This window comes from Zophobas morio, unplaced genomic scaffold (genome assembly GCF_036711695.1).
Source record: "Zophobas morio isolate AGI-343-1 ecotype UQ-CSIRO unplaced genomic scaffold, CSIRO_AGI_Zmor_V1 ptg000030l, whole genome shotgun sequence".
NCBI classification, from domain to species: domain Eukaryota; kingdom Metazoa; phylum Arthropoda; class Insecta; order Coleoptera; family Tenebrionidae; genus Zophobas; species Zophobas morio.
Window position 1 is genome coordinate 4539351 of NW_026972135.1, and position 288358 is coordinate 4827708.

At 31.6% G+C, this 288358-nt stretch overlaps 18 protein-coding genes, 1 long non-coding RNA gene and 1 pseudogene across 25 annotated transcripts; 14 read left to right on the forward strand and 6 right to left on the reverse strand.

Annotated features, from left to right (window-relative positions):
* Positions 1-1738: 1738 nt before the first annotated feature.
* LOC135139106 (acyl-CoA Delta-9 desaturase-like) lies at positions 1739-2971 on the forward strand. The gene is made up of 4 exons (XM_064069208.1): positions 1739-1910; positions 1959-2295; positions 2349-2534; positions 2583-2971. The coding sequence occupies exons 1-4, from the start codon at positions 1775-1777 to the stop codon at positions 2830-2832; spliced, it is 909 nt and encodes a 302-aa protein (XP_063925278.1). The 5' UTR covers positions 1739-1774; the 3' UTR covers positions 2833-2971.
* Positions 2972-10367: 7396 nt separating this feature from the next.
* LOC135139148 (acyl-CoA Delta-9 desaturase-like) lies at positions 10368-21093 on the forward strand (annotated as a pseudogene).
* A 5257-nt stretch (positions 21094-26350) lies between these two features.
* Positions 26351-27413, forward strand: LOC135138411 (acyl-CoA Delta-9 desaturase-like). The gene is made up of 4 exons (XM_064068382.1): positions 26351-26486; positions 26533-26869; positions 26929-27114; positions 27164-27413. Exons 1-4 carry the CDS (start codon positions 26351-26353, stop codon positions 27411-27413), a joined length of 909 nt encoding a protein of 302 aa, XP_063924452.1.
* A 9131-nt stretch (positions 27414-36544) lies between these two features.
* Positions 36545-37745, forward strand: LOC135139147 (acyl-CoA Delta-9 desaturase-like). The gene is made up of 4 exons (XM_064069271.1): positions 36545-36728; positions 36777-37113; positions 37167-37352; positions 37401-37745. The coding sequence occupies exons 1-4, from the start codon at positions 36593-36595 to the stop codon at positions 37648-37650; spliced, it is 909 nt and encodes a 302-aa protein (XP_063925341.1). The 5' UTR covers positions 36545-36592; the 3' UTR covers positions 37651-37745.
* Positions 37746-48149: 10404 nt separating this feature from the next.
* Positions 48150-49413, forward strand: LOC135138074 (acyl-CoA Delta-9 desaturase-like). 2 transcript variants are annotated; one of them, XM_064067924.1, is made up of 4 exons: positions 48150-48346; positions 48393-48729; positions 48778-48963; positions 49013-49413. In XM_064067924.1, the coding sequence occupies exons 1-4, from the start codon at positions 48205-48207 to the stop codon at positions 49239-49241; spliced, it is 894 nt and encodes a 297-aa protein (XP_063923994.1). In that variant the 5' UTR covers positions 48150-48204; the 3' UTR covers positions 49242-49413. The 2 variants fall into 2 exon arrangements, with proteins under 2 accessions (XP_063923994.1, XP_063923995.1); XM_064067925.1 differs by having other exon boundaries at positions 48289-48350.
* A 7373-nt stretch (positions 49414-56786) lies between these two features.
* Positions 56787-69277, reverse strand: LOC135138094 (uncharacterized). The gene is made up of 3 exons (XM_064067950.1): positions 69009-69277; positions 68327-68959; positions 56787-57476 (listed from the first exon to the last, which is right to left on the reverse strand). The coding sequence occupies exons 2-3, from the start codon at positions 68957-68959 to the stop codon at positions 56943-56945; spliced, it is 1167 nt and encodes a 388-aa protein (XP_063924020.1). The 5' UTR covers positions 69009-69277; the 3' UTR covers positions 56787-56942.
* Positions 69278-70154: 877 nt separating this feature from the next.
* Positions 70155-71684, reverse strand: LOC135138095 (uncharacterized). The gene is made up of 2 exons (XM_064067952.1): positions 71104-71684; positions 70155-71055 (listed from the first exon to the last, which is right to left on the reverse strand). The coding sequence occupies exons 1-2, from the start codon at positions 71509-71511 to the stop codon at positions 70366-70368; spliced, it is 1098 nt and encodes a 365-aa protein (XP_063924022.1). The 5' UTR covers positions 71512-71684; the 3' UTR covers positions 70155-70365.
* Positions 71685-80450: 8766 nt separating this feature from the next.
* Positions 80451-82014, forward strand: LOC135138996 (serine palmitoyltransferase 1-like). Its single transcript, XM_064069058.1, has 3 exons — positions 80451-80586; positions 80701-80948; positions 80998-82014. Exons 2-3 carry the CDS (start codon positions 80708-80710, stop codon positions 81918-81920), a joined length of 1164 nt encoding a protein of 387 aa, XP_063925128.1. The 5' UTR covers positions 80451-80586; positions 80701-80707; the 3' UTR covers positions 81921-82014.
* Positions 82015-82340: 326 nt separating this feature from the next.
* LOC135138999 (protein LSM12 homolog A-like) lies at positions 82341-83236 on the forward strand. The gene is made up of 3 exons (XM_064069062.1): positions 82341-82498; positions 82581-82714; positions 82761-83236. Exons 1-3 carry the CDS (start codon positions 82378-82380, stop codon positions 83073-83075), a joined length of 570 nt encoding a protein of 189 aa, XP_063925132.1. The 5' UTR covers positions 82341-82377; the 3' UTR covers positions 83076-83236.
* Positions 83237-83284: 48 nt separating this feature from the next.
* LOC135138995 (polycomb group protein Psc-like) lies at positions 83285-111687 on the forward strand. Its single transcript, XM_064069057.1, has 5 exons — positions 83285-83843; positions 83889-84041; positions 91667-93068; positions 104841-105462; positions 110593-111687. Exons 1-5 carry the CDS (start codon positions 83732-83734, stop codon positions 111109-111111), a joined length of 2808 nt encoding a protein of 935 aa, XP_063925127.1. The 5' UTR covers positions 83285-83731; the 3' UTR covers positions 111112-111687.
* Positions 84847-122064, reverse strand: LOC135139000 (uncharacterized). Its single transcript, XR_010282098.1, has 2 exons — positions 121971-122064; positions 84847-85090 (listed from the first exon to the last, which is right to left on the reverse strand). It is a non-coding gene; the product is annotated as an uncharacterized LOC135139000 (long non-coding RNA).
* A 10925-nt stretch (positions 122065-132989) lies between these two features.
* Positions 132990-187355, forward strand: LOC135138909 (uncharacterized). The gene is made up of 3 exons (XM_064068937.1): positions 132990-133148; positions 148842-148994; positions 180944-187355. The coding sequence occupies exons 1-3, from the start codon at positions 132990-132992 to the stop codon at positions 186401-186403; spliced, it is 5772 nt and encodes a 1923-aa protein (XP_063925007.1). The 3' UTR covers positions 186404-187355.
* LOC135138263 (uncharacterized) lies at positions 160387-167341 on the forward strand. Its single transcript, XM_064068201.1, has 4 exons — positions 160387-160472; positions 160535-160766; positions 160992-161246; positions 161304-167341. The coding sequence occupies exons 2-4, from the start codon at positions 160617-160619 to the stop codon at positions 166749-166751; spliced, it is 5853 nt and encodes a 1950-aa protein (XP_063924271.1). The 5' UTR covers positions 160387-160472; positions 160535-160616; the 3' UTR covers positions 166752-167341.
* On the forward strand, positions 170152-177777 carry LOC135138908 (uncharacterized). Of its 3 annotated transcripts, none has more exons than XM_064068934.1 (5): positions 170152-170277; positions 170749-170930; positions 171193-171345; positions 171459-171611; positions 171669-177777. In XM_064068934.1, exons 2-5 carry the CDS (start codon positions 170772-170774, stop codon positions 177114-177116), a joined length of 5913 nt encoding a protein of 1970 aa, XP_063925004.1. In that variant the 5' UTR covers positions 170152-170277; positions 170749-170771; the 3' UTR covers positions 177117-177777. The 3 variants fall into 3 exon arrangements, with proteins under 3 accessions (XP_063925004.1, XP_063925006.1, XP_063925005.1); XM_064068936.1 differs by having other exon boundaries at positions 171196-171345; XM_064068935.1 differs by having other exon boundaries at positions 170752-170930.
* Positions 187356-190003: 2648 nt separating the features above from the next.
* LOC135138910 (uncharacterized) lies at positions 190004-197576 on the forward strand. 2 transcript variants are annotated; one of them, XM_064068939.1, is made up of 4 exons: positions 190004-190930; positions 190992-191218; positions 191319-191414; positions 191602-197576. In XM_064068939.1, exons 2-4 carry the CDS (start codon positions 191216-191218, stop codon positions 197062-197064), a joined length of 5562 nt encoding a protein of 1853 aa, XP_063925009.1. In that variant the 5' UTR covers positions 190004-190930; positions 190992-191215; the 3' UTR covers positions 197065-197576. The 2 variants fall into 2 exon arrangements, with proteins under 2 accessions (XP_063925009.1, XP_063925010.1); XM_064068940.1 differs by having other exon boundaries at positions 191049-191218.
* Positions 197577-201109: 3533 nt separating this feature from the next.
* LOC135138016 (uncharacterized) lies at positions 201110-208425 on the forward strand. The gene is made up of 4 exons (XM_064067831.1): positions 201110-201240; positions 201355-201524; positions 201631-201729; positions 201916-208425. Exons 2-4 carry the CDS (start codon positions 201375-201377, stop codon positions 207787-207789), a joined length of 6123 nt encoding a protein of 2040 aa, XP_063923901.1. The 5' UTR covers positions 201110-201240; positions 201355-201374; the 3' UTR covers positions 207790-208425.
* Positions 208426-210321: 1896 nt separating this feature from the next.
* On the reverse strand, positions 210322-223255 carry LOC135138997 (terpene synthase-like). The gene is made up of 8 exons (XM_064069059.1): positions 223174-223255; positions 212553-212679; positions 212188-212496; positions 212011-212137; positions 211732-211877; positions 211582-211684; positions 211281-211500; positions 210322-211195 (listed from the first exon to the last, which is right to left on the reverse strand). Exons 2-8 carry the CDS (start codon positions 212595-212597, stop codon positions 211150-211152), a joined length of 996 nt encoding a protein of 331 aa, XP_063925129.1. The 5' UTR covers positions 212598-212679; positions 223174-223255; the 3' UTR covers positions 210322-211149.
* An 8985-nt stretch (positions 223256-232240) lies between these two features.
* LOC135139024 (terpene synthase-like) lies at positions 232241-233843 on the reverse strand. The gene is made up of 6 exons (XM_064069092.1): positions 233693-233843; positions 233327-233635; positions 233150-233276; positions 232740-232885; positions 232591-232693; positions 232241-232536 (listed from the first exon to the last, which is right to left on the reverse strand). Exons 1-6 carry the CDS (start codon positions 233729-233731, stop codon positions 232307-232309), a joined length of 954 nt encoding a protein of 317 aa, XP_063925162.1. The 5' UTR covers positions 233732-233843; the 3' UTR covers positions 232241-232306.
* Positions 233844-234869: 1026 nt separating this feature from the next.
* On the reverse strand, positions 234870-247421 carry LOC135138998 (terpene synthase-like). Of its 2 annotated transcripts, none has more exons than XM_064069061.1 (8): positions 247382-247421; positions 247092-247179; positions 246870-247030; positions 246663-246810; positions 246478-246604; positions 235443-235588; positions 235208-235310; positions 234870-235142 (listed from the first exon to the last, which is right to left on the reverse strand). In XM_064069061.1, exons 2-8 carry the CDS (start codon positions 247125-247127, stop codon positions 234913-234915), a joined length of 951 nt encoding a protein of 316 aa, XP_063925131.1. In that variant the 5' UTR covers positions 247128-247179; positions 247382-247421; the 3' UTR covers positions 234870-234912. The 2 variants fall into 2 exon arrangements, with proteins under 2 accessions (XP_063925131.1, XP_063925130.1); XM_064069060.1 differs by having other exon boundaries at positions 247092-247259.
* A 17250-nt stretch (positions 247422-264671) lies between these two features.
* Positions 264672-270245, forward strand: LOC135138232 (uncharacterized). Of its 2 annotated transcripts, none has more exons than XM_064068158.1 (3): positions 264672-264897; positions 264940-265038; positions 265096-270245. In XM_064068158.1, exons 1-3 carry the CDS (start codon positions 264760-264762, stop codon positions 269989-269991), a joined length of 5133 nt encoding a protein of 1710 aa, XP_063924228.1. In that variant the 5' UTR covers positions 264672-264759; the 3' UTR covers positions 269992-270245. The 2 variants fall into 2 exon arrangements, with proteins under 2 accessions (XP_063924228.1, XP_063924229.1); XM_064068159.1 differs by having other exon boundaries at positions 264964-265038.
* The last annotated feature ends 18113 nt before the right edge of the window (positions 270246-288358 follow it).

Genomic DNA, 288358 nt, shown 5'->3' on the forward strand with positions numbered 1-288358 from the left:
GATGTTTTGTTTTTTCAATTATTTTTCACCTTTTGAATTTTTCAGTTCTGTTTTCGATTCTACAACTTTTAATTTTTTCAGATTCTCCAGTTTTCATGTTTCCATAGAATTTTTCAATTTTTCATTTCTTCAATTTTTGCCGTTTGAAATTTTCAATTTTTCGATTTTTCATCTATTCAATTTTTCATTCAAGCTTATGAAAAATCAAAAATCAGGAAATCCTCTAGTTTTTATCCTTTGAATGTTTCAATTTTTCGCTCTTTCTTAATTATTTATTTCTATCTTGATGGGAAATTGACCTGGGAGATTCATATTGATCATATGTTAAAAAAATTGGCAACTAAATTATTTCTGCTCCGTAAGCTTTATAGTGTTGTTTCTCAAAATATTCTTGTTACTGCTTATTTTGGCACAATTCACAGTATTATCTCTTATGGTATACTCATTTGGGGTCATTCTGCTCATGCTGGAAGGATATTCGCTTTTCAGAGAAAATGTGTTAGGGTCATTGGTGGACTCGGATACAGAGAAGATTGTCGACAATTGTTTACAAAATTTGGTATTATTACAGTTCCGTGTGAATTTATATTGCAATGTCTTTTATTCATTTATCAAAACCAAGCGAATTATGGCTCTGGCGAACATGAATACGCCACTCGATATAGGCATTTGTTGCGAAATGATTTCATTAGACTTAAAAGATCTGAAAATAGCATTGCTCACTATTGTGTGGAATTTTACAACGCGGTACCTACTGCAATGAAAAAGGCTAATCTCAATCAATTTAAAGTATGTATTAAGAAAATACTGATACAAAATGCATTTTTCTCGTTTGAAGAATTTTTTCAATTTATGAAATCAATGCAAAACTAATGTGCTTTTCCTTTGTTAGTTATGATTTAGTATTAAGCTTTTGTTAATTATTTTATGACGTGTGTAAATATTTTGTATGGTAACACAAATATATATTACTATTACTATTACTATTACTATATATATTGTATATGTATTGTACAGTAAACATATCCCGGATATAGAATAGTTTTTTGAACATAGGGATTTTACCTCTCATTTTACATAAAAACAAAAATTTTAAATCCGCTCCCTAATTAAGTGCTTTAACACGTTTAATACGGAAGTTATAGAAATTGAAAAAACTGTATCTAGTAGTCAATATTTTCAAATTTCTGTATTTACATGTAAAATCTTAAAATTCTATGTTCAAAAAACGATTCTACACCCAATAAGTATTAGTCCCACACTGAAATTAGCAAAAAACTTGTATCGGAAGTCCTAAAAGTCCAAAATTCTGAAGTCATTTTTCAAATTTTCTCACAAATTCACAATATGTCCGTTTCTTCTAATCAAGTTATGACTGCTCTAGTTAATTATGCGTGTGTACAATATTCTGCCCTCGTGATGCAGCGATATTTTCGCCGATGGTGAATCAAGTCGTCGTTTGCGACGATCGAAGAAGGCTCAGACGTGCTTTAAAAGCACACGTATTGGACAAATAGACCTTCACAATCACAAAATATACTTCAGTGTATGACTACGCAACGCTGAAGACGCGTAGATAGGCCCACCAATTCTAAAAATATGCACATATTATCAAAGTTTGTGCGTATATTAGCATTTTGTAATTGCATATGGAACAAAAATTTAAACACATTGTTACGCATTCTTAACTCTGTCAACGCATACGGATATACGAACAAATTTTTCGTTTGTAGTCGCAGTTGTGATCAAGTGGCGAAAAGTGTTTATCAAAAAAATGAGCTCCGCGACCAGCTATAAACCCCAGATAGTATGGCCCAATGTTATAGTGATGCTTTTATATCACTATTTTAGCGGACTAGGACTGTACTACGTGTTAACTATGACTCCAAAATGGCAAACTCCATTGTTCTGTAAGCACCAAGCCCCAAAAACTCACAACTTGTAATAGCTTCTTTTAGCTTTTATCCTGGCACGTGCAGGGGGTCTAGGTGTCTCAGCGGGTTCCCACAGACTATGGTCCCACAAGGCCTACAAAGCGAAACTGCCCCTCAGAATCATGTTATGTTTCTTCCAAACCATAGGTTTCCAAAATTGCATCTACGAGTGGGTTCGGGACCACCGAGTCCACCATAAATTCACGGACACCGACGCCGACCCCCACAACATCAACAGGGGCTTCTTTTTCTCCCACATGGGCTGGCTGATGGTGCGAAAACACCCGGACGTCATCAAACGAGGAAAAACCCTGGACTTGAGCGACCTGGAAGCCGACCCGGTAGTACGATTCCAAAAAAAGTAACCCAAGTTAGGGTAACTAAGTCTCAGACTACAAAGTTGACGTTTTGCAGGTACTACGTGGTTTTGGCACCCGTTTTGTGCTTTGTGTTCCCGACGATGGTGCCTTGGTATTATTGGAATGAGGATTTGTACATTTCGTTTTGCGTAGCTGGGATGCTTCGTTATGTCCTTACTTTGCATTTTACTTGGGTGGTCAACAGTGTGGCCCATACTTGGGGTACTAAGCCATACAACAGGTACTAGTTGAACGCTGTAGAGTCTTGTGGTTATTTGGAGGATTTTAGGTCGATTAAAGCTACCGAAAACAAACTGGCGGCAGTACTAAGTGGTGGCGAAGGTTGGCATAACTACCATCATGTTTTCCCATGGGATTACAAAGCAGCAGAATTGGGTACGTCTCCCCATAATTTGTCGGCGATTTTTATTGACATCATGGCCAAAATTGGGTGGGCGTATGATTTAAGAACTGCCTCGCCGAAAATGTTAAAGGAAAGAAGAGACGAATCTGGTACTGATTTCGAGTCGTCGTACTAGTTCGTGTTTATTGAACATTACATTATTATTTATAAGGTTAAAAGTCTACGTCTTACGTTTTATTTAGTAGCTTTTAATTTTTCCAATTACTTATATTTTAATACTGTATTGTTACATCATATTAAAGTAATTATAGAAACTTTTGGATCTTTTTACATTCCTAAGCTCCTGAAATATAGCAAATATACAATGAGTCATTTTATCTTAAACAAAGTTTATTTTGAAACTATTACGCATAAATTTATTACCTAGTTAAAAATATCAAATGAAACAAAAAAGTAAATCATTTTGTAAGGTGGGTAATAATTAATAATAATTAATTCAATAAGAGTCAAAAAATCGTTTAATCGAGGAATCGAAAAATTGAAAATTTAGAATCATCAAAAATTTGAGAATTAAACACTCGAAAAATATAAAAATAGAAAATTTGAAAAATCGTAAAACTGAAACATTGGAAAATTGAGAAATCGAAAAAATCCAAAATTCGAAAATGTATTTCCCAGATTTTTTCGTCAATTTTGTAAAAATCTTAATTTTTTAATATGAATTTTTGGATGAGTTTTATCAATTTTCGGTTTTTCAAATTATCAGTTTTCGAAATTTGGAATATCCAAATTTTTCATTTTCGATTTTCGGATTTTACAATTTTCGATTAGTCGACTTTCTATAAGTATTTCATTGCTTTTGTCGGTATTTTGTTCATCGTTTTCTTAATTTTTTGAATTTTTGATCTTTCGTTTCTTCGATTTGCGATTATTAAATTTTCCAATTTTCAGTTTTCAGATTTTTCAGATTTGCGATTTTCGAATACTTGATTGATTTTTCTATGTTCGAATTTTCAATTTTTTTTCTTTTCAATTTCCATTGAGGAACCGAAATATTGAAAAATACCAATATTGAAATATCTAGAAACTGAAGAATGAAGAAATCGAAGTCGCAAAATTGAAAATTTAAAAATTCAAAAGAATGAAAAATCGAAACATTGAGAAGTCGATAGATCAAGAAACGAGAAAATCAAAAAATCGTTTAATCGAGAAATTGAGAAACTGAAAAATTGGAAATTTAGAAACATCAATTATTATTTAAGAACTAAAACTTGAAAAATCGTAAAACTGGAACACTGAAAAATTGAGAAATCGAAAAATTGAAAAATCCCAACACCGAAATATTGAAAAATAAAAAAAATCGAGAAATCAAAACACAAAATTTAAAAATTCGAAAATGTACTTCCCAGAATTTTTTAAAGGTTTTTTGGTCAATTTTTCAATATGAATTTTCGAATGAGTTCTTTCAATTTTCGGTTTCTCGAATATTTGATTCATCGAATTTTTGCTTTTTCGACTATCGATTTTGAAATTTCGAATTTTTCCTTTTTCAGATTTTCAGTTTTCGAAATTTGGAATATCCGCTTTTTCGATTATTCGACTTTCGATATTTCGTTGCTTTTGTAGGTATTTCGTTCATTGGTTTTTTTGATTTTTCGAATTTTTGATGTTTCGGTTCTTCGATTTGCGATTATTAAATTTTCGGTTTCCGATTTTTCAGATTTTCGATTTTCGAATAGTTGATTTTTCTATATTCGAATTTTCAGTTATTTTACTTTTCGATTTTCATTGAAGAATTGAAACACTGAAAAATACCAAATTGAAATATCGAGAACTTGAACAATCAAGCAATCGAGAAATCCCAAAATTGAAAAATTCAAAATTCAAAAAATTGAAAAATCGAAACTTTGAAAAGTCGGAACATCGATAAATGGGAAAATTAAAAAATCGTTTAATCGAGAAATTGAGAAACTGAAAAATTGAAAATTTAGAAACATTAAAAATTTAAGAACTAAAACTTGAAAAATCGTAAAACTGGAACACTGAAAAATTGAGAAATCGAAAAATTGAAAAATCCCAACACCGAAATATTGAAAAATAAAAAAATCGAGAAATCAAAACCCAAAATTTAAAAATTCGAAAATGTACTTCCCAGAATTTTTTAAAGGTTTTTTGGTCAATTTTTCAATATGAATTTTCGAATGAGTTTTTTCAATTTTCGGTTTCTCGAATATCTGATTAATCGAATTTTTGCTTTTTCAACTTTCGATTTTGAAATCTCGAATTTTTCCTTTTTCAGATTTTCAGTTTTCGAAATTTGGAATATCCGTTTTTTCGATTATTCGACTTTCGATATTTCGTTGCTTTTGTAGGTATTTCGTTCATTGGTTTTTTTGATTTTTCGAATTTTTGATGTTTCGGTTCTTCGATTTGCGATTATTAAATTTTCGGTTTCCGATTTTTCAGATTTTCGATTTTCGAGTAGTTGATTTTTCTATATTCGAATTTTCAGTTATTTTACTTTTCGATTTTCATTGAAGAATTGAAACACTGGAAAATACCAATCTGAAATATCGAGAACTTGAACAATCAAACAATCGAGAAGTCCCAAAATTGAAAAATTAAAAATTCAAAAAACTTCTCAATTTTTTTTCTATTTCAATTTTCGACTTTTGCATTTTTCAATATTTAATGTTTCGGTCTTCCAGATTTTCGACTTTTCGTGTTTTCAATTGTTCAATTTTTTATTCTTTGAATTTTCCAATTGTTCGTCTTCTGAATTTTTCATTACTGCATTTTTTTATTTTTCATTTCCTCAATTTTTTTCATTTTTCTTCTTGAATCTTTCAATATTTCATTTCTTCTTTATTAAATTATTCAAATTTTCGGATTCTCGATTTTTCAACTTTTGAATTTTGTTTTCTTCTTTTCTTCGTTTTTTGGATTTCTCATATTCTCGATTTTTAATTTTTCCATTCTTCACCTCCTGAATTTTTTAATTTTTCATGTCTTCTTTTTTTGTTTTTTAATTTTTCAATTTTTCTTTCTTTCGATTTTTCAGATTTTCGATTTTAATGATGGAATTTTTCTCCTTAGGAATTTTTCAACTTTTTATTTCTACTTTTTTCCAGTCTTCAATTTTTCGATTTGTCAGATTCTTGATTCTTTTCTGAATTTTTCAGTTTTCCTTTTTTGAGTTTTTCAATTTTTCCATTTTTCGCTTCGAATTTTTCAATAATTTGTTTCTTTTTATTTGTTCAATTTTACAGATTCTCAATTTTCTATCTTGAATTTTCAGATTTTTCATTTCTTCAATTTTTCATCTTACGAATTTTTCAATTTTGTATTAAATCTTTTCTTTTTTCGAGTTTTCAAATTCTCAATTTTTAATATTTCATCTTTTGAGTTTTTCATTTTTCGTCGTTTGAATTCTTTTTTTTCCGATTTTTCAGATTCTCGTTTATTAATTTCTTCAATTTTTCGTCTTTTACATTTTTTCAATTTTTCATTCTTTCTTTTCGATTTTTCTGTTTTCCAGGTTATGGTTTTTCATCTTTCGAATTTTTCAATTTTTCATCTTCTGAATTTGGCTTTTCAATTTTTCATCTTAAATTTTTCAATTTTTCTTTTCTTTTTTTTGAATTCCCAATTTTGCGGATTCTCAATTTTGAACTCTCGTTTTTCGTCGTTCGAGATTTTTTATTTTTCTATTTTTCATTTCTACCTTTTGGATTATTCAAATTTTTCATTTCTTCTTTTTCTGGATTCTTCAATTTTTCGATTCTCTTCTAAAATTCTCAGTTTTCCTCTTTTGAATCTTTCTTTATTGTTTTTTGATTTTTCAATCATTCGTTTCTTATTTTAATTTTCCAGTTTTTCAGATGGCCAATTTTCTGTCTTGAATTTTTCGATTCTTCGTTTCTTCAATTTTCCACCTTTCGAATTTTCCAAATTTTTCATTAAATCTACTTTTTTCGAGTTTTCAGATTTTCAATTTTTGTATTTCAGTTTTTCGTCTTTTGATTTTTTCAATTTTTCTTTCTTTGAATTTTTTTTCGATTTTTCAGATGGTCGTTTATTCATTTCTTCAATTTTTTTGTCTTTTACATTTTTCAGTATAGCATTTCCCCTTTTTGATTTTTCGAGTTTCCAGGTTTTAATTTTTCATCTTCTCAATTTTTCAATTTTTCGTCTTCTGAATTTCATTTCTTCAATTTCGTTGTTTTTCATTTCCTCATTTTTTTTTATTTTTCTATTTTTCACCTTTCAAATTCTTCAATTTTTCGTTAATTGAACTTTTCGATTTTTCTTGTTTAGAATTTTTTACGTTTGATTTTTCGATTGTCAATTTTTCGAGTGTCAGTTTCAAATTTCTAAATTTTTTGATTTTTCAGATTTTGTTTCATTTTTCGTTTTCAGTGTTTTGAATTTTTCAATGTTACATTTTTTTCGATGCTCTAATTTTTCATTTCTTCAATTTTTTTTATTTTTCAATTCTGGTTTTTCAATTTTTCAATTTTTCAACTATCAATTTTTGGATTTTTTCTCTTTTAAATTTTTCAATTTTTCATTTCTCCAATAATTTATTTTAATTTTTGACTTGAATTTTTATTTTCCGTTTATTCTATTTTTCGAATCTTCAATTTTTTGGATTCTCGATTTTTCATATTTTGAATTTTTCAGTTTTTCGATTTTCCAGATTCGCGATTTTTCATGTTTTAATGGATCGTTTATGCAATTTTTCATATTTCTGGATTTTTTTATTTTTCAGATTTCTATTTTTAATATTTAGATTTCTCATCTCTAGAGTTTTTCTTTCATTTTTCGTCCTTCCAATTTTTTATTTTTCATTTCTTCTTTTTTCACTTTTCGTTTTTTCAGATTCTCTGTTGTTTCTATTTTTCGCTTTCAGTCTTCTGAATTTTTGAGTCTATGTTACTTGAACTTTTCGGGTTTTCTTATTTTGAATTTTTCAAATTTTTATACGTTTGATTTTTCGATTCTCAATTTTTTAATCTCTCAGAATTTTGATTTTTCGTTTTTTTTTTTTAATTTTAACATTTTTCAATTTTTCTATTTTTTAATTGTTTTTTCAACTTTTCGACTTTGTAGATTCTTGACTTTTCAACTTTAAATTTCTTGTTTCTTCAATTATTTGTCCTTTTAAATTTTCGATTTTTTGTTTCGTTGCTTTTGATTTTTCATTTCTCCAATTTTTTCGATTTTGCAATTTTTCCATTTTTGGGATGAAAAATCAAAAATCTGGAAATTCTCGTATTTTTATCCCTTGAATGCTTCAATTTTTCGCTCTTTCATAATATTTACACAGTATACATATATCGGATATAGAATCATTTTTTGAACGTAGAGATTTTACATAAAAACAAAAATTTGAAATCCGCTCCTGGAATTACTTTACTTTTTTAATGCGAAATTTATAGAAATTGAAAATTTTGAAAAAAAAACACTTCACGAAACCGCATCTGGAAAATAAAATTTTGGCGAATTAGTCAACACGTGTTTATTTTTGTTTCATTATTTGTAAATGCACAGTCCTACGCCTAGTATCCGAAGTCCCAAAAAGCCCGAATTCTGGAATCATGTTCAAAGGACTTGGTCGTCAAAATCATGTATTACTTTCACGCAAATCCACAATACGGCCGTTTTTTTAAACGTGTAAGTTGTTACTGCCCTCGTTAATTATGCGTGTGTGCAATATTCTGCCCTCGTGATGCCGCCTTATTAATAATGCTGAAATAATATGAAAATAAGTAAGGCATAAACTCAAACAATTGATTAAATTTTCAAGATCATCTAACACTTATTAAAAAATATATATGGGTAACATGACTTTAGATTTCTTGACTGAAAATTATGTCAATTTTTTGCCCTTGCCGCCACGGTCACCTGATTCAAATCCAATCGAACATTCCATATTCCACTTTCTTTACTGTATTCGTTGTCAGTGTTTAGGATTTTTTCTGGTTTTAGAATTAATGCATAAACTCCCATGCTTCTCGTTTGTTATGTAACATACACCCAAGATATACATTAGGGTGATTCAAAAAAAAAAAAAATAATTTTTTTTTTCGTACAAAGAGGTTCAAAAGTTTCTTTTCAACGTAAAAAAATACCAGTTAAAATTTGAGCTCTTAATATTAATATTAAGACCGTCCGCATCGCGTTTTTCTATTTCCCATAAGAATAACATGGGAAAATTTTTGTTTGCACCTTCTGATTTTTATTGCTAGCCCGTCGTGTGTCGTGAAAAAAATTCAATCACATATTTTTATAGAGAATTGAACGCTCTACAAAAAGTGTCTCCTATGATTGTGCGAGAAACCTGATAGTTGAAGAGTTATTTTAGGCTAAAGTTAAATTTATCCAAATTTTGACGTTTTTGATGCATTACAATAAATTTGATGGTCTTATTGGAATAAATCACCACAAAAATTTATACACATTTTAAATTTAGTTTTTTAAACAGTAATTGTTTATAATTTTATGCTATAATAAGGCCAGTAAAACTCTTTCCGAACATTTTCAGCATCAGTGGGTTAAAAAATCATAGTCAGGTTTCTCGCAAAATCATAGGAGACACTTTTTGTAGAGCGTTCAATTCTCTATAAAAATATGTGATTGAATTTTTTTCACGACACACGACGGGCTAGCAATAAAAATCAGAAGGTGCAAACAAAAATTTTCCCATGTTATTCTTATGGGAAATAGAAAAACGCGATGCGGACGGTCTTAATATTAATATTAAGAGCTCAACTTTTAACTGCTATTTTTTTACGTTGAAAAGAAACTTTTGAACCTCTTTGACACGAAAAAAAAAATTATTTTTTTTTTGAATCACCCTAATATACATACAATACATAATTAACACTTTAAATACCGCTGTCCAGTTTATTGAACACAGTGGTTTTAATTTATGTATTTTGCGTAGATGGCGATACGATGCTCCCGATAGCCATTTGTATATGTTCAGATCTCTGTAAAAAAATGAGAAAATATTTAACATACAGACCGCCGTCCACTAAACTGGACAGTGCGCAAAACTCAAATTCGACATTATAATTGAATCTGTAGGTAAGCAGAGAAAAATGTTGTGCCTCGGTGGAAGTCGAACCCACGTCTCTATGCTTTCCGGGCAAGTATCTTAACCACTGGACCACGAGGCCACTTATCTTTCTCTGCTTACCGACGTGTTATTGTGCCACCACAAATCTTTTGATCAAAAAAACATTGGCAGCAAGTGTTTTTATTTTTCTATCCAACCCAAAACTTGGTGCGGTACCTAACGTGTTTATTGAATAATTTTTTAATAATTTATTCCAAGGTCCACTAATTCTAATCACATTATGTAAGCTTTGCATATTTTAGCATTGTATAAGCATCTTTTTGCATTTGTTTGTTGTTGACAAAATGGCTGCTGATGTTTAATGAAGAATAGTGAATGTAAATATCTTTTGTTAAAATTTTGCTCCCTTGTCTATTTCGTCATGAAGCTATTTTGTCGGGAGCTATTTTGTCAGGTGTATGAAATTATTACCTCCTTGATTTTCAAATAGGTGTCCTCCAGACTTACCCGACCAATTAAATTGCATATGCAACAAAAATTTAAGCACATTGTTACGCATTCTTAATTCTGTCAACGCATACGGATATAACAACAATTTTCTCGTTTGTAGTCGCAGTTGTGATCAAGTGGCGAAAAGTGATTATCAAAAAAATGAGCTCCGCGGCCAGCTATAAACCCCAGATAGTATGGCCCAATGTTATAGTGATGCTTTTATATCACTATTTTAGCGTACTAGGACTGTACTACATGTTAACTATGACTCTAATATGGCAAGCTACGTTGTTCTGTAAGCACCAAGCCCCAAAAACTCACAACTTGTAATACCTTCTTTTAGTTGTTATCCTGGGACGTGCAGGGGGTATAGGTGCCTCAGCGGGTTCCCATAGACTATGGTCCCACAAGGCCTACAAAGCGAAACTGCCCCTCAGAATCATGTAATGATTCTTCCAAACCGTAGCTTTCCAAAATTGCATCTACGAGTGGGCTCGGACCACCGAGTCCATCATAAATTCATGGACACCGACGCCGACCACCACAACATCAACAGGGGCTTCTTTTTCTCCCACATGGGGTGGCTGATGGTACGCAAACACCCGGAGGTCATAAGACTAGGAAAAACCATAGACTTGAGCGACCTCGAAGCCGATCCGGTAGTACGATTCCAAAAAAATTGGTCTAAAGAGTTTAGACAGTACTTCCCTCGCTGTCGGAAACTTGACGACTGCATGCCTATTGTATTTTTTTTTCTTATTACATTTTTGTAGTGGGAATTTAAAAAAAAATTGTGATGACGTCATCAACATTTTTGCAAAGACACGTATATCAGTTGGGATAGATGTAGTGTAATACTAAGAATAAAGTTATTGTATTCCCAAATTTTCGGGAAAATGAATTGGGTCGTTTTGAATATTGATTTCTTATAATCAATAAAATAACGAAACAATTTACTCACGTATACGGCGCCGGTGTGTAATATCTAGACAGCGGATTTCTGTCGGGCTAGGCAAGGCCAAACTCGGTACGGCTCGTACGGGATGCGAATTCATTGCGGTTGCGGACTGCACTTCGTTTATTTGAGATTAGAATAACTCTGTTTCGTTGCACTCTGCTATTAATTCCCGTTCTCATTTACTTAGCCGTTTGATTAATAAATCGTTAATTATATTTATGGAATTAGTACCGATTAAATTCAGTGATTATCTATCACCCGGCGATCCAGCACGTCCCCCCCTATAATCGTGACGTAGCCCGACAGAAATCCGCTGTCTAGTAATATGAGGGGCAACTGAAAATCGTTTATGTATAAACATTCTTAATTTAAGATGACAAGCGTAACAGCATACGTGAGAGTCAAACAGAGAAACTGTAAACAAAACGACCATCGGTTTTATTGCTTCGACTTCCGCTTATTATATAAAACATTGAGTTTTATTTTAATTCTTGACGGTGAAATTCACAATTGGTTGATTATGAACATGTATATTCCACATTCGCGGAACCAAGTGAGCGCATAAAACAAAAGCAGGTCTGTAATGTTAAAGTCGATGTAAATAAGCTTGCTACCCTTATGTTTCAACTGAGTTTTTCCTTTAACACATTTTGTGTCTACCAAATTGGGTTGATTGGGGTGTAATACTAATAATAAGTGTTGCCTTTAATTTAATCAGTAAAATAAATTGACTTCATTAATTTTTTTGAACCACCTCTTAAGAAAATCTAAAAAATATGAATGGAATGATAAATCACAAGTACAAACTCATCATAGTTTTTGCATTTTAGATAGGATTTATTCAGCAAAATTTAAGGGTGACGTCATCAATTTTTTTAGGAGGGATGAAGAAATACATTTTGAACAAAAGTTTACCATGCTTATAATAACTTTAAAATATTCCCAAGATTTCAAAGCATTCGGTTTTGTAATTCCTGATTAAATCGATAAAATAAATTCACGCCTTCATTAATTTTTTTGAGTCACCCTGCATATGCAAATCCAAAAATATGAATGGAATGATAAATCACAAGTACAGACTCATCATATTTTGTACATTTTAGATACGATTTATTCGGCAAACTTTTGAGCTGACGTCATCAGTTTTTTGTAGAAGATAACCAAATATATTTTGACTAAAAATTTAGTATGCTCTTTATAACCTTAAAACATCTGCAAGATTTCAAAGCATTCGGTTTTGTAGTTCCTGATTAAATCAATAAAATAAATTTACGCATTCATTAATTTTTTTGAGTCACCCTGTATATGCAAATCGAAAAAATTCGAATGGAATGATAAATCACAAGAAGAGACTCACCATATTTTGTACATTTTAAATAGGATTTATTCAGCAAAATTTTGTGGTGACGTCATAAATTTTTTAGGGGGGACGACCAAATACATTTTGATCAAAAATTTACCATGCTTATGATAATTTTAAAATATCTTCAAGATTTCGAAGCATTCGGTTTTGTAGTTCCTGAGTAAATCAGTAAAATAAATTTACGCTTTCATTTAGTTTTTTGAATCACCCTGTATATGTAAATCCAAAAAATATGAATGGAGTGATAGATCACAAGTACAGACTGATCATATTTTGTACATTTTAGATATGATTTATTCGGCAAATTTTCGAGCTGACTTCATCAAGTTTTTGGAGGGGATAAGCAAATATATTTTGACTAAAGATTTATGATGCTCTTTATAGCCTTAAAACATCTGCAACATTTCAAAGCAGTCTGGTTAGCAGATTAAAAATTAAATTTCAAAATGTTGTTTTATAATTTTGATTTTTTTTCCAAAAAGCTGGACGTTTCGGGTGAAAAGTCGATTGTTGTTGTAAACTACATGTGTAGGACTATGTTATTTTATACAATTGAAAACCCATTTACTATGTACAATTTTGAAGTGACGTCATCGCATTAGTGGTGGGGATCATTAGACAAATTTTGGTTAGCGTTTTACCGTCTACATGATATTCTTAATATAAGTACAAAATTTCACAACAATCGGTCGAGTACTTTCGGAGATTATCTGTCTAATAAAAATCCGGGACGGCAGACGGACAGACGGACAGACGGACAGACGGACAGACGGACAGACGGACAGATGGACAGACGGACAGACGGACGGACAGACGGACGGACAGACGGACGGACAGACGGACGGAAATAGGAGACCTATTTCTTCGTCTTCTAGGGGTCATGAAAGATCGAGAAAACGTAAAAGTAGAGAGTCGGCCGACGGACTCGATTACAATACTTCCTTTGCTTACGCTCGGGAAGTAAAAATGAAAGAACACGGTGGGTGGGGTTAAGTTTAACTTTTTTCTACAATCTTTTATTTACAGACAGTAACCCCGCCCGCCCACCCTCTATTTTATTAGAATCTATTTTATTAGCGTAATTTGTCAAAATTAGGCTTTTTTAAAATCAAATTTTATGGGTATAATTTTTCAGAAAAGCAGTATTTGTTGGGCTGTATTTCAGAAGCGAGGGAAGTTCTGTCGAAATAGCCTTCGACCAATTGTTTAGCCTATACATTGTAAATTGACAAATATAAACAATGTCTAGAAAAAGATTTCTATGAATATTTTAGTTGCCAATAATACATTGATAAATTAAAGATTCATATTGTGACGTCGCGAATCGTGACGTCACAACGTATTCAGACAAAGGAATTAGCCAAATACACTGACGTCATCCGAGGTCATCAAGATGGCAGCGTTTGACAACTAGCCGGTTTTCTCATAAGAGTCAATGCTAATATTTTCGGAATTCATTTAAATTTGAGAGTGTGTCAACTATGTTTTTATAGTTTGGTAAGTTTGTTACAGTTTCTAGACTGTGTAGATATCTGTAAAACGCACCATAACGTTTGAATATCCTTAAAAAATAATGTTTTCCAATATGATGTACAGGTTAACTTCGCTGCATCTTATATTATTTGTTTTGCAAATTAATTATGTGTTAATGTACATCAATGTTTTTTAAATACACTAGCATCTTAATATTATAATATTTTGTATTTTAGGAGAAAATGCCTAAATTTTGTGCTGTTGTGGGTTGCGCGAATCGAAGCACCAGAAATGCGGACAAATTTTATTTTCTTTTCCCAGCAATTAGCAACAATAAAGGTAAATATATACAGGATGGGGAAAAAAGGCGGAAGTTTTGGTTAAAAGCCTTGAAACGAGTACAGTAACTACGTATTAGATTTACAGTTTCTAATAAATTAGGTACTACATTGGTGCTCTTTTAGGTAAACCTGCAGATTTGTCGGATGTGGATCACCCTGATTATGTTCCATCACAAAATGTAGAATATCAAAATAAATCCACTCATAATACTTGTAATGTTGAAAGACACACTCGTTTAAAAAAGAGAAAACTGAATAAATGCCTCCAGACTTTTGAATGCACGAATTTCATTGTGGGTTGTTTTACTTATTCCAAAAATAAAAAAGTTTAGAATGGTATTCATTGTTATGGTAGGGACATCGTCTAAACACAAATTAAAATCACTTGCACTCATTTTATAAGGATCTACGCCGTTTAAATTTTTTAACTTTTGTACATCTGTTTTTCTCTTTGACGGAAAGACATCGTTCATAATCACTTAAATTATCCATACTTTAAAAACAAATCACACCCCGTCACATTAACCTCACACGAAAATATTAATTGCCGATTTACCGCTTAAAACACACGGATGTATTTTGGGTGACGAGGAATTCAGACCAAAACAGCGTTCTCTATTTTTATTTTTATTATGTATTTTTAAACTCAAATCGCCAAAAAAAAGCACCCTGACACACAGAAAAGATATGAAAGAAGCTAGTCACATGTTTATTTTCTAGATAAATACCTACACTTTTAAATAAAATGCGAAAATGTTAACATTGTCACTTATGGAGTTTCACGGCGCTTGTCAAACGCTGAGTTCCCGCCACAGCGTGACGTCACGTGTTATTGGTTAATAGCTTCCCGAACATTCGCGAACGTCTTGTTGCGTCAGCCAACCGGTATTTAACCAATTTTTTAGCCTGTACATTGTAAATTAACAAATATAAACAAACAATGTCTAAAAAGATTTATGTAAACATTTTAGTTGCCAATAATACATTGATAAATTAAAGATTTAAATTGTGACGTCGGGGATCGTGACGTCACGACATATTCAAACAAAGGAATAGCTTCTCGAACATTCCCGAACGTGTTGTTGTGTCAGCCAACCAGTATTTAACAATTTTTTTAGCCTGTACATTGTAAATTAACAAATATAAACAAACAATGTCTAAAAAGATTTATATAAACATTTTAGTTACTAATAATACATTGATAAATCAAAAATTCATATTGTGACGTGGCGAATCGTGACGTCACGACGTATTCAAACAAAGGAATAGCTTCTCGAACATTCGCGAACGTGTTGTTGCGTCAGCCAACCGGTATTCAACCAATTTTTTAGCCTGTACTTTGTAAATTAACAAATATAAACAAACAATGTTTAAAAAGATTTATATAAACATTTCAGTTGCTAATAATACATTGATAAATTAAAGATTCATATTGTGACGTCGCGAATCGTGACGTCACGACATATTCAGACAAAGGAATAGCTTCCCGAACATTCGCGAACGTCTTGTTGCGTCAGCCAGCCGGTATATATACAGGTCGGCGGCCACCTTTGGGCAGTCTGAGTTGAACGTTCACCACGTGAAGACGTCTGTTCCGAATAAGGAAAGTAAGAAAACAATTTCGCAACTAAGTGGCGAATTTATTTATTTATTTATTTTTAAAATTATTCGTTGTGTATAATAAGACATGGTGATAAATGACAGATTTACAATTATTAATGAAATCAACTCGTGCAAACACTGCTAAGAAACTATCATGACACAATTAAATAATTTTTAAACAATTCAATTTGTTTAAACATTGTTGAATTGCAATTTTCCGGGCAAAGTATGAAAAATAATTTTAGTAATCTCATGGTGACACACCATGACGTCACTGTCACGTGACCACTTGAGCAAAGGCACGGTCTTCGGTCCGTTGTGTTCAGTTTTGATTTCGATCTGGTGGCAGCAACGTCGGAGCATTCGGAGCCCCGTTCTGGAGTAAAACTACCACGTTTTCGCGAATTTCTAATTGATTGATTGATAATAAATATTAATGAAAATGTTCTGCATTAGCTCTGTGAACACGAAACAAAGTGTGCATTTTTCCAAAAATTCCCAAAAACGGAGTAAATGCGGTTGTAGTTTTAATTTATATATACTGTTTAAATATGATAAGTATTAATTAATATAATTAAAGCCGTTTTCTTACAAACGTGAACATATTAAAAACGTGCAATGTTCTGGTCAAAATATGAAAAATAATGTTTGAAATCTCATCGTGATGTTTGATGACATCACTGTCACGAGAGCTACCTGAACAAATATTGCGGTTTTCGGTTAGTTTTGATTTCGGTCTGGTGGCAGCAACAGCTGAGCATTCGGAGCTCCGTTTTCGCTTAAAAGTAGCCCGTGTTCGCGAATTTCTAATTTATTGTTTTTCTCATGGCAAGACGCATTCCAGACCTCCTCGTATTGTTTGGTTCTTGCTGGGCAACAACAACGAGCGAGCACAGTCATCGCTCTTTGGTGGCAAACGTGGAGAAATTTGTATATTGTAACTTTTGTAATTGAACCATTTTGTACTGTATATTGTATGTGTTACTAACTTAACTTGGGCCTTGCCAATTTAGCTCCAGTGGTGCAAATGCTTTGTTTTCACGGTGCATTTGCTTGGGTTTTAATTTTGCAACAGTGCATTCTTTGGTTCCGAGACTGAATTCTCCATGTCGTCAGACGCTTTGGCCTGGGGGGGTTCTCTGGGCCCTTAGACGCTGGGTCATCATCCTAAAAGGATGAGGTTCATCATCCCAAAGGGATGAGGTCAGTCGGCCCTGTATCTATGCGGCTGCGTTCTCCCTTGGGCGTGTGAGCGCTGCGACCTATAGATTTCGTTTCGAGTTCCATCGGTGTGCTTGCTTGGGTTTTCATTTTGCAACAGCGCATCCTTTGGTTCCAGGTCTGAATTCTCCATGTCGTCAGGAGCTCTTGGTCTGGGGGGGTTCTGTTGGCCCTTAGACGCTGGGTCGCATCATCCTATAAGGATGAGGTCAGTCGGCCTTGGATTTATGCGGCTGCATTCCTGCCTTGGGCGAACGAGCACTGCGACCAATAGATTTCGTTCCGAGTTCCATCGGTGTGCTTGCTTGGGTTTTCATTTTGCAACATTCTCAATTTTTGGTGCAATTTCTTCCGGTGATGAATTGGGTACTAACTTTGCATTTGTTTTGTATCTAAATTGTATCTGTATCTGTAGTGTATTCTGTATTGTAGTTAGATTGTAGGTACCTGTATTGTATTTCTTTTGTATTGTACTGTATAACGTTCTATCCCTCATTAACAAATCCTAGCCCTCTCCTTTCCTAGCGAGATCTGCTCCAGACCTTCCCGTGGTTCTTGCTGAGCATCAACTATCGAGGACAGAAAATTCAAATTCAAAACCAGCAAAGTTTCACAAAAATCTTGAAAATCGCTCGTTGGTGGCCAACGTGGAGCAAAAGAGACTTTTGTTACTCAACTAACTTTGTTAACTTTGTATTCTTAAGGAAACAAAAATGTATTACATTTAATTTATTATTTATAAGGACAAATGTGAAGACAAGTTGTTAACAAATTTTTCCTTCATTTTCCTTTTTTTTCCTCGGCAACTTCTACCTTTAATAGGAGTCGTTTCTTTGATAAGCGTCATCACTAAATCAGCAATGTTAGTGTTTTGTAACATTGCGTGGCACTATTGATAAAAGATCTATGCTGCGATGTATCGGTGAAGTTGATGGGCCAAAGCTATACATTTTCGCGATATAATTAAATAAAATTTAAACGTAATTAATATAATTCATAATGTTTAAATATGATAACTATTAATATGTGATAATTAAACTGAAAACCATTTTCCTAAGAACACGAGGTTAGCAAAAACAAATTAGTTTGTTTAAACGTTGTTAAATTAACCCCGAAAATGTACAATTTCTGAGCGAAAATATGAAAAATAATTTTTGCAATCTCATCGTGACGTACGATGACGTCACTGTCACGTGACCTACCTGATAAAAGGTCACATTTTTCCGTCCTCTGTGTTTAGTTTTGATTCCGGTCTGGTAGCAACAACACTGGAGCTCCGTTTTGGCTTAAAAGTAGGGCTCTTTTCACGAATTTCTAATTTATTATTAATAAATATTAGTGAAAATGTGTTGTATTAGTACTGTAAACACGAACGAAATGGATATTTTTCCGAAAAGGACTGAAAACAGGGTAAGTACGACCTCAGTTTTAATTTATCGGCTTCCGTGATTCGTTCACTCGACAATGTTTAAATTTTGGGAAAATTTTCGAAAAGTTTGAAGTTGGTTGATCAAAGCTATACATTTACACGATATTAATTTATAAATTTTAAACATAATTAATATCACTTATAATGTTTAAATATGATAAACATAAATAAATATGATAATTAAATCGAAACTCGTTGCCCTACAAGTCCGAAATTATTAAAAACAAATCAATTTGTTTAAAAATTGTTAAATTATCCCCGAAAATGTGCATTTTCCCGGCCAAAATATGAAAAATAATTCTTGCAATCTCATCGTGACGTACGATGACGTCACTGTCACCTGAGCTAGCTGTCCGAAGGTCACGTGTCGCGGTTCTTTGTGTTCACTATTAATTTCTCTTGGATGGCGGCAAGATTATCGCGTCGTTTTGGCGTAAAAGTGCGGCGTTTTAGCGAATTTCTACTTTATTATTAATAACTATTGCGGAAAATATGTCAAAATTTGGCCGAACAGTGAAGAAGGGGAAATTGGAAAATTTTCAGGAAATGCGAATTTTTGAAAATTTCTAAAAATCTCGATATTTCAACGGCCGATTCCGGAAAAACGGTTGCAGTTATCAAAGAAACGATTCCGGAAGTGAGTTGTAGAGCTCCAAATCTACAAGAAAATGTGTTTAGTTAAGTTTCGAAAATGTCAAAATTTGGCCGAAAAGTAAAGAAGGGGGGACCATTGGAAAATTTTCACTTAAAAAAATTGGTCTAAAGAGTTTAGACAGTACTTCCCTTGCTGTCGGAAACGTGACGACTACATGCCTATTATGTTTTTTTTTCGCAGTGGATTTCAAAGAATTCGGTTTTGTATTTCCTGAGTAAATCAATAAAGTAAATTTACGCATTCATTAATTTTTTTGAGTCACCCTGTATATGCAAATCCAAAAAATATGAATGGAGTGATAAATTACAAGTACAGACTCATCATATTTTTACAGTTTAGATAGGATTTATTCGGCAAACTTTCGGGCTGACGTCATTAATTTTTTGGAGGGGATAAGCAAATATATTTTGACTAAACATTTATTATGCTCTTTATAACCTTAAAACATCTGCAAGATTTCAAAGCATTCGGTTTTGTAGTTTCTGAGTAAATCAGTAAAATAAATTTACGCTTTCATTAATTTTTTTGAATCACCCTGTATATGCAAATCCAAAAAATATGAATGGAGTGATAGATCACAAGTACAGACTCATCATATTTTGTACATTTTAGATATGATTTATTCCACAAACTTTTGAGCTGACGTCATCAAGTTTTTGGAGGGGATAAGCAAATATTTTTTGACTAAATATTTATGATGCTCTTTATAGCCTTAAAACATCTGCAACATTTCAAAGCATTCTGGTTAGCAGATTAAAAATTAAATTTCAAAATGTTGTTTTATAATTTTGATTTTTTTTCCAAAAATCTGGACGTTTCGGGTGAAAAGTCGATTCAGAGTTGTAAACTAAATGTGTAGGACTATGTTATTTTATACAATTGAAAACCCATTTACTATGTACAATTTTGAAGTGACGTCATCGCTTTGGTGGTGGGGATGATTAGACAAATTTTGGTTAGCGTTTTACCATCTACATGATATTCTTAATATAAGTACAAAATTTCACAACAATCGGTCGAGTACTTTCGGAGATTATCTGTCTAATAAAAATCCGGGACGGCAGACAGACGGACAGACGGACAGACGGACAGACGGACAGACGGACAGACGGACGGACAGACGGAAAGACGGACAGACAGACGGAAATGGGAGACCTATTTCTTCGTCTTCTAGGGGTCATGAAAGATCGAGAAAACGTAAAAGTAGAGAGTCGGCCGACGGACTCGATTACAATACTTCCTTTGCTTACGCTCGGGAAGTAAAAAGTAACCCAAGCTGGGGTAACTAAGTCTCAGACTACAAGGTTGACGTTTTGCAGGTACTACGTGGTTTTGGCACCCGTTTTGTGCTTTGTGTTCCCGACGATGGTGCCTTGGTATTTTTGGAATGAGAATTTGTACATTTCGTTTTGCGTAGCTGGGATGCTTCGTTATGTCCTTACTTTGCATTTTACTTGGGTGGTCAACAGTGTGGCCCATACTTGGGGTACTAAGCCATACAACAGGTACTAGTTGAACGCTGTAGAGTCTTGTGGTTATTTGGAGGATTTTAGGTCGATTAGAGCTACCGAAAACAAACTGGCGGCAGTACTAAGTGGTGGCGAAGGTTGGCATAACTACCATCATGTTTTCCCATGGGATTACAAAGCAGCAGAATTGGGGACGTCTCCTCATAATTGGTCTGCGGTTTTTATTGACATCATGGCCAAAATTGGGTGGGCGTATGATTTAATAACTGCCTCGCCGAAAATGGTAAAGGAAAAAAGAGACGAATCTGGTACTGATTTCGAGTCGTCGTACTAGTTCGTGTTTATTGAACATTACATTATTTTTTATAAGGTTAAAAGTCTACGTCTTACGTTTTATTTAGTAGCTTTTAATTTTACCAATGACTTATATTTTAGTACTGTATTGTTACATCATATTAAAGTAATTATAGAAACTTTTGGATCTTTTTACATTCCTAAGCTCCTGAAATATAGCAGAGTGGGTCCTCTTTCAGTTTGCAGATGAGAATTCGACGTTACTTCAATACAATGAGTCATTTTATCTTAAACAAAGTTTATTTTGAAACTATTAAGCATTAATTTATTACTTAGTTAAAAATATCAAATGAAACAAAAAAGTAAATCACTTTGTAATGTGGGTAATCCTTAATAATTAATTCAATAAGAGTCAAAAAATCGTTTAATCGAGAAATCGAAAAATTGAAAACTTAGAATCATCAAAAATTTAAGAATTAAAAACTCGAAAAATATAAAAATAGGAAATTTGAAAAACCGTAAAACTGAAACATTGGAAAATTGAGGAATCGAAAAAATCCAAAATTCGAAAATGTATTTCCCAGATTTTTTTTTAAGATTTTTTGGTCAATTTTTTCAAAATCTTAGTTTTTCAATATAAATTTTCGGATGAGTTTTTTTTATTTTTAAAAACCTGAAAAATCGAAACATTGAAAAGTCGATACATCAAGAAATGAGAAAATCAAAAAATCGTTTAATCGAGAAATTGAGAAACTGGAAAATTGAAAATTTAGAAACACCAAAAATTTAAGAACCAAAACTTGAAAAACCGTAAAACTGGAACACTGAAAAATTGAGAAATCGAAAAATTGAAAAATCCCAACACCGAAATATTGAAAAATAGAAAAATCGAGAAATCAAAACCCAAAATTTAAAAATTCGAAAATGTACTTCACAGAATTTTTTAAAGGTTTTTTGGTCAATTTTTCAATATTAATTTTCGAATGAGTTTTTTCAATTTTCGGTTTCTCGAATATTTGATTCATCGAATTTTTGCTTTTTCGACTTTGATTTTGAAATTTCGAATTTTTCCTTTTTCAGATATTAAGTTTTCGAAATTTGGAATATCCGTTTTTTCGATAATTCGACTTTCGATATTTCGTTGCTTTTGTAGGTATTTCGTTCATTGGTTTTTTTGATTTTTCGAATTTTTGATGTTTCGGGTCTTCGATTTGCGATTATTAAATTTTCGGTTTCCGATTTTTCAGATTTTCGATTTTCGAGTAGTTGATTTTTCTATATTCGAATTTTCAGTTATATTATTTTTCGATTTTCATTGAAGAATTGAAATACTGAAAAATACCAAAATTGAAATATCGAGAACTTGAACAATCAAGCAATCGAGAAGTCCCAAAATTGAAAAATTAAAAATTCAATAAACTGAAAAATCGAAACATTGAAAAGTCGGAACATCGAGAAATGGGAAAATCAAAAAATCGTTTAATCGAGAAATCGAAAAATTGAAAACTTAGAAACATAAAAAATTTAAGAATTAAAAACTCGAAAAATATAAAAATAGGAAATTTGAAAAACCGTAAAACTAAAACATTGGAAAATTGAGAAATCGAAAAAATCCAAAATTCGAAAATGTATTTCCCAGATTTTTTTTGAAGATTTTTTGGTCAATTTTTTCAAAATCTTAGTTTTTCAATATAAATTTTCGGATGAGTTTTTTTTATTTTTAAAAACCTGAAAAATCGAAACACTGAAAAGTCGATACATCAAGAAATGAGAAAATCAAAAAATCGTTTAATCGAGAAATTGAGAAACTGGAAAATTGAAAATTTAGAAACACCAAAAATTTAAGAACTAAAACTTGAAAAATCGTAAAACTGGAACACTGAAAAATTGAGAAATCGAAAAATTGAAAAATCCCAACACCGAAATATTGAAAAACAGAAAAATCGAGAAATCAAAATCCAAAATTTAAAAATTCGAAAATGTACTTCATAGAATTTTTTAAAGGTTTTTTGGTCAATTTTTCAATATTAATTTTCGAATGAGTTTTTTCAATTTTCGGTTTCTCGAATATTTGATTCATCGAATTTTTGCTTTTTTTGACTTTCGATTTTGAAATTTCGAATTTTTCTTTTTTCAGATTTTCAGTTTTCGAAATTTGGTATATCCGTTTTTTCGATTATTCGAGTTTCGATATTTCGTTCATTGGTTTTTTTGATTTTTCGAATTTTTGATGTTTCGGTTCTTCGATTTGCGATTATTAAATTTTCGGTTTCCGATTTTTCAGATTTTCGATTTTCGAATGGTTGATTTTTCTATATTCGAATTTTCAGTTATTTTACTATTCGATTTTCAATGAAGAATTGAAACACTGAAAAATACCAAAATTGAAATATCGGGAACTTGAATCAAGCAATCGAGAAGTCCCAAAATTGAAAAATTAAAAATTCAAAAAACTGAAAAATCGAAACTTTGAAATGTCGGAACATCGAGAAATAGGAAAATCAAAAAATCGTTTAACGGAGAAATCGAAAAATTGGAAACCAAGAAACATCAAAAATTTAAGAATTAAAAACTCGATAAATATAAAAATAGGAAATTTGAAAAACCGTAAAACTAAAACATTGGAAAATTGAGAAATTGAAAAAATCCAAAATTCGAAAATGTATTTCCCAGTTTTTTTTGAAGATTTTTTGGTCAATTTTTCAAAAATCTTAATTTTTCAATATGAATTTTCGTATGAGTTTTTTCAATTTTCGGTTTTTCAAATTTTCAGTTTTCGAAGTTTGGAATATTCAATTTTTTCATTTTCGATTTTCGGATTTTACAATTTTCGATTATTCGACATTCTATAAGTGTTTCATTGCTTTTGTCGGTATTTCGTTCATTGTTTTCTTAATTTTTTTAATTTTAGAACTTTCGGTTCTTCGATTTGCGATTATTAAATTTTCGAATTTTCGGTTTTCAGATTTTTCAGATTTGCGATTTTCGAATATTTGGTCGATTTTTCTATATTCGAATTTTAATTTTTTTTACATTTCCATTTTCATTGAGAAATCGAAATTTGGAAAATACCAATATTGAAATATCTAGAAACTGAAGAATGAAGAAATCGAAGTCGCAAAATTGAAAATTTAAAAATTCAAAAAACTGAAAAATCGAAACATTGAAAAGTCGGAACATCGAGAAATGGGAAAATCAAAAAATCGTTTAATCGAGAAATCGAAAAATTGAAAACCTAGAAACATCAAAAATTTAAGAATTAAAAACTCGAAAAATATAAAAATGGGAAACTTGATAAACCGTAAAACTGAAACATTGGAAAATTGAGAAATAGAAAAATTGAAAAATTACAGCACCGAAATATCGAAAAATAGAAAAATCGAGTAATAAAAATTCAAAATTCGAAAATGTATTTCCCAGATTTTTTTTGAAGATTTTTTGGTCAATTTTTCAAAAATCTTAATTTTTCAATATGAATTTTCGGATGAGTTTTTTCAATTTTCGGTATTACAAATTCTCTGTTTTCGAAACTTGGAATATCCAATTTCTTCATTTTCGATTTTCGGATTTTACAATTTTCGATTATCCAACTTAATATATTTCGTTGCTTTTGAGGTATTTCGTTCGTTGTTTTTTTTGATTTTTTGAATTTTTGATCTTTCGGTTCTTCGATTTGCGATTATTAAATTTTCGAATTTTCGGTTTTCAGATTTTTCACATTTGCGATTTTCGAATACTTAGTTGATTATTCTATATTCGAATTTTCAATTTTTTTACTTTTCAATTTCCATTGAGGAATCGAAATATTGAAAAATACCAACATTGAAATATCTAGAAACTGAAGAATGAAGAAATCGAAGTCGCAAATTGAAAATTTAAAAATTGAAACACTGAACAATTGAGAAATCTAAAAATTAAAAATTGTTCGACGATTCGCTGCTTTTATGTTTTCTGGACGTTTCATTACCCCTAGAGTACGAAACAATAGGTCTCCCGTTTCCGTCGGTCTGTCTACTTTCTGTATCGAAATTTGAAACTGAAATAAAAAATTCAAAAAATAAAAATTCAAACCACGAAAAAACAAAAGCTTGAAGAAACGAAAAATTTTAAAATTCAAAAGACGAAATATCGAAAATTGAAGAAGTGGAAAATAGAAAATTTAAAAGGGCGAAAAATTAAGGAAGCGAAAATATTCATAATTAGAAAAATGGAGAAATTAAAAATTCGAAAACTGAAGATGCTAAAAAAGAAGAAATAAAAAATTGAAAATTCAAATCATGAAACATGGAAGGTGAAAAATGCAAAAATTAAAAAAAAATGTAACATGGAAAAATTGCAAAATCGAATTTGAAGAAATGAAAATTTGAAACATAAAAGAATAGAGAAAATGAGAAATTTTAAAATGAACACTCCAAAAATTCAAAAGAAGAAAATTTGAAGTCCAAAAACTAATAGGTGAAAAAAAATGAATCACATTCGACTCCACAGTGCCATTCTAGGGGTAGTGCAGTATTAGACGATTAAAAACTTTGTAATCTGAAATGTGTAAAACTTTGACGATTCCGTCAACACGTGTCTAAGTTCTAATACAATCTAACTAAAATTATTTTATTTATAACAATTATATGTATAATAATTAAATTATTACATTCACCATATATATAGTATCTCACTCAAAATTTAAAATGTTTGATTTATCGCATTTAAACTAATATTAAACGTCGATCTATTTTGAGAGCAAGAAACTTGGAAATTGCCTCAACTTAACACGTGTATGTGACTTTTGTATGTCAACAATAGCAAAATGAACAAATTGAAGTTTATCGGTCGCAGAGGACGCGAACAAGTGTTGCAGCTCGTGAATCTCGCTGAAAACTGAAATAAGCTCGATCGCTTTGATCAGAGTTATCGATCCTGTAACCGTGGTCTATGATTTCGATACACAGATATTCAACCATTTGTAACATTAACCCAGAAATATTAATTTTGTGGTACTACATTCTACATACACTTAAATTTAAATACAATGTTAAAAAAATAATGCGTATGTAAATAAGTAATAAAACACGTCAGCATGCCGAAAATGAGTTTCAAATGACCATTGTCCCGCTGTGAAACAATACAAAATTTTATGCATGAAATTTTTAGCGTTAATAAAAGATACGCAGTTGATCCCTATGATGTCTCTACTATTATAATTTCACGAGCAAAAATTGTAAATGAGTGGTCAAAACCATAAATTTTATCTATACAGACGATTTTTTTTTCTAGTTTCCAGTCGAATTAGTGTTGAAAACTGTTTAGTACTGAAAATGAGCTCCACATGCAGCTACAAACTACAAACAGTGTGGCCCAACGTTATACTAATGTCCTTGTATCATTATTTTGCCGTACTAGGACTATATTACATACTTAGCCTAAATCTAAGATGGCAAACCTTTTTGTTTCGTAGGCATCGAACCCAAAATCCACAACTTGTAACAAGTTTTTTCAGTTTTACTACTAGAACAGGTAGGAGTTCTAGGAACCACTACGGGTGCCCACAGGTTATGGAGCCACAAATCCTACAAGGCCAAACTCCCCCTCAGAATCATCTTATGTCTCTTTCAAACTATAGCTTTCCAAAATAGCATCTTCGAGTGGTGCCGTGACCACCGGGCACACCACAAATTCACAGACACCGACGCCGACCCGCACAACATCAACAAGGGCTTCTTCTTCGCCCATATGGGGTGGCTGATGGTACGAAAGCACCCAGACGTCATCAGACTTGGCAAAACCGTGGACATGAGCGACCTGGAAGCTGACTCGGTCGTACGATTCCAAAAAAAGTAACCCAAACAATCAACAAAATTAACGAAATCAGATTTACATAGTTAACGTTTTGTAGGTTTTACGGAATTCTGGCACCAGTTATGTGCTTTTTGGTGCCAACGGTGGTACCTTGGTACCTTTGGAACGAGAATTTGTACGTAGCGTTTTGCACAGCTGGGATGTTTCGTTATGTACTTAGTCTGCATTTTACTTGGATGGTTAACAGTGTAGCTCATACTTGGGGTACTAGGCCATACGACAGGTACTACCAGGAAACTGTAGTGTCTTGGTGGTTATTTGGATTTCTTTAGGTCTATTAAAGCTTCAGAAAACAAATTGGTGTCATCGTTGACTTGGGGCGAAGGTTGGCATAACTACCATCATGTGTTCCCGTGGGACTACAAAGCAGCAGAGCTGGGGACGGTTGATAATTGGTCTGTGGTTTTTATTGAAATCATGGCCAAAATTGGGTGGGCCTATAATTTAAGAACTGTCTCAGCTGGAATGGTACAGGGAAGAAGAGAAAAAACTGGTACTGATTTCGACTCGTCACACTGGTAACTTCAATGTTATACCTGCAGAACGTCGTACTTAAGAATTTTTAGTTTATCCAGTATTACAAATTTGATTAAATATTATAGTTAGTGGTATACTAAGTATAAACAACATAGTAAGGTTATTATGTATTATATTGTGTTAAAATAAAAGTACCCGATAAAAAACTGTGAGTTTGGTTAAGATTCGCTGTGACGGTCGATTCGATATCCTCCGTTATTTTAATACCCATCTTCTTAAGTCGGCGATTTCATAATTTCTATATACGTTACATAATGAAGGAGAGGACAAAATTATTCAGCTCATGATACCCACTTCTATGTTAATTTGTCCAATCATTTAAAAAGTAGACTGTATAATGGTTTATTTTTTATGATGCACTATATACTTTTTTTTTACTTTTAGTTTCTTCAATTTTTCATCGTTTGAATTTTTCATTTCTTCATTTTCTTTGATTTTTCATTTCTTCAATTTTTCAATTTTTGTCTTGAATTGTGCAATAATTCATTTATTCTTTTTTCGATTTTTCAACTTTTCAGAATATCAATTTTTAATCTTTTGATTTTTCCATTTTTCGTTTATTAAATTTTTCGTCCTTCGAATTTTTCAATTTTTATTAGATTTTTTTCGAATTTTCAAATTCTTGATATTTAATTTCAATTTTTTCTCTTTTGAATTTTTCATTTCTTCATTTTCTTCAATTTTTCGATAATTTGTTTCTTTTTATCTGTTCAATTTTACAGATTCTCAATTTTCTATCTCGAATTTTCAGATTTTTCATTTCTTCAATTTATCATCTTACGAATTTTTCAATTTTGTATTAAATCTTTTCATTTTCGAGTTTTCAGATTCTCAATTTTTAATATTTCATCTTTTGAGTTTTTCATTTTTCGTCGTTTGAATTCTTTTTTTTTTCGATTTTTCAGATTCTCGTTATTTCATTTTTTCTTTTCGATTTTACTATTTTCCAGGTTATGATTTTTCATCTTCTGAATTTCGCTTTTCAATTTTTCGTCTTAAATTTTTCAATTTCTCTTTTTTTTTTGAATTCTTAATTTTTCGGATTCTCAATTTTGGATCCTCCGAACTTTCGTTTTTCGTCTTTCGAGATTTTTTATTTTTCTATTTTTTATTTCTACCTTTTGTATTATTCAATTTTTATTTCTTCTTTTTCTCGATTCTTCAATTTTTCTTCTTTTGAATTTTTCTTTTTTGTTTTTTAATTTTTCATATTTTCCATTTTTCGTCCTTAATTTTTCAATCATCCGTTTCTTCTTTCAATTCTTCAGTTTTTCAGATGGTCAATTTTCTATCTTGAATTTTTCGATTCTTCGTTTCTTTTCATTTTTCATAATCTCGTCTACATTATTTTTATTATCTTTCGAATTTTTCAAATTTTTCATTAAATCTACTTTTTTCGAGTTTTCAGATTTTCAATTTTTATATTTCAATTTTTCGTCTTTTGATTTTCTTCAATTTTTCTTTCTTTGAATTATTTTATTTTCGATTTCTCAGATGGTCGTTTATTAATGTCTTACATTTTTCAGTACGTCATTTCCCCTTTTCGATTTTTCGATTTTCCAGGTTTTAATTTTTCATCTTCTCAAATTTTAAATTTTTCGTCTTCTGAATTTCAGTTCTTCAATTTCGTAATTTTCCATTTCCTCATTTTTTTTCTTCTAAAATTTTTCAATATTTTTTATTTTTCTATTTTTCACCTTTTAAATTCTTCAATTTTTCGTTAATTGAACTTTTCGATTTTTCTTGTTTAGAATTTGTACGTTTGATTTTTCGATTGTCAATTTTTCGAGTGTCAGTTTAAAATTTCTCAATTTTTTGATTTTTCAGATTTTTTTCATTTTTCGTTTTCAGTGTTTTGAATTTTTCAATGTTTCATTTTTTCGATGCTCTGGTTTTTCATTTCTTCAATTTTTTTTATTTTTCAATTCCGGTTTTTCAATTTTTCAATTTCTCAACTATCAATTTTTGGATATTTCATCTTTTGAATTTTTATTTTTTAATTTTTCATCTTCTGAATTTTTCAATTTTTCGTTTTTCCAATAATTTTTTTTATATTTTGACTTGAATTTTTTATTTTTCGTTTCCTCTATTTTTCGATTCTTCAATTTTTTGGATTCTCGATTTTTCATATTTTGAATTTTTGAATTTTTTGTTTTTTCAAGCTTCCGACTTTTAGTATTTTGAATTTTTGAGTTTTTCGATTTTCCAGATTCTCGATTTTTCATCTTTTAATGGATCGTTTATTCAATTTTTCATATTTATAGATTTTTTTATTTTTCAGATTTTTTATTTTAAATATTCAGATGTCTCATCTCTAGAGTTTTTCTTTCATTTTTTGTCCTTCGAATTTTTTATTTATTTTTCTTTCCTTTTTTTTCACTTTTCATTTTTTCAGATTCTCGGTTTTTTTCTCTTTTTGGCGTTCAGTCTTCTGAATTTTTCAATCTATGTTACTTGAACTTTTCGGATTCTCTTGTTTTGAATTTTTCAAATTTTTATTATTTTTTTTTCAATGTTGCGGTTTTTCATTTTTCAATTTTTCGATTTTGTAATTTTTACATTCTTCAGTTTTTCTATTTTGCATTCCTTCGATTCATTTTTGTTTTTTTTTGTTTCTTCAGTTTTTCATTTTTTGATTTCTTTTTTTCCATTTTTCAGATTGTCGATTTTTAATTTTCCAGTTTTTGACCTTTTGAATTTTTAAAATTTTTCATTTCTATTTTCTTCAATTTTTCGATTTTTTAGATCTCCTCTTTTGAATTGTTCATTTCCTCTTTTTTCGATTTTCAGACTTTCGGTTCTCTTCTGAATTTTTCAATGTCCCTCTTGAATTTTTCATTTCTTTTTTTTTTAATTTTTTATTTCTTCATTTTTCAATATTTCATTTTTTCTTCTTCATTTTTTAAGTTTTCGTCTTTTCAATTTCATTTCATCAATTTCTTTATTTTCATTTCCTCAACCGTTCAATTTTTCATCTTGAAATTTTACATTTTTCTAATTTCTTTCGATTTTCGTTTCTCGTCTTTCGAGATTTTTTATTTCTACCTTTTGGATTATTCAATTTTTATTTCTTCTTTTTCTCGATTCTTCAATTTTTCTTCTTTTGAATTTTTCTTTTTCATATTTTCCAATTTTCGTCCTTAATTTTTCAATCATCCGTTTCTTCTTTCAATTCTTCAGTTTTTCAGATGGTCAATTTTCTATCTTGAATTTTTCGATTCTTCGTTTCTTTTCATCTTTCGTAATCTCGTCTACATTATTTTTATTATCTTTCGAATTTTTCAAATTTTTCATTAAATCTACTTTTTTCGAGTTTTCATATTTTCAGTTTTTATATTTCAATTTTTCGTCTTTTGATTTTCTTCAATTTTTCTTTCTTTGAATTATTTTATTTTCGATTTCTCAGATGGTCGTTTATTAATGTCTCGCATTTTTCAGTATGTCATTTCCCCTTTTCGATTTTTCGATTTTCCAGGTTTTAATTTCTCATCTTCTCAATTTTTAAATTTTTCGTCTTCTGAATTTCATTTCTTCAATTTCGTAATTTTCCATTTCCTCATTTTTTTTCTTCTAAAATTTTTCAATATTTATTTATTTTTCTATTTTTCACCTTTTAAATTCTTCAATTTTTCGTTAATTGAACTTTTCGATTTTTCTTGTTTGGAATTTTTACGTTTGATTTTTCGATTGTCAATTTTTCGAGTGTCAGTTTAAAATTTCTCAATTTTTTGATTTTTCAGATTTTTTTCATTTTTTGTTTTCAGTGTTTTGAATTTTTCAATGTTTCATTTTTTCGATGCTCTGGTTTTTCATTTCTTCAATTTTTTTTATTTTTCAATTCTGGTTTTTCAATTTTACATTTTTCCGATACTTTTTTTTATATTTTGACTTGAATTTTTTATTTTTCGTTTCCTCTATTTTTCGATTCTTCACTTTTTTGGATTCCCTATTTTTCATATTTTGAATTTTTGAATTTTTTGTTTTTCAAGGTTGCGGCTTTTAGTATTTTGAATTTTTGAGTTTTTCGATTTTCCAGATTCTCGATTTTTCATCTTTTAATGGATCGTTTATTCAATTTTTCATATTTCTAGATTTTTTATTTTTCAGATTTTTTATTTTAAATATTCAGATGTCTCATCTCTAGAGTTTTTCTTTCATTTTTTGTCCTTCGAATTTTTTATTTATTTTTCTTTTCTTTTTTTTCACTTTTCATTTTTTCAGATTCTCGGTTTTTTTCTCTTTTTGGCGTTCAGTCTTCTGAATTTTTCAATCTATGTTACTTGAACTTTTCGGATTCTCTTGTTTTGAATTTTTCAAATTTTTATTATTTTTTTTTCAATGTTGCGGTTTTTCATTTTTCAATTTTTCGATTTTGTAATTTTTACATTCTTCAGTTTTTCTATTTTGCATTCCTTCGATTCATTTTTGTTTTTTTTGTTTCTTCAGTTTTTCATTTTTTGATTTCTTTTTTTCCATTTTTCAGATTGTCGATTTTTAATTTTCCAGTTTTTGACTTTTTGAATTTTTAAAATTTTTCATTTCTATTTTCTTCAATTTTTCGATTTTTTAGATCTTCTCTTTTTTCGATTTTCAGACTTTCGGTTCTCTTCTGAATTTTTCAATGTCCCTCTTGAATTTTTCATTTCTTTTTTTTTTAATTTTTTATTTCTTCATTTTTCAATATTTCATTTTTTCTTCTTCATTTTTTAAGTTTTCGTCTTTTCAATTTCATTTCATCAATTTCTTTATTTTCATTTCCTCAACCGTTCAATTTTTCATCTTGAAATTTTACATTTTTCTAATTTCTTTCGATTTTCGTTTCTCGTCTTTCGAGATTTTTTATTTTTCTATTTTTTATTTCTACCTTTTGGATTATTCAATTTTTATTTCTTCTTTTTCTCGATTCTTCAATTTTTCTTCTTTTGAATTTTTCTTTTTTGTTTTTTGATTTTTCATATTTTCCATTTTTGGTCCTTAATTTTTCAATCATCCGTTTCTTCTTTCAATTCTTCAGTTTTTCAGATGGTCAATTTTCTGTCTTGAATTTTTCGATTCTTCGTTTCTTTTCATCTTTCATAATCTCGTCTACTTTATTTTTATTATCTTTCGAATTTTTAAAATTTTTCATTAAATCTACTTTTTTCGAGTTTTCAGATTTTCAATTTTTATATTTCAATTTTTCGTCGTTTGATTTTCTTCAATTTTTCTTTCTTTGAATTATTTTATTTTCGATTTCTCAGATGGTCTTACATTTTTCAGTACGTCATTTCCGCTTTTTGATTTTTCGATTTTCCAGGTTTTAATTTTTCATCTTCTCAATTTTTAAATTTTTCGTCTTCTGAATTTCATTTCTTCAATTTCGTAATTTTCCATTTCCTCATTTTTTTCTTCTAAAATTTTTCAATATTATTTAATTTTTCTATTTTTCACCTTTTAAATTCTTCAATTTTTCGTTAATTGAACTTTTCGATTTTTCATGTTTGGAATTTTTACGTTTGATTTTTCGATTGTCAATTTTTCGAGTGTCAGTTTAAAATTTCTCAATTTTTTGATTTTTCAGATTTTTTTCATTTTTCGTTTTCAGTGTTTTGAATTTTTCAATGTTTCCATTTTTTCGATGCTCTGGTTTTTCATTTCTTCAATTTTTTTAATTTTCAATTCTGGTTTTTCAATTTTTCAATTTCTCAACTATCAATTTTTGGATATTTCATCTTTTGAATTTTTATTTTTTGATTTTTCATCTTCTGAATTTTTCAATTTTTCATTTTTCCAATAATTTTGACTTGAATTTTTTATTTTTCGTTTCCTCTATTTTTCGATTCTTCAATTTTTTGGATTCTCGATTTTTCATATTTTGAATTTTTGAATTTTTTGTTTTTTCAAGCTTCCTACTTCTAGTATTTTGAATTTTTGAGTTTTTCGATTTTCCAGATTATCGATTTTTCATCTTTTAATGGATAGTTTATTCAATTTTTCATATTTCTAGACTTTTTTATTTTTCAGATTTTTTATTTTAAAAATTCAGATGTCTCATCTCTAGAGTTTTTCTTTCATTTTTTGTCCTTCGAATTTTTTATTTATTTTTCTTTTCTTTTTTTTCACTTTTCATTTTTTCAGATTCTCGGTTTTTTTCTCTTTTTGGCTTTCAGTCCTCTGAATTTTTCAATCTAAGTTACTGAACTTTTCGGATTTTCTTGTTTTGAATTTTTCAAATTTTTTTTTCAATGTTGCAGTTTTTCATTTTTCAATTTTTCGATTTTGTAATTTTTACATTCTTCAGTTTTTCTATTTTGCATTCCTTCGATTTATTTTTGTTTTTTTTTTGTTTCTTCAGTTTCTCATTTTTTGATTTCTTTCTTTCCATTTTTCAGATTGTCGATTTTTAATTTTCCAGTTTTTGACCTTTTGAGTTTTTAAAATTTTTCATTTCCATTTTCTTCAATTTTTCGATTTTTTAGATCTCCTCTTTTGAATTGTTCATTTCCTCTTTTTTCGATTTTTCAAACTTTCGGCTCTCTAGCTGAATTTTTCAATGTCCCTCTTTTGAATTTTTCATTTCTTTTTTTTTTATTTTTTTATTTCTTCATTTTTCAATATTCCATTTTTTCTTCTTCATTTTTTAAGTTTTCGTCTTTTCAATTTCATTTCATCAATTTCTTTATTTTCATTTCCTCAATTGTTCAATTTTTCATCTTGAAATTTTACATTTTTCTAATTTCTTTCGATTTTTTAGATTCTCGATTTTTTATTTTTCCATTTTTCACCTTTTGGATTTTTCAATTTTTCGTTATTTGAACTTTTTGGGTTTCCCGTTTTAAATTTTTCAAATTTTTATACGTTTGATTTTTCGATTCTCAATTTAAAATTTCACAATTTTTTAATCTCTCAGAATTTTGATTTTTTTCATTTTTCGTTTTTTTTATTTTATCATTTTTCAATTTTTCTATTTTTTAATTGTTTTTTCAACTTTTCGACTTTTTAGATTCTCGACTTTTTATCTTTAAATTTCTTGTTTCTTCAATTTTTCGTCTATTTAAATTTTTGATTTTTCGTTTCGTTGCTTTTGATTTTTCATTTCTCCAATTTTTTCGATTTTGCAATTTTTACATTTTTGGGATGAAAAATCAAAAATCTGGAAATTCTCGGATTTTTATCCATTGAATGCTTCAATTTTTCGCTCTTTCGTAATATATATATACAGTATACATATACCGAATATAGAATCATTTTTTGAACGTAGGGATTTCACATAAAAACAAAAATTTCAAATCCGCTCCTGGAATTACTTTACTTTTTTAATGCGAAATTTATAGAAATTGAAAATTTGAAAAAGAACACTTTTGCGAAACCGCATTTGGAAAATAAAATTTTGGCGAATTAGTCAACACGTGTTTATTTTTGTTTCATTATTTGTAAATGCACAGTCCTACGCCTAGTATCCGAAGTCCCAAAAAGCCCGAATTCTGGAATCATGTTCAAATCCACAATACGGCCGTTTTTTTAAACGTGTAAGTTGTTACTGTCCTCGTTAATTATGCGTGTATGCAATATTCTGCCCTCGTGATGCCGCGTTAATAATAATGCTGAAATAATATGAAAATAAATAAGGCATAAACTCAAACAATTGATTAAATTTTCAAGATCATCTAACACTTATTAAAAAATATAGACGGGTAACAAGACTTTAGATTTCTTGACTGAAAATGATGTCAATTTTTTGCCCTTGCCGCCACGGTCACCTGATTCAAATCCAATCGAACATTCCATATTCCACTTTCTTTACTGTATTCGTTGTCAGTGTTTAGCATTTTTTCTGGTTTTAGAATTAATGCATAAACTCCCACGCTTCTCGTTTGTTATGTAACATACACCCAAGATATATATACGAAGACATAATTAACACTTTAAATACCGCTGTCCAGTTTATTGGACACAGTGGTTTTAATTTATGTATTTTGCGTAGATGGCGACACGATGCTTCCCATACCCATTTGTATATGTTCAGATCTCTGTAAAAAAATGAGAAAATATTTAACGTACAGACCGCCGTCCACTAAACTGGACAGTGCGCAAAACTCAAATTCGACATTATAATTGAATCTGTAGGTAAGCAGAGAAAAATGTTGTGCCTCGGTGGGAGTCGAACCCACATCTCTATGCTTTCCGGGCAAGTATCTTAACCACTGGACCACAGACCACTTATCTTTCTCTGCTTACCGACGTGTTTTTGTGCCGCCATAAATCTTTTGATCAAAAAAACATTGGCAGCAAGTGTTTTTATTTTTCTATCCAACCCAAAACTTGGTGCGGTAACTAACGTGTTTATTGAATAATTTTTTTAATAATTTATTTCAAGGTCCACTAATTCTAACAAAAATCACATTATGCAAGCTTGTGCATATTTTAGCATTGTTTTAGCATTGTATAAACATCTTTTTGCATTTCTTTGTTGTATACGGAAATTTGAAAGTAGTATTAGAGTAATGCACAAATGAACGTTTTTCCATGACCCGCCAAAATAGCCCCGACAAAATAGCCCAGCGACAATATAGCTCCCGACAAAATGACCCCGACAAAATAGCTCCTGATGTTTAATAAAGAATAGTGCATGTAAATATCTTTTGTTAAAATTTTGCTTCCTTGTCTGTTTCGTCATGAAGCTATTTTGTCGGGAGCTATTTTGTCAGATGCATGAAATTATTGGTACCGCGTCAATTCGTCGCGCGACAATTGATCGCAAACAACTGATCGCAGCGTCAATTGGTCGCAGCGACAACTGGCCGCATGCGACAATTGATCGCAGGCGAAAAATGATAGCGTTTATAGAGAAAATAAATAATTGTTATGAATGAGGAAAATAAAATAAAGTGCTATAGTGCAATTGTAGCTGCTATCAATTGTCGCCGCGATCAATTGTCGCGTGCGATCAATTGTGCTGCGACGAGTTGTTTGCGATCAATTGTCGCAGAATTGAAATTATTACCTCCTTGATTTTGAAATAGGTGTCCTCTAGACGTACCCTACTAATTGAATTGCATATGCAACAAAAATTTAAACACATTGTTACGCATTCTTAATTTTGCCAACGCATACTGATATAACAACAAATTTCTTGTTTGTAGTCGCAGTTGTGATCAAGTGGCGAAAAGTGTTTATCAAAAAAAATGAGCTCCCCGGCCAGCTATAAACCCCAGATAGTATGGCCCAATGTTATAGTGTTGCTTTTATATCACTATTTTAGCGTACTAGGACTGTACTACATGTTAACTATGACTCTAAAATGGCAAACTACGTTGTTCTGTAAGCACCAAGCCCCAAAAACTCACAACTTGTAATACCTTCTTTTAGTTGTTATCCTGGGACGTGCAGGGGGTCTAGGTGCCTCAGCGGGTTCCCACAGACTATGGTCCCACAAGGCCTACAAAGCGAAACTGCCCCTCAGAATCATGTTATGTGTCTTCCAAACCGTAGCTTTCCAAAATTGCATCTACGAGTGGGCTCGGGACCACCGAGTCCACCATAAATTCACGGACACCGACGCCGACCCTCACAACATCAATAGGGGCTTCTTTTTCTCCCACATGGGCTGGCTGATGGTGCGAAAACACCCGGACGTCATCAAACGAGGGAAAACCCTGGACTTGAGCGACCTGGAAGCCGACCCGGTTGTACGATTTCAAAAAAAGTAACCCAAGCTAGGGTAACTAAGTCCCAGACTACAAGGTTGACGTTTTGCAGGTACTACGTGGTTTTGGCACCCGTTTTGTGCTTTGTGTTCCCGACGATGGTGCCTTGGTATTTTTGGAATGAGGATTTGTACATTTCGTTTTGCGTAGCTGGGATGCTTCGCTATATCCTTACTTTGCATTTTACTTGGGTAGTCAACAGTGTGGCCCATACTTGGGGTACTAAGCCATACAACAGGTACTAGTTCAACACTGTAGAGTCTTGTGGTTATTTGGAGGATTTTAGGTCGATTAGACCTACCGAAAACAAACTGGCGGCGGTACTAAGTGGTGGCGAGGGTTGGCATAACTACCATCATGTTTTCCCATGGGATTACAAAGCAGCAGAATTGGGTACGTCCCCCCATAATTTGTCTGCGATTTTTATTGACATCATGGCCAAAATTGGGTGGGCGTATGATTTAAGAACTGCCTCGCCGAAAATGATAAAGGAAAGAAGAAACGAAATTGGTACTGGTTTCGAGTCGTCGTACTAGTTAAATGATCTCAATAATAGGGTTAAAAGGGATATATTAAATAATAATAATATCTTAAATGTTATTGTTACATTATATTAAAGTAATTGTAAAAACTTTTGGATTCGTTTTTCGAGTCACCCCATTTTCTCGAAAATGTGAAGAATATGCTCGTCTTTATATAATAATGATGAAATAAGAATTATAATATTCAGAACATTTTGTTCGATTGTTGTTTTGAGAAGACAAACTCATTCAAATTAAACTAATTTCTACGTGACATTATTTCGATGTATAAACATAAATAGGAATTTACGAGTAGAAGTGCAAAAAGTGCGGAGCCGTTTTTAAGTGAAACGATCAGCACAGATATCGGATAAAGGTAATGAAGAAGAGGGCAGACTCAAGAAGGCAGACAATTTTTAGTAAAGAGCCAAAAGAAAACGATGAAAATGAGGAAAAATGGAAGGAAACAAGCCAAAGGAAAAGGAAAAGGAATAAAGGATGCAGATAGGGAAATCGGAAAAAGGGAAGCTGGTACAAAATTAGGAGAAAAAGGGGTGAAGGTACTGTTTTGGAATGTCCAAGGGTTGCGAAAAAAGGAAAAGGAGTTCTGGGACTACATGGGAAAATTTGATGTGGTGGGTTTAGTAGAGACATGGGTACAAAAAGAAAACTGGGAGAGATTTGAAGAGATACTACCACAAGAATATGTTTGGGAATGCCAAGGGGCGACAAAGGAAAAGAAAAAGGGGAGAGCAAAAGGGAAGTAATAATAAAAACGGACTAATGAAGATAGTAATACAGCTGGATAACAATCGACGGGAAATAATAATCGTTTATAGAAAGAAAATGGAGGAAACCAAGATAAACATAGAAAAGGAAACAAAAGAAAAATGAGATGAAAAAATACTTATAGGAGGGAATTTTAACACAAGACTGGGCGATAAGGGGACAAGAATAACAGATAAAGAAAAGGGAGAGAAAAGAGGGTCAAAACACAAAGCAAATAACAAAGAAGAGAACATATTGTGGAAGATAATAGAAGAAAGTGATGGGAAATTTTAAAAGGAAACAGGGAAGGAGATAAAGAAGAAGAATGGACGTACGTAGGGGCTAAGGGAGAATCAATTATAGACTATGGGATTGTCAACGAAGAGGCGTGGGAAGAAATAGAGACTTTCAAAGTGGGGGAAAGGGTAGAATCAGACCACATGCTAGGTACTAGAAATAAAAATCAAAGGAAAAGAGTAAAAAAAAAACGCGAGTGCAACTGAAAAAAAAAATGGAAGAAAGAGAACAAACAAAGCAAGGACAAGAGCCGTTGATGGAAATGATGAAGCAACTAACGGAAGAATTGAAACAACTGAGAGAAGAAAACAGAGGGGTAAAAAAAGAATTACAGACAATAAATGGAATACTAGAAAGAGAAGGATGGAGAGAAAAGGAGAGAAGCTTCGAAGAAAGAATCAATAATTTAGAGAAGAAGTTGGAAAAAAAGAGAGGCAAGAAAGAAGAAACAAATTCATAATTACGGGTATGGAAATAAGGGAAAAAACTGATGCAAAAGAAGTACCTAGAGGAATTTTTGAAAAAAGAAATTGAGATAAAAGTAAAAGTGTTGGAAACAATAATTATAGGGAAAGAGGAAAGCAAGAAAATACTGTTAAGACACTTTGGGAGGAAAAACAAGAGGTGATGAAGAACAAAAATAAACTCAGAGGAAAGAGATTATATATTGATAATAATTGGACAGTACAAGAGCAAAAAATTCAAAAAGGAATTAGGGAGGTAGCTAAAGAGGAAAGAAAAAAAGGATTCTCAACAAGGGTGGGATATAAGAAGCTGGAAGTAGGGGACAAAATGTATACATGGAATGAAAATAAAGGAAAATTGGAAGAAAAATGTCTCAAATCAAGTCAGCACTAACCGAAGTAAGAAACACAAAGGGGAGGGGTAGTAATGATGGGACAAATAAAGACTTTAGGTTTAAGAATGTAGATTTTGTACATAATAGGGGAATGGGAAAGACGAATGGGGAAGATAAACGTGGTTTAAAATTACTCTTTTGGAATATTGCGGGTTTGAAAAAGAAAGATAATTTACTTTGGAACTACGTGAAAAATTTTGATTTTGTGGGACTAACAGAAACATGGATACTAGAGAGAGACTGGAACAAACTGAAAGACGTGTTGCCAAAGGAATTTCAGTGGAAATTGCAAGGGGCAAAAAAAGAAAAACGCAAGGGTAAACAAAAGGTGGAATCATAACAGGAGTGAAGAAAGATATAAAAGAAATAGAAGAGGGGGCATGGGCGCCCATAGGGGGGGGCCAGGGGGGGGCGATGGCCCCCCCTGAGATTCTGCGTCAATTTCCTTTTTATTTGTCAAAATTAAACTTCAGCACATTTGTAAGAGTAGGTACATGCCCTACACTTTCAGTTTTATTGCCACACAAACACAGAAATGTGACAAACTTAGACCATCTGGTTTTGAAGCCCTGTGTTCGGCCCAGATTTGCCTGGAAACATCATAAATCTATCCTTTTTAACCGGTACTGAATTATGGGTTGTTTCGTTATTTGCTTTTTACAGTTATTACAACACAAGAGCAAACATTTTATTGCTTACGTCCAAAAATTCATTCCGTTTTCACTTTTTTACTGCGGTGAAGTGACGTGTAAAGACGAACAGTTGTTAAACCGGCGTTTTGTTGACTATACTTTTTATTATTTATTTATTTATTTCAAAATACAAGCGTAAGTACTCTTGATTAAATGTCTGTTTAAATTTTAAATTTAATATTTTATTTAAAAACAAAGAAATATGGATATTTAAAATTTCTTCAAGAGAAAAATTACAAATACTGATGATGATACTTCAGCTAATAAGAAGTATAAAATAAGCGGTGTTATTTATTACTACTGATGGCGGGTTTTCAGAGTAGCCATCGATTTCGAGTGGAAATTTCGGTTGCTCCAGAACTGTTTCACCAGTGGGCGTGCGAACTACAACACAGATAGCATAGAAAATTATTTTGGCACTTTTATTCCATACCTGGATCATTTCGTTCTTTCCTTAACGACATGATTTTCCGAAACTAAAGTGTCATCATACTCATTATTTTCCTTACATCCAAAGAATGTACATAACTTAAAACCAAGTTGCTTTAAAGGGTTGGGTGAATTTTACTCCACTGACAATTTATCAGAAATCCAAAATTGGCAGGATTTTGTAAAAATAAAAAAACTTGACAGTAGTATTTGAGAGAGAGAGAGAGTTAATGCCGAAGAAACATCAGTTGATAGAGTAATTGACGATTTTGGCCAAGAAAAAAGAAATTAGCAATTTGCTTTTGATTAATTTTATATTTTTATAACTTTTTAATTTTAATATTTTACACTGTTTTGTTAATAATAAGAATAATGATATTGTAGCGTTATTTGCGAGTAGATTTGATTAACGTAGTTGATGATTAAAATATATATTTATAATAGTAAAGATTTATATCATTATATTATTTATATACAGGGTGTTATTGAAAGGTACGTACAACAAAATGCACAGTTCTTCGCGAAGTCTAAGAAGTCGGAAAAACTTATTTTATGTTATCAAAATTATAACGGGAAAATTAACCCTTATCCAATCTCTTTAGACGCTACTGAACGATAAATAGGTAAAATTAATTTATTTTAGTAAATCCTAGCAACTGTAACAATAAAACTTTTGTCAAGACTAAATGTTGCTACGGAAACGAAAGATGATCTTTTTAATAGAAGCGTACAACGAATTTGGACATAAACTTTAATATTTTTTATCTCTAAAAGGAGAACACTTTTACCTGAACTTTTTTTAACTTTTAGCACCTATACTTCGAGACCAATTGCCGATTTTATTTTGTACGTACCTTTCAATAACAGGCTGTATACAAGAACAGTGTATATTACAAAAATTTCAGGGTGGCCCCCCCTGAGAAAGGTTTCTATGGGCGCCCATGAGAGGGGGCAATAGAAATGGAAGGCATAGTGGAAAGAAAACTGACTGTAAATAAAAAAAGATGGAGAATCTGCACAATATATAGTAGAGGAATGAGAAACACGAAACAAGAAATACAAGAAAAAATCGAAGAGTCCGAGGAAGAATTTCTACTGTTAGGAGAGGACTTTAATGCCAGAATAGGGAACAAAAGCAGAGAAGAAGATGGAGAATACACAGGAAAATCGAAAGATAAAGTAGAAAACAAAGACGAAAAATTGTTATTGGAGTTAATTGAAGAAAGAGGTTGGAAAGTCTTGAATGGGGTAAAGGAAGGGGACGAGGAGGGGGAATTTACCTGTATAGGTAAAAGAGGGGAATCGGTAATAGACTACGTAATAGTAAACGGATTAACAGCAGAAGAGTGGACTCCGATCACATGCCACTAGAAGTAAAAGTGAGGGACATAAGTAGAGGGAGCTAATGCTTAAGTAATGAAGTAGGAAAAGAGAAGAAGATATGGGTATGGAATGAAAAAGGAATTGACCATTATTAAAAAAAATGTTGGAAGTGGAATTTAAAGAAAAAGGAACTGAAAAGAAAGTGGAAGAATTAAAAAGACAAATTGAAAAAGCAGCCATAAGAAAAGAAATTGTAACGAGAAATTTAGAAAAGAGCAACAGATGGTGGGATAGCATATGCAGAGATTTAAAAACAGAAGCAAGGAAATGTTTACGAAGGTGGAAAAAGGGGAAAGTTATAAAAGAAGAGCACTGGCAAGCAAAAAATGATTATAGAAAACGATGCAAAGAAAAGAAAGAAGAGATACAGCAAAAAGAAGAAGAAAAAATTAAAGCCATAAGAACTGAGCAAGAGGTATGGCAGCATATAAATAAAGAACGGAAGAACAAAATCACGATTAGTGAAGACATACCTATAATACAGTGGAAGAAGCATTTTATGAAACTGTGGAATGGAAAGGAAGAGAGAATTGTAGTGCAAGATATGTAGTAAAACCGGGATTGGTGGTAGAGAAAGGGAGGCTGAGATTCGAGTAGAGGAAGTAGGAAAACAAGTAGGAAGACTGAAAAGAGGAAAAGCACCGGGGAGGGATGGGTTGGTAAATGAAGTGTGGATATTTGGGACGTATGGGATGATTGAAAGATTGAGCGAGTTAATGAATGATGTGTGGACGGGTAAAGGTTTTCCCAGGGAATGGAGAGTAGGACAAATATGCCCAATTCATAAAAAGGGTAGTAAAGAAAAGGTAGAGAATTCTCGGGGAATAACTCTCCTAAATACGGCATATAAACTGTACGCAATGGTGTTAAATGAAAGGTTGGTGACAGAGATGAACGAAAAGAGTATATTACCGGAAAGTCAAGAGGGATTTAGAAGAGGTAGAGGCGCTATGGACAATGTATAATCCCGCATCATGTAATAGAAAAAGAGTTAAAGGAAGGAGGTCGGGTATATGCACTGTTTGTAGACCTAAGAGCCGCGTTTGATACGGTAGACGAGAGTGTTTGTGGGAATACATGGAGAGAAGAGGACTGAGTGAAGTTAATTACAGCAGCAAGAGAGATTTATAGAGAGACAGTGACTAGTGTGAAAGTGGGAGGAGTAGAAAGTGAAATGTTTTCTACGACGAAAGGATTGAAACAGGGATGCCCATTAAGTCCCAGTCTGTTTGCTTGTTACATAAGCGATATTGAGGAAATGTTTAGAGGAGTACAAACGGGAGGAATTGTGGTGGGGAGAGAAAAGGTATGGTGTTTGGCATTTGCAAACGATTTGGTAACATTGGCGAAGGATGAATGTGGAATGAATGAGATGAAAAAAAATCTGCAAAGATACTTTAAAAGAAAGACACTGGAGGTAAATGTAGAAAAAACAAAAATGATGGTGCTTAGAAAAAAATGGAGAAAAGGGGAGGAAAAAGTGTGGCGTTGGGAAGATCGAATCATAGACACAGAAAAGAAATTTAAATATTTAGGATTTAAGTTTACAATAACAACTAACACGGTAAAAGCACACATAAGAGAAAGAAGGATCAAATCAATGCAGATAATGGTAATGGTGTGGAGTATAGGTGAGAGAATATTTGCACATGACGTAAGAAGAAGGATGAAAATGTTTGATAGTTTAGTTAGGAGTGTATTAATGCATGGAGTGGAGATATGAGGATGGAAGGAATATGCAGAGATGGAAGCAGTACAAGAAAAATATTCGAGGTGGATGTTAGGGCTACGGAAAGAGACGCCAGGCTATATAGTAAGAGACGAATGTAAACGAGAGAAATTAAGAGTATACACTGGGAAAAGAGCTGTAAAGTGTGATGAAAGATTGAAAGAAAGAGAGGAATGTAGGATATTCTATGAATGCTGGAAGGAAGAAAAAAGGAAGCAGGTAAAGAACATCACAAGGGTAGACAAGGATATTATGAAAGACGCATGGATGGAAATAGAGAGAAAGAGAGAAATCGGGGTGAGTATGAGAGAAGAGTTGTGTATGCGTGACAGAGACATAGATAAACAAGAGAGAAGAGCGAGTGTAAGTAAATCTAGGTACAATGCAGACTATAGAAAGATAATAACAGAAACAATACCAAAGTACCTAGACAGAGAAAGCGCGAAAGAAAAAAAATAATTGCGAGATTTAGGTGTGAAAATGAAGAAAGAAATAATAAGTTTTGGGTAAGCGAAGGTGAGAGAATGTGTAGGATGTGTGGAGAAGGGCGAGAGACGATAGAGCACATGCTGCTTGACTGTGAGGAGAGCAGAGAAAGAGAGGAGAGTGTGACAGAGATATTGAATGAAGACGGAAGAGGGGTGGAATGGATGAAAGAAGTGGAGAGGACAAGAGTAAGGCTGGGGTAAGGGGGATGGGGTAAAGGAAAAAAAATGAGTTATTTGGTTTATAAAATGTATTTATTTGGTTTTTGTTAATTAGGAAAAAATTGTAGTGTCAAGAATCTTTTAAGCCCGTAGGGTAAAAAATAAGCACTTACTGGTAAAGGATGAAGTACCAAAAAGTACACACACAGAGAGAGAGAACAATTTTTGGATGGACGAAACTGACAGAAGGTGTCGGATATGTTGGAGAGAGGGATAAACAATAGAGCATATGATGGAAGGAAGGGAAGTATTAAGAGAATCGCAGGAAAGTAGGAAAGAAGTGCTAAACGAGGATGGAAGTGGACTGGATAAAATAAGTTCGGAAGATAAGGGAACAATTATTATTATATAAAACTAATCTTATTAAGCCTGTAGGGCAAATAATAAATGAATACTACTATAAACATAAATAAACACTTGAGCGTCAGATCGCGATTACCTAGTGTAGTAGGACAAAGGTTGTTAGAGATGGATTATTTTAAGTTCAACATGGTGAATCATCAGAATCTGACAACCGACTGTCAGTCAGTAGCGTAACGTGCACACTTCAGAAGGGGGTGGTTTTTAAAATTATTTTTTTAAATCGCAAACACAATACGCGGAAACATAAACTTAAGTGAACTGGTCAACACTCTAGCACGAATGCGGGTACCCATAGAAAGTAGAAAAGTTCACTATGACAGAGAAACGATGACGGAAGCCTCTGAGGGTGTAACCTCAAAGAAAACTAGACGTTGCGTAAACATTTTTTTAGCCTACAATCCGCTTTTTAACAATGACTCATTTTATGTTAAACAAAGTTTATTTTCAAGACTATTACACATTGGTTTATTACCTAGTTAAAAATATCAAATGAAACAAAAAAATAAGTCACTTTGTGTAAGTGTGTGATTTACCACGATGCGACGTTGTATGTATTATTCATGTTTTAATAAAATATCTATTTGAATTTACAAAATTTTCTATTTTTGTAACCTGGTTTAATTTTCCACCAACTTGGTGTTACAATATCATGCAAATTATTTGAAATCACTATTGTTTATCAGGCGAAAGGTACTTATGGTTTAACACAGCACGATATTACACCCATATAATTACAACCAAAACAATAAGGGTAAACATGGTTTGATGTTAGTTTTCTTTTAAACAGTATTACAAAACAAACGCATAGACAAAACAATCGTATGGAAGTAGGAAGTAGGACATGCGGAGGGCGGCTGCAGGGAATCTATCTTTCTATGTTTGTCACCTGTGTCATTATCATTTCCGACCAAGGATATTCCACATATACATATGAATGACTTCCTGAGCCTAAGCTGAGGTAGTATAGTAATCGAGTCCATCCTGCGACTTGCCACTTTCATTTGTCGACATTAATTGAAGACCCCTAGAATTGGGAAAAAGTGGTCCTCTTTTTCCGTCTGTCCGTCGTCTGTGTCAGTTTTTATTAGACAGAATGACCGCCCCAAGTGTTATCAATCTAGTTTTCGCAAGGGATATAGCACAACGATAGCTCTAGCTTCTGTTATCGATGATTGCCTGATTGAACTTGACAGAAACCACGCAAGTATTGTAACTCTTTTGGATTATTCAAAAGCTTTTGATACTTTGGACCACCACCTCCTCTGCACAAAACTGGAATATTATGGGTTCGATCAAATTTCTGTTTCTTTTTTTAAATCATATTTACAAAATCGACATCAACAAGTTGTAACCGAGTCTGGTAAATCTAAAATTGTCTTAATAACATCAGGCGTACCGCAAGGCTCGGTCTTAGGCCCAATTCTTTTTACTATATATACTTCCCAATTGTTGCAGATACCTTCAGTATCTAAAAAGAGAGCCTTTGCAGATGACACCCAAATGCAACATCATTTCCTACCTAACGAAGTTGATACAGCATCTAACCATATAAATAATGACGTACAAAATATAGCAAATGTTTCATCTGATATTAACCTCCAACTGAATATGAATAAATGCAAAGTTATTTGCTTCGCTCCCCGAAAATTTAAAAATGTTCTTTATGACAATATTAATGTTAAATTTGATAATATAAAACTACCAGTTTTACATACTGTAAGAAATTTGGGATTGGTGATTGATGACGATATTCGTTTTAAGACCCATATTTCTAACATTATTAAAAAATCTTATGTAGCATTGAAACTTCTTTATTCAAATTACCTTTTACTCAATTTTAAATTGAGGAAGAAATTATGTGAGTCTCTTGTCTTGTCATATATAAATTATTGCCTAGTAATATATTACCCATGTCTTGACAGTATTGATAAATACCGTCTTCAAAAAATCCAAAATAATTGTTGTCGTTTCATTTTTGGTTTGAGGAAATTTGATCATGTGTCTCAGAAAATCTGTGAGCTCGGTTGGATGAAAATTGACAAATTGTTTCAGTATCACCTATCTATCTTTGCTTTCAAGTTATTTTCCTCTAACTCTCCGCCGTACTTGCGTTGTAAATTTCATACAAGAAAAAGTATGTTAAACTCAAGTCTTCCATTAAGGAATCTTAAAGAACTGTCAATGCCAAAGCATTATACATCTATCTTTCAGAGATCTTTCACGTACAATATTATCAAAGTTTACAATAAATTTTTATTACAGTTTAATTCAAGTTCTTCCATCAATTGTTTTAGGAAAAAAATTAAAAAATGCTTGGTTAATACTTAGGTTTAAGTTTATTATTGTGGTTCTCTTGCTTGTTGTTAATTTTTTGTTATTATTATTATTATTTGTATAAATTTAGTTTCTAATTATGGATCATTTAATTTAGATTTAATTAGTTTAATTTGTTTAATTTGATCATTACCTAGCTGACTCCTGTCTATATATTTAATCCGTTTTTCTGTACAAACTGTTTGGTTAGTTTTATTTTCTTGTAAATCTAAGGTTAAGTGGAATAGCCTATGGCTAGATTTGGCCTATTATTATTTAATAAAGTCCTATTATTATTATTATTATTATAATCACTCTGCAAAAACATACAAAAACAAATCGGGACGGCAGACAGACGGACAGACAGAATTGAGATAGGGCGGGTGGGTGGGGTTTATCTTTTGCCTTTTTTTTAATATATGCAGCCATCTTTCATAAGAAGAAACTTAAAACATAGTTAAATGAGCCATTGCAAAATCGATATTTCCTTATACAAATTTTCCATTTTAAACATTTTTTAAGTTTCATGTTATGAAAAGAAGTCTACATAATTATATTAAAACAGAAAGGCAAACTGCAATTATTATCGGTCAGTCCAACTGCATTTAAAATAGTAATGATGAAACCATCCATGATCTAAAGTATATTCGGTTGCCTACTTAGTCTTCGAAAATGATTACCCTTTTATAATAACCTCCTTGGAAAAAAATTAAAATTGCCACGTCCATTATCTACACCATTTAACAACAACTAAAAATTGCCCATTAATCCAAATCTTATCGAAAACTAAGCATTAGTCGCATGTAAGTCGTTTCGCTATCAATTCCCACAACAAAATTTTATAAATATCGCATGTAAAATTACTCATTCTTAAACATAACAACGTAATTATTAAACAAGGCTCTTTGCAATATCGTTATCAAGTAAGTGGTGTCATTTTAAAAATTATTACCTCGGAATGAAATTGCCGCCGTTGGTACTTTTTATCAGTGACTACGAGTAAGTCCAGTACAAACCACTACTTTTAAAATGGAAGCTAAATCCCCATCCAACAATAAACCCCAAATTGTGTGGCCAAACGTCATCGTAATTTCATTGTACCATTACATCGCCCTTCAAGGGTTATTTTATCTAGTCACTTGTAACATCAAATGGCAGACATTTTCATTCAGTAAGTACAAACTTAAGTCAAAAGTTTACAAACAACAAGGTTTTAGCTGTAATAATGGCAATGGCGTCGGGTCAAGGCATCACTTCAGGCGTCCACAGACTATGGGCCCATAAATCCTACAAGGCTAAGTTGCCTTTAAGACTACTTCTATGTTTTTTGCAAACTGTAGCTTTCCAAAATAGCATCTACGAGTGGTCCCGGGACCACCGAGTCCACCACAAATTCACAGACACCGACGCCGACCCCCACAACATCACCAGAGGGTTCTTTTTCTCCCACATGGGGTGGCTGATGATGCGAAAGCACCCAGACGTGGCCAAAATGGGCAAACTCGTGGACATGAGTGACCTAGAAGCGGATCCGGTTGTCCAGTTCCAGAAAAAGTAAAGCCAAAAGACGCAAAACGTAGAAATTTTGGTTGCTTTTTCCAGGTTCTATGTGGCTTTGGCACCAATTTGTTGCTTCATTTTACCAACGGTTGTACCGTGGTATTTCTGGAACGAGGATCTGTATACGTCGTTTTGTACCGCTGGAATGCTGCGCTATGTCTTTACTTTGCATGTGACTTGGTTGGTCAACAGTGCGGCTCATATGTGGGGTTCTAAACCATATGATAGGTACTAGTAAGGTACTGATGAAGTACTGCTACACAGTGGAGTTCTTTAGGTCCATTAAACCGTCGCAGAACTCCTGGGTGTCGCATCTCACGCAGGGTGAAGGGTGGCATAATTACCACCACGTCTTTCCATGGGACTACAAAGCGGCGGAATTGGATGTCTACAGTGGTAACATAAGTACGGCTTTTATTGACCTGATGGCGAAAATTGGGTGGGCGTACGATTTGAAGACCGCTTCGTCTGTTCTAGTACAACAAAGGATGGAAAGAACTGGGTGAAAGTATGGTTAAGGTTGCTCAAATGTTGTAACTTTGTGAAGAAGTTTAATATTTTTTCGGTATTTTGTTAAACTTAAATTAAAAATAAACAGGCAGTTATTTAACATTATCGGTAATAAGTACAGTAATAACTGATAAGACATATTATAATTAAGTAAATGTAAATAAAATATGGTGCAAATTAAATCTTGATTAAAACAATATACAGGGTGACTTTTAATAAGTTTTAATATATACGAAACACTGGAATAGCGTCTTCCTTACAAGAAAATATAAGAGAATTTCCTTAATATTGGTTTTTATTTATTTCCTATATCACAGCACCTAACACTAGGACAAATTTGTCGTTTTTAAACAGTAAACAAATCCATTGATAAGAATATTAGCAAGCAGAAGGTCAACTTTTACGTAATCCACCTGCACGTGAACAATGGGTCATTTTATGTTAAATGAATTAGGTATTGTTCATAGATAGGTACCTGCTGAGTTTATGTCATTTAGATTACCTACTTAATGACTTTAAATCTATTCTACGAACAAAGTTCATTGTCAAGACCACTGCAAATTAATGTGTTTGTTAAAAATTTTCAAATAAACAAAAAGTAAATCACTGTAAAACTTCAAAGTCTGTGCAAAGATTTCACTGCCTCTTTTTATAGTTTGTTATACAAATGAATATTATCCATTCATGATCTTTATATAGTAAAGTAGACTTTGATATTTTTTCTTGAAAAATTGAGTATTGAAAACTTTAAAAATTGAGAAATCCAAGCATCAAAAAATAGTAAAATCGAAAAATGTAAAATTTAAAAAGTCCAAAAATCGAGAAATAAAAGAAAAGAAAAATCAAAAATTTAAAAATTCTAAAAATTCTAAAAATTGAAAAATTGAAATATCGAAAAATTGAAGAATTGGGAAATCGAACCACCAACAAAAAAATCAAAAAAAACAAAAAGCTAAAATTCAAAAATAAAAAAATTGAACATTCGAAAAGCCAAAAAGTCGAAAAATTATAACATCGGAATGTTCAAAAACTGAAACATCGAGAAATCAAAACATCAACAGTAGAGGAGACAAAAAATCAAAAAATTAAGAAATCAAATTAGACCAAAATTGAAAAATCGAAAAGTTAATAATTGAAAAATTGAAACATTTTAAATAAAAAAAATCGGTAAACCGAAAAATTGAAAAATCTAAAAATCGAGAAATTGAACAATCTAAAAATTAAACAATTTAAAAATCGGAGAATTGGAAAACCAAAAAATCTAAACCGAGAACTTGAAAAATCGAATAATTGACACATCAGAACATCAAGGAAAACAAAAAAAAATGGAAAAATTGAAGAACCGAAACATTGCAAAATCCCAGAACTGCAATACTGAAAAACTGAGAAATGGAAGGAAAATTGAAAAATCGGAAAAGTGAAAAAATCCAAAACTGAAACATTAAAAAATTCAGAAATCGAAAAATTGAAAAATCACAATTGAAGAAAGAATTGAAAAATCGAGAAATAGGGAAATGGGAAAATCAAAAAATCAGTTAATCGAAAAATTGAGAAATTGAAAAATTTAGAAACGTCAAAAATTGAAACCTGAAAAATAAAAAAACTTAAAAATCGTAAAACTGAAACATCAGAAAATTGAGAAATTGAAAAATGAAGAAATTCTAGAAATCGAAGAATCGATAAATTGAAAAATCCCAACAGCAATATGTCGAAAAATTGAGAAATCGAGCAAAACTGAAGTATCGTAAAGATAATAAATTGAAAAACTGAAAATTTTTGAAAAAAAAATCGTATCAAAAACTAAAAATTCAAAAAATCGAGAAATTGAACAATCAAAAAATCAAAACATTGAAATCCCAGTAAGTTGATAAATAGGAAAATTTAAAAAACAAAAATTTTTAAAATCCAAGAATTGAACAACAAAAAAAATCTAAGCCTGAAAACTCAGAAAATCGAATGATCGAGAACTCAAAACATTAAAGAAAACAAAAAATCTAAAATTTAAAAATTCGACAAATTGAAAAATCATGGAACTGAAAAATCGAAAAGTCGAGATAGTGAGAAATCTAAAAACCTACAACTTTAAAAACTGAAAAATTAAAATATCGAAAAATTTAAAAACCGAGAAAACACAATATCAAAAATTTGAAAAATTGAAGAAACGAAATATTGCAAAATTCCATTGAAAAACCTAAAATTGGAAGGAAAATTAAAGAATCGAAACAGTGAAAAAATCCCAAACTGAAACATTGAAAAATTGAAAAATGGAGAAATGGGAAAATCAAAAAAATTGGTCTAAGAGTTTAGACAGTACTTCCCTCGCTATCGGAAACGTGACGACTGCATGCCTATTATGTTTTTTTTTTCACACTAGATTTTAAAACATTCGGTTTTGTAGTTCCTGATTAAATCAATAAAATAAATTTGCGCATTCATTAAATTTTTTGAGTCACCCTATATATCCGAATCCAAAAAATATGAATGAGATGATAAATTACACGAACAGACTCATCATATTTTGTAAATTTTAAATAGGATTATACGGCAAACTTTTGAGGTGAAGTCATCAATTTTTTAGAGGGGATAAGTCAATATATTGTGATTAAAACGGTCTTGGTTTAAAAACAAAAAAATATTGTTCGTCTATAAAACAGGCTCGTCTTAGACAAAGTATTCGTAAAAAAATATGTCGTAAAAAAATTTACGTATGCTGGTCCCGACTGCGATTATGGTTTAAATATTTTTTAGAAAATCCTGTCATGGATGTAGAAACATTTGTGACAGCCAAAGAGGTTTTTTGAATTTAGACCAAATTGAAATAGACACTAGGCAACAGGCATATTTGGGCAAAAGAAAGAGAAATTAGAGTTACGGCTTCAAATTTTGGACGTATTTACAAACTTAGACCGACTACAACAACAGCTAAAACTGTGGAGTCTCTGTTGTACAGTACATTTAGAGGTAATAGTCATACATACTATGGACAACAAAGTGAGGAAAAAGCTGTCAAGTGTTTTGAAATAAATAAAAATATAAAAACTGAGCGGTGTGGCTTGTTTATTTCAAAACAATTTCCTTATTTAATTTGGCTGCTAGTCCAGACAGGGTTCTAGAGGATAGGAGTGCATTAGTCGAAATTAAATGCCCTTCAAAATCGTAAGATTTGTCTCCCGAAGAAGCGGTTAGAAAAAAAAAATCATATTTTGTACATTGACAGGCAGAGAATTGAAACTAAAAAAAAAAAATCATGATTACTACTTTCAAGTCCAGGGACAAATGCTTGTTACGGGTATTTCACAAGTTTATTTTGTTGTGTGGACACCCAAAGGAATAAATATAGAAAAAATTTATAAAGACGAAGAAATATGTAAAAAGATGGCAGATAAAATTGGCAGATTTTATTTTGGCGCATTATTGCCCGAAATAATTGATTTAAGAAGAAAGAGGAACCTGCCTTTGCGAGAGATTTTTTTTAAATAAATAAAATTTGTTTCTATTTTTTTATGTACTTTAATAATTTATTAGGAGTACATTTTTCATCACCAAGACTTGCATATTTTTATTATAAATATATTTGGAAATGATCTCTCGGCAAATGAAAACATATACGAGCACTTTTTTCGAGTAAATAATGAAGGGAGAAGTTACTGGGCGTAGGGCTTTTTTAAAACACCTCCTTTCTGGGATAAGTAGTAGATACACTTAGCTACTTATACGTGTTAAACAAAAGCTGCATTTTATATATTTTTTATTATTATTATAAATATGCTTATTAGTTTTATTAATTAACAAAGCAAAATATATATTAACAATAATATTACAATGAATTTTTAGTAATCATGTGTATTGAATTCAGGATCCTGATTGGAGTAAAAATATTATAGTTCCCCAGTTTTAATTCGGTTTTATGATAGTACCTCATTGCGTAAAAGTTAATTTCCTTAACAATAGATTACTACGGCCGGTCCTGGCGGCTTGTTATAAAACTGAGTTCCTTGCCATAAATTAGGAAAATCAGCCGAGAACGCTAACAATCAGCTTATGGTAGAGCAGGCGATAAGGGTTTTACCTGGAAAGTCGCTTCCGTAAATTTTAGTGGCGCTCCTATCGGCCAAGTACTGAACTAACTGCTCAAATTCTGTCGAATTGATACCCATTTTTTTCAATAATTGTTACTTTTTGTTAAAAACTCTGCTAACCAATAGATCATTAATTTTCCTCTGATATTCCTGTTAAAATTATTCGACGTATTTTGCATTAATTTGTGGTATATTTTGATTTTAATAAACACATTATTATTTAAACAAATTGTACCACTAACAAACATTTAATGACTCTGCGGCCTGTAACAAGTGATGTTTTATCCATATACGAATTTTCAAGCGATTCTATGATGGTTATGACTCAAAAAACTTGAAAAGAAAACATACAATGGTGCTTTTTTTACGATATTTCTCAGCCATATTTTTTTAATTGATTGAACTGGTTTCTGCGCTCTAGAATAGGAAAAAAGCTGCAGTTTGATGTAGATACATCTATATCAATATCATTTTTTCATACAAGTAAACAAAAAAATCGGTAAACAACACCAGATAAGCTTATTTATTTTCAAATGAAGGGTACAGGGAAATAACCATCGAGATCGACTTGTATGTATTTTGAAAGAAATTGAGTTGAAAGTTTAAAATGCTGCGGAAAATAGATTGAGAAACCCACAAGGTTCACTCTAACACAACTTTTTATTTTCTTTATAATGTTTTAAAAATATATAAAATAAACTGTTTATGTTCAAATATAACAGCAAAAAAATTGGTAGAAAGTTGTTTCGACAGAACTTCCCTCGGACCTAAAATACAATGAAACCCATCCAGCATTTTCGAGTTAAATTTTTACTTTAGATACACAATTTTGTGATGAAATCATCAACATTTTGCAAGGACACGTAAATCAATGTGGATTAGACTAAAAATAACAGTATTCCCAAAATTTGTGGGAAAATGGAGTGAGTCGTTCTCGATTTAATCAATAGAATAAATAGACTCATTCATTAATTTTTTGAGCCACCTAAGTATACATATAAGCAAATCTAAAAAATATGAATGCAATGATAAATTACAAGTAAAAACTCATCATATTTTGCACATTTTTAGTAGAACTGATTCGGCAAAATTTTGAGATGACGTTATCAATTTTTTAGTAGCATAATCCTGAACTTGTGGTTTATAAATACTTTATTGAGATTTTTCGGCTTTCCGGTTTTTCGATTTTTCAACTTTTGATGTTTCAATTTTTCCATTCTTCAAATTTTCGATTTCTCCATTTTTTTATTTTTCGATTTCTCAATTGTCCGATGTTTCAATGATACGATTTCGCAATTTTTCAACTTTTCGATATTTTAATTTTTCAGTTTTTAAAATTCTAGATTTTTCGATTTCTCGAGTTTTCAGTTCTTCTATGCATATTTCAGTTTTTCAATTTTCGGAATTTATTAAATTCCTGATTTTCCATTTTTTTTTTAATTTTTCGATTTTCCAGTTTTTCGATGTTTCGATTTTTCAATTATACGATTGTTCAATTTCTCGATTTCTAAGCTTTAGATTTTCCAATTTTTATTTTTTTTTTATTTCTTCATGTTTGGACTATTTATTATTGCTAAAAATAAAAGTAAAAAATAACTACCAAAATTGTGACTAAAAATATGTAAAAATTAATAGAAAATAGAACACATTGCTGCTAAAACATAAAAATAACTATACTTTTCCAAAAAAATCTATTGCATGATTACTGTTCCACTAGTATTGCTAATTTAGGACGTTAGTATTAAACGCAATGAAAGTATCAATTCTTAGTTAAACAAAAAAATAGTTGAGTGTCAAAATCGAGTGAAACATGTGAGATGTGTGTAAACAAAAGCATCTAAATAATAACTATTTCCCGCAGAATTTCTGGAGGCTTATAGAGTCGACATTGGCCTGAGCGCGCTCCGGTCTGTGGATCATACAAGTTCTCGGGCGACGATGTATCTAACGAGGCAGTTGAAATACCCGATATGTCACAGCGCAAAAAGTATTTCTCAAAAAACTTTCAAACGTCGATGTCTTTTTAATCGAACAAAACACAATCGGCGAACGCAATAATGCAGAATGGTGCGCAGAAAAATCCTTTAGACTAACCGAACGTTATTTTGGTAAAATTTGCAAAATGAGAGAACAAAGTAACACGGCTAATCCTACTGTACTGTGAAAAACATTTTACATCCCTGCAAATCTAGTTCAGCATGTACTCTCCCAAAATCTTTGCATAGAAAATGAAGCAAGGGCAACTGAAGCATTTTGCAGTAACACCAAACTGACAATAAGACAATGCGGTTTGTACATTTTTAGCGGCATCGCCAGACGGCTTAATAAACAAAAACGCGATCGTAGAAATATATAAAATGTCTAATTTAAATAATGTTTAATTCAACGAGATGATAAATTTTGGGAGATTAATATGATAGAGCTCTAGAAAAATTTTATTTATATGCCTTACTTCCGGAGAGAATAGATTCTCGTTATTAAACAAGTCAACGGATTAGACAAATTGTAAAGAAAAAATTGTACACTTAAAATTTTTTATTTGCATTCGCGTCATGTGTAGTTCATATAAATCTTTTGCCCTTCTAGTATAAACACACACAGGAATAAATAGTAATATTGGAATAGGTTTACTGGAGATACCACGTAAAAAACGTGCCTATAATACTCTACCTCATAGGTGGTGCGGAAAAGAGTATCAAAAAATTAAATTTAAATAAATATGATTGTTCAGGTAAATAGTGGTTAGTGAAGTGATGAGAATCTAAATCTTGTCAGTTTTGTGTATTGATTAATATATAAAATGACAGATTAATAAAAAATATTTGAATAATTTTTTCAAAGAAAATATTTTAGAATATATAAAATTATAAAAATTTGCATACTTTTAAATCAAATTATGTCAGCAATGAAAGAAGTCGACTTGTAAAAGAGTTTCAACAATGTTGGTCAGCTAAGAGTATTTATGAGTTTTATGACCTAAAGTACCTGGACTGATTAGCTGAAAGGGTCGGTCGGCAAGGCTCTCTGCTGTGTAAAACTCAACCATTTATTGAAACCGATCCTTTGTAAATAGCGTTGCCTAGTTTCACTTTATTTTCATTATTCAGTATTTTTTTAAAAAGCAGATATTTTGTTAAATATAAATTTTAAACAAAAATGACCAGTCTTCCCCATAGATCTCAATGTTGTCTTTGCATTGATATAAAAGTTGAAGCGAAAAATGCTCTCTCCTCGTCTAAAAATGCAATTTCCTTCGAAGAATGAACGACTAATTAAACACTAAACAATCACTTATTTTAAAAATATTGTGTCTCCCCCAGAAATTTAGACATAATCTATCAATTGAAATGTCGATCTTTTTTTCAAAGTTGAAATTACGCCCGTAAAATGAAATTCTATTTAGCTCATTTTTCGGTCTGCTATTGGGCACCCTGAAAGGTCTTCGTTCATTGAAACTCCACATTAAAAAAACTGAAATTTATCAAAAACATGCTTACACTTAACCTTACTAATCACTGGGAATACTAAAAAAAATAAACAAAAAAAAAAAAAAAACAAATACAAATTTGTCTTACAACGTTATAAATTATCAATATCACACAATCATGGAACGTGATGCTAACGCGTTAGTCTTTTCAAATTCTTCTTGCTCTCCTTGGACCCGACCGCGTACTGGTACCTCGGCGGACTGTCACCATCCATCGGTATGCGAATGTGCTCCTTATTGGGAACGACCGGCACGTACGAGATCGTCTCCTTCTTCTTGTACGTCACCACGACCCGACTTTTGTTCTTGTTGTTGATGGTCAAAGCTTTGGGGGTTTCCGTACTCGTGGAAAACAGGTTCCTCCGCACCTTCGGGGGCGACTCGTTTTCGGAGTAAAAGCCCGAATCTTGGTTGGAGAAATTGAAGAAGGAGGAGTCCTCCATGTGGTTGCTCATGTTGCCGAGCTTAGGCCGCAGGATGGCGTGGCCGCAGGCGTCCTTGAAGTCTTTGGCGCCCGTTTCGGAGGCGCTCGAGCAGCGGAGGCAGTAGATGAGGCCGCAGGCGACGACGTTCTGGCATTGGCTGATGTCGTTTTCGACCACGGCGACACCGTCGCACTTGCGGCATCTGGTGAGGCTTTGGGAGCGGTTGAGGCACTTGGCGATCTGGAAGAAAGTGGACACGGACATGCAGTTTTTATTTACTGAAGGTTTCAAAATTTTGATTTAGGGACTACTCTTTTCATATCTTAAAAGTTTCATGTTTTCTGGGCGTTTCATGGTCTGAAGAGTACGACAAAATAGGTCTCCCGTTGCCGAAAGTGCATATTTATGCATATTTTTGTGAAATTTTCAAATTGTAACTTTATTCAGCAAATACCAAGACATTCGAGTAAAATCTTTACCTGGAAAACCATTAGTTAAGAAATCCTAAGCCGAACTGGAGACATTAGTTTATTGACATATTAAGTAGGCCCCAGCAGGCTTAACATTATCTTAATTATCCCTTATTTAACTTTTCAAGTGGCATCCTTCTAGCAATTACTCATTTTGTTATTTACCCTTTTCAGTCCTTACTTTGGTACTGACAAGTGAACTTCGAGTCCAAAATGCCAAAAGTTTCTGCAAGTATCCCGAACTAGTGTTAAATGAAAAATCTCAATCTGTTTTTTTGAAGTGTGTTGTAAAAACGTAAGTAATAAGACATCCAAATTTTTTTCATTGCTGTATTTTTGAATTTTTCACATTTATTTTTATTACCTCCAATTTCAAACAATTGCTTTAATTTATTGATATCTTACTGCTTTCAATTGAACGCGAGAAGTAAAGCTTGCACAATATGAATTGCTAGTACTTGACTAGACTAGACAAGACTAATTTTGTCAAATGACTTACCCTCTAAGAAAATAGAGGGCGGATATGGAGCTAGAAGTTGCTAAGATAAAACTGACTAATATTAAGAGTAGTCACTGGAATGAAGAGGGGTGGGTGGGTGGTGCTATTGTTTTCTTATAACTGATTGTAGGAAAAAGTTGAACTTAGCCCCGCCCACCACCCGTTCTCTAATTTTTTTTTTCTTCTGAAATTAGAAATATATCTTATAGCAAATAGTATAGCGAAAAAAGTACGATTAGCACTTTTTTTTCTTTTTTTAACAGCCCAAGTTCTGTTAGTTTTTTCATTCCCACTCTACATAGAATTATATAATTAACCCCGCCCACCCACCCCGCCTCCATTTCAGTGATATATATTTTATCTAGTCTGAATGAAAGGTTGATCTCATACTGAACATAAATAAAATCGTTTGAATGAGAACAGCACGGGTGGGCGGGGGTAGTACCAGCTAGGATAAGACTGATTTTGGCAAATGACATACTCTTCAAGAAAATAAAGGGTGGGTGGGCGGGGCTAGCGTTTTGTTAAGTTTTCAATTTTTCATTATTCCTTTTTGATTTTTCAATTTTTGACGTCTTCAATTTTTCGAACTGCGTTTTTTCAATTTTTCATTATTTTTTTTTCGTTAGGATTTGTTTGCAAATCACATGGCCTCTAAGAAAAGAGAGGGCGGGTGGGCGGGCCTAGTAGATGCCAAGATAAGACAATTTTGGCAAATCACATCTACTCTAAGAAAACAGAGGGTGGGTGGGCGGGGCTAGTATTTGCTAAGGTAAGACGGCACAATAATAAGAGTAGTCACTGAAATCAAGAAGGGGTCAGTGGGCGGAGCTACTGCTTACTTATAATACTCTTAAGAAAAAAGCTAAACTCAGTTCCGCCCACTTTTTTTCTTTATTCCACTAACTTATTTTATTTATTGTACAGTGGGAATTGAATTCTATTTTGACAAGCGGTAGAATCTAAGATTTAAAACAAAATCAAAAGTGCCCATCCACCGCCCGCCCTCTATTTTCTTAGAGAGTACATCATTTGCCAAAATCAGTCTTATCTTTACAAATACTAGCCCCGCCCACCCGCCCTTTATTTTCTTAGAAGGTAAGTCATTTGCCAAAATCAGTCCTATCTTAGTAAATTGAAACCCCGCCCACCCACCCTCTATTTTCTTAGAAAGTATATCATCCGCCAAAAGGAGTCTTATCTTTACAAATACTAAAAAAAAAAATGACAACCTCTAACAAAATAGAGGGCGGGTGGGCGGGGTTAGTATTTGCTAAGATTATGACTTACCCTCTAAGAAAATCGAGGGCGAATGTGGGGCTAGAAGTTGCTATGATAAGATTGAACAATATTAAGAGAATTCACTGGACTTTTTTTCCTGATTTAATCAATAAAATAAATTGACTCATTCATTAATTTTTTTGAGCCACCTCTTTAAGCAAAACTAAAAAATATGAATGCAATGATAAATCACAAGTAAAAATTCATATTTTGCACATTATAGGTAGAATTTATTCCGCAAAATTTTGAAAAGACGTCATCAATTTTTTGGCGGTAATAAACAAATGTACCACGTGTTTCTTTTATTTGGAAATTTTTAAAGGTAAACATAGTCCTTTGAGTGAGAATTTGTATCATTTTAAAAGATCACTTATATTAATAAATGACATGAATGTCAATTTTTCAAGCTACTAGATTGTTATCAATAAATATGAATTTTTCGTCTATATTTTATTGAATAACTTTGAAAGTATTGAATTTAGAAAAAAATCAAGCTTTCCATTTCTGAAAAAAAAATAATCTTCCATAAAAAAAAATAAGTTGACGTATTTTCCGGTTTTACCGGAAGTGATAATAAAAATGTGAGATTGCCATCACATAGATCTTTTAAAATGATACCAATTTACTCCAAGAACTGCAGGTTTATCTTTGAGAATAAAAAAGTTACAGAGGTTGTATCAAACAAAAGAAACACCCTGTATTTTGATTAACAATTTACCATGCTTACAATAACTTTAAAACTTCTGCCAGATTTCAAAATATTTAGTTTTGCAATTCTTGATTTAATCAAATTTCCAATTTTTTGATTTTTTCCATTTTTTAGTTTCTAGTTTATTACTTTTTCAATATTTCGATTTCTTGTTTCTTCAGTTCTTCGATTTTCAATTTTTCGATTTTCCTCTTATTTCGATTTGTCAATTGTTGGGGTTTTTGGGTTTTCGATTTTCAATTTTTCAACTTTTCGAATCAAAAAACCGGAAAATTTTTAAGGAAATCGGAAAATCAGATAATGGAGGAATCCAAAATTGTAAAATTAAAAATTTTAAAAATTGAAGTAAAGAAAACTTACAAAATCGAAAAAAACATTGAAAAAATAAAGGAACTGAACAATAAAAAGCAAAGCTCCAATTTTTGATCTTTGCGTATTTGACGTTCTATAATTTTTCGATTTCACAATTTTAGAGTTTTCCAATTTTTCATTTCTTCAGTTCTTTTGATTTTCCATTGCTTCGATTTTGCAATTTATAGTTTTTCAGTTTTTTGATTTTTCAATCTTTTCCGAGTTTTTAGTTTTTCGAATTTTAATTTTTCAAGTTTTCAACTTTTCGAAACAAAGAATGGAAAAACTTCAAAATTGTATAATTTAAACATCAAAAATAAAAAAACGAAAAAAAAAAATGAAATGAAAACTCTGAGAAATCTAAAAATTGGAAATCAACAACTTGAAAAATTGAAGAAACGAAAACTACGAAAACTCAAAAACCGGAAAAGTGCAAAATCCAAAAAACCGAAAATTGCAAAATCAAAATTTTGAAAACTAAAGAAATCGGAAAATCGGATCATTCAGAAATCCAAAAATTGCAAAATTGATAAATTTCAAATTGGAAAACCGAGGAATTGAAAAATCGAAGACTGAAAACTCGGAAAATTGAATAAACTAATAAAAATTATACATAGAAATTAAAGAAACATTGGAGTATAAAGGAAATGAAAAAACGAAAAATTGTGAAATGAAATCGAAAAAAAGACAATTAAAAAAATAAGGAAAACAAAAAATAAAAATCAAAGTTACAATTAATTGACTTTACAATTTTGACGTTTTATTTTACAATTTTGGGGTTTTCAAATTTTTCGATTGGATTCGTTTTTTCCTCTTTCCAATTTTTTGAATTTCCTCTTTTTTTCCGATTTTCATTTTTTGAGGTTTTTTTGTTTTTTCAATTTTTACTATTTTTCAATTTTTCGCTTTTTCAACTTTTCGAATAAAAAAACCGGAAATTTTCCAAAATTGTAAAATCAAAAATGAAAAAACGAAAGAATACAAATGAAAACTTTGAAAAATCTTAAAATTGGAAATAAATAAAAAATTTAATATACGAAAAATTGAAAAATCGAAAAGATGAGACAGAGAGAATTGAAATATTGAAAATTAAAAAAAATCAATGGAGAAATCCAAAAATTGCAAAATTAAAAGTCTTAATAAAGAAAAAGTTATAAAATCGAAAAAAAAACATTGAAAAATAAAGGGAATGAAAAAACCAAAAATTGTGATTGGAGAAAAATGGAAATTAAAAAATCGGAAAAATGAAAATTAAAAAATCGGGAAAATGAATAATAACAATCAAAGTTACACTTTTTCGACTTTACAATTTTGACGGCTATAATTTTTCGATTTTACAATTTCTGGGTTCACCAATTTTTCGATTCATTAATTTTTTAGGTTTTCAAGACTCAGTCATTAATTTTTTGAGACACTCTGTATAAGCAAATCTAAAAAATATTAATACAGTGATGAATCACAAATATAGACTCAATCTTATCTTTACAAATACTAGCCCCGCCCACCCGCCCTTTATTTTTTTAGAAAGTAAGTCATTTGCCAAAATCAGTCTTATCTTAGTAAATTGAAGCCCCGCCCACCCACCCTCTATTTTCTCAGAAAGTATATCATCTGCCAAAAGGAGTCTTATCTTTACAAATACTAAAAGAAAATGACATAACCTCTAACAAAATAGAGGGCGGGTGGGCGGGGTTAGTACTTGATAAGATTATGACTTACCCTCTAAGAAAATCGAGGGCGAATGTGGGGCTAGAAGTTGCTATGATAAGATTGAACAATATTAAGAGAAGTCACTGGATTTTTTTCCTCGACTAAATCAATAAATTAAATTGACTCATTCATTAATTTTTTTGAGCCACCTCTTTAAGCAAAACTAAAAAATATTAATGCAATGATAAATCACAAGTAAAAATTCATCATATTTTGCACATTCTAGGTAGAATTAATTCAGCAAAATTTTAAGAAGACGTCATCAATTTTTTGGGGGTAATAAACAGATATACCACATGTTTCTTTTATTTGAAAATTTTTAAAGGTAAACATAGTCCTTTGAGCGAGAATTTGTATCACTTTAAAACATGACTTATGTCAATAAATGACATGTATGTCAATTTTTCAAGCTACTAGATTGTCATCAATAAATGTGAATTTTTCGTCTATTTAATTGAATAACTTTGAAAGTATTGAATTTAGAAAAAATCAATCTTTCCATTTATGAAAAAAAAAATAGCTAATGTTCCATAAAAAAAATAAGTTGACGTATTTTCCGGTTCTACCGGAAGTGATAATAAAAATGTGAGGTTGCCATCACATAGATCTTTTAAAATGATACAAATTTACTCCAAGAACTGCAGGTTTATCTTTGAGAATAAAAAAGTTACAGAGGTTGTATCAAATAAAAGAAACACCCTGTATTTTGATTAACAATTTACCATGCTTACAATAACTTTAAAACTTCTGCAAGATTTCAAAGTATTTAGTTTTGCAATTCTTGATTTAATCAAATTTCCAATTTTTTTATTTTTTTCCATTTTTTTGTTTCTAGTTTATTGCTTTTTCAATATTTCGCTTTCTCGTTTCTTCAGTTCTTCGTTTTCAATTTTTCGATTTTCCTCTTATTTCGATTTGTCAATTGTTGGGGTTTTTTGGTTTTTCGATTTTTGATTTTTCAACTTTTCGAATCAAAAAACCGGAAAAATTTTAAGGAAATCGGAAAATCAGATAATGCAGAAATCCAAAAATTGTAAAATTGAAAATTTAGAAAATTGAAATAACGAAAACTTATAAAATCGAAAAAAACATTGAAAAAATAAAGGAACTGAACAATAAAAATCAAAGTTCCAATTTCTCAACTTTAGAATTTTGACGTTCTATAATTTTTGGATTTTACAATTTTGGAGTTTTCCAATTTTCCGTTTCTTCAGTTCTTTCGATTTGCCATTGGTTCGATTTTGCAATTTATAGTTTTTTTTCAGTTTTTTGATTTTCCAATCTTGTCCGATTTTTTAGTTTTTCGAATTTTAATTTTTCAAGTTTTCACCTTTTCGAAACAAAGAATGGAAAAACTTCAAAATTGCATAATTTAAACATCAAAAATAAAAAACGAGAAAAAAAATGAAATGAAAACTGAGAAATCTAAAAATTGGAAATCAACAACTTGAAAAATTGAAGAAACGAAAAACTAAAAAATCGGAAGAATAAAAATTTAAAAACTTAAAAACAGGAAAAGTGCAAATTCCAAAAAAAACGAAAATTGCAAAATCAAAATTTTGAAAACTAAAGAAATCGGAAAATGGGATAATTCAGAAATCCAAAAATTGCAAAATTGATAAATTTCCAATTGGAAAACCGAGGAATTGAAAAATCGAAGACTGAAAACTAGGAAAATTGAATAAACTAAAAATTATACATAGAAATTAAAGAAACATTGGAGTATAAAGGAAATGTAAAAACGAAAAATTGTGAAATAAAATCGAAAAAAGGAAAATAAAAAAAAATAAGGAAAATGAAAAATCAAAATCAAAGTTACAATTTTTTGACTTTACAATTTTTGCGTTTTATTTTATAATTTTTCGATTCATCAATTTTTCGTTTCTTCTGTTATTCGATTTTCAATTTTTTGAATTTCCTCTTTTTCCGATTTTCATTTTTTTTGGGGTTTTTTGTTTATTCAATTTTTACTATTTTTCAATTTTTCGCTTTTTCAACTTTTCGAATCAAAAAACCGGAAATTTTCCAAAATTGTAAAATCAAAAATGAAAAAACGGAAGAATACAAATGAAAACTTTGAAAAATCTTAAAATTGGAAATCAATAAAAAAATTGATAAACGAAAAATTGAAAAATCGAAAAGATGAGATAGAGAGAATTGAAATATGGAAAATTAAAAAAATCCAAAAATTGCAAAATTAAAAATCTGAATAAAGAAAAAATTATAAAATCGAAAAAAAACATTGAAAAATAAAGGGAATGAAAAAACCAAAAATTGTGATTGGAGAAAAATGGAAATTAAAAAATCGGAAAAATGAAAATTAAAAAATCGGGAAAATGAATAATAACAATCAAAGTTACACTTTTTCGACTTTACAATTTTGACGGCTATAATTTTTCGATTTTACAATTTCTGGGTTCACCAATTTTTCGATTCATTAATTTTTTAGGTTTTCAAGACTCAGTCATTAATTTTTTTGAGACACTCTGTATAAGCAAATCTAAAAAATATTAATACAGTGATGAATCACAAATATAGACTCAATCTTATCTTTACAAATACTAGCCCCGCCCACCCGCCCTTTATTTTTTTAGAAAGTAAGTCATTTGCCAAAATCAGTCTTATCTTAGTAAATTGAAGCCCCGCCCACCCACCCTCTATTTTCTCAGAAAGTATATCATCTGCCAAAAGGAGTCTTATCTTTACAAATACTAAAAAAAATGACATAACCTCTAACAAAATAGAGGGCGGGTGGGCGGGGTTAGTACTTGATAAGATTATGACTTACCCTCTAAGAAAATCGAGGGCGAATGTGGGGCTAGAAGTTGCTATGATAAGATTGAACAATATTAAGAGAAGTCACTGGATTTTTTTTCTCGATTTACTCAATAAAATAAATTGACTCATTCATTAATTTTTTTGAGCCACCTCTTTAAGCAAAACTAAAAAATATTAATGCAATGATAAATCACAAGTAAAAATTCATCATATTTTGCACATTATAGGTAGAATTTATTCCGCAAAATTTTGAGAAGACGTCATCAATGTTTTGGGGGTAATAAACAGACATACCATGTGTTTCTTTTATTTGAAAATTTTTAAAGGTAAACATAGTCCTTTGAGAATTTGTACCATTTTAAAAGATCACTTATGTCAATAAATGAGATGTATGTCAATTTTTCAAGCTACCAGATTGTTACCAATAAATATGAATTTTTCGTCTATTTTATTGAATAACTTTTAAAGCATTAAATTTAGAAAAAATCAATATTTCCATTTCTGAAAAAAAATACCTAATCTTCCATAAAAAAAATAAGTTGACGTATTTTCCGGTTCTACCGGAAGTGATAATAAAAATGTGAGGTTGCCATCACATAGATCTTTTAAAATGATACAAATTTACTCCAAAAACTGCAGGTTTATCTTTGAGAATAAAAAAGTTACAGATGTTGTATCAAATAAAAGAAACACCCTGTATTTTGATTAACAATTTACCATGCTTACAATAACTTTAAAACTTCTGCAAGATTTCAAAGTATTTAGTTTTGCAATTCTTGATTTAATAAAATTTCCAATTTTTTTATTTTTTTCGATTTTTTAGTTTCTAGTTTATTACTTTTTCAATATTTGGCTTTCGCGTTTCTTCAGTTCTTCGATTTTCAATTTTTCGATTTTCCTCTTATTTCGATTTGTCAATTGTTGGGGTTTTTGGGTTTTCGATTAATTTTTCAACTTTTCGAATCAAAAAACCGTAAAATTTTTTAGGAAATCGGAAAATCAGATAATGGAGAAATCCAAAATTACAAAATCGAAAAAAACATTGAAAAAATAAAGGAACTGAACAATAAAAAGCAAAGTTCCAATTTTTGATCTTGGGTATTTGACGTTCTATAAATAATTTTTCGATTTCACAATTTTGGAGTTTTCTAATTTTTCGATTCAATAACCTTTTTCGATTTTTAGTTTTTCAATGTTCCAATTTTCCGTTTCTTCAGTTCTTTCGATTTTCCATTGCTTCGATTTTGCAATTTATAGTTTTTCATTTTCATTTTTTGATTTTACAATCTTTTTCGCTTTTTTAGTTTCTAGTTTATTACTTTTTCAATATTTCGATTTCTCGTTTCTTCAGTTCTTCGATTTTCCACTTTTTTCGATTTTCCTCTTATTTCGATTTGTCAATTGTTGGGGTGTTTTGGGTTTTCGATTTTTAATTTTTCAACTTTTCGAATCAAAAAACCGGAAAATTTTTAAGGAAATCGGAAAATCAGATAATGGAGAAATCGAAAAATTGTAAAATTGAAAATTTAAAAAATTGAAATAAAGAAAACTTACAAAATCGAAAAAAACATTGAAAAAATAAAGGAACTGAACAATAAAAATCAAAGTTCCAATTTCTCAACTTTAGAATTTTGACGTTCTATAATTTTTCGAATTCACAATTTTGGAGTTTGCAATTTTTCGATTCATTAATTTTTTTCGATTTTTAGTTTTTCAATGTTTCAATTCTCCGTTTCTTCAGTTCTTTCGATTTGCCATTGGTCCGATTTTGCAATTTATAGTTTTTCAGTTTTTTGATTTTTCAAACTTTTCCGATTTTTTAGTTTTTCGAATTTTAATTTTTCAAGTTTTCAACTTTTCGAAACAAAGAATGGAAAAACTTCAAAATTGTATAATTTAAACATCAAAAATAAAAAAACGAAAAAAAAAAAAATGAAATGAAAACTCTGAGAAATCTAAAAATTGGAAATCAACAACTTGAAAAATTGAAGAAACGAAAAACTGATCAATCGAAAGATTAAAAATTGAAAAACTTAAAAACCGGAAACGTGCAAATTCCAAAAAAACGAAAATTGCAAAATCAAAATTTTGAAAACTAAAGAAATCGGAAAATCGGACAATTCAGAAATCCAAAAATTGCAAAATTGATAAATTTCAAATTGGAAAACCGAGGAATTGAAAAATCGAAGACTGAAAACTCGGAAAATTGAATAAACTAAAAATTATACATAGAAATTAAAGAAACATTGGAGTATAAAGGAAATGAAAAAACGAAAAATTGTGAAATAAAATCGAAAAAAGGACAATTAAAAAAAAATAAGGAAAATGAAAAATAAAAATCAAAGTTACAATTTTTTGACTTTACAATTTTTCGTTTCTTCTGTTCTTCGATTTTCAATTTTTTGAATTTCCTCTTTTTTCCGATTTTCATTCTTTTGGGGTTTTTTGTTTATTCAATTTTTACTATTTTTCAATTTTTCGCTTTTTCAACTTTTCGAATCAAAAAACCGGAAATTTTCCAAAATTGTAAAATCAAAAATGAAAAAACGAAAGACTACAAATGAAAACTTTGAAAAATCTTAAAATTGGAAATCAATAAAAAATTTAATAAACGAAAAATTGAAAAATCGAAAAGATGAGATAGAGTGAATTGAAATATTGAAAATTAAAAAAATCAATGGAGAAATCCAAAAATTGCAAAATTAACAATCTGAATAAAGAAAAAATTATAAAATCGAAAAAAAAAACATTGAAAAATAAAGGGAATGAAAAAACCAAAAATTGTGATTGGAGAAAAATGGAAATTAAAAAATCGGAAAAATGAAAATTAAAAAATCGGGAAAATGAATAATAAAAATCAAAGTTACACTTTTTCGACTTTACAATTTTGACGGCTCTATAATTTTTCGATTTTACAATTTCTGGGTTTACCAATTTTTCGATTAATTAATTTTTTAGGTTTTCATCCATGCTAGTTGTCAATTTTGACATGAGCACCACTAACAAACGTGTTCAGACGATGGCAACTGTCATAAATGTCACTTGACAGTCAGGTCATAAAAATTTAAATGGGTTGCCAACCTGACAAAAAAATCACAAACGCCAATAGCCAATAGTGGTATCATATGACTGTAAAAAAAGCGTGGTCTGGCTAGCCATGGAATTAGTTTTTTTAATGTCAATTCTACACATTTTTTTTTTTTCAAACTGAATTGAGGCCGTTTAATGATAAAAGTCAAACAAGTTTTGTCAAAAACAAAATTTGACACAACAAAATTAAAAATTTACATACCCTGATAAATTTATTGAGATTCTCACTACTCGTACGAGGCGGGCTGTCGCACTTCTCCGGGGACCCCGGCGGAGTGATCACATAATTCTCCTTATTATCCTTATAATTCGCCCTGTACACCATGTACCTCTGAAACGCATTAGCATTCTTCTCTAAAGCCTTATGGAATGACTGAGACACTAAACTGAACCTGTACAAATCCCCCCCTGACAAATACTTGAAAACAACGTCCATAATAACATTAATATTAAGTATACGGTTGAGCAACTGATTGTTACTAGGAACATGTCTGCTACGAATCAATCCAACCCTCCTCTCCCGCTCCGGCTTCACAATCTTAATACTACTGTACAGAATCTTCCGCGACTCCTGAATCGGCGACGACACAGCTTTACCCAACAAACTACGCTGCTTCTCGGGAGTACTCGGAAGCGACCCCACAAGGCAAATATCCTTGAGATCGGTAATGAGAGACTCGTTCAAGGTACTTGAGAACTTGGGGCTCGCCGTCAAGTCGAGAGTCTCGTCGAGTTTGCGTTTACGCGAGAAATGGGTCACGGGGGTTGAGTGGAGATTGCGAGGGGGCTTCCTGTCTTGGAGAGGCTTGAGGTCGTGAGGGGGCGTCAGGTCCATCTGTCACAAGAAAACGTTGCAAAATAGCCCCCAAGCGTCACTTCCTTACCTTAAAAATGTAGAATTAGTCGATAAAATAAAATAACACACAAGAAAAATTAAAAGGTTGTATACACTTATGGCGCCATTTCGTTAAACGTGAAATGGGGGCTTCATGGTGGAACTTTTGCGTCGCGGGTGATAAAACAACATTAAAGAAACACTTTTATTACGAAATGTCTGTGAGATAATCGTGCGAAACGAAAAAACTGGCCTTTTTTTCGAGCTTTCACCAACCTCGAACACCTGTCACACGCGAGCGCCATCTGTAACGAAAACACGAACTAGTAATAAAATTTGGCACCAAATCAAAAATTGATATTTAATTTAACGTAATCGCAACCAAATAACCGTATTTGTGTTTGCAACCAACACTATTACAAAATTCGCGCTGTTTGTAGCCAAATTTATTAAAAAAAACACACAAGTTGGGTTTTTTTCGTTTGACAGTCAGTGCTCTCAACACGTTTTTTAAGTTGGCACTCTGCCGATTCTAACCTCCAAAACAAATTTTGAATTTGAACACAAAAATGGACCAAAGTTCCGAGTTTAAGCAGTGTTCTGACGAACTAAACCAACTGAGGATGAGTTTTCTGCAGGCTGAACGAAACAAGAGTGATGCGGTTGTAAAATCGACGACTCAGATGGCTCAAAATCAACTTTCTGGTCTCCAGACAATCAACGACTTTTTTTACAAGTTTTCGACGACTTCGGGTTTGAAGGAGCGTTTAGAAGATGATAAGAGTTCGATTGTGATGCCGGGACGACAAGCCGTGTTGGATTTTATCAATATTGTGAAATCCGCCGTGGAAATTCATAAGGAAGGGGCTGTAAGTGTGAAGAATGAAGGGGCTCCTGATATGCAGTTTGTTGCTAAAGAGAAGGCCAATTTGAATAAGTTGTCGTACGTGGATTTGAGTAATCGTGAGTTTAATAAGTGCTTCAGAAGCATGGGAAACTATTATAGCGCACCTTTGGAAAATGAGGAGCTGGGGGACTCTACGGTAAATACGATTGTAAGTGAAGATGTATGGGCGTCGTCCCCGATTTAATAAATTGTTTGTGTCAAGTATTAGGTTAATAAAACCTTATCCCAACCACTTAATTCCAAAAATATATTAAACAATAAATTAAATTAAATAAATACTTATATATGTATATTAAATTATATTTTTATGTATTAAAGTTTGTTCTGGAAACGTCGCTGATACAATAAATTTCATGAAAGACGTAGGCTTAATAATATAGACGTTTCCAAGTTCTGAATCCCCCCACTTAAAAAAATTTATAACTCTTGTGATTGCACTTGTAAATTGTACACAATATTTTTTCTACAACTATGACTAAGAATTAACCCCAAACTCGTGTTATTTCTCACTTTTTACAATGTTAAACGTAATATTACTACAATTATTGAAAATCATTTTTATGGAATCTACTGAATTCAGTTGAAAAGTTAAATTGTCCCGATTTTCCCACGTCTGTGTTCTGGAAGTCGACGGTGTGTTGCTTGTGTCTTCTATGGAGTTCAATATTTCGTTGCTTATGCTGAACTTACTCTCCACTGGTTCGTCTAGTGTGTCGAACTGATTGTCTTCCACGGACTCCTCATCCACCTCCAATTTAACTTCCGTCGGTTCGTCGACAAACTTCTCGGTAAACCGCTTCAAAGTGGCCACGTCGTCGCCCAGAATTGTGGCCGAAGATCTGCGAAAGCAGTGGCCTGTGTATAACTCCGGGTTTGGAAGCTGCAAGTATTTGGCGATTTCTTTTCCCATAGCACCGAATTTATTAATCCCAACTCTCTGATAGTTGCACTTGCCTTTATTATAGTTCAAAAAAAAGTAAGAATCGTTTACGTCTGCCGGTCGCAGATAGGCGTATTTTTTGTAAATTTCGTAATAATGTTCGGTTATTATAAACTTCCGCACCCCTTTGGTACCAGGATTTGGAATAGTCACTAAAACCGCGGTCCCAAAATCGTTGAAATTGGTGATTTTCATTTGGTGAAGTTCGTGCCTCCGGCACGCTCCGGTGACCCCCATGATCAAAGCCACCTGCAACCAACAAACAAGTATTGTTATCGGTCACTGATATCACAACACCTTTGTAAGGAGATATTCGCTGTCTGGCGCTTCATTAATAAATCGGTTGATTTCGTTCGACGTGAAAGTTTTGGACTTTTTGGGGAGATAACCATGGGCTTGACACTTAAGAAAAGCCCGCAATTTCGCATAGTTGGCTATGTCCACGCCATGGTTGATATTAAGAGTAGTCCTCAACATGGAATACACCGTCCACAAAGTCGTACATTTGAATTTCGCGGCTAATTCGCGAAAATAGCTCATAAGCACGTCTTCCGAAAACGACGTCACGTTCTGTTCTTTGTACCAGTCCATGAACAAGTTGTAGGCTGCCGTGTACTTTTTCTTCGACGTTTCGGGTAGAGAATTTAAGGATGTCACCTTCAGGGGTTGTTGTTCCAGGGAGTCGTTTTCGCTGTCGCTTTCCATTTTTTTTGCGAATTAGTGAGGGGTGGTTTCAGGCGTGAGTTATGGGTGGTTTTCTGTTCGGGTTGCTGTAATAACACGGTTACTGCACTGACTGCGACGTGACAGCCATTCTGGAATAACAATCAGTCATTCCATAGAAAGTTTTATGTCATTTCTCACGAGTTGCCACGGCAACGGAGAAGCGGAAGGGGAAATGGGGCGCCACAGTAATGCGGCCGGTGGTGGAACAGGATGCATCGACGGTGACCTTGATGGGGGATTTAAACATAGCACGTTTCAATCGTTAATGAAATTTTAAGGAACATTATATTCGGTAAAAGCAATAAGTTTTAAGTTAAATTCGCGTATTGGTGGTTGCATAAACAACATCAATTCCATTAACATTTGTTTTTATTCATTTTTTAAATTAATAATAATTTGTAAAAAATAATCAACTATGTCTGCTACCGAGTGGCTAATTAATGTTGTGATTTTTTTGTCAGGTTGACAACCTATTCCAAATTTTATTATGGCATACTTGGTTGTCAAAGTTACATTTTGACAGCTGTCACTATCTCAACCAATCAACACGTTTGTTAGGCGTATTCATGTCCATGTTTAGACATGTTTTAAGTTTCTTGTTGTCGAAGTAAGTCTACACATACTAAGAAAAAAAGGCAAAATGTAGCCCCGCCCACCCACCCGATCTCTATTGTGATGATTTTTTTTATTCGTCGTGAGCCAAAGGGGCAGAGCTTAACTGCAAAATCCTTTTTTTTTTCTACGAGAAATTAAAAACATGTATATTAAGAAAAAAATAAAGGTGAAGATTAGGCCCCACCTATACCCGCCTCAATCTCAGTTCTCAATTGTGATTAATTTTTCATTCGTTGTCAGATCGAGAGGCGGGGCTTAATTCCAAGATCGATGTTTGTCTACAAGAATTTGCCATTTTAAATATGTTTTGAGTTTCTTATTCTGAAAATACGAGTACGTATATTAAGAAAAAAGGCAAAATATATGCCCCGCCCACCCGCCCTAGCTCAATTGTAACGGAAGATTATCTACAGTTTGGCACCAATTTTCGGTCGTTTGTATTGATGAGGCTGATACGTGTTTAAACTCCATATTAATTTTAATAATAATGAAAAAACTTTCAGAGTTTAAAAAATATATATTTGTAGTCACTGCTACACGTGTTTCGGTACACAGTACCGTCTTCAGGCAGAAGAGAAACTGGGGTTTTACTGTGTACCGAAACACGTGTAGCAGTGACTACAAATATATATTTTTTAAACTCTGAAAGTTTTTTCATTATTATTAAAATTAATTTTCGGTCGATTGAACCAATTTTAACCACTCTTTGGAAACTTTGGATTCACTTTTCGTGTTTCTAGGAACAGATATCGTGACGGCGATTTCAGATTCGTAACTATCGGAAAATTGTCTAGAATTTGACACTAATTTTCGGTCGATTAAACCAATTTTTACCGCTTTTTTGGAACATTTTTGGATTTACTTTTCGTGTTTTTTGGAACAGATATCGTGACGGCGATTTCAGATTCGTAACTAGCGGGAAATTGTCGACAATTTGACACTAATTTTCGGTCGATTGAACCAATTTTTACCACTTTTTTGGCAATTTTTTGGAAATTTTGAATTCACTTTTCGTGTTTATTGGAACAGATATCGTGACGGCGATTTCAGATTCGTAACTAGCGGGAAATTGTCCACAAATTGACACTAATTTTCGGTCGATTGAACCAATTTTTACCGCCTTTTTGGAAAATTTTTGGATTTACTTTTCGTGTTTTTTGGGACAGATATTGTGACAGCGATTTTAGATTCGTAACTAGCGGGAAATTGTAGACAATTTGACACTAATTTTCGGTCGATTGAACCAATTTTTACCACTTCTTGGAAAATTTTTGGAAATTTTGAATTCACTTTTCGTGTTTATTGGAACAAGTATCGTGACGACTCCAGATTTGTAATTACCGGAGGATCATCTATAATTTGGGACCAATTTTCGGTCGATCGAAGAAATTTTAACCATTTTTTTTTTGGAAAATTTTTGAAAATTTTGAATTCACTTTTTTTGTTTATTGGAACAGATATCATGACGGCGATTTCAGATTCGTAACTAGCGGGATATTGTAGATACCTTGACACTTATTTTCGTTCGATTGAACCAATTTTTCCCACTTTTTTGGAAAATTTTTGGAAATTTTGAATTTACTATTCGTGTTTATTGGAACAAATATCGCGACGGCGACTCCAAATTTGTAATTACCGGAGGATTATCTATAATTAGGCATCAACTATCGGTCGATTGAAGCAGTTTTAACCATTTTTTTGGAAAATTTTTGGAAATTTTTAATACACTTTTCTTGTTTATTGGAACAGATATCATGACGGTGATTTCAGATTCGTAACTAGCGGGATATTGTAGACACCTTGACACTTGTTTTCGGTCGATTGAACCAATTTTTAGCACTTTTTTGGAAAATTTTTGGAAATTTTGAATTAACTTTTCGTGTTTATTGGAACAGCTATCGTGACGGCGACTCCAGATTTGTAATTAGGGGAAGATTATCTATAATTTGGCGCCAATTATCCGTTGATTCAAGCAATTTTGACCATTTTTTTGGAAAATTTTTGGAAATTTTGAATTCTTTTTTCTTGTTTGTTGGAATATATATCATGACGGTGATTTCAGATTCGTAACTAGCGGGATATTGTAGACACCTTGACACTTATTTTCGGTCGATTGAACACATTTTTACCACTTTTTTGGAAAATTTTTGGAAATTTTGAATTTACTTTTCGTGTTTATTGGAACAGCTATCGTGACGGCGACTCCAGATTTGTAATTAGGGGAGGATTATCTATAATTTGGCACCAATTATCGGTGGATTGAAGCAATTTTCACCATTTTTTTGGAAATTTTTTGGAAATTTTGAATTCACTTTTCGTGTTTATTGGAACAGATATCGTGACGGCAATTTCAGATTCGTAACTATCGGAAAATTATCTACAGTTTGACACCAATTTTCGCTAGATTTAACCAATTTTCACCATTTTTTTGGAAATTTTTTGGAAATTTTGAATTCACTTTTCGTGTTTATTGGAACAGATATCGTGACGGCAATTTCAGATTCGTAACTATCGGAAAATTATCTACAGTTTGACACCAATTTTCGCTAGATTTAACCAATTTTAACCATTTTTTTGGAAAACTTTTGAAAATTTTGAATTCACTTTGCGTGTTTATTGGAACAGATGTGGTGACAGCGATTTCAGATTCGTAACTATCGGAAAATTATCTACAATTTGACACCAATTTTCGGTAGATTCAACCATTTTTATCCACAATTTGGCACCAATTTTCGGTAGATTGAACCAATTTTAACCATTTTTTTGGAAAATTTTTGGAAACTTTGAATTCACTTTTCGTTATATTTTGCCTTTTTTTCTTAATACTTTTTTGTACAACACGATCTTCAAAAACATGTTTTTAATTCCTTGTAAAAAAATAAGTATTTTGTAGTTAAGCTCCGCCCCTATGGTTCACGGCGAATTAAAAAAAATCATTACAATTGAGACAGGGCGGGTGGGCGGGCTTATATTTTTTCTTTTTGTTTTAAAATGTGTATAGTTCTTTTCACAACATGAAACTTAAAACATGTTTAAAATGGAAAATTTGTATAAGTTAATATCGACTTTGCAATTAGGCTTCGCCCCATAATTGCAAAACCCATATTTCCTTGCATAAACCATTTTAACCATGTTTTAAGTTTCTTGTTATGAAAAGATGGCTATGTATATTAAGAAAAAAAAAAAGGAAAATATTAGGATGTATTGTAATGAAGTCCGTCGGCCGACTCTCTACTTTTACATTTTCTCGACCTTTCTTGACCCCTAGAGTATGAAGAAATGGGTGAACTTAAATGCTAATATTTCTGCCAATAATTCATAATTGCCAACACAAACAATTTTGATGCAAAACTTTCGCAATCATTTCGTTAAAATATTAACAAAAAATAAGAGCTGTTAAATTAAATTGGTAAGAGAACCTAATGCAACTTGAGTTGTTGATATTAAAAGTCGGATTTACTAATTTTGTAATTAATATTCTTCTTGATATTCAAAATTTCTAAAAATTGTGACGAATGTTTGCATTTTTTTTTTGTCAGGTTGGCAACATATTTAAAATTTTGAGATGACACACCTAGTCAAATTGCCATTTGTGACACCAGTCAGTACCGGGCGTGGTTATGTCAAAATGGATAACTGTGAACTGACGAACTAGCATGACTGCCAATAATTGAGAATTGCCAACAGAAAAATTTTCTTCAATAATAGTCACCCGGTATTATAATTATTTTTTTTTAAATTATGAACTTTTATTCATTCATTTTTCTTTTTACTATGAGCAATTTACAGTCAAAGGTTTTTTAAAAATTTTCCTAGAAATTTTCATGATTTAAAATTGAAAATAATTATTATTGAAACTTTTGATAAATGACTTAGTTTATCATGAAAGTATTATCGACAGATGATAATTAATTAATAACTTAATTGCAGTATAATGTTTTAACTGATTTATTACTTAATGGTTCAACCATTCGTTCATGCAATGGTCAAGATTTCAGTTAAATTTAATTTAATTTTATTTAGCTAACTATTGATTTCAATTTTTTCAAAAAATGGCCAAATCAACTGACAGTTTCCGAAATTGAGAAAAAATGAATCTAATAAATGTTTAACGAACTTAAATTTACAGATATTTACAGTTTCAGCGGTGGTTTCAGTTGATGTTAGCAAATTTTGCTTGAAATTGGTAGAACTGTGTGGTGACCGAATTTGAATCAAATTAATTAACAGCGGCACGAAATGACATTTGAATAATTTGAATTTAAAAAAAAAATCAATCAAAACAATCGTTAAACAGAGGCAACCATGTGCACGTTAGCGCTTGGGGGCAGTTGGTAGCTCACTAGGGGATTTTTAGTTAGAGGGCGGTTGAGTAGACAAGATGGCGAAAGTATGGTGAAAGTGTCATGGTTGATTTGGGTGGTGTGTGTGTGAACATGGTGAAAAGACGCTGTAAATTAGTTGTTTTGGTAGTTAATAAAACGGATGACGCCCAGTTTTCCCCAACACGCGCAACGAATTCTTGCGGCTTTCTAATCGAAAAAGGCGAATTTTTGAACTTGTAAATTTAATTCATTGTTTGTAAGTTCACAGTTCATGTTAGGATTTTAATTGTTAACTGGTTCTAACACAATGCAACAAACATTCGCTAGGAGTTTTCATGAAATTTACTTAGTCACGACTCGTTTGATTTTGTTTGTCTAATTATGAATAAGTTTTTGGATGCTAATACGTAAGTGTTACATTATAACACTTCTTAATTTCTCAGACAAGAGTTTTAACTAACTAATCACTTGGATCAAGACATAATTTAACATAATGTAAATTTTATAAATTATCTGATGTCCAATTTTAAGCTCACATAAGTATTATTTGTTGTTTCAAATTTCTCGAGATTGTATGGCTAATTTAAATGTTTTTTATTGCTCTTTTTGACACTTTGACACTTGTTCAGTTGTAGTTTACTATCAGAGTTATAAAAATTGACCATTTAAATGGAATTGAGGTTAAATAACACCGAAACACGTGGTGGAAGCGGAGTGCGCGGTTCCTAGTCGAGCTGGCGGAATTTATCGCACCACCTGCACAAATGATGTAGGTTAGAATAGAATTCAGGGGCGGTCGAGATGACGCAACTGCGAGTTTGCGACCGTAAAAGAGATATGCTTTTCGGTAGGCTTGCGATAAAAACTCCGCTCATGCTATGGGTATTTTTGTTGTGCTCTAGAATAGTTTTTTATTCAGGCACGGTTATCACTACTACACTACTCTAGGAACAAATATTCAACAAATAAATTCTTCGAAATCCCCAGGATGTTCATATTTGCTGCACTGCTGTTATTTTAGATATTTTATATATTATTAATTAAATGTAAAAATGCTGAATAATAGTAATAAAAAAACGTCCTTGGCAAAAAATATTTTGACAGAAACAATTAATAAATGTCCTTCTGAGTATATTAAAACATTCTCGGAAAGTGGTATCAGAGTTCCAAGATCATAAAAAATGATCCTGAAAAAATCTAAATCCTCAATCTCAATATTGTCTTTGATTTACTACTGGTTGCTTAACACATATTTTATTAATATTATTGAAATACAATAAATTGCATCACATCCTTAAAAAAATCCAAATTTTGATTTTTTTTATTATACCGGGTGTCTGAAAAATGACGCTACGCTCTTAACAATCAACTGGTAAGTCTAAGAAAAGTACTAAAAAAAGTTCCTTCTCACATTTTGGTGAAGTTGTAATGATTTTAAAATTGGTTCTTCCTCTACGTTTAACAACTAAACAACACATTCATTATCACAATAACTAGTAATCAAATTTTTAGTTATGGTGACCGAATTTGAATCCAAATTTCGCGCTGAAAAAAATAAACAGCGGCGCGAAAGCACATTTGAGTAATTTTAAAAAAAGTTAAACATAGGCAATCATGTGCACTCTGGCGCTTTTGGATAGTTGGTAGTTCTGCTTGAAATTTTAGTTAGAGGGTTGTTAGAAGATGGGTGCTTGGTAGAGAGGTGAAAGCGTCATTGTTGGTTTGGTTCTCTGTGTGAAAGTTTAGATGGCTTGATAGTTAATAAAAGGTAGGAAGCCATTGTTTAACGACGAAAATGTGAATTTTTAACCGACGCTAACACGTGTAAGTTTGATTCATTATTTGTAAATTCACAGTTCATGTTAGGAGTTTAATCGTTAACTAGATCTAACACAATTTAACAATCAGGAATTTGCTTAGATAAATACTTGCTAGGAGATTTCATGAAATTTACTTAGTTGGGACTCGTTCGATTTTGTTAGTCTAATTATGAATGAGGTGTCTGGATCCATATAGTGAAGTGTTGCCCCACTGTGGACAAAGATAATATCGTGGACTGAGGTACAGGGGGATTAAAGATTTCTCTCCTTATGCAGTTATCATCGTTATTACCATCGTATCATCATCACATCACCGATACATTTATCTCGCAACGTCCCAAATTACATTACCGAAACATTTTATTTCTCTCAACTCTGGATAATTACATCACCGAGGAGCTTTCCTCGCAACGCCTGATGCATTTTGTGTTATTTATTTATCATGTGTTCTGTTGGGATAAACAGTTTACGATATAAACTCTCAAAACAAATTGTTTTAAGTAACCAATCACTTGGATCATGGCATAGCATTTATTGTTATTTTTTAAACTTTGACACTTGTTCAATTGTAGTTTAATATCAGACTCATAGAAAGTGAACATTTCATATGGAATTGAGGTTAAATAACACCGAAATACGTGGCTGAAGCGGAGGGCGCGGTCCCTAGTCGAGCTGGCGGGATTTATCGCTCGACTAGGCATGTTCTTTGTGATGAGCGGCAGTGCTTTCGATAGATAGAATCACCGTCGATGGTAGGAGAAGAGCCACGACCAGGAGCACCAAATTTCGCTAGGGGTATTTTTGCTATTTTTTATTAAAATTTTGTGCTCTTGTTGACTGCCATAATTTTAAATTTGCCGTCACACGCCCGTAATAACTTGTGTATTTGCATCGTCGCAGTTTTTTTATTTTGTCAGTGGAGGAATAAATAATTTTGTGTCCTCCATAAATTTAGCGTTTTATGTTCCACCATTGACATTTGAACGCACCCCCCCATTTTTTAAAACGCAATGTAGGGTTCCACAGGCAAGACAAAATTTTGAATTTTTTAATTTTTCACAGGTTTTCAATCTTTTTTCATATGTCAATTTAAGGCGGGATGTTTGGGTTATCAATATTCAGTCAATGTTTCTGGTGTTTTATTTTCAGATAAATTTAAAGCAATCTAACACTTTTGGGGGACTTTAATGTTCTATTTTTGGAAAATTCTGGCCTGACCTGTTTTTGAGTTAATTTTGGATCCAGTTTTTTTTTTTTAATTTAAAACAATCTTGAAGTTCTAGGTATTCTTGTTTGGAAAGAATTTGAAAGTGCTTTGGAGCCTCTAGTGTCTTTTCTTATTACAATTTAATTAAATTTCTTACAGGATACGTCATTTGCCAAAATTAGTCTTATCTTAGCAGGTACTAGCCCCGCCCACCCACCCTCTCTTTTCTTAGAGGGTATGTCATTTGTCAAAATCAGTTTTATCTTAACAAGTGCCTACTCATAACAAACTTTTGTAAAAAATGATCAAAATTTGAAAACATTACGAGCTGCACAAGAGAGGAATTATTAACATCTTTAGTGTTTAGTTAGTTATGCCTTAATTGATTTTTCTTTTGTTCTTTATTAAAAGAAACATTTAATAAGACATTTATAAATTATAAATTATAAATGTTTTTTTTTGGTTTATTTATTAATGAAAAATAAGTACTGCTTGTTTTATTAATAGCAATAATAATGCACAACGATTAATGGCTACTGATTGTTATGGTTATTGTCTTAAAAAAATGACAATCCTGTATTGGTAAGTTTATTAGATGGTCAAAATGAAGTTTAATAAGGGATCAAGCACAGACGAATGAAATTATTCAAATTAACAATTTAAATTAAATCAAAATTTATTATTGCTTATTATCGAAAGGTCATAATAATCTTGCTCCACAGAATTCGTTCATCAAATGCAGTCACTATAATTTGATCTTAATATGGTAGAAAGTGATAATACGTAGTGTACGTATTTCTGTCGGGCGCATTTTACTTTATTTACAATTTCGTTCAATTGTAAATATTTTCGTACCAATTTTCGTTTTTTATGCTAGAAATGTGTGCGTGCCCCTCCATTAGACGAAAATATTGAGTGGGGATGTTTTAGGACAACTATCAATTTTATTTTAGTAACATTCCGGTTGGCTGTTGGTCAGCTTGTCTGTCACCTCTGGTTACACCCACTTCGTACGAGTCTTACGTCAAATTGATCATAACCTTCAACTCCAAATTAACCGCAATTTAAAACATTTATCAATAATTTAGTAAGTACCGCGATTTTCACAGTTCTTATCACCTTTCCATGACTCACCCAAAAACATCGCCGTTTTACCAAGACCTGACAATTTCCACATTTTCACAGTCATAAAATTTTATAGCTTCAAGATGTTTGATCAAGTGTTGTTTGAACAACGCCTCAACGACTTCAAACCCGAGCCCCTAATCACCCCAAATGAGGCCACCGACGACCCTCTGGAGATCCCCATGGTGCAGGAAAACCCCAACAACATCGACTTAGCAAAAGTAAACTACTTAAACCTTCTCGACAATGAAGAAATTAAACAAGCGTCTGAGAGCATAATCAGGGAGTATGGCGTCGGAACGTGCGGACCGCGCGCTTTTTATGGTAAATTAACACACCAGTTAATATTAATTAATTAACTATAAATGACTAGGCACCACCGATGTTCACTTAGAGCTAGAGCAAGCCCTAGCGAAGTTTCTGCACATGGAAGAATCGATTCTGTACTCCTACGGCTTCGTGGCCATCTCGAGCTCAATCGCCGCCTACTGCAAGAAAAACGACGTAATTTTCATCGACGAAAACGCCAATTTCCCCATTCATCAAGGACTAACGGCCGCGCGCAGCAAAGTCGTTACTTTCGCACACAACGACCCCCAGGACTTCAAAAGAAAAGTCCAGGAAGTGCTAACCAAAGAGAAACGAAAAACCAAAAAATACTTAATTATTGAAGGAGTGTCCTGGAGTACGGGCAAATTGTGCCCTCTCCCCGAATTTCTGGAAGTAGCTGAAGAGTTTCAAGTTAGAGTGTTTCTGGAAGAGAGTTACACTCTTGGGGTTTTTGGAGCGACAGGTCGTGGCTTGACTGAATACTTTGATATTGACGTGAGCCGAGTTGATATGATTATTGCTACTCTGGAAGGGGCTTTGGGGTCGATTGGGGGCTTCTGTGCCGGTACTATGAGTATCATTGAACACCAGAGGCTGTCGGGGTCGGGGTATATCTTCTCGGCTTCGTTACCCACGTATTTGGTGAAAGTTGTCTTGAAGGGGCTACAATTAATCGGGGATAAGCCAGTCAAGTTTGCAGAGTTGGCTAAAACGTTTCATGATTTTTTACAAGGAGAGTGTGGGTTTAATGTGGTGAGTCATCCAGAAGCTCCGTTTAAGTTAGTCAGAGTTGAGTCAAAGATAAGAGAGGGAGAGGTTTATCAGTATTGTAAAGAGAGAGGGGTTCATTTTATACAGAATGAGAATGGATTGGTGATTAATTTAAATTTGAAGTTGTTTGATGATAAGGAGAGATTGGGACGGGTTTATGAAGTATTAAAGGAAGCATCTGATTTGATAAATTAACGTAGGTGATTTTATTTATACTAAAGTATTTTAATTGAGTTGTTAATTATTTAAAGATCGGCAATAAAGTTTTAACGAGCGTTTTATTAAGGTATGGAGTGGTTTTTTGCACACATGTTACTATAAAACTATTTTGTAGCCCGATAATGGTGATAAAAGATCACTTTAATGATTTCGAAAAATGTGACGTAGGCAACCATTAATACATTGTTACATATTACATAACGGCTGTGTTTTTGTATTTAACTATGATTTAAATATATCAAATATTCGATTTTTGATTAATACAAGTTTAGTAAAGAGTTTTGTTGTGTGTGATTATTGTTTATTTATTTGTTTAGTTGTTTATAATATTACAATGTCGGCCCGCCGTTTTCGCGGTGTTGGCCATCCTGGTCCCCAGATTTCGCATTCGCGACAAACCTAAAATCACTAAACCAGTGGTCGTATTTGCGAAATGGCTGCCGTTTTAGATTATTTTTCAATAGGAAGTACAGTATGGTGCAGGACATGTTATAACACAGAAATCGAAGGGGAGGTGATGGCGTTCGACCCCCAAGTGAAAATCTTAATTCTGAGTATCCTTTTTGTTGCAAAAGTTGGTTCGACCTCAATTAGGTTAAGTACTGTCAGTCATGTTGTTTCCTTAATTTCTGGCAGAATGTACTTCATCGAGCGGTGATTCTAAACTAAATGACGTCCACTTCGTCAATCTATCGTTGGTTAGTGAATTACAGGTGAAAAAGGAAGTGACTTCAGTGCCTGAAGTACCACAATCACTAAACCTGCAGAGGGTGAGTGTAGGCAGTGTTTAGATCGTGTTTAACCGAGTTGTTGTAGCTAAATACTCGAGTGCGGAACCAGGTGGACAAGAAACGTCGAATTTTACAAGCAATCTCAGCGAATGTGTCGTCGGAGGGGCAGAGTTTATTTATAGCGATCGCGAAAACGATAAAGGAAGTTCGGTGGAGGAACTCTGACATTGTCGTGTGGAACCAGGAGGTGATAATCAGCCCGCCGTACCAGCTGGAGAACATCCGAGGGGACACCAAAAGCAAAGAATACAACTACATAAAGAAAGTCGTCGAGAAACACATGAAAGACCTAGCGATGAACTCTCAGAACACCACACAAGTTCAGAACACAACACAATAAACCCGACGCTAACTTATTTTAGTTGAATTCAAATTCCGCATAGTATTTTCTCAAATAATTCCGTTTCCCCTCAAACCGTAGACGTTCCGTCTTTTGTTTTGTTTTTCAATTTTATTGGTGTATTAATATTTTTCTTAAGGAAAATAAATTGTACAAAATTGTTTGGGGGATTTTCGTTCTGGTCATTCTCCACGCGCAGTTTTCAGGTTGGCAGCACGTCAGTAAATGCGTTTGATTTGGTGGCATTTTTTAACGAAACTTTGAGGCGATTTACAAATGGTTTGCGCTCCAGACTCGCCAGAATCCGTTCGAATGCGCTTATTTGCGTTATTTTCTCCACGAGACTCGCACAATTAACGGTTCCGACCCGACAGAACCTCAAAAATCCGAGCAGTGACGCCATTTTCATAAATCTGTCAAACCTAACCAAGGTCCGTCTGTCAAATAATTAATTTAGAAGTAAACAATAATATTTGCGAAAATTTTTCACGATTGGGCGAATTCCGGGAATCGGGATGAGTTTCCGGGAGTTCGGCGGTGCCTGCGGTGCGCGAATGTGTGTCACAAGTTTTTAGGTCAAAACTAGGCAATATGGGCAAATTATGGCGAACTCCCAGTACCATCATGTAAGGAGGTTTATGGGATAGCTTGGGACGATGCACCGAGCGAAAAAACCAACAATAACCGATCTGAACCAGCATCTAACCTGTAAACTGTGCAAAGGTTATTTCATCGATGCTACCACCATCATCGAGTGTTTACATTCATGTAAGAGTGTTACCGAGTAGAGGAATTGTTTAATGTTGCTTGTAGTTTGCAGAAGCTGCATCGTTAAGTATCTCGAGACGAACAAATATTGCCCAGTGTGCGATGTGCAAGTACATAAGACCAAACCGTTACTTAACATCCGTACGGACAAAACTCTACAAGATATCGTCTACAAATTGGTTCCAAGACTGTTCCAAAGTACGTATGGTGGCCACACTGACAAATTCATAGCCAAATTAACATAATTTCTTTCATTATTCTGTCAAGATCATAAAACAAGCAAGTATGGATAAACAAGCACATTATCATACATATTATTTATTAATTCAAGCAGGTGTTTAGATCAGATGAGTAAGACACTTGAATCACGTCATTCATAAGTCAAACAACAATTTTCATCCTTTTTTTTTTGTATTTATTGTTTTCAATGATTATTGTTTGGACAAAAAACAACAATCAAGCAGTAAAACATCCACATTGTACAATTACAACTCAAATTGTTTTTATTATTACTAATAAAGATAGCTCGTGATCAATAAAAATCGTTGTCCAGCTGGCATTAAATGATTAGTTGTCTTTCTCATCCCATTGTACTCAGCAGGCCATGAGAAAGACAGTTTGCTCAACTAGAGTCAGTTTTTGTTGATCACACCATATCTCTTACGTCATACTTACGTCATCACAGATATAGTTCTAAATTGTGTTTACTGTGATTTGTTTATTATTTTGAACGCATTTTAGGGGGTTAACAAAAAAAATATATTTGGTGACTCAAAAAAACGGGATTATGTTTCTGTCTTAAATGGATGTGATTTCCCGCCAAATTTCAACTTAGTAATTTACATGTTATTATTGCGTTTTTTTTTTCATTTATTTCATTACATTATTATCACACTCGTGTGATTACACAACCCGGCTGACGCCTCGTTGTGAGCAAACTTCACACTTGTATGGTAATGAGGCTTTTATTCACACGTAACCAGTTTTAAATTTACAAACGAAATTACTATATTTATTTATTGTTTACACAAAAGTGGATATACATGTTAAAAAATATATAAAATCAAAGTTATGAGATAGAGGACAGCATGAAAAATGAGCACCCGTTTTTCCGTCTGTTTGTTCAATTGCTCCTCCTTTTTCCTTTTTTCCTCATCCTTTGTATGTTTTCCTTCTCTCTCCATGTTTTGTTCCGTCTTCTCTTCCATTGTTTCGTGTTGTCTGTGTTTTTCTTCTTTCATTATTAACTAAAAAAAAAAAAACGGTTTTACTCCAATTACGAAATTTTAATGTGTGTATATAAGAATTAAAATGAAGTTAGCCCTTGAAGCTTGATTATTACATAAAACGAAACAATGAAGACACCAATCACTTCACTAAATTCGCATTTTCTGGTGGTTAAAATGTAAATTTCTGACCATAGCGGTCTACGTTCAGCTGTACAATGACTGATTGCAATAAAAACTGAGAACTCGTAAAGATAACCAGGTCGACAAAAAATTTTAATTTAAAAAACACACTGCATCAGATACTTTAATTTAAATTAAATGTATGTTGGTATCAGTTTCAGTTTTTTTCTAATAACTGTATCATAAAAAATAAGTATTAAATCATGAACAATTTTTCGGTGTTTGTTTCGTTTTATGAATATTATGATTGCTTTTTTTGTCGGCGACGACGTAAAGACACCGACTATACTCAATACTATAAAGAATAAAATACATCGTAAAATATATCGGGGGTTTATGAATCCGCCTTGAGTTTTTTACTAACAATTTTAAAATGAAATTTGATTTTGTTATTATTTTTACTGTCTACACGATATTGCTAAAATACAAACAAAATCGACACAGACGAGAGACGATAGACCGAAACGGGTCCTACTTTTTCATGTTCTGGGAGTCGTGAATTATCGAGAAAAAGTCCGTGGTTAATTTATTTTGATTTAAATTCCATTTAAAAACGTAATATACATTATGTTTTCGTAATTATTGTAAAGAAAATTAAAAAACAAGAATTATTTAAATCACTGATATACAGGGTGTTTCTTTAATATTCTAAAATCTATACTTAAAAAGTTATTCAATAAAATGGACGAAAAATTCATATTTATTGATGACAATCTAATAATTCACAGAAGTGATCTTTTAAAATTATACAAAAAAGAAAATAAACACGTGGTATGTTAGGAATATCTTTGGAATCATCCCTACTAACACTTTGATGACGTCACCTTAAAATTGTATATAGTGACTGTTGTCGAAATTTTATAAAATAACACACTTTGTACTTGTAGTTTATGAATCCGCCTTAAGTTTTGCAAAAAAAAAACTTTGGTTTGATCGCAATGCGAACGTCAAGGGTTCGATTACCGTATGCGGCATTTTTTTTTACTTCACCATAACTGGGACCTATATTTTTTAACTTATAGGATTTATCATAAAAAAAATAAATTTCCCAAAATCAAATATTATAATTTTTCAAAGAAACGGGATTTATTGGATTGTACTTCAGAAGCTAGGGAAGTGCTATTTAAATAACCTTTGACCAATTTTCCTCCTATTTTCATGCGAAGAAGACGCTCCTCAAGTTTTTCGCATATTTTAAGAATCACTCTGTACATCGCTTTATACAGGGTGAATAACTAAACGCGCCTTCGATGTCACATTTATTATTATTATTATTAATAAAAAAAATTAAAGACTTGTATAGCGCTGAGTAAAATACACTTAAATTATTTTTGTTATACATAGTGTTGTGTTTTTGAGGCGTAGCACACAACTTATTTTTTTAATAATAATAATAATGATGATATTTATTTTCTACAGGTGTTATCATCCAATTACAGAAAATAACTTAATTTTTTAATTAATAAACAGTAGTTTTTACTAAGTGGAACATCCTTCCTAGATTTTCTAACCTAATTTCGATGTGACGCGACACATCGTTCCAGTTCACAAAAAAGGAAAATAGAGTTATTTTTAACATTGGTGTTTTAAATTTTTTCTTGTTTTGTTATATTTTCTTTTCAAACTATGAAAATAAAATGCGTATTTCGGTCTTTTTGGGTGCATTTTAAATCAAAATAAATCGAATGTTGACTAGAACAAAATAAAAAGTGTCTCGATTTTCAGATTATTTCCGAAACAATTGGACTGATTGTTCACAAGTTTTATTTGTATTTTGTGAATATCGTGTATCGTAAAACGCTAACCAAATTTGTTTGATCATCCCCCACCAACAGTTGATGACGTCAACTAAAATATTGCAGAGCAAATGTTATTTAAATTTTATAAAATAGCATAATCCTAAAGTTGTGGTTTATGAATCTGTGTCAATTTTTAATAACTAAACAAAATATAAAGCACTGTCGAAAACTGAAGAAACATAATTAAGACTCATAACTTTGATAATTGACCACTTTTAGAGTTTTAATTGGAAATAATAAAGAAACTAAAAAAAATCCTGATTTAAAAAAATATTTTCTATTGAATTTTTTTACAACTCTGATATAGAGTGTTTATATAAAATTCTGAAATATGACATTTTCAAATATCCATGTTTCAGTTTTTTTTTTTTTTTAACTAAAACACCCTGTATCTCACCGTGTTTGTATTGTCATTCTTTGAATATGTTGCTGGTCTTAAAATAGTGAAAAATCGCAGAAAATATCCTGGATCCAGAAAATATTTAACAAAAAAGGATGAATAAGGGCAGAATAAGATACAGGGTGTTTTTTTGAAAAAATTTAAATATCGATATTTGAAAATTTTTATCGAAATTTTAGACTGTCAATTAAATTCACGTTAAATTATATTAGAATTACGAAGTTAATTTGAAGTTTTTATATTTTCTGGACGTCTCATGACCTCTAAAGTACGAAACAAGTGGTCTCCCGTTTCCGTCCGTCTGTCTGTATCCATTTTTATTAGACAAGTAATCTCCGAAACTACTGGACCGATTGTTGTCACATTTTGTATGTACATATATTAGGAATATCCGGTACATGGTTAAACGGTAACTAGAATTTTGATAATCATCCCCACCTCCAATGATACTCTTGTACTTGTGGTATATGAATCCGTGTGAATTATCGCTTTAGATATCCAGAATTTTTGGAAAAAGTTCAAAATTTAATGACAATATTTTGCAATATAACTTTGAAATTGCAAAACCGATTTCTCTAAAATCTTGTAAATATTTCAAGGTTATCGTAATCATGGTAAATCGTTTAGCAAAATTTATTCGTTTACCCCCTCCCAAAAAAATTGATGATTTCAAAATTTTGCGGCTTACTCGATTTTCCCGAAAATTTGGGAATGCAATACTGTTAATGATGATGAGAAAGCAATAGCCCCGCCCACCCACCCCTCTTCATTCCAGTGACTACTCTTAATATTGTTTAGTTTTATCTTAGCAACTTCTAGCCCCGCCCACCCGCCCTTTATTTTCTTAGAAGAGTATGTCATCTGCCAAAATCAGTTTTATCTTGGCAAGTATGAGACTGATTTTTGCAAATGACAGATCCTCTAAGAAAATAAGGGTGGGTGGGCGGGGCTAGTACTTGTCAAGATAAGACTGATTTTGTTTGATGACCCACTCTTCTAAGAAAATAAAGGGTGGGTGGGCGGGACTAGTACAAGATAGGACTGATTTTGGCAGACGACCCACTCTTCTAAGAAAATAAAGGGTGGGTGGGCGGGGCTAGTACTTGCCAAAATGAGACTGATTTTGGCAGATGATTTATTCTTCTAAAAAAGTAAAGGCTGGGTGGGTGGCGGGTGGGGCTAGAAATAGAACCGAAAGTAACTTTTGTAGGTCCAAATCTATAAGAAAATGTCTTTCGAAAATGATCCAAAATGAGCAGAAATTTTCATATTGAGAAATTTTGTTTTTGAAAAAGTTGCAGAAAAACTTCTATAAAAAGTCTGAGATGTAGATTTCGACGCGTTGATTCCAAAAATATAACGTGTGTGAGGTCCCGGGTCAACAATTTGGAAGTATTCGGCTTGAAAACCGATTTTTTTGGAAAATCTTAAAAATTGCCTTATTTCAATTGAAAATTCCGGGAAAATGGCAAGAGTTATGGAAGAAATAGAACCGAAAGTAACTTTTGTAGGTCCAAATCTATAACAAAAAGTCTTTGGTTAAATTTCGAAAATGGTCAAAAATGGGTAGAAATTTTCATAAGGGGCGGGTATTCAGAAATTTTGCTTTTAAAAAACTTGCAGAAAAAATTCTACAAAAATTCTGAGATGTAGATTTCGACGCGTTGATTCCAAAAATATAACATGTGTGAGGTCCTGAGTCACCATTTTGGAAGTATTAGGCTTGGAAACCTATTTTTTTGGAAAATCTTAAAAATTGCATTATTTCAATTGAAAATTCCGGGAAAATGGCAAGAGTTATGGAAGAAATGGAACCCGAAGTAACTTTTGTAGGTCCAAATCTATAACAAAATGTCTTTAGTTAAATTTCGAAAATGGTCAAAAATGGGTAGAAATTTTCATAAGGGGCGGGTATTGAGAAATTTTGCTTTTGAAAAACTTGCAGAAAAATTTCTATAAAAATTCTGAGATTTAGATTTCGACTACTAAAAATATAAAAATCAGAAATCAAAAAATGACAAATTGAAAAATCAGATAAATAAGAAATCGGAAAATTGTACAACTGTATAATCAGAAAATCAAAGCTAAAATATCGAAAAATTGAAAAAAAAAACAAATCTTATAGAATCGAATTCGAAATCCCTGTTTTCTTTTTTTTTAGTTTATAGGTTTTTCAACTTTTGAATATTTCATTTGATAATTTTTTTGACAATTTTGCAGTTTTTAATTTCAACCTTTTGATTATATTAAAAAATCGAATGACTGAAAATTAAAGAAAACAAAAAACTGACAGGAGAAATTGCAACTTCAAAAATTTAAAATTGAAAACTCGAGAAACTTGAATCTAAAAATTGAAAATTTCAAAGGATGGAAAATTGAAACACAGAAAAATATTCGAAAAAATTGAAAAATCTAAAAATGGAATAGGAAATAGAAAAATTGAAGAATTAAAAAATGAAAACTCCAGGAGTTGCATATTGTAAATTTGAACAAACAAAAAATAAAAATCAAAAAATTGCAAATCAAAGATTGAAAAAATTGAGATTGACAAAACAAATCGAAAAAATTAAAAAATATATTAAAAAACAGACCGAAAAAATTGCAAATCGAATATTCGACGAAACAAAAAATTAAAGAATCGAAAATTGAAAAATCTAAAAATTAAAGAATCAAAAAAATAAAACTTGAAAAATCGCAAAAAAATTGAAACAATTAAAATTGGAAATACATTTATAAAATCATATCTAACATTGAAAAATCGAATAACTTTAAAAATAAATAAACTAGAAAATTGAAACGAAAAATTGCAAACTCAAAAAATTAAAATTGAAAACTCCAGAAACTTAATTAAAAAAAATGCAATTTTCGAAAAACTGAAAAATTTAAACTTGAAAATTCAAAAAATTGCTAATTGAAAAATCGAAGAAAGATTTTTAATTTTTCAAGTTCTCAAGTTGAAATTTTTCCTTTTCACGATTTGTCATTTTTCGATTTTTTACTAAAAGAACAAATTTATTCCAACCGAAATTTTGAAAAATCGAACAATCCAAAATTGAAAATTAGAAACAAAATTTCAGATGTTTTAAAGTTACGGTGAACATGGCAATCGGTGATCAAAATTACTTTTTACTCCTTTCCAAAAAGTCGGCGACAAAAAATCAAAAATCGAAAATTCAATAAAATATACATCTATTTTCTCGATGTTTATAAAAATCAAATAATTGAGAAATCGGAGAACTGCCACAATTGTAAAATTAAAAAATCGAAAGACAGATTAAAAAATTGTAAAATTTAAAAAGCGAGAAATTGAAAAATTCGAAAGTTGAAAAATCTGGAGCTACTATTTGCTAAGATAAGACTGATTGTGGCAAATGACATAACCTGTAACAAAATGACATCCTTTGAGAAAATAAAAGCCGAATAGGTGGATCTAGAACAATACTTACTGGAATTTTTTTCCTGATTTAATCAATAAAATAAATTGACTCATTTTGTTTGATCATCCCCATTAACAGTCTGATGACGTCAAATAAAAATATTGCATTGTAAAAGTTAGAATTTAAATTTTATAAAATAACGTACTCTTGAAGTTGTGGTCTATGAATCCGTCTAAATTTTTAATTTGTAGGGGTTATCATAAAAATAAATAAAAATCGCAAAATCAAATTCGAAGAAACTGTATTTGTTGGATTGTATTTTTGTGTGTTAAAATTCATGGTCAAATAAAACACCCTGTATTTTATTACTGTATGTTACTGTGTTTGTATTGTCATTCTTTCAATAAGTTGGTGGTGTTAAAAAGTGAAAAATCGCAGAAAATATCAACTTAAAAGCAGAGTAAGATACAGTAATAACATACAGGGTGTTTTATTTGAAAAAATTTAAATATCAATGTTTGAAGATTGAAATATGGATAGTAGAACCTCGATCATCCAGAACGATTAATTATTGGACAATTTTGACAAAAAGATCTACAATAAATTTCGGGCATTTCGAAATTTCCATAAATAATTGAGTGTTATGTTGAGAAATGTAACTTAATATGTCACTTCAAGAACTGTGCAATTTAATATGTGCTTTTTTCTATTGCGTAAATGAGATGGTAAAAATTCAAGGCGGATTCATAAACCACCGATACATGAATATGTTATTTTATGTTTAATAATAATTGATAAAAGTTATATTTTTCTTAAAAAATAGTGTGGAATGTTTCAGATGAAGTCCAGAGGCGGCGCGACTTCTACCTGTCTCACCCCGAGGCGAAGCCCAACCTAGACCAAATAGGCGAAAACTACCAACACATCATCACTCCAGACGAGTCAGTCTCCTTGACAATGTGCTATTACGGGTGTAAAGAATCGGCACGTTATCTCCGCTGCCCCGCCGCCGTCTCGGTCGGGCACTTGCAAAAACTGATCCGGGCCAAGTACGGTTTGTTTGATAATCATCATGTAGATATTTTGTACAATCAAGATTGCCTTAACTCCACGTTGACGTTAATGGACGTGGCATATATTTATTCGTGGAAGAGGAAAGCGCCGATCGAGCTCAGCTACCGCATCTACGAGTACACCTCGAAGAAGCCGAAACTCGAGGCGAAGAAGCAGGACGAGGAGGAGATCGTCCAAACGAACAACAACAACTGGAAGGAGGTGCAGTTGCGAATAAGCGAGAACGGCGAAATGTCCATCATCCAGGACGAAGCCCTCGAACTTGTAAATAATAACAATTACAAACCGGAAATCGTTACGGTTGTCGATAATAAAGTGACCAAAAAAGAGTTACCCGAACTTAAGTTTATCGGTAAGTGTACGTTGCCCGAGAGTGCTACGACCACGTGCGTTACGTTATCGTCGAACACGAACACGACGACGGTTTTCAGTACTATCAATTCGACAAAATGCAGTGTCTCGAGTGACAGTGACAAGAAGCCCGAGGCGCAGCCGAGGCAGGACGACCCCAAGCCGGAGCCGTGCGTCGAGAAGGAGAAAGACAAGGGGGTGAAGCGGAAGAGCGAGACGCCGCCGCAGCCGCCCCCGAAGCCGCCCAAGCAGACCATCCTCAACCACTCCATCGGCTTGCACAACCTCTCGAACAACCACCCGCTGAAGAAGCACTCGCAGCTCAACAAGACCGAGGCGGCGGAGAAGCCCGACGAGGTCGTCTTCTCCAAGCCGAACATAATCAACAAGAGTCTGACCACGGTGAATTCTAGCAGACCTGGAACGCCTAAACCTGTCACGAAGCCTTGCTATATGCCTAAACCGGTCATCAGCGTCCCGAAGCCTAGCACGAGTATCGTGAGTAACGCGGGCGCGAAGAACGAGAAGGCGCAAGCGACTTGTCCGAGTGCGACGAAGGCGGAGACGAAGGTCACGCCCACTGCGGCTCCTGCGCCTGCGCAGGCGCTTCCGCAGGTGTCGCAACAGCCGACCAAAATGATCAAGACCAAGCCGAGTACGCCGATTGGGTACAAGACGCTGAGGGACCCGCCCAAGAGCTGGAACTCGCAGATCGCGAAAGCTAACATTAATAAGCCGATTAGCGATCCGAAGTATGGCGATTTGAAGAACGTGAGGCCGGCGAAGTTCTTCAAGATGAGGAATAATCTTCCGAGGTAAGGTGGTGATGAAGAAATTTCTTCTCAAAGGCTCAGTTACTGCGAGGAATTTTTTTAGATCTTTTAAAGGGTATAGAAGTGTATCGAGGGGTCTAAATTTTCAAAATTTCTCATCATTTATGACAGTTCTTTTTTCTTAATCAAATATTAAAAGAAAAAACAATAAGGGAGGATTGTTTAAAAAAAAAATCATGGCCTGCCAAAGGACTTTTTATGTATAAAAAATTCTACATCAAGTTTGCTTTGAAATTTCATGAATTTTGCCGCTTCGTCGTGATGAGTTAATGTTTTAGTAATTAATAGTCTCTGCTGACTGATAGATAGGCAACCAACAATTCAGGTGGCATTATAGATTTTGTCATCTTTGTCATAGAAGTGGCAAATTCTTATTAAAAATGAGTGACAGATTTTTTTATGATGCCTCTTATAATTCCGCAGAAGTTGTGTATGTTCAACTTAAGAATATAGATTTTGTCAAGTGCCTTAAGATAGTAATTTCAGTTTTGAAAATTTGCATTTTGCAACAATGCCTCAACAACCTCCAATGTAGAAATTTATATAAATATCACGGTTGTATTCAGGAAAATAGCTTTTTATCGAGTATTAACTAGATTAACAAATCTTGACATAAAATCAATAAATTCATTTTACAATAGAAAAATACGATCGTGTACGGGGTTTGGCGACTGCCAACCTCCAGAACCAGCATCTGCGTTGAACACTGTATTGATGACTTTATTTGCAAAAAACGGAGCTCTTTGAAAACTTTCTCTAAAGTTTGGTAAAAATGCCCTCGGGTTTATGATTTTGAAAATGGAAAATTTGAACATCTTTTTTTTTATTTCAACGGTTTTTTTTATTAACTCAATTAAGAAAGGAGACAGTGAGTTGCCCACTTTTATTGATTCATGTTGTTGTAAAAATTATCCGTTGAGTTGAAAAATTGGCAAACTAAAAAGTATTAAATTCAGTGACCAGCATCTGCGTTGAACACTCTATTCTTATAAATAATTTTAGTAATAATAATAGTAACAATAATGATTTTATATGCCAACAGACTGAGTTTTTTTGAACACTTTTTCTAAAGTCTGGCAAAAATGTCCTCGGTTTATATTTTTGAAAATGGAAAATTCGTAGATCTTTTTTTAATTTGAAAGTTTTTTTTTGTTGACTCGATTATGAAAGACGACAGTGAGTTGCCCACTTTTATTGATTTATGCTGTTGTAGCAATGATCCGTTGAGTTGAAAAATTGACAGAACAAAATTACAATAAACTCTATTCAGCGTGTTAAGGATATGTAGTTTTACATTATTTTGTTGCAAATTTCCGCCCCTTTTGGCAGCTACCTATTTAGGTGTTTATCTCTGATGAAAAGTATTTAATTCAGGGACGGACTGCGCTATTTATATGTAGGACCAGCATCTGCGTTGAACACTCTGTTCTTCTAAATAATCGTAGTAGTAATAATAATGGGAATGATTTTATGTGCCAACAGACTGAGTTCTTTGAAAACTTTTTCTAAGGTTTGGCGAAAATTTCGTCGAGTTTATCTATTTGAAAATTGGAAGATCTTTGTTTTTTTAATTTGAAGATTTTTTTTTTCCTCAATTATAAAAGGCAAGAGTGAGTTGCCGACTTTTTTTGATTTATGCTGTTGTAGAAATTATGCGTTGAGTTGAAAAATTGACAGAACAAAATTACAATAAACTTTATTCAGCGTGTTAAGGATGTGTAGTTTTACATTATTTTGTTGCAAATTTCCACGCCTTTTGGCAGCTACCTATTCTTAATTTCTGACGAAAAGTATTAAATTCAGGGACGGACTGCGCTATTTATATGTAGGACCAGCATCTGCGTTGAACACTCTGTTCTTCTAAATAGTCGTAGTGATAATAATAATGGCAATCATTTTATGTGCCAACAGACTGAGTTAAGGTCTGGCAGAAATTTCGTCGAGTTTATCTATTTGAAAATTGAAAATTCGAAGATCTTTGTTTTTTTTTTTTAATTTGAAGATTTTTTTGACTCAATTATGAAAGGGGACAGTGAGTTGCCCACTTTTATTGATTTATGCTGTTGCAGAAATTATCCGTTGAGTTGAAAAATTTACCGAACAAAATTACAATAAAATTTATTCAGCGTGTTAAGGATGTGTAATTTTACATTATTTTGTTGCAAATTTCCGCGCCTTTTGGCAGCTACCCATTTAGACGTTTATCTCTGATGAAAAGTATTAAATTCAGGGGCGGATTGCGCTATTTATATGTAGGACCAACATCTGCGTTGAACACTCTGTTCTTCTAAATAATCGTAGTAATAATAATAATAGCAATGATTTTATGTGCTAATAGATTGAGTACTTTGAAAACTTTTTCTAAGGTGTGGCAGAAATTTCCTTGAGTTTATCTTTTTGAAAATGGAAAATTTGAAAATATTTTTTTTAATTTGAAGGTTTTTTTATTGGCTCAATTATGAAAGAAGACAGTGAGTTGGTCACTTTTATTGATTCATGCTGTTGTAAAAACTATCCTTTGAATTGAAAAATTGTTAAACAAAATTACAAGGAGTTTTTTTCAACGTGTTAAGGATATGTAGTTTTACATTATTTCGTTGCAAATTTCTACACCTTTTGGCAGCTACCTACTTAGGTGTTCATCGCTGATGAAAAGTATTAATTAAATTCAGGGACGGACTGTGTAATTTATATGTAAGACCAGCATCTGCGTTGAACACTCTGTTTTTCTAAATTATTAGTAATAATAATAATAGCAATGATTTTATGTGCCAATAGTCCAAGTTCTTTGAAAACATTTTCTAAGGTCTGGCAAAGGGATACAGTAAGTTGCTAATTTTTATTGAATCATGTTGTAGTGAAAATTACCCGTCAAACAATAAACTTTAGATACATAGTTTTACTTTATTTTTATGAAAATTTCCACGCGTTTTGACAACTACTGTGTAGGTGTATATCTTTAATGAAAAGTATTAAATTCGGGGATTGACTGCGCTACAAATTGTAGGACCAGCATCTGCGTCGAACACTCGATTCTTCTTGATAATCATTATAGGAATAATATTACCAATGATTTAATTCGCCAATAGACCGAGTTCTTTAAAAACATTTTCTAAGGTCTGGCAAAAATTTCCTTGTCGGATTTATCTTTTTGAAAGTAATAGATTCTAAGATATTTTTTTTTATTAGAAATCTTTTTGAATCAATAATGAAAGGAGACAGTAAGTTGTTCCTTTTTATTGAATCATGCTGTTGCGAAAATCATCCGTCAAATTGAAAAATTGCCAAAATAAAATTACAATAAACTTTAGATCTATAGTTTTACTTTATTTTTCTGAAAATTTGCACACGTTTTGGCAACTACTTGTGTAGGTGTTTATCTCTGATGAAAAGTATTAAATTCAGGGACTGACTGCGCTACATATTGTAGGACCAGCATCTGCGTTGAACACTCTATGCTTCTTAATAATCATTGTAGTAATAATATTACCAATGATTTAATTTACCAATAGACCGAGTTTTTTGAAAACATTTTCTAAGGTCTGGCAAAAATTTCCTTGTCGAATTTATCTTTTTGAAAGTAAAAGATTCCAAGATTTTTTTTTAATTAGAACTCTTTTTGACTCAATTATGAAGGGAGACAGTAAGTTGCTGATTTTTATTGAATAATGTGTTGTGAAAATTATCCGTCAAATTGAAAAATTACCAAAATAAAATTACAATAAACTTTAGATCTATAGTTTTACTTTATTTTTCTGAAAATTTGCACGCGTTTTGGCAACTACTTGTATAGATGTATATCTCTGATGAAAAGTATTAAATTCAGGGACTGACTGCGCTATATGTTGTAGGACCAGCATCTGCGTTGAACACTCTATTCTTCTTAATAATCATTATAGTAATAATATTACCAATTATTTAATTCGCCAATAGAACGAGTTCTTTGAAAACATTTTCTAAGGTCTGGCAAAAATTTCCTTGTCGAATTTATCTTTTTGAAAGTAAAAAATTCGAAGATTTTTTTTAATTATAATTCTTTTTGACTCAATTATGAAGGGAGACAGTAAGTTGTTAATTTTTATTGAATCATGCTGTTGTGAAAATTATCCGTCAAATTGAAAAATTGCCAAAATAAAATTACAATAAACTTTAGATCAATAGTTTTACTTTATTTTTCTGAAAATTTCCACGCGTTTCGGCAACTACTTGTATAGATGTATAGCTCTGATGAAAAGTATTAAATTCAGGGACTGACTGCGCTATATGTTGTAGGACCAGCATCTGCGTTGAACACTCTATTCTTCTTAATAATCATTATAGTAATAATATTACCAATTATTTAATTCGCCAATAGACCGAGTTCTTTGAAAACATTTTCTAAGGTCTGGCAAAAATTTCCTTGTCGAATTTATCTTTTTGAAAGTAAAAGATTCGAAGATTTTTTTTTAATTCGAACTCCTTTTGACTCAATTATGAAGGGAGACAGTAAGTTGTTAATTTTTATTGAATCATGCTGTTGTGAAAATTATCCGTCAGATTGAAAAATTGACAAAATAAAATTACAATTAACTTTAGATATCTAGTTTTACTTTATTTTTCTGAAAATTTCCACGCGTTTTGGCAACTACCTGCATAGGTGTATATCTCTAATGAAGAGTATTAAATTCAGGGACTGACTGCGCTATATGTTGTAGGACCAGCATCTGCGTTGAACACTCTATTCTTCTTAATAATCATTGTAGTAATAATATTACCAATTATTTAATTCGCCAATAGACCGAGTTCTTTGAAAACATTTTCTAAGGTCTGGCAAAAATTTCCTTGTCGAATATATCTTTTTGAAAGTAAAAAATTCGAAGATTTTTTTTTAATTCGAACTCCTTTTGACTCAATTATGAAGGGAGACAGTAAGTTGTTAATTTTTATTGAATCATGCTGTTGCGAAAATTATCCGTCAAATTGAAAAATTACCAAAATAAAATTACAATAAACTTTAGATCTACAGTTTTACTTTATTTTTCTGAAAATTTGCACGCGTTTTGGCAACTACTTGTATAGATGTATATCTCCGATGAAAAGTATTAAATTCAGGGACTGACTGCGCTATATGTTGTAGGACCAGCATCTGCGTTGAACACTCTATTCTTCTTAATATTCATTGTAGTAATAATATTTCCAATTATTTAATTCGCCAATAGACCGAGTTCTTTGATAACATTTTCTAAGGTCTGGCAAAAATTTCCTTGTCGAATTTATCTTTTTGAAAGTAAAAGATTCGAAGATATTTTTTTAATTAGAACTCTTTTTGACTCAATTATGAAGGGAGACAGTAAGTTGCTAATTTTAATTGAATCATTCTGTTGCGAAAATCATCCGTCAAATTGAAAAATTGCCAAAATAAAATTACAATAAACTTTAGATCTATAGTTTTACTTTATTTTTCTGAAAATTTCCACGGGTTTTGGGAGCTACCTGTATAGGTGTATATCTCTGATGAAAAGTATTAAATTCAGGGACTGACTGCGCTATATATTGTAGGACCAGCATCTGCGCTGAACACTCTATTCTTCTTAATAATCATTGTAGTAATAATATTACCAATTATTTAATTCGCCAATAGACCGAGTTCTTTGAAAACATTTTCTAAGTTCTGGCAAAAATTTCCTTGTCGAATTGATCTTTTTGAAAGTAAAAGATTCGAAGATTTTTTTTTTAATTAGAACTCTTTTTGACTCAATTATGAAGGGAGGCAGCAAGTTGCTAATTTTAATTGAATCATGCTGTTGTGAAAATTATCCGTCAAATTGAAAAATTGCCAAAATAAAATTACAATAAACTTTAGATCTATAGTTTTACTTTATTTTTCTGAAAATTTGCACGCGGTTTGGCAACTACTTGTATATATGTATATCTCTGATGAAAAGTATTAAATTCAGGGACTGACTGCGCTATATGTTGTAGGACCAGCATCTGCGTTGAACACTCTATTCTTCTTAATAATCATTGTAGTAATAATATTACCAATTATTTAATTCGCCAATAGACCGAGTTCTTTGAAAACATTTTCTAAGGTCTGGCAAAAATTTCCTTGTCGAATATATCTTTTTGAAAGTAAAAAATTCGAAGATTTTTTTTTAATTCGAACTCCTTTTGACTCAATTATGAAGGGAGACAGTAAGTTGTTAATTTTTATTGAATCATGCTGTTGCGAAAATTATCCGTCAAATTGAAAAATTACCAAAATAAAATTACAATAAACTTTAGATCTACAGTTTTACTTTATTTTTCTGAAAATTTGCACGCGTTTTGGCAACTACTTGTATAGATGTATATCTCCGATGAAAAGTATTAAATTCAGGGACTGACTGCGCTATATGTTGTAGGACCAGCATCTGCGTTGAACACTCTATTCTTCTTAATATTCATTGTAGTAATAATATTTCCAATTATTTAATTCGCCAATAGACCGAGTTCTTTGATAACATTTTCTAAGGTCTGGCAAAAATTTCCTTGTCGAATTTATCTTTTTGAAAGTAAAAGATTCGAAGATATTTTTTTAATTAGAACTCTTTTTGACTCAATTATGAAGGGAGACAGTAAGTTGCTAATTTTAATTGAATCATTCTGTTGCGAAAATCATCCGTCAAATTGAAAAATTGCCAAAATAAAATTACAATAAACTTTAGATCTATAGTTTTACTTTATTTTTCTGAAAATTTCCACGGGTTTTGGGAGCTACCTGTATAGGTGTATATCTCTGATGAAAAGTATTAAATTCAGGGACTGACTGCGCTATATATTGTAGGACCAGCATCTGCGCTGAACACTCTATTCTTCTTAATAATCATTGTAGTAATAATATTACCAATTATTTAATTCGCCAATAGACCGAGTTCTTTGAAAACATTTTCTAAGTTCTGGCAAAAATTTCCTTGTCGAATTGATCTTTTTGAAAGTAAAAGATTCGAAGATTTTTTTTTTAATTAGAACTCTTTTTGACTCAATTATGAAGGGAGGCAGCAAGTTGCTAATTTTAATTGAATCATGCTGTTGTGAAAATTATCCGTCAAATTGAAAAATTGCCAAAATAAAATTACAATAAACTTTAGATCTATAGTTTTACTTTATTTTTCTGAAAATTTGCACGCGGTTTGGCAACTACTTGTATATATGTATATCTCTGATGAAAAGTATTAAATTCAGGGACTGACTGCGCTATATGTTGTAGGACCAGCATCTGCGTTGAACACTCTATTCTTCTTAATAATCATTGTAGTAATAATATTACCAATTATTTAATTCGCCAATAGACCGAGTTCTTTGAAAACATTTTCTAAGGTCTGGCAAAAATTTCCTTGTCGAATATATCTTTTTGAAAGTAAAAAATTCGAAGATTTTTTTTTAATTCGAACTCCTTTTGACTCAATTATGAAGGGAGACAGTAAGTTGTTAATTTTTATTGAATCATGCTGTTGCGAAAATTATCCGTCAAATTGAAAAATTACCAAAATAAAATTACAATAAACTTTAGATCTACAGTTTTACTTTATTTTTCTGAAAATTTGCACGCGTTTTGGCAACTACTTGTATAGATGTATATCTCCGATGAAAAGTATTAAATTCAGGGACTGACTGCGCTATATGTTGTAGGACCAGCATCTGCGTTGAACACTCTATTCTTCTTAATATTCATTGTAGTAATAATATTTCCAATTATTTAATTCGCCAATAGACCGAGTTCTTTGATAACATTTTCTAAGGTCTGGCAAAAATTTCCTTGTCGAATTTATCTTTTTGAAAGTAAAAGATTCGAAGATATTTTTTTAATTAGAACTCTTTTTGACTCAATTATGAAGGGAGACAGTAAGTTGCTAATTTTAATTGAATCATTCTGTTGCGAAAATCATCCGTCAAATTGAAAAATTGCCAAAATAAAATTACAATAAACTTTAGATCTATAGTTTTACTTTATTTTTCTGAAAATTTCCACGGGTTTTGGGAGCTACCTGTATAGGTGTATATCTCTGATGAAAAGTATTAAATTCAGGGACTGACTGCGCTATATATTGTAGGACCAGCATCTGCGCTGAACACTCTATTCTTCTTAATAATCATTGTAGTAATAATATTACCAATTATTTAATTCGCCAATAGACCGAGTTCTTTGAAAACATTTTCTAAGTTCTGGCAAAAATTTCCTTGTCGAATTGATCTTTTTGAAAGTAAAAGATTCGAAGATTTTTTTTTTAATTAGAACTCTTTTTGACTCAATTATGAAGGGAGGCAGCAAGTTGCTAATTTTAATTGAATCATGCTGTTGTGAAAATTATCCGTCAAATTGAAAAATTGCCAAAATAAAATTACAATAAACTTTAGATCTATAGTTTTACTTTATTTTTCTGAAAATTTGCACGCGGTTTGGCAACTACTTGTATATATGTATATCTCTGATGAAAAGTATTAAATTCAGGGACTGACTGCGCTATATGTTGTAGGACCAGCATCTGCGTTGAACACTCTATTCTTCTTAATAATCATTGTAGTAATAATATTACCAATTATTTAATTCGCCAATAGACCGAGTTCTTTGAAAACATTTTCTAAGGTCTGGCAAAAATTTCCTTGTCGAATATATCTTTTTGAAAGTAAAAAATTCGAAGATTTTTTTTTAATTCGAACTCCTTTTGACTCAATTATGAAGGGAGACAGTAAGTTGTTAATTTTTATTGAATCATGCTGTTGCGAAAATTATCCGTCAAATTGAAAAATTACCAAAATAAAATTACAATAAACTTTAGATCTACAGTTTTACTTTATTTTTCTGAAAATTTGCACGCGTTTTGGCAACTACTTGTATAGATGTATATCTCCGATGAAAAGTATTAAATTCAGGGACTGACTGCGCTATATGTTGTAGGACCAGCATCTGCGTTGAACACTCTATTCTTCTTAATATTCATTGTAGTAATAATATTTCCAATTATTTAATTCGCCAATAGACCGAGTTCTTTGATAACATTTTCTAAGGTCTGGCAAAAATTTCCTTGTCGAATTTATCTTTTTGAAAGTAAAAGATTCGAAGATATTTTTTTAATTAGAACTCTTTTTGACTCAATTATGAAGGGAGACAGTAAGTTGCTAATTTTAATTGAATCATTCTGTTGCGAAAATCATCCGTCAAATTGAAAAATTGCCAAAATAAAATTACAATAAACTTTAGATCTATAGTTTTACTTTATTTTTCTGAAAATTTCCACGGGTTTTGGGAGCTACCTGTATAGGTGTATATCTCTGATGAAAAGTATTAAATTCAGGGACTGACTGCGCTATATATTGTAGGACCAGCATCTGCGCTGAACACTCTATTCTTCTTAATAATCATTGTAGTAATAATATTACCAATTATTTAATTCGCCAATAGACCGAGTTCTTTGAAAACATTTTCTAAGTTCTGGCAAAAATTTCCTTGTCGAATTGATCTTTTTGAAAGTAAAAGATTCGAAGATTTTTTTTTTAATTAGAACTCTTTTTGACTCAATTATGAAGGGAGGCAGCAAGTTGCTAATTTTAATTGAATCATGCTGTTGTGAAAATTATCCGTCAAATTGAAAAATTGCCAAAATAAAATTACAATAAACTTTAGATCTATAGTTTTACTTTATTTTTCTGAAAATTTGCACGCGGTTTGGCAACTACTTGTATATATGTATATCTCTGATGAAAAGTATTAAATTCAGGGACTGACTGCGCTATATGTTGTAGGACCAGCATCTGCGTTGAACACTCTATTCTTCTTAATAATCATTGTAGTAATAATATTACCAATTATTTAATTCGCCAATAGACCGAGTTCTTTGAAAACATTTTCTAAGGTCTGGCAAAAATTTCCTTGTCGAATATATCTTTTTGAAAGTAAAAAATTCGAAGATTTTTTTTTAATTCGAACTCCTTTTGACTCAATTATGAAGGGAGACAGTAAGTTGTTAATTTTTATTGAATCATGCTGTTGCGAAAATTATCCGTCAAATTGAAAAATTACCAAAATAAAATTACAATAAACTTTAGATCTACAGTTTTACTTTATTTTTCTGAAAATTTGCACGCGTTTTGGCAACTACTTGTATAGATGTATATCTCCGATGAAAAGTATTAAATTCAGGGACTGACTGCGCTATATGTTGTAGGACCAGCATCTGCGTTGAACACTCTATTCTTCTTAATATTCATTGTAGTAATAATATTTCCAATTATTTAATTCGCCAATAGACCGAGTTCTTTGATAACATTTTCTAAGGTCTGGCAAAAATTTCCTTGTCGAATTTATCTTTTTGAAAGTAAAAGATTCGAAGATATTTTTTTAATTAGAACTCTTTTTGACTCAATTATGAAGGGAGACAGTAAGTTGCTAATTTTAATTGAATCATTCTGTTGCGAAAATCATCCGTCAAATTGAAAAATTGCCAAAATAAAATTACAATAAACTTTAGATCTATAGTTTTACTTTATTTTTCTGAAAATTTCCACGGGTTTTGGCAGCTACCTGTATAGGTGTATATCTCTGATGAAAAGTATTAAATTCAGGGACTGACTGCGCTATATATTGTAGGACCAGCATCTGCGCTGAACACTCTATTCTTCTTAATAATCATTGTAGTAATAATATTACCAATTATTTAATTCGCCAATAGACCGAGTTCTTTGAAAACATTTTCTAAGTTCTGGCAAAAATTTCCTTGTCGAATTGATCTTTTTGAAAGTAAAAGATTCGAAGATTTTTTTTTAATTAGAACTCTTTTTGACTCAATTATGAAGGGAGGCAGCAAGTTGCTAATTTTAATTGAATCATGCTGTTGTGAAAATTATCCGTCAAATTGAAAAATTGCCAAAATAAAATTACAATAAACTTTAGATATACATACGTTTTTCTTTATTTTTCTGAAAATTTGCACGCGTTTTGGCAACTACTTGTATAGATGTATATCTCTGATGAAAAGTATTAAATTCAGGGACTGACTGCGCTATATGTTGTAGGACCAGCATCTGCGTTGAACACTCAATTCTTCTTAATAATAATTGTAGTAATAATATTACCAATTATTTAATTCGCCAATAGACCGAGTTCTTTGAAAACATTTTCTAAGGTCTGGCAAAAATTTCCTTGTCGAATTTATCTTTTTGAAAGTAAAAGATTCGAAGATTTTTTTTTAATTAGAATTCTTTTTGACTCAATTATGAAGGGAGACAGTAAGTTGCTAATTTTTATTGAATCATGCTGTGGTCCGGCAAATTGAAAAATTGCCAAAGTAAAATTACAATAAACTTTAGATATATGGTTTTACTTTATTTTTCTGAAAATTTCCACGTGTTTTGGCAACTACCTGTGTAGGTGTATATCTCTGATCAAAAGTATTAAATTCAGGAACTGACTGCGCTATATACTGTAGGACCAGCATCTGTGTTGAACGAACACTATTCTTCGTAATATTCATTGCAATCACAATATTACCAATGATTTTATTTACCAACACATTGAGTTCTTTGAAAACTTTTTCTAATCCCTCAGTGATGAAAAGGCAATGAAAGACCTAGCAGAAATGTCCTGGAATTTATCTATAATTTGAAAATAAAAGTTGCTAAGAGAATTTTTTAAAATTTGAACGTTTGTTTTCTTTTTATTGACTCAGTTATAAATTTTCATTGATTCATGCTATTGGAAAAATTATCCGTTAAATTGAAAAATATTTTTCTTCTCAGGTACTTAGGCAACCCCGCCTCCGGCGTCAAACCCATGTACCAAGTCCACGTCAGCCCGGAAAAAGAGAAAGAAAAACCCCCGGAGCCGCCCCCCAAGGGCGAAATCAAGAAGCACTCCATCGTGAAGATCGACCCGAAGACCCTCAAACCCATATCGGAGAAGGCCCCCGAGACCACGTCGCTGAGCAACTCCAGCGACCTGAAGATCAACACGAGCTCGGTGTCGATCTTCAACCCACTCAAACTGCAGAACTCGCCGAAGGGCGAGCGCAAATCGCCGAAGAGTCCGCACTCGCCGAAGACGACGTCGACGAAGGTGCCGTCGTCGCCGCCGACGAAACGGGACAAGCTCAACTTGAACTTCACGCCGTCGAACCCGTTCATCCCGAACCTGGCGTCGCCCACCGTCAGCCCGAACCAGTTCTTGTATCCCACGGGGCCCCCGGGCTTTCCTCCGTACGACCCGAGGGTAATGGCGGCGTACCACAATCTGTTCTACGGGCAGAGGTTACCGTTTCCGCCGCCGGGCTTGAGTATGGAGTTGAACCAGAGGAAGAATTTCGACCTGGCGGGTCCGACGAGTCCGAAATTGGGGGGCATGCCGCAGCCGCATAGTCCACAGGTAATAATTAAATTTAAAATAATAACAGGAACAATAATAAATTCCACGTAAATTTCCAAAATGAAATAGAAGACAAATTTAAATTCATTTTCAAACATATTCTGATGGACATTCACATCCGCGCCAACGTTATTCTAAAATAATTGTAGCAATTGTCGAGATAATGAAGTTATTATTATTTCGATAGAACTTCCCTCGCCCCGAAGGATAGCCCAACAAATCCCGCTCCTTTGAAAAATTATAAAAAAAATACCATTTTTTTTGTGATAATCTCTATAAACTTAAAATAAGTGGCGTAAATAACACTCCCCAGCTTTTTTGACTTACATTTTTCAAATCTTCGATCGATTTTTCATTTTTTTTGTTTCTTCAGTTTTTCGATTGGAAATTTTTCAAGTTTTCGAGTTTAAATTTTTAAATTTTTAGATTTTCGAACTTTTGAATGTTTCAATATTTAGATTTTGCAATTTTTAATTTTTAAAATTATCGATTCTTTAATTTTTTGTTTCTTCAATTAAAATTTTTCGTTTCTTCAATTTAATGAGTTTTCAAATTTAATTTTTCAATTTTCCGATTTGCAATTTGTCTTTAATTTTTTCATTTTTCGTTTTTTCAATGTTCTGGGTTTGTTTTTTCTTTTCAATGTAAACATTTTTCGAATTTCCAATCTTTTGATTTTTTAATTTTTCGTTTCTTCAACTTTTGATTTGCAATTTTTCAAGTTCCCTTTTTAAATATGTAATAATAATAGTAATAGATTTTTTAAATTTCCGATTTTTCGATTTTTTTAGTTTTCCATTTCTCGATTTTTTGACTTTTCAAGTTTTCAATTCTTTTATTATTCGATTTTTATATTTTTTTAATTGTAGATTTTTTATTTCTCGTTGTTTCAGTTCTTCCATTTTCTTGGTTTGGTTTTTAATTTTTCAAATTTTTAAATTTTCGACTTTCGATTTCTCGATTCTTCAATTTTTTAATTTTTGAAATTTTACCTTTTTCGATTATAAATTTTTCATTTATTTATGTTCCAATTTCTCGATCTTACGCTATTTCAAATTTTCGCTTTCTCAATTTTTTTATTTTTCTATTTTTCGGTATTTCGGGATTACGATTTTTTAATTTTCTGATCCAATTTTTTAAATTTTGTAATTTCTAAGTTTTCGATTTGTCGGTTTTTGGAATTTTCAATTTCTCGATTAATCGAATTTTCGATTTTCTTATTTCTCGATTTCTAGAGTTTTCGCTTTTCATTTTTCAATTCTTCAATTTTTTAATTTCTGAGTTTTTTAAATTTTTTTGATGTTTTAAATTTCTGATTTTTCGACTTTTCAATTTTTTTTATTTTTCCATTTCTCGATTATTTGATTTTCGTATTTACGATTTTTCGGCTGTTCGACGTTTCGCTTTCTCAATTTTTCGACTTTTCAATTTTTCAATTCTTTTATTATTCGATTTTTCAGGTTTTTCGACTTTTTGATTTCTCAATTTTTCGGGATTTGTTGATTTTTTTAATTTTAAATTTTTTGATTTCTAGTTGCTTCAGTTCTTCGATATTCCTGGTTTGGATTTTAATTTTTCAAATTTTTAAATTTTTGAAATTTTACGTTTTTCGATTTTAAGTGTTTTAATTTTCTGTTTTTTGATGTTCTAACTTCTCAATCTTTCGATTTTTCAAATTCCTGATTCTTCAATGTTGCAATTTTTTAAATTTTGGCATTTCTAAGTTTTCGATTTGTCGGTTTTTAGAATTCTCAATTTTTCGCTTAATCGATTTTTCGACTTTAATTTTTTCATTTTTCGATTTTTCGACTTTTCGAATTTTTGATCAATTTCCGGGTTTTTTAATTTGTTTATTTTTGACTTTTTAAATTTCCGATTTTTCGACTTTTCAATTTTTTTATTTTTCCATTTCTCGATTTCTTTATTTTCGTATTTATGATTTTTCGACGTTTCGCTTTCTTAATTTTTCGACTTTTCAGAATTTCAATTCTTTCATTGTTCGATTTTTCAGGTTTTTCTGGATTTGTTGATTTTTTAATTTTGGATTTTTTGATTTCTCGCTGTTTCAGTTCTTCGATTTTTCTGGTTTGGTTTTTAATTTTTCAAATGTTTTAATTTTTGAAATTTTACGTTTTTCGATTTTAAATGTTTCAATTTTCTGTTTTTTGATGTTCTAATTTCTGGATCTTTCGATTTTTCAAATTCCTGATTCTTCAATGTTGCAATTTTTTAAATTTTGGCATTTCTAAGTCTTCGATTACTCGGATTTCTTGCTTAATCGATTCGACTTTTCAATTTTTTCATTTTTCGATTTTTCGACTTTTCGAATTTTTGATAAATTTCCGGGTTTATTGATTTTTATTTTTTTTGACTTTTTAAATTTCCTATTTTTCGACTTTTAGATTTCTCAATTATTCAATTTTTCGATTTTTTGATATTTCGATTTCTCGATTTTTCAAAATTTTGATTCTTCAATTTCTCGGTTTTTGGTTTTTTTAAATTTTAGATTTTGCGATTTCTCGACGTTTCAGTTTTTCCATCGTACTGTTTTTCAATTTTTCGAATTTTTAAATTTTCGACTTCGATTTTTCAATTCTTTTTTTATTTCTGAAATTTTAGATTTTTCAATTTTAAATTATTCAATTTTTCGATTTTTTGATGCATCAATTTCTGGATTAGTCATTTTTTCGATACTTTATTTTTCGATATTTTAAATAGTAGATTTTTCGATTTCTCGACGTTTCGATTTCTCAATTTTTGGACTTTTCAATTCTTCGATTTTTTTTATTATTCGATTTTTCAGGTTTTTCGACTTTTCGATTTCTCAGTTTTCCGAGATTTTTCGATTTTTTGATTTTTTAATTTTAAATTTTTTGATTTCTCGTTTTTAGTTCTTGGATTTTCAGGTTTTTAATTTTTAAAATTTTTAAATTTTGGACTTTCGATTTTTCGATTTCTCGATTCTTCAATTTTTTAATTTTTCAAATTTTACATTTTTCGATTTTTTCTTATTTTGATATTTCAATTTCTTTCGATATTTTCAAATTTTAGTTTTCTCAATTTTTTTATTTTTCGATTTTTTAAAATTCGCAATTTCTCGAGTAATCGATTTTTCGACTTTTCTTCGATTTCACGATTATTCAATTTCTGGGTTTTTGGATTTTTTAAATTTTAGATTTTGCAATTTCACGACGTTTCAGTTCTTCTATTCTGTTTCTCAATTTTTCGAATTTTTAAATCTTCGACTTTTAATTTTTCAATTTTTTGATTTCCGAAATTTTAGATTTTTCGATTTCTCTACGTTTCGTTTTCTTAATTTTTCAATTCTTGAATTTTTTTATTCTTCGATTTTTCAGGTTTTTCGACTTTTTAATTTCTCAATTTTTTGGGATTTTTAATTTTTTTTAATGTCAAATTTTTTGATTTCTCGTTCTTTCAGTTCTTCGATTTTCCTGGTGTGGTTTTTAAAGTTTTTAAATTTTCGACCTTGAAATTTTACGTTTTTCGATTTTCAATTTTTCCATTTTCTATATTTTGATGCTTCAATTTCTCGATGAGTCAGTTTTTTGATGTTTTATTTTTCGGTATTTTAAATTTTAGATCTTTTCAATTTGTTGACGTTTCGTTTTCTTAATTTTTCGACTTTTCAATTTTTCGGTTCTTCAATTTTTTTGTTATTCGATTTTTCAGATTTTTCGACTTTTTGATTTTTCAATTTTTCCGGCTTTTTCGATTTTTTTATTTTTTTTTGATTTACAATTTTTTCATTTCCCGTTGTTCTTCAGTTCTTCGGATTCTCCTGGTTTGGTTTTTAATTTTTCAAGTTTTTAAATTTTCGACTTTCGATTTTTCGATTTTAAATTTTTCAGTTTTCTGTTTTTTGATGTTCCAATTTCTCGATCTTTCGATTTTTCAAATTTTCGCTTTCTCAATTTTTTTATTTTTCGATTTTTCGGTATTTGGGGTTTACGATTTTTCAATTTTTTTATTTTTCAATGTTTTTTCGACTTTTCGATTTTTTGATTTGTCAACTTTTTGAATTTTTGATTTTCCTATTTGTCGATTTCTGGACTTTTCGATGTTTGAATTTTTCAGTTTTTCAATTCTTCGATTTTTAATTTCTCAGTTTTTTTATTTTAATTTTCTTTTTTTTTGATATTTTAAATTTCCGATTTTTCGACTTTTCGATTCAATTTTTCGACTTTTCGATTTAATTTTTCGATATATCTTGAATTCTCCATTTATAAAATTTTTGATTCAATTTCTCGGTTTTTGGGTTTTTTAAAGTTTAGATTTTGCGATTTCTGATTTATTCAATTTTTCGATTCTTTAGTTCAAGGATTTGCAATTTTTTTTTAATTTTTCGGTTTTTCAGTATTTTGGTTTTCGAAGTTTTCTTTTTTCAGCGAGTATTTTTCCAGTTTTTGGGTTTTCAAGTTTTTCGATGCGATTAATTTTTTTTCCAATTTTCGTTTTTTCTGTTATTCGACCTTTCAGTTTTTGCCAATTTTTAGTTTTTCAATTTTCAGTTTAAATAAAAAAGCTGGAAATGTTGCAAAATTTGTAAAATTTAAAAAACAAAAATGAAAAAACGAAAAACTATTAAATGAAAACCTTGAAAAATTTAAAAATTGGAAATAAAGAACTTGAAAAATTGAAGAAACAATAAATTGAAAAATCGAAAGATTAAGAATTGAGAAACTTAAAAATCGAAAAATGTATTGTAAAATCGAAATATTCAAAATTAAAGAAATCGGAAAGTCGGATAATTGGAAATTCAAAAATTGGGGAAACAACAAATTAGGATATAAAATCGATACAATTAAATTTAAAAATTCGGGAAAATGATAAATGAAAAATCAAGAACTTGAAAAATTGAGAAAAAGCAAGAAGTGAAAAATTCAAAAATTAATAACTGGGAAACTGAAAAATCGAAAAATGAAAAATTGTGACATCGAAAAATTGCAAAACCGAAAAACTATGATCTCGAAAGTTTTTATTAATCTATGTAATCAATGCGAATAATTTCTTGGTTTTATTACCCGTAGTGATAGAAGTCTTGCCTGAATGCCGGTCATTTCCGGGCCAATGGTGGCTCTTAAAATAATCTAAAAACTGCTACTTTTGCAGCCCCCCCTCAAACTACCAACTTCGGATCCGCTGGGTATTCAGACCTCTTCTCGGACGTTAGGCAGCAGTACCACAACGACCAACTCCTCCAGTTTCAAACCTCAACCGGCACCTAAGAAGAGCAGCAAAGAGTCGACGGGCAAGAACGAGAAGAGCCTTCAGAACGCCGTCGAGAAACTAACGCAAAACAGGGTAAAAGAAATCAAAAACGAGGCAGCTGTCAATAAATCAGCGTCCGAAACGAAACAAGAAGAGAAACCGAAGGCGGCACCGACGCCGCCCCCGCCGCCGAAGGAATCCACGACCGCGAAAGAGAAAGAGAAGCAAAAAGAACCGAGCAAGGCGGAAAGTAAGAGTGACGACAATCAAACCAGCAAGAAGAAGGAGGAGAGCGAGAGCGCGAAGGAGAAGGAGAAAGAGAAGAGTAACTCGAATACGAACGGGGAAGTGGCGAAGAGCGAGGAAAAGGCGGCGAGCCAGGAGGCGGAGGAGAAGAAGAAGAAGGAAGAGAAGAAGTGAATGGTGCAATCTTCGAGTCGGAAAGTGCCTAATTTTTTCGTTTATCGGCTGATAGGTGCCTTTTGCTGATTCACACCGTAGATTAAAAGAAACACCAATAGGAAAAATCTCCTGTCTCTTTTTAAGGATAATACTCTGCTTTATACATAGTTTAGTAGAAGTGGTTTTTTTCTTGATTATTATTACTTTAAGAGTGTTTGTAAACGGGTCGGTGTCGGAATGTTGTTCATATTTTGTAGTCGTTCAATTCTGGGTGGGGGGTGAGGGAGGCAAAATTCGTTGATTTTCGATTGCGGGTTTTGAGTTTGGAAATTTTCTGTTTAAAGAGTCAAACTTTCGACGGCTGTGATTTTATTCCACTTGTTATTTCGTCGAGTTTTCAGTTTTCATTTATACAAAATATGGACTTTTGTGGCGCATACAGCTTGTTTATAAATACCTGTTTTGGATTTTTATATAAATATTAATATAGTTTAAGACATTTTTAATATTTCAGTTATGAAGATGAAGATTTTATTGTACATTGTAAATATCAGAGCACAGATGATTTAATAAAAATATTTATAGTTTTATAAAGTGTTTTATTTAGGGGTACTGGAGACCCGACTCCACGTAAAGGAAGAAAATGAAAGTTTTAATCAAGTCTTGGAAATTTCTGAGTCATTTAAGAGCTTGAGTTGGAGAACTAAATCTATTATTATTCATTCACGATCTTTAGATAGTAAAGTCGGCTTTGATATTTTTTCTTAAGGGGACCCGCTAGACGAGATATAATATTTTTTTGGTTTTTTGTATGAAAAAATGATATTAATATAGATGTATCATACATCAAACTGCAGCTTTTTTCATATTCTAGAGCGCAGAGACCAGTTCAATCAACTAAAAAAATATGGCTGAGAAATATCGTAAAAAAAGCACCATTGTATGTTTTCTTTTCAAGTTTTTTGAGTCATAACGATCATAGAATCGCTTGAAAATTCGCACATGGATAAAACATCACTTTTTACAGGGCGCAGAGTCATTAAATGTTTGTTAGTGGTACAATTTGTTTAAATAATAATGTGTTTATTAAAATCAAAATATACCACAAATTAATGCAAAATACGTCGAATAATTTTAACTGGAATATCAGAGGAAAATTAATGATCTATTGGTTAGCAGAGTTTTTAACAAAAACTAACAATTATTGAAAAAAAATGGGTATCAATTCGACAGAATTTGAGCCGTTAGTTCAGTACTTTGCCGATAGGAGCGCCACTAAAATTTACGGAAGCGACTTTCCAGGTAAAACCCTTATCGCTGCTCTACCATAAGCTGATTGTTAAGAGTTCTCGGCTGATTTTTCTAATTTATGGCAAGGAACTCAGTTTTATACAAAGCCGCCAGGACCGGCCGTAGCAATCTATTGTTAAGGAAATTAACTTTTACGCAATGAGGTACTATCATAAAACCGAATTAAAACTGGGGAACTATAATATTTTTACTCCACTCAGGATCCTGAATTCAATACACATGATTACTAAAAATTCATTGTAATAGTATTGTCTATACATATAAAATTGTTTGTCCTGACTGACTGATTCATCAACGCAGAGCCTAAACTACTGAAGCTAGAAACATGAAATTTGGACAGTAGTTTCCTTTTGTGATGTAAACATCCACTAAGGAAGGAACTTGGGAAATTCCACCCCTAAAAGGGTGGGAAGGGGTGGAAAAGTTTGTACAGGAAGACTATTTTCTAACCACTTCTGTTGTTAATATTTACGTGAAACTTGGTATTAATGTTTTTCAACACAAACAACGAAACACGTATTTCACCATTTTCCGAAATTCAACCCCTAAGGGGGTAAAAAGTGGTGGCTAAATTTGTACGGGAAAACTACTTCTGTTGTATATTTTCCCGTGGAACTTGGTATTAATGCTCTTCAACACATATAATGAAACACGTATTTCAGAATTTTACAAGATTCAACCCCTAAAGGGGTGAAAAGTGGTAACTAATTGTGTATGGGAAAAATATTTCTGTTGTAAATTTTTGCGTGGAACTTGATATTAATGCTCTTCAACACAAATAATGGAACGCGTATTTCAGCTGTTTTTGAGATTCTACCCCTAAGAAGATCAAATGAGGTAGCAAAGTTTATATGAGAAAAAATATTTGTTTGGCGATTTTTACTTGAAATGTTGTATTAATACCCTCCAACACACTTGTTACTTGAAATTCGGTAATCATGTAAAATTGTCTTGACTGATTTTAATTTTTTTTTGATATTCATCCCCAACGGAATATAATTTGGGTGGAAATGTGAGAAACAGGAGAAGTTAAATATTAATCCAAACGTGGTTAAAAATCAAAGTTTAAAATAAGTAGTTAAATATCTTTTTCGCATATTAGACGTAGTAGGATTTTTGGAAAAATCAGTCGTAAGCCTTCGAAATTTAAGAAGTTGTATAGAAATAGGGAGGGCGCGACGCGACGTCACCGGGTAAGCGACTGCGACGCGAACGTGGTCTGCGGTCGGTTTTATATCACGAATTGTCAGAGTATTTCTCTCCAAGTATTCTAATTTTGTGTTCCCGTGTATGAAAGGAGGCAGCTGTAGCAAAAAATTTCCTTGAATTCTCCTGAAAGAAACCCAAACAGGCGATGACAGCTACCCTCAATACCGGCGAAGAGGTCCCGCGGATGGTGGATTCACGGTTGAATTCCATGGTGTAACCCTAGATAACAGATGGGTGGTATCGTACAATCCAGTTTTGTCTTGAACTTTTGCTGCTCACATCAACATAGAGTATTGTAACTCTATAAAATCTTTTAAATATATATGCAAATATGGTAATAAAGGATCCAACCAGGATTATTTGGTCTTGAAAATGACAATGATGAAGTCAAATTATATGAAAGTGGTCGATATATTAGCAACTGGAGAATCCTGGCCTTTCCTATACATGAACAATTTACAGCGGTTTTTCATCTCGCATGCACTTGGAAAATGGCCTGCTGTCTATTTTAATCCTATCGACTTTAATAATGTAACTGAAAAGTTAAATAATTCACAGAAAACTACTCCTCTATCATGTTTTGAGCTTTGCAAAACGGATAATTCTGCAAAAATCCTTCTTTATGTTGAAGTACCTTCATACTATGGAAAAGTACCAAATTTGGGAGATGAAAACGTGAAAACAATGTTGATGGTGGGCCGGGAGTCAAAAGAGATCAAGCTTTGGGTACAGTGTACACCGTTCACCCTAATAACGCCGAATGTTTCTACCTTGATCCTCTTCTTCACGCAATGAGAGGGCTAACATAATTCTCGGATTTAAAAACTATTGATAGTGTCGTTTATTCCATATGCCAGTCATCATGCAAAGCTTTGGGTTTGTCAAGTTCAGTCAGAGTGTCAAGAGAGTGTTCAGATTATAAATGAAGTGTACAACAAGTGTCTGATTTCCATCCACAGTGCTGTCTTTAGGAAGACAATGTTTAGAGTACTATGGTTTACCTCAGCCTGTAAGACGTGAAGAAGTCATACAAAACAGAGACTATATCAGAGAGATTAGCTATGACATACTTTTATAGGCACAACGAAAGTTTATTAAATACAGAATAATATCAAATTTACAACCAAGTTAGATAGGTCAGGTAAACGTTTGTTTTTACATGGCTGCCTACAGCCATTAGCGACAAAAATATCCAAATATTTTAACTTTTTCAAAGAAATATCCTTTAATTTAAAACATGACTTTTAATAAAATCGACAAAAGATAACCCAAATTACATCCAATAAAAATTTCAGCTCTGAATCTTTACTCAAACATAAGTTAACATGGGGTATAATATTTAACATGGAAATGCATATAGCCACGCACGCACTGTATTATACTCCTATGTTATAAAATAGCGTTGTTTCACTCCCCCCCCCCCCCCTATTTAAAAATTCACGGAACTGTTAACTCCAAACTTTCAGTCCTTATTTCAGCCACCTAGGGGTAATGGTTGTTTACATTACGAAGGAACTTTCTGTCCAAATTTCGTATTTCTAGCTCCAGTAGGTACGTTGATGGATCAGTCAGCCCGATGATAAACACTTTTATATATTGTTATTAATGAAGACTGCACAAACTTAAAAAGTAATAAAATTGAAATCAAAAAATAAATCAAGGGATGAAAAATAATATGTCCTAATTGCGAAATCCACGCAAGCGGAGCTGCGGGTAACTGCTAGTTAATATATATTTTGCTTTGTTAATTAATAAAACTAATAAACATATTTATAATAATAATAAAAAATATATAAAATACAGCTTTTGTTTAACACGTATAAGAAGCTAAGTGTCTCTACTACTTATCCCAGAAAGGAGGTGTTTTTAAAAAGCTCTAAGCCCAGTAACTTCTCCCTTCTTTGTTTACTCGAAAAAAGTGCTCGTATATGTTTTCATTTGCCGAGAGATCATTTTCAAAATATATTTATACTAAAAATATGCAAGTCTTAGTGATGAAAAATGTACTCCTAATAAATTATTAAAGTACATAAAAAAATAGAAACAAATTTTATTTATTTTAAAAAAATCTCTCGCAAAGGCAGGTTCCTCTTTCTTCTTAAATCAATTATTTCGGGCAATAATGCGCCAAAATAAAATCTGCCAAGTTTATCTGCGATCTTTTTACATATTTCTTCGTCTTTATAATTTTTTCCTATATTTATTCCTTTGGGTGTCCATACAACAAAATAAATTTGTGAAATACCCGTAACAAGCATTTGTCCCTGGACTTGAAAGTAGTAATCATGATTTTTTTTAGTTTCAATTCTCTGTCTGTCAATGTACAAAATTTCATTTTTTTTTTCTAACCGCTTCTTCGGGAGACAAATCTTGCGATTTTGAAGGGCATTTAATTTCGACTAATGCACTCCTATCCTCTAGAACCCTGTCTGGACTAGCAGCCAAGTAAGGAAATTGTTTTGAAATAAACAAGCCACACCGTTCAGTTTTTATATTTTTATTTATTTAAAAACACTTGACAGCTTTTTCCTCACTTTGCTGTCCATATTATGTATGACTATTACCTCTAAATGTATTGTACAACAGAGACTCCACAGTTTTAGCTATTGCTGTAGTCGGTCTAGGTTTGTAAATACGTCCAAAATTTGAAGCCGTAACCCTAATTTCTCTTTCTTTTGCCCAAATGTGCCTGTTGCCTAGTGTCTATTTCAATTTGGTCTAAATTCAAAGATAATTTTCTCAAAAAAAATTTTTAGTCAAAATATATTTGCTTATCCCTTCCAAAAAATTGATGACATCAGCTCAAAAGTTTGCCTTATAATCCTATTTAAAATTTACAAAATATGATGAGTCCCTTCTTGTAATTTATCATTCCATTCATATTTTTTGGATTCGGATATACAGGGAGACTCAAAAAATTTAATGAATGCGCAAATTTATTTTATTGATTTAATCAGGAACTACAAAACCGAATGCTTTCAAATCTAATGTGAAAAAAAAATAATAGGAATGCAGTCGTCACGTTTCCGATAGCAAGGGAAGTACTGTCTAAACTCTTTAGACCAATTTTTTTGATTTTCCCATTTCTCCATTTCTCAATTTTTCAATGTTTCAGTTTGGGATTTTTTCACTGTTTCGATTCTTTAATTTTCCTTCCATTTCTAGGTTTTTCAATATTTCAGCTTTGGAATTTTGCAATATTTCGTTTCTTCAATTTTTCAAATTTTTGATATTGTTTTCTCGGTTTTTAAATTTTTCGATATTTTAATTTTTCAGTTTTTAAAGTTTTAGGTTTTTAGATTTCTCACTATCGACTTTTCGACTTTTCAGTTCCATGATTTTTCAATTTGTCGAATTTTTAAATTTTAGAATTTTTGTTCTCGATCATTCAATTTTCTGAGTTTTCAGGCTTACATTTTTTTGTTGTTTAATTCTTGGATTAAAAAAATTTTTTTTTTAAATTTTCCTATTTATCAACTTACTGGGATTTCAATGTTTTGATTTTTTGATTGTTCAATTTCTCGACTTTTTGAATTTTTAGTTTTTGATATGATTTTTTTTTCAAAAATTTTCAGTTTTTCAATTTATTGACGTTACGATATTTCAGTTTTACGATTTTTAATTTTTTTTATTTTTCAGTTTTCAATTTTTGACGTTTCTAAATTTTTCAATTTTTCAATTTTTCGATTAACTGATTTTTTGATTTTCCCATTTCTCTATTTCTTGATTTTTCAATTCTTTCTTCAATTGTGATTTTTCAATTTCTCGATTTCTGGATTTTTCAATGTTTCAGTTTTCGATTATTTCACTTTTCCGATTCTTCAATTTTCTTTCCATTTTTCAGTTTTTCAAGATTTCAGTTCTGAGATTTTGCAATGTTTCGGTTCTTCAATTTTTCCATTTTTTGATATTTCGATTTCTCGGTTTTTCAATTTTTCGATAAGTATTTTAATTTATCAATTTTTAAGTTCTAGATTTTCCGTTAATTTTTTTGTTTTCCTTGATGTTTTGATTTCTCGATTATTCGATTTTTCAAGTTCTCGGTTTAGATTTTTTGGTTTTCCAATTCTTCCATTTTTAAATTGTTTAATTTTTAGATTGTTCAATTTCTCGATTTATAGATGTTTCAATTTTTCGGTTTACCGATTTTTTTCATTTAAAATGTTTCAATTTTTCAATTATTAAGTTTTCGATTTTTCAAATTTGGTGTAATTTGAAAACGGTATTAACAATACATTTAGACGAATAAACTAATCGACGGGCTTGATAAGCCTTGTTTGCTCTACAGTGTCTAAATTGTGTTTGAATAATATAATAATTATCTCGAACATTAAAATTACCCTAAAATTGCGCGTATAGTCCCCGGACTATACGTTGTTTTCCCTGACGCCGGGTGCGGACTATATGCGAGGGCGGACTATAGGCGAGGGCGGACTATACGCTGCAGGAAAACCAACAAAAAATTTAAACGCAAAATAAAAAAAATTAGTGGGCATTCTCAATATAAATGAAAAATAAAATATATAACAATAGATGCTTTCTAAGAAATGGATACCGTTAACTTGGTCATTGCTACTGAAAACTGAAAATATCGGCAACAGTGTTTATATTTCTGGCATATTTTTTAACCTTTAATTTAATAAAACATAACCTAACGAAACAAGTTCAGGGAATTTTTATTCTTCTGCATCGAATACCAACAAACTCACTAGATTTTCATTGCCAACCCTACTATATAAAGAGCGTGAACGGATAATAGCTAAAGTTTATTTTAAACATTTTTCCCAAGCAAAGTTATTCTATTTGTAGACAACCAGCAATACCCACAACGACGGGTAAACCGCAGAGGAAATCAATTGTACACGCAAAGGAAATCACAGGAAATCAAAGGAAATCAAAAGGAAATCAAGAGGAAACCAACGAGAAATCAAGAGGAAATCAATGAGCAATTAACGATAAATCAACAAGAAAACAAAGGAAATCCAAAATCATCACAGCAAATCCAGTTAAACTAGATATTTTCTAGAACTAATAAACGTAACATGTACAACATAAGTCATAGCATTCATCATTAGAAAGAAAACATCAATTTAATCTTAAAAGTGGAGATTAAATAACCCTCTAAGGGCATAATGATAGAAAATTCCAGTATAATATCATAAACTGACAGCATGATATTTCAGCTTGACAAATATTAAAGTTGTAGTTAATGAAGTGCAGTTCCGATGAGAAATGATACATTATATTGCTTTATAATACCTACAAACCAAATTTATAATTTCACCCCAAATTAGTTTTTAAAAATTGAGTTTGTGATATGAGGTACCAAATTCATTAAGTTCAGGTCGTGCAAAAATCTTACTGATGATATGTTCTTGCCTTGGAAGTTTAGCTCTCAAACTTGTGAGAGTATGTTTAGAAGCCTTAGATCAATGACTTCAACTTTTAGCACAATTGTTAATTTTAGTATAAGAGATATGTTGCATCGAAGTGATAGACTGCAAACTATAAACAACATTAAAAACGATTTGGATAAAAAATTCGTTTTTCCTAGAGAAATCAGGAAAAAAAGTTCAATCATAAAGAGAAATTTTGTGAAAAATGATAACTTAGGAAACATTTCAGATAAAGCACCGTAGAATCAGCTTTACGGGATTGTTTGCGTGACACTGAAGATTTTGGAATGAAAGTGATAGATTTCAACTAAGTATGTATTTTTGCCTCCGTGTAAAGACAATGAATGCAATGACGAAGTTGAAGATGAAATGTTTAGTGAAGAACAGTGCGATCACATTGAAAATTACAACAATTCTCAAATAGCAATGAAACGTAACTGTTTTCAAAGTTTGGAAAACGATCCAGTTGCCCAAGATGGAGATTTACTGAATGATCTTTGCACAATTTCGTACGAATCTAAGAAATTTGACAGAGACATACACCTTAGAAGTTTTGATAGTGACAATATTTTTGTTGAGAAAGGTGATCTAGTCAGAATACGCTTAGATAATACAACAAAAGTTATAAAAAAGTCTTCATTTTGCTAGCTGTTAGACAATGAAAAGGATCGCGTCAGTGTGGATCGTCTCAAAAGATTTATTCAAAATAAGAAATGTAATAGTGGTAGAGTTAACTCAGAGACAGATACCTGCCTTCAACATAAAGATGTATCTCAAATTCAAAAACCAGTCCAAATTGGAAAACAAAAAAGACGCTATAATATATCAAGTGACTCATCTGATTTAGACAATCCAAGTAGTATCGAATATGATGACAGCACGGACACCGAAGGTTTGAATTCTTCCATTTATTCTGATGATTTGAATCCTCGTTATTTATTATTATATTATAGTACAATTAACAACTCAAAAACAAAACAAAAAATGTTACATTGGTAATCACTTAACCCTATTTTTTGTGATTGTTTGAAAAGGAATCCAAAAATTCCGGATGCTTTTATGTTTCCGGACATTAAAGATCAGGGGGAGATCCAAGAAAATGAATATATAATGAAACTACCTCCACCTCAGGCACTCAGAAGAGGAAGTTTAGTTTTTGAAAAAAAAAAAAAAAAATTGAAAACATATTTGATTTAATTCTAGTTTTTTTTAAGTGATGTGATTAAAATTTGTGATAATGTAACCTCAACCTGGGCCGAGATTTGTACAAGTATATATCGTAGAAAATACTAAAGTAAGAAACTGTGCAAAATTCTAGGTGCCCATGAACACTTTTAAAGGGGAAAATTACCTCTAAAAATTTATCAAGTGGGGTTATCCACTCCTTTATTGTGCAAAAAAAATTCTTACGTGTTAAATTTCGCATTTCAAAAGTTTTTTTCTAATGTGCTTCAGTTGAAAGTTGTGAACAAAAAATTAAAAGTGTTATCATCTGTATTTTATGGGTAGCTAGAATTTAGCACAGTTTTTTACTTCAACATCATCTACAATATATACACAAATCTCGACACAGGTTATGGGGTAAGTATTTTTTAAGAAGTTGTTTTATTTTGTGATATTTTGTTATGATCCAACAGAAATGCTTTACTTTTATGATTAGAGTTACCGTTTTTTTAACATTTAATAAAATAAATGAAACTACTTGTTTTTTCTGTTTATGCTACCATAATAAATGAATAAACTCAATTTTTAAAAAGTAATGACTTAAGTTATTATTATAAGTTTGATTTAGTAGGTCAAACTTTAACATGATCTTGTATGCACAACACAGAGATGAACCTAATAGAATGATTTTGGACTATTTGGTATTTATTAATTACCTCTGTGAACGTATGAGCCAGTCGTTGTTGCCTTATGAGTATGAGTCACTGATAAGTAAAAACTGCGGACGTAACTAAAAATATCCTTGGCCTTATGTACTTTTAATTTCGTAAAGTCAAAAGCAAAATTTCATAATATAATTTATTAAAAAATTAATAATAATATATAATATAATTTATTAAATCTTTGACTGATTTAAACGAACTAATTTGTACACACCAGACATTTTTAATTTCAAAATTAAAATAGACCATAAGGTTTTCTTGCTGAATGTGCAAAAAAATCTAGAATATTGCATATGTCCACTTTTAGAACAAACATTTGACCCAAGAAAGTGTAAAATTCGAACGTATACTTACACTATTGATTTAGACATCTAAAACCTCGATTTCAGAGTATCGTTCTTTTTGTAAGTAAAATCAGATTTTTTTTCTTAAACATTTCAGTTTGTTGCTTAGCAGCACAATATATTTTATTTATTTATTTTTTTCGTCTAAAGGGAAAGCACTTCAGCTTACCTAGTCACCGTACGTTAGTAAACACTTGGTAAAAAAAGGTTTAAATTCAACATCATTATCGGCAAAACAAAAAAGTCAAGTTAAAAAAAAGTTAACAATCGTCCTGTAGTACATTATGTAAACAAATTTTGAGGAAATCAAAAGGAAATCATAGGAAATCAAGAGGAAATCACAGGAAATCAAAGGAAATCACAGTAAATCAAAGGAAATCAAAGGAAATCACAGGAAATCAAAGGAAATCAGAGGAAAACAAAAGAAATCACTATCTGTTACGATTTTAGCGTATCAGCTATTCCGCGAATTTGAATTCCTACACATTCTTGAATAACTGGTTGCCTACATATTATTACGACAGGAAATACTAAAAAAATTGTGATAAAACTGAAAAGATAACAAATCGAGTGTTATTAATTTTGTTGACACAATTTAAATTTAAAAGCGGCTACAATTAAATTGGATTCTAATGATTAGTGCTGCAAGATCTAGTCTAGTGTATTTCATAGTTTCAAGTTTGATCTGTTGCTTTTAATTTTATTAATGAATGAATTACTGGGTTACTCACGTATTGTAATCTTGAAAATGCCGACAATTGAAAAAAATTGTGCACAATGTACAAAAATAAACACTAGCGAAGAGGTGTGGTGGGTTGGGTTTATTGTGGCTCTTATCACAAGGGTGATAAAGACCGTCCATGTTTATTTAAAATAAAACCAAGTTAATCATGTTTCCTGAGTGTATAGTTATTCTATGATGTAAAAGTTTCCTGTCAACGGAGATATGAATATGAACAGCATTCTTATTTCGAATAAATATAATAGTTTATTAATACAATAAAACTTACAAATATTTTATTTTACGAAAACTTTTTCTCTTTCAGTTTTTTTTTTTTAGTTTTGGAAATCGGTGAAGCAAATTTGGCGAACAATGAACAATTACCAAAAAAAATTGATTTTCGAAATGTTGGGATTTCAATTCAAATTTTGAAGATACTTATCTAAAAATTTCTCACTTTTCATTTTGAGGATTTTGAAAGAATGGTAGAAAAGATAAACACAGATAAACTGAACTTCTGGAGGTCTAAGTAAACAAAACAAATTTTTTAGTAATTTTTTATGATGCTCGAGAGGTCAAAAATTGTACGCAATGGGAATTTTAAAAATTTGATTTTCTGGTGAAATTAATAAAAAAAAATAAATAAAAAAACGGGTTTCCAAAAATTATTGAAAAAAGAAATGTGGTTGCGTAGAATTGAAACGTCCATCATACAAAATAATCCAAAGTCGATATGGGGATTGATTTTAGAAATATTGAGATTTGAAGTAAAATTTTCAAAATGAGTCAAAATTTGTTATTTCTTATTTTACGATTTTGGAAAAAAGGTTGGGAATTTCAAAGTAATAAAGTCAATAGTACCTACATCTATCAGAGAAAATAACTCAAAGTCAATATTGTGACTGATTTTCGAAATATTGGGATTTAAATTCAAATTTTGAAAATATCTAAAAATTTCTCACTTTTCATTTTGACGATTTCGAAAAATGATAGAAAATTTCGAACAGATACATTTCTGGAGGTGTGAACAAAACGATTCTTTTTTTGGTAATTTTCGATGATACTCGGGAGAAGGTCAAAAATTTTGGACAGTTGTCTAAAAAGAAATAAAAAATTCCGAAAAATAAATTTCGACAAGTTGAATATAAATACACAATAATAGTGGCATTTTTGTTAAGGAGTTATTTAGGGACAACTCTGGAAAAAATGGGTGGCCAAAGATTATAAAAAAATCATGGTTGTGTAGGAATAATATTTCTATCAGAGAAAATAATCCGAAATCGATATGGTGGTCGATTTTCGAAATATTGTGATTTAAAGTGAAATTTTCTAATATTTTTCTATTTAAGAAAATAATCCAAAATCGGTATGGCGATCGTTTTTTGAAATATTGGTATTTAAAGTAAAGTTTTTAAAATGGTTCAAAATTTGTGACTTTTCATTTTGATGATAATGGAAAAATAGTAGAAAATTTAGAAGAATTGAAGTCATAACAAAACTTCTGGAGGTCTAAGTACACAAAACAATTTTTTGTGGTAATTTTCGACGATGATGGGGAAAAGATAAAAAATTTCCTACAGGGGAGTATTGCAAAATTGAACCTTTGGCCAAGTTGTCTAAAAATCTACAAAACAATCTGGGAAATAAAATATTCGATAAATTTTCGGTTTTTAGGACACAGTATAACCTCTATAATCCGAACCCACGATTGTCCGAACAGAGGCTAGTTGAAGTCGATATCTCTTGAATTCGAACTGAACTTGAAAACATGTAGCTACTTTTTTGAAATTTTTAAAAACTGTGATATTTCACTGCACTGAATTAATTATCTAAAAGAATTATTTTTTAAACTTCGAAAATTGTCGAAAATGGGTCGAAATTTGATAGTACTTGCCAAATAACCGTCTAAGAAAATAAAAGGCGGGTAGGCCAGGCTAGTATTTGCCAAAATAAGACTCATTTTGGTTCTAATTTTCAATTTTTGGATTTTTCGACTTTGTTCTTTTAGTAAAAAATCGTAAAATGACAAATCGTGAAAAGGAAAAATTTTGACTTGAGAACTTGGAAAATTAAAAATCAAAAAAAATCTAAAAATGTAAAGTTAAAACTTGAAAAATCAAAAGATTGAAATTAAAAACTCCAAAATTGTCAAAAAATTATCAAATGAAATATTCAAAACTTCAAAAATATATAAACTAAAAAAAAAAATGAAAACAGGAATTTGGAATTCGATTTTATAAGATTTGTTTTTTTTTCAATTTTTTGATATTTTAATTTTTGATTTTCCGAATATACAGTTGTACAATTTTCCGATTTCGTAGAGCATATGTCATTTGCCAAATCAGTTTCATCTTGATAAGTACTAGCCCCGCCTATCCACCCTTTATTTTCTTATAAGAGTGGGTCATCTGCCAAAATCAGTCTTATCTTGAAAGTCCTAGCCCCGCCCACCCACCCTTACTTTCTTAGAGTATCTGTCATTTGCAAAAATCAGTCTAATACTTGCCAAAATAAGACTGATTTTGGCAGATGACCTACTCTTCTAAGAAAATAAAATGTGCTTGGGCGGGGCTAGTATTTGCCAAAATAAGACTCTTTTGGCAAATGACCTACTCTTCTAAGGATATGTACTAGCTCCGCCCACCCACCCTTTATTTTCTTTGAAAAGCGGGTCATCTGCCAAAATCAGTCTTATTTTAACAAGTACTAGCCCCGCCCACCCACCCTTTTTTTTTGTTAGAGGATATGTCATTTGCAAAAATCAGGTTCATCTTGCCAAGATAAGACTGATTTTGGCAGATGACCTATTCTTTATTTTCTTAGAAGAGTAGGTCATTGGCCAAAATGAGTCTTAGTTTGGCAAGTGGTAGCCCCGCCCACCCGCCTTTTGTTTTCTTAAGAGAGTAGATCATTTGCCAAAATCAGTCTTATCGTAGCGAATACTACTAGATTTTTCAGTTTTTCGATTTTTAAACTTTCGGATTTTTCAATTTCTCGTTTTTTAAATTTTCAATGTTTTGATCTGTCTTTCGATTTTTGATTTCTCAGGGCAACTGAAAAAACTTTCCATTTTTTAATTTTACAATTGTGGCAGTTTTCCGATTTCTCAATTATTTGATTTTTAAAAACATCGAGAAAATAGATGCATAGTTTTTTAATTTTCGATTTTTGATTTTTTGTCACCAAGTTTTTGGAAGGGAGTAAAAAGTAATTTTGATCAGCGATTGCCATTTTCACCGTAACTTTAAAACATCTAAAAATTTTGTTTCTAATTTTCAATTTTTGGATTTTTCGATTTTTCAAAATTTCAGTTCGACTAAATTTGTTCTTTCAGTAAAAAATCGAAAATGACAAATCGTGAAAAGGAAAAATTTTGACTTGAGAACTTGAAAAATTAAAAATCAAAAAAATCTAAATTGTAAAGTTAAAACTTGAAAAATCAAAAGATTGAAATTAAAAACTCAAAAATTGTCAAAAAAATTATCAAATGAAATATTCAAAAGTTGAAAAATCTATAAACTAAAAAAAGATGAAAACAGGAATTTGGAATTCGATTTTACAAGATGTTTTTTTTTTCAATTTTTCCATATTTTAGTTTTTGATTTGCCGATTATGCAGTTGTACAATTTTCCGATTTCTTATTTATCTAATTTTTCAATTTGTCATTTTTTGATTTTTTATTTTTTTTTATTTTTAGCAAGTACTAGCCCCACCCGCCACCCACCCAGCCTTTATTTTTTTAGAAGAATAAATCATCTGCCAAAATCAGTGTCATCTTGATAAGTACTAGCCCCGCCCACCCATCCTTTATTTTCTTATAAGAGTGGATCATATGCCAAAATCAGTCTTATCTTGACAAGTTCTAGCCCCGCCCACCCACCCTTATTTTCTTAGAGGATCTGTCATTTGCAAAAATCAGTCTTAAACTTGCCAAGATAAGATTGATTTTGGCAGATGACCTACTCTTCTAAGAAAATATAGGGTGGGTGGGCGGGGCTAGTACCTTTTCTTAGAAGAGTAGGTCATTCGTCAAAATGAGTCTTATTTTGGCAAATACTAACCTGGCCTTTTATTTTCTTAGAGGGTAGGTTATTTGGCAAGTACTACCACAGTGTAAAATTTCATTTTTGAAAAAGTTGTAAAAAAATTCTGAAAAAATTCAGAGATTTATATATCCCAACGTGCTGATTCCAAACTTCGAATTTTTTGAAATTTTTTTAAACTTGCGATATTTCAATGGACAATTCTGGAAAAACTATCCGGAAATTTGTATCATAATTATCAAAACTAATTTCTTATCTCGCTCCACTTGTCTAAAAATTCTGAAAAAATTCATATATATATCCCAACGTGCTGATTCCAAAAATATAGCATGTTTAAGATAACGGAGCAATATTTTCGGAAAATTCGGTGTGAAATTCGAATTTTTTGAAATTTTTGAAAATTGCGATATTTCAATGGACGATTCTGGAAAAACTGTTTAAGTTATCGAAGAAATGAAGCCAGAAGTGACTTCTGTGACCCAAAATCTACATGGAAGTATTTAGTTAAACTTCGAAAATCGTCGAAAATGGGTCGAAATTTGCATAAAGGAGATAATACGAATACATAATGGGAAATTTCATTTTTGAAAAGGTCAGAAAATTCTGATTAAATTCAGGGATAGAGATCCCGACGTGTTGATTCCAAAAATATAGCGTGGTTATGGCCACGGGGTAATATTTTTTTAGAATGTATTATTATCCATTGTTGGTTAAGAATACTTTATTTCTGTTTAATAAAATTAAGGTTTATTTCTTGAAATTTGTTTTCAGCAGTTTATGAAGTTGTTGTTCAATTCGCTCTGAGCGCTTTTTGGGAAACTCGCTGATTCGAACAAATCGCTATTCCGAACACGGCTTTCCCCAATTAATTCGGATTATCGAGGTTATACTGTACATCAAAATTTGTCACTTTTGATTTTGACAGTTCTGGAAAAATGGTAAAAATATAGACTCATAATAAGATTTCTTCTGTGGAATTTTGACTGACGTCATCCATTTGTTTTTGTGATAACCGGAAATTTACCATACTTACGATAATCCTAAGACGTATGTAAGTTAAATTATAAACTCTTGACTTTTTTTGATTTTTTTTTCAAAAAAATCTGGATGTCTAGGGCAAAAATCAAGAAGGATTCATAAATCACAAGTGTAGTATGCAGGTGTTTCTGGAACTTAAACCACTTGATTATGAGAAGAGAATAATTTATAGTAACTTGTTTATTCAAATATAGTTAATAATAACATAAAATTTTGTATAAAATACACTACATTGTAAATTATACGTAAAAAAATTCGTTCAAGATATCAAACATGCATCACTGCTACTCTCATCACTGCTACTCTCATAACTGCTACTCTCATCACTATTACCCGCCCCCGCACCTCCCGTATTACCCCCACTATTATTAACCGCGATTCCCCTGCTTTTATAATTCCCAGAATACGGAAGATCCTTCACAAAAGACTCCACTGTCTCGAAATGAACATTATCTTGCTGTTGCCCAGAAACTATCTTCGTCACTCTAATAACGTTCCATGGAAACAACAAAATTTCCTGTTCACTGGGAAAATCCGACAATTTGGCAAGTCCGCAAGCCGCCGAAGGGCTCCCTTCAAAAATCATCAAAGTCCCGGAACCCTTGACAAACATAGTTGCCATGTGCTTCACAGGAGTACACGACATAAACTGCTTCAAAAAAAAGCAATCCCCCACTTTTAGATTCTTCACCTTATGCGACATTCCTCGATAAAACATTTTGGTTGTCACCGGAGGATCATTGTCGATGTCGTGGATCGAACGAGCCAATAAAGCATACAGACTTTTGTAGGGGAAGTTATTCCACGAGTTGTCGCCCTGAAGTCGTCTACATTTATCGTTAAAGTCTGCGTACAGATTCGAGTCCATGGTGTAGGCTATGATGGCGATTTGACACTCGGTTCGTAGTTTCGACATTTTGGATTTGTACTGAAACTTGTTAGTGGCTTCTTGCCATCTTTGCGCGTAGTTTTTGTTGACGGAAAGTTCGTGTTGCAGAAGTTTCTGAATGTTGGAAAAGTCCGTCGAGATTAACTCTTTTACGTATTTGTGGACGAAGAAGCACGAGAAAGTGTCGCTGGGTTGGATTTTTTGAAGACCTTCTTCTGGGTCGGTGAAACGGACGGTTCTTCGTGTTGTCATCGTGGTGTTAAGTGTGCAGTGTGCGAAAGAGGACTGGTGAAAATTGCGCTGGATTTAGTCATTGGGGTCTTATCATAAGGAAAATAGTTGTTTATTGTATTGTTATCGTTTCGTCGAACTGGGTCCTGATATCGCCATAGGGGAAATCCCCGGCTATGAAAAGTCAACTGATTTTAGCTTTACTGAGATTTCGTTAGTGAGATTGAGTTGTATAAAATTGTATAAAATAACAGAAACGTCCAGATTTTTGGAAAAAAAATCAAAATTATAAAACAATATTATAAAAGTGTTTACTTGTGATTCATCATAGCATTCATATTTTTTATTGATCAAATTAAGAACGAGTCGTCCTATTTTTCCGAAAATGTGAAAATACGAACGTCTTTATTTAATAAGAATTATAATGATGATATTCAGAACATTCTGTCTATTGTAGCTTATTAGTTAACTATTTTGATCCTCTGTTTTGAGGGGACGAATTCATTCAGATCAAACTAATTTCTACGTGACATTCTTCCGATGTATAAACATAAACAATTTCAAGTTGTTTTTCTTATCGAGGATAACGTAATGGAGTACATCGGACAATTTGGTGCTTTCATATTTTTTTGATATTTCGTAACTCCTGATGCTGAGCCTTCGCTAGATCTAGACAAGTTTGGATAGATACTTGACAGAAAAATAATTTGTAACTTGTTTTCTAGAAGACATCGATATTTCTTGTGGATTAAGACGCCAATAAATCTCTAAGTAAGGATTATGCTTTGTTAAGATAAGAGTTTCTATGAAAGCACTGATTACCACAGTTTTAGCGCTATTTTAAATCAAGTCAATATTTGCTTGTATTAACTGAAAAGCGAGAGATAATTCAGTTTCGATTTTAAGAAATCGGGTAATCCAAGACAGTAAGGATCTTATCCAGGTCAGCTACTGATCTGGATAAAATAAAAATATGATTGATCAGTTAAATATGAAAATATAAAACAGGTGTGGAACGAAATTGTGTGACGGAAATAAATACAAAAGTACATTCAATTAAAGTAAAAAAAACATCTTTAGATGCAAGTGGATGTAAGTTTTGATATATTTTATACAAGTGGAGCGAGATAAGAAATTTCTTCTAAGAAAAGGTACTAGCCCCGCCCACCCACCCTTTATTTTTTTAGAAGAGTAGGTCATCTGCCAAAATCAGTCTTATCTTGGCAAGTATGAGACTGATTTTTGCAAATGACAGATCCTCTAAGAAAATAAGGGTGGGTGGGCGGGGCTAGACTTGTCAAGATAAGACTGATTTTGGCAGATGAAAATAATAGGTGGGCAGAGCTAGTAACTTTTCTTAAAATAGTAGGTCATTTGCCAAAATGAGTCTTATTTTGGCAAATACTAGCCTGGCCCACCCGCCTTTTATTTTCTTAGAGGGTAGGTTATTTGGCAAGTACTATCAAATTTCGACCCATTTTCGACGATTTTCGGAATTTAAAAAATAATCCTTGTAGATTTTGGGGCGCAGAAGTCACTTCCGGCTCCATTTCTTGGATAACTTTAACCTTTTTTCCAGAATTGAATAATTAATTCAGTGCATTGAAATATCACAATTTTTAAAAATTTCAAAAAGTAGGTGCATGTTTTCAAGTTCAGTTCGAATTAAAGAGATATCGACTTCAACTAGCCTCTGTAGGGACAATCGTGGGTTCGGATTATGGAGGCTATACTGTGTTTTAAAACTCGGAAATTTATCGAAATTTATTTCCCAGATTTTTTTGTTGGTTTTTAGACAACTTGTCCAAAGGTTCAATTTTGCAATACTCCCCTGTAGGAAATTTTTTATCTTCTCTCCATCATCATCGAAAGATACTACAAAAAATTGTTTTGTGTACTTAGACCTCTAGAAGTTTGTTATAACTTAATTCCTTCTAAATTTTCTACCATATTTCCAGAATCATCAAAATGAAAAGTCACAAATTTTGAAACATTTTAAAAACTTTACTTTAAATAGCAATATTTCAAAAAACGATCGCCATACCGATTTTGGATTATTTTCTCAAATAGAAAAAATTAGAAAATTTCACTTTAAATCACAATATTTCGAAAAATCGACCACCATATCGATTTCGGATTATTTTCTCTGATAGAAATATTATTCCTACATAACCATCATTTTTTTTATAATCTTTGGCCACCTATTTTTTCCAGAGTTGTCCCTAAATAACTCCTTAACAAAAATGCCACTACTATTGTGTATTTATATTCAACTTGTCGAAATTTATTTTTCAGAATTTTTTATTTCTTTTTAGACAACTATGAAATTTTTTACCTTCTCCCGAGCATCACGAAAATTACCAAAAAAAAAAAATTGTTTTGTTTAGACCTCCAGAAGTTTATCTGTGCGAAATTTTCTACCATTATTTCAAAATCGTCAAAATGAAAAGTGAGACATTTTTAGGTGTTTTAAAAATTTGAATTTAAATCCTAATATTTCGAAAATCAGCACAATATTGACTTTGAGTTATTTTCTTTAATAAATGTACTATTGACTTCATTATTTCGAATTTTCCAACCTTTTTTCCAGAATCGTCAAAATAAAAAGTGCCAAATTTTGAGTCATTTTAAAAATTTTACATCAAATCCCAATATGTCCAAAATCAATCGTCATATCGACTTTGGATTATTTTATATGATGGACGTTTCAATCGTGAGCAATCACTTTTTTTTTCAATAATTTTTGGAAACCAAATTTTTTTATTAATTTCACCAGAAACTCAAATTTTCAACATTCCCATTGTGTACAATTTTTGACCTTCTCCCGAACATCATCAAAAATTACCAAAAAAAAAATTGTTTTGTTTAGACTTCCAGAAGTTTATCTGTTCGAAATTTTCTACCATTCTTTCAAAATCTTAAAAATAAAAAGTGAGAAATTTTTAGATATTTTCAAAATTTGAAATTAATTTTTTATTTTATAGATTTTTGAACTTTTGAATATTTCATTTGATAATTTTTGACAATTTTGCCGTTTTTAATTTCAGTCTTTTGATTTTTCAAATTTTATCTTTACAATTTTGGTTTTTTTTAATTTTTAATTTTTCAAGTTCTCAAGTCAAAATTTTTCCTTTTCACGATTTGTCATTTTTCGATGTTTTACTAAAAGAACAAATTTATTCGAACTGAAATTTTGAAAAATCGAAAAATCCAAAAATTGAAAATTTAAAAAAATAAACATCTATTTTCTCGATGTTTTTAAAAATCAAATAATTGAAAAATCGGAAAACTGTGAGAATTGTAAAATTAAAAACTCGAAAGTTTTTTTCAGTTGTCCAAAGAAATCAAAAATCGAAAGACAGATAAAAAAATTGAAAATTTAAAAAACGAGAAATTGAAAAATTCGAAAGTTGGAAAATAGAAAAATTGAAAAATCTAGTAGTACCGCTACGATAAGACTGATTTTGGCAAATGATCTAAGAAAACTAAGGGCGGGTGGGTGGGGCTAACACTTGCCAAATAACCTACGTCTTAAGAAAATAAAGAATAAGTCATCTGCCAAAAAAATCAGTCTTATCTTGGTAAATGTGAGACTGATTGTTGCAAATGACATATCCTCTAAGAAAATAAGGGTGGGTGGGTGGGACTAGTGCTTGTTAAAATAAGACTGATTTTGGCAGATGACCCACTCTTCCAAGAAAATAAAGGGTGGGTGGGCGGCCGGGCCTAGTTCTTTTTCTTAGATGAGTAGGTCATTTGCCAAAATGACTCTTATTTTGGCAAATACTAGCCTGGCCCGCCCGCCTTTTATTTTTTTAAAGGGTCGCAGAAGTCACTTTCGGCCTCATTAATTCGAAAACTTCAACCTTTTTTCCAGAATTAGTTAATTAATCCAATGCACTGAAATATCGTAATTTTGAAAAATTTCTAAAAATTCAATGCAACACGTACAGAAAGATCTTGCGTCATTTTTGCAAGTAGGTTCAGTTCGGATTGCAGAGTTTTGTTCGGATTAGAGAGATATCAACTTCAACTAGCCTCTGTTAGGATTAGTGGATGTTCGGATAATCGTGCATTTTTTCGGACTTGCATATCTTGCAGGTCTTGATAAAACTAGATTATCAAAAGATATGTTTGATCCAACCTTTAGAATATCGTATTTAAGGGATTAAATCATTAGAGATGTATTAGTTCTACTGAGTAACAAGTTCATAGTGATAATTATAAAATAAAACTGCAACTGTAACAAGAAGAAAGGTTAACCTCGTGACGGGCAAGTTGAAAATAACTGATTTAATTTAATTTATTTGTGGTAACAAGCCAGTTGTTTAGGAAATTATCTCCTAATATCTGTAAAAAAATACAAACATTAAACCATATCATATCTTTTATAATTCCTTGTACGAACGCTGACTCAAAAAATAATGAATGAATCAGTTTATTTTATTGATTAAAGCACGAACGGTTATTATTAGTATTGTATTTCATGCATATAAATTGATATTACATGTGTCCTTGCTAAAAAGTAGAATACCTTATCACAAAATTTTGTTATCGGAAACTCACTTGTTTACCTGCAGTTTACCAATCCGCACATATCTTTATTTTAATTGATAGGGTTTATAAAAAAAAAAATAATTTTTCTGATAAACTGGAATTGTTTGATTGTGTTTCAGGGACGAGGCAGCTTTGTCTATCTTTATAAATTTATATAAATTCATTTAACTACTTTTTATGAATATAAAATTAAAAAATGAAATAAGATGTTAACGTTTTTGATTTAAATTTAAGTTATAGTATAATTTTGACAATATTGTTTTCAGCAGACATGGACTCCAGTTCCGACGAAGAAATCAGAAAGTGGAAGGAAAACATAAAAGACTTACAACGTAAAATAGAACAAAGAAAACGAAAAAAGCGTGAAGAAAGAAGCAATAGTCTGTCACATATTCGCCAATCCGAAGACAGTTTTTGCTCTTCGAAAACGGTATTGCCATTATTTCTATTATTACAACTTAAAAAATTGGTCTAAAGAGTTTAGACAGGACTTCGGTCGCTGATGCCAGAGAACGTAGAGAAGCGTCATAGTTTAAATTAAATGACGGTTGAGGACTCCTCGACTTATGTTGGCAACAGTGTTTGTTTCTAACTAGGAATAAAATTAACTAGAAAAAGTGTCATAATATTTTTAACGACGCGTTTTACTTTCGACAAATTGACACTAGATTTACCAGAATATTATAAGGTGCTTACTGTTTCCTTCACTTTAATTCAGGTCACACGAATCACAGTTCGCCGTCTGAGAACTTGTTTGATCTACAGACCAGAGCGCACTCAGGCGATTGTCGACTCTAAGCGTTCGGAAACGATTTGATTTATAAGCCATGATCCGTGAATTGATACACATCCTAACCGGTGTCGACCATAATTTCTTGCTGTTTCGGCTTTCGAATTCTCAGTTTTTCGAAATTTTAGTTTGGGGATTTTTCAGTTTACTCCTATTTATTATTCAATTTTCTGATTTTTCGATTTCTCAATTTTTCAATTTTTTAATTTCTCAGTTTTTGGACATTTCAGTTTTGGGATTTTTCAATATTTCTGTTCTTCGACTTTTCCATTTTTGACTTCTGGATTTTTCAATGTGTCGACTTTTTACTTTTTCGATTTTTAAGTTTTAGATTTCTCAATTTTTTGGTATTTTAATTTTTCAATTTTTAAAATTTTTGATTTTTCGATTTCTCGATTTGTCATTTCAGCTCTTCCATATTTCAATTTTTCAAACGTTTCGATTTCTTAATCTTTCGATTTTTCGACTTCCCAGTTTTAGATTTTCTGTTTTTCAATTGTCGTTTTTCAAATCTTCGATTTTTAAATTTTAGATTTTTCAATTTCTCGATTTTTCATTTCAGTTCTTCGATATTTCGATTTTTCAAGCTTTCGAATTTTTGAAGTGTTTCGATTTCTCAATCTTTTGATTTTTCGACTTCCCGGTTTTAGATTTTCTGTTTTTCAATTGTCATTTTGTCAAATTTTCGATTTTTGAATTTTTCAAATTTGACTTTTACAAACTCTCAATTTTTCGATTTTTCAATTAATCGATGTTTTGATTTTCCCATTTCTTGACCTTCGAGTGTTTCGATTTTCCTCTTCTTCAATTCTTTAATTTTTTAATTTTTCAGATTTTTGATTTTTCAATTTTTAGATTTTTTAAGATTTCTATTTTTCGACTTCACTTTTTTGATTTTTCGATTTTTCAGTTTTTAGATATTTCAGTTTTGGTATTTTTCAATATTTCTGTTCTTCGACTTTTCCATTTTTGACTTCTGGATTTTTCGATGTGTCGACTTTTTACTTTTTCGATTTTTAAATTTTAGATTTCTCAATTTTTTGGTATTTTAATTTTTCAATATTTAAAATTTTTGATTTTTCGATTTCTCGATTTTTAATTTCAGCTCTTCCATATTTCAATTTTTCAAACGTTTCGATTTCTTAATCTTTAGATTTTCTGTTTTTCAGTTGTCGTTTTTCAATTCTTCGATTTTTAAATTTTAGATTTTTCAGTTTTTTGATATTTTAATTTTTCAATATTTAAAATTTTTGATTTTTCGATTTCTCGATTTTTCATTTCAGTTCTTCGATATTTCGATTTTTCAAGTTTTCGAATTTTTCAAGTGTTTCGATTTCTCAATCTTGATTTTTTGACTTCCCGGTTTTAGATTTTCTGTTTTTTTAATTGTCATTTTGTCAAATTTTTGGTTTTTTAATTTTTCAAATTTGACTTTTACAAACTCTCAATTTTTCGATTTTTCAATTAATGGATGTTTTGATTTTCCCATTTCTTGACCTTGGAGTGTTTCGATTTTCCTCTTCTTCAATTCTTTAATTTTTTAATTTTTCAGGTTTTTGATTTTTCAATTTTTCGATTTTTTAAGATTTCTATTTTTCGACTTCACTTTTTTGATTTTTCGATTTTTCAGTTTTTAGAAATTTCAGTTTTGGAATTTTTCAATATTTCTGATCTTCGACTTTTCCATTTTTGACTTCTGGATTTTTCAATGAGTCGACTTTTTACTTTTACGATTTTAAAATTTTAGATTTCTTAATTTTTTGGTATTTTAATTTTTCAATATTTAAAATTTTTGATTTTTCGATTTCTCGATTTGTCATTTCAGCTCTTCCATATTTCAATTTTTCAAACGTTTCGATTTCTTAATATTTCGATTTTTCGACTTCCCGGTTTTAGATTTTCTGTTTTTCAATTGTCGTTTTTCAAATCTTCGATTTTTAAATTTTAGATTTTTCAGTTTTTTGATATTTTAAATTTTTAATACTTAAAATTTTAGATTTTTCGATTTCTCGATTTTTCATTTCAGTTCTTCGATATTTCGATTTTTCAAGTTTTCGAATTTTTGAAGTGTTTCGATTTCTCAATCTTTTGATTTTTCGACTTCCCGGTTTTAGATTTTCTGTTTTTCAATTGTCATTTTGTCAAATTTTCGATTTTTGAATTTTTCAAATTTGACTTTTACAAACTCTCAATTTTTCGATTTTTCAATTAATCGATGTTTTGATTTTCCCATTTCTTGACCTTGGAGTGTTTCGATTTTCCTCTTCTTCAATTCTTTAATTTTTTAATTTTTCAGGTTTTTGATTTTTCAATTTTTCGATTTTTTAAGATTTCTATTTTTCGACTTCACTTTTTTGATTTTTCGATTTTTCAGTTTTTAGAAATTTCAGTTTTGGAATTTTTCAATATTTCTGATCTTCGACTTTTCCATTTTTGACTTCTGGATTTTTCAATGAGTCGACTTTTTACTTTTACGATTTTTAAATTTTAGATTTCTCAATTTTTTGGTATTTTAATTTTTCAATATTTAAAATTTTTGATTTTTCGATTTCTCGATTTGTCATTTCAGCTCTTCCATATTTCAATTTTTCAAACGTTTCGATTTCTTAATATTTCGATTTTTCGACTTCCCGGTTTTAGATTTTCTGTTTTTCAATTGTCGTTTTTCAAATCTTCGATTTTTAAATTTTAGATTTTTCAGTTTTTTGGTATTTTAAATTTTTAATACTTAAAATTTTAGATTTTTCGATTTCTCGATTTTTCATTTCAGTTCTTCGATATTTCGATTTTTCAAGTTTTCGAATTTTTGAAGTGTTTCGATTTCTCAATCTTTTGATTTTTCGACTTCCCGGTTTTAGATTTTCTGTTTTTCAATTGTCATTTTGTCAAATTTTCGATTTTTGAATTTTTCAAATTTGACTTTTACAAACTCTCAATTTTTCGATTTTTCAATTAATCGATGTTTTGATTTTCCCATTTCTTGACCTTCGAGTGTTTCGATTTTCCTCTTCTTCAATTCTTTAATTTTTTAATTTTTCAGATTTTTGATTTTTCAATTTTTCGATTTTTTAAGATTTCTATTTTTCGACTTCATTTTTTTGATTTTTCGATTTTTCAGTTTTTAGATATTTCAGTTTTAGGATTTTTCAATATTTCAAGTCTTCGGCTTTTCTATTTTTGACTTCTGGATTTTTCGATGTGTCTACCTTTTTACTTTTTCGATTTTTCAATATTTGTATTTTTAATTTTTCGATATTTCTTAATCTTTCGATTTTTCGACTTCCTGGTTTTAGATGTTCTGTTTTTTAATTTTTCGATTTGTTAATTTTTCATTCCCGATTTATCGAGATTTGGTTGTTCAGGTTTTCGATTTATCAGTTTTTCAATTTTTTATTTTGGCCTATTTCGGTTTCTCAGTTTTTCCAATTTTCCATTTTTTTCGTTTTTTGATTTTTCCGCTTTTCCAATTTTTCAACTTTCACCTTTTTGTTTGTTGATTTCTCTATTTTTCGATTTTTCGACTTCATCACTTTTCGATTTCTCGTTCTTTTGATCTTTCAATCTCTCAATTTTTAAATTTTTCAATTTTTTAAGTTTTTTGATTTCTCGATTTATCGATATTTGAATTTTTCGAAATTTTGATTCTCAATTTCTCAATTTATAAATTGTTCAATTTTTAACTTTTCGATTTTTCGATTTTGACCTATTTCGGTTTCTCAATTGTTCGACTTTTCGACTCCACGATTTCTTGATCTTTTGATTTTTCGATTTCTCGGTTTTTCGATTTTCCAGTCTTTGGGTGTTTCGATTTTTCAGTTATCCGATTTTTTATATGTGGGGGTTTCGATTTAAATTTTTGAATTTAACATTTTTTCGATGTTCTGATGTTCCATTTCTCGATTCTCAGTTCTTCGATATTTCGATTTTTCAATGTTTCGGTTTTACGATTTTTTAAGGTTTCAATTTTTCTATTATTAGATTTCTCTATTTTTCTAATTTTCGATTATTTTCTTTTTTTCTCACTGTTAATATCATACAAAAACTGTCACTAAAAACATTTAAAAATCCATACAAAATAGAATACAGTGTTTCCAAAACATTTTCCCGAAAAAAATCCATTGGGTTATTACCGTATCATTATTTTATTGTTATAAAGATGAGCATATTCTCACATTTTTCCATAAAATTTATAAATTCCAGAAGCGTAAAAATGAATAAAAAAATCTGGAAAATCCAAAAACCAAAAATCGAGAATATAAAAAATCGAAGAACTAAAAAATTCAAAAGTTAAAAAATCGAAAAATTAAAAATGGAAAAAATTAAAACGAAAAATGAAAAATCGTAAATTCAAAAATTTAACATTGAAACTAAAAAAATTTTAAACTGAAAACTGAAAAAATTGAAGAAACGATAAATTAAAAATAGGAAAACTGAAATTTCCAGAAGAAAAATTGAAAATTGGAAAATCACAAGTTGAATAAATATTTTCTAAAAATTCTAAACTGAAAAACGACAAACTGAAAATTCGAAATATCGAAAATTTACAAAATGGCAAATCTGAGAAATCTAAAAGTTGAAAAGCCGAGAAATTGAAAATTAAAATATTTAAAAAGTCAAAAATCAAAACGTCACCTTAGAACTGGTTTGCCGCATATCCAGATCGCGTCCGAGGGATTTTCGCCTCTACTGTTTGGTGCAGATTTGCCGCATGTCGCACTTGGGCGAAGCGAAACATAGTTTAGATTCAGTGCTGATTTGCCGCATGTCCAAGCAGAAATCGATACAGTACCGTTATCCGTTTTCACGTACTTCCTTGCTGTTTTGCTTTTCAGCGTTAGGTTTGGGGTTGGGAAAGAAATCGTATTCAACTTCACGCGCAGAACAATAAGAATAATGTGAAATAAATAAAAAAGAGACTTAACAATTTTGATGAATCTGAAATTAAAAAAAAGCAACTGTAATTTGTGCAACTCTTTTTCTGTTGTTATAGATGTTACAAATATTTTCAAATTATTAGATTCGAAATTTTACAAATTTAAATTTCAAATAGATTTGTTGTTCGATAAACAAATAATTTAATTTTTTACTAAACAGTAACATTTTTCTTTAATTTTTTCTCGGGAATGATTGAACTTATTTTCTCTAAAGTTTTAGTGAACAAGATTTATAACGCTGCATACCAGTAAAAGAGTTCACAATTTTTTGTAGTATTCTTATTTGTAGAAACAATATTTCTACATCAATAATCACCAATAATAGATACATTTTTTATTTTTTAAATTAAAATGTTGTAAAAGTAATATGAAAATTAAAATTTCGAAGCAAAATCTGTTTAGGTGGATTTTGCTTCGAAATTTATTACTGGAACGTTTACAAAAATCAGCTTTTGACATAAAATGCTTGCAAATTTGAAACAGAATTGGAATGTTTCTTGACAATCATGCCTAATACATTTTTGACTTGTATCTTTTAAAAAGAATTATTTCCGAATTTATAGCTATTTACAATTTACGACTTACTTCAAGAACAAATTCCGTATTAGAATTTTACCTATAATAACTAAATAGATGTATGTTGTTAACTTATATAAGGTACCTTACATCGAAACGAGTAATTTGTTTTTTAATATGACATTGCCTTTCTTTATCATTCTATTTGTCTAACAATTATTGTTGTGCAATTATACGCGTGTAAATAAAAATAACTTTACAATAACTTATTTATGGGTAAATTTTTTTACCAATTAATTTAAGTGGATGGTTATATGCAATGGTAATAATAGCCGCATAAAATTCACTCACTGTATCAAAAGCTATTAAATCCAAATGTCATTGTTTATTTTTTTTATGTCTCGAGCGCAAGCTAAGGAAGTATTGTAATCAGGTTCATCGGGCGACTGGCTACTTTTATGGCTTCTCAACGTTTCATGACTCCTATAATACGAAAACATAGGTCTCTCGTTTCCGGTTGATAAAACGCTGACCAACATTTGTAATCATCCTCCCCATCATATAACGTCATCTCCAACTTTTACAGCAATAAATGTTATATAAATTTTAAAAAATAACATACTTTTTCATTTGTTGTTTATTGAGATTTTACCCTAAGCATCCAGATTGAATTGAATTACCATAACCCTAATTTCTTGAGATTTTGGAAACAGGATATACTACATACATAAAGAAAGTTAAAAGAATTTGAAGTAATGTAAATGATACTCTTTTTACATCAACATACTATTATTTATCAATTAACTGGGCATCGTCCAAAATACTGTTCATAAATTATAAGTGCAGGAAGTTTATGCAAAAACATGCAAATACATTTTTTGCGTATAATAATATGTATTGCTTTATTATTAAATATCTACTCATTTATAAGAATTATTAAAATTAGTAAAAAAAAGTATTCAAGTCTCTGTCTAGTTTAATACCTTACCTTATTAAAATAATAAGTTTAATCAATTATGTAGTTAGCAAACAATGACGTTTAATTTATACTTAGTAGGGTTCACGGCATTAACTTTTCACATTGCATGTTTAATTCGGAGTTATAATTTGAGAATATAATTTACCCGTTTATTTATTTTTGTAGTTTAGTAGTACTTCAGCAAGTTTAGAAAACTGTATGTTATTTAAAAATACGTGACAAATCACGAGGCCAGGCAATCTAGAGGTCTGACTGCTGGTTTGCGCGGGAAATACTGCATACTTTTTAGATAAAAGGAGTCTATGATAAGCGCACGTAGGAGATGATAGACAGAGAGCTAATATTTAGAGCTAATGTATTGGAAAGAAATAGGACAAGTTTACGTGCGCACACCACAGCCTCCCTTTCTTCTCTAAACAGTTTGGGATCATACCATAGTATCATAAATAATAATTGACAAAGAGTTCGCAAAGGAATCCAACGGAAATATTTATACAATTGTTTACAACTACCAATACAAATAATTCTTTCATTTTCAACTGAAAAGCGTATAACTATATTAAGTACTGGATATTATGGAGTTAGGGGTAATCAAATAGATTTGGGTTGCAGTCAACATAATTGACACTGATACATAAGACATGGTAACGAATGATTTATTTCCAAATCCAAATATACTGCATTTACAGTTTTAAACAGTATCACTGCTAATTTTCTCTGGTTGCCCGACAATAGCTACTTGTAGTCAGTATCCACGTAATGTAATAAAATACTGGAATCTAATTGTTTGAGACAACAACCTATTTTTACCCGAGTGTTCTTTATCAGTTTGAATATTTTATATAAAAAAATTACATATTAAGCTGCAATTTTAGTAGGACTGCAGCGAGTCAACGAGCCGCCTTTACTCCGCCAATGCAAAGAAAATATCATTTTATTATCCTTTGTAAAAATAATTCCTTTCTGTAAAACACATTTAAATTTGGTACTCCGTATTTCGTTCACAATTCACCATTTAACAATGGAAATTAACAATGCAATATTTGGATTCTACAGTTTTTAGGAAAAATGAATGACTGCAATGAGTTTTATCAAATGTAGATTTTATATAAAAATGAAGAAAAATAAGTCTCTTTATTTTAAAAATATTTAGAAAAAATCGAATCAAAACATCAATAACTTGACATTCCTTGTTCGTTATACTTAGTTAACTACTTCACCACGAGATTTCTAATATCGTTTCAATTTTTCATTTATTTCACATTATGAGTCCTTGCCGTATTACTTGTTCTGCGCGTGAAGTTGATTAAGAAATCTTAATCTTAATTATCTCTGAAAAATCTATTATTATCTGTAATTATTGATGAAAACAGGTATGCAGCATTATGAATTTTGTTGACTAAAATTTTAGAGAAAATAAGTTCAATCATTTCCGAGAAATCATTAAATAAAAGTGTTACTGTTAAGTAAAAAATTAAATTATTTGTTTAACGAACAACAAATCTATGTATTTGAAATTTAAATTTGTAAAATTTCGAATCTAATAATTTGAAAATATTTGTAACATCTATAACAACAGAAAAAGAGTTGCACAAATTACAGTTGCTTTTTTTTAATTTCAGATTCATCAAAATTGTTAAGTCTCTTTTTTATTTATTTCACATTATTCTTATTGTTCTGCACGTGAAGTTGAATACGATTTCTTTCCCGACCCCAAACCTAACGCTGAAAAGCAAAACAGCAAGGAAGTACGTAAAAACGGATAACGGTACTGTATCGATTTCTGCTTGGACATGCGGCAAATCAGCACTGAATCTAAACTATGTTTCGCTTCGCCCAAGTGCGACATGCGGCAAATCTGCACCAAACAGTAGAGGCGAAAATCCCTCGGACGCGATCTGGATATGCGGCAAACCAGTTCTAAGGTGACGAAAACATCAACAAATTTTAAATCGATAAAATTGAAGTAACAAAAAAGCGAAAATTCGAAAAATTAAAAATGGGGAACTTCAAAATCGAAAACAAAATTTTTAAACTGAAAACTAGAAAAATTACAAGTCAAAAAATTAAAAACCAAAAAAAACCGAAAAATACCAAAACTTAAAATATCTAACAATTCGATAAGTGAAAAATCAAAATATTGAACAGTTAAAAAACAAAATGATTAAAAAATCCCAAAGTCGTAAATATGAAGAAACGAAAAATTAAAAAACTCAAAAGTTAAAAAATCGAAACATCAAAAAATTTAAAACAGCAAATCCATAAATTGAAGTAACGAAAAACAGGAAATCCGAAAGATTAAAAATCGGGAAACTTGAAATTCGAAAAGAAAATTTGCAAAATTCAAAAGTTAAAAAATCGCAAAATTTTAAATTAAAAACTAGCAAAATTACAAGTCGGAAAATTAAAAACCAAAAAATATCAAAATTCAAAAAAACGAAAACTGAAATCATTAATTGTTTTGAATAACCTGTTTAAGCAAATCTAAAAATATGAATGCAATGACTAAAAGTCGGACTCAAAAGTTTAAAATTGGAAAACTGGAAAAATTGCAAATCGAAAAACTGACAAACGAAATGTCGAAAAATTGGAAATGGAAAAAAGTAAAATCAAAAATGGAAAATCCAGAAGAAAAATCGAAAAATGACAAAATTCAAAATAAACAGTCCAAAAATTTATAAATTCAAATCGAGAAACTGATAGAACGAAAAACTGAAAAATTGAACATCCAGAAACTGAAAAATTAAAAATTGGTAAACAAAAAAAACAAAATTGAAAAAAAGGAAAACTTAAAAATATCTAAAAATTACATACCTGATAAATCGAAAAACTGCAAAATTAAGAAAACAAAATGACTGGGAAATTTAAAAAATCCTAAAAATGTAAAAATGAAACAAAAAAATTCGAAAATTCAAAAGTTGAAAAATCGAGAAATCGGGAAATTCAGGTTAAAAAATGGAACAATTTAAAATTGAAAAGCTGGAAAAATTGTAAATTATAAAGCTGTAAACCTGAAAAATTAAAAAATTGAAAAATCAAAAAATTTAAAAATTCCAAGTCGAAACTAAAACATGAAAAAATTTAAATCTGCAAATTAAAAATACTGAAGAAACGAAAAACTGAAAATACAAAACTGCATTAAAAGTGAAAAAATTAAAAATCGGGAAACAGAAAATAAAAAAAATTGCAAAATTCAAAAGAAAAAATTTTTATTGAAAACTGGAAAAAACGAAAACATAAAATATCTAAAAATTCGATAATTGAAAAATCGAAAATCTGTAAAATAATTCAAAAATTTAAAATCCCAAAAACGTAAAAATGAAAAATCCAAAAACTAAAAATCCAGAATATAAAAATCGAAAAATTAAAAATTCAAATGTTGAAAAATCTAAAAATAAAAAAACCAAGAAACTTAAAAATTGAAAAAATTGATTTCAAAAATGAAGAGTCCAGAAGAAAAATTAAAAAACACGAAAATTCAGAATTAACAATTGAAACTGGAAAAATTGCAAATCGAAAAATTGAAGACAGAAAAATTAAAATTAGGAAAACTGAAAATTCCAAAAGCAAAATGGAAAAATAAAAAAATTCACGAGTGGCAAAATCTAAAAATTTCAAACTGAAAAGTAGGAAAATTGCAAATCGACAAATGAAAAAACGAAAAATTGAAAATTCGGAATATCGAAAAATTACAAAATTGCAAATCTGAAAAATTCAAAAGTTGAAAAGCAGAGAAATTGAAAAATAAATTCAAAATTCAAAAGTCGAAAAACAAAACATCAAAAATTTAAAATCGAAAAATTTTAAATTGAAAACTAGGAAAGTCGAAAAATTAAAACGACACATATCAACACTGGGAAAACGAAAACTTAAAACATCTAAAAATTCGGTAAGTGAAAAATCGAGTAATTGATAAATCGAAAAACTGCAAAATAATTGTAAAATTGAAAAATTAAAAAAAATGCAAAATGGAAATTTTGAAAAATAAAATAACAAAATGATTGAAAAATTTATAAATTCCAGAAGCGTAAAAATGAAGAAAAAAAACTGGAAAATCCAAAAACCAAAAATCGAAAATATAAAAAATCGAAGAACTAAAAAATTCAAAAGTTAAAAAATCGAAAAATTGGAGAACGAAAAATTAAAATTCGTAAATTCAAAAATTTAAAATTAAAACTCAAAAAATTTTAAGCTGAAAACTGAAAAAATTGAAGAGACAATAAATTAAAAATAGGAAAACTGAAATTTCCAGAAGAAAAATTGAAAATTGGAAAACTCACAAGTTGAATAAATATATTCTAAAAATTCTAAACTGAAAAACGACAAACTGAAAATTCGAAATATCGAAAATTTACAAAATGGCAAATCTGAGATCTCTAAAAGTTGAAAAGCCGAGAAATTGAAAAATAAAATATTTAAAAAGTCAAAAATCGAAACGTCAACAAATTTTAAATCGATAAAATTGAACTAACAAAAAAGCGAAAATTCGAAAAATTAAAAATGGGGAACTTCAAAATCGAAAACAAAATTTTTAAACTGAAAACTAGAAAAATTACAAGTCAAAAAATTAAAAACCAAAAAAAAAAAAACGAAAAATACCAAAACTTAAAATATCTAACAATTCGATAAGTGAAAAATCAAAATATTGATCAATTAAAAAACAAAATGATTAAAAAATCCCAAAGTCGTAAAAATGAAGAAACGAAAAATTAAAAAACTCAAAAGTTAAAAAACCGAAACATCAAAAAATTTAAAACAGCAAATCCATAAATTGAAGTAACGAAAAACAGGAAATCCGAAAGATTAAAAATCGGGAAACTTGAAAATCGAAAAGAAAATTTGCAAAATTCAAAAGTTAAAAAATCGCAAAATTTTAAATTAAAAACTAGAAAAATTACAAGTCGGAAAATTAAAAACCAAAATATATCAAAATTCAAAAAAACGAAAATTGAAATCATTAATTGTTTTGAATAACCTGTTTAAGCAAATCTAAAAATATGAATGCAATGACTAAAAGTCGGATTCAAAAGTTTAAAATTGAAAAACTGGAAAAATTGCAAATCGAAAAACTGACAAACGAAATGTCGAAAAATTGGAAATGGAAAAAAGTAAAATCAAAAATGGAAAATCCAGAAGAAAAATCGAAAAATGACAAAATTCAAAATAAACAGTCCAAAAATTTATAAATTCAAATCGAGAAACTGATGGAACGAAAAACTGAAAAATTGAATATCCAGAAACTGAAAAATTAAAAATTGGTACACAAAAAAAAACAAAATTGGAAAAAAGGAAAACTTAAAAATATCTAAAAATTACATACCTGAAAAATTGAACAACTGCAAAATTAAAAAAGCAAAATGTAAATCCTAAAAATGTAAAAATGAAACAAAAAAATTCGAAAATTCAAAAGTTGAAAAATCGAGAAATCGGGAAATTCAGGTTAAAAAATGGAACAATTTAAAATCGAAAAGCTGGAAAAATTGTAAATTATAAAGCTGTAAACCTGAAAAATTAAAAAATTGAAAAATCAAAAAATTAAAAAATTCCAAGTCGAAACTAAAACATGAAAAAATTTAAATCTGCAAATTAAAAATACTGAAGAAACGAAAAACTGAAAATACAAAACTGCATTAAAAGTGAAAAAATTAAAAATCGGGAAACAGAAAATAAAAAAAATTGCAAAATTCAAAAGAAAAAATTTATTGAAAACTGGAAAAAACGAAAACATAAAATATCTAAAAATTCTATAATTGAAAAATCGAAAATCTGTAAAATAATTCAAAAATTTTAAATCCCAAAAACGTAAAAGTGAAAAATCCAAAAACTAAAAATCCAGAATATAAAAATCGAAAAATTAAAAAATTCAAATGTTGAAAAATCTAAAAATAAAAAAACCTAGAAACTTAAAAATGGAAAAAATTGATTTCAAAAATGAAAAGCCCAGAAGAAAAATTAAAAAACATGAAAATTCAGAATTAACAATTGAAACTGGAAAAATTGCAAATCGAAAAATTGAAGACAGAAAAATTAAAATTAGGAAAACTGAAAATTCCAAAAGCAAAATGGAAAAATAAAAAAATTCACGAGTGGCAAAATCTAAAAATTTCAAACTGAAAAGTAGGAAAATTGCAAATCGACAAATGAAAAAACGAAAAATTGAAAATTCGGAATATCGAAAAATTACAAAATTGCAAATCTGAAAAATTCAAAAGTTGAAAAGCAGAGAAATTGAAAAATATATTCAAAATTCAAAAGTCGAAAATCAAAACATCAAAAATTTAAAATCGAAAAATTTTAAATTCAAAACTAGGAAAATTACAAGTCGAAAAATTAAAACGACACATATCAACACTGGGAAAACGAAAACTTAAAACATCTAAAAATTCGATAAGTGAAAAATCGAGTAATTGATAAATCGAAAAACTGCAAAATAATTGTAAAATTGAAAAATTAAAAAAAAAAGCAAAATGGAAATTTTGAAAAATAAAATAACAAAATGATTGAAAAATTTATAAATTCCAGAAGCGTAAAAATGAAGAAAAACCTGGAAAATCCAAAAACCAAAAATCGAAAATATAAAAAATCGAAGAACTAAAAAATTCAAAAGTTAAAAAATCGAAAAATTGGAGAACGAAATGTTGAAAATCGAAAAATTAAAAATGGAAAAAATTAAAACGAAAAATGAAAAATCGTAAATTCAAAAATTTAAAATTAAAACTCAAAAAATTTTAAACTGAAAACTGAAAAAATTGAAGAAACGATAAATTAAAAATAGGAAAACTGAAATTTCCAGAAGAAAAATTGAAAATTGGAAAACTCACAAGTTGAATAAATATATGCTAAAAACTCTAAACTGAAAAACGACAAACTGAAAATTCGAAATATCGAAAATTTACAAAATGGCAAATCTGAGAAATCTAAAAGTTGAAAAGCCGAGAAATTGAAAAATAAAATATTTAAAAAGTCAAAAATCAAAACATCAACAAATTTTAAATCGATAAAATTGAAGTAACAAAAAGCGAAAATTCGAAAAATTAAAAGTGGGGAACTTCAAAATCGAAAACAAAATTTTTAAACTGAAAACTAAAAAAATTAAAAAAAAAATTAAAAACCAAAAAAAAAAACGAAAAATATCTAACAATTCGATAAGTGAAAAATCAAGATATTGAACAATTAAAAAACAAAATGATTAAACAATCCCAAAGTCGTAAAAATGAAGAAACGAAAAATTAAAATATTCAAAAGTTAAAAAATCGAAACATCAAAAAATTTAAAACAGCAAATCGATAAATTGAAGTAACGAAAAACAGAAAATCCGAAAGATTAAAAATCGGGAAACTTGAAAATCGAAAAGAAAATTTGCAAAATTCAAAAGTTAAAAAATCGCAAAATTTTAAATTAAAAACTAGAAAAATTACAAGTCGGAAAATTAAAAACCAAAAAATATCTAAATTCAAAAAAACGAAAACTGAAATCATTAATTTTTTTGAATAACCTGTTTAAGCAATTCTAAAAAATATGAATGCAATAATCAAAAGTCGGATGGCCAGGCTAGTATTTGCCAAAATAGGACACATTTTGACAAATGACCTACTTTTCTAAGAAAACGCACTCGCCCCGCCCACCCACCCTCTATTTTCTTGGAAGGTATGTCATCTGCCAAAATCGGTCTTATCTTGGCAAGTATGAGACTGATTTTTGCAAATAATAGATCCTCTAAGAAAATAGGGGTGGGTGGGCGGGGTTAGTACTTGTCAAGATAAGACTGATTTTGGCAGATGACCCACTCTTTTAAGAAAATAAAGGGTGGGTGGGCGGGGCTAGTACTTATCAAGATGAGACTGATTTTGGCAAATGTCATATCTTCTAAGAAAATAAAGGGTGGGTGGGCGGGGCTAGTACTTATCAAGATAAGATTAATTTTGGCAGATGATTTATTTTTCAAAGAAAACAAATGTTGGGTGGATTGCCGGTGGGGCTAGTACTTGCTAAAAATAAAAAAATAAAAAATCAAAAAATGACAAATTGAAAAATCAGATAAATAAGACATCGGAAAATTGTACAACTGTATAATCGGAAAATCAAAAGCTAAAAAATCGAAAAATTGAAAAAAAACAAATCTTGCAAAATTGAATTCGAAATTTCTGTTTTAATTTTTTTTTTAGTTTATAGATTTTTCAACTTTTGAATATTTCATTTGATCATTTTTTTGACAATTTTGCAGTTTTTAATTTCAATCTTTGGATTTTTCAAGTTTTAACATTACAATTTTGGAATTTTTGATTTTTAATTATACAAGTTCTTAAGTTAAAATTTTTATTTGTTATTTTTCGAATTTTTACTAAAAGAACACATTTATTCGAACCGAAATTTTGAAAAATCGAAAAATCCAAAAATTGAAAATTAGAAACAAATTTTTTAGATGTTTTATAGTTTCCTCCCTTTCAGAACCGTGTCTTTATGTCTAGTGTAGATTCTTCTCATTAGAATTCTCTGACTGGATATTTCAATAAATTCGCCTTCACTCTGGAAGTCACGGCTCGTTCGTAATTTGATCAATAATAACTTGACTGATTTATTAATTTTTTCACTCTGTATGGGCAAATATATTTCGATCAAAAATTTGCCATGTCTATGATAACTTTAAAACATCTCCAAGATTTCAAATCATTCGGTTTTGCAGATTCCAAATTAAATGTCAAAAAGTTGTTTATTAATTTTGATTTTTTTCCAAAAATCTGAACGTTTCGGGTAAAATCTCTATTCGGTGTCATAAACTACATGTATATGACTATGTTATTTGATGCAATTTAAAACCCATGTACTATGTACAATTTAGAAGTGACGTCATCGCTTTAGTGGTGGTTTATTTTCTTGTAGACAATTAAAAATTTTTTTTTTCAGCAGACAGATTTCACGACTGAGGATACCCCAGAGGGTCAAATAAAGGTATTGGAAGAGAATCAGTACAGCAAAGATGCCATTGAAAAAAGTATGCATCCAAAGAAGGGAGGAAGAATAGATGAAGAAACAACAAATAAGACTTTTTTTGAAAAGGTAAATCTGTTAATGAAATTCATTTTTTAATATGGTAGTTATAGTCAAGAAAGACAAAGATTACAGTTTTTTCTGCGACATTAAAGTACCACATGTTGTTTTATTTTTAGAGTTTTCAAAAAAAACCTGGTACCACCGATAAAGGAAGAAAGTACGAAGTTATGATTATGACTCACATCATTCTACAAATGGTAAGCGACAGTAAGATAAAAAATTTCTACGTTTCGTCGAACGATGCAAGTTTCGGTGACTTCGACGATGTAGTTATCGAAGTTGAGACAGATCGGGGTACCCACACAAAAGCAATACAATTAAAACACAGTACTCGAGGAAGATTAATTATTATAGACCAACTAGCTAAAAAAAACGGAGATTTTAGCATAACCAAATATTTCAACTCTACCAAAAACATACAGGACAAAGCGCAACAATTTATATTATTCACCAAAAACAAATTTAATATATCAAACAAAACAAAACTCAAACTCGAAGGAGAAGAGTTTTACATAGAGTTGAAACAAGTTTCAGCTTCAGAAAACAGTGACGAGGTTTTAGGAATCTCTAAAAATATAAATTATTGTTACAAATTTGAAATCATAGAAGACCAGTGGACTAAAGCAAATCTTGAAAAAATTCAACAATATCAATCGTTCTTCGAACGCTTTCGTCTTTACACCAACCAAGAGCGTCTGGAAAGTCTTACGACATCAACAATGGGTATATTTACTAAGATGTTTTGTTGTAATGAAGAAATATTCAACGCATATTTTAAATTCATATCGGAATGGAGTATGGAAGAAAGAAAGAAGGAAAAACTAAGCAAAAAATTTACGCAACGTTTAATCGCACTTCGTCTGCTTTCTCCTCATATCGAACCGTTTGCTTTTGGTCCGATCACTGACGAAATGAGGATCCTTCGAGACGCTATTGATCAATTCGACATCACGTTATTGAAAAAAAAAGCCAGCAACGAAGTTAAAAAATTGTGGGGCGACTTGAACAAAAATATTGATCTCAAAGAACTAAACAAAGTGCGATCACGATATTCTATTTCTTCTGTCTATATATCTACTGTCGAAAATCTTGACGACAATGTGTTGTCGCAATTGTTATGGTTGATGGACAAAAGTCCGTTGATTGTAAAAGATCACAAAAATATCGAAAAAGCGGTTCAGCTTTGCCGTGATGCAAAGTTTGTTTTGCTTGGTGAAGGAAAATCTAGACAATGGATGGACGATCGTTCCGTATTTCAAAACTTGTCACATTTAGAGTCAAAACTTGAATTACATGAAAAAGTGTTACAAAATTTTACCATTTCTTTGCAGGGAAAAGCCGCATTTAATTTAAAGATTGCTTTCGAACAAAATCAAGAAATTTTGAAACATGTAACTGTGAACAAACTTTTAGAAATGTCAAATGGTGCATGCTGTATAGACGGACCAAAGGAAATTTTTCCAAATCTTTATATCGAAAGATATTTGTCGCTCAATATTATAGACATCAAATATTTAGAAAATGTTAATCAAAGCACTGTTATTATTTTGACTTGTGAAGAAAATTTTGACGAATTAAAGATATCTGAGAAGTATATTTCAATAGACATAAACGACTTTTTTAGTGCTACAATTTCCGAACTCTCCAAGACTCCAATTATTATAACTAGTAAAAGTAAATGTAGCGAATTCGAATTTCAAAAAGTATGTTCTAAAACACCGGATTTCAAAGTTGTACATTATTTTAATTTCTTGAGTAACACAAATTTAGAATGGGTACGAAGTAGAGGCGACGTTAGCGAACTGCGAAATTATAAGTTAAGTAATTTTTCCGAAAATGAGAAAGAATTGTGGCGCGTCGAGTTTAGCAACAATGTTAATATAATAACGGGCGATCCGGGCATGGGGAAAACTGAGTTAACAAAAAGTTTAAAAAACAACTGTTGTCCCAAATATTGGACCGTGATTATGATTCCTCAAGATGTTAACTTGTTCGTTAAAACTTTAGAAAATTGCGAGATATCAGATTACGTAAAACGGTTTGAATCATTTATATTGCACAAAAAATATCAACACCTTGACCAGTTAGATCACGAATTTTTCAAAATGTGTTTGAAACGAAACAACATAGTTTACGTGTGGGACGCCCTCGACGAAGTTTTAACCAAAAATTTAGACCCTACTTCAATTTTAATTCTTTTATTATCACAACAGAATTTCGCTCAGTGGGTTACTTCAAGACAACACTTGAATTCTTTTTTTGAAAAAAAATTCAATGTGTTGCCCATGAGTATTAACCAGTTCAGCGAGCTCGAGCAAGAAAGTTACATCAGGAAACGTCTTTCCAGTTTTATTTCGTCCGACGACATGAAAATAACCATCGAGAAAATTAAATCCACGTTTGCATTTACAAAACACATCGATATTTTGGGAATTCCGCTTCAGATATTTTTGCTTACAGAGATATTCCTTCAAAATAAAGACACATATTTGGAATTATTGAACGACAAGTTTCTTTTGACTGACTTATACCGCTACTTCATTGATGGAAAATTCACGTTCTTTTTCGAAGGCAAAGTACCCGTCATGGGTGATTATTGGAAAGCAGAAGTCAGGAGGAAGAAAGAAGAAAAAATAAAGCAGTATGAGAAGTTCGCATTTCAAATAATATTTCCTGATGAAGTTTTGAAACAATTAAAGATCGACTGTCCACAAAATGTGGATTTACTTTCTGAAGAATGCGCAACTGTTGGTATTATAACTGCGTTTCAAAACGGCGTTCCGCATTTCGTGCACGCTTCCTTTGCCGAGTATTTCGTTGCCTTGTATTTTTCTAAAAAATTTGAAAAGATACGCAGAGACATATTTTTTGATCGAAAGTATAGTAATGTACGGTTTTTCTTCGACATGTTAGTTGGTAAAAAATCACCGGTGCACATCGCGATCTTGTACAGAAATTTTGAAGAATTAAAGAGTTATAACGACGAAATAATAAATCGTAAAGACGACTGTGGAAGAAGTGCCTTACATCTCATTTGTTCTTGGGGACAACGACATCCACGTTTAAAGGTACAAAAAAGAAGTGATGGTTACGTGATCAAGGACGATTACGAAGGGTTTAGGGATTTTTTTGAAACAGGAGAATATTTGCTCGCAATCCGGTTTTTGTTGAAAAAATGTGAAGTTTCAGACGAAGATTCCCTATTTAAAATCACCCCCTTAGCATATTGTCGAACAAGTGAAAGTTTGGGGGCTGAGTTGGAATTATTACAGTCACGAAAATTGCAATTCCAAAGATCGTACCGTAAAAGTGATAGAATTAATATTTTGTATTATTCAGCCCAGTTAGGATACGACAAAACGATTAAAAAGGTTGTTTCCAAAAATTTTCGCTCTTGTTACGACGAAGTCAATTTTGCTGGTCTATATAGTGATGAAACCCCCTTGTTAGCTGCTTCCCGATTTGGATACCCAACAATTGTGGAATATTTAGTCGAGTGTGGAGCCGAAACCAATTACGCCGGTGAGTATGGTCGGACACCACTTTGCATAGCTTCCACAATGGGCCACCATAGAATTGTCGAATGTCTAGTGAAAAACGGAGCTGAAATGAATCGTGCTGATGTGTTTGATGTGACACCGCTTTACGGGGCATCCTCAAACGGCCACGAAAAAATTGTCGAATGCCTGTTGAAATTCGGAGCCGAAGTCAACAACGCTCATTTATTCAATCGGATACCCCTTTACGAAGCTTCGTCCAAAGGCCACGAAAAAATCGTCGAATGTCTAGTGAAATACGGAGCCGAAATCAATCGCACTAATAATAATGAACAGACACCGCTTTTCATAGCTTCGTCAAACGGTCACGAAAAAATTGTAGAATGTTTGGTAAAAAACGGAGCCGAAATCAATCGTGCTGATGATATTTATGGTAATACACCGCTTTATGTAGCTTCCTCGAACGGCCACGAAGGAGTTGTCGAATGCCTAGTGAAATGCGGAGCCGACATCAATCGCTCTAATAATTATGACGAAACACCGCTTTTCGCAGCTTCGTCAAACGGCCACGAAAAGATTGTTGAATGCCTAGTCAAAAACGGAGCCGAAATCAATCACGCTGATATTCACGGATGGACACCGCTTTATGCAGCTTCCTCGAATGGCCACGAGAAAATTGTCGAAGCTTCGACACCGCTTTCCGCAGCATGTAAGGATCAACGCATGGGAATAGTAGAATTTCTGGTAGCGAATGGTGCGACGCTATAGTTAAAATGGGAAGCATTTAAAATAGAAAAGACACTGAATTTGCTAAAGATAACGAACAAAATTTATCGGTTGTTCTGATTGTTCGTACCAATACACAAAAAGGGAGATAAAGACGATATTTTTCCAGCTGGGTATACATATTCGACTATCAAGAAAGTGAAACAAAATTTAGTTAATGTAATCCTGATGCCCTGGATCGCCGGGACTCAGTGGCGGATGATAATTACTGAATTTAATCGTCACTTATTTTCTAAATACAGTATAACATCAATAATGCGAATTATTTGGGGAAAGGTGTGTTCGGATTAGCAATTTGTTCACATCAGCGAATTTCCCAAAAAGCGCTCAGAGGGCACTGAACAACTTCATACACTACTGAAAACAAATTTCAAGAAATAAACCTTAATTTTATTAAACTGAAATAAAGTATTCTTAACCAACAATGGATAATATTCGTATTATCTTCTTTATGCAAATTTCGACCCATCTTCGACGATTTTCGAAATTTAACTAAATATTTCCATGTAGATTTTGGGCCACAGAAGTCACTTCTAGCTTCATTTCTTCGATAACTTCAACCGTTTTTCCAGAATCATCCATTTAAATATTGCAATTTTCAAAAATTTCAAAAAGTTCGAATTTCATAACGAATTTTCCGAAAATATTGCTCCGTTATCATAAACATGCTATATTTTTGGAATCAGCAACTTGGGATATATATATCTCTGAATTTTCAGAATTTTTTGACAACTTTTTCAAAAATGAAATTTTACCCTATGGTAGTACTTGCCACATAACCTACCCTCTAAAAAAATAAGACTCATTTTGATAAAAGATCTACTCTTCTAAGAAAAGGTAGTAGCCCCGCCCACCCACCCTTTATTTTCTTAGAAGAGCCGGTCATCTGCCAAAATTGGTCTTATCTTGGCAAGTATGAGACTGATTTTTGCAAATCACAGATCTTCTAAGAAAATAAGGGTGGGTGGGCGGGGCTAGTACTTGTCAAGATAAGACTGATTTTGGCAGATGGCCCACTCTTCCAAGAAAATAAAGGGTGGGTGGGCGGGGCTAGTACTTGTAAGTAAGAAAAGCTAGCTAGTACTTGTAGTAAGAAAATGAGGGAGGGTGGCGGTGAGCTGGTACTTGCCAAGATAAGACTGATTTTGGTAGATGATTTATTCTTCTAAGAAAATAAATGCTTTGTGGGTGGCGGGTGGGGCTAGTACTTGCTAAAAATAATAAAACAAAAGATAAAAAAATGACAAATTGAAAAATCAGATAAATAAGAAATCGGAAAATTGTACAACTGTATAATCGGAAAATCAAAAACTAAAATATCGAAAAATTGAAAAAAAACATCTTATAAAATCGAATTCCAAATTCCTGTTTTCATCTTTTTTTAGTTTATAGATTTTTCAACTTTTGAATATTTAATTTGTAAGTTTTTTGACAATTTAGCAGTTTTTAATTTCAATCTTTTGATTTTCAAGTTTTAACTTTACAATTTTGGAATTTTTTGATTTTAAGTTAAAATTTTTCCTTTTCACGATTTGTCATTTTTGGATTTTTTACTAAAAGAACAAATTTAGTCGAACCTAAACTTTGAAAAATCGAAAAATCCAAAAATTGAAAATTAGAAACAAAATTTTTAGGTGTTTTAAAGTTACGGTAAACATGGCAATCGCTGATCAAAATTACTTTTTACTCCCTTCGGTGACAAAAAATCAAAAATCGAAAATTAAAAAAAATATACTTCCATTATGTTGATGTTTTTAAAAATCAAATAATTGAGAAATCGGAAACTACCACAATTGTAAAATTAAAAAATTGAAAGTTTTTTTCAGTTGCCCAGATAAATCAAAAATCGAAAGACAGATCAAAAATTGAAAATTTAAAAAGCGAGAAATTGAAAAATTCGAAAGTTGAAAAATGGAGAAACTGAAAAATCTAGTAGTACTCGCTACGATAAGACTGATTTCGGCAAATGATCTACTCTTCTAAGAAAAGGTACTAGCCCCGCCCATCCACCCTTTATTTTCTTGGAAGAGTAGGTCATCTGCCAAAATCAGTTTTACTTGGCAAGTATGAGACTGATTTTTGCAAATGATAGATCCTCTAAGAAAGTAAGGGTGGGTGGGCGGGGCTAGTACTTGTCAAGATAAGACTGATTTTGGCAGATGACCCACTCTTCTAAGAAAATAAAGGGTTAGTGGACGGGGCTAGTACTTATCAAGATGAGACTGATTTTGGCAAATGACATATCCTCTAAGAAAATGAGGGAGGGTGGCGGTGAGCTGGTACTTGCCAAGATAAGACTGATTTTGGTAGATGATTTATTCTTCTAAGAAAATAAATGCTTGGTGGGTGGCGGGTGGGGCTAGTACTTGCTAAAAATAATAAAACAAAAGATAAAAAAATGACAAATTGAAAAATCAGATAAATAAGAAATCGGAAAATTGTACAACTGTATAATCGGAAAATCAAAAACTAAAATATCGAAAAATTGAAAAAAAACATCTTATAAAATCGAATTCCAAATTCCTGTTTTCATCTTTTTTTAGTTTATAGATTTTTCAACTTTTGAATATTTCATTTGATAATTTTTTTGACAATTTTGCAGTTTTTAATTTCCATCTTTTGATTTTTCAAGTTTTAACTTTACAATTTTGTAATTTTTTGATTTTTAATTTTTCAAGTTCTCAAGTTAATATAAATTTTGAAAAATCGAAAAATCCAAAAATTGAAAATCAGAAACAAAATTTTCAGATGTTTTAAAGTTACGGTGAACATGGCAATCGCTGATCAAAATTACTTTTTACTCCCTTCCAAAAACTCGGTGACAAAAAATCAAAAATCGAAATTTTTAAAAAATATACATCTATTTTCTCGATGTATTTAAAAATCAAATAATTGAGAAATCGGAAAACTGCCACAATTGTAAAATTAAAAAATCGAACATTTTTTCATTTGCCCAAAGAAATCAAAAATCGAAAGACAGATCAAAAAATTGAAAAATCTAGTAGTATTTGCCAAGATAAGGTTCATTTTGGCAAATAACATACTTTCTAAGAAAACAGAGGGCGGGTGGGCGGGGTATCGTAGTCTTTTTTTGGGGAAGCTGAAAATATTTGGAGGCTAGTTGTGTTTTTTTTTTCTAAAGTGCGAAAGATTCTCATTTTCCTAGACCAATAAACTGGAAGCAATCGAATGATATAAACCTTGTAGTTTTGCACCTTCCTAGATTGTATTAGTTTCCACTCCCAATCGACAGAATAATATAATTAGCCCCGCCCACCCACCCCGCCTCTATTTCAATGATTAATTTTATGTGGTCCCATGGAATGAATGGTTTTATACTAAACAGAAATATAATTAGTCGTTAGAATGAGAAGAGCGGGTTGGCTAATGACATACCTTCTAACAAAATAGAGGGTGGGTGGGCGGAGCTAGTGCTTGCTAAGATAAGAGTGATCTTGGCAAATGACATACCTTCTAGCAAAATAGAGGGCGGAAGGGCGGAGCTATACTTGCTCAGATAAGACTGATTTTGGCAAATGATATAGCTTCCAATAAATTGAAATGTAGCAACTTTTACAGTTCCAGTAGCAAAGAATTTACGATTAGCGCTTTTTTTCACATCCTAGATTCGATTAGTTTCCACCCCCACTTCATAGAAGAACTACATTAACCCCGCCCACCCACCCTGCCTTAATTTCGGTCTATATGAAATTAATGATTTTATACTGAGCAGAAATAAAATTAGATTGATTTTGGCAAATGATCTACTCTCTAAGAAAACAAAGGGCGGGTGGGTGGGGCTAGCACTTGCCAAATAACCTACCCGTTACGAAAATAATTCTTGTAGATTTTGGGGCGCAGGAGTCACTTCCGGCTCCATTTCTTCGAGAACTTTAACTTTTTTTCCAGAATGAAATAATTAATTCAGTGTATTGAAATATCACAATTTTTAAAAATTTCAAAAAATAGGTGCATGTTTTCAAGTTCAGTTCGAATTAAAGAGATATCGACTTCAACTAGCCTCTGTTGGGACAATCGTGGGTTCGGATTATGGAGGCTATACTGTGTTCTAAAAATCGGAAATTTATCGAAATTTATTTCCCATATTTTTTTGTTGGTTTTTAGACAACTTGTCCAAAGGTTCAATTTTGCAATACTCCCCTGTAGGAATTTTTTTATCTTCTCCCCATCATCATCGAAAATTACTAAAAAAAATTGTTTTGTGTACTTAGACCTCCAGAAGTTTGTTATAACTTCATTTCTTCTAAATTTTCTATTATTTTTCCAGAATCATCAAAATGAAAAGTCACAAATTTTGAAACATTTTGAAAACTTTACTTTAAATACCAATATTTCAAAAAACGGTCGCCATACCGATTTTGAATTATTTTCTCAAATAGAAAAATATTAGAAAATTTCACTTTAAATCACAATATTTCGAAAAATCGACCACCATATCGATTTCGGATTATTTTCTCCGATAGAAATATTATTCCTACATAACCATGATTTTTTTTATAATCTTTGGCCACCCATTTTTTCCAGAGTTGTCCCTAAATAACTCCTTAACAAAAATGTTACTACTATTGTGTATTTATATTCAGCTTGTCGAAATTTATTTTTCAGAATTTTTTATTTCTTTTTAGACAACTGCATGAAATTTTTTACCTTCTCACGAGTATCATTGAAAATTTCCAAAAAAAAAAAATGTTTTTTTAGACCTCCAGAAGTTTATCTGTGCGAAATTTTCTACCATTATTTCAAAATCGTCAAAATGAAACGTGAGATATTTTTAGATGTTTTAAAAATTTGAATTTAAATCCTAATATTTCGAAAATCAGTCACAATATTGACTTTGAGTTATTTTCTATAATAAATGTAGTATTGACTTCATTACTTCGAATTTTCCAACCTTTTTTCCAGAATTTTCAAAATAAAAAGTGACAAATTTTGAGTCATTTTAAAAATTTTACATCAAATCCCAATATTTCCAAAATCAATCGCCATATCGACTTTGGATTATTTTATATGATGGACGTTTCAATCGTGAGCAATCACTTTTTTTTTCAATAATTTTTGGAAATCATACTTTTTTTCTTAATTTCACGAGTAACTCAAATTTTCAACATTCCCATTGTGTACAAGTTTTGACCTTCTCCCGAACATCATCAAAAATTACCAAAAAAAAAATTGTTTTGTTTAGACTTCCAGAAGTTTATCAGTTCGAAATTTTCTACCATTCTTTCAAAATCTTAAAAATAAAAAGTGAGACATTTTTAGATATTTTCAAAATTTGAAATTATTGATTTTTGACTAAAAGAACAAATTTATTCGTACCGAAATTTTGAAAAATCGAAAAATCCAAAAATTGAAAATTTAAAAAGTCAGAAATTGAAAAATTCGAAAGTTGAAAAATCGAAGAACTGAAAAATCTACTAGTACTCGCCACGATAAGACTGATTTTGCCAAATGATCTACTCTTCTAAGAAAACATACCCCCCGCCCACCCACCCTTTATTTTCTTGGAAGAGTAGGCCATCTGCCAAAATCAGTCTTATCTTGGCAAGTATGAGACCGATTTTTGCAAATGGTAGATCCTCTAAGAAAGTAAGGGTGGGTGGGCGGGGCTAGTACTTGTCAAGATAAGACTGATTTTGGCAGATGACCTTCTAAGAAACCAAAGGGTGGGTGGGCGGGGCTAGCACCTTTCCTTAGATGAGTAGGTCATTTTCGGCCTCATTTCCACGCTAATTTCGACTTGTTTTCCAGAATTGGTTAATTAATCCAGTGCATTGAAATATTACAATTTTTAAAAATTATAATAATTAAAGGTCAAAAAATACAAATGCAACATATTTTTCGTTTTTGTTATTTTTTAAGTTTAATAACTTCGTCAACTCCATCCGTGCGTCCCTGGGTCGATGCACTCTTTTTTTTTTTTTCGTCTGTTAGAACGTTTTTGTACCTAGAGAAAGATCTCTCAACGTCACACGATGTTAAAGAAGAATATTTGAAATTAGAAATTTTATCACATGTCTTAAAATCCTTGCTCTACGAGTTTGGATTTCAACTTGACATCGGCGACTGTAACAAAAACCATAACATTCCTATATATAGCTATTATTGCAATTTGACTTACATTTCATGAAGACTCAGATGCTCATGTTCTCATAGTAAATAATCAGGTCTTAACACCTTTGGCCAATTGTTAACTCAGTTTTTCCAATCCTATTATTAGAATTAGAAGAGATCCTTTGTCTTAATTGCCCTTTGTCATTTCTAAATTAAGAGTACACTCTGACACACCCGTTTTTGTATCTATGTTTATAATTAACCTTAAATCAATTGGAGGATTAATTCTAGTGTCTCAAATGGTGATTGATTCACTAAACAAGATTTTTTTTTCATACACAATAATCAAGACTAGCAGTATTTTCTCCTGGTGTATCAAATCAATGTTGATTCAATTTGTGAAACATCACTCAAAATGTGACATATATTGTTTTCTACCAATAACCTTCACTTGTCATTTATCCAATTTAAAACAATTATAGTAACTAGTATGGATTATTATGTACCTACTATATTGTACTATTATGTGTAACTGATTTTGCTAATTCGCTAGCAGAAATAATAATAATAATAATCGTATCTAATAATTAAGAAATTTGTTTCTGATATTGTTAAAATTGCAACATCACGACTAAACTGTGTTCGTGATAAATTACAAAATGAATTGTATGTTTCGAAATAAACATGTTTGTTTGTTGATTTATGTTTTATTAACCTAAAATATCTCAGTTTTTTTTCATTCAAATCTGAAGAAGTTACTTTCTTCTGTATAGGTGTAAATAGACTTTACCAAGTCGGAAGGCTTGTTTTTCAATATTTTAGAAGCTATGTAATGTCGAGACGAGAATAAATTTGTCTAGTGGATGCCATTAAAGTTCTGTAAAAAAATAGGTGCTGCAACTAGGAAAAAATGAACATTACACTTATCGTTTTATCATCACATTATTACACCTTTTCGGAATTTTCATATCTTGAAGGTCCTGATAATACGTTATCTGTTGACAACACCTTTAGAATAGTCACCGTTTAAATAAACATTGAGATAAAGTCAGTTCTACCTACTGAGTAACAAACTCAGAGTAAAAGTTTCTGCTGCTGTGAATGTTAAAAAAAGGAAAAATCGTAACGGGTAAGTTGCAAATTACGTAGTTTTTTATATAAGAATTTAGTATTAATGAAATTGATTTGTAGATGTTGCTGATTCGTGATAACTATTTGACGGTTTGGTTACTAAATAGTACTTTTCTCAGCAAATATATTCAACGTTGTCGCTATGGACTCCAGTTCCGACGAAGAAATCAGAATGTGGAAAGAAGAGTTAAGACGTAAAATAGAACAAAAGAAACGAAAAAAGCGTGAAAAAATAAATAATAGTGGGTTACACACGTGTCAATCTGATGAGAATCCTTGTTCTTCAAAAATGGTACTATAATTCATTCTATTTGCTGCAATAAAAAATAAATAAAAACAAATATTGGACGCCATGTTGCCAAACAATTTTTTGTCGGTGTCGCTAAACTTTTACAATAATAATTTTTGAAACAGAAAGATGAAAGCTTAGAACTGTTATTTAACTGGTTAACTGATATTAATTTGATAACATTTAACGTATTATTTGCCCGTAGACAATTAAAATTATTGTTTTCAGCAAATAGATTTTACAAAAGATGATATCCAAGCCAGCCAATTTAAGGCATTTGGAGATAATCGACACGTTAAAGATGTAACAAAGGAAAGTATACATCCGAAGAAGAGAAGGAAAATACGTGCAGAAACCAGGAATAAACCTGTTAAGACATCTACAGATAATAAAAAAATTGAAGAAGTGACTGAAGAAAGTGTAATTCCAAACAAGCAACGAAAAATAGATGCAGAAATAACAAAAAAGTTTGTTCTGGAAAAGGTAAATTTGTTAAAGAAAATTGCAGTACTGTTTAATCACTGGTTGCTTTATTTTCAGACTTTTCAGAAAAGATCCGGAACAACCATCAAGGGTCAAAAGTACGAAGACATGATTATGGCTAACATAATACTTCAGTTGGTAAGCGACAGTAAAGTAAAAGACTTTTACATTTCGTCGAACAACGAAAATTTTGGCGATTTTGATGATGTGGTTATCGAAATTGAGACAGACCTGGGCATCGAAACGAAAGCAATGCAGCTAAAACACAGTAATAACGAAAAATGTTTCAATACGTTTGATTTAACAAAGAAAAAGGGAAACTTTAGCATAGCCAAATATTTCAACTCCGTCCAAGGCATAAAAGGCGCAGCGCAACAGTTTATTTTGTTCACTACCTACGGAACTGATATTTCGGACAAAACGCCATTTAAACTCGAAGGAGAACAGTTTTACTTGAAGCCGATTAAGGAGTCAGGTGAAGACAGTCTCGACCTTTTAAGGACTTCGTATTATAGATTTCAAATCATAGAAGACGAATCGACTATGCAAAATCCTGAAAAAATCCAGAATTATCGAACATTCTTCGAACGTTTTCGTCTTTACACTAACCAAGATTATGTAGAAACACTTAAAAATTCAACCGTGAATAATTTTAATACCAGGTTTGAATCTAAAGAAGACATTTTCGACAAATACCTTAAAGTCATAGCAGAATGGAATATGAACGAAGAGAAAAAGGAAAAATTAAGCAAGAAAATGATGCAAAGTGCGATTGCTCTTCAGTTGTTATCTCCTCACGTTGAACCTTTTATATTTGATGGTTCGGCTAACGACAAAGCGAAAATCCTTCGAGAGGCTATTTGTGGGTTTGATATTACTTTGGCCGTAACAAGAAATCGCGACATAGTTAAAGGATTGTGGAGTGATTCGGGCAAAGACATTAACTTTGAGGAACTGAACAGGCTAAGGGCACTTTATTCTCTTTCTTATAGTAATATAAACACACTAGAAGGTATAGATGCAAATACGTTGACACAATTATTTTGGTTGATGGACAAATGTCCATTAATCGTGCAAGAACACGAAAATGTGGAAAAAGCTATTCAGTTATGCCATGACGCAAAATTTGTTTTGCTTGGTGAAGGAAAATGTAAAGAATGGATGATAGATCGTTCCGTGTTTCAGAACTTGTCACAATTACAGTCAAAACTTGATTTATGTGAAAAAGTGCTACAAAATTTTACTATTTCTTTGCAAGGAAAAGATGAAGTTAATTTGAAAATTGCTTTCGAACAAAATGAAGTGTTGTTAAAGCACGTAACGGTAAACGAACTTTTAGAAATGTCAAATGGTCCTTGCTGTATAGGCGGACAAAAGGAAGCTTTTCCCAATGTTTATATCGAAAGAAATTTATCGGTCAATGTTATAGATATTAAATATTTAGAACATGTTAATCAAGACACTTTTATCATTATCAATTGTGAAGAAAATTCTGAACAGTTAAAAATATCCAGAGGGCATACTCTAATTGATATAAACGATTTTATCGCTGCTGTAAATTTCGAAATTTCCCAGACTCCTGTTTTCATAGTGAGTAAGAATAAATGTAGCGACTTTGATTTTCAGAAAGTGTGTTCTAAAACACTGGGTTCCAAAATAGTACATCATTTTAAATTTCTTGATGGTAAAAATTTAGAATGGATACAAAGTAACGGTGAAGTTGGTGAATTGCAAAATTATAAGTTAAATAATCATTCCAAAAACGAAAAAGAATTTTGGTCTTTCGGTTTCAGCTACCACATTAATCTAATAACAGACGACCCGGGAATGGGGAAAACTGAGTTAACAAAAAGTCTAAAAAACGGTTGTTGTTCTAAATATTGGACGGTGATCATGAATCCTCAAGATATTAATTCATTGTTTAAAACTTTACAAACTTGTGACGCATCAGATTACTTAAATCAGTTCGAATTATTCATCTTAAACCAAAAATATCAACATCTTGGACAATTAGATCTAGAATTTTTCAAAATGTGTTTGAAGCAAAACAACGTCGTCTACGTGTGGGACGCTCTCGATGAAATTTTAACCAAAAATTTGGACGCTGCTTCAGACTTGATCTTCATGTTATCGCAAAAAGGTTTCGTTCAGTGGGTTACCGCAAGGCAACACTTAAAGTCCTCTCTTGAAAAAAAATTTAACGTGTTGTCGGTGAGTATTAACCAGTTCAGCGACAGTGATCAAGAAGAGTACATTAGAAAACGTCTTGAGACTGTTGTTTCCTCTGGGGATATGAAAAGAACGATCGACAAAATTAAATCCACGTTTGCATTCACAAAACATATTGATATTTTGGGGATTCCACTTCAGATTTTTATGCTCACAGAGATATTTCTTCAAAATGAAGATTATTTAGACTTGTTGGAGAGTAACTTTCTCTTTACTGATTTATATAGCCATTTTATTGATGGAAAATTCAAGTTCTTTTTCGGAGGCAAAGTGCCGGTAATAGGTGACTACTGGGAAGAAGAAGTCAGAAAGAAGAAAGAAAAAAAATTGGAGCAGTATGAGAAGTTCGCACTTAAATTAATTTTTCCTGAAGACATTTTTGAAGAGTTAAAGATCGATTGTTCACAAGATGTAGAGGTAGTTTCTGATGAATGCGGAACTGTTGGTATCATCACTGGACTACAGAATGGCATTCCGCAATTCGTGCACGCTTCCTTTGCCGAGTATTTTGTTGCTTTGTATTTTTCTAGAAATTTTAAAATGATACGCAGGGACATATTTTTTGATGCAAAGTATAACAATGTACGGTTTTTCTTCGACATGTTAGTTGGTAAAAAATCACCGGTCCACGTTGCGGTCTTGTACAAAAATTTTAACGAATTAAAGAATTATGATGACGAAACAATAAAGCGTAAAGACGATGGTGGAAGAAGTGCCTTACATCTCATTTGTTCTTGGGGACAAAGACATCGACGTTTAGATGTAGAAGAAAGAGATAATGTTTATGTAGTCGAGAACGATTGGGAGTTTAAAGGGTCACTAGACACAGGAGATTATAACGAGGCATTGCTGTTTTTGTTAAACAAATGTGACATTTCTGAGCAAGATTCGTTACTGAAAATCACGCCTCTGGAATGCTGTCGGGAAAGTGAAAGTTTGGGGGCGGAACTGGAATTATTACAGTCAAGAAAATTGGAATTCCAACAATCGTATAGTAGAAATGATAGAATTAATATTTTGTATTATTCTGCTCAGTTGGGTTACGATGACGCTGTTAAAACGGTTATTTCCGAAACTTCTGTATCTTCTTGTAACGAAGTAAATTTTATTGTTGAATACAGTCATGAAACTCCTTTGCCAATGGCTTCACAGAGAGTTATAGAATATTTTGTTAAAACCGAAGCTGAAACGACTCGAGCTGATAATAAATGTGGTTGGACCCCTCTTTACTCAGCTGCGTCTAACGGCCACGAAAAAACCGTCGAATTCCTAGTGAAATGCGGAGCGGAAATTAATCGCGCCACAAATGGTGGCCGGACATCACTTTATATAGCTTCGTCGAACGGCCACGAAAAAATCGTGGAATATCTAGTGAAATATGGAGCCGAAATCAATCACGCTGTTGATAATGGTTGGACCCCGCTTTACGCAGCTTCGTCGAACGGCCACGAAAAGATTGTCGAATATCTAGTGAGACACGGAGCCGAAATTTATCGTGATGATGCCGCTGGGTGGACCCCACTTTTTGCAGCTGCCTCGAACGGTCACCACGATGCTGTTGAATGCCTAGTGAAATGCGGGGTCGAAGTCAATCGGGCTATATATAATAGTCGCACACCCCTCTACCAAGCGTGTTTAAATGGCAAGGAAAAAACAGCCGAATGCCTAGTGAAATGCGGAGCCCAAATCAATGTCACTGATATGTCTGGTGAGACACCACTTTATGCAGCTTCCTGGGTAGGCCACGAAAAAACTGTCGAAGTCCTAGTGAAATGTGGAGCCGAAATTAATCATCCTGATAACAGTGGTTGGACACCGCTTTACGCAGCTGCTTTCAATGGTAACGAAAAAGTCGTCTATTATCTAGTGAAATCCGCAGCCGATATCAATCACGCTAATAATAATGGTGATACACCGCTTTACGCAGCTTCCTCGAACGGTCACGAAAGAATTGTCGTATGTCTAGTGAAATATGGAGCAGAAATCAATCATGTTGTAAAGAATGGCTGCACACCACTTTATGTAGCCTCTTCCAATGGCCACGAAAAAGTTGTCGAATGTCTAGTGAAATTCGGAGCGGAAATTAATCGTGGTAATAGTGATGGTGCGACACCACTTAACGTGGCTTGCTCAGAAGGCCACGAGAAAGTTGTGGAATATCTAGTGAAATGCGGAGCCGAAATAAATCGTGCTAATAATGATGGTTGGACACCGCTTTACACAGCGTCTTCGAAAGGCCACGAAAAAATTGTCGAATGTCTAGTGAAATGCGGAGCCGAAATCAATCGCTCGACAAATGATGGTTGGACACCACTTAACGCGGCTTTTTTGAACGGCCACGAAAACATCGTCCAATACCTAGTGAAATACGGAGCCGAAATCAGTCGCAGTAGTGACGGTGAAGTGACACCACCTAACGCGATTTTGCCGAACGACCACGAAAAAATTGTCGAATGTCTAGTGAAAACTGGGCTCGAAATCAATCGGGCCAATGACGATGGTTGGACACCGCTTCATGCAGCTGCCTCGAACGGCCACGAGAACATGGTCAAACACCTAGTGAAATGCGGAGCCGAAATCAATCGTGCTGATAATGATGGTGTGACACCACTTTACGCGGCTACCTTCAACGGCCACCATGAAATTGTCGACAGTCTAGTGAAATTCGGAGCCGAAATCAATTGCATTGTTAATAATGGTCGGACACCGCTGTACGCTGCTTGTTCAAAAGGCTATGCAAAAATTGTCGAATGTCTAGTGAAATCCGGAGGCGACGTTAATCGTTGTGACAATGATGGTTATACACCGCTTTACGCAGCTTCTAAGAATGGTGATGAAAAAATTGTCGAATATCTAGTGAAACACGGTGCCGAAATCAATAGCGCTGATAAACATGGTTGGCCACCACTTCACGAAGCATCGTCCAGGGGTCACGAAAAGATTGTCGAATGCTTGGTGAAATGCGGAGCTGAAATCAATGGCGGTGATAATTATGATCGAACACCGCTTTTTGTGGCTTCTGAACACGGTCACGAAAAAGCTGTTGAATATCTAGTAAAATCCGGAGCCGAAGTCAATCTCGCTGATAATCAGGATCGGACACCGGTTCATGCAGCTTCAATGGGCAACTACGAAAAGATCGTCGAATGCCTAGTGAAATCCGGAGCAGATGCAAAACGGTGTGATAAATATGGTCAGACACCACTTGACATAGCGTATAAGTATCACCACAAGAAAATAGTAGAATTTCTATTAATGAATGGTGAAACGACGTAATTTAAGTGGCAATGATTTCATCTTTTCTGTTTCATTTTATTGTAGAAAACACCAAACACTTAGAATTGGCTTGGTAGGCTCCTTTTGGTAATTTTATCATCAAAACAAACAAATAATTTTCGAAAAAAGAGACCGACATTTTATGAAAATGTTTATTGTGAATATCTGTTCACGATAAAAAATGATTAACAGCTTATTATTCTGAGCAATTTGTTAACTCAATTTTCCTGTTTTATTTTTTAAATAATTTAAAGGATTTTCGATAGCTTTACCGTGTGAATGGAAGATGGGAGATTATTTCTTCAGTGCGTTATGTGCGGGGGTTTCGGGACTGCCAAACAAATAATAAAAACATTCTTTTTATTAATAAAGAAACCAAAAAAACATTTCATAAGATATTTTAAAAATTATAAACAAAAACGAAAACAACAGAAGAAAAATCCATTGAAGCATAACCAACCAAATACTAGACAACATGCCCAAAATTTCTGCCTTGTGAATATAAGTAAGCTCGTAATGTTGCCAAATTTTGATCATTTTTTGTGAAAGTTAGTCATCAGTACTTGGTAAGATAAACTTGATTTTGGCAAATGACACACTCTAAGAAAAGAGAGGGCGGGTGGGCGGGGCTAGTTCCTGCTACGGTAAGATTGATTTTGGCAAATGACGTATCCTGTAAGCAATTTAATTAAATTATTATAATAAAAGACACTCGAAAGTACTTTTAAATTCTTTCCAAAGAGGAATACCTAGGCCCTTAAGTTTGTTTTAAACTAAAAAAAAACAACTTCGTCCCAAAATTAATTCAAAAACAGGTCAGGTTAGAATCAATATTTTTACTTCCTGAGCGAGTAATTGAGTCCATCGGGAGACTTGTCATTTTCATGTTTTATCGACGTTTTACGAGTCCTAGAGTAGGAGAAAAGTGATCTCTGGTTTGTGTCTGTTGGTCCGGCTTCTGTGTCGATTTTCAGTAGACACGTAATCTCCGAAACTACACTAACCAAAATTTGGCTAATGATCTCCACCACCAATGATATGACGTCATCTTCAAAATTTACAGTAATGTATATTTTTTTAATTTTATAAAATAAGATACTCATTTGCTTGTGATGTACGAACCTGTGTTCTGTTTGCACTCTAGACTAAATGTTTTAAGGTTATTGAAATTATGGTTAATGGTTAATTAAAATTTATTAGTTTATCTACTCCCAAAAAATTGATGACGTCATCTCGCTCTATATTTTTCTCTTTCAAGCAAAACGTAAATAATTTTGGATTTTTGTTTTAACTAACTGCCAATCTTGTTACTTCTATATTTTCACTACACTCGGCTGAATTTTAGCCTCTTTCCTCTAGGTAAGTGTACGTCGTCACAAATATTCTGTTTATCTAAAGACGAAATTTTAGAAAATATTTTTTTTCGTCAGAAGGCAGCAAAAATCCGTATCATACATTAAACAACTATCGGACGAAAGTTTAACAACTTGTACAGAAATTATAATAAAAAATAAAATCAGTGCTCCAACGATACATTTGATCAGATGCCACTTTGCAAAAAATCGATTTCAGTTTCACTCTTATAATTTTAGGTTTAATGCAGACTCTTGAGTTTGAATGCTGTGAACTATAATATTTTGCCAAACTTGTAGTGTTTGTTTCAAAAAGTAGTAATTAAGACGTATGAAAGGTAAATACTGAAGTGTAAGCATTAAATTTGTCCACATCTTAAAAATGAACATAACAGAGGAAATGTGTTTGACAAAATTATCACCACGTAATACGAATTAGGTACATGATCTTTTCAGAGAAATATTTAAATGTACCGACTGTAATGATTAACAAATTTGTTACTTACACTTATTTTGTAAAAATTGCTTCATTACGCTAAATTGTGTTTGTGATAACTTGTAGAATTAATTACACTATGCAACACTAAAAAATTCACAGAAAGTTCAGATAGTGTTTGAGGTTGGGTATACTCCATATACTAAAGAAAAAAATGTTTTATACTCATATCACATCACAAAACATAGATAACGGGTGTTTTGTTTTTCTTACTTTTTGAGACACTTGATTGCATTTAATCGTAAAAATATCGCTTTTATGTATCCACCCATGCTTGCACACTTCTGTTGGTGTCTTCAGAGGGATACTGCGAGATCTGGCTACAATAGGAATGCCAATCGTTCGAAAAAAAAGACCTTTTCTAATGAAAAATGAAGTATTGTTTTATTAATTTTGTATGATTTCAAAAAATTCAATAAACACTTTTCATTGTGATACCTGATGTGATAGGTTGGGTACCTATACTCCATATACTAAAGAAAAAAATGTTTTATACCCATATCACATCATAAAACATATATAACGGGTGTTTTGTTTTTCTTACTTTTTGGGTCACTTGATTGCAGTTAATCGTAAAAATATCGCTTTTATGTATCCACCCATGCTTGCAGACTTCTGTTGGTGTCTTCAGAGGGATACTGCGAGATCTGGCTACAATAAGAATGCCAATCGTTCGAAAAAAAAGACCTTTTTCAATGAAAAATGAAGCTTTGTTTTATTAATTTTGTATGATTTCAAAAAATTCAATAAACACTTTTCACTTTGAAACCTGATGTGATACGATTCTTTCAAGCATGATCCTCAATTGAGTTTGAGGTAAGAAATTTTAACTACATACTGTGCATTCTGTGAATTTTATTTTTTTTTAATTTGTTGCATAGTGTTATATCTGTGTATGTTTTGAAATAAATATGTTTGTCTTTTGATTCCTTCAATTCGTATTGATTTTTTTTTGTTGACGTCAGACAGACAAACGACCGATAACAACTGAAGGCTTATTTTTCCAAATTTTAGAAGCTATGAAACGTCGAGAAAACCATAAATTGGCCATTTGTCTAATGAACGCTATTACAGTTCAGTAAAAAAAATTACGTGATCACACTATATTTTTCCGGAATTTTCATATCTTGAAGGTCCTGATAACGCTTATAAGTAGAGCTGTGCGGTCCAAATTTAAACGTTGCGAATCGACCCCTACTACGGGAGACCAGTGTCTCGCAGCCGATGTTACGTATCGCGAAGAAATTTACGCGAAAAATAATGTTCACTGAAAATCAGTTGATGATTTTAAAATCCATACCCACGAAATAATAAGAATAATAATTTTAATAATGTTCAAGTGTCGGTCTCGTTGACAATAAAACGATTGATGTGAATTATGTAAAATAATACACAATGAGAAGCGAGAAGCGAGGAAGGCAAGACTGCAGCGGCCTGCACTGCTGGCCTGATGGGACGGATAGTGGGGATAAATAAATTTGAACCGCACAGCTCTACTTATAAGTTATCAGATTTGTTGACATTAGCTTTAGAATATCGCACCGTTTTTGAACAAAACATTAGAGATAATGTCAGTTCTACCTAGTGCGTAACAAAGTCAGATCAATAATAATTATGAAATAATTACTACAAGTTTCTGCTGCTGTAAACCTTAAAGAAAAGGTAAAGTTCGTGACGGGTAAGTTGTGAATTACGTATTTTTTGATATAAGAATTTAGTAGGTATTAATTAAATTGAGTTTGACGATGTTGCTAATTCGTGATTACAAGATGGCTGCTGACGAAAATTTAATCGTTGCCAACTTGGGATAAAATTGTAGACAATTTTTTTTTTAAATTTATTGAATTTTGCTCGTGTTTATGGCAACAAACAAATATCATGGTTTTCATAACACGTAACATGTAGATATTATCTAACGTTTTTTTTTACAAATAACACAATTCTTTTTAATTTACGATTTATCTGAATTATTATCACGAATTTTTATTAAGGCAACAACCTTTTTCTTGATTAGCATAGTAATTAATTTTTGGTAGACTACAAAGATAAAATGATGTAGGTATATAGTGTAGGAATAGGAACTATGTTTTTGACCGCCACTAATTTACTTTTAATTGATAGATTGATTACTAAATGGTACTTTTTTCAGCAGATACATTGAACGTTGTCACCATGAGCTCCAGTTCTGACGAAGAAATCAAAAAGTGGAAGGAAAACATAAAAGACTTAGAACGTAAAATAGAACAAAGAAAACGAAAAAAGCGTGAAGAAAAAAGCAATAGTCTGTTGCACACTCACGAATCTAAAGAAAATCCTTGTTCTTCAAAAATGGTATTATAATTCATTCTATTTACTACAATAAAAAAATATATTGGCTACCATGTTGGAATATATTCACACTAGAGATATTTATATATTGTCAAATCATGACGTTTAAATAAGTTTTGTTACCCATTTTGTGCCAAGCTTTCATTTCTATGAAATCCAGACACAGTTTTACTAATTTTATTTAAATTTATTTTTTTTTGACAAACTCGCAAAATTTAATATTTAGCGTGCGTTTGTTTAGACATTAAAAAAATATTCTTTTCAGCAGATAGATTTCACAAAAGATGATATCCAATATAGCCAAATTAAAGCATTTGGAGATAATCGATACGTTAAAGTTGTAACTAAGGAAAGTATGCATCCGAAGAAGAGAAGGAAAATACGTGCAGAAACCAGGAATAATTTTTTTCCAAAAAAGGTAAATGGATTAAAGAGGAAATAAATCTCGGTTACTTATTTAGTTTTGAGGCGACAAAAAATTAAAGTATCATTTATTTGTCTCTAGTAAATTAAAAATATTTTTTTCTGCAGGTAAATTTGACAGGAGCAGAATGTACTCCAAACAAACCCATTAAGACATCTGCAGACAATAAAAAAATTAAAGAAGTGACTGAAGAAAGTGTAATTCCAAACAAGCAACGAAAAATAGATGCAGAAACAACAAACAAGTTTGTTCTGGAAAAGGTAAATTTATTGCAGAAAATTGCAGTACAGTTTAATCACTAGTTGTTTTATTTTCAGACTTTTCAAAAAAGATCCGGAACGACCATCAAGGGTCAAAAGTACGAAGACATGATTATGGCTAACATAATCCTTCAGTTGGTAAGCGACAGTAAAGTAAGAGACTTTTACATTTCGTCGAACAACCAAAATTTTGGCGATTTTGATGATGTGGTTATCGAAATTGAGACAGACCTGGGCATTGAAACCAAAGCAATGCAGCTAAAACACAGTAATAACGAAAAATGTTTCAATACATTTGATTTAACAAAGAAAAAGGGAAACTTTAGCATAGCCAAATATTTCAACTCCGTCCAAGGCATAAAGGGCGCAGCGCAACAATTTATTTTGTTCACTACCTACGGAACGGATATTTCGGATAAAACACAATTTAAACTCGAAGGAGAACAGTTTTACTTGAAACCGATTAAGGAGTCAGGTGAAGACAGTCTCGACCTTTTAAGGACTTCTTATTATAGATTTCAAATCATAGAAGACGGATCGACTATGCAAAATCCTGAAATAATCCAGAATTATCGAACATTCTTCGAACGTTTTCGTCTTTACACTAACCAAGATTATGTAGAAACACTTAAAAATTCAACCGTGAATAATTTTAATACCAGGTTTGAGTCCAAGGAAGACATTTTCGACAAATACCTTAAAGTCATAGCAGAATGGAATATGAACGAAGAGAAAAAGGAAAAATTAAGCAAGAAAATGATGCAACGTGCGATTGCTCTTCAGTTGCTATCCACTCACGTTGAACCTTTTGTATTTGATGGTTCGGCTAACGACAAAGCGAAAATCGTTCGAGATGCTATTTGTGGGTTCGATATTACTTTGGCCGTAACAAGAAATCGCGACTTAGTTAAAGGACTGTGGAGCGATTCTGGCAAAGACATTAACTTTGAGGAACTGAACAGGCTAAGAGCACTGTATTCTCTTTCTTCTAACAATATAGATACACTAGAAGCTATAGATGCAAACACGTTGACACAATTATTTTGGTTGATGGATAAATGTCCATTAATCGTGCAAGAACACGAAAATGTGGAAAAAGCTATTCAGTTATGCCATGACGCAAAATTTGTTTTGCTTGGTGAAGGAAAATGTAAAGAGTGGATGATAGATCGTTCCGTGTTTCAAAATTTGTCACAACTAGAGTCAAAACTTGATTTATGTGAAAAAGTGCTACAAAATTTTACTATTTCTTTGCAAGGAAAAGATGAAGTTAATTTGAAAACTGCTTTCGAACAAAATGAAGTGTTGTTAAAGCACGTAACGGTAAACGAACTTTTAGAAATGTCAAATGGTTCTTGCTGTATAGGCGGACAAAAGGAAGCTTTTCCCAATCTTTACATCGAAAGAAATTTATCGGTCAATGTTATCGATATTAAATATTTAGAACATGTTAATCAAGACACTTTTATCATTATCAATTGTGAAGAGAATTCTGAACAGTTAAAAATATCCAGAGAGCATACTCTAATTGATATAAACGATTTTATCGCTGCTGTAAATATCGATATTTTCCAGACTCCTATTTTCATAGTGAGTAAGAATAAATGTAGCGACTTTGATTTTCAGAAAGTGTGTTCTAAAACACTGGATTCCAAAATAGTACATCATTTCAAATTTTTTGATAGTAAAAATTTAGAATGGATACGAAGTAACGGTGATGTTGGTGAATTGCAAAATTATAAGTTAAATAATCATTCCAAAAACGAAAAAGAATTTTGGTCTTTCGGTTTCAGCAACCACATTAATCTAATAACAGACGACCCGGGAATGGGGAAAACTGAGTTAACAAAAAGTCTAAAAAACGGTTGTTGTTCTAAATATTGGACGGTGATCATGAATCCTCACGATATTAATTCATTGTCTAAAACTTTACAGACTTGTGAGGCATCAGATTACTTAAATCGGTTCGAATTATTCATCTTAAACCAAAAATATCAACATCTTGGACAATTAGATTTAGAATTTTTCAAAATGTGTTTGAAGCAAAACAACGTCGTCTACGTGTGGGACGCTCTCGATGAAATTTTAACCGAAAATTTCGACGCTGTTTCAGACTTGATCTTCATGTTATCGCAAAAAGGTTTGGTTCAGTGGGTTACCGCAAGGCAACACTTGAAGTCCTCTCTTGAAAAAAAATTTAACGTGTTGTCGGTGAGTATTAACCAGTTCAGCGACAGTGATCAAGAAAAGTACGTTAGAAAACGTCTTGAGACTGTTGTTTCCTCTGGGGATATGAAAAGAACGATCGACAAAATTAAATCCACGTTTGCATTCACAAAACATGTTGATATTTTGGGGATTCCTCTTCAGATTTTTATGCTCACAGAGATATTTCTTCAAAATGAAGATTATTTAGACTTGTTGAACAGCAATTTTCTCTTTACTGATTTATATAGCCATTTTATTGATGGAAAATTCAAGTTCTTTTTCGGAGGCAAAGTGCCGGTAATAGGTTACTACTGGGAAGAAGAAGTCAGAAAGAAGAAAGAAGAAAAATTAAAGCAGTATGAAAAGTTCGCACTTAAATTAATTTTTCCTGAAGACATTTTTGAAGAGTTAAAGATCGATTGTTCACAAGATGTAAAGGCAGTTTCTGATGAATGCGGAACTGTTGGTATCATCACTGGACTACAAAACGGCATTCCGCAATTCGTGCACGCTTCCTTTGCCGAGTATTTCGTTGCTTTGTATTTTTCTAGAAATTTTGAAATGATACGCAGGTACATATTTTTTGATGCAAAGTATAACAATGTACGGTTTTTCTTCGACATGTTAGTTGGTAAAAAATCACCGGTCCACGTTGCGGTCTTGTACAAAAATTTTAACGAATTAAAGAATTATGATGACGAAACAATAAAGCGTAAAGACGATGGTGGAAGAAGTGCCTTACATCTCATTTGTTCTTGGGGACAAAGACATCGACGTTTAGATGTAGAAGAAAGAGATAATGTTTATGTAGTCGAGAACGATTGGGTGTTTAAAGGGTCACTAGACACAGAAGATTATAACGCGGCATTGCTGTTTTTGTTAAACAAATGTGACATTTCTGAGCAAGATTCGTTACTGAAAATCACGCCTCTGGAATGTTGTCGGGAAAGTGAAAGTTTGGGGGCGGAACTGGAATTATTACAGTCAAGCAAATTGGAATTCCAACGATCGTACAGTAGAAATGATAGAATTAATATTTTGTATTATTCTGCTCAGTTGGGTTACGATGACGCTGTTAAAACGGTTATTTCCGAAACTTCTGGCTCTTCTTGTAACGAAGTAAATTTTATTGTTGAATATAGTCATGAAACCCCGTTGCCAATGGCTTCACAAAGAGCCATAGAATACTTTGTTAAAACCGAAGCCGAAATGAATCGCGTTGATAATAAATGTGGTTGGACTCCTCTTTACTCAGCAGCATCCAACGGCCACGAAAAAACTGTCGAATTACTAGTGAAATGCGGAGCCGAAGTCAATCGTGCCACAAATGGTGGGCGGACCCCACTTTACACAGCTTCGTCGAACGGCCACGAAAAAATCGTCGAGTGTCTAGTGAGACACGGTGCTGAAATCAACCACGTTGTTGATAATGGCTGGACATCGCTTTATGCAGCTTCGTCGAACGGCCACGTAAACGTTGTCGAATACCTAGTGAATCATGGAGCCAAAATCTATAGTGCTGATGACGCTGGGTGGACACCGCTTTATGCAGCTGCCGCGAATGGTCGTCAAAATACTGTTGAATGCCTACTGAAATGCGGATTTGAAGTCAATCGAGCTATACCTAATGGCCGCAGACCGCTTCATGAAGCTTGCTTGAACGGTCACGAAAAAACGGTCGAATGCCTAGTGAAATATGGAGCCGAAATCAATTGCGTTGATATGTCTGATTGGACTCCGCTTTATGCAGCTGTGTGGTTAGGCCACGAAAAAACTGTTGAATTCTTAGTGAATTGCGAAGCGGAAATCAACAAAGCTGCAAGTGGTGGTCGGACACCGCTTTATACAGCTTCCTCTCATTGCCACGAAAGGATTGTCGAATGTCTAGTGAAAAGGGGAGCCGACATCAATCGCGCTAATGATGATGGTGAGACACCGCTCTACGCAGCTTCCTCGAATGGTGACGAAAAAATTGTGGAATATCTAGTGAACCACGGAGCCGAAATAAATCGTGCTAATAATGATGGTAAAACACCGCTTTACGTAGCTTCGGCGAATGGCCACGAAAAAGTAGTCGAATGCCTAGTGAACTGCGGAGCCGAAATCAACTGTGCTGATAATGATGGTCAGACACCACTTAATGCGGCGTCCTTAGAAAGCCACGAAAAAGTTGTGGAATGCTTAGTGGAACATAGAGCCGAAATCAATCGTGCCAATAGTGATGGTTGGACACCGCTTCACTCAGCGTCCTCGAAAGGCCACGAAAAAATTGTCGAATGTCTAGTGAAATCCGGAGCCGAAATCAATCGCTCTACAAATGATGGATGGACACCGCTTAATGCAGCTTTTTTGAATGGCCACGAAGAAATCGTCCAATTCCTAGTGAAACACGGAGCCGAAATCAATCTCACTAATGACGTGAATTGGCCATCACTTGACACAGTTTTGTCGAATGATCAAGACAAAATTGTCGAATGCTTAGTGAAATATGGAGTTGAAATCAATCGCGCCAATGATGATGGCTGGACACCGTTGCATGCAGCTGCTTCCAACGGCAACGAAAATATGGTCAGACGACTAGTGGAATGCGGAGCCCAAATCAATCGGGCTGATAAAAATGACTGGACACCGCTTTACGCAGCTACCTCGAACGGCCACCAAGAAATTGTCGAATGTCTAGTGAAACACGGAGCCGACATCAACCGCTCTAATAGTAAAGACGAAACACCCCTTCACGTCGCTTCCTCGAAAGGCTTTGAAAAAATTGTCGAATGCTTAACAAAATTCGGAGCCGAAATCAATTACGCTGATAAAGAGGGTTGGACACCGCTTTACACAGCTTCCTGGCACGGCAACCAAAAAATTGTCGAATATCTAGTGAAACACGAAGCTGAAATCGATAAATCAAATAAACATGGTTGGACACCACTTCACATAGCTTGCTCCAAGGGTCACGAAAAGGTTGTCGAATGTCTGGTGAAATGCGAAGCCGAAATTAACCGCGTTGATAATCATGGTAGGACACCGCTTTATAACGCTGCCACAACAGGCCACGAAAAAACTATCGAATATCTAGTGAAATGCGGAGCCGAAATCAATCGAGCTGATAATGGTGGCTGGACACCGCTTTACGCAGCTTCTTTGAACGGTTACGAAAAAGCTGTCGAATGTCTAGTGAAATGCGGAGCAGATGTCAATCGTCCTGATAATCAAAGTCGGACACCACTTGACATAGCGTACAAATATCAGCACAGAAAAATAGTAGAGTTTCTACTACTTAATGGTGCAACGAAATAATTAAATTCGCAATCATTTTAGGGTATTTTTGTATTTCGTTACTTGTCAAATATGTTTCAATAATTATAGGGTAGATGTAGGTTATGCAAGCGTGCCGCCTATCACTTTATATGTACGACAGAAAGCACTTGCATGTGTATAACTATAAATTCTTTGTACCCGTTGTTCAATGAGAACTGTCAAACTCTAGGCATACTTTCAGAATGCCTTTAGAATCATTTATAAAACCCCCTAGAACCCGTGGCAAATTGTTAACTCAGTTTTTCCTATCACATTTTCCAAAGCCCAAAATTTGAAGTAGTTTAGTTATCTATATTTTATTTTTCAAATACAATGTTTTTCAACTGAAGTGCAGGTTCAGTTTTTTTTATTAATTTATATATGATACTCCAGTACAACCACAGATCCTTAGTCTCTGGGTTGCTACAACAGACTTTATTCTTGTACACCATTTTTTACCTAAATATTTGTTCACAATTTTTTATTAAAGAATTTTTTTCGATTTAGGTTTTGTAGTTTAAAAGTATTTTTATTAATTTCAGTTGACTTCGCTGTGTAAATATTCAGCTTTATTTTGCTCTCTATATTTTACTTTTCCGTACAAAACCTATTTTTTTAATTAATTGTTAATTTTATTGTAATTATATTTTTGGTTCAAAGTTTTCCTAATACACAACCATTGTAAGTTTAAGTTTAATTATCGCCCCCCTTTAAATTCCAATTGTTCCCTAGAATATGCCAAAAGAGTATCTACAGTGAAATATTCGCTTTTTCCATTAAGTTGCCAAATTAGTCGTTGCAGGTCTTTCCGAAACATATAATTTGTAAGTAAATCCCTTGCTTTTCGCTTGCCATATAGTGATGTTTTTAAATTTTGGTCCCGTGTTGATAAAATTTTCGCCACAGTGATGTTCCCAGCTATGAGAAAAAAAATTAAAAAGTATGTTCCAGCGTATTTTTACATTACAGAAAATATGTTCGAGACCCTCATAGTTACTTCTTCGAAAGAAAGATCGGGCCTGTCTTTCCAAAACTGCAAAAAACATCTTTTTATTGCAATTTTTTTTTGATTAAAAAATTGCGTCTAATAATTCTGATCTAATAAATGAAGTAGAAAGTGGCAATTCATCTCAAAGGAAATGTCAATCAGACTACACAAAACTAAATCATCGAATCAGTTTATCCAACTTAAAGAAAAAATATCAAAGCCTACTTTACTATATAAAGATCGTAATGGATAATATTTCAATTACTTTAGGCACACCAAACAAAATAAAAGCAATAAACTCAGATCTTAATCTTCAAATTGGAGGTACCATTATTTCTTCTGCCCGAGTAGTTAAAAGTCTTGGACATTCGAGTTTCAGCTATCGCCAAGTGTAGTATTCGTGAACTGTGATGTCCGACTTAACTTTAATAAAATATCTGTTTTGAAAGCGTAGTTCTTATAACATTGCGTTTGTTTTGAAGTGAACCGCTCCCTGGCAATCGTAAAAGTTATGTAAGTATTATGGTTGTTTAAGGATGTTTTCAAAATATTATTTAGTATAGGGAAAATTGAAATTACCACATCGGATGTTATGTTGTAGACTTAAAAATGATAAGGTTGTCTAATAATAGATATGAGTACACAAATGTGATCCGTTTTTTATGTGAACAGGAAAGTGGAATTCGGAATACCGTTGAATAGGAGCCTAACTTTCAAGGCCAATTATTATTTATTTGTACATCATTTGGCGTAAAGGTTTTTATAACTATTACTGCAGCATGACTTTGGAATACATAAATCCGTTTCGATTGTGATGAACAAGCTTAAGAAGACAGTCAGACCAGGAGTATCACGACAATGAAGTAAGAAAAATTTTTTTCGACAAATAACTAGAGCACAACTTTTTCTACCTCTACCTATACCTAATTTCACTAGATTTGTGCAATTGGTTTCCAAGATATTTAACCGTTTCCATACATTCTAGCGACCCTGTATATGAATGAGCTGATAACACGAAATTATCTTAATTCCGCTTTTAGAATGATATCGAATCGTGTTAAACAAAACGGTTTCAAAGGAAACAGACTGTTGCAATACGAGTGAGTAACAAGTTCAGAGCAATAATTGTGAAGTAATGCTGTAATTGTGACATTATAAACGTGGACTTCTTGACCGGTAAGTTGAAAATTACGGTTAAACTGTAAATATATGAGTATTTATATTTCCTAACAGTGTTCAACCTTTGTCACTGTCAAAAGCTTACACCGATTAGAATTTTGACAGAATGTTTTTTCATCAGATACAATATCTGGTTGACCGAGTTTCACTCGGCTCGTTTGGTAGTATTAGATCAGATTAGGACAGATAAATATGCGTATAGTATGCATTTTGAAGTACACGCGCTAGTTAAAAATACACATTAAAAAAGAAATTCCATAAGCAGTCTTTGTTTTAAATAGTGATGAGTGACATGTAGAGATTAAAGAATGGAAAACTGGAATTATTGCTTGACATTTTTATTAAAATCTCATTTGTTACCCAAGTTCTCTCTCTGTCGTTCTCTTTTTTTCCTAGTTCTCTCTCTCGACTCTAGAAAAAGGTCACAACCACTTTCTTACTGCCAGAATGGTTTCGCCTCTGGTGTGATTAACATACTGAGTTACCGTGCTCTTTTGCGTTATTCCTAATTTCTCAATCTCAACCCTGCTCCCGAAGATGCCACTTACGAAAGTGTGCGAAAAGTTGAGCCCAAAAACTGAAATAATACGGTCCCATCCCGGAAAACGATCACATATTGACCCTGACCGTCGAACCTCTGAAATGAATGCTTGACAACATAACCTTAACTCAACGCACTTTCGTGTGCCTTTTATCCGCTCACTGTTTAGTTTTCCGTAAATTTTGTTACCTCAGAGGGTGAATTTTAACGTCCTCTATACAGTGGAGTATGTTTCGGTACGTACAATTGAAGATAAAAAGGTACGTCAAACGTACTGTCAGACTGTCACCCAAACTTCTCTTATAAAACAATCTCGTGTTCGTGTAGTGTCATCCGATGTTACCTAGCAACGAATATAATTCACTGCCTGAAAATTGCTGAAAATGTATGAAGCTGTAATTTTCAGAAGTTAAAACTATGATGAATCGATTTCTTGACCCAAAAAACCCCCAACCTGTAAATTTCATCGAAATCGTTAGAGCCGTTTTCGAGAAACCCATTATATATATAGATATATATTTATATATATATATACAAACTTTGCTCGTTTAATAGTATAAGATTCAACGTTGTTGTCATGGACTCGAGTTCCGACGAAGAAATCAGGAAATTGGAAGAGCAATTAAAACGAAAAATAGAGCTAAGAAGACGAAAAAAACACGAACAGGGAAATAATAGCGTGTTACGCAAGCAGTCAGATGAAGAAAATCCGGGTTCTTTAAAAATGGTATTAAGTATAATTATATCTTCTGGTTAGAATAACTCGCAAAGAAACACGAATATGTAGAAATATAACTTAAATGTCAAATTTAATGAAAAAGTATTTTTTCCAGCAAGCAGAAGTTAAGACGTTTGTGGACAATCAACACAATCCAACTGAAGAAAATATGCAGCCAACGGAGACAAAAAATATAGATGCAGAAACAACAAAGGCAAATATCTAGTAATTCTTTTTTATAATAAGCTAGTTATGGTCTTATTTTTGTAATTAACTGTGGAAGGAAGGAGAACTAAAATGAGACCTTCTAATAAATTTTGTAAATCTCGAGTTGGATTTTCTTTGCTTATATCATTATTATAATTTGTCTGAATTTAATTACATTTTTGTTTTGTTTCTAGACTTTTAAAAAAAGACTTGGTACCACCGATAAAGGAAGAAAGTACGAAGATATGATTACGACTAACATTATACTGCAAATGGTAAGCGACAGTAAAATAAGAAATTTCTACGTTTCGTCGAACGATGCAAGTTTCGGTGACTTCGACGATGTAGTTATCGAAGTTGACACAGATCGAGGAAGTCACACCAAAGCAATACAATTAAAACACACCAGTCGAGGAACATTAACCAAACAACAACTATTAAGCAAAAAGGGAGATTTTAGCATAACCAAATATTTCAACTCCACCAAAAACATACAGGACAAAGCGCAACGATTTATATTATTCACCAACAAGGAATTTAACATTGCGGATAAAACAAAACTTAAACTCGAAGGAGAAGAATTTCACATAGAGTTGATTAAAGTGTCAGCTTCAGAAAACAGTGCCGAGGATTTAGGAATCTCTAAAAATATAAACTATTGGTATAAATTTCAAATCATGGGAGAGAAGTGGAGTAAAGAAGACTTCGAAAAAATTCAGCAATACAAAACATTCTTCGAACGATTTCGTTTTTACACTAACCAAGAACGGTTGGAAACTGTTACAAAATCAACTATGGATAGATTTACTGAGATGTTCTGTTCCAACGAAGAAATATTCGACGCTTATTTTAAGTTCATTTCGGAATGGAGTTTGAAAGAAGGGCTCAAGGAAAAACTAAGCAAAAAATTTACGCAACGTTTAATTGCACTTCGTTTGCTTTCTCCTTATATTGAACCTTTTGCTTTTGGTCCAGTCAGTGACGATATGAGGATCCTTCGAGACGCTATTTATCAGTTCGACATCACGTTATTGCTGAAAGAAGGCAGCAACGAAGTTAAAAAATTGTGGGGCGACTTGAACAAAAATATTGATCTCAAAGAACTAAACAAAGTTCGATCACAATATTCTCTTTCCTCTGTTAAAGTAACTACTTTCGAAGATCTGGACGATAAATTGTTGACGCAGTTGTTATGGTTGATGGACAAATGTCCGTTAATTGTAAAAGAACACAAAAATATCGAAAAAGCTGTTCAGCTTTGTCGTGATAAAAAATTCATTTTACTTAGTGATGGAGGGTGTAGGGAATGGATTGAAGATTGTTCCGTTTTTCAGAACTTGTCACATTTAGAGTCAAAACTTGAGTTACATGATAAGGTGCTACAAAATTTTGCCGTTTCCTTGCAGGGAAAAGATGAAGTTAATTTGAAAACTGCTTTCGAACAAAATGAAGTGTTGTTAAAGCACGTAACGGTAAACGAACTTTTAGAAATGTCAAATGGTCCTTTCTGTATAGGTGGACAAAAGGAAGCTTTTCCCAATCTTTATATCGAAAGAAATTTATCGGTCAATGTTATTGATATTAAATATTTAGAACATGTTAATCAAGACACTTTTATCATTATCAATTGTGAAGAGAATTCTGAACAGTTAAAAATATCCAGAGAGCATACTCTAATTGATATAAACGATTTTATCGCTGCTGTAAATTTCGAAATTTTCCAGACTCCTGTTTTCATAGTGAGTAAGAATAAATGTAGCGACTTTGATTTTCAGAACGTGTGTTCTAAAACACTGGGTTCCAAAATAGTACATCATTTTAAATTTCTTGATAGTCAAAATTTAGAATGGATACGAAGTAACGGTGATGTTGGTGAATTGCAAAATTATAAGTTAAATAATCATTCCAAAAACGAAAAAGAATTTTGGTCTTTCGGTTTCAGCAACCACATTAATCTAATAACAGACGACCCGGGAATGGGGAAAACTGAGTTAACAAAAAGTCTAAAAAACGGTTGTTGTTCTAAATATTGGACGGTGATCATGAATCCTCAAGATATTAATTCATTGTCTAAAACTTTACAAACTTGTGAGGCATCAGATTACTTAAATCGGTTCGAATTATTCATCTTAAGCCAAAAATATCAACATCTTGGACAATTAGATCTAGAATTTTTCAAAATGTGTTTGAAGCAAAACAACGTCGTCTACGTGTGGGACGCTCTCGATGAAATTTTAACCAAAAATTTGGACGCTGCTTCAGACTTGATCTTTATGTTGTCGCAAAAAGGTTTCGTTCAGTGGGTTACCGCAAGGCAACACTTGAGGTCCTCTCTTGAAAAAAAATTTAACGTGTTGTCAATGAGTATTAACCAGTTGAGCGACAGTGATCAAGAAGAGTACATTAGAAAACGTCTTAAGACTGTTGTTTCCTCTGGGGATATGAAAAGAACGATCGACAAAATTAAATCCACGTTTGCATTCACAAAACATATTGATATTTTGGGGATTCCTCTTCAGATTTTTATGCTCACAGAGATATTTCTTCAAAATGAAGATTATTTAGATTTGTTGAACAGCAATTTTCTCTTTACTGATTTATATAGCCATTTTATTGATGGAAAATTCAAGTTCTTTTTCGGAGGCAAAGTGCCGGTAATAGGTTACTACTGGGAAGAAGAAGTCAGAAAGAAGAAAGAAGAAAAATTAGAGCAGTATGAAAAGTTCGCACTTAAATTAATTTTTCCCGAAGACATTTTTGAAGAGTTTAAGATTGATTGCTCACAAGATGTAAAGGTAGTTTCTGAAGATTTAGCAACTGTTGGTATCATCACTGGACTACAAAACGGCATTCCGCAATTCGTGCACGCTTCCTTTGCCGAGTATTTTGTTGCTTTGTATTTTTCTAGAAATTTTAAAATGATACGCAGGGACATATTTTTTGATGCAAAGTATAATAATGTACGGTTTTTCTTCGACATCTTAGTTGGTAAAAAATCACCGGTCCACATTGCGGTCTTGTATAAAAATTTTAACGAGTTAAAGAATTATGATGACGAAACAATAAAGAGTAAAGACGACGGTGGAAGAAGTGCCTTACATCTCATTTGTTCTTGGGGACAAAGACATCGACGTTTAGATGTAGAAGAAAGAGATAATGTTTATGTAGTCGAGAACGATTGGGAGTTTAAAGGGTCACTAGACACAGAAGATTATAACGAGGCATTGCTGTTTTTGTTAAACAAATGTGACATTTCTGAGCAAGATTCGTTACTGAAAATCACGCCTCTGGAATGTTGTCGGGAAAGTGAAAGTTTGGGGGCGGAACTGGAATTATTAAAGTCAAGAAAATTGGAATTCCAACGATCGTACAGTAGAAATGATAGAATTAATATTTTGTATTATTCTGCTCAGTTGGGTTACGATGACGCTGTTAAAACGGTTATTTCCGAAACTTCTGGCTCTTCTTGTAACGAAGTAAATTTTATTGTTGAATATAGTCATGAAACCCCGTTGCCAATGGCTTCACAAAGAGCCATAGAATACTTTGTTAAAACCGAAGCCGAAATGAATCGCGTTGATAATAAATGTGGTTGGACTCCTCTTTACTCAGCAGCGTCCAACGGCCACGAAAAAACCGTCGAATTTCTAGTGAAATGCGGAGCCGAAGTCAATCGTGCCACAAATGGTGGGCGGACCCCACTTTATACAGCTTCGTCGAACGGCCACGAAAAAATCGTCGAGTGTCTAGTGAGACACGAAGCTGAAATCAACCACGTTGTTGATAATGGCTGGACATCGCTTTACGCAGCTTCGTCGAACGGCCACGAAAACGTTGTCGAATACCTAGTGAATCACGGAGCCCAAATCTATAGTGCTGATGAGGCTGGGTGGACACCGCTTTATGCAGCTGCCGCGAATGGTCGTCAAAAAACTGTTGAATGCCTACTGAAATGCGGATTTGAAGTCAATCGAGCTATACCTAATGGTCGCAGACCGCTTCATCAAGCTTGCTTGAACGGTCACGAAAAAACGGTCGAATGCCTAGTGAAATATGGAGCCGAAATCAATTGCGTTGATATGTCTGATTGGACTCCGCTTTATGCAGCTGTGTGGTTAGGCCACGAAAAAACTGTCGAATTCTTAGTGAATTGCGAAGCCGAAATCAACAAAGCTGCAAGTGGTGGTCGGACACCGCTTTATACAGCTTCCTCTCATTGCCACGAAAGGATTGTCGAATGTCTAGTGAAAAGGGGAGCCGACATCAATCGCGGTAATGATGATGGTGAGACACCGCTGTACGCAGCTTCCGCGAATGGTGACGAAAAAATTGTTGAATGCCTAGTGAACCACGGAGCCGAAATAAATCGTGCTAATAATGATGGTAAAACACCGCTTTACGTAGCTTCGGCGAACGGCCACGAAAAAGTTGTCGAATGCCTAGTGAAATGCGGAGCCGAAATCAACTGTGCTGATAATGATGGTCAGACACCACTTAATGCGGCGTCCTTAGAAAGCCACGAAAAAGTTGTGGAATGCTTAGTGAATCATAGAGCCGAAGTCAATCGTGCCAATAGTGATGGTTGGGCACCGCTTCACTCAGCGTCCTCGAAAGGCCACGAAAAAATTGTCGAATGTCTAGTGAAATCCGGAGCCGAAATCAATCGCTCTACAAATGATGGATGGACACCGCTTAATGCAGCTTTTTTGAATGGCCACGAAGAAATCGTCCAATTCCTAGTGAAATGCGGAGCCGAAATCAATCGCACTAATGACGTGAATTTGACATCACTTGACACAGTTTTGTCGAATGATCAAGACAAAATTGTCGAATGCTTAGTGAAATATGGAGTTGAAATCAATCGCGCCAATGATGATGGCTGGACACCGTTGCATGCAGCTGCTTCCAACGGCAACGAAAATATGGTCAGACGACTAGTGGAATGCGGAGCCCAAATCAATCGGGCTGATAAAAATGACTGGACACCGCTTTACGCAGCTACCTCGAACGGCCACCAAGAAATTGTCGAATGTCTAGTGAAACACGGAGCCGACATCAACCGCTCTAATAGTAAAGACGAAACACCCCTTCACGTCGCTTCCTCGAAAGATTTTGAAAAAATTGTCGAATGCTTAACGAAATTCGGAGCCGAAATCAATTACGCTGATAAAAATGGTTGGACACCGCTTTACACAGCTTCCTGGCACGGCAACCAAAAAATTGTCGAATATCTAGTGAAACACGAAGCTGAAATCGATAAATCAAATAAAAATGGCTGGACACCACTTCACATAGCTTGCTCCAAGGGTCACGAAAAGGTTGTCGAATATCTGGTGAAATGCGAAGCCGAAATTAACCGCGTTGATAATCATGGTAGGACACCGCTTTATAACGCTGCCACAAAAGGCCACGAAAAAACTATCGAATATCTAGTGAAATGCGGAGCCGAAATCAATCGCTCGATAAATGATGGCTGGACACCGCTTTACGCAGCTTGTTTGAACGGTTACGAAAAAGCCGTCGAATGTCTAGTGAAATGCGGAGCAGATGTCAATCGTCCTGATAATCAAAGTCGGACACCACTTGACATTGCGTATAAATATCAGCACAGAAAAATTGTAGAGTTTCTACTACTTAATGGTGCAACGAAATAATTAAATTCGCAATCATTTTAGGGTATTTTTGTATTTCGTTACTTGCCAAATATGGTTCAATAATTATAGGGTCGATGTAGGTTATGCAAGCGTGCCGCCTATCACTTTATATGTACGACAGAAAGCACTTGCATGTGTATAACTATAAATGCTTTGTACCCATTGTTCACTGAGAACTGTCAAACTCTAGACATACTTTCAGAATGCCTTTAGAATCATTTATAAAACCCCCTAGAACCCGTGGCAAATTGTTAACTCAATTTTTCCTATCACATTTTCCAAAGCCCAAAATTTGAAGTAGTTTAGTTATCTATATTTTATTTTTAAACACAATGTTTTTCGACTGAAGTGCAGGTTCAGTTTTTTTTATTTATTTATATATGATACTCCAGTACAACCACATATCTTTAGTCTCTGGGTTGCTACAACAGACTTCATTCTTGTACACCATTTTTTACCTAAATATTTGTTCACAATCTTTTATTATAGAATTATTTTCTTGATTTAGGTTTTGTGGTTTAAAAGTATTTTTTTTTTAATTATCAGTTGACTTCGCTGTGTAAATATTCAGCTTTTAAAGTTTTTTTTACACTTTGTAATAAAATAATTTTCTAAGTAATGCTCTCTATATTTCACTTTTCCGTACAAAATCTATTTTTTTAATTAATTGTTAATTTTATTGTAATTATATTTTCTGTTCAAAGTTTTCCTAATACACATCCATTGTAATTTTAAGTTTAATTATAACTATATTAATTGTCGTTTTGTGTGAAAATATGTATTTGAATGTGTTTCTTACATATTGTTCCATATGATTAAAGAAATTTCTGATCCATGGAGGTAGTGTTTTGCACAGCAATTTGTTTGCATTAATGACGACCTCCTAATATCTGAAGTTTTTAGAATCAGCGTAATTTGTATGTATTATGTAGTATTAATCTTATGCTCTTCTTTCTAGAATATTTAGTAACTTCTTTTCTTTAATACATATTTAATATTTATTATGTAATGATTTCTTTGATGAACCTGATATGAAGTGACCCAGATGTATTACCTATTTTTCCTGCGAAAGCCCATGGTAACGAATAAAAACCTGATGTTATCCAAGAGAAAATAAGAACGGTATTTATTCAAAATTTTGAGACAACGTCATCAAGTTTTTGGGAGAAATAGACAGATAAATTGTGATTGTCGGTTTACCATGTTGACGATAATCTTACAACGTTTGCAAGATATCCTTACAAAAAAACTTTAAAACTTGAACACGAAAAATTATTATTGCCAACTAAGAAACTATTACAATTCTGCTATCATTGTCGTAAATACCGACACGATTAATGAACTCATTTTAAAACAAATGTCTTACTTTGCTGGCTCTTCCATGGATTTTACATCCTCTAACTCACAATCAACAATTGCTCTTTTGAACTAAGTCAAATTCCTAGCCAATGGAAATGTGCTTTGGTAAAACCAATTGCAAAAAACCTGCTCCAACTTGCCTTAAAGTTGTCAGACCAATCAGCTTACTTACTGATTCTGCTATTTTTAGTAATGTACTACGAGTAAGTAAGCTGATTGGTCTGAGAACTTTAAGGCAAGTTGGAGCAGCAGGTTTTATTACAACAATTAAATATATTTACATCTCAGGCCAATATTCTTCCCACTGTTCAATCAGGCTTCAGAACTCATTTTAGCACGACCACAGTTTTTTAAGTTCCTTAATTGATGCGTATTGAAAGGCTGCTGTGACAGTAAAGTCACTTCACTTACTTTACTGGATATGTCTAAAGCGTTCGATGCGGTTAATTTTGAGTTATTGCTTGCTAAACTCAAATATTATGGCATTTTTGAAAACTGCGTAACTTGGCTTGAAAACTACCTTCTTAAGTCGTATCCTGTCATGGTTCTATTTCTAAACCTCTTACAATAAAAAGTGGTGTACCCCAAGGATCTGTACTCGGTCCTGTCTAGTTTTCTATTTACACGGGTGACTTCCCTAAATATCTTCAACATTGTCAACTTCATATGCATGCTGACGACTTTCAAATTTATTATTTTTTCAATCCTGTATCTGAACATAACGCTCCAGAAAAAAATAACTCCGATGTTGAACGTTCACGTGAATGGACTTGTAAGAACTGTCTTTCCTTGAATCTTGCAAAAACTATTATCCATTGGCCATGAAAATCTAGTGAGTTTGTTGGTATTCGATGCAGAAAAATAAAAATTTCGACCTTTGTGAACAGCCTATTTCCATATCTTCCAACTTCTTTTTTCACTTTTCTAAGATTACTAAAAGGGTTGGTAAAAGACAACAACCTTGCTGTAGTGCTTTGGTGGGTTTAACTCTTCTGAAAGATTTTTCCGGCTTTAAATTGAATGATTTATCTATATAGCTATTACTAATGCTTACGTAAGTGCTCTTTATTTGTTTTTACTAAGTACTTCCAAACGCTTATTAATAAGAACGTTACTATACGCCTTCTCCAGGTCCATGAAGAGTTACAAAAAAAAAATGAAAATGTTTAAAATTTGGTGCAAAGTAACAACGTGGATGATCCAACTAAAATTATATTTTTTTGTTGTACGTCAGGTAGTTTTTCACATACTACCTTCGTAAAATTAGAACGAAAGATGAGTTAAAATATCACTCCCCGACAAGCTACAATTCACTCCATTTCCATTATTTCGCTATGAAAATCTTTCTCATCACCGTCATTTTCAAATTCAGATTCTGAATCAGATTCACCTAGCGAAATAATGAAAGGAGGTATACATTCGTACGAAAGATTTTCCATATTTTTTTCCCAATCTGCCAAAATAAGTGTTTCACAATGTTTACAAAAATTTTGCCACATGCTTGGAGTACATTTAGAAAGCGCCTCAACCCATGAATTCTCCACCCTATGTTTTAATGAAGGTTGAGAATTTATATGCTTGCTCTAATAGTTGTTACAAAATCCCCACGCCATTTCAATTGGATTATATTGACAATGGAACGGAGGTAATCTAAGAACTTCATGGCCACTTTCTCTTAATGTCTCGTCTACCAAATATCTTTTTTTCTTCTATTGTTTCTGAAGGGTTTAATTAAATCCCACAACTGTTTCTTCGAAATTTTTTTGTCAAATTCAACACTATGTTTAAAGAGCCACTCCTGCATTTCACATTTTTTACTAGAAAAAGTGGGTGGTTTATCCAACTGAACCAAATGATACGGTCCATTGTCGAAAACCACCACATATTTTTGGTTCAACTTTGCCAAAGCAGGAATGAGCTGATTAACCACCCAATTTAAAAAAATTGTCCCATCCATCGTTTTATGATAGTCTCTATCGTTATTTTTTGAATTTAAAAAATTGTTACAACCATCCAAGAACCCCGTTGAACAACCCGCATGGAGAATAGTAAACCTTGATCCTTCCTTTTAATTTTGGTGGGATTGCTTTTTAGATCAAATCTAATAAATGAAGTAGAAAGTGGCAATCCATTTCAAAGAAAATGTCAATCAAACTACACAAAACTAAATCATCAAATCAGTTTATCCAACTTAAAGAAAAAATATCAAAACCCACTTTACTATATAAAGATCGTAAATGGATAATATTTCAATTACTTTAGGCACACCAAACAAAATAAAAGCAATAACTCAGATCTTAATCTTCAAATTGGAGGTACCATTATTTCTTCTGCCCGAGTAGTTAAAAGTCTTGGATATTCGAGTCTCAGCTATCGCCAAGTTTAGTACTCGTGAACTGTGATGTCCGACTTAACTTTAATAAAATATCTGTTTTGAGAGCGTAGAGTCTTAGGTATAACATTGCATTTAATTTGAAGTGAATCGCTCCCTGGCAATCGTAAAAGTTATGTAAGTATTATAGTTGTTTAAGGATGTTTTCAAAATATTATTTAGTATAGGGAAAATTGAAATTACCACATCGGATGTTATGTTGTAGACTTTAAAATGATAGGGTTGTCTAATAATAGATATGAGTACACAAATGTGGTCCGTTTTTTATGTGAACAGGAAAGTGGAATTCGGAATAAGGTTGAATAGGAGCCTAACCTTCAAGGCCAATTATTATTTATTTGTACATCATTTGGCGTAAAAGTTTTTATAACTATTACTGCAGCATGACTTTGGAATACATGAATCCGTTTCGATTGCAATGAACAAGTTTAAGAAAACAGTCAGACCAGGAGTATCACGACATTGAAGCAAGAAAATTTTTTTTCGACAAATAACTAGAGCACAACTTTTTCTACCTATGTACCTAATTTCAATAGATTTGTGCAATTGGTTTCCAAGATATTTAACCGTTTCCATACATTCTAGCGACCCTGTATATGGAAGAGTTGATAACACGAAATTATCTTAATTCCGCTTTTAGAATGATATCGAATCGTGTTAAACAAAACGGTTTCAAAGGACACAGACTGTTGCAATACGCGTGAGTAACAAGTTCAGAGCAATAATTGTGAAGTAATGCTGTAATTGTGACGTTATAAACGTGGACTTCTTGACCGGTAAGTTGAAAATTACGGTTAAACTGTAAATATATAAGTATGTATTTATATTTCCTAACAGTGTTCACTGTCAAAAGCTTACACCGATTGGTATTTTGACAGAATGTTTTTTCATCAGATACATTCAACGTTGTAATCATGGACTCGAGTTCCGACGAAGAAATCAGGAAATTGGAAGAGGAATTAAAACGAAAAATTGAGCAAAGAAGATGAAAAAAACACGAACAGGGAAATAATAGCGTGTTACGCAAGCAGTCAGATGAAGAAAAGCCGGGTTTTTTAAAAATGGTATTATAATTATATCTTCTGGTTGCTACAACTCGCAAAGAAACACGAATATGTCGAAATATAACTTAAATGTCAAATTTAATAAAAAAGTATTTTCCAGCAAGCAGAAGTTAAGACGTTTGTGGACAATCAACACAATCCGACTGAAGAAAATATGCAGCCAACGGAGACAAAAAATATAGCAGAGACAATAAAGGCAAATATCTATTAATTCTTTTCTATAATAAGCTAGTTATGGCCTTATTTTTGTAATTAACTGTGGAAGGAAGGAGAACTAAAATGAAACCATCTAATAAATTTTGTAAATCTCGAGTTGGATTTTCTTTGCTTATATCATTATTATAATTTGTCTGAATTTAATTACATTGTTGTTTTGTTTCTAGACTTTTAAGAAAAGACCTGGTACCACCGATAAAGGAAGAAAGTACGAAGATATGATTATGACTAACATTATACTGCAAATGGTAAGCGACAGTAAAATAAGAAATTTCTACGTTTCGTCGAACGATGCAAGTTTCGGTGATTTCGACGATGTAGTTATCGAAGTTGAGACAGATCGAGGAACTCACACAAAGGCAATACAATTAAAACACACCAGTCGAGGAACATTAACCAAACAACAACTATTAAGCAAAAAGGGAGATTTTTGCATTTCCAAATATTTCAACTCCACCAAAAACATACAGGACAAAGCGCAACAATTTATATTATTCACCAACAAGGAATTTAATATTGCGGACAAAACAAAACTTAAACTCGAAGGAGAAGAGTTTCACATAGAGTTGATTAAAGTGTCAGCTTCAGAAAACAGTGCCGAGGATTTAGGAATCTCTAAAAATATAAACTATTGGTATAAATTTCAAATCATAGAAGAGAAGTGGAGTAAAGAAGATTTTGAAAAAATTCAGCAATACAAAACATTCTTCGAACGGTTTCGTCTTTACACTAACCAAGAACGATTGGAAATTCTTACAAAGTCAACAATGGATAGATTTACTGAGATGTTCTTTTCCAACGAAGACATATTCGACGCTTATTTTAAGTTCATTTCGGAATGGAGTTTGAAAGAAGGGCTCAAGGAAAAACTAAGCAAAAAATCTACGCAACGTTTAATTGCACTTCGTTTGCTTTCTCCGCATATCGAACCTTTTGCTTTTGGCCCAGTCAGTGATGATATGAGGATCCTTCGAGACGCTATTTATCAATTCGACATCACGTTGTTGCAGAAAGAAGGCACTAACAGAGTTAAAAAGTTGTGGGGCGACTTGGACAAAAATCTTGATTTCAACGAATTAAACAAAGTGCGATCTCGCTATTCTCTTTCTTCTGCTTATATAGCCAGTGTCGAAAATCTGGACGAAAATATGTTGACGCAGTTGCTATGGTTGATGGACAAAAGTCCGTTAATTGTAAAAGAACACAAAAATATCGAAAAAGCTGTTCAGCTTTGTCGTGATAAAAAATTCGTTTTACTTGGTGATGGAGAGTGTAAGGAATGGATGGAAGATCGTTCCGTTTTTCAAAACTTGTCACATTTAGAGTCAAAACTTGAGTTACATGATCAAGTGCTACAAAATTTTAGCATTTCCTTGCAGGGAAAAAATGCAGTTAATTTGAAGACTGCGTTTGAACAAAATAAAGTATTGTTAAAGCACGTGAGTGTGAACAAACTTTTAGAAATGTCAAATGGTCCTTGCTGTATAGGTGGACAAAAGGAAGCTTTTCCCAATGTTTATATCGAAAGAAATTTATCGGTCAATGTTATAGATATTAAATATTTAGAACATGTTAATCAAGACAGTTTTATCATTATCAATTGTGAAGAAAATTCTGAACAATTAAAAATATCCAGAGAGCATACTCTAATTGATATAAACGATTTTATCGCTGCTGTAAATTTCGAAATTTTCCAGACTCCTGTTTTCATAGTGAGTAAGAATAAATGTAGCGACTTTGATTTTCAGAAAGTGTGTTCTAAAACACTGGATTCCAAAATAGTACATCATTTTAAATTTCTTGATAGTCAAAATTTAGAATGGATACGAAGTAACGGTGATGTTGGTGAATTGCAAAATTATAAGTTAAGTAATCATTCCAAAAACGAAAAAGAATTTTGGTCTTTCGGTTTCAGCAACCACATTAATCTAATAACAGACGACCCGGGAATGGGGAAAACTGAGTTAACAAAAAGTCTAAAAAACGGTTGTTGTTCTAAATATTGGACGGTGATCATGAATCCTCAAGATATTAATTCATTGTCTAAAACTTTACAAACTTGTGAGGCATCAGATTACTTAAATCGGTTCGAATTATTCATCTTAAGCCAAAAATATCAACATCTTGGACAATTAGATCTAGAATTTTTCAAAATGTGTTTGAAGCAAAACAACGTCGTCTACGTGTGGGACGCTGTCGATGAAATTTTAACCAAAAATTTGGACGCTGCTTCAGACTTGATCTTCATGTTATCGCAAAAAGGTTTCGTTCAGTGGGTTACCGCAAGGCAACACTTGGGGTCCTTTCTTGAAAAAAAATTTAACGTGTTGTCGATGAGTATTAATCAGTTCAGCGACAGTGATCAAGAAAAGTACATTAGAAAACGTCTTAAGACTGTTGTTTCCTCTGGGGAAATGAAAAGAACGATCGACAAAATTAAATCCACGTTTGCAATCACAAAACATATTGATATTTTGGGGATTCCTCTTCAGATTTTTATGCTTACAGAGATATTCCTTCAAAATAAAGAAACGTATCTAGAATTGTTGAGCAGCAATTTTCTCTTTACTGATTTATATCGCCATTTTATTGATGGAAAATTCAACTTCTTTTTCGGAGGCAAAGTGCCGGTAATAGGTGACTTCTGGGAGGAAGAGGTCAGAAAGAAGAAAGAAGAAAAATTAGAGCAGTATGAAAAGTTGGCACTCAAATTAATTTTTCCTGAAGACATTTTTGATCAGTTTAAGATTGATTGCTCACGAGATGTAAAGGTAGTTTCTGAAGATTTAGCAACTGTTGGTATCATTACTGGACTACAAAACGGCATTCCGCAATTCGTGCACGCTTCCTTTGCCGAGTATTTTGTTGCTTTGTATTTTTCTAGAAATTTTAAAATGATACGCAGGGACATATTTTTTGATGCAAAGTATAACAATGTACGGTTTTTCTTCGACATGTTAGTTGGTAAAAAATCACCGGTCCACGTTGCGGTCTTGTACAAAAATTTTAATGAATTAAGGGGTTATGATGACGAAACAATAAAGCGTAAAGACGACGGTGGAAGAAGTGCCTTACATCTCATTTGTTCTTGGGGACAAAGACATCGACGTTTAAATGTAGAAGAAAGAGATAATGTTTATGTAGTCGAGAACGATTGGGAGTTTAAAGGGTCACTACACACAGAAGATTATAACGAGGCATTGCTGTTTTTGTTAAACAAATGTGACATTTCTGAGCTAGATTCGTTACTAAAAATCACGCCTCTGGAATGTTGTCGAGAAAGTGAGAGTTTGGGGGCGGAACTGGAATTATTACAGTCAAGAAAATTGGAATTCCAACGATCGTATAGTAGAAATGATAGAATTAATATCTTGTATTATTCTGCTCAGTTAGGTTACAATGACGCCATTAAAACGGTTATTTCCGAAACTTCTGGCTCCTCTTGTAACGAAGTAAATTTTATTGTTGAATACAGTCATGAAACACCTTTGCCAATGGCTTCACAGAGAGCTATAGAATATTTTGTTAAAACCGAAGCCGAAACGACTCGAGCTGATAATAAATGTGGTTGGACCCCTCTTTACTCAGCTGCGTCTAACGGCCACGAAAAAACCGTCGAATTCCTGGTGAAATGCGGAGCGGAAATTAATCGCGCCACAAATGGTGGCCGGACATCACTTTATATAGCTTCGTCGAACGGCCACGAAAAAATCGTCGAATATCTAGTGAAATATGGAGCCGAAATCAATCACGCTGTTGACAATGGTTGGACCCCGCTTTACGCAGCTTCGTCGAACGGCCACGAAAAGATTGTCGAATATCTAGTGAGACACAGAGCCGAAATTTATCGTGCTGATGACGCTGGATGGACCCCACTTTTTGCAGCTGCCTGGAACGGTCACCACGATGCTGTTGAATGCCTAGTGAAATGCGGGGTCGAAGTCAATAGGGCTACATATAATGGTCGCACACCCCTCTACCAAGCGTGTTTAAACGGCCAGGAAAAAACAGCCGAATGCCTAGTGAAATGCGGAGCCCAAATCAATGTCACTGATATGTCCGGTGAGACACCACTTTATGTAGCTTCCTGGGTAGGCCACAAAAAATCTGTCAAAGTCCTAGTGAAATGTGGAGCCGAAATTAATCGCCCTAATAACAGTGGTTGGACCCCACTTTACGCAGCTGCTTTCAAGTGTAACGAAAAAGTTGTCGATTATCTAGTGAAATCCGCAGCGGATATCAATCGCGCTAATAATGATGGTGAAACACCGCTTTATGCAGCTTCCTCTCAAGGTCACGAAAGAATTGTCGAATGTCTAGTGAAATATGGAGCAGAAATCAATCATGCTGTAAAGAATGGCTGGACACCACTGTACGTAGCCTCTTCGAATGGCCATGAAAAAGTTGTCGAATGTCTGGTGAAATTCGGGGCCGAAATTAATAGTAGTAATAATGTTGGTTGGACACCGCTTTGCACAGCATCTTCGAAAGGCCACGAAAAAGTTGTCGAATGTCTGGTGAAATTCGGGGCCGAAATAAATAGTAGTAATAATGTTGGTTGGACACCGCTTTGCACAGCATCTTCGAAAGGCCACGAAAAAATTGTCGAATTTCTATTGGAATGCGGAGCCGAAATCAATCGCTCGACAAATGATGGTTGGACACCCCTTAGCGCGGCTTTTTTGAAAGATCACGAAAACATTGTCCAATACCTAGTGAAATACGGAGCGGAAATCAATCGCACTAATGTCGGTGAAGGGACACCACTTAAGGCAGTTTTGCCGAACGACCGCGAAAAAATTGTCGAATATCTAGTGAAAAATGGAATCGAAATCAATCGTGCCAATGATGTTGGTTGGACATCGCTTCATGCAGCTGCCTCGAACGGCCACGAGAACATGGTCAAACACCTAGTGAAATGCGGAGCCGAAATAAATCGCGCTGATAACGATGGCGTGACACCGCTTTACGCAGCTTCCTCGAACGGCCACCAAGAAATTGTCGAATATCTAGTGAAATACGGAGCCGAAATCAATCGCGTTGACAATTATGGTCGGACACCACTTTATACTGCATCCTCAAAAGGCTACGAAAAAACTGTCGAATATCTAATGAAATGCGGAGCCGATGTCAATCGTTCTGACAATGGTGGTTATACACCGCTTTGCGCAGCTTCTAACAACGGCGACGAAAAAATTGTCGAATATCTAGTGAAACACGGTGCCGAAATCAATAGCGCTGATAAATATGGTTGGACACCACTTCACGCAGCTTCGTCCAGGGGTCACGAAAAGATTGTCGAATGCCTGGTGAAAAGCGGAGCTGAAATCAATGGCGGTTATAAATGTGATCGGACACCGCTTTTTATGGCTTCCAAACAAGGTCGGGAAAAAGTTGTTGAATATCTTGTGAAATCCGGAGCCGAAGTGAATCTCGCTGATTACTATGATCAGACCCCGGTTTATGTAGCTTCTGAGCGCAACTACGAAAAAATCGTCGAATGCCTAGTGAAATCCGGAGCAGATACAAATCGGTGTGATAAATATGGTCAGACACCACTTGACATAGCGTATAAGTATCAGTATAAGAAAATAGTAGAATTTCTACTAGCAAATGGGGGAACAAAATAATAATATCTTATAATAATTATGTACATAACGAATTATGTCATAACATGTAGAAAATTGTTAACTCAGTTTTTCCAATCCCATTTTTTAAACCTACAATTTGCGGAATTTGGCATACAGTTTAATTTTCAAATGGAATATTTTTTAACCGTAGTGTAGTTTCAGTTTTTTTTTTTTTTTGATGTTTATGATACTCCAGTATAACCACAGATCCTGTTTTTTGTACAACGGAGTCTAGATCTATCAATCTCGATTGTCATGTACGATTCTTTGTCACTTTGAAATTAAGACTACACTCCTGTTCATATTTGTACCCTTTCTTGATAGTTTTTTAATAGTCAGGTTTTTCCGATCTAGGTCAATGTTTTTTGTTTTTTAATACACATTTGTCTTTTGATTTAGGACTAAGTATTTATTTATAGATTTTAAAATTAATTTGCACACTATAGGTTCATGGTTTGCGTGAACTATTTGACAAACTTGTAGAGTTTGTGAAATTTATTTTACAAGTGTTGTTATCATACATGGTGCGGATTTTAATTAGAAAATGTGATTATCGAAATTAGGTGCAAGTTAATTCGTGCTGATTACTATTTTTACTTTAAAGCAGTGTCTCATAAGTAGTAACTTGTACATAACTTTATCTTTTGGTAGGAATTTGAATATATGTTGTAATAATTAATAAATGTGTTGATTGCTTATTTTTTTGTTTTAATATAAATATGTATTCAACTTAATTTTTATATTGTAAGGAATTTCCCTCCGAAGAAATTCGATCAGCGTTGGACGCACAAACAATGACGTCATAGTACTCCAATGTGGATATGGTCAGAAGCGTCATAGTTTAAATTAAATGACGGTTGAGGACTCCTCGATTGATGTTGGCAACAGTGTTTGTTTCTAACCAGGAATAAAATTAACTAGAAAAAATGTCATAATATTTTTAACGACGCGTTTTACTTTCGACAAATTGACATTAGATTTACCAGAATATTACAAGCTGCTTACTGTTTCCTTCACTTTAATTCAGGTCACACGAATTATAGTTCGTCGTCTGAGAACTCGTTTGATCGACAGACCACAGCGCACTCAGGCCAATGTCGACTATAAGGGGGGGCGATTTAATTTATAAGCCATGATCCGTGATCTGATACACATCCTAATCGGTTACGACCATAATTTCTTGCTGTTTCAACTTTCGAATTTTCAGTTTTTCGAAATTTCAGTTTGTGGATTTTTCAGTTTACTATTTATTATTCAAGTTTTGGATTTTACAATTTCTCAATTTTTCAATTTCTCGATTTTCAGATTTTCTCTTCAATTTTACGATTTTTAAATATGTATTTCGATTTTTCAATTTTTGACTTTTATAAACTCTTTATTTGTCGATTTTTCAATTAATCAATTTTTCAGGTTTTCGGTTTTTCAATTTTTCTGTTTTTTCAGGTTGTTTTTCAACTTCAATTTTTTAATTTCTCAGATTTTGGACATTTCAGTTTTGGGATTTTTCAGTTTAGTTGTTATTCAATTTTTCGATCTTACGATTTTGCAGGTTTTTGATTGTTCAATTTTTCGATTTTTTTAAGGTTTCGATATTTCGACTTCACTTTTTTGATTTTTCGATTTCCCAATTTTTCGATTTTTTGGATTCTCAGTTTTTGGATATTTCAGTTTTGGGATTTTTCAGTTTTTCGATTCGTCAGTTTTTCTTTGATTTTTCAGTTTCTCGATATTTCAGTTTTCGGATTTTTCAATATTTCTGTTCTTCGACTTTTCCATTTTCGACCTCTGGATTTTTCGATGTGTCCACTTTTTAGTTTTTCGATTTTAAAATTTTAGATTTTCCAATTTTTTGGTATTTTAATTTTTCAGTATTTAAAATTTTTGATTTTTCGATTTCTCGATTTTTTATTTTAGCTCTTCCATATTTCAATTTTTCAAATGTTTCGATTTCTTAATCTTTCAATTTTTGACTTACCGATTTTAGATTTTCTGTTTTTCAATTGTCGTTTTTTCAATTCTTCGATTTTTAAATTTTAGATTTTTCAGTTTATTGATATTTTAATTTTTCAATATTTAAAATATTAGATTTTTCGATTTCTCGATTTTTCATTTCAGTTTTTCGATAATTTGATTTTTCAAGTTTTCGAATTTTTCAAGTGTTTCGATTTCTTAATCTTTTGATTTTTCGACTTCCTGATTTTAGATTAACTGTTTTTCAATTGTCATTTTGTCAAATTTTCGATTTTTTAATTTTTCAAATTTGACTTGTACAAACTCTCAATTTTTCGATTTTTGATTTTCCATTTCTTGACCTTCGAGTGTTTCGATTTTCCTGTTCTTCAATTCTTTAATTTTTTGATTTTTCAGTTTTTCGATTTTTTAAGGTTTCTATTTTTCGACTTCACTTTTCTGATTTTTCGATTTTTCAGTTTTTAGATATTTCAGTTTTAGGATTTTTCAATATTTCAATTCTTCGGCTTTTCTATTTTTGACTTCTGGATTTTTCGATGTGTCTACCTTATTACTTTTTCAATTTTTCAATTTCTGGATTTTTAAATTCAAATCTTTTGATATTTTAATTTTTCAATATTTCTTAATCTTTCGATTTTTCGACTTCCTGGTTTTAGATGTTCTGTTTTTCAATTTTTCGATTTGTTTCTCAGTTTTTCCAGTTTTCCATTTTTTCGTTTTTTGATTTTTCCGCTTTTCCAATTTTTTAACTTTTAACATTTTGTTTGTTTTTCGATTTTTCGATTTCATCACTTTTCGATTTCTCTTTCTTTTGATCTTTCAATCTCACAATTTTTCAATTTTTCAAATGTTTTGATTTCTCGATTTATCGAGATTTGGATATTTCAATATTTTGATTGTCAATTTCTCAATTTATAAATTGTTCAATTTTTAACTTTTCGATTTTTCGATTTTGGTCTATTTCGGTCTCTCAATTGTTCGACTTTTCGACTCCACGATTTTTTGATCTTTTGATTTTTCGATTTCTCGATTTTTCGATTTTCCAGTCTTCCGGTGTTTCGATTTTTCAGTTATCCAACTTTTTAAATTTGGAGGTTTCGATTTCTCGATTTTTCGTTATTCGGTTTTTAAATTTTAGCTTTTTGAATTTTACATTTTTTCAATTTTCTGATGTTTCATTTTTCGATTATCAGTTCTTCGAAATTTTTTCGAATTTTCAATGTTTCGGATTTACAATTTTTTAAGGTTTCGATTTTTCTGTTATTAGATTTCTCGATTTTTCGAATTTTCGATAATTTTTTTTCTTTTTTTTTCTCACTGTTAATATCATACAAAAATTGGGTTACTACGATTTCAACAATATTCTTAGTTTAAGACGTTTTGCTAGTATAAAACACAAATAAAGAATTAATTCGTAGTTAAACAAAACATATAAAATCATCTAAATATGTACCAAAAATATTCGCTTATTCGTTATAGTTAAAATCCGACCAAACAATTATTTCCCGCAAAAATTTTATTTAATCCAAACCAGCAAAATTTACTCGACAATGAGAGATACTTCAAGAAACTAAATATTTATTTAGTATAGGGAAAATGGAACTGTGGATACTTACCACACCGGATGTTATGTTGTAGACTTTAAAAAGATAAGTCTAATAATAGATATGAGTACACAAAGGTGGTCCGTTTTTATGTGAACAGGAAAGTGGAATTCGGAATACCGTTGAATAGGAGCCTAACCTTCAAGGCCAATTATTATTTATTTGTACATCATTTGGCGTAAAGGTTTTTATAACTATTACTGCAGCATGACTTTGGAATACATAAATCCGTTTCGATTGTAATGAACAAGCTTAAGAAGACAGTCAGACCAGGAGCATCACGTAATTGAAGCAAGAACAATTTTTTTCGACAAATAACTAGAGCACAACTTTTTCTACCTCTATACCTAATTTCAATAGATTTGTGCAATTGGTTTCCAAGATATTTAACCGTTTCCATACATTCTAGCGACCCTGTATATGGAAGAGTTGATAACACAAAATTATCTTAATTCCACTTTTAGAATGATATGGAATCGTGTTTAAACAAAACGGTTTCAAAGGAAACAGATTGTTGCAATACGAGTGAGTAACAAGTTCAGAGCAATAATTGTGAACTAATGCTGTAATTGTGACATTATAAACGTGGACTTCTTGACCGGTAAGTTGAAAATTACGGTTAAACTGTAAATATATGAATATTTATATTTCCTAACACTACTCACTGTCAAAAGCTTACACCGACTGGTATTTTGACAGAATGTTTTTTCATCAGATACATTCAACGTTGTTGTCATGGACTCGAGTTCCGACGAAGAAATCAGGAAATTGGAAGAGGAATTAAAACGAAAAATAGAGCTAAGAAGACGAAAAAAACACGAACAGGGAAATAATAGCGTGTTACGCAAGCAGTCAGATGATGAAAATCCGGGTTCTTTAAAAATGGTATTAAGTATAATTATATCTTTTGGTTGTTATAACTCGCAAAGAAACACGAATATGTAGACATATAACTTAAACGCCAAATTTAATAAAAAAGTATTTTTTTCAGCAAGCAGAAGTTAAGACGTTTGTGGACAATCAACACAATCCAACTGAAGAAAATATGCAGCCAACGGAGACAAAAAATATAGATGCAGAGACAACAAAGGCAAATATCTATTAATTCTTTTCTATAATAAGCTAGTTATGGTCTTATTTTTGTAATTAACTGTGGAAGGAAGGAGAACTAAAATGAGACCTTTAATAAATTTTGTAAATCTCGAGTTGGATTTTCTTTGCTTATATCATTATTATAATTTGTCTGAATTTAATTACATTGTTGTTTTGTTTCTAGACTTTTAAGAAAAGACCTGGTACCACCGATAAAGGAAGAAAGTACGAAGATATGATTACGACTAACATCATACTACAAATGGTAAGCGACAGTAAAATAAGAAATTTCTACGTTTCGTCGAACGATGCAAGTTTCGGTGATTTCGACGATGTAGTTATCGAAGTTGAGACAGATCGAGGAACTCACACAAAAGCAATACAATTAAAACACACCAGTCGAGGAACATTAACCAAGCAACAACTATTAAGCAAAAAGGGAGATTTTTGCATTTCCAAATATTTCAACTCCACCAAAAACATACAGGACAAAGCGCAACAATTTATATTATTCACCAACAAGGAATTTAATATTGCGGACAAAACAAAACTTAAACTCGAAGGAGAAGAGTTTCACATAGAGTTGATTAAAGTGTCAGCTTCAGAAAACAGTGCCGAGGATTTAGGAATCTCTAAAAATATAAACTATTGGTATAAATTTCAAATTATAGAAGAGAAGTGGAGTAAAGAAGATTTTGAAAAAATTCAGCATTACAAAACATTCTTCGAACGATTTCGTCTTTACACTAACCAAGAACGGTTGGAAAATCTTACAAAATCAACTATGGATAGATTTACTGAGATGTTCTGTTCCAACGAAGAAACATTCGACGCTTATTTTAAGTTCATTTCGGAATGGAGTTTGAAAGAAGGGCTCAAGGAAAAACTAAGCAAAAAATTTACGCAACGTTTAATTGCACTTCGTTTGCTTTCTCCTTATATTGAACCTTTTGCTTTCGGTCCGGTCAGTGACGATATGAGGATCCTTCGAGACGCTATTTATCAATTCGACATCACGTTGTTGCAGGAAGAAGGCACTAACAGAGTTAAAAAATTGTGGGGCGACTTGGACAAAAATCTTGATTTCAACGAATTAAACAAAGTGCGAACTCGCTATTCTCTTTCTTCTGCTTATATAGCTAGTGTCGAAAATCTGGACGAAAATATGTTGACGCAGTTGTTATGGTTGATGGACAAAAGTCCGTTGATTGTAAAAGAACACAAAAATATCGAAAAAGCTGTTCAGCTTTGTCGTGATAAAAAATTCGTTTTACTTAGTGGTGGAGGGTGTAGGGAATGGATGGAAGATCGTTCCGTTTTTCAGAACTTGTCACATTTAGAGTCAAAACTTGAGTTGTATGAAAAGATGCTACAAAATTTTACCATTTCGTTGCAGGGAAAAAATGCAGTTAATTTGAAGACCGCGTTTGAACAAAATAAAACATTTTTAAAGCACGTGAGTGTAAATAAACTTTTAGAAATGTCAAATGGTTTGTGCTACATTGGTGGACAAAAAGAAACTTTTCCTAATCTTTATATCGATAGATGTTTGTCGGTTAATATAATAGACACTGAATATTTAGAAGTTGTTAGTCAAAACACAGTTATAATTCTGAATTGCGATGACAATAATTATAAACAAATAAAAATATCCAGAAAACACACCCTAATGGATATAAACGATTTTTTCGTTTCTACAACGTCGAAAATTTGCCACACTCCAGTTATTATAATGAGTAAGAATAAATGTAGCGAATCTGATTTTCAAAAAGTCTGTACTAAAATAGTAGATTCCAAAATTGTCCACTATTTTGAATTTCTTAATAACAAAGATTTACAATGGGTCCGAAGCAGAGGCGATGTTAGTGAATTGCGCAAATATAAGTCATCCAGTCATTCCAAAAACGAAAGCAAAATTTGGTCTTCCGAATTCAGCAACAAAATTAATTTAGTGATAGGCGATCCGGGAATGGGAAAAACTGAGCTAACAAAAAGCTTAAAAAACAACTGTTGTTCTAAATACTGGACGGTGATTATGAATCCTCAAGATGTTAATTCATTGTTTAAAATTTTACAAACATCGGATTACTTAAATCGGTTTGAATCATTTATCTTAAACGAAAAATATCCAGACCTTGAACAGTTTGATCGAGAATTTTTCAAAATGTGTTTGAACCAAAACCATGTCGTCTACGTGTGGGACGCTCTCGACGAAATTTTAACAAAAAATTTGGACGCGGTTTCCGATTTAATCCTTCTATTATCACAACGAGGTTTCGTTCAGTGGGTCACCGCAAGACAACACTTGCGGTCCTTTCTTGAAAAAAAATTCAACGTATTGTCGGTGAGTATTAACCAGTTCAGCGAGACCGAGCAAGACGATTACATCAGAAAACGCCTTTCCAATTTGATTTCGTCCGTCGACATGAAAATAACCATCGAGAAAATTAAATCAACGTTTGCATTCACAAAGCACGTCGATATTCTAGGGATTCCGCTGCAGATTTTTATGGTTACAGAGATCTTCCGTCAAAATAAAGAAACTTGTTTGGAATTATTGAACAACAGGTTTCTCTTGACTGATTTATATCGTTATTTTATTGACGGAAAGTTCAGGTTCTTCTTTGGAGGTAAAGTACCTGTGGTAGGTGATTATTGGGAGGCAGAAATCGCGAAGAAGAAGGAAGAAAAATTAAAGCAGTATGAAAAATTTGCACTTGAGTTAATATTTCCGGAAGAAACTTTGAAAGAGTTGAAGATTGACTACGCACGAGATGTAAATTTAGTTTCTGAAGATTTTGCAACTGTTGGTATTGTCACTGGATTACAAAACGGGATTCCGCAATTCGTGCACGCGTCCTTTGCCGAGTATTTTGTGGCCTTATTTTTTTCTAGAAATTGGAAAAAGCTAAGCAGAGACATATTTTTTGATCAAAAGTACAATAATGTACGATTTTTTTTCGATATACTGACTGGGAAAAATTCATCGGTCCACATTGCGGTGTTATATAGGAATTTTGATGAATTAAGGAGTTATAATGACCAAATGATAAATCGTAAGGATGACGTTGGAAGAAGTGCCTTACATCTTCTTTGTTCTTGGGGGTCAAGATATCCACGTTTGAAGGTACAAGAAAGAGATGACCGTTATGTAATCGCCTACGATAATAGGGAATATATGGAATTACTTGAGACTGGAGAATATTTCCAGGCATTGCAAATTTTGTTAAACAAATGTGAAATTTCCGAACAAGATTTGTTATTTAAAATCACCCCCTTAGAATGTTGTCGAGAAACTGAGAGTTTAGGAGCGGAACTAGAATTATTACAATCAAGAAAATTACAATTCCAACAATCGTATAATAGAAATGATAGAATTAACATTTTGTATTATTCTGCTCAGTTTGGATACGACGAAGCGATTAAAATGGTTATTCCGGAAGATGTTGACTCTTGTTACAAAGAAGTCAATTTTATTAGCCACTTTGGTAAAACTCCTTTGTTAATGGCTTCTCGAAAGGGATACGCAACAGTTGTAGAATACTTAGTCAAATGTGGAGCCAAAATCTATATTGCTGATTATTTCAATCAGACACCGCTACATGGAGCGTCTTCGAAAGGCCACGAAAAAGTAGTCGAATATTTGGTGAAATGTGAAGCCAAAATAAATTGTTCTGATCTGAATCGTGAGACACCGCTTTTTGCAGCTTCATCGAATGGCCACGAAAAAGTTGTCGAATATCTAGCGGAATGTAAAGCCGATGTCAATCATGTTAATATATATGGCAAGAGACCTCTTCATGGAGCTTCTTCCAAAGGTCACGAGAAAACAGTCGAATGTCTAGTCAAACATCGAGCCAATATCGACCATACCGATAATGATGGATGCACACCGCTTTTCACAGCTTCTTCTAATGGCCACGAAAACATTGTTCAATTTTTAGTGAAATCCGGAGCTGGAATCAACTTAGCTGATAAACATGGTCAAACACCGCTTTTCACAGCTTCTTCTAATAGCCACGAAAACATTGTTCAATTCTTAGTGAAATCCGGAGCTGGAATCAACTTAGCTGATAAACATGGTCAAACACCGCTTTTCATAGCTTCTTCTAATGGCCACGAAAACATTGTTCAATTTTTAGTGAAATCCGGAGCTGGAATCAACTTAGCTGATAAACATGGTCAAACACCGCTTTTCACAGCTTCTTCTAATGGCCACGAACACATTGTTCAATTTTTAGTGAAATCCGGAGCTGGAATCAACTTAGCTGATAAACATGGTCAAACACCGCTTTTCACAGCTTCTTCTAATGGCCACGAAAACATTGTTCAATTTTTAGTGAAATCCGGAGCTGGAATCAACTTAGCTGATAAACATGGTCAAACACCGCTTTTCACAGCTTCTTCTAATGGCCACGAACACATTGTTCAATTTTTAGTGAAATCCGGAGCTGGAATCAACTTAGCTGATAAACATGGTCAAACACCGCTTTTCACAGCTTCTTCTAATGGCCACGAAAACATTGTTCAATTTTTAGTGAAATCCGGAGCTGGAATCAACTTAGCTGATAAACATGGTCAAACACCGCTTTTCACAGCTTCTTCTAATGACCACGAAAACATTGTTCAATTCTTAGTTAAATCCGGAGCTGGAATCAACTTAGCTGATAAACATGGTCAAACACCGCTTTTCACAGCTTCTTCTAATGGCCACGAAAACATTGTTCAATTCTTAGTTAAATCCGGAGCTGGAATCGACTTAGCTGATAAATATGGTCAAACACCGCTTTTCGTAGCTTCCTCTCAAGGTCACGAAAAAATTGTCGATTGTCTAGTGAAATGCAAAGTCGATATCGATCACGTCGACAACGATGGCTGGACACCACTTTACGTAGCTTCCTACAACGGCCATAAAAAAACTGTTCAATGCCTAGTGATTCATAAAGCTCAAATCGATTTTGTTGATAAATATGATCGGTCACCACTTTACGCAGCTGTTTCTAACGGCCATGAAGAAGTTGTTCAATATCTAGTGGAATGCGGAGTTAGAATCCATCGTGTTGATAAATGCGGTGAGCCACCGCTTTACGCAGCTTCGTCGAAGTCCCAGAAAAGAATCGTCCAATACCTACGGAAATGCGACGCCGAAATCAATCGACTTGACGAAAATGGTTGCACACCGCTTTACCAAGCTTCTGAAAACGGTTGCCAAGAAATTGTCCAAGATCTAGTGAAATGCGGAGCCAATATCAATTTCGTTAATACTAGTGGTAAGACCCCGCTTTACGTAGCTTCTAGAAACGGTTATGAAGAGATCGTCAAATGCCTAGTGAAATGCGGAGCCGATATCAATCACGATGTTTATGGTAAGACACCTCTTTACGTAGCTTCTGAAAACGGTCATGAAAAGGTCGTCACATACCTAGTGGAAAACGGAGCCGAGATAAATCGCACTGATTATACTAATTGTCAGACACCTCTTTACGTAGCTTCTGAAAACGGTCATGAAAAGGTCGTCACATACCTAGTGGAAAACGGAGCCGAGATAAATCGCACTGATTGTACTAATCGTCAGACACCTCTTTACGTAGCTTCTGCAAACGGTCATGAAAAGGTCGTCACATACCTAGTGGAAAACAGAGCCCTTATAAATTGCTTTGATTATACTAATGTTCAGACACCTCTTTACGTAGCTTCTAGAAACGGTTATGAAAAGGTCGTCACATACCTAGTGGAAAACGGAGCCATTATAAATCCCGATGATTATCCTAATCTTAAGACACCTCTTTACGTAGCTTCTGAAAACGGCCATGAAAAGGTCGTCACATACCTAGTGGAAAAAGGAGCCAAAGTCAATAATGATAATTATCGTGGTCGGACACCACTTCACGCAGGTTCCGAAAATGGCCACGAGAAGATTGTTAAGTTCCTAGTGAAACGCGGGGCCGAAATCAATCGCGCTGACGAAGATGGTCAGACACCACTCTGCGTAGCATTTGAGAAAGGACACACTCAAGTAGTAGAATATCTACGAACGGTACAATCCAAAAATAACTAATTAAATTGTCACAATGATATATTTGCACAGTAAATAATACCTTAATCAAAACATCCATACTTTTCATCAAGGCAAATTGTTAACTCAATTTTTTCAATCCCATTTTTAAACTCTGTCGAAGCACTTTAGATTCACCTTAAATTGACTTAACTTTAACACTTAAATTTATTCCTATCACAATATAGGCGATGTATTTTTATTTATTTATTACTTTCTGAGCGTTATTAATTGAGTCCATTCGGCGACTTGATACTTGCATGTTTTCTCGGCGCTTCATGACCTCTATAGAGTACGAAAAATGTGGCATACCGCTTTCGTCTGTCTGTCTGCCTGTCTATCGTCTGTATCAATTTTTATTAGACATAATTATAATCTCCATGTAAACCTTGTAAATCGGTAAGCAAAATTTATTCGTTTATATCCTCCCAAAAAATTGATGACCTCATCTCGAAATTTTGCCTATCAAATCCTCTCTGAAATACTAAAAAAATTGATGAATCAGGCAATTTATCCAAATTGATATTTTGCATTGGAAAAATTCACTTTAAAAACGTGTAGCACGCTTTCTACATTTATTTTAACATTACATATACTTTAGTTTTACTTTATAACTTATAAGGGTTAACATAGTAAAATAAAATTTACAAAATCAAATCTTATAATTTTTCGAAAAATCTGGATTTATTATTTACATTCGACCAATTTTTTGATATCACAATTTATCGTTTTTTTCCTTGTCTTTCGTTTTTCAATTTTTCCATTTTTCATTTTTCGTTTCCTCAATTTTGAAGTTCATCATTTTCATTTTCCACTTTTACAGTTTTTCGTTTATTCAATTTTTCAAATTTTCAGTCTTTGATTTTTCAATTCCCCAATTTTGCAATTTTAAATTTTTCAGTTTTGCAATTTTCTGATTTATAATTATCGGACTCTCTTTTTTTTTAATTTTCAATGTTGGATTTTGTACTTTTCGATTTTTAAGTTACCCAGTTTTTAATCCTCCGATTTTTCCATTTTTCGTTTCTTCAACTTTTCAAGCTCTTGATTTCCAATTATTCGTTTTACACTTTTTCGTTTTTTCAGTTTTTACAATTTTGGAATTTTTACATTTTTTTACTTGAAATTTTGAAAAATCGAAAAATTAAAAACCAACAACCCAAAAATCCGGAAAAAATTAAACTGAAAAAAAAAATGCAAAATCGAAAAGTGGGCAATCGAAAACTTGCAAAATGGAGAACTGAAGAAAAGAGAAATTGAAACATTGAAAAACTGAAAATATAGAAAAATTAATTAATCCATAAATTGTAAAGTAGAAAAAGTCGAAGATTGAAAGATCAAGAAAATGAAAAATTAAATATCGAGAAATTAAAAATCGAATAAATGAGAAAGTTCTCGAACCCCATAATTGAAATATAAAAAAAACTAAAATTGTGAAGTTGAAACAGTGGAAAATTTGAAAAATTATAATTATTATTAAATACATATATTTAAAATGAAACGTAGAAAAATTTCAAATAAAAAATTGAAGCAACGAAAAACTGAGAATTCCGAAATTGAAAATACGAGAAATACTTAAAAAGTCCAAAATTCGGAGAAAAACTAAAAAAGCGAAAAATTGAAAAATTAAAAATTGAAAATTCGTCTAACTGCAAATGGAAATAAGTACTGTAATATCTAAAAATTGAATCAACCAAAAGATGGAAAACTGAAAAATTTAAAATGAAAACTCGGAAGTGTTGCATATCGTAAAATTGAAGAACCGAAAAAAAATTGCAAATCGAAAAATAAAGAATTGAAAAATTCAAGTCAAAAAAGCTGCGGGAGGGAAGTTCTGTCGAAATAACGTTTGACCACTTTTTTTTATTTATGATTTCTCAATATCGACTCTCTACTAAGACCCTTTGTTACTTTGAAATTAAGATCACACTCTCATTACTAATTTTTTGTACCAATTTGTTGATATATTTTTATTACGCAAATTTTTCTCTTTTAAACCAAAGGATGTATTTTTTGCCATACCGACCAGATTTTATAGATTTTAATCCTTCTGTTTTGAACGTTAACCTTGACGGTTAGACCTTCAAATGTCATTTTCAGATTCAAATGAAGTTTAGTTCCTCAAATATTACGTAAGGAATTAGTAAAATGTTCATCTTTTTCTTGATCAATAAATTAAAAAATATCAATATAAATCATTCAATAACTTTACTAACATGTTTGGAATCGGAACAACAATAAACATTTACATTGCAATTATCAAAATTAGGACGATTCTCAGCCGACGTGGATGAAGTGTTGCTACGTTGAATAGATATGTTGTGTTCTTCTTCGTTAAAACTGGCCAAATAAGAACATAAGCTTTTGTACTCACTTGTCCATAAATTTTTATTACTCAGATTTTTCTTGTTTAAATAAAAAAAAATGTATTTTAGATCTACTTGCTTTTGTGATTTAATCAACTGAAAACAATTGTAATAACTACTTCCAAAAGTAGCAGATTTTTAGTTTTAAGTTTAATCGTAACTGTATCAATTGTGGGTGAAAATATTTATTTAAATGTGTTCTATATGATAAAAAAAATCTGATCAAGGGAGGTTGTGATATAGGCATATCTAATGTCACAGATATAGAGTTGATATTAATCACGGCCTTCTAGAACCTGATTTTTTTTTCATGTCGTTTTGTACATAGATAGTATATAACATTTGTTTTATGATTTATAATTAGGTTTTTACTAGATTTTAAAATGAACTGCTGACAACTTTGTAGTTTTTTGTTATGTTTGCTATGCTAAAAGTGTGTCATGACTGGTATACCTTTTGGTAACAAGATATAAATGCATATATTAATAATAATTAATAAACACATTTGTTATGATATTGTAAAAATTAGTATAATATGTACATTCGTAATAGTTCATAAAATTAGTTTACAAATATTTTGAAATAAACAATGCGTTTATAGATTTATATATAAGCGTTCAATTAGAAGTATGTTGTCAAATTATTCTCCCTATCGTTACTTTCCAATATCCGTTATGAAATAGTGTATGCTCAGTCGATATTTACCTAGTAAAACTTTTCTGACTGAAGACAAACCAGCCTTATAAATCAAATTGGCTAATGTTAACTGCAACAAAGAAGTTAATACCCCTCCAAAAATTGTGTTTTTTTTTAATTATCAGTCGCCTATCTATCAAATGAGGTTAATTTACACACATTTTTAAATTTTTTTTAAACAAACCTTCAAATTATTTAATGAAATGCAAAGTTAAAAACATAAATTGGAAGACTGACAAGGGTAACCTTGGGATTTTCGAATTTTCATGAATTTTCATAAGTGGGATGACTTTTATATTTTTCATATGACGTCTCCAAAAGTGTTTAACCATCGAACTCGGAATAGACTACAATTAAATAAAAAAATAAATAATTATAACAATATTTTTTAGTCGATACAAAATTAAACAACACGTGAAATTTTAGTCGCACCCGTCAAAATAAATTTCGTTGTCCAAACTGCTAAACACATCATGGAAAATTCGTTCGATGAGTGGATTTTTTTCCACTTTCGTTTTTTCCAAATCAGCGCGAATTTCATTTTTTAGATCTTCGAGAGCGTTTCGAGTATACTCGAAACTTCCGAAGCTGTCCATTATGTTTACAAAAAGTTTCTTAGTTTCCATGTCCAGTGGTCTTTTTTTCAACAGATCTAACAATTAAGATATGGCATTAAGAAAATCATACGTGACTCTGTATACAAGATTGATAAAATATTTTGTATGAAGGATACCCAAAAGGCGACGATCGTTGGGATGACTCCGAATGGCATGAATTATGGGGTAGCTAAATTTTCCCTCATCTAGATCATCGCAAAAAACGCGAACAGTTGCGTACTGGAAAATTAGTTAAAAAAATTGAAAGTGGCCAATGATTGTGTTACCTTAGTGTTGTGCAAGTTTATATAGTCGTTGTATATCTGAAGAAAATAACATAATTTATCAACTACGTCAAAATTAAATTCAGTTGTCTCTTTTTTGGCGAGTAGTTTTAACAACTGGATTCCCCACATCACAGGATGGGAAGATTCTGAAATAAAACTTCTAAGTATATATTGACTTTAAATGCGTTGATTTTTATAGAAAAATTACGAAATTCGTTTAAAAAACAAAAATAGTATTTTATTGTGATTCTCATAATGGTAATAGGAATTTGAACTTACTCCCTCTAACGATAGTTCTGTAATCGTCAAAGGTAGGACATTTTTGGATGTCTCTGAAGTATATTTCTAGTCCTTGTCCAGTGAAGGACTGAATACCCATCTGAATAAAATGATCAACGGCGACATGCTAAATGAGAACATTCATACACCACATAAAGAAAAAAAAAATTTTTTTACTTTCATCTTTTCTAAATGAGGTGTTAGAATATGAGACAATTTACAAGCCATATATACTACAGCTTGCACTGTCAGCGGAACTCCATAAACCTCGTGAGCTGAAGAAATTCCTCTACGAAGCTTAGTTTCGTCCTCGAGATCATCTACCACAATAAAAATATCATATGCAGTATCTGAAAAATCAGCAAAAATTTTTTGCGCGTCTTTGGGACACTTGATCCAAAAATTATAAGAATGGATGGATCGTTTCCAGAGGTTCAGCGTTTCTGATCCAGGCTGTGAAACATGTTTGATGGGTCGTGCTAATATCTGCAAGAAGTAGTCTGTTAATAGGACAACAGGACTCACTTGCGAATGTGGATTACCTCTTCCTCTTGGGATTGAGGGTCAGATTTATTGCTCGCTGCCATCTTAAGACTCTATTTCGTGTTAGTTTTGTTTACTGGGATTAAATTTAGCACGGCCAGTTCATTAAAACTGTTTTTTCAGGAGCTGCACTTGTAACAAAAATGCAATTTAAGGGGTCTACGGCGGCCTTGACGATAAAATTTTATTATCAATTAAACTTTATCAGTGGTGCTTAAAAACTAAAAAAGTAAGTTGTGACGTAATGAGTATCTACATACATAAATCAAACGCGTAAATGACGCCATGAAATTGATAAAAAAACGAAAGCTGTCACAGATTATCGAATTTTTAGCCCGAAACAAGAGGAGTGGCAGACGTGCGACGTAAGCAATGTCTGCTATATTCATCGGGATTTTCCAATTTTAAAAATTTAGCTACTTCTCGTGGAACATCGTTAATCTTGTGAATCCCAATTACTTGTCGCTGACACTTTCCAATTAGGTATTTAACCAAGAATCGACGTTCATGAAAATTTTTTGCTCGAAGAGATATATATTTCTGGTAAATATCAAAATATTTTTCCCCCATAACGGTAAATGATGTTGGCTGTTTAGTTTTCGTACGAGGAATCGTAACCTCTATAATCCGAAACCACGATTATCCGAACACCCAGTAATCCGAACAGAGGCTAGTTGAAGTCGATATCTCTTTAATCCGAACAAAAATTCTGCAATCCGAACTGAACTTGAAAACATGCAGCTACTTTTTTGAAATTTTTAAAAATTGTGATATTTCAGTGCACTGAATCTGAATCTACAAGAATTATATTTTAAATTTCGAAAATCACAAACTCTTCAGCTTTATAATATAAGTATAGATTTTGCGGATATTTTTTTTTGTAATGTAATAATGATAAAATAAATATAATATAAATTGTTTTTAATAATTATTAAAATTAATCCGGCTTTAAAAAACGTGGTTCAAGTACAACGCATTCTGAGTATTATTAATACTGTCCTTGTCAGTCTTGTAATTTATCTCTTCGCATCAAAACAACAAAAAGTTTAACTTTGCATTTAATTTAAATAATTTGGACATTTTGCTAAAAAAGCTTCAAAATTTGAGCGAAATTATCGCGTTAAATTTCATAAATGCACGAATATCATTTAGGATTATGATAATTTATGAAATGAGAGATGTTAAAAACCAAATTCTAAACGGTTATAGATAAACTATTTTACAAGTTAAAGAAGCGTGATTTACGACCCCAAAATAGACCGGCGCCTGATATACAAATTTGGAAAACATCTTTTTGGAGGAGCACTTCCGTATAAATAGCTTAAGGAGGAAATAGAGCCCAGAGTCCTTTAAACCAATTCTCGATTCATCAGTTTTTAAATTTTTTACTTGTCTTCACGATTTTCCATTGCTCGATTCCTCGATCGTCTGATTGTTCGATTTCTCGATGCTTCAGTTTTTAATTTTTTCGATTTTTTATTTTTGGGCTTTTCGATTTTTCGACTTTCCAATTTTAAAATGTTTTCGATTCTCCAGTTATCCGATTTTTCAGTTTAGCGATTTTTAGATAAATAAATTTTGCGATATTTTAATTGTTCAATGTTTCAAATTTTAGATTTTTTGGATTTCCCGATTTTTTTTATTTTTCGGTTCTTCAATACTTCTATTTTTCAATTTTTCAAATTTTGACGTTGTTAAATTGTCAGTTTTCCGATTTCTCAATTAATTTATTTTTGATCTTCTCAAAGTTTCGATTTTTCAGTTGTTTAATTCTTCGATTTTTCGTTTTTTCGACTTTGCTTTTTTGGTTTTTCGATTTCTCAATTTTTCCATATTTCTTTCCGTTTTGGGATTTTTCAATATTTCGATTCTTCGACTTTTGGATTTTTCGATTTTTTATTTTCTGGATTTTCACTTTTTCGTTGTTTAAACTTTTTCAAAATTTCGATTGCTTTATATTTCGATGTGTCAATTTTTCAGTTGTTTTATATTTTAATTTTTCTATTTTCCAAAGTCTTAAATTTTCGATTTTTCAATTGTTTGAGATCTCGATTTATCGAGATTCGGATGTTTCGATGTCTTGATTGTTCAATCTCTCGATTTATGAATTTTTCCATTTCTAACTTTTCGCTTTTAAGACTTTGCCTTTTTAGTTTTTCGATTTCTCAATTTTCAATTTTTCAACTATTTTATACTTCGATCCCCCAATTTTTCAGTTCTTCTATATTTAAATTTTCCAATTTTGTTTTTTAAAATTTTTCGATTTTTCAATTTTGTGATTTCTCGATTCATCAGTTTTTCAATTTTTAACTTTTCTTCACGAACTTCCACTCCTCGATTTCTCGATCGTCTGATTTTTCGATTTCTCGATGTTTCAGTTTTTAATTTTTTCGATGTTTCGATTTTTATTTTTGGGTTTTTCAACTTTTCGATTTTCCAATTTTTACATGTTTCGATTCTCCAGTTATCCGATTTTTCAGTTTATCGATTTTTAAATAAATAAAGTTTGCGAAATTTTAATTGTTCGATGTTTTAAATTTTAAATTTTGACGTTGCTAAATTCCCAGTTTTCCGATTTTGCCATTTCTCGACTTCCCAAAGTTTCGATTTTTCAGTTCTTTAATTCTTCAATTTTTCGTTTTTTCGACTTTGCTTTTTTGGTTTTTTGATTTCTCAATTTTCCAGTTTTTAATTTCTCAATTTTTGGATATTTCGTTCCGTTTTGGGATTTATCAATATTTCGATTCTTCGACTTCTGGATTTTTCGATTTTTTATTTTCTGGATTTTCAGTTTTTGGTTTTTTAAACTTTAGATTTTTCAAATTTTTGATTTTATTTAGATTTCTCAATTTTTCAGTTCCTCTATATTTTAATTTTTAAATTTTTCGGAAGTCTTAAATTTTCGATTTTTCAATTGTTTAAGATCTCGATTTATCGAGATTCGAATGTTTCGATGTTTTGATTTATGAATTTTTCCATTCCCAATTTTTGGATTTTCGATTTTGGCCTATTCAGTTTCTCAATTTTTCCTCTTCTCGACTTTTCGATTCCTGGATTTCTCGATCTTTTGATTTTTCGAATTCTCAAGATCTCAATTTCAATTTTTCGATATTTCAATTTTTCTTCTATTTTTCAATTTTTCGATATCTCACTTTGCGATTTTTTAGTATTTCGACTTTTCGAGTTCTGGATTTCTTGGTTTCTCGACTTTTTACTTTTTGAATTTTCAATTTTTCGTTTTTTAAATCTTCAATTTTCGAGTTTTTACCTGTTTCGATTTTTCAGTTTATCGATTTTTAAATTTTAGATTTTCCAATTTTTCGATATTTGGATTATTCAATGTTTTCAATTTTAGATTTTTCAATATGTCTATTTTTCAATTTTTCGATTTTTTAATTTTGCCATCTTGGCTTTTCGATTTTTAAAATTGTTCGACTTTTTGCTTTTTAGATTTCCCGGTATTTTAAGTTTTCGATTTATAAATTTTTTCAACATTATCAGTTTTAGGAAATCAGTCATATCGTGGCGAGTACCACTAGATTTTTCAGTTTTTCGATTTTTCAACTTTCGAATTTTTCAATTTCTCGCTTTTTAAATTTTCAATTTTTTGATCTGTCTTTCAATTTTTGATTTCTCTGGGCAACTGAAAAAAACTTTCGATTGTTTTAATTTTACAATTTTGGCAGTTTTCCGATTTCTCAATTATTTGATTTTTAAATATATCGAGAAAATAGATGTATATTTTTTAAAATTTTCGATTTTTGATTTTTGTCACCGAGTTTTTGGAAGGAAGTAAAAAGTAATTTTGATCAGCGATTGCCATGTTCACCGTAACTATAAAACCTCCAAAAATTTTGTTTCTAATTTTCAGTTTTTGGATTTTTCGATTTTTTAAAATTTCAGTTCGAATAAATTTGTTCTTTTAGTAAAAAATCGAAAAATGACAAATTGTGAAAATGAAAAATTTTAACTTTAGTACTTGAAAAATTAAAAATCAAAAAATCCAAAATTGTAAAGTTAAACCTTGAAAAATCAAATGATTGAAATTAAAAACTCCAATATTGTTAAAAAAATTATCAAATGAAATATTCAAAAGTTGAAAAATCTATCAAAGGACAAAGGGCGAAAAGGACGAAGGACGAACAGGACGATTTTTCAATTCTCTATTTTCTTCATTTTTTCGATTTGCAAAACTGAAAAATCAGTACGAAAAATTGCAAATTCTGAAAATTCAAAAGTTGGGAAATTGAAAAACTAAAGAATTTAATCTTGAAAACTCGAAAAATTGCAAATCTAAAACATGAAGAAACAAAAAAAAAAGAAAAATTGGAAAATTGCGTTCCGAAAAATTGAAGAAACTGAAAATTGAATGAAAATGAACTGGAAAAATCTAAAATTAACAAAATGATAAATTCAAAAATCAAAGGGTTGAAAAATCCAAAATGGCAGATCGAAAAATAGAAAAATCCAAAAACTGAAAATTTTAACATTGAAAAAAAAATTATACAATCCGGTCATTGAAAAACTGTAAAATTGAAAAAATAACGAAAAATTGGAAAGCTAAGAAAATAAAAAAACGAAATGAAAAATTACAAATCGAAAATTTGGCGAAATGAAAAATTAAACAATCGAAAAATTGAAAATTCGGGAGATTTTAAATCAAACAATTGCAAGGTCTAAAAATTGAAGAAATAAAAAAAATTAACGATTTAAAAAACAAAAATTATTAATTGAAATATTGAAAAATCGAACAATTGAAAAAACAAAGAAAATAAAAAAACGAAACGAAAAATTGCAAAGCGAAGAGGATGAAAAATTAAAATTGAAAATTCGAGAAACTCAACACGAAAAATTAGTTAATCTAAAAATTAAAAAATTCACAAGTTGGAAAATTGAAAAACTGAAAAAGTTGAACTTGAAAACCAGAAAAATTGAAAGAATATGAAACTGGAAAAATCTAAAAATGAAAAATGAAGCATTCAAAAATCTAGAGGTCAAAAAATCGAAAAATCGCAGATCAAAATAGTGAAAAATTTCGCACTGAAAAAAGAAAAATTGAAAAAATAAAGAATAAAAGACCAAAATGAAAATTTGAAGAAATGAAACATTAAAGAATCGAAAAATTGGAAAATTAAAAATTGAAAACTCGGGAAATTTTAAATCGAAGAATTGAAATTTAAAAATTGAATACGAAAAATGAAAAATTGAAAAAACAAAAAAATGCAAATCAAAACATTGAAAAATTAATCTTGAAAACCCAAAAAATTGCAAATTGAAAACATGAAGAAACAAAAAAAAAAACTGAAAAATTGCAAACCGAAAAATTGAAGAAACTGAAAATTGAAAGAACATGAAGCTGGAAAAATCTAAAATTGAAAACATGATAAATTCAAAAATCAAAAGGTTGAAAAATCGAAAAATTGCACATCGAAAAATAGAAAAATCCAAAAACCGAAAATTTTCACACTAAAAAAAGAAAAATTAAACAATCAGGACATTGAAAAACTGTAACATTGAAAAAATAACGAAAAATTGGAAAACTAAGAAAATAAAAAACTGAAACAAAAAATTACAAAAAATTAAAACAGGAATTTCGAATTCGATTTTATAAGATTTGTTTTTTTTTCAATTTTTCGATATTTTAATTTTTGATTTTCCGATTATACAGTTGTAGAGTTTTTTGATTTCTTATTTATCTGATTTTTCAATTTGTCATTTTTTGATTTTTTATTTTCTTTATTTTTAGCAAGTACTAGCCCCACCCGCCACCCATCCAGCCTTTATTTTCTTAGAAGAATAAATCATCTGCCAAAATCAGTCTTATCTTGGCAAGTACTAGCTCTCCGCCCACCCTCCCTTATTTTCTTAGAAGATATGTCATTTGCCAAAATCAGTCTCATCTTGATAAGTACTAGCCCCGCCCATCCACCCTTTATTTTCTTAGAACAGTGGGTCATCTGCCAAAATCAGTCTTATCTTGACAAGTTCTAGAACCGGCCACCCACCCTTATTTGTATACTGTAGTTATATTTAGATGTTTTATTTACAAACATAAATCTCTCGATTTTGACATGCGACTATTTTTTTGTTTGAGTAAGAATTAATTATTTAATTGTCTTCTATTTTGCATTAATTTTTACATATTTTTAGTCACAATTTTGGTAGTTATTTATTTGCTAAGCATTGTGTGATATTAATATTGGAAAAATCTTTAGCAATAATTATCGAAGAATCAAAAATTTGAACAATCGAAAAATTTTAAAAATCGGAAATTGAAAAGTTCCTAAAACTGATAAAGTAAAAAAATCGAGAAATCGAAACTTAAAAAACCGGGAAATCTAAAAATCGAAAATTCGAAAAATTTTAAAAACCGAAAAGCTTAAATGGCAAAATTAAAAAATCGAAAAATTGAAAAATAGACATATTGAAAAATCTAAAATTCAAAACACTGAATAATTCAAATATCGAAAAATCGAAAAATCTAAAATTTAAAAATCGAGAAACTGAAAAATCGAAACAGGGAAAAACTCGAAAATTGAAGATTTAAAAAACGAAAAATTGAAAATTCAAAAAGTAAAAAGTCGAGAAACCAAGAAATCCAGAACTCGAAAAGTCGAAATACTAAAAAATCGTAAAGTGAGATATCGAAAAATTGAAAAACAGAAGAAAAATTGAAATATCGAAAAATTGAAATTGAGATCTCGAGAATTCGAAAAATCAAAAGATCGAGAAATTCAGGAATCGAAAAGTCGAGAAGAGGAAAAATTGAGAGACCGAATAGGCCAAAATCGATTTAAGACTTCCGAAAAATTTAAAAATTAAAATATAGAGGAACTGAAAATTTGAGAAATCTAAATATAAAACAATCGAAAATTTGAAAAATCTGAAGTTTAAAAAACCAAAAACTGAAAATCCAGAAAATAAAAAATCGAAAAATACAGAAGTCGAAGGATCGAAATTTTGATAAATCCCAAAACGGAAAGAAATATCCAAAAATTGAGAAATTAAAACCTGGAAAATTGAGAAATCAAAAAACCAAAAAAGCAAAGTCGAAAAAACGAAAAATTGTAGAATTAAAGAACTGAAAAATCGAAACTTTGGGAAGTCTAGAAATGGCAAAATCGGAAAACTGGGAATTTAGCAACGTCAAAATTTAAAATTTAAAACATTCAACAATTAAAATATCGCAAAATGTATTTATTTCAAAATCGATAAACTGAAAAATCGGATAACTGGAGAATCGAAATATCTAAAAATTGGAAAATGGAAAAATTGAAAGACCCACAAATAAAAGATCGAAACATCGAAAAAATTAAAAACTGAAACATCGAGAAATCAAAAAATCAGATCATCGAGAAATCGAGGAGTGGAAAATCGTGAAGAAAAGTTAAAAATTGAAAAACTGATGAATCGAGAAATCACAAAATTGAAAAATCGAAAAATTTTAAAAAAGAAAAATTGGAAAATTTAAATATAGAAGAATCGAAAAATTTAACAAGAAATTGAAAATCCAAAAAGTAAAAAATCGAGAAATCAAAAAATCCAGGAGTGCCAAAATCGAAAAGTCGAAAAATCGAAATATTAAATATGCCAAAACTGAAAGAAATATCCAAAAAATTGAGAAATTAAAAAATTGGAATATTGAGAAATCGAAAAACTAAAAAAGCAAAGTCGAAAAATCGTAAACTTAAAAGATCGAAAGATTGAAAAATCAAAAGATCGAGAAATCGAAGAATCGAAAAGTCGAGAAGTCGAAAAATTGAGAAACCGAATAGGCCAAAATCGAAAAATCCAAAAATTAGAAATGGAAAAATTCATAAATCAAAACATCAAAACATCCGAATCCCGATAAAACGGGATCTTAAACAATTGAAAAATCGAAAATTTAAGACTTCCGAAAAATTTAAAAATTAAAATATAGAAGAACTGAAAAATTGAGAAATCGAAATATAAAACAATCGAAAATTCGAAAAATCTAGAGTTTAAAAAACAAAAAACCGAAAATCCAGAAAATAAAAAATCGAAAAATCCAGAAGTCGAAAAATCGAAATATTGTAAAATCCCAAAACGGAAAGAAATATCCAAAAATTGAGAATTTAAAAACTGGAAAATTGAGAAATCGAAAAATCACACGATCGAGAAATCGAGGAGTGGAAAATCGAGAAGAAAAGTTAAAAATTGAAAAACTGGTGAACTATCAAAACATCGAAACATCACAAATCACAAAATTTATAAATCGAAAAATTTTAAAAAAGAAAAATTGGAAAATCGAAGATTTAAAAATTCGGAAAATTGAAAAATTTAAATATAGAAGAAGTGAAAAATTGGTGGATCGAAGTATAAAACAGTTGAAAAATTGAAAATTTTAAAGTTTAACGAAAAATTGAAAATCCAAAAAGTAAAAAAATCGAGGAGTGCAAAAATCGAAAAGTGGAAAAATCGAAAAATTGAAAATGCTAAAACTGAAAGGCGTATCCAAAAAATTGAGAAATTAAAAAATTGGAACATTGAGAAATCGAAAAACTAAAAAGGCAAAGTCGAAAAAGCGAAAAGTTAGAAATGGAAAAATTCTTAAATCGAGAGATTGAACAATCAAAACATCGAAACATCCGAATTTCGATAAATTGAGACCTCAAACATTGAAAAATCAAAAATTTAAGGCTTTGGAAAATTGAAAAATTAAAATATAGAAGAACTGAAAAATTGACAAATCGAAAAAAGTTTAAAAAACGAAAAACTGAAAATCCAGAAAATAAAAAATCGAAAAATCCAGAAGTCGAAGAATCGAAATATTGAAAAATCCCAAAACGTAAAGAAATATCGAAAAATTGAGAAATCGAAAAACCAAAAAAGCAAAGTCGAAAAACCGAAAAATCGAAGAATTAAAAAACTGAAAATCGAAACTTTGGAAAATCAAAAATAGATTAACTGAAAAACCTGAAAAGTGACAATTTAACAACGTCGAAATTTGAAAAATTGAAACCGAAAAATAAAAAAATCGAAAAATCGAAAAATCTAAAATTTAAAACATTGAACAATTAAAATATCGCAAAATTTATTTATTTAAAAATCGCTAAACTGAAAAATCGGATAACTGGAGAATCGAAAACATCCTAAAATTGGATAGTCGAAAAATCGAAAAGCCCAAAAATAAAGAATCGAAAAAATTAAAAACTGAACCATCGAGAAATCGAGAAATCAGACGATCGAGAAATTGAGGAGTGGAAAATCGTGAAGAAAAGTTAAAAATTGAAAAATTGAAGAACTGATGAATCGAGAAATCACAAAATTGAAAAATCGAAAAATTTTAAAAAAGAAAAATTGGAAAATTTAGATATAGAAGAATTAAAAAATTTAACGAAAAATTAAAAATTCAGAAAGTAATAAAATTGAGAAACCAAAAAATTCAGGACGGCAAAAATCGAAAAATCGAAAAATCGAAAAATTGTAAATCCCAAAACTGAAAGAAGTATCCAAAAAATTGAGATATTAAAAAATTGGAAAATTGAGAAATCGAAAAACTAAAAAGGAAAAGTCGAAAAAGCGAAAAGTTAGAAATGGAAAAATTCATAAATCGAGAGATTGAACAATCAAAACATCGAAACATCCGTATCTCCATAAATCGAGATCTCAAACAATTGAAAAATCGAAAATTTAAGACTTCGGAAAATTGAAAAATTAAAATATAGAAGAACTGAAAAATTGACAAATCGAAATATAAAACAATCGAAATTTGGAACAAGTTTAAAAAACGAAAAACTGAAAATCCAGAAAATAAAAAATCGAAAAATCCAGAAGTCGAAGAATCGAAATATTGAAAAATCACAAAACGGAAAGAAATATCTAAAAACTGAAAAATTAAAAACTGGAAAATTGAGAAATCGAAAAACAAAAAATAGCAAAGTCGAGAAAACGATAAATCGAAGAATTAAAGAACTGAAAAATCGAAACTTTGAGAAGATCAAAAATAGATTAATTGAGAAATTGGAAAACTAACAATTTAGCAACGTCAAAATTTGAAAAATTGAAAAATAGAAATATTGAAGAACTGAAAAATCAAAAACTTGAGAAATCGAAAAATCTAAAATAGCAAAGTCGAAAAATCGTAAGCTTAAAATATCGAAAGATTGAAAAATCAAACATCTGAAAAATCTAAAAATTGAAGAAGTACGATTGTGAAAAATTAAAACTTTGGGAAGTCGAGAAATGGGAAAACTGAAAATTTAGAAACGTCAAAATGACCGTTTTACCATTCGATAATACAATTTGAAATGTAAATTTTGTCATTTGGGAATATTTTGCATTAAATCGTTAAAATGTTCAAGAACTTTGTTCACTTATTCGTTACAAAGTTCGACCACATTTTTTTTTAATTTATTATTTTTTTTTTGTGTTATATTGATGGCTGGAGAAAAAATAGTATGTTTCACTCGGATTAAAAGAGGGTTTTTTGACTCGCAAAATTTTGCATAGATTGATATATTGTAATATAGACTTTGGTATCTGTTGTATTTTGTCTTGTTTCTATAGTGAGTTTTAAATTAGTATTTACGAACGATTTTACACATTTCACACAAAACATATTACTTAATTAAGAATAATAACTGCAGGTACTATTACATAAAAAATTCGGAGACCGATGTATAGCGACCACCACCTTAAGTATTTAAGTACTTTAATAAATTCCCAGTACGTATTTTAGTCGCAACCATCGTAATAAATTTCCGTTTCTAAATTGCCAAATACATTTTGAAGAACTCGTTCCAAATACGGATTTTTCCCCATATTCATTTTATCTACGTCGTCAAAAATTCCATCTTTTAACTCTTTCAGCACTTTTCGTGTATGCTCGAAGCTTCCAAAACTCTCCAGTATGTCCACAAAGAGTTTCTTACTTTCTACATCCAGTGGCCTTTTCTTCAACATATCTAAGAGTCCAAATTAAGAAAATGAAACACGACAAGAAATCCATGAAAATATATTTTAATAAAGGATACCCAGAAGACGATGATCATCCGGATGACTTTGAACACCGTGAATTATAGGGTAGCTGAATTTTCCTTCGTCTAGGTCATCACAGAAGACGCGGACCGCTGCGTACTAAAAATTACACATCGTCATGAGTAACTAGAGCATGAATTTAAAAAATCACACAGTGTGAAGCATTTTTCGTGGCTGTAAATGGCTGCTCACCTTCGGATTCTCGTTTTTAGCACATAGGTTTAATATCTGGACTGCCCATATTAAGGTCTCGGTGGATTCTGAAACAGGAGTTTGGAGTTAACAGTTAATAACTACGTGGAAAATAGTAACATTTTGAACTTACTGTTGTGCATTATTACTCTGAAATCATCAAATGTAGGACATTTTTCGGTGTTTCTGTAGTGTATTTCCAGTCCTTGTCCAGTACAAAATTTAATACCCAACTTAATAAGATCATCGAGAGTGTCGTCCTAAATAAAAAACATTCACAAATAATAATTATCTTTTTTGAAATAAATGACAACATTACCTTACTATCGCCTCCACAGCAAAGTAAATTTTGAAGTAATAAAATTCCCCTGTATATTGTGGCGTGCACGCTTAATGCAATTCCATAAACTAGATGAGCTGCAGGAATTCCTCTGCGAAGTATTGTTTCGTCCAAAATATCGTCCGATCTATGAAAATAAGACAAAAATATAAAAAAAACTTATAACTAAAATGATAAGCTCACACAACAAAAAGTTCCTGGAATCCATCTCCAATTTCGATAAACGTCTTCCGTGCATCTTTAGGACACCTAATCCAAAAATTGAAAGAGCGGACGAACTGTTTCGAAATGTTGCGATTTTCTGACCCTGCTTGGAGACTGTGTAAAATAGGCCGTGCTAAAATCTGTAAGAAAGCTAGTTAAAAAACAGACGCTTTTCAGTGATTACTTCTTCCTCGTCGTTTGCTGTCATTTTCAAACTTGTGGTTTATGAATCCGTCTTGATTTTTGGCCCTTATTATGGCTCAATTGGTTTGAAGGACTCTGCGCTCTATTTTCGCCTTTAGCTATTTATACGGAAGTGCCCCTCCAAACAGATTTTTCCAAATTTGTATATCAGGCGCCGGTCTATTTTTGGGGTCATAAATCACGCTTCTTTAACTTGTAAAATAGTTTATCTATGACCGTTTAGAGTTTCGTTTTTAACATCTCTCATTTCATAAATTACACAGGCCTGCGATGGTTTTCCCCCAACAAAATCAAGTAGTAATTTCGGTAGGTTTTAGATACTCATGTATAAAAAAAATTGCAAAAATTTCTATCACGTACAGTTTCTGCAAAAAATATTTTTTTCAGTTTTGTTCTTAGTACTATAAAAATTAACTTCTAGATTTTGTGGTCAGAATATATATGGATAATGGTGTTGATATTTCATTTCGTGTTCAGCTTAGTAAGAGTTATTTGTGTTCACTATGCTCTTACTACCCTGAATTTAAACAAAAATTACTAATGTCTTCTCGGAAATGGGTTCATTTTTCAGATAACTTCTGTTACACTTGTAGAACTTATTTAATCAAAAAACAACATCAAATAATTTCTGAATTTATCGAACAACTATGCGAAAGTTATTTTAAAGTTAATATAAAAAAACCAAGACAAAAAATGGGTGCCTCATAAAATGTGTTCATGCACCTCGCAAATGGTCAAAAGGAAAAAAAAATCTTTAAGTTTGCTGACACCAATGATTTGAATGGAGCCACAAAATCATACAGACGATTGTTACTTTTGCTGTTCAAATATAAAAAGATATAATGCGAAAAATGTAACAGCAATAACATATTTTATCGTGAATATAAGAAAAAACGCTTAAATCATAGCTTTGAAGAAAGAAAAAAAGAAGCTTCTTGATTTATTTGTTTTTTTAATTTTTGTTTATAACTAATTTAGTTCATTTAATAAATAAACATTCAATTTTATATTCTTTATATTTTATTTTTTCATAAAAATTATCTGAAAAACTATGAATATTTAGGCCTACATAAAAATAAATCTCGATGAGCTACAAAAAAACTAGAGTTATATTTGAATTCGGCATACATAAATATATTAAAAAAAAACAATATTATTTAAAAGGGAAATTAAAAGTTATATTTCGCAGGCCTGTGTTATCATAGTCCTAAATGATATTCGTGCATTTATGAAATTTAACGCGATAATTTCGCTCAAATTTTGAAGCTTTTTTTAGCAAAATGTCCAAATTATTTAAATTAAATGCAAAGTTAAACTTTTTGTTGTTTTGATGGGTAGAGATAAATTACAAGACTGACAAGGACAGTATTAATAGTACCCAAAATGCGTTGTATTTGAACCACGTTTTTTAAAGCCTGTATTAATTTTAATAATTATTAAAAACAATTTATATTTTATTTATTTTATCATTATTACATTACAAAAAAAATATCCGCAAAATCTATACTTATATTATAAAGCTGAAGAGTTTGTTTGGTTGAACGTGCTAATCTCAGAAACTACTGGTTCGAATTCAAAAAATCTTTTTGTTTTGGATAGTCCATTTATCGTATCTACATATGGGCTATATAACATCACGCTACGATCAATAGGATGTGTTCCTTATTGTCAGGACAAGGTTTGTATATAAGAAATTTACAAAAAATAAGACAGCTAAAAAATAAAAAAATCCTAAAAATTTTGTATGGGAATCGCCACTTCGAATTAATTTCAATAGTTGGCGTTTCTGACGGGCCTGTCGTCTAACTGACGTGTCATACAAAACTATTTCTTCCGTGCGACTGTGAAAAGTATATTGCATCTCAAATCGTTCTTTCTTTTTCGTAAAAAAAACGTCGTTTATTTTAAGAAAAGTCTTTGTTAAAGTGAATTTGGTTACACATTGCGAAAGTTTCTTATTAATTTTGATCTGTCATTCTATTTACCTATATTCACTTTGTTGGTTTCGACAAAACCTCAAACTTTACCGTACTGTTGCAAAATTAAAACCCAAGCAAATGCACCGTGAAAACAAAGCATTTGCACCACTGGAGCTAAATTGGCAAGACCCAAGTTAAGTTAGTAACACATACAATATACAGTACAAAATGCTTCAATTACAAAAGTTACAACATACAAATTACTCCACGTTTGCCAACAAAGAGCGATGACTGTGCTCGCTCGTTGCTGTTGCCCAGCAAGAACCAAACAATACGAGGAGGTCTGGAGTGCGTCTTGCCATTAAAAGAGAGGGCTAGGGTTTAATAGCATGGGTGACGGACACCGTATTTTGTAAATTTGGACGCCGTACTTTAAAAATGATGCATACGGTATTTTGTGAATTATGAACGCAGTACTTTGTATATTCTAAAGCCGCACTTTATTAGTGCTGAATGCATGTTATTAACGACAAACTTCAAAAAAACTCGGCGATTTTCGGAAAAATATCCACTTTCCTTCGTGTTCACAGCACCTAACACAAAGCATTTTTGCTAATATTTATTAACAAAAAATTAGAAATTCGCGAACACGTGTTACTTTTAACCCAAAACGGAGACCAGTGTTGCTGCTACCAGACCGGAATCAAAACTGAACAGAAAGGATCGAAAATGTGACCTTTTATCAAGTAGCTCACGTGACAGTGACATCATCGTACGTCACGATGAGATTGCAAAAATTATTTTTCATATTTTAGATCAGAAATTGTACATTTTCGGGGTTAATTTAACAATGTATAAACAAACTAATTTGTTTTTGCTAACCTCGTGTTCTTAGGGAAATGGATTTCGGTTTAATTATCATAAATTGATAGTTATCATATTTAAACATTTGTATTAATTATGTTTAAATTTTATTTAAATATATCGCGAAAATGTTTAGCTTTGACCCACAAACTGCAATCGTTTCGAACATTTTTTCAAAATTTAAACATTGTCGAATAAACGAATCATGGAATCCGATAAATTAAAACTGAAGTCTTACTTACCTTGTTTTCGGTCCTTTTCGGAAAAATATCCATTTTCGTTCGTGTTGACAGCACTAACACAACATATTCTCCGTAATATGTATTAATAATAAACTAGAAATTCGCTAAAACGCTCCACTTTTACGCCAAAATGAAGCGACGATCTTGCCGCCACCAAACAGAAATTAATACTGAACACAAAGGACCGCGAAACGTGACCTTCGGACAGGTAGCTCAGGTGACAGTGACGTCTTCGTACGTCACGATGAGATTGCAAACATTATTTTTCATATTTTGGCCGGGAAAATGCACATTTTCGGGGATAATTTAACAATGTTTAAACAAATTGATTTGTTTTTAATAATTGCGGGCTTTTAGGACGAGTTTCGGTTTAATTATCATATATATTTATGCTTATCATATTTAAACATTATAAGTGATATTAATTATGTTTAAAATTTATTAATTTATATCATGCAAATGTATAGCTTTGATCAACCGACTTCAATCGTTTTGAAAATTTTCCCAAAATTTAAACATTGTCGAGTGAACGAATCACGGAATCCGATAAATTAAAACTAAAGTCGTAAGAAAATTAACTTTTATTTATGCATAAATTGTGCAGTGCGTTCTTTCTAACGCTGGCCATAGAGATTCCCATCTCAAGGTGTCTACCCATACTAACTTATATTTTGGTGACTCGATTTTGCCTTGATGGTTGAACACTGTCACTGTTTTCCTTTTTTGTTGTATCGAGATGCTACTTGAGCATCAACTGTTACTTATTTGCATCATCTAGAAAAACTAGAAATATTTTGATTTGATATTCGAGTAGATACTTCGTATTTCGAGTGTGAGCAATAACTGAGTTTTATTTATATACAACCATTGTCAAAAAATTGATCGAACGTTGTTTCGACAAAACTTCCTTCGCACCAAAAGTATAATGAAACATATTCAGCATTTTCGAGTTGAGTCTTTTCTTCACACAATTTTGTGATGACCTAATCAACATTTACGATCAACACGTATACCACCTTGGATTGGTGCAGTGTAATACTAAAAATAACTGTATTGTATTCCCAAAATTATCTGCGAAAATCGAGTTCGCCGTTCCATCAATTTTTTGGGGGGAATAAATAAATATTCTTAACAATTTACCATGCTTACAATCACTTTAAAACGTCTGCAAGATCTCAAAGTAGTCATTTCTGCAACTCTTGTGTTATTCTCTAACATAAATTGACTGATCCATAGATTTTTTCGAGTCACTGTAAAAGCAAATCTAAAAAATATGAATGCAATGATAAATTACGAAAATATACTGATGATATTTTGCACATTTTAGATAGAATTTATTCGACAAAATCTTGAGATGACGTCATCAAGTTTTTGCGCTTGATAAACAGATATATTTTGATTAAAAACGTACCATGTCAAACAGTAACTTCCAAACATCTGCAATATTTCAAAATTCAGTTTTGCAATTCTTGATTCAATCAATAAAATAAATTGACTCAGTGATTAATTTTTCTGAGACACTGCCTATAAACAAAACTAATAATAATAATAATAATATTAATAATAGGACTTTATTAAATAATAATAGGCGAAGTCTAGCCATAGGCTATTCCACTTAACCTTAGATTTACAAGAAAATAAAACTAACCAAACAGTTTGTACAGAAAAACGGATTAAATATCTAGACAGGAGTCAGCTAAGTAATGATCAAATTAAACAAATTAAACTAATTAAATCTAAATTAAATTAAATAATCCATAATTAGAAACTAAATTTATACAAATAATAATAATAATAATTAGAGAGCGGAAAATATGCAGCAAAATTTTGGGAAATATGATCATATGATATGCATCAAATTTATGCAAATATGCAGTAACTTTCTTAATATATGCAGAGATATGCAGTTGCATATGCTCCAAAAATAAAAAAAAGGCGTAATAACCGAACTAAATTTATTTATAAATTACAAAAACAGGGTTCCCGAGCTTACGTTTCATTACAAAAAATACATAAATCACATTGCAAAGTGTTTAATTACATCTCATTAACACATAAATCACATTTTTAAGGATAATATTCTTATACTAAAAAATAAATATAAACAGAACTAATTAAAAAATGGTAGTAATCGACTATTTAATTACTATTTTGATAACAATATATTTTTAAATATTTTTCGAAATATACTAACAAAACATTTTTCGGGTGATTCTAAAGTATGTATATGTTAATAGAAAAACTGCGTACTACGTCCACAGATGTAAAAATACTTACCGGTTTAGAGCAGGCGAGAAAAAACACAGTCGACATTTTGACACACCTGGATCGCTTTAAATGCTTTCAATGCAAACTCACGATGAAAAATAATAGGGTAACGTCTCTTCGACCACCATAAAACATATCATTAATACACTTAAGTAACGAACAAAAATATTGGGAATGAACGCTATTTCCAAGAGTAATTAGGGCCCGATTTTACCTCCAAACTATCATAAAACCCAAAATTTTCCTAGTTATTTGAAGCTCAGGACAATATTTGCAATAGAAAGATTCAATATAATTTCGTCTTTCTAGACAAATGCCGATAGAATGACAATAATTTTTTTTTTCAAATTAGCACAAAAATTGATAAAAATGCAAAATATGCACCTGTTACGCGAAATATGCAGCAGAAGGTAAAAATATGCAAATATGCAATTTTTTTGTAGCTGTATTCTTTTTTAATTAGCATGATTCGTTCACATATTAAATACGAAGACTTATATGCAAAAAATAACGGATATGCAAATTTCATAAAATCCGCTCTCTAATAATAATAATAACATAAAGTTAACAACAAGCAAGAGAACCACAATAATAAACTTAAACCTAAGTATTAATCAAGCATTTTTTAATTTTTTTCCTAAAACAATTGATGGAAGAACTTGAATTAAACTCTAATAAAAATTTATTGTAAACTTTGATAATATTGTACGTGAAAGATCTCTGAAAGATAGTTGTATAATGCTTTGGCATTGACAGTTCTTTAAGATTCCTTAATGGAAGACTTGAGTTTAACATACTTTTTCTTGTATGAAATTTACAACGCAATTACGGCGGAGAGTTAGAGGAAAATAACTTGAAAGCAAAGATAGATAGGTGATACTGAAACAATTTGTCAGTTTTCATCCAACCAAGCTCACAGATTTTCTGAGACACATGATCAAATTTCCTCAAACCAAAAATGAAACGACAACAATTATTTTGGATTTTTTGAAGACGGTATTTTTCAATACTGTCAAGACATGGGTAATATATTACTAGGCAATAATTTATATATGACAAGACAAGAGACTCACATAATTTCTTCCTCAATTTAAAATTGAGTAAAAGGTAATTTGAATAAAGAAGTTTCAATGCTACATAAGATTTTTTAATAATGTTAGAAAATGGGTCTTAAAACGAAAATCGTCATCAATCACCAATCCCAAATTTCTTACAGTATGTAAAACTGGTAGTTTTATGTTAGCAAATTTAACATTAATATTGTCAAAAAGAACATTTTAAAATTTTCGGGGAGCGAAGCAAATAACTTTGCATTTATTTATATTCAGTTGGAGGTTAATATCAGATGAAACATTTGCTATATTTTGTAAGTCATTATTTATATGGTTAGATGCTATATCAACTTCGTTAGGTAGGAAATGATGCTGCATTTGGGTGTCATCTGCAAAGGCTCTCTTTTTAGATACTGAAGGTATCTGCAACAATTGGGAAGTATATATAGTAAAAAGAATTGGGCCTAAGACCGAGCCCTGCGGTACGCCTGATGTTATTAAGCCAATTTTAGATTTACCAGAGTCGGTTACAACTTGTTGATGTCGATTTTGTAAATATGATTTAAAAAAAGAAACAGAAATTTGATCGAACCCATAATATTCCAGTTTTGTGTAGATGAGGTGGTGGTCCAAAGTATCAAAAGCTTTTGAATAATCCAAAAGAGTTACAATACTTGCGTGGTTTCTGTCAAGTTCAATCAGGCAATCATCGATAACAGAAGCTAGAGCTGTCGTTGTGCTATAGCCCTTGCGAAAACCAGATTGATCTTCAGATAATATCTCTTCTTTTACTATAAAATTAAAGATTTGATTATAGATACATTTTTCTAAGACTTTAGATAATGTTGGAAGAATACTTATTGGTCTTAGGTCTTCTGGAGAGTTTACCTCGTCGATTTTGGGAATAGGATGAATTAAAGCCACTTTCCATAATTCTGGAAAGTATCCAGTCTCCAGACAGCAATTAATAATGTGAGTAATTGGCTGAACTATATTAGGACAACATAATTTAATCATGTAAGCAGAGATACCATCAATACCCATAGCATTAGATTTCAAGCTATTTATGATTTGAAATACTTCCTCCTCAGTGGCCAATGAAAATTTAAAGTTACTATTTGGTTTATATTTGATACCTTTTATGTTATTAGCAGCTTCAACACAGTTTTGGGGAGGAGTGAATACTGACAAAAAATATTCATGGAATATGAATGGAATGATAAGTCACAAGTATAGTCTCATCCTATTTTGGACATTTTAGATAGGATTCATTTGGCAAAATTTTGGGCTGACGTCATCAATTTTTTTGGAGGGGATAAGTCAATTATTTTGAATAAATTTTATTATGCTTATCATATGTTTAAAACATCTGCAAGATTTCAAAGCATTCGGTTTTGCAGATTCAAAATTAAATTGTAGGTGAAACGAAGTTCACGGGGTCAGCTAGTGACATATAAAATTATTTCTTTAGTCGCAGCCATCAAAATAAATTTCGTTGTCCAAATTACTAAAGACATCTTGAAAAATTCGTTCGATGAGTGGATTTTTTTCCATTTTCTTTCTATCCATATCAGCGCGAATTTCCTTTTTCAGATCTTCGAGAGCGTTTCGAGTGTGCTCGAAACTTCCAAAACCTTCCATTATGTCTACAAAAAGTTTCTTATTTTCCGTATCCAGTGGTCTTTTTTTCAACAGATCTAACAATAAGATGGAGAATTAAGATCATCGTATGTATTTTGTATGAAGGATACCTAAAAGGCGACGGTCGTTGGGATGACTGCGAATGGCATGTATTACGGGGTAGCTAAATTTTCCCTCATCTAGATCATCGCAAAAAACGCGAACAGTTGCGTACTGGAAAACTGGTTAAAAAATTGAAAATTGTCAACAATTGTGTTACCTTAGTGTTGTGCAAGTTTATATAGTCGTTGTAAATCTGAAGAAAATAACATAATTTATCAACAACGCCAAAATTAAATTCAATTGTCTCTTTTTTGGCGAGCAATTTTAACAACTGGATTCCCCACATCACAGGATGGGAACATTCTGAAACAAAAATTGATAAGTATCTATTGTCATTTTATAAAAAAACAAAAAATATTTTTTATTTAAATCTAATAGTTTTTGTTTTTAACTCTATGCGGATTCAAAAACAACAAGTACAAGAGTATGTTACTGCAAATTTTGTAAAGGAAAAACTCATTTGAAACAAACGCTTAGCACGCTTCTACTTTACCATTGGATTTATATGTATAAAAGTGCAAAAAAAATCTTGTGGTCGTCATAATTGTAATAGAAATTTGAACTTACTGCCTCGAACTATAGTTCTGTAATCATCAAAGGTAGGACATTTTTGGATGTCTCTAAAGTATATTTCTAGTCCTTGTCCAGTGAAGGACTGAATACCCATATGAATAAAATGATCAACGGCGACATGCTAAATGAGAACATTCATACACAACACAAAGAAAAAAAAACACTTTTTACCTTCATCTTTTCTAAATAAGGTGTTAGAATATGAGACAATTTACAAGCCATATATACTACAGCTTGCACTGTCAGCGGAACTCCATAAACCTCGTGAGCTGAAGAAATTCCCCTACGAAGCTTAGTTTCGTCTACAAGGTCATCTACCACAATAAAAATATCGTACGCTGTATTTGAAAAATCAGCAACAATTTTTTGTGCGTCTTTGGGGCACTTGATCCAAAAATTATAGGAATGGGTGACTCGTTTCCAGAGATTCCGATTCTCTGAGCCAGGCTGTGAAACATGTATGATGGGTCGTGATAATATCTACAAGGTGTAGTCTGTTAATAGGGCACCAGGACTCATTTTGTGGGTGTGGATTACCTCTTCGTCCTGGGATTGGTGGTCAGACTTCGTTGCCATCTTAAGGAATACTGGTCTGTTTTCGTTTAAATCGCAAAATTTATATGTATGTATACCGTGCTGATGATTGTAAGTTAAATTAGAACAAGTTATAAACAGGGAATGAATCCAATTAAATAAAATATTATGGATTAATTTTTATACATACAGGGTCGCTAGAATGTATGGACACGACTAAATATCTTTAGAACCAATTTTACAAATCAACTGAAATTAGATACAGGGGTACAAGAAGTTGTGCACTGTCATATAATTAATGTATTTTTGAATAGAGCTTTTTTCTGAATTCAGTGATATCTTATTAGCAGTGAAATATGTTTTGCTGGTTGCAGTTAAAGTTTGTAAGGCTCGGCATTACTTATGGAACATCCTGTATAGTAGTGTCATTTAAAAAAAATCAAGTTGGCCTTGCATCTCGAAAATAAACGACGAATAATTGGACCACGACTTCTTGGACTCCTATACCTAATTTCAGTTGATTTGAAATAACCATTTCTGCACATTCTAGCGAACCAGTTATTTTACTGACCATGGAGCTGTCTGATTTTTGCAATTTCATATTTATTTTTAATATATTAATATACAATTTATAGAATCGGATTAATACGTCAATTTTCCAGTTATTTTGCATATATTATTTAAAGTAATATGGAAAATAAACACATAATTATTTGATGTAATGGTTATAACTGTAACAGGCAATGAATCGATGCTATTTCTACCTCTTTAATTTTACTGTATGATTAAAATTAACTATTTACGTACTTCGTTGTTTACATTGCAATTACTTCGAAACTATGTGAAACAAGAAGCCTTGGGTAGTAGCATTTATAAAAATAAGCATTTGTTTTTATAGGTAAGGTTAATCGTATTTGCTAAATAACTAACTATTAACTGTGTTATCCTGCACAATTTTCTGCAACACGTCAGCTCCAAAACTACCGAACTGATTGCTTCTGCAAGTAAAAAAGCACTACAGTCGTAGGTTTTACACAATAATTTTTCTACACCTGTACGTAAAAAATGTTAAGCTCGTTAGAAATATCTTATTTATTTATTATAATTAACGATAATTTAAATTTTTGTTACGTACTGTATTTTAAATTCGTTTTTTAGAAGGATATAGATAGACTTCTAACACAAGTAACTAAATACTTTAATAAATCCCCAGGAAGTATATTTTAGTCACAACCATCGTAATAAATTTCCGTTTCGAAATTATCAAATATATTTTGAAGAACTCGTTCCAAATATGGATTTTTCCCCATATTCATTTTATCTACGTCGGCGAAAATTCCATCTTTCAAGTCTTCCAGTACTTTTCGTGTATACTTGAAGCTTCCAAAACTCTCCAGTATGTCCACAAAGAGTTTCTTACTTTCTATATCCAGTGGTCTTTTTTTCAACAGATCTAATAATAAGTTGGAAAATTGAGAAAATAACATGTTAGGACGAAATATTTTATGTAAAGTATACCCAGAAGGCGATGATCTTCCGGGTGACTTTGAATACCATGAATTATGGGATAACTGAATTTTCCTTCGTCTAGATCATCACAGAAGACACGAACAGCAGCATACTAAAAAATATGACCATTTTTGTTTTTAATAAAAGTTGACATTATGTTTCCCTTTTTTTTTAATAAAAAATCTAAATGTGTAATGTATGTATTATATGAAGTATTTTCAGAAGCTGTAACTGGTTTGCTCACCTTAGGATTGTGCAAATTTATGTAGTCGTCATATATCTGAAGAAATTGACCCATTTTATCACAAAGGTCTGGATTAAACTCTATTTTGACATTCTTGGCACATAGTTTCAACAACTGGGTTCCCCATATAAAGGCATGGGCAGATTCTACAACAGGGATCTTTGGTACATTTATTTTTGGATGTAAGTCCTTTGTTCTTTGGACAAATTTGTATCGTATTAAAGGATTGACAGTAAACACACTTTTTAAATTCATACTTTCGAAAATGACATCAATTTTACATTTTTAAATGGAACACCCAGTATATTTTTTATAAATGAGGGGAATAATTGATAAAACAGTTATTCAGTAAATTTTGTCAAAAATTAATATTTTTTTGTGAAAATCTGGTGGCCTGAACTTAATATGTGAATATTCGGAATGTTTTTTTTTTCATTACGAAATATATTTAAATATACAACCAACGGGAAAAATACTTTTCGAAAAATGGAAAAACTGGAAAATCGAAATATCGAGAGATCGAACAATTGAGAGGTGAAACATCGGAATGTCGATAAAGCGAGAAATTGGGAAATAAAAAAATTGAAAAATTGGGAATTTGAAAAACTGAAAAATCGACGAAACAAAAATTTTCAAAATCAAAAAATTGAAAACCAAACAAACGAAAAATCATGAATGTCCGGAAATTTAAAACTTCCCAAAATCCAAAATGAAATGTCATAAAAATGAAAAATCGAAAACTTGAAAATACGAGAAATCGAAAAATCGAAAAGTCGAAAAATATATTTAAATCGAATAACCGAGGTGCCAATAAATGGAAACATCAAAAAATCGTAAAATCGAAAAATTGAAAAATTTAAAAAATTGGAAATTTAAAAATTTGTGAATTTCAAAAATTGACAACTCGAGGAATTGAAAAATTAAAAAATCGAGAAATCGAGAAATCGAGAAATCGAAAAATCTGGAATTTTAAAAACTGAAAAATTAAAATGTCGAAAAATTGAAAAACTAGGGCAATCCTATATCAATACAATGAAAAAAAAATTGGTCTAAAGAGTTTAGACAGTACTTCCCTCGCTGTCGGAAACTTGACGACTGCATGCCTATTGTGTTTTTTTTCTCATTACATTTTTGTAGTGGGAATTTAAAAAAAAATTGCGATGACGTCATCAACATTTTTGCAAGGACACGTATATCAGTTGGGATAGATGTAGTGTAATACTAAGAATAAAATTATTATATTCTCAAATTTTCGGGAAAATGAATTGGGTCGTTTGAATATTGATTTGTAATAATCAATAAAATAACGAAACAATTTACTCACGTATACCTACGTATCAGAGGCAACTGAAAATCGTGTATGTATAAACATTGTTAATTTAAGATGACAGGCGTAACAGCACACGTGAGAGCCAAACACAGAAACTGTAAACAAAACGACCGTCGGTTTTATTGCTTCGACTTCCGCTTATTATATAAAACATTGGGTTTTATTTTAATTCTTGACGGTGAAATTCACAATTGGTTGATTATAAACATGTCTATTTCACATTCGCGGAATCAAGTGAACGCATAAAACAAATGCAGGTCTGTAATGTTAAAGTCGATGTAAATAAGCGTGCTACCCTTATGTTTCAACCGAGTTTTTCCTTTAACAAATTTTGTGTCTACCAAATTGGGTTGGTTGGGGTGTAATACTAATAATAAGTGTTGCCTTTAATTTAATCAATAAAATAAATTGACTTCATTAATTTTTTTGAACCACCTCTTAAGAAAATCTAAAAAATATGAATGGAATGATAAATCACAAGTACAAACTCATCATATTTTTTGCATTTTAGATAGGATTTATTCAGCAAAATTTAAGGGTGACGTCATCAATTTTTTTAGGAGGGATGAACAAATACATTTTGAACAAAAGTTTACCATGCTTATAATAACTTTAAAATATTCCCAAGATTTCAAAGCATTCGGTTTTGTAATTCCTGATTAAATCGATAAAATAAATTCACGCCTTCATTAATTTTTTTGAGTCACCCTGCATATGCAAATCCAAAAATATGAATGGAATGATAAATCACAAGTACAGACTCATCATATTTTGTACATTTTAGATACGATTTATTCGGAAAACTTTTGAGCTGACGTCATCAGTTTTTTGTAGAAGATAACCAAATATATTTTGACTAAAAATTTATTATGCTCTTTATAACCTTAAAACATCTGCAAGATTTCAAAGCATTCGGTTTTGTAGTTCCTGATTAAATCAATAAAATAAATTTACGCATTCATTAATTTTTTTGAGTCACTCTGTATATGCAAATCCAAAAAATATGAATGGAGTGATAAATGACAAGTACAGGCTCATCATATTTTGTACATTTTAGATATGATTTATTCGGCAAACTTTCGAGCTGACGTCATCAAGTTTTTGGAGGGGATAAGCAAATATATTTTGACTAAACATTTATTATGCTCTTTATGACCTTAAAACATCTGCAAGATTTCAGAGCATTCGGTTTTGTAGTTCCTGATTAAATCAATAAAATATATTTACGCATTCATTAATTTTTTTGAGTCACCCTGTATATGCAAATCCAAAAAATATGAATGGAGTGATAGATCACAAGTACAGACTCATCATATTTTGTACATTTTAGATATGATTTATTCCACAAACTTTTGAGCTGACGTCATCAAGTTTTTGGAGGGGATAAGCAAATATTTTTTGACTAAAGATTTATGATGCTCTTTATAGCCTTAAAACATCTGCAACATTTCAAAGCATTCTGGTTAGCAGATTAAAAATTAAATTTCAAAATGTTGTTTTATAATTTTGATTTTTTTTCCAAAAATCAGGACGTTTCGGGTGAAAAGTCGATTCAGAGTTGTAAACTACATGTGTAGGACTATGTTATTTTATACAATTGAAAACCCATTTACTATGTACAATTTTGAAGTGACGTCATCGCTTTAGTGGTGGGGATGATTCGACAAATTTTGGTTAGCGTTTTACCATCTACATGATATTCTTAATATAAGTACAAAATTTCACAACAATCGGTCGAGTACTTTCGGAGATTATCTGTCTAATAAAAATCCGTGACAACAGACGGACAGACGGACAGACGGACAGACGGACGGACAGACGGACAGACGGACAGACGGACAGACGGACAGACAGACGGAAATGGGAGACCTATTTCTTCGTCTTCTAGGGGTCATGAAAGATCGAGAAAACGTAAAAGTAGAGAGTCGGCCGACGGACTCGATTACAATACTTCCTTTGCTTACGCTCGGGAAGTAAAAATACAAAATTTAAGAAATCGAAAAATTAAAAATTTAAAAATTGCAAAAACTGAGAAATCGATATGTCGAGGAATCGAAAAATTGAAAAATCAAGAATTCGAGATTATCAAAAAAATCGAAAAATTGAAAATTGGAAAAGTCGAAACCCAAAACTGAACAAACCGCAGAAATTGAAAAATCGAAAAATTGAAGAATCAAAAAACTGAAAAAGTCCAAAACTGAATTGAGGGAAAATTGGGAAATCGAAAAATTGAAAAATCCAAAGTTAAAAAAATCGATAAATCAAAAAATTGAAGAATGGAAAATTCCGGAAATCGAGCAATCAAGAAATCGAAACATCAAAATCTGGATAAATCGAGAAATAGGAAATTGAAAAATTGAAAAATCTCAAATTTTAAAAACTGAAAAATTAAAATGTCGAAATTGAAAATTTTCCAAAATTGAAATGTCACATAAATGAAAAATCGAAAAGTAGAAAAATATAAAAAATTAAATATAAAAGATTAGAAAAATTGAAATCTCGATATAACGAGGAATTGAAAAATTGAAAAAACGAAAATTTGAAGAATTAGAAAACCGAAAAGTTGAGAAATTGAAAAAGTTCAAAACTGAAATGAGGGAAAATTGAGAAATCAAAAAATTGAAAAATTGAAATTTCTATTTAAAAACTGAAACATTGAAAAACCAAACATCAAAAAATCGAGAATGGGAAATTCGGGAAGTCGAAAAATCGAAAAATTCAGAAATCGAAATAATTTAAAATGGAAAAATCGTATGGCTAAAAATTGGTAAAACGAAAAATTGAAGAATCGAAATCTCCATAAATCGAGAAATGGAAAACTGAAAATTCGAAAAATGGAGAAATCGAAAAATTGAAAAATTGTGAAATTGAAGAATGGAAATATGGCAAAGCCACAAAACTGATAAATTGAAGAACTGGAAATTTGAAAAACTGAAAAATCGACAAATCTAAATATTAAAAAGTCAAAAATTTTAAAAATCGAATAATTGAAAAACCCAACAAGCGAAATCCAAAAAGTGGAAAAATCGAGTGATGGAGTAATCCAAACATCAAAAAATCGGTAAATTAAAATACGATATATAGAAATTGAAAAGTTTCCAAAATCGAAATGTCCCAAAAATGAGAAATCGAAAACTTGAAAATACCAAAAATTGAAAAGTCGAAAAGTCGAAAAATATAAAAAACGAATAAATCGAAACAACAAAAAATCGTAAAATCGAAAAATTGAAAAATCAAAAATTGTAAAGTTTAAAAAATCGAAAATTTGAAAATATAAAAATTTAAAAATTAGAAAAATTTGAGAAATCTATATATCGGCGAATTGAAAAATTGAAAAATCGAGAATTCAAAACATGAAAGAAATGGAAAAATTGAAAATTTGAAAAGTCGAAAAATCGCAAAACTGAGAAATCGAAAGCCGAAAATTGAAAAAATCGCAGAAATTGAAGAATAAAAATCTGAAAAATTGGGAAATTTAAAAAGTCCAAAACTGAAATGAGGGAAGATTGAAAAATCGAAAAATTGAAAAATCGAAACTTCGAAAAATTGGAAAATCGAAACACCGAAAAGTGGAAAAATCGAAACATCGAAATATTTTTAAAAACTGAAACATTGAAAAACGAAACATCAAAAATCGAGAAGTCGAAAAGTCGAAAAATCGAAAAATTCAGAAATCGAAATAAGTTAGAATGGAAAAATCCGATGGTTAAAAATTGGAAAATTAAAAAATTCAAAGTTAAAAAAATTGGTAAATCGAAAAATTGAAGAATCGAAATCTCCCTAAATCGAGAAATAGAAAACTGAAAAACTGGAAATTTGAAAAACTGAAAAATCGACAAATCCAAAAATGGAAAAGTCAAAAATTTTTAAAATCGAATAATTGAAAAACCCAACAAGCGAAATCCAAAAATTCGAAAAATCGAGTAATGGAGTAATCCTAACATTAAAAAATCGGTAAATTAAAATGATAGAAATTAAAGTTTCCAAATCGAAATGTCCCAAAAGTGAGAAAAGGAAAACTTGAAAATACGAGAAATCGAAAAATCGAAAAGTCGAAAAATATAAAAAATGAATAAATCGAAACAAGAAAAAATCGTAAAATCGAAAAATTGAAAAAGAAAAAATTGTAAAATTTAAAAAATCGAAGAATTGAAAATTTAAAAATTTAAAATTTGAAAAATTGAGAAATCGATATATCGACGAATTGAAAAATTGAAAACTCGAGAATTCAAAACATGAAATAAATGGAAAAATTGAAAATTTGAAAAGTCGAAAGCCGAAAATTGAAAAAACCGCAGAAATTGAAGAATCAAAAATCTGAAAAATCGGGAAATTAAAAAAGTCCAAAACAGAAATGAGGGAAGATTGAGAAATCGAAAAATTGAAAAATCGAAACTTCGAAAAATTGGAAAATCGAAACACCGAAAAGTGGAAAAATCGAAACATCGCAATATTTAAAAACTGAAACACTGAAAAACGAAACATCAAAAAATCGAGAAATGGAAAAGTCGAGAAGTCGAAAAATCGAAAAATTCAGAAATCGAAATAAGTTAAAATGGAAAAACCAGATGGCTAAAAATTGAAAAATTAAAAAATTTAAAGTTAAAAAAAAATGGTAAATCGAAAAATTGAAGAATCGAAATCTCCATAAATCGAGAAATAGAAAACTGAAAAACTGGAAATTTAAAAACTGAAAAATCGACAAATCTAAAAATGGAAAATTCAAAAATTTTAAAAATCGAATAATTGAAAAACCCAACAAGTGAAATCCAAAAAGTCAAAAAATCGAGTAATGGAGTAATCCAAACATCAAAAAATCGGTAAATTAAAATATATAGAAATTGAAAAGTTTCCAAAATCGAAATGTTCCAAAAATGAGAAATCGAAAACTTGAAAATACGAGAAATAGAAAAATCGAAAAATCGAAAAATATAAAAAACGAATCAATCGAAACAACAAAAAATCATAAAATCGAAAAATTGAAAAATCAAAAATTGTAAAATTTAAAAAATCGAAAAATTGAAAATTTAAAAATTTAAAAATTAGAAAAATTGAGAAATCAATATATCGACGAATTGAAAAATTGAAAAATCGAGAATTCAAAACATGAAAGAAATGGAAAAATCGAAAATTTGAAAAGTCGAAAAATCGAAAAACTGAGAAATCGAAAGCCGAAAATTGAAAAAAAAGCAGAAATTGAAGAATCAAAAATCTGAAAAATCGGGAAATTTGAAAAGTTCAAAACTGAAATGAGGGAAAATTGAAACTTCGAAAAATTGGAAAATCGAAACACCGAAAAGTGAAAAAATCGAAACATCGAAATATTTAAAAACTGAAACATTGAAAAACGAAACATCAAAAAATCGAGAAATGGAAAAGTCGAGAAGTCGAAAAATCGAAAAATTCAGAAATCGAAATAATTTAAATTGGTAAAATCGTATGGTTAAAAATTGAGAAATTAAAAAATTCAAAGTTAAAACAAATTGGTAAATCGAAAAATTGAACAATCGAAATCTCCATAAATCGAGAAATGGGAAACTGAAAAATCGAAAAATGGAGAAAGCTAAAAACTTGGAATTTTAAAAACTGGAAAATTAAAATGTTGAAAAATTGAGAAATTAGGAACTCGAAACGTCAAATCAAAAAAAAATAATTATAAAATCCCAAAAAAATTGAAAAATTGTGAAATTGAAGAATAGAAATACATATTGCAAAACCACAAAATTGAAGAAGTGAACAATTGGAGCAAAATCAAAAATTTTAAAAATCAACAAATTAAAAAGCCGAACAAGGTAAATCCGAAAAGTGGAAAAATCGAGTGATGGAGTAATTCAAACAACAAAAAATAGATAAATTAAAATATCCAGAAATTGAAAAGTTTTCAATATTTAAATGTCACAAAAATGAGAAATCGTAAAATTGAAAAATCAAAAAATGTAAAATTTAAAAAAATTGAAAAATTAAAAAATTAAAGACTAGGAAAATTGAGAAGTGAAAAATTGAAAAATCGAGAATTCAAAGCATGAAAGAAATGGAAAAATTAAAAATTTGGAAAGTCGAAAAATCGAAAAACTACGAAATCAATAACCTGAAAAGTCGGGAAAAAAAAATCCGAAACAGAAATGAGGGAAAATGAAAAATTGGAAAATCGAAACACTGAAAATTGGAAAAATCGAAACATCGCTTATTTACTGAATGAAACATCAAAAAATCGAGAAATTAATTAGTGGAAAAGTCGAGAAGTCGAAAAATTTAGAAATCTAAATAAGCCAAAATGGAAAATTGAAAAATCGAAAATTCCGGAAATCGAGCATTAAAAAACTCGAAACAACGAAATCTGGATAAATCGAGAAATAGAAAATTGAAAAATCGAAAAATCTGCAATTTTAAAAACTGAAAAATTAAAATGTCGAAAAATCGAAAAATTGGGAAATCGGAAAGTTAAAATATTGAAAAATAAATTGAATATAAAAATCGAAAAATTAAAATATTGTGAAATTGAAGAATTGAACAAGTGTAAATTTGAAAAACTGAAAAATCGAACAAGGGAAATCCGGAAAGTCGAAAAATATAAAAAATCTAATAACCGAGGTGCCAATAAATCGAAACATCAAAAAATCGTAAAACCGAAAAATTGAAAAATCAAAAAATGTAAAAATTTAAAAATTAAAAAATTAAAAATGAAAAATCGATATATCGAGATTTTGAAAAATTGAAAAATCGAGAATTCGAAACATGCAGAATTCGAAAAATCGAAAAAACCAGAATTCGAGAAATCGACAACCCAAAACTGAAAAAACCGCAGAAATTGAAAATTCGAAAAATTGAAAAATCAAAAAACTGAAAAATCAAGAAATTGAAAAAACCCAAAACTAAATGAGGGAAGATTGAGAACTCGAAGCATCGAAATATTTTTAAAACCTGAAACACTGAAAAACGAAACATCAAAAAATCGAGAAATGGAAAAGTCGAGAAGTCGAAAAATCGAAAAATTCAGAAATCGAAATAATTTAAATTGGAAAAATCGTATGGTTAAAAAGTGAAAAATTAAAAAATTCAAAGTTAAAAAAAATTGGTAAATCGAAAAATCGAACAATCGAAATCTCCATAAATCGAGAAATGGAAAACTGAAAAATCGAAAAATGGAGAAATTGAAGAATGGAAATATGGCAAAACCACAAAATTGAAGAATTGAACTGGAAATTTAAAAAAGTGAAGAATTCAAAAATTAAAAAATAGGAGTACAAAATTTAAGATCTCGAAAAATTCAAAATTTAAAAATTTAAAAATTAGAAAAACTGAGAAATCGATATGTCGAGGAATCGAAAAATTGAAAACTCAAGAATTCGAGAAATGAAAAAATCGAAAAATTGAAAATTTGAAAAGTCGAAACATTGAAACCCCGAAAAATCGAAAAATCGGAAACCCAAAATTGAAAAAATCGCAGAAATGAAAAAATCAAAAAATTGAAGAATCAAAAAACTGAGAAATCGAGAAATTAAAAAAAGCCCAAAACTGAATTGAGAAATTGAAATTTCGAAAAATTCGAATATCGAAATACCGAAAAATGGAAAAATCCAAACATTGATATATTTAAAAACTGAAACATTGAAAAACGAAACATCAAAAAATCGAGAAATCGGGAAATGGAAAAGTCGAGAAGTCGAAAAATCGAAAAATTAAAAAATCGAAATAAGCCAAAAGTGGAAAATAAGGTAATTAAAAATTGAAAAATTCAAAATCAGAAACTGAAAAATCGACAGTTCCGGAAATCGAGCAATCAAAAATCAAAACATCGAAATCTAGATAAATCAAGAAATACAAAATTGAAAAATCGAAAAATGGAGCAATCGAAAGATCTGGAATTTTAAAAAATTAAAAATCAAAATGTCGAAAAGTTGAAAAATTGGGAAATTGAAAAATAGAAATACATATTGCAAAACCACAAAATTGAAGAATTGAGCATTTGGAAATTTGAAAAACTGAAAAATAGACAAATCTAAAAGTAGAAAAATCCAAAATTAAAAAAAAATTGTAAAATTTAAAAAATCAAAAAATAAAAAATTTAAGGACTAGAAAAATTGAGAAAACGATATATTCAGGAATTGAAAAATTGAAAAATCGAGAATTCAAAACATGAAAGAAATGGAAAAATTGGAAGTTTGAAAAGTCGAAAAATCGAAAAACTGAGAAATCGAAAGCCAAAAATTGAAAAAATCGCAGAAATTGAAAACTTGAAAAACTGAAGAAGCAAAAATCGGAAAACTCGGGAAATTAAAAAAGTCCTAAACAGAAATGAGCGAAAATTGAAAAATCGAAAAAATTGAAAAATCGAAACTTCGAAAAATTGGAAAATCGAAACACCGAAAAGAGGAAAAATCGAAATATTTACAGACTGAAACATCAAAAAATCGAGAAATCAAGAAATGGAAAAGTCGAGAAGTCGAAAAATCGAAAAATTTAGAAATCGAAATAAGCCAAAACGGATAAATTGAAAAATTCAAATTTAAAAAATTGATGAATCGAAAAATTGAAGAATCGAAAATTCCGGAAATTGAGCAATCAAAAAATCGAACGAAATCTGGACAAAATATTGAAAAAAAAAAATTAAATACAAATATCGAAAAGTTGAAATATCGTGAAATTGAAGAATTGAACAAGTGTAAATTTGAAAAACTGAAAAATAGGAAAATAAAAATTTTAAAAATCGAAAAATTGGAAAATCGAACAAGCGAAATCCGAAAAGTCGATAAATCTAGTGATGGAGTAATCCAAATATCAAAAAATCGAAAAAATTAAATATAAAAATTTCAAAACCGAAATAAAAAAACTGAGAAATCGAAAAATTGAAAAATCGAAAAGTCAAAAAATGGAAGTAAAAAATAACAAAAATTAAAAATCTAGAAACGGAAAATTGAAAAATCGAAGAACTGAAAAAATTTAAACCTTGAATGATCGGCAACTCTAGAAACGGGACGATCAAAAAGTCAATTAATAGGAAAAACTGAAACAGAAAAACTGAGAAATTGAAAAATTGAAAAATATAGAAATCGAATTCAAAAAAACGAAAAATTGACTAATTGAAAAATAGAAGAACGAAAAACTGAAAACAACGGAACTTTGAAATGTCGACAAATCGAGAAAATCAATACGTCAATTAATCGAGACATTGAGAAATTGAAACATCTAAAATTTATAAACGCCAAAAATTGAAAAATTAAAAAGTTTAAATATCGAAAAATTGAAGAAAAATTAAAAAGACCTAAAACTGATACATGACAAAATTAAGAATTCGAAAAAATTAAGAAAGCAAGAAATTGAATTTGAAGAGTCCAGAAATTGAACAACCGAAAAGCTAAAAAATCCCAAAACTGAAAATTCTAGTAATCGAAAAATTTTGATATCTATAATTTTGATTTTTTTTCCAAAAAACTCGATGTCTAGGATAAAATTCATAACGGATTCATAAACCACAACATTTAGAAAATTCTAATTTACAGACAGAAATCGGAGACCACGTTTCTCGTACTCTAGAGGTCATGAAACGTCGAGAAAACATGAAAGGGACAGGTCACCCGATGAACTTACGCTCAAGTTTCATTAAAAAAAAAAACAAGTTGGTGCCATTTCCGGTTCTACCGGGAGTGATAGTAAGAAAAAAGTTATACACAAACAAACTATTAAACAGTAAAATTTTGAACTTACTGTGGTGCAGTATCACATTGTAATCATCAAATGTAGGACATTTGTCGATGTTTCTATAGTGTATTTCAAGCCCTTGTCCAGTGAAGAAATGAATACCCAACCTAATGAGATCATCAAGAGCTATGTCCTAAACAAAAACGTTTTGGTTTGTGATCAAAATATTTGAAGAGGAAAAACAGCATTACCTTATTATCGTCTGCATAACTCAGTAAATTTTGAAATAATAAAATTCCCCTGTATATAGTAGCACGTACGCTCAGTGGAACCCCATAAACCAAATGGGCTGCAGGAATTCCTCTGCGAAGTATTGTTTCGTCCAAAATATCGTCCGACCTAGGAAAATACGAAAAAAAAAATGAGATAAATGAACTTACAACAGATTTTAAGCTTACACGACAAAAAGATCTTGGAATCCATCTCCAACTTCGATAAATGTTTTCCGTGCATCTTTGGGGCACTTAATCCAAAAATTAAAGGAGCGGACGAACTGTTTCACAATGTTGCGGTTTTCTGGCCCAGATTGGAGAGTGTGTAAAATAGGTCGTGCTAAAATCTGCAATCAAGAAACAAAAGAAAATGAAACCGACGACATAATATTACATTTGTGGGATTACCTCTTCATCCATGTCGATTTTGCTGATTGTTGTCATCTTCAACAAATTCTGGGTGTAAGACGTTTATTTGTATGATTATAGGATTTATCTAGAAGATTTTAGGATGCACGTCATCAAATTTTTAGAAGGGATGAATTAAAAACTGTTGATGTTTAACCAATTTCTCGCCTAAGAAATCAATAACCAAACATTTATTTTTATTTTTATATCGACTACTAAGAATGCAAAATGCGATAAGAGTAATATATAGTTTCAAATTATTTAAACAAGCATGGAGTTTCAACACTTGCCTCTATTTTAACAACACCACCATTTATGGCACAACTTATTTGAAGACTCTGGGCTCTATTTCCTCCTTTGACCATTTATAACTGTATACCCCTCCAAAAAAGGTGTCTTATCAAATTTGTTTACCAGACGTAGACGTAAATCTATCTATTTCTAGGTTGTAAAATTGTTTATTTCGCTTCAAACGAGGTAATAACTCACTCAAATTTTGAAGTATTCATAAATAAAACGTTCTTTTTCCAAAGTATTTAAATAAAAGTGTTAAAATATAAACCTGAATTGTTGGCAGATATTTTTAAAGAATTTTACTACCGTCTTGGTTCAGTCACATCTCTTTTTTGTTTACTTAATTTTCTCAAATTTCAATTTTTTAACATATAAATTTCTTAATTTTCTTTTAGAATTTTAGATTATTCAGTTTTACGATTTTCGAATTTTCGGATATTTCAATTTTTCGATGTTTAATTTTTCAGTTTTTCGGTGTTTCAGTGTTACAGTTTTTCGAATTTACAATTTTGACGATTCTATAATTTTTGCGTTTTCAAAATTTTTCGATTCTTCCGTCCTTCAATTTGCAACTTTTCGATTATTCTGTGTATCATTTCTTAATTTTTTCGATTTGCAATTTTTTGTTTCGGTTTTTTATTTTCTTCAAATTTTTCAATTTTTCGATTTTTCAACTTTTAGGTTTTTTAATGTATCTGTTTCAATTTAAAATTTTTCAGGTTTTCGATTTTTCAATTTTTCGTTTCCTCAATTTTTTTCCGTTTTCATTTTAAATGCGTAATAATAATTACAGTTTCTAATAATTTAAATTTTTTTCAATTTTACGACTTTACAGTTTTCAATTATTGGAATTTAAAATTTTTTATTATTCGATTTTTAATTTTTTGATTTCTCGATGTTTAGTTCTCCAATTCTTTGACCTTTCAGTTCCTCAAGATTTCAATTTTACAGTTTTTCAACTTTACGATTTTGTCGATTTTATAATTTTTCAGTTCGATTCGTTTTTTTTTTCTTTCCAATTTTTCGTTTCATCAGTTTTTTGGTTTGAAATTTATCGAGTTTGCAATTTTTGGTTTTTTAGATTTTTCAATTTTACGAATAAAAAAATAGAAAAATTTTAAAACAGGAAAATCAGAAACGAAAAAACGAAAAAGCATACAATGAAAACTTTGAAAAATCTAAAAATTGGAAACTTGAAAAAATAGAAATATTAAAAATTTAGATTCTTAAAAATCGAAATCGTGTAAAATCGAAAAAATGAAATCTGTATTGTAAAATCGAAATTCTGAAAATCAAACAAATCGGATGAATAGAAACACAAAAAGTTCCAAATTTGGAAGATCGCGAAACTGAAAAATAGAAAATTTGAAAAATTGAATAAACGAAAAATGATAATATCGTAAGAAACATAGAAAACATGAAGGAAAAACTGTGACATAAAAACAAACAAATGAAAATTAAAACATCGGAAAAATGAAAAATAAAAATCAAGAACTCGAAAGATTGAAGAAACGGAAAATTGAAAAACTGAAAAATCGAAAGATTAAAAAGTGAAAAATTGTAAAATCGAAAAAACGAAATATGTATTGCAAAATCGAAATATTGAAAATTAAACAAATCGGAAAATCGGATAAGTGAAAATTCAAAAGCTGCAGAATTGAAAAATTTATTAATTAGAAAATCGAGGAATTGAAAAATGGAAAATTTTAAAGGCTGAATGGACAAATAATGATAAAATCGGAAGAAACATTAAAAAAATAAAAGAAATGGAAAAAAGAAAAACCGTATTATAAAAATGAAAAGCTGAAAATTAAAAAAATCGGGAAAATAAAAAATAAAAATCAAAAACTTGAAAAATTGAAGAAACGAAAAATTCAGTTTCAAAAGATTAAAAATTTAGAAATTGAAAAATCGAAAAAGAATAAAATGAAACTTTCGAAAATTCTAAAAATTGGAAAATAAGAACTTGAAAAAGTCGGAAGGTTAAAAATTGAGAATCTTAACAATCCAAAATGCGTAAAATCCATAATGTAGTATAAAATCAAAATTTTGAAAATTAAACAAATCAGAAAATCGGATAACTAGAAACACAAAAAGTTGCAAAATTAAAAAACAAAAAATTGACTAAACGGAAACTTGAATTTCGAAAAATTAAAAATTTAGCAAATGAAAAATCGAAAAATGAAAAATTATAAAATCGTAACATTGAAAAATGAAAGAAAACGAAAAAAAGAAAACTGTTACCTACATCAAAAAAGAAAATTGAAAGTTTGAAAAATTGAATAAACGAGAAATGATAAAATCGAAAGAAACATCGAAAACATGAGGGAAATGGAAAAGCGAAAAACTGACATAAAAACGAAAAACTGAGATTTAAAAAATCGGGAAACTGAAAACTAAAAATTAAGAACTTGAAAAATTGAAAAAATGAAAAATTGTAAAATCGAAGGATTCAAAAATTGAGAAACTTCAAAATTGAAAAATTTAATAATTGGAAAATCGACGAATTGAAAAATTGAAAATTTAATAAACTGAATCAACGGAAAATTATAAAATCGAAAGAAACATTGATACTGGAAATGGAAAAACGAACTGTGTTAAAGCGAAAAACTGAACATTAAAAAATCGGGAAAATGAAAAATAAAAATCAAGAACTTGAAAAATTGAGGAGCCAAACTTGAATTTCGAAAAATTAAAAAAAAAACGAAAAAGAATAAAATGAAAACTTTGAAAATTTTAAAAATTGGAAATCAAGAACCTGAAAAAATCGGAAGGTTAAAAATTGAATCCAAAATGTGTAAAATCCAAAAAATGGAATATGTATTATAAAATGGAAATTTTGAAAATTAAATCAGAAAATCGGAGAACCAGAAATCTAAATGCTGCAAAATTGAAAAATTGAAAATTGGAAAAATTAAATGAACGAAGAATGATTAAATCGAAAAACTGAAAATTAAAAAATTGAAATAAATATTGATAAAATAATGGAAATGGAAAAACGAACTGTGTTATAAAAAGCAAAACTGAAACTTAAAAAATCGGAAAAATAAAAAATAAAAATCAAGAACTTCAAAAAATGAGCATACGAAAATTTGAATTTCAAAAATCAAAAACTGAAAAATCAAAAAATTAAAAATTGTAAAATCAAAATATTGAAAAATTAAAGAAAATGTAAATAAAATTGTGATATAAAAAAATATCAGTCGAAGATAAATGAAAGAAAGATGAAAAATTGAGAAACTTAAACATTGAAAAATTGAAAATTAAAGAAATCGGAAACTCGGATAGCTGAAAATCCAAAAACTGCAAAATTGAAAAATTTAATAAGTAACTGGAAAATCGAGGAATTGGGAAATTGAAAATGTGAAAAACTGAATAAACGGAAAATTATAAGATCGAAAGAAGCTTTGAAAAAATAAAGGAAATGAAAAACGAACTGCATTAGAGAAACGAAAAACTAAAAATTAAAAAATTTGGAAAGTGAAAATTAAAAATCAAAAACGTGAAAAATTGAGGAAACAAAACTTAAAAATTTAAAAACGGGAAAATCGACAACAAAAAAAACGGAAAAGAATAAAATGAAAACTTTGAAAATTCTAAAAATTGGAAAACAAGAACTTGAAAAATTCGGAATCTTAGCAATGGAAAATATATAAACTCCAAAAAATAAATTATGTAGGTATTGTAAAATCGAAATTTTGAAAATTAAACAAATCGGAAAATGGGATAACTGCAAATTCAAAAACTGCAAAACTGAAAAATTTAATAATTGGAAAATCCAGATTTTCAAAAATTGAAAATTTGAAAAATTGTTCAAAAAATTATAAAATTGAAAGAAAAATTGAAAAAATTAAGAAAATGGAAAAACGATAAGCTGTGATATAAAAAACAAAAACTGAAAATTAAAAAATCAGGAAAATGTAAAATAAAATTCAAAAACTAGAAAAACTGCGGAAACTGAAACATCGAAAACGAAAAAACGAAAAAGAATAAAATGAAAACTTTGAAAATTCAAAAAATTGGAAATCAAGAACTTGAAAAATTCGGAATTTTAGCAATGGAAAATGCATAAAATCCAAAAAATAAATTATGTATTGTAAAATCGAAATTTTGAAAATTAAACAAATCGGATAATCGGATACCTCTAGAACTCCAAGAGCTGGAAAATTGAAAAATTGAAAATTTGATGAATTGAATAAACGAAAAATTATAAAATCGAAAGAAACATTGAAAAAAATAAGAAAATGGAAAAACGAAAAACTAAAAATTAAAAATCGGAAAAATGACAAATAAAAATCAAGAACTTGAAAAAATGATGTAACGGAAATTTGTATTTCGAAAAATTAAAAATTTAGAAACTGAAAAATCGAAAAATGGAAAATTATAAAATCGAAGCATTGGAAAATGAAAGAATATGAAAAAAAATTGTGATGTCAAAAAATAGGTCGAAGGTAATAAAAGAAAGATTAAAAATTAAGAATCTTAAAAGGTGAAAAATTGTAATATCGAAAAAACGAAATATGTATTGTAAAATCGAATTATTGAAAATTAAACAAATCGGAAAATCGGATAACTGACAATCCAAAAACTGTAAAATTGAAAAATATAAAATCGAAACAAACATTGATAAAATAAAGGAAATGGAATAACGAACACTGCATTGTAAAAACGAAAAGCTGAAAATTAAAAAATCGGAATAATGAAGAATAAAAACCAAAAACTTGAAAAGCTGAGGAAACGAAAACTTGAATTTCCAAAGATTAAAAACTTAGAGAGTGAAAAACTGAAAACGAAAAATTGAGAATCTTAACAATCAAAAATGTGTAAAATCAAAAAAATTAAATATGTATTATAAAATCGAAATTTTGAAAATTAAAGAGATCACAAAATCGGATAAATAGAAATCCAAAAGTTGTAAAATTGAGAAATTAAAAAATTGAAAGATCGAGAAATTGAAAAATTGAAAATTTGAAAAATTGAATAAATAAAAAATTATAAAATCGAAAGAAACATTGAAAAAATTGAAGAAATCGAAAAACGAAAAAGTGTGATATAAAAACGAAAAACCGAACATTTAAAAGTCAGGAAAATAAACTTGAATTTCGAAAAATTAAAACTTTTTAAACTGAAAAATCGAAAACGAAAAACCGAAAAAGAATAAAATTAAAACTTTGAAAAATCTAAAATTGGAAATCAAGAACTTGAAAATTTGAAAATTTGAAAAATTGAATGAACGAAGAATTATAAAATCGGAAAACTGAAAATTAAAAAATTGAAATGTACATTGATAAAATAATGGAATTGGAAAAACGACCTGTGTTAAAAAACCAAAATTGAAACTTAAAAAATCGGGAAAATGAAAAATAGAAGTCAAGAACTTCAAAAAATGAGGACACGGAAACTTGAAATTTCAAAAATCAAAAATTTAGAAACTGAAAAATCGAAAAATTAAAAATTGTAAAATCAAAATATTGAAAAATAAAAGAAAATGAAAGTAAAATTGTGATATAAAAAATCGGATATACAAAAGTCGGTCGAAGATAAATGAAAGAAAGATTAAAAATTGAGAAAATTAAACATTGAAAAATTGTAAAATCGGAAAAACGAAATATGTATTGTAAAATCCAAATATTGAAAATTAAACAAATCGGAAACTCAGATACTTAGCTGGAAATCCAAAAACTGCAAAAATTAAGAAAATTAACAGATTGACAAATTGAAAAATTTAATGAACCAAAAGTTATAAAATGGAAAGAAACAATGAAAAAATAGAGGAAACTGAAAAAAAAACTGTGATATAAAATCGGTCGAAGGTAAATAAAAGAAAGATTAAAATTGAGAAACTTAAAAATTAAAAAATTATAAAATGGAAAAACTGAAATATATATTGTAAAGTCTAAATATTGAAAATTAAACAAATAGGAAAATCGGATAACTAAAAATCCAAAAATTGCAAATTTGAAAAATTTAATAATTGGAAAACCGAGGAATTAAAAAATTAAAAATTTGGAAAGCTGAATAAACGAAAAACTATAAAATCGAAAGAAACATTGAAAAAGATAAAGGAAATGGGAAAACGAAAACTGTGTTATGAAAACGAAAAACTCAAAAATAAAAAATCGGAAAAATGAAAAACAAAAATCAAGAACTTGAAAAATTGAGGAATCGAAATCTTGATTCCGGAAAATTAAAAATTTAGAATGAAAACTGAAAAATCGAAAACGAAAAGACGAAAAAGAATAAAATGAAAACTTTGAAAATCCTATAAACTGGAAACCAAGAAATTGAGAAAATGAATTTTTATATAATCTTAACAATGGAATATGTGTAAAATTCAAACATTTAAATAGATATGTTGTAAAATCGAAATTTTGAAAGTTAAACTAATCGAAAAATTGGTCTAAAGAGTTTAGACAGTACTTCCCTCGTTGTCGGAAACTTGACGACTGCATGCCTATTGTGTTTTTTTTCTCATTACATTTTTGTAGTGGGAATTTAAAAAACAAATGCGACGACGTCATCAACATTTTTGCAAGGACACGTATATCAGTTGGGATAGATGTAGTGTAATACTAAGAATAAAATTATTATATTCTCAAATTTTCGGCAAAATGAATTGGGTCGTTTTGAATATTGATTTGTAATAATCAATAAAATAACGAAACAATTTACTCACGTATACGTATCAGAGGCAACTGAAAATCGTGTATATATAAATATTCTTAATTTAAGATGACAGGCGTAACAGCATACGTGAGAGTCAAACAGAGAAACTGTAAACAAAACGACCATCGGTTTTATTGCTTCGACTTCCGCTTATTATATAAAACATCGGGTTTTATTTTAATTCTTGACGGTGAAATTCACAATTGGTTGATTATAAACATTTCTATTTCACATTCGCGGAACCAAGTGAGCGCATAAAACAAATGCAGGTCTGTAATGTTAAAGTCGATGTAAATAAACGTGCTACCCTTATGTTTCAACCGAGTTTTTCCTTTAACAAATTTTGTGTCTACCAAATTGGGTTGGTTGGGGTGTAATACTAATAATAAGTGCTGCCTTTAATTTAATCAATAAAATAAATTGACTTCATTAATTTTTTTGAACCACCTCTTAACAAAATCTAAAAAATATGAATGGAATGATAAATGACAAGTACAAACTCATCATATTTTTTGCATTTTAGATAGGATTTATTCAGCAAAATTTAAGGGTGACGTTATCAATTTTTTTAGGAGGGATGAACAAATACATTTTGAACAAAAGTTTACTATGCTTATAATAACTTTAAAATATTCCCAAGATTTCAAAGCATTCGGTTTTCTAATTCCTGATTAAATCGATAAAATAAATTCACGCCTTCATTAATTTTTTTGAGTCACCCTGCATATGCAAATCCAAAAATATGATTGGAATGATAAATCACAAGTACAGACTCATCATATTTTATACATTTTAGATACGATTTATTCGGCAAACTTTTGAGCTGACGTCATCAGTTTTTTGTAGAAGATAACCAAATATATTTTGACTAAAAATTTATTATGCTCTTTATGACCTTAAAACATCTGCAAGATTTCAAAGCATTCGGTTTTGTAGTTCCTGATTAAATCAATAAAATAAATTTACGCATTCATTAATTTTTTTGAGTCACCCTGTATATGCAAATCGAAAAAATTTGAATGGAATAATAAATCACAAGAAGAGACTCACCATATTTTGTACATTTTAGATAGGATTTTTTCAGCAAAATTTTGTGGTGACATCATAAATTTTTTAGGGGGACGACCAAATACGTTTTGATCAAAAATTTACCATGCTTATGATAATTTTAAAATATCTTCAAGATTTCGAAGCATTCGATTTTGTAGTTCCTGAGTAAATCAGTAAAATAAATTTACGCTTTCATTTATTTTCTTGAATCACCCTGTATATGCAAATCCAAAAAATATGAATGGAGTGATAGATCACAAGTACAGACTGATCATATTTTGTACATTTTAGATATGATTTATTCGGCAAATTTTCGAGCTGACGTCATCAAGTTTTTGGAGGGGATAAGCAAATATATTTTGACTAAACATTTATTATGCTCTTTATGACCTTAAAACATCTGCAAGATTTCAGAGCATTCGGTTTTGTAGTTCCTGATTAAATCAATAACTGAATAAACGAAAAATTATAAAATCGAAGCAAACATTTAAAAAATAAAGGAAATGGAAAAACGAAAAATTGTGTTACAGTAACGAAAAACTGAAAATTAAAATTTCTGAAAATGAAAAATAAAAATCAAGAACTTGAAAAATTGAAGAAACGATTACTTGAATTTCGAAAAATAAAAAATTTAGAAAGTCAAAAATAGAAAAATGAAAAATTATAAAATCGAAACGGATAAAGAATATTAAAGCAATAATAAGAATACTACGTTTCCAAATTTACGAAAAATGGAGGTGACGTCATTTCAGTGGTGATGGGGATGATTAGCCCAATTTTGGTTAGCGTTCTACCGCCCACATGATATTATTCTAGAGGTTATGAAACGTCGAGAAAACATGAAAATGGCAGGTTAAAATTGGAGGCTTTGTTGGTAATTTTCTGTAACATGCCATGTCCCAAGCTTGATCTGTATTTAAAAAATGGTTTTAAGCGGAATTTATCTAGCAAAACCTTGAAATTGCGTTATAAAATTTTTTGGATTATAGTTGTAACCAAAGGAATATCAATAATCGAGAACGCGGTGAACAAACCAAAATAAATAAAAAACAAAATGCAATAAATGTGTACATTTTATTTAATAATCAACAACTAAATTGTATGTAAAATATGTAATCATGTATGTGTACATACTAAAAGTCTACTATTTTATTAACAACAAATCTGCCAACTCTGATTAAGTAGTTGATTGACTTCCCGTTTTAATCGTTTCGGATTTTAGTTCCCTTTTTGGCGTATGTCCCCGAATACGGCAAATCCTTAACAAAAGAACCAATACTCTCGAAGACAACTTGATCCATTTTATCACCCAGAACAACCTGCTTCACTTTAAAGATACTCCAAGGAAAAACCAAAATTTCCTCCTCTTGTGGAATAGCCGACAAATCGACAACACCGCAAGCAGCCAGTGGACTTCCTTCGAACTTGATAAGCGTTCCAACGTGCTGTTTATTCTTATCTGGATGAGACAATCTACCGATATTTAAATTCGACTGCGCTACATTTTTATCAACTGAACAAGACAAAAACTGTTTCGAGAAAACATAATCACCCTTCTTCAGGTTGGTCAACCTATCCGGCATCCCTCGGTAGTAAACCGCAGTCTTAACATCTGGATTATTGCTTATCCCGTGGATGGAACGCGCCAACAGCGCGTACAAACTCTTGTATGGAAAATTCTTCCAGGCACTTTCGCTCATCGTACCGTTTTTCATCAAATTTCTGCACTCGGCATTAAAATCCGTAAAAAGCTTCGTGTTTCCAACTTCCAGATCCAAAGTGTAGGCTACTATAGCAAGTTGGCACTCCTCCGGAAGATCGTGTTCCACATCCACTTCTTCTTCGATCATTTCCAACTCTTTAATCGCCTCTTCCCAGCACGTCTTGTACAACCTACTTTTCTCGAGCTCAGCAGCCAAAAGGTCCTCGATGCTGGAAAATTTCACCGAAAGCAGGCTTCTCACGTGTTTGTAAATGGGAAACGACGCGAAAGTTTGGGTGTTGATGTCGAGCTTCTGGAAAGAGTCTTCCGAGTCGAAAAATCTGGGTCCCTTTCGGGTTCTTTGGCTTCTAGCGGTTGCCATTTCGTTGCTGAGTGAATGAAACGCGCTGGGGTACTTAGAGAAACTGTTCGCGATTTCTTAAAGTCACGTTTATCATATTACAGTTGGTGAGTAATGCTCATGGCAGCTTCCGGCGAGTGAAGCAAGAAAGGCGGGGAAACCCCGAACGATTTTGGTGCTATAAATAGCGCGGATTAAAAATAACACGTGTTAACTGCTATCTTATGCTTATTACATGAAGCGGTTTTTCCACTTTATCGACTGTTTAATTGACCGGGTTATCGAATAATAAATGAAACACATCGACTGGATCGCTGATTTATCTTTGCTTTATTGTCCTTAATAATAATAATAATAGTTTATTTCATGCTATCGTCTGTAGACAAGATCTAGCACAGGTAAAAAACATACCGACTGTTTAATCGAAAAAAATATCAAGTTGGTGTTGATTTTTTTTTAATTGAATTGATATAAGCCAAGAATCTAAATACTATCCTATAAATGTGTTTTGGTATCTTATAATTTTTTATGTTTGGCTACGATATCTTTCCTGACACCACATATTTTTTTATAAATTCTAATTTTAAGGATTGCTCAGATACAGAAATATTGAAGATTCTTATTTATCAATTATTACTTAATTGATAATAATAGTCAGTATTCTAAAAATATATTCAACGTTTTAATTTCAAGATTTTAGGAATTTGAAGAATCAGCGATTCTACGGATCTTAAGGAATCCAAAATCGTGACTGCATTGATCCTGAATAATCAACACATTCCAAAGGATGCTTAAAAGTTTAAAATTTTAAGGATACCCCGAAAAATTTCCAAATTATTTTTTGTAAATTCTTAAAGTCGAAAATATCTAACGAACTTTAAAAACTGAAGATTCATTCCTGAATAAAAATTCTAGATCTGCTGAAAATCATAGACTAAAACTTTTAAAAATTCTAAATATCACAAAGGCCCTGAAGACCATAAAGGTGCCCAATGGATCTTTACAAGATCTTGAATGCAATAAAGATCCGGGACGTCCGGTCCTAAAAATTATATTATTGACGATATCAATATTAATCAATATTATAGATCTGAAAATCATCAAGATTCCAAAGGCGTAAATGATTATAGGACCCTAAATATCCTAAATATCCTAAGGATTATTAAGATTTTAAGAGTTTTAAAAATTCTGTAAATATTAAATAATTTGAAGATCCCGAAATTTCAAACATTCTGAGATTCTAAAAATTTAAAAAAATTGAAAAGATCCTAGAGATCCTAGAGATTCCAAAAATGCTACAGATTCAAAAATTCTAGAATTCCAAATATTTCAGAAATTGCACAAAAAGATTTCGGATATTCTATCTTTTTTAGGGATTATAAAGCATCTAGAGATACTATAGATTCTAGAGACTGTAGAAATTCTAGAGATTTTAGAGAATCTAGTGATTCTAGAGATTCTCGAAATCCCAGAAATTCTAACAGTTCTAGAATTTTAGAGGTACTAAAGATTATACAGATTCCAGAAATTCTAGACATTCATAAATTCTAAAGATTCTAGAGATTTCAGAGATTCTAAATATTCTAGAGCTACCAAAGATTGTATAAAGCTTCTAAAAATTCCGAAAATCTTAGGGGTTCTAGAGATTCAAGAAATTCTAAAGATTCTTGACATTCCAGAGATCCTAAAAAAACTAAAAACTGTAAAGATTATAGAAATTTACTAATTCTAGATATTCCATATATTTTAGAGATTCCGAAGATTCTAGAGATTCTAGAGATTCTAGAGATTCAAATGGTGCAACAGGTTCCAGAGACTCCAAATATTGCAAAAACTGAAGAGAGTATAGAGATTCTAAATGTTCCAGAAATTATAGAGATACTGAAGTTTCTAATGTTTCCAAAGATTACAAAGGTTCCAAAGATTTTAGAGATTCTAATGTTTCTAAAGATTCCAAAGATTCTGAAGAGTCTGAAGATTCCTAAGATTCCGAAGATTCTGAAGATTCCGAAGTTTCCGAAGATTCCGAAGATTCCGTAGATTCTAAAGATTCTAGAACTTACAGCGATTGAGAGACTCAAGCGAGTGAAGAGAGTCAAGAGATTTCAAAAAGTCAAGAAATTCAAGAGATTCTTCAGAAAGTCAAGGGTTTCCGTATTACAGAAATTCCGGAAATTCCAGAGATTCTAAAAGTCCTAAAGAACTTAAAGATTCTAAAGTTCCTAAGGATCCCAAAGTTTCCTAACATTCTAAAGTTCTTAAAGTTTCTAAAGATATTAAAGATCTTAAAGATCCTGAAGATCCTTAAGATAATAAGGACCCTAAAGAACCAAAAGATTCTAAAAATCCTAAAGATCCAAAGGATCCTAAAGGTCCTAAATGTCCTAACAATCCTAAGTCTCCTCTTAAAGACCCTGAAGACTCAAAAAATTCCAAAGATTCCAAAAAATCTAAAGATTCTAAAGATTCCAAAGATTTCAAAGAGTCCAAAGATTACAAAGATTGCAGAAATTCAAGAAATTCCAGAGGTTCCAGAGATTCCAGAGATTCCCGAAATTTCAAAGATTCCAAAAATTCTAGATATTCTAGAGGTCTGGAAAAAATCAAGAGGTTGAGCAGATTCAAGAAATTCAAGAGATTCAAGAGATTCAAATGATTCAAGAGATTCCAGAGATTTAAAAATTGCAGAGAACATGCAGATTTTAGAGATTTCAAAATTGCTACAGATTCTACAGATTCTAGACTTCCAGATATTCCAGAATTTGCACAAAGACATTTCGGATATTCTAGGAAATAGAGATTATAAAAATGCTATAGAGTTTCTATCTTTTTTGGGGATTATAAAGCATCTAGAGATTCTATATTTTAGAGAATCTATTCTGGAAATTCTAGATTCTTAGACTTCGATAAATATAATGTCTCTACAAATTCTATATATTTTAGTGTTTATAAACTTTCTAAAGATTTTAGAAAGAAGAAACTTGAAAGGTTGAACAAACTCAAGAAATTCCACAGATTTTAGAGTTTTCAGAGACATTTTATGGATTCCGAAGATTCCGAAGAATCCGAAGATTCCGAAAATTCTGAAGTTTCTGAAGATTCCGAAGATTCCGAAGATTCCGAAGATTCCGAAGATTCCGAAGATTCCTAAGATTCCGAAGATTCCGTAGATTCTAAAGATTCTAGAAATTACAGCGATTGAGAGACTCAAACGAGTCAACAGAGGCGAGAGATTCAAGAATTCAGCAGATTTCAAAAATTCAAGAAATTCAAGAGATTCCAGAAAGTCAAGGGTTTCCGGATTATAGAAATTACATGAGTTCCAGAGATTCTAAAAGTACTAAAGAGCCTAAAGATCCTAAAGATCCTGAAGATCCCAAAGATTCCAAACATCCTAAAGTGCTTATAGTTTCTAAAGATATTAAAGATCTTAAAGGTTCTGAAGATCCTTAAGATAATAAGGACCCTAAAAAACCTAAAGATCTTAAAAGTCCTAAAGATCTAAAGGATCTTAAATATACTAAATGTCCTAATAATCCTAAGTCTCCTAAAAATCCTAAAGATGTTAAACATCCTGAAGACTCTAAAGACTCCAAAAATGTCAAAGATTCCAAAAATTCAAAGATTCTAAAGATTACAAAGATTTCAAATATTCCAAAGATTCCAAAGATTCCAAAGATCCCAAAGATTCCAAAGGCTCCAAAGATTCCAAAGATTCCACAGATTCCAGAGATTCCAAAGATTCCAATAAATCTAGGGATTATATATATTTTAAGGTTTATAAAACTTCCTAAAATTCTAGTTATTATAGAGCTCTAGAGAAAATCAATAGGTTGAACAGATTCAAGAGATTAAAATGATTCAAGAGATTCCAAAAATGGTACAGATTTTACAGATTCTAGAATTCCAGATATTCCAGAAATTGCACAAAAAGATTTCGGATATTCTAGAGAATAGAGATTATAGAGATACTAGAGAGTTTCTATCTTTTTCCAAACATCCTAAAGTTCTTAAAGTTTCTAAAGATATTAAGGATCTTAAAGATCCTGAAGATCCTTAAAATCATAAAGATCCTAAGGATCTTAAAGGTCCTAAATGTCCTAACAATCCTAAGTCTCCTAAATATCCTGAAGATGTTAAACATCCTAAAGACCCTAAAGACTCTAAAAATTCGAAAGATTCCAAGAATTCAAAGATTCCAAAGATTGCAAAAATGCCAAAGATTCCAAAAATTCCAAAGATTCCAAAGATTCCAAGGATTTCAAATATTTCAAAGATTCCAAAGATTCCAGAAATTTCAGAGATTTCAGAGATTTAGTAGATTTCACGGATTCCAGAGATTCCAGAGATTCAAGAGATTCCAGAGTTTCCAGAGTTTCCGGAGATACCAGAGTTTCCAGAAATTGCAAAGATTCCAAAGATTTCAAAAATTTCAAAGATTCCAAAAATTCGAAGATTCTAAAGATTCCAAAGATTCCAAGGATTCCAAAGATTCCAAAGATTTCAAATAATCCAAAGATTCCAAAGATTTCAAATAATCTAAAGATTCCAAAGATTCCAGAGATTCCAGATATTCCAGAGATTCTAGATATCCCAGAGATTCCAAACATTCCAGAGATTCGAGAGATTCCAGAGATTCCAGAGATTCCAAACATTCCAAGGATTCCAAAAATTCTAGGGATTATATATATTTTAAAGTTTATAAAGCTTCTTAAAATTTTAGTTATTGCAGAGCTCTAGAGAAAATCAATAGGTTGAACAGATTCAAGAGATTCAAGAGATTCCAAAAATGGTACAGATTCTACAGATTCTAGAATTCCAGATATTCCAGAAATTACACAAAAAGATTGCGGATATTCCAAAGAATAGAGATTATAGATATACTATAGGGTTTCTATCTTTTTTCAAACATCCTAAAGTTCTTAAATTTTCTAAAGATATTAAGGATCTTAAAGATTCTGAATATCATTAAGATAATAAGGACCCTAAAGAACCTAAACATCCTTAAAATCTTAAAGATCCTAAGGATCCTAAGGGTCCTAAATATCCTAACAATTCTAAGTCTCCTAAAAATCCTAAAGATGTTAAACATCCTAAAGACCCTAAAGACTCCAAAAATTCCAAAGATTCTAAAAATTCAAAGATTCTAAAGATTCCAAAGATTCCAATAGATTCTAAAGATTCCAAAGATTTCAAATTTTCCAAAGATTCCAAAGATTCCAGAGATTTCAGAGATTTCAGAAATTTCAGAGATTCCAGAGATTCCAGAGATTGCAGAGATTCCAATGATTCCAGAGATTCCAGACATTCCAGAGATACAAGAGATTCCAGACATTCCAGAGATTTCAGAGATTCCAGAGTTTCGAGAGATTCCAGAGATTCCAGAGATTCCAAAGATTCCAAAGTTTCCAAAGATTCCAAAAATTCCGAAGATTCCAGAGATTCCAGAGATTCCCGATGTTCCAGAGATTCCAGAGATTTCAGAGATTCCACAGATTCCAGAGATTGCAAAGATTCCAAAGATTCCAATGATTCCAAAGATTCCAAAAATTTCGAAGATTCCAGAGATTCCAGAGATTCCAGACATTCCAGACATTCCAGAGATTCCAGACATTCCAGAGTTTTTAGAGATTCCAGAGATTCCAGAGATTGCAAAGATTCAAAAGATTCCAAGGGGGAGCTATGAAGAAAATCAATAGGTTAGTTAAACAGATTCAAGAAAAAATGATACAAGAGATTCCAAAAATGGTACAGATTCTACAGATTCTAGAATTCCAGATTTTCCAGAAATTGCACAAAAAGATTTCGGATATTCTAGAGAATAGAGATTATAGAGATACTATAGAGTTTCTATCTTTTTTAGGGATTATAAAGCATCTAGAGATTCTATAGATTCTAGAGAATGCAGAAATTCTAGAGATTTTAGAGAATCTATTCTGGAGATTCTAGAGGTACTAAAGTTTCTCGGAGATCGTCGATTCTTAAAGTTCGATAAATATAATGCCTCTACAAATTCTATACATTTTAGTGTTTATAAATTTCTAAAGATTTTAGAAAGAAGAAACTTGAAAAGTTGCACAAATTCAAAAAATTCCACAGAAAGAGTCTAGAGATTTTAGAGTTTCCAGACACATTTTATGGATTCCAGAGATTTTGGAGATTCTAGAGATTTTAGAGATACTGAAGATTCTAAGACTCGGTTTACAATTTCTAAAGGGTATAGAGATTCTAGAGGGATTAAGTTTTGTAAAAAGTGTTGATTCTAGTAGAGATCCTATATATTTTAGAGCTTATAAACTTCTAAAAACTCCCGAGATTCTAGAAACGATAGAGATCTAGTGACGCTAGAGATTCTAGAGATTCTAGAAATTCTAGAGATTCCAGAAATTTCAAAGATTGCACGAATTGCATAGGATCTAGAGAGAAATCTAATGACTCTACAGTTTCTATATATCTTAGGGTTTATAAATCTTCTAAAGGTTCTAGAGCTTTTGGAAATTTAAGAAAATCAAGAGGTTTAAGAAATGGAAGAAATTCAAGAAATTCCAAGATTCTATAGATTTTAGAGATACTATATGTTCTAAAGATTCTAGAAATCTAATGATTTTAGAGGTTATATATATTTTAGGGACAATAAAGCTTCTAAAGATTCTAAAAATTCCATAGATTCTAGACATTCTATAGTTTCGAAAAATTCTAGACATTTTAGAGATACTAAAGTTTGATTGATTGATTCTGGAAATTGTACATATTTTAGAGCTTATCAAGCTTCTAAAAACTCGGGGATCCTAGAGATTCTAGAGATTCTAGAAATTGTAGAGATTCCAGAAATTGCAGAGATTTCAGAAATTCTGGAGATTCTAGAGATTCTATATATTCAAGAGATTTCAGAGATTGTAGAGAATATAGAGATTCCAGAGATTCTAAATGTTCTAAAGATTCTAAAGATTACAGATAGTAGATATTCAAGAGGTTCTCAAGAATCTAGAGGTTCTAGAGATTCCAGAATCATTCTGTAGATTCTGAAGATTCTGGAGATTGTAGAGAAATTATGTTTACGACATTCACTTTTTTTAGTGACACTGTATATTTTTTAGAATTCTTTTACAGTTTGTTTTTCTGAATCAAAGTTTTAAAAGGAAACCAAATTTTATCGTGAGTGTATTAAAAAAGTATTTTGCAATCATTTTTGTTTCGTTGTATTTAATCTTTTCGTTATCTTTACAAATTAAACACAATTCTGTGAAAATTTTTAGATATTTCTTTCCACAAACTTTAGACAGAGAAATTGCTAGAAAATAATATTTAATACAAAATGAATTGGATCAAGGCTGCAAAAATTCTTTTTTATCTCTTCTAGACCATTGTTAGGACAAAAACGTTTGTAAATCACCTTTAAAATATTTTATCAATATCGGATTGCTCTTATCTTATCGCCGGAAATTGCTTGAGTCAATAGTTAGCAATAAAAAAACGTTTAACGCATCTATCTTGTGATCTCCATCAATTGAAGTTCCACTTCCAAGTGTTTTCCGTGTTTTGTATTTTGAATTTTGGGTAAAAGGCAAGTGAAATTTGAAATTTTTCTCTTCAACATGGATTCAAGTTCATCAGACACTCTAGATGAGGAAGAAGACCTTCAATCCCTGCAGAAACAACTCAAACAAAGAAAAAACGAAAGACGACAAAAAATTCTACGCAAGAAATCAACAGTCAAACTGCAACCTCAAGAAGTAAAAGTTTTCACTTATACTTACTTTACATAGTTGTTTTAGAAACGTCTAAATTTTAACTTCCAGATTTCCTCTACTACACCAGATGACCAAAAAAATACTGGTAATAAAGCCCAATTAAACCTTGCTGGAAATACACTCGTAAGTAGATAACTCACACATTTTGTTTTTGATTAAAAGAGAAAAACGCATTCTCAGCTGCAAACCGACCCATTTCCCACATACAAAAAACTCCCTGGAGCCATAGACCATGGAAAAGAATACGAACAGATGATGTGCGCATTCTACGCTTTAAAATTAATCCGAAGCGACGAAATCGTCAACTTCAAAATGACCACAAACAGCAAAAATTGTGGAGTTTTCGACGACGTTGAACTCCAAGTGACTTTCAGAAACACCAAATCAGTCAAATTTCTCATCCAACTCAAGCACAAAGAAGCGGCAAAACCCATCAGCACGCACCATCTATACACCGGAAAACAGAAAGGCGATTTCGACGTCGAAAAATATTTCAACTCTATGTCGTCAGAAATCGACGCTACAGAAGACGTTGTTTGCATTCTATACACGAATTCCCCTACATACATAGAAGAGAGGGCCCAACTATCAGCGACCACCAATATTACGAAGTGTGCTTTCCTAGAGTGTGAGGAGTTGTTGCTAAATTCGAAACACATTGATCGACGATGCATTTTTGAAGTCGAGTCAACCGAGTTAAATAAAAAATTTTACTTCTTCACTGAACAGAACAATATATTTGATACTAAAATACAAGTGGAGGAAATGCTACGAGATCTTGTCGAGTGCAACATCTATGGGTCTTTTATTCACTTCATGAGCGAGTGGTGGTCTTTAAATTTTGTCTTAAGTAGAGACGACGTCATTGGGAAGTTGGTTGAATTGACTCTTTCACCTTACTTGAAAGATCTAAGTGACACGAAACGAAATGCCAAAAGTGAGGATCTTGAACAGGCAATTATGAGGTTTCAGGTGACGATTGTCACCACGGACGAAGACATCGTCAACAACATTTGGACGACTGTAGAAACTAAAGATAAAGACTATGACAAGGCTAGACGAAAGTTTGGGTTAAAGACAACCGAACAAGGTAAAATTCTATGGTATCTCAATAAAGTCCCTCTTGTTACTAAAGTAGACGCTTCGAACAAACCCATCGTCTTGAATATTGTCAATCTGATGAACCAAGCCACCGATACTAAGAAAGTAGTTCTAGTGGGTGACGTCGCACTAGACGATTTCCCAGAAATCAACATTTTTGCAAGTCTCTTTGACGTTATCAAAAATTTTGCCGACGAACCCTTCTGTGAGGATATTTTGGACACTTTTGAGGTTTCGTTACAAGGAAGAGACCCCATTTGCTTGACCCAGCTTGTCGAAATTGACCCCAAAATCGCCAAGCACTTTCGAGTGGACAAACTATTGACGATGTCTCAGTCAAAATTAGAAATCGGTGGCAGAAAGGAAGAAACCCCGCATTTACATATACCAAGAAGCGTGTCTAGCGTTTTTGTCAAACTAGAAGAAATCTTGACTTTCTACGATTCACGAAGAAGTCAAACCATGGTCATTATTAACTGTGACGAAAAATTTAAAGACAGATTACCACAGAGGAACGATGTTACCGAAATTTCAGACTACTTAACTGGAAAATATACCGGAAGTGAAAACGTGGTTTTATTGTCACGAAGAAAAAAGTGTACGCATTCTCAATTCACCAAAGTTTGTGAAGCGTCTGGTAAATCGAACGTGTATCTTTTCCAAGTGTTTGACGACGACGATTGTGTTTTGCTTCTGAAAAAGGGGTCTGAATTTTACTCGGAAGATACAGATATGTCGAAACTAGTAGCAGAAATGGACATTCTGAACCGGTTTGATAATCCACTCAATGTACTGTGTGCCCCTCCTGGAATGGGCAAGTCGACTTTAATGAAAATTCTATACCAGAACTGTCCGCGTGATTCTTGGGCAATTTACACCGACTTGATAAACTGGAACTCGTTTTTGCTACCGGAACCCGACTTCGAACTAATCAGAGAGTACTTACTACACGACGACGACAAAGATTTCAAAACCATTCTATGGAAAAATAAAAAAATGTATCTGTTTCTCGACGGACTAGACGAAGTTGACAATAGTTACCTAAACCACGTGTTAAACTTCGTCACGAAAGCATCAAGTCGCATCAACGTGTGGATTTCGTCAAGAGAGAACCTGCGTGGTACTATATCTCAAACCCTCAACGTAGTACCAATAGAAATTCAAGAACTAAACCACCACCAACAACGACAATACATCCACGAGAAACTCCAAAACAAGTACCAAATCGACGAAATCGAGACCATCGTCACCTCGATTTTTGCTAGTACCGACCTCAACAACAGTCAACAACTGCTAGGAATTCCGCTACAGCTCCACATAATCACCGAAATGTTCCTCACTAGTGACCAAGCCTACAACAACATCAGACAGAGGAACATCTTCGTGTTGACACAAATGTATCAACTCTTTTTTGAAGGCAAGCTGGAATCGACCATCTGTAAGGTCGTCTCTGGCAACCAGAAGCACCAACTTGGTATGGTCAAAATTTTTCTCAAGCAGTACGAAGTCCCAGCTTTGAAAGCTTGTTTGGATGCCGTAGATTTTGACGAACTTGGTGTATCGTCAGACGAAACAGAAGACTTTCTAGACGAAATCAAACACAATGGGGATAAATACGGGATTATCAAGCAAATCGGTGAAAGCGGAGAGGCGGTTTTTGACCACCAGACGTACGCGGAATATTTTGCATGTGTTTGGTTTAGACGCAACAAGAGTAAAATTGGTTGGTTTGGAAGGAGGATGTTTTCTCCAAGGTATGACAACTTGAGGGTCATGTTAGACGTGATGTTGGCAGCAAACAACCCGTTACATTTATCTATCATTTACAAGAACGAAGATCAATTTATGGAGTATTTGGACGAAATAGATGACGAAGACGAAGGTGGTAGAAGGGCGTTGCATCTGGTGTGTACCTATGGAACGAAATATTCCTCCCAAAGTACTTTTTCTGTTGTACCGAGACTTCATCAGGAGCCTAGTTGGTACGTGACAATGGTAGGAGCGCTCATCCGAGACAACACCAACGTCAATGACAAAGACAATCTATTTGGTTTTGACTGTGTCAATTATTGTCTAGAAGCGACAAATTTGTATCCCATTGAAATTATTTTACGAAACAAACTTCTAACTTTTCAAGACTTAGAAGAAAGAGTGTTTGAAGTTTATAGCCGCCACGTAGTGTCTCATTACGCTGCACAAATGGGTTTTCGTCATCTATTTTCTGAACTTATTGACAACACACCACTACTACGTGAAGAAACAACTCTAAATCAGTTGTTAGAAGCAGCGGTTAAAGGAACACGAGATGTAACCCTAGCACCAAGAGAGGACAATATTGCAATTGTCAAGACATTGTTGTCAAACGGATTGGCAATAAATGACGATGAATCCGTCGATGATTCTGACAATATTTTGTACATAGCTTGCACAGAAGGCAAATATGACATGTTGGATGTGTTGGTGGAAAATGGTGCCAGATTGGGTGGAGGTGATACTGTATGGCATCTATTGTCAAAATTAGATATCAAAGACGATCCTAGAATCTTGAATTTACTAAGAAGTGTTAGAACAGTAGATCTCAATTTAAAGAACGACGAAAGCTTGACTGCTTTACATGTTTCTTGCATGCATAGATCATTTGAAATGACGAAGATACTTTTGGAAAAAAATGCCGACGTTAACAGTGTTGACGATAATAACAACAATGCGTTGTATTATGTACTGAGGGACTATAGAGGCGAGCGCCCCAAAAACACGAAATCTGAGTTTAAAGACTTCTTTCCACAGACGAATGTTGTAGACAATAATGCCACTGAAACGACGAAAGTGGATAAAGATATAATAAAATTATTGATTGACAATGGAATCTATGTCAATGTTCGAAATACGTATGGAAGAACACCCTTGCAACTTTGTTGTGAGAATGGCGATTTTAAAACCACAGAAGTGCTATTAGAACATAGAGCTTTGGTCAACACTTTGGACAAAGACGATAACAATGCCTTACATTATGCATCAACATCGTCGACGAAGAATATAAAAGTCCTGAAATTGTTGCTTGATAAAGGTTTCAATGTCAACACACCAAATTCAACTGGACTGACCCCACTTCACTATGCTTGCTTAGGAGGCAACGTTGACAATGTGAAACTCCTGTTGGAGAACAACGCTTTGATCAATTTTGTCGACGAAGGCCAAAACAACCCACTCCATGTAGCCCTATTCTGGAACAACAGAAATGTAGCAAAATTTTTGATTGACAATGGTATTGACATCAACGCTCGAAACGGAAATCTAAAGACAGCACTCCACTTTGCTTGCGAAAATGGTGACTACGAAGTTACCGAAAAGCTGTTGGAAAATAATGCTTCTATCAATGTTTTGGACAAGAATGACAAGAATGGACTGCTTTATGCATCTGAATCGTGGGAAAGCAATCGAGATCTGATAAAACTATTACTCAGAAAAGGGATAGATATAGATGTTCCTAACAAAAATGGAGCTCCGGCTCTTCATCTAGCTTGTGAAAATGGTGATTTAGAAGTTGCAGAAATTCTGTTGGAGAGGTCTGCTTCAGTGAATGTTTTGGACAATGACAAGAATACGCTTCTGCATTATGCGTCAGCGGCGGAAGGTGATAATGAAGAATTGGCAAGTTTGTTGGTTAAGGAAGGTGTTGATGTGAATGCTGGGAATAAAAATGGGTCAACGGCGTTGCATTTTGCTTGCAGGAATGGCAATTTTAAGGTTGCGAAAATGTTGATAGGGAACAAAGGTTTGGTGAATGTTTTGGATGAGGAAGACAGTAACGCTTTGTTTTATGCGTCTGAATCATGGAGATCTAATCGAGATATCATAAAATTGTTGATAAGTGAAGGAATTGATGTGGATGTTCGGAATAAAGTGGGGGTGACAATAAGTGAATTGGCTAGGATCAATGATGACGTTGGGATTATGGGAATGTTGAAAAGATAAGACGAATCCACTGACTATATTACTTATTTACTTACAACTGATGATTTCACCAATTCTCAGCTTTGGGTTCTTGTGAAAGATATTCTGTTTCAAATGATGAGGTGTTTTTGTAGCTGGGGAAATAAATGTTGAAGAGTTATTTTTTTGGGGTATTTTCATTTTCCAGTACTATAAAAATTTTGAAAATTGCTGTATTGTAATGAAATGTGTAGAAAAAGAAATATGAATAAAGCAAACTCGAAAGTGTTTAGGAACCTCTAAATTTTTCTTTAAATACCTTATACATTGAAGTTATAAGAGAAGATTACCACCATTTTAAGGCGGCGAAAAATTTGGGAGAAAGGAAGTCGAAAAGAAAACACGAAAAAAAAATTTTTATGGAAATATAGAGGAGGTGACGATGGGGAAGATAAAAAACATAAATTTCTTAAGAATAATGTATTTGAAATAAAAATGAACTGAATAGTATAAATAACTAAACTTAAAAAAAAAAAAACAGAAAAAATTAAAGAAAAACTGTAAGACATGAATTTAGCGGTAATTGTTCAATTACATAGAAGATTAGAAACACTACAAGTTTTAGCACTAAAATACGTAGAATCCCTTGAATTAGTAGATTTCTAGAATCTGTAGTACCTCTTGAATCTCTAGAGGCTACAGAGTCCTAGAAGTTTAATAATTCCTAAAATATACATATATATTGTATCTCTAGAGTCAACAAGAGTCTCTGGCATCTCTGAAACATTTGAAATTTCTTTAATATTTGGTATCTTTAGAATTTGTGGAATGTGTGGAATTTCTAGCATCCCGAAAATTTTTAGAAACTTTATAATTCCTAAAATATATAGGATCTATAGAATCATTAGATTTCTAGTATTTTTAGATTTTTTTTAATCTCGGGTACCTCTGGAATTTTTGGAATATCTGGGTTTCCTGGAACCTTTTCAATTTCTTCAATTTCTAGAATTTCTTGGATCGCCGGAATTTCTAGAAACTTCATAATAACATTAATAACTAAAACATCTAGAATCTCTAGAATCACTAGATTCCTAGAACCTAGTGAGAGATACTAAAGATTCTAATCTTTAGTGTACCCAGTGTCTCTGCAATCTATTGAATTTTTGAAATCTCTGGAATATCTTGAATATCTACAAACTATAGAATTTACAGAATCTCTAGATTCCCTAAGTTTTCCGGAATCTCTAGAAGCTTTATAGTCCATAAAATACGTAGAACCTCTTAATTCTGATAATTTCTAGAGTTTTTAGTACCTCTAGAACCACTAGGATCTTTAAAATCTATGGAATGCCTATCATCTCTAAAATTTCCAAAATCTCTGGAAATTTTGTAACTTCTTCAACCTCTTGAATTTTCCGAATCTCCAAAATCTTTATAATCTCTAGAATCGTTAGTTGCAGTAGAATTCCTAAAACCTTTAGAAGCTTTGTAATCCCTAAAATATATATAACGTCTAGAATTATTACATTTCTAGAATTTTTAGGGTCCTTAATCTGTCTAAAATCTCTGTATTCTTGGGAATTCCTAAGATGTCTAGAAAGTTTAGGTTCTCGGAAATCTCTAGTAGCTCTATAAACTCTAAAGTATCTGGATCCTCTGGAATCAGTAGATTATAGAATTTTTAGTATCTCTTAGAAATTCGAGAATCCCCGAAATCTCTGGAATCGCTGCAATTTCTGAAATCTCTTGAAATTCTTGAATCTCTAGATTCTCTTGAAATTCCTGGAACTCTAGAAACTTTTTTAATCTCTAAAATATATAGAATCTCTAGAATCACTAGGTTTCTATAATCTTTAAAATATCTAGAATCTCTAGAATTCCTGAAATTTCTGGAATCTTTTGAATCTCTTGAATCCGTAGAATCGCTAGAATCTTTAAAATCTCGAGAATCTCTGGAAACGCTAGAATCTACATTCTCTATTTCCTAAAATATATGGAATCTCTACAGTATCTCTAGAAGTTCTATAATATTTGAAATCTCTGAAATCTCTTCAATTCTTTTATCTCTGGAATCTGTTGAATGGTTAGAATCTCAAGAATCTCTAGATTCTGTAGAATTTTTATGATCTGTATGATTTTCCGGAACTCAACGAATTCGCTAAGTGATGATTTTACAAAGTTTAGGATTTTTTCTCTCTTTTTGTCCCTTAAGAATAATTCATGTTCTTCGAGATCCTAAAAACTTTTTGAGTTTTTGGGATTTTAGAATGTTTGAGCTTTATAATCTTATTATTAAACATAGTTAAACTTTTTAAAAACGTTGAACTGCTTATAATCCGTTTATCTTTTGATGTTAAGGGTCTTTGTGATCTTTTACGTCTTTGATCTTTAGGGTTATTGATGTCGTCAATACCTTTATAATTTCTAAGACGTCTAAGATCGTTTTTATCTTCAAGACCTTTTTAAGACTTGTTGAGCACCTTAGGCTTTTCACGGTCTTGGAGATATTTATAAACTTTAAAATTTTTGAATTTTACAAATGTTTGCGATCGTTACGATAATTAGAATCAACATCTTATTTTTAGTATCTTTAGTATTTCTAAAATCTCAAAAGTCTGTAGAATTTCTGGAATCTCTGAAAGTTTTTGAACCTCTTGAATCCGTAGAATGTCGAAATTCTTTAGAAACTTTATAATTCCTAAAATATATAGGATCTTTACAATTATTAGACTTCTAGAGTTTTTAAATTATTTAGTATCTTTAAAATCTCTAAAATCTTTATAATTTCTAGAACCTCTTGAAATTTTTCGAATATCTGGATTCTCTGAAATCTATTAAATCTTTTAAATTTATATAATCTCTAGGAACTCCGGAATTCCTAGAAGCTTTATGATAACATTAATAAGTAAAATATATAGAACTTCTAAAATCACTAGATTTATAGAACATAGTGTGAGATATTAAAGATTTTAATATTTAGTGCATCTAAAAATTTTGGAGATCCAAGAGATCTCAAAACTCTAGGATCTTCGAAATTTTTAGAAACTTTATAATAACATTAATAACTAAAATATATAAAATCTCTACAGTCACTAGATTGAACTTCTGTAATCTCTGGAGTATCTTGAACATCTACAAACTTTAGAATTTATAGATTCTCAAGAAGCTTTATAATTCCTAAAATACGTACAATCTCTTGAATCAGTAGATTTCTAGAATTTTAGTACTTCTAGAATTTCTAGAATCTTTAAAATGTATGAAATATCTATAATCCCTAAAATTTCCAAAATTTGTAGAAATTCCTGAATCTCTTGGAATTCTTGAATTTCTTCAACCTCTTGAGATTTTCGAGTCACCAGAATCTTTATATTCTCTAGAATTGTTAGTATCACTAGAACTGCTAAAACTTTAAAAGCTTTGTAGTCCCTAAAGTACATACAACGTCTACAATCATTAGATTTTTAGAAAATTTAGGAACTTTAATCTGTTTAAAATCTCTGGATTCTTTGGAATCTCTAGATTCTCTAGATTTCCAAGAATTTCTAGAAAGTTCTCCGAAATCTCTAGTAGCTCTCTAAAGTATATAAAACTTCTGGAATCAGTAGATTCTAGAATCTTTAGTATCACTTAGAAACTCTAGAATCTTTAGAATCTATAGAAAGTTTAGGAATCCCAGAAATCGCTGGAATGTCTGAAATTTCTTGAAATCTTTGAATCTCTAAAGTTTTTACAACTTCAATCTCTAGAATGTCTAGAACTGCCGGGAACTCTAGAAACTTTATAATCCGTAAAATATGTAGAATCTCTAGAATCAATCTAGAATCACTGGTACCTCTAGAGTCTATAGAGTCTCTAGAAGTTTTATAATTCCTAAAATATATTGAATCTATGTATCTCTAGAAATTCCATATTCTTTGGAATCTCTAAAATCTCTGAATTTTTTTTTATCTCTGGAATCTCCTGAATTTTTCGAATCTTTAAAATCTTTAAAATCTCAAGAATCTCTAGAATCTGTCGAACTTTTAGGAATTCTGGAGTCTTTTATACTTTTAAGACCTTTAATGTGTTTCTAGGGTTTTTAGGAATTTCTTAGTGATGAGTTTGCAATGTTTAGGATTTTTTGTCCCTTTAGAATAATTCATGTAATCATGTTATTTGCGATCTAAAAATTTTTAGAGTTTTTAGGATCTTAGAATCTCTGAGCTTCAGAATTTTCGAAACTATTAATATATTTATAATTTTAAAATCTTTGAAATATCTATATTCCTTTTATCTATTGATGTTTAGAGTCTTTGTGATTTTTTATATCTTTTAGATCTTTAAGATCTTTAGGGTTGTTGATGTCGTCATTAGCTTTATAATCTCTAGGAAGTCTAGGATCGTTATTATCTTCAAGGTCTTTTTAAGGTCTGCTGAGTTCGTTTAGGCTTTTCACGATCTTGGGAATATTTAGAATATTTAGAATTTTTGAATTTTAATAATAATAATAATAATAATACATATATTTACGGAATTATATCCTTGTACAAGTCAAAAAAGATGAACATACATACATACATACATTATATATACATTGTACACTTTAGTAAATACACCACTTCGTCAAAAACAAAAAACAAAAAACAAATAAATTACAAATAATTTACCAGCTCAGGATGGACTTCACATTTGCTTTAAAACATTTAGGTGGTACATTAAAAAGATCTAGACAGGGATACTCATTTAATAGTTTGCATAATCTGCTAATAGAAAAATGAACCCCATAATTTGTTCGATGGTTTGAGACATAGAATAAGTCATTATGTCTTACCGAATAGCTTGGCACGTGTAGATAAAATTGTTCCAATATACTGGGGCAGTCAATATGATTGTTTAATAGATTAAAGGCAAAGCATATATCAAGATATTTGTGTCGTGTTTCTATCTCAGGTAAACCAAAATATTCTAAAAGTTTTACGTAATCGCTGTTGTTGTAATCTATGTTCGATTTGTACGCTAGGGTTTTTATTATTTTCATTTGCAAGCGTTCTAATCGCTTTTTAGCAGTCTTATAATTAGGTGTCCATATGACTGACCCATAATCAAGCAACGATCGTATGAAACTAACATATAATATAATGATTGGTCGCGTATAAGAGAACTCTTTAGTAATTCTGGTTATGAAACCTAGACGCTTATTACATTTATTGACAACATCATCCACATGCTGTGAATAACTTAGAGACCTGTCAAAATATACACCTAAATCACAGAAAACATCGACATGCTCCAATTTATTACCTTCAATGATATAGTCAAACAGCATGCGCATTTTTTTGCGTGAAAACCTTAAGATTTTACATTTGCTTATGTTAATTTCTAAACCGTTTATTTTACACCAGGCAACAAATCCATCCAGCTCTTTCTGTAGTAAGGCGCAGTCAGTATCTGTCCTGATAACGCGAAACAGTTTTAGATCGTCCGCGTATAATAGAAATCCCGTCTTATCTATAAACTCTTTAAGATCATTTATATATATATATTGAAAAGTAAAGGTCCCAAATGAGACCCTTGTGGGACGCCTGAGGTTACTTTAATATTTTGTGAAAAAAATCCCTTTACCTTGACAATTTGTTCTCGTTCTAATAAGTATGAGCCTATCCATGATAAGAGAGGATCCCTGATACCAACTGCGTGCAGTTTAGATACTAGTATATTGATATTGACTCTGTCAAACGCTTTGGTTAGGTCTGTGTAGATAGTGTCTACTTCGTTACCATCTTCTAACGCAGTACTTACGAAGTTAACAAATTTGTATAAGTTGGAGGTAGTAGATTTACCCTTACAGAAGCCATGCTGTTCCTCCATTATAAGATTTTTTGTAATTTTCTGCAATTTATCATAAATAATAGCTTCAAATAATTTTGGTATAGCTGAAATAATAGAAACACCCCTGTAATTCTTGACATCTGATTTAGAGTTGCCCTTGTGTATTGGAACTACATAAGACTGTTTCCAGACTTTAGGAAATTGTGATAATTGTATAGACTTATTAAATATCACATAAAGGGGATACGCTAACGATTCTGCACACGCTTTCAAAAAAACTACGGGGATTTTATCAGGCCCGGCACTGGTCTTATCATTTAAAGTGCGGATTTTATTTACAATATCTTCAACCGTAATAACAAAATTGCTAACATCTAATAAATAACCCTGGGGTTCTCGTACATAGTCAGAAGTAGCAGAGAGATTAGAATAATTTGACTGAAAGAACGTTGCAAATAAGTTGGCAATGTCCTGACCTTCTGCCGCTTGAACGTCCTCGAGATGAAGTAAAGAAGGCATAGTATGTTTATCATTCTTGGTTTCGTTTACAAAGTGCCAGAAACTTTTACTATCATTTACCACATCATTTTCAACTTTTTTAATGTAAAGCTCTCTGTCGTTTAGAACCGATTTTTTACATGCTTTGCGTAAATTTACAAAAATATTATAATCGGACTGTAGGTTGGAAATTTTAAATTTCTTGTGGGCAAATTTCTTTTGTTTTATTAAACATTTTGATTGATCACTAATCCATTTGGGCCAACTAATTTTATGTGGACGTTTACTTGCAACGTAACAGTCAATAAGTCTATAAAGAAAATCGTAGAACAACTCAACAGTTTGATTGATACAACTCTGTTCATTCAAAATGGACCAATTAAAGCTAAACAAATTGTCGATAATTCTATCGTACTGGGCATTTCTAAAATCTAAACAAATATTCAATGGATCATTAAGAGTGTCATCACCTAGAATATCAAAGTGAATGGATAAGGCCGGATGGAACACATCCGGATTGATCAAGGGCTCACATTGTTGAACGAGTGTGGTGGACCAGTTTGAAAAAACCAAGTCCAAAACTGTACCTTTATCATTCTTAATGTTATTAAGTTGTGAAAGACCGCAGTATGAAAATCCATCGCAGACACTCTGCTCCACGTCTTTACTAACTCCAAGCGGCACAAAGCCATCACCATCAGGAGCGACACACCATTCTAGACCTGGTAGATTGTAATCACCCACAACACAAACTATGTCCTCGCTGTAATCGGACGTCAAATGTTCGACAAATGAAGCGTGTTCTTCATACACTGCTGTGTTCGAGTCCGGTGGTATGTAGACAGCTCCAGTAACAGCATTTTATTTGACCCATTTATGTAAATTACTACCCATATTTCTTCACGAGTTGAGTACAGGTCGTAGTCAATAACTTCTGACTGAAAGGTGTTCAAAACTGCAATCAGAACTCCTCCTCCTCTGCTCTTGCTACTGGTTGATGTAGACCGGTCCTTACGGTAGACAGTGTATCTCTTATCTATCAATATTGTGTTACTAAACGTGTCATTAAGCCAAGTCTCAGTTAACACAATAACAGGGTATACTTCAGTTAAAACAGACGTAAAAAAATCTACAGATTTGGTCCTCAAACCTCTTACGTTTTGGTAGTAAATCATAAGGGACTTTAGGTTTGCGCTATTCCTATATCCTGAGGTTGAAAATTTACATCTTTCTCAGAAGTATGTGAACTTGAAGGTTGTCTTTTGGAAAAGGGCCTGACTGCTATCCCATTCGGCCAAAATTCTGGATCCAGAATAATATCCCTAAATTCGTAATCCGTTGTAACTTTAAATGAGCTGTATGCTTCTGGACGTCTTGACTGGAGCTTTTCCAATTTCACTCTAACTTCTTTGTTAGCCTTGGTCTTAAGGTTGGTCTGGATGTATGTAGAAATTTTTTCTACAGGTACGGAGGGATCCACTCTAGTCAGATGCAAGTTATAATATCTAGGTTTCTGAGACGCCACCATAAACCAATCTGATTCGGTTTTATTCTCATTTTTGGAAGTGCCAATTATCAAATTAGATTTTCGATAATGCATTTTGTCAGGATTAGTATTGTGGTTTCTGGGTTTTGGACCACGTGCGGCGCCATTCAACGAATTTTCTGTGACCTGTTTGATGTCCTTTTTAAGCGAAAGTGAGAGTTCTTTGTTGTTAAGTTTTTCCGTAGTGGTATTGACGGTTTTTCCGGTGATATGATTTTGGTCAATGTCACACATTTTATTAGGCAAAGATAGTGGTACTTTATCGCAATCAGAGTTACCGAGGACACTTGCAACCAGATTTGTTATCTCGTGTAACTTGGACGTTAAGTACTTGTGATTGTTATCCACACAAGTTTTTAACCCGTTTTTTACAAATGCTTGGGATCGTTCCGATAATTAGAATCTTCAGGATTTCTACTTTTTTAAGATTTTATAAGTTTTATAATATTTAAGAGTTAAAAATCTTTGTGATGTTTACGATTTTCATCATATTCAAGACTTTTGTTTAGGGATTTCCAGTTTTTAAAAATAAATATGTTGCAATTTTTCGGGGTCTTTACGATCTCTAAAATTTTTAGCAGATAACAGGTCAACGAAACGTGCCATTTTAAGGATGTTTTTATTTATAGCAAAATGTTTCGGGGTTTCCCCGCCTTACTCAAATAACCCTGTTGTGATTTTTTCTTTCAACCCTTCCATTGTAAAAAAAAATTGCTTTTTAATACTGTAGACTGAAGGAAACCAAAACGATGTAAAGAATCAAGAAAACAGTGAACAAATCGATCAAAATAAATTACAAACAGAATGCAATAAATGCATGAATTTTATTTAATACTCCTAATAATCAACAACTACGAAAATTGTATGTAATATACGTAATGCAAATAATAAAAATCTAACAGCTGCGATTAAGTCTGTAGTTGGGTTCCTTAACTTCTTAAACGTTCTTGATTTCAACTCCATTTTTGACATAGTTTCCCGAATACGGCAAATCCTTAACAAAGGAACCAACACTTTGGAAAACAACGCTATCTATATTTCGACCCAGAATAACTTCCTCCACTTTAAAAATGCTCCAAGGAAAAACCAGTATTTCCTCTTCCATTGGAAAAGCCGACAACATGACAATACCGCAAGCAGCCAGTGGACTTCCTTTGAACGTGATGAGCGTTCCAAGGTGCTGTTTATTCGTATCTTGATACAACAGTCTACCGCTAACTAAATTCAACGTCGCTACTTTTTGATCAACTGTACAAGATAAAAACTGTTTCGAAAAAACATAGTCACCCTTCTTCAGGTTGGTTAACCTATCCGGCATCCATCGGTAGTAAACCGTAGTCTTAACATCTGGAACATTGCTTATCCCGTGGATGGAACGGGCCAACAGCGCATACAAACTCTTGTAAGGAAAACTATTCCAAGCACTTTCGCTCATCGTACCATCTTTCATCAAACCTCTGCACTTGGCATTAAAATCAGAAAAAAGCTTCGTGTTTCCAACCTCTAAATCCAAGGTATAGGCAACTATAGCAAGTTGGCACACCTCCGGAAGACCGTGCTTTATGTTTACTTCGGATCTAATCTCTTTTAACTCATTTATCGCGTGTTTCCAACACGTCTCGTACAGTTTATTTTTCTTGAGTTCTGCAGACAAGAGGTTCTCTATGTTGGAAATGTTCACCGAAAGTAGATTTGTCACGTGTTTGTAAATGGGAAACGATGCGAAAGTTTGGGTGCTGATGTTGAACTTCTGGAAGGAGTCTTCCGAACCGAAGAATCTGGGTCCTTTTCGGGTTCTTTGACTTCTAACGGTCGTCATTTCGTTGCGGAGTGGATGAAACGCGCTGTAGTACTGATAGAAATGGTTCGCGATTTTTTAAGCTCATGCTATCAGTTGGTGAGTAATGGTCGTGGCAGGTTTCGGTGAGTGAAGCAAGTAAGGCGGGGAAACCCCGAACGACTTTGGTACTATCGTTATCTGCTATCTTATGATTATTATTTTAGGCGTGTAATGTAGTTACTTAAGATTATAAAAAGTGTAAAAGTTTAAGGATCGTGAAGATCCCGAAAGATTACAAAATTATTTTTTGTAAATTCTCAAAAGCCGGAACATCTAAGAGCTTTAAAGACTGAAGATCCCTAAATGTCGTAAATATGTTAAAAGGTGCTCAACAGATCTTAAAAACATCAATAACCCTGAAGATCTTAAAAACAAAGATTTCATAGATGTAAAAGATCACACAGATATTAAACATCAAAAGACGAAAGGATTAGAAACATTTCAACGGTTTAAAAATTCTAAAAATATTAATAATTTCGAAAATTCTAAAGCTCAGAGATTCTAATATTCCAAAAACTCTAAAAAAATTTTAGAATCTCAAAGAACACGAATTATTCTAAAGAGACAGAAAGATCCTAAAATCATCACTTAGAGACTCTAACAAATTCCTAAAAACCCTAGAAACATATTAAAAGTCTCAAAAGTATAAAAGATTCCATAATGCCAGCATTTGTTCAATTCGGGAAGATCATAGAGATCATAAAAATTCTACAAATTCTAGAAATTTAAGAATTTCAGGAGATTTCAGAAATTCCAGCGTTTTCAAAAATTTCGGAGCTTTTAGACAATCTACAGATTCTAAAGATTCTAGAGTTTCTACAGATATTAAAAATTTTAGAGATTATAAAGCTACTAGAGATTTCGGAGAATTTAGACTAAAAGTTTTAGGAATTCTAGTGATATTAACGATTCTAAAAATTACAGAGATTCGAAAAATTCAAGAGCTTGAAGAAATTCAAGAATTTTATGAGATCCCGGAGATCCCTCATATTTTAGAAATTCCCGAGATTTTAAAGATCCTAGAGATTCTAGAAGTACTAAAAATTCTTGAAATCTACTGATTCAAAAGATTTTACCTGTTTTAGGGATAATGAAACTTCTAGAAATTCCGGAAAACCTAGGGATTCTAGAGATTCTATAAATGCTAGAGTTTATAGATATTCAAGCTATTCCAGAGTTGCAGTAATTCAATAATTCCCGAGATACTAGACGCACTAAAGATTAGAATTTTTAGTATCTCTCACTAGGTTCTAAAAACTAGTGATTCTAGAGATTCTATATATTTTATTTAATAATGTTATTATTAAGCTTTTCGAAATTCCAGAGATCCTAGAGATTCTAAAAATTCAAGAGATTCCAGGCAATCCACATATTCCCAAAATTCCAAAGGTGCCCGAGATTCAAAAAAATTCTAGAGATTTTAGAGATCTTCGAAATTCTACAGACACTATAGAGATCCTATATATATTTTAGGGATTATAAAACTTCTACAGACTCTATATACTCTCGAGATTCCAGAGATTTCAGAAATTCCAAAGATTCTAAATATTTTAATGATTCTAAAAATTTAGTGTTTCTAGAGATAATATGTATATTTTAGTGATTATAAAGTTTATAGAGTTCCTGGAAAGAACAGAGAATCTAGTGATTCTAGAAATTCTAAATATTCTAGAGATTTAAGAATTTCAAGAGATTCCAGAGGTTACAGCGATTCCAGAGATTCCGGAGCTTCTAGATATTCTATAGATTCTAAAGATTCTAGAGATTTTAAAAATTCTAAAATCTACTGATTCCAGAGGCTCTAGAAACTTTAGAGATTATAAGGCAGCTAGAGACTTCGGAGAACCTAGAGATTCTAGAAATTCTACGGACTCTAGAAAATCTAAAAATTCTAAAGATTCCAGAGAATTTAGACAGATTAAAGATCCTAAAATATTCTACAAACCTAATTATTCTAGACGATATATAAATTTTAGGGATTACAAAGATTCTAAAGGTTTTAGGAATTCTAGTGATATTAACGATTCTAGAGATTATAGAGATTCTGAAGATTCGAAAAATTCAAGAACTTGAAGAAATTCAAGAATTTCAGGAGATTCCGGAGATTCTACAGATTCTAGAAATTCCCGAGATTATAAATAGACATCCCATAGATTTTAAAGATCCTAGATATTCTAAAGGTACTAAAAATTCTTGAAATCTACTGATTCAAAAGACTCCAGATATTTTAAGGACTATAAAGTTTCTAGAAATTCAAATTAGATTAGAATCTTTAGTATTTCTCACTAGGTTCTAGAAACTAGTGATTCTAGAGATTCTATATATTTTATATATTAATGTTATTATTAAGCTTTTAGAAATTCCGGAGATCCTAGAGATCTTAGAAATTTAAGAGATTTAAGAGGTTCCATAGAATCCACATATTCCAAAGATTCTAGAGGTTTTAGAGATACTAAAGATTATAGAAATATAATAATTCTAAAGGTTCAAAAAATTCAAGATAATTCAGAAATTACACGAATTCTACAGATTCCCGAGACGCCAGAGTTTAAAGAAATTTAGAAACTTCAAAGATTCCAGAGATCCTCGAAATTCAACAGATACTATAGAGAATCTATTTATTTTAGGAATTATAAAACTTCTACAGACACTATACACTCGAGAATTTCCCGAGATTCTAGGGATTCTCGAGATTTTAAAGATTCTAGAGGTTCTATAAACTTTTGGGATTTTAAAGCTATTAGAGATCTCGGAGAACCTAGAGTTTTTAGAAATTCTAGAGATTCTAGAAATTCCAAACCTTCCAGAAAATTTACACAGATTGAAGATCTTAAAAGGTTTACAAATCTACTGATTCCAGACGTTATATATATTTTAGGGTTAAAATTCCAGCTTCTAAAAGTTTTAGGAATTCTAGTAATACTAACTAGAGATTATAGAGATCCTGGCGATTCGAAAAATTCAAGAGGTTTAAGAAATTCAAGAATTTCAAGAGCTTCCGGAGATTCCCCATTATCTAGAAATTCCAGAGATTATAGACATTCCATACATTTTAAAATCATCTACTGATCGTACATCGTAAAATCATCACTAAGAAATTTCTAAGGACCCTAGAAACATATTAAAGGTCCCAAAAGTATAAAAGACTCCATAATCCCAGAATTCGTTGATTTCCGGAAGACCATAGAGATACTAAAAATTCTACAGATTCTAGAGATTCCAGGGATAAAAGAAATTTCAGAGATTTCAGAGATTTCAAAGATTATAGAATTTTTAAAGATATTACCTACATAGATTCCATATATTTTAGGAATTATAAAACTTCTAGAGACTCTATAGACCCTAAATTCTAGAGATTCTCGAAGATATTAAAGATTCTGGCGATTCTAGGGATTCAAGAGATTCAAAAGATTCCAAAGATTTCAGAAATTCCAAATGTTCTAGATATTCTGAAGATTTTATAAATCTAGTGATTCTAGAGATTCTACATATTTTAGGGATTATAAAGTTTCTAGAGTTCCCGGAAATTCTAGAGAATCTAGAGATTTTAAAAATTATAAAAATTTTAGAGGTTTCAAAGATTCCAGACATTCTATAGATTCAAAAGATTGTAGGATCTACTGATTCCAGAGGTTCTATATACTTTAGCAAGCTACTAGAGATTTCAGAGAACCTAGACTTTCTAGAAATTTTAAGGACTCTAGAGAACCTAGGAATTCGAAAGAATCCAGGGATTTTAAACGGATTAAAGATTCTAGAGGCACTAAAAATTCTAGAAACCTTAGGAATTCCAGAGATTCTATCAATTCTAGAGTTTTTAGATATTCTAGATATGTCAGAGATGCTAGATACACTAAAGATTAGAATCTTTGGTATGTCTCACTAGGTTCTACAAATCTAGTGATTCTAGAGATTCTAGATATTTTAGAAATACTAAAGACTCAAAAAATTCTAGAAATCTAATAATTCTTAAGGTCCCATGTGCTTTGGGAATTTTAAAGTTTCTGGAGATTCTCGAGATTCTAGAAATTCAAGAGATTCCAGAAATTCCACAGATTCCAAAGATCTTAGAGATTAAAGAAATTTCAGATATTTCAGAGATTCCAAAAATAGCATAGAGGTATATTTTAGAGATTATTAAACTTCTAGGGGCTCTGTAGACTCTAGAGATTTCAGAGGCTCTCAAGTCTCTCGAGGTTTTAAAGATTCTAGCCTTTTCACGAATTCGAGAGATTCAAAAATTTTCGAATATCTAGAAATTCCAGAGATTCAAGAGACTTCAAAAACTCCAAAGTTTCCGGAGATGCTAGACATTCTACAAATTCTACGTTCTTTAGAGATTGTAGAATCTAATGATTCCAGAGGTTCTATATACTTTAGAGATTATAAACCTACTAGAGATTTCGGAGAATATAGAGTTTCTAGAAGTTCTCGAGATTCTAGAGAATCTAGAGATTCCAAATTCCAGATATTTTAAAGATATTACAGATACTAAAGAAATCTAATATTTCTAGACATTGTACATCATTTTAGGGATTTATAAAGCTTCAAAAGTTTCTAGGAATTTTAGAAACAAACGATTCTAAAGATTATAGAGATTCTGGGGATGCGAAAAATTCAGGAGGTTGAAGAAATTCAAGAAATTCAACAGATTCCGCAATTTCCACAGATTCCAGAAATTCGAGAGATTATAAACATTCTATAGATTTTAAAGATCCTGGAAATTTTAGAAATACTAAAAATTATAGAAATCAACTGATACAAGAGATTTTACGTATTTTAGGGATTGTAAAACTTCTGGAAACTCGGGGATGCTAAAGATTCTATTCTATAAATTCTAGAGTTTCAAGAGTTTCAAGATATTCCAGAGATTGCAGAAATTCAATAGATTTCCGAGATACTAGATACACTAAATATTAAAATCTTTAGTATTTGATCGTATTGCACACTAGAGATTCTAGAAATAGAAGAGATTCCAGAGGATCCAGATATTATAAAGATTACAGAGGTTCCCAAGATTCAGAAAAATTCTACAGATTCTGGAAATTTTAAAGATTCTAGAAATTTTATAGATACTAAAAATCCTATATATTTTAGGAATTATAAAATTTTCTAAAGATACCACAAATTCTGAAGATTCCAGAGATTAAAGAAATTTCTGAGATTTTAGAGATGCCAAAGATTCTTGAGATTCTAGAGACACTATAAAGATTCTATATGTATGTTTTGGAGATTATTAAATTTCTTGGGACTCTGTACACTCTAGAGATTCCAGAGGTTCTAAAGTTTCTTGAGATTTTAAAGATTCTAGCGATTCCACGGATTCAAGAGATTCAAAAAATTACAATCCAGAAATTCCAGAGATTCAAGAAAGTTTACAGATTCCGGAGTTACAAATTGTAAATACTTTAGAGATTCTAGAGATACTAATTTAAATATTTTAGTCATTATAGAGCTTCTGTAGGGAATCTAGAGATACTAACGAATTTAGAGATTCCAGAAAATCTAGAAATTGTAGAGATTCTGGAGATACGAAAAATTCAAGAGGTTGAAAAGATTCAAGAGATTCCAGAGATTCCACAGATTTTGGAAATTCCAGAGATTGTAGACATTGTATAGGTTCCAAAGATTCTAGAGATTCTAGAGGTACTACAGATTCTAGAGATCTACTGATTTGCTCAAACACATGTTTATTTTTCCCCATCGTCACCCCCTCTATAATTCCATAAAAATTTTCTTTTCATGTTTTCTTTTCGACTTGCTTTCTCCAAAATTTTTCGCCGCTTTAAAATGGTGGTAACCTTCTCTTATATATGGTGTTTCAGGAAAAATTCAGAAAATAACCCAAAAAAAAAACTCTTCAACATTTATTTCCCCATCTACAAAAACACCATGCAACAAATGGATAAATTTTATTTAATAATTCTAATATTCAACAACTAAATTGTATGTAACATACGTAGTTATATATGTAGGTGTAAATACTAAGAGTGCACTATTTGATTAATAACCAATCTGGTAGTTGTGATTACACAGTTGGTTCGTCAATTATGTTCTCGATTTTAGCCCCCTTTCCGACATATGTCCCCGAATACGGCAAATCCTTAACAAAAGAACCCACACTCTCGAAGACAACGTCATCAGTTACTTCACCCAGAACAACCTGCTTCACTTTAAAGGTACTCCAAGGAAAAACCAAAATTTCCTTCTCATCTGGGAAAGCCGACAAATCGACAACACCGCAAGCAGCCAGTGGGCTCCCTTCGAACTTGATAAGCGTTCCAACGTGCTGTTTATTCTTATCTTGATGAGACAATCTACCGAAATTTAAATTCCGCTGCGCTTCACTTTCATCAACTGAACAAGATAAAAACTGTTTCGGGAAAAGATAATCACCCTCCTGCAGGGCGGTCAACCTATCCGGCATCCCTCGGTAGTAAACCGTAGTCTTAACATCTGGATTATTGCTTATCTCGTGGATGGAACGCGCCAATAGTGCATACAAACTCTTGTATGGAAAATTTTTCCAGTCACTTTCGCTCATCGTTCCGTTTTTCATCAAATCTCTGCACTTGGTGTTAAAATCCGTAAAGAGCTTTGTATCTTCAACTTCCGAATCCAAGGTATAGGCTGTTATAGCAATTTGGCACTCATCTGGAAGACTGCGCTTCACGTTTACTTTGGACTTCTCTGGAAGATTGTGCTTCACGTTTACTTTGGACTCCTCTGGAAGATTGTGCTTCACGTTTACTTTGGACTCCTCTGGAAGATTGTGCTTCACGTTTACTTTGGACTCCTTAATGAATCCTAACATATTTGCAGCTTGGTTGTGCGTCACGTTTACTTTGGGCTTATTTAATCCTAACTTATTTTTCGCTTCGTTCCAACACGTATTGTACAGTATATTTTTCTTGAGTTCTGCAGACAAGAGAGTCCTGATTTCGGAAAATTTCATCGAAAGTAGGCTTTTCACGTGTTCGTAAATGGGAAACGAAGCGAAAGTTTGTTTGGTGATGTCGATCTTCTGGAAGGAATCTTCCGAATCGAAGAATCTGGGTCCGTTTGGGGTCCTTTGAATTTTAGCAAGGGTGTTTTGACTTCCATCAGGTTTTTGGCTTCTAGCTGTTGCCATTTCGTTCGCGGCGTGAATGAAACACACTGTGGTACTGGCCTACTGACAGAAATTGTTCGCGATTTTATAAGCTCATGTTATCAGGTGAGCTGTTATGTTTGTGGCAGTGTCTAGTGAGTCAAGGCGGAGAAACCCCAAACGACTTTAGTGCTATAAATTAAAGCAAATGAAATATGACCCTAACACACAAATAACGTTTCGTCAACCTGTTATGTGCTATCTTATGTTTATTTTTTTCAGGTGTTCATGAAGCGGTTTTCCACTTTATAAAAATTGTGGTCGCTCCAAATTTTTAAAAAGTTAACAAACAGTCAAAAATTGATTTTCTTTTTGTTTAATTTTGTTTTTCTCGTTACGGTAATATTTTGTAGACGAAAAACAAATAACTTTCCCAAATTTTTAGTTCAAAATATTAATTTTTAAAGGTCGCCCATAATTTTTTTTAATTTACAAGAGCATTGCCTTAGATGTTTCCGAACATTTGTAAAATTAAAAAATTTCCACATATCATGAAAGCCTAAATGTGCTCAACCAATCTACAATAATTTTAGAATCTACTGATTCCATATAAACTTTAGAGATTATAAAGATTTCGGAGAACCAAGAGCTTTTTTAGAAATTCTATGGATTCTAGACAAATCTAGAAATTCCAACGATTTCAGAGAATATAGACATGTTAAAGATCCTAAAAATTCTAGTAATCTAATTATTCTAGATGTTATATATATATATTTAAGGGATTACAAAGCTTCTAAAGTTTTAGGAATTCTAGTGATATTAACGATTCTAAAGATTATAGAATTTCTGGAGATTCGAAAATTTCAAGAGGTTGAAGAAATTCAATAATTTCATGAGATTCCGGAGATTCCACAAGTTCTCGAGATTCTAGAGGTACTAAAAATAGTAGAAATCTACTGATTCAAAAGATTCTAGGTATTTTAGGAATTATAAAGTTTCTAGAAGTTCCGGAAAACCTAGGGATTCTAGAAATTCTATAAATTCTATAGGTTCTAGATTTTCAAGGTGTTTCAGAAATTGCAGAAATCTAATAGAAATTTCGGAGATCCTAGAGATTCTAAAAATTCCAGAGGTTCCCGACATTCAAAAAAATTCTAGAAATGTAATAATTCGAAAGATCCTATATATTTTAAGAATTATAAAGTGTCTGAAGGTTCTCTAGATTCTAGAAATTCAGGACATTCCAGAGATTGCACAGATTCTAAAATTCTAAAGATAAAGAGATTTCAAAAATTTCAGAGATTCCAAAGACTCTTGAGGTTCTAGAGATGCTATAGAGATTCTGTATGTATATTTTAGGGATTATTGAACTTCTAGGAACTCTGTAGAGTCTAGAGATTCCAGAGGCTCAAAAGACTCTCGAGATTTTAAAGATTCTAGCGATTCCGAGGATTCAAGAGGTTCAAAAAATTTTAGAGAATCAGAAATTCTAGAGGTTTCAGAAATTTCGCTTCTAGAGATTCCAAAGATTCTATAAAATATGTGTTAGAGATTATGAAGCCACTAGCGATTTAGAAGAACCTAAGTTTCTAGAAATCTAGTAATTTTAGTAGATATTCTATACATT

Bases quoted from the DNA above. Each gene is read 5' to 3' on its own strand.
- LOC135138996 (XM_064069058.1), top strand. From the start codon at position 80,708: ATGTTTGATCAAGTGTTGTTTGAACAACGCCTCAACGACTTCAAACCC. The intron at 80,949-80,997 runs GTAAATTAACAC...ATAAATGACTAG, and splicing joins CGGACCGCGCGCTTTTTATG to GCACCACCGATGTTCACTTA.
- LOC135138910 (XM_064068939.1), top strand. The intron at 191,415-191,601 runs GCAAATATCTAT...TTTTGTTTCTAG, and splicing joins ATATAGCAGAGACAATAAAG to ACTTTTAAGAAAAGACCTGG.
- LOC135138074 (XM_064067924.1), top strand. From the start codon at position 48,205: ATGGAAGCTAAATCCCCATCCAACAATAAACCCCAAATTGTGTGGCCA. The intron at 48,347-48,392 runs GTAAGTACAAAC...ACAAGGTTTTAG, and splicing joins ATGGCAGACATTTTCATTCA to CTGTAATAATGGCAATGGCG. The intron at 48,964-49,012 runs GTACTAGTAAGG...GGAGTTCTTTAG, and splicing joins GGTTCTAAACCATATGATAG to GTCCATTAAACCGTCGCAGA.
- LOC135139147 (XM_064069271.1), top strand. From the start codon at position 36,593: ATGAGCTCCCCGGCCAGCTATAAACCCCAGATAGTATGGCCCAATGTT. The intron at 36,729-36,776 runs GTAAGCACCAAG...ACCTTCTTTTAG, and splicing joins ATGGCAAACTACGTTGTTCT to TTGTTATCCTGGGACGTGCA. The intron at 37,353-37,400 runs GTACTAGTTCAA...GGAGGATTTTAG, and splicing joins GGTACTAAGCCATACAACAG to GTCGATTAGACCTACCGAAA.
- LOC135138995 (XM_064069057.1), top strand. From the start codon at position 83,732: ATGCACCGAGCGAAAAAACCAACAATAACCGATCTGAACCAGCATCTA. The intron at 84,042-91,666 runs GTACGTATGGTG...GGAATGTTTCAG, and splicing joins GGTTCCAAGACTGTTCCAAA to ATGAAGTCCAGAGGCGGCGC. The intron at 105,463-110,592 runs GTAATAATTAAA...CTACTTTTGCAG, and splicing joins CGCAGCCGCATAGTCCACAG to CCCCCCCTCAAACTACCAAC.
- LOC135138909 (XM_064068937.1), top strand. From the start codon at position 132,990: ATGGACTCCAGTTCCGACGAAGAAATCAGAAAGTGGAAGGAAAACATA. The intron at 133,149-148,841 runs GTATTGCCATTA...TTTTTTTTTCAG, and splicing joins GTTTTTGCTCTTCGAAAACG to CAGACAGATTTCACGACTGA. The intron at 148,995-180,943 runs GTAAATCTGTTA...TTTTGTTTCTAG, and splicing joins ATAAGACTTTTTTTGAAAAG to ACTTTTAAAAAAAGACTTGG.
- LOC135139024 (XM_064069092.1), bottom strand. From the start codon at position 233,731: ATGGCAACGAAGTCTGACCACCAATCCCAGGACGAAGAG. The intron at 233,636-233,692 runs GTAATCCACACC...TACACCTTGTAG, and splicing joins ACCAATCCCAGGACGAAGAG to ATATTATCACGACCCATCAT. The intron at 232,886-233,149 runs GTAAGTTCAAAT...TTTTTGTTTCAG, and splicing joins CAGAACTATAGTTCGAGGCA to AATGTTCCCATCCTGTGATG.
- LOC135138999 (XM_064069062.1), top strand. From the start codon at position 82,378: ATGGCTGCCGTTTTAGATTATTTTTCAATAGGAAGTACAGTATGGTGC. The intron at 82,499-82,580 runs GTATCCTTTTTG...AATTTCTGGCAG, and splicing joins AGTGAAAATCTTAATTCTGA to AATGTACTTCATCGAGCGGT. The intron at 82,715-82,760 runs GTGAGTGTAGGC...GAGTTGTTGTAG, and splicing joins AATCACTAAACCTGCAGAGG to CTAAATACTCGAGTGCGGAA.
- LOC135138095 (XM_064067952.1), bottom strand. From the start codon at position 71,511: ATGGAAAGCGACAGCGAAAACGACTCCCTGGAACAACAACCCCTGAAG. The intron at 71,056-71,103 runs GTGTTGTGATAT...TGTTGGTTGCAG, and splicing joins GCGAATATCTCCTTACAAAG to GTGGCTTTGATCATGGGGGT.
- LOC135139106 (XM_064069208.1), top strand. From the start codon at position 1,775: ATGAGCTCCGCGACCAGCTATAAACCCCAGATAGTATGGCCCAATGTT. The intron at 1,911-1,958 runs GTAAGCACCAAG...AGCTTCTTTTAG, and splicing joins ATGGCAAACTCCATTGTTCT to CTTTTATCCTGGCACGTGCA. The intron at 2,296-2,348 runs GTAACCCAAGTT...GACGTTTTGCAG, and splicing joins GTAGTACGATTCCAAAAAAA to GTACTACGTGGTTTTGGCAC.
- LOC135138016 (XM_064067831.1), top strand. From the start codon at position 201,375: ATGGACTCGAGTTCCGACGAAGAAATCAGGAAATTGGAAGAGGAATTA. The intron at 201,525-201,630 runs GTATTAAGTATA...TATTTTTTTCAG, and splicing joins ATCCGGGTTCTTTAAAAATG to CAAGCAGAAGTTAAGACGTT. The intron at 201,730-201,915 runs GCAAATATCTAT...TTTTGTTTCTAG, and splicing joins TAGATGCAGAGACAACAAAG to ACTTTTAAGAAAAGACCTGG.
- LOC135138232 (XM_064068158.1), top strand. From the start codon at position 264,760: ATGGATTCAAGTTCATCAGACACTCTAGATGAGGAAGAAGACCTTCAA. The intron at 264,898-264,939 runs GTAAAAGTTTTC...TAGTTGTTTTAG, and splicing joins TCAAACTGCAACCTCAAGAA to AAACGTCTAAATTTTAACTT. The intron at 265,039-265,095 runs GTAAGTAGATAA...ACGCATTCTCAG, and splicing joins ACCTTGCTGGAAATACACTC to CTGCAAACCGACCCATTTCC.
- LOC135138998 (XM_064069061.1), bottom strand. From the start codon at position 247,127: ATGACAACAATCAGCAAAATCGACATGGATGAAGAG. The intron at 246,605-246,662 runs GTAATGCTGTTT...GTTTTTGTTTAG, and splicing joins GTTATGCAGACGATAATAAG to GACATAGCTCTTGATGATCT. The intron at 235,311-235,442 runs GTGAGCAAACCA...CATATTTTTTAG, and splicing joins TAAATTTGCACAATCCTAAG to TATGCTGCTGTTCGTGTCTT.
- LOC135138263 (XM_064068201.1), top strand. From the start codon at position 160,617: ATGGACTCCAGTTCCGACGAAGAAATCAGAATGTGGAAAGAAGAGTTA. The intron at 160,767-160,991 runs GTACTATAATTC...TATTGTTTTCAG, and splicing joins ATCCTTGTTCTTCAAAAATG to CAAATAGATTTTACAAAAGA. The intron at 161,247-161,303 runs GTAAATTTGTTA...CTTTATTTTCAG, and splicing joins AAAAGTTTGTTCTGGAAAAG to ACTTTTCAGAAAAGATCCGG.
- LOC135138094 (XM_064067950.1), bottom strand. From the start codon at position 68,959: ATGGACCTGACGCCCCCTCACGACCTCAAGCCTCTCCAAGACAGGAAG. The intron at 57,477-68,326 runs GTATGTAAATTT...ACTTTCTTCCAG, and splicing joins ATCTCAATAAATTTATCAGG to ATCGCCAAGTGCCTCAACCG.
- LOC135138908 (XM_064068934.1), top strand. From the start codon at position 170,772: ATGAGCTCCAGTTCTGACGAAGAAATCAAAAAGTGGAAGGAAAACATA. The intron at 170,931-171,192 runs GTATTATAATTC...TATTCTTTTCAG, and splicing joins ATCCTTGTTCTTCAAAAATG to CAGATAGATTTCACAAAAGA. The intron at 171,346-171,458 runs GTAAATGGATTA...TTTTTTCTGCAG, and splicing joins ATAATTTTTTTCCAAAAAAG to GTAAATTTGACAGGAGCAGA.
- LOC135138997 (XM_064069059.1), bottom strand. From the start codon at position 212,597: ATGGCAGCGAGCAATAAATCTGACCCTCAATCCCAAGAGGAAGAG. The intron at 211,501-211,581 runs GTATCCTTCATA...CTTAATTGTTAG, and splicing joins CAACGATCGTCGCCTTTTGG to ATCTGTTGAAAAAAAGACCA. The intron at 211,196-211,280 runs GTGCGACTAAAA...ATTTAATTGTAG, and splicing joins AACGAAATTTATTTTGACGG to TCTATTCCGAGTTCGATGGT.
- LOC135138411 (XM_064068382.1), top strand. From the start codon at position 26,351: ATGAGCTCCACATGCAGCTACAAACTACAAACAGTGTGGCCCAACGTT. The intron at 26,870-26,928 runs GTAACCCAAACA...AACGTTTTGTAG, and splicing joins GTCGTACGATTCCAAAAAAA to GTTTTACGGAATTCTGGCAC. The intron at 27,115-27,163 runs GTACTACCAGGA...GGATTTCTTTAG, and splicing joins GGTACTAGGCCATACGACAG to GTCTATTAAAGCTTCAGAAA.